Below are 276,070 nucleotides of genomic sequence, written 5' to 3' on the forward strand. Positions count from 1 at the left end.
TTCAAGTGGTTTGACAATCCATATTTCATTTTTTTTGTGTTTTTGTTAATTTTTGGTTAACAGTCTGAGTTGTTTCTCTTTTTTTAGTAATTATGTTGACCTATTTTACAGGTGTATGGTTGAAGTTCAGTTGTGATTCTTTTTTTATTTTTTAGGGTCAAATAAAACCATCTTCTAGTAAAACTTCATGTGTCCTGCTGAAGTTCAAATCTTCTATGAAATTCTCCTGGTAATTTAGAACATTTGCTTGTTTTGTGATATATTTTAGGGTGAAAAGTAAAAAATCCCCCCAAAAAAACAAAACAAAAAAAAAGATACAATTTTCTTTGGGAAATATTTATTCTCCATCAGCCGCAGGCGGTTGCCATGTTAAATGTCGCACTTTCTTGTGAGTTCATTCTGTAGCTTCCTAATGAAGACAAAAACAAACACAATCTACTTGTCACGAATCTTTTAATATGAACTTCATCTGTACATGACTCAATTCTAAAAAGCATTAGACGATTTGATTTCTATTTACACAAGAAAAACATGAGAATCCAAGTTCAACGTTCCATGTTTTTTAATAGAAAAAAGTCGTTACATAAGTGTTATTATAAAAGCATTGAGCACAACATTAATAAACACGAAGAATGTAATAAAAACAACACTTCTGTCTCGCACAAATGAGGAAAATCTTAAAAGTCCGGGAAACATGTCCAGTAAGAACATTCAACGAAAAAAATCCACAACAGGGACTGCACAGCATGAGTGTGGCTGTAAATGCTGTCAGTCCCCACCAGGTCTTTATCTTGTTAGATTTGTCGCCATAATCACAATAAACTCTGAAATGTGGCAAAATATATATATATATTTATATGTATTATTTATGTTTACACTGTTTTGTCAAAAAAAATGGGCAAACAAAATGTAGAAATTGAAATGTCTAGCACCTTAAACATAGCTTTATATTAAGGACATGAAGGTGTCCCAATGCTGCCTGAATATAAATCAGATTATGGTTGTCATATTGACGACACGTTTAAAAAAAAAAAAAAGAAAAGAAAGTTGGAGCGCTTAAAAATGTCCACAGCTAGTGTCTTTACAGCAGGTAACACAAACAAGACAGCAGCTTCCTGACTGTTGCAGCAGTTCACCCATTTGATGATCTTCTGATGACTAATATAGCCACAACTATATATGAATCCAAGTCAATTGATAGCAATTATTTTACAACACACAGTTCGGAGGACAGGGAAGTTCAATACTTGAGATGAAACTAAAAGAAATGTGTATGTTGTTGTGTAGTAACCATCAAGGATTTCCCTTTACCTAATATCTTTACAAGTGAAGGTTATAGTATTCTGTTTTTGTTCAACTCTGTTGCCTGCTCTGTCAGTATTCTCATGTTTTTTAATCATCTATAGGGAAAAAAAAGTTTTGACATTCAGATCAATATCCAGAAACTTCCAATAGCCTGTGGTTCCAAAATGATCAGACAAGAGGAAAAAATGTGAAGTTTTGATCCATAACAGACAAAATTAACAGAAAACCAAAAAGAAATGTAACAAAAACAAACACAGGAAGATTCATCTACAAAAGTACACTTTTGAGTGTCAATTAAAATTATTTCCATATCAGAATAAGGCTCTGTGTGTTTGATGTTTTTCCCGAATCCAACACATTTTGCAGCACTTAAAATCTGCTTTGGGCCGGTCTAAGATCCTCTATGGGGGTCTATGAACATCAGCAACAGACCAAAATGATGACAAACTGTCCCAACACACAGACCCATGATTATGAACACAGGTAAACAGTGTTTTCTTTCCACTTTGCCCGCGATTGAGTTACTTAAATAATACTTAAACACAGCTGTCCTGCCTAATATTTCCTGTGAAATGGGACGTAGAAATAAGTCATAACATCAACCATTAAACACTCATTGAAACTGTGGTTTTTTCAGTCTGCTGCATGGAAAGGTAAACCTTTAGAGAATTTTCAGTTTAGAAACATTTGTTTTAAATAAAAAACATGCATCGGTACATCAGACAAGTTGACAAATTTTTCAAACACTATTATACATCTGTGTGTTCAGTCCAAGGCCTGGAATCAAAGCCTGCATTGCACTTGAATATTACATATGGTACAACATCGGTTGTGGTTTTTATGATCTCTATAGGAAAATAACAGCCTTCATATTGAGTAGATAACACCACCATCGTTAAAACCGACTTTTTTTTCTTCTGGTAATTGCAGATTTACATCCACACGTGGACAATACATTCACTGAAAACCGCCGACGGTGCATCCCATCACCTCGTATTTTTCTCCCATCACTTTGCTCAGTCTCATCTTCAAGATTTGGCACTTTGGGACGGCCTCAGAGGTGTCTGCGACAGAGTCCACCTTCATTCCCTTTGCAGAGGAGCGGGGTTTCGGATGGTTCAGGACCACCACCGGCTGGTTGGGACCCGGTCTTTTCACCGGCTGGTCCTTCTTCAGTGGCATTGGATAAATAACGGTACAGTCAGTGAGGCTACCTCCAGGTACCCGAGGCTTACATCCGGATATTCCAAGTTTGGGTCCTTTTTTGTTTTTTTTCCACACGCCCACCTGAACTCGCTTTAAAGAGATAGTCAAAAACTTGGAGGAGATAACATCCTGACTTGTGCCCGTTTGTGGCGGTCTGTTTTCTGCGGCCACCGGTGCCTCCGTGTTAGAGGAACATCTAGATTCTTTGCACTCTGGTGATTCTGAAGCCAAAGCATGGTTGTTTTTAGCCTTTCCTGCTGCTTCAATCACACTTCCTTCCTCTTTAATGGGAGTGTCTTTATGGACCACAACAGGTGGATGCTGAAAGCTCTTATCCTGCTCTTCCTCTTTAACAGACTCACTCTTTTTCTCCATCGGTAACACTTTGCAGGTGGAGGGTGTAAGTTTAATAACGTTGTTAACGCGCTGCTCTGATGAGGCAGCCATACACGTTTGCTCTGTGTCATTTATTGTTGCGCCGTGGTCTTGAGTTGGACTGCAGGAAACATGGTTTTTATCCATCACTATTCCTCGCAGAGCCATGACCAGTGGCTGCATTAAACCTTGGCCTTCCTGCGGCTGCTCGCTTAACGAAAACACAGAAGAAATTACTGGAAAATTCTGTGTTTGTGACATGTATCCTCCTGCCATCTCTTTGGATTTAGCCTCCTGGATCCAAGATGACATATTTCTATTTGTTTGATTAGTAGAACTTGATGTTTGTATTGACGGTCTGATGCTTAGATTCCTTGAAGTCGGAAAGGTTTTTTTGGCAACGCTTTCTTTGCCGACTAAAACTGAAGGAGGTCTTGTTTGTGGAGCTGTAACGAGAGGAAGACTGGAGGGTTTAGAAACTGGCCTGTTTTGCTGGTTCAAGCTTCCCACCTCTTTACCCGGCTTGCTCTTCAGGTGAATCTGCCCTGGTTCCACCTTCACAGCAGCGGATGGGTCCCGGATATTGTCAGATGGCCTCCTGGTTGCGATACTCTTGGGATGCTCTAAAAGGGAAGTCTTTCTGTCCTCCACCACCCTCGGAAGTACACCATTTCCCAAGCTGCCTGCGTGTGTTGTTGTGGTACTCGGCCTGCTGACCACCTTGCTGCAGATGACAGCAGGAGGGCCGGTGTTATGGTTCACAGGAGCTGATTTGATTGGTCTGTACCCACTGTTTCCTTCCCTGACAGGATTGAGGAGGCTTTTGGAGACCTTGTTTGGGATGACAGCCTCCAGATTTATTATTTCTGGCGATGTTCTTTTCAATCCACTTGTCTCTTTGCTGACTGGAATCGAAGGTTTTTTGGGAGCGCTGGCTGGGATGACGGCGGGACGCTCCACGTTGATTTCACACGGTTTCCTGTTGACTGTGCACATGCCCATGCTCACGGACCGCGATGTATTTGGACAGTGCAGCGTAGACGATGGTGGTTTCTCTGGTAAAATATTATGTGAAGCTGCAGTTCTTGTTTCTTTTATCACAGACTCATTCTCTTGTTTAGAGATGAGCCTCAGCTTTAGCTCCTTCGTCCCGTTGACCGTCTTCACCTCCATGAGTTCAACCAGGCAGCCTGCAGGTATCGACACTTCCTCGGGCAGAGAGACCGTTAGAGCCCTATTGTGCTGAATGAGACCCTGCAAGGCCGACATGTGTTCGATGTTGCCGTTATTTGACACATTAGAGTTAAGTGTTTTCCCTCTTTGTTCATCCTTTCCCAGTCTGACAGCGGGCGCGATTGGGGTGGGTACTGTCACATGGACAACGGGGGGAAGCAGTGACCGATCAGCAGTTGATGCACTTGTTAAGGCACTGGGGACAGAAACCAGGGGACTTTTTGTCACACCGGGCTTAGCAGGTCCTTGGTTAATGTTTTTAGTGTGTAAACGTTCAATGTGCTTCACGAGGCATCGCTTTCTCATGTATCCCTGTCCGCAGTGCGGACATTTCAGCGGGAACTTTGAAGTATGCTGCTGCAGGTGTTCGCTGAGCTCTGCCTCGCTGCCGTACACGTGGTTGCAAATGAAACAGTAAAACCTCGTCTCTGCGTGCTCCATCATGTGCTTCTTATACACTGCGGCGTCCGTCGAGGCAAAGCCACACTTCTCACAGTATTTCACGCTTGAAGTGCTCAGTAGCCGGTCCAACGTAAAGTTAGGATGCCCGCCATTCAAAGATGACTGCATGCTTTGATAGCTGACAGGCTTCATGGTGACTGCGAGATCACCTGGTTATCCTACAAAATAAACATCCATCTTCAGTTAATTCCCAGGGTCGGTTCCTTAGGAGAGCTGTCTGACACGCAGTGGATGATCTGCGCGGCAGGTGTCCACCTGGGAAAGGCAGAGAGGACAGGAGTCAGCAAGGGTGAGTGAATCCTGCAGACCACAGAGCATCGAGAGGAGGCCCATTAAGCCCCTCCCCCTCGCTCAGATCATCAAGCTTTTTTCTCCCCCTTCCTACAGTGTATTTATTTTTTGTTTTTAAAAACGTAAATAATGGCCTATTTTTTTTTAAATAAATGCATTATTTAACAACTCCGTTACCTAAGTCGGCATCCTGAAGCTTCCTTCCCGAGCTGTCTCCCTCTGAACGGTTGGAAAAGGCCTTGAAATACCAAAGCAGGAGGATCTCGGAGACGACGCTCCGTTTTTCCAATGTTTGGGTTAACAAACGACTCCAATTTCCTACTTCCTACTAATTAAATGCGACGAAACGGAAGCTTTAGTTTGTTGAATATTCTCTGAACAGATAAATGCCCTTAATTCACCACATTTTCACGTGATAACGGCGCTTGTGAACGCAGCAAACCAAACCGCTCTAGGTTAGCTTGTCATTAGCCGACTGCTAGCGTCCGTGCAACGTTCCGGAAAACAAGCTGATATTTTTCGAAATAAAAGCATGGTCAAATAGATGGGCGTATAAACTGACAGGTGTTTTAAACAGTACTATATATCACTGCCCTTACAGTTAGAACAACTTTAAATCCACAAAAGTACTGCCTTGTACTTTCAGCAATGTAAATCCACTGTGAATGCTTTTATTGTTATTTTTCATTTAACTTTATTTATTAATTTATTTATTTTTACAAAATCCTTCTGTGTTCAGTATAATTTCACATTTAAAGGAAATCAATTAACGCTTTGCTTAAAAAAACGTGTGCGTGTATTTTTTCTGACGAATCCAAATCGCTTTGGAACCGGTCTTAATGTGAAGGGTTGAACCGGAAGCGGTAGTCTAGACATTTTTGTTTTGACGAATAAACATGGCGAACCGTTCGTTTGATTCTTAAAGAAACGCCACGCAAAGCTCGTATTCACCCAGCGTTGATGTACGTGAGTAGTCCTTCTTGCTACGAAAATAGCGAAATGCCCCGGACCAAAAATAAATAATTAAATAAATCATAATAATAAAAAATAATATAACGGACAACTTTCAGTGTTACACTGGTTTTCAAACAGACTCCCCCATTACAGTTTGTTTCGCTTCTAAGAGGCTCATTTGTACGTAGAGGCCATTGTAAACTGTGCGTTACAAAGCTAAAGCCACAGGAAGTGATTTCATGCTTTTATGTGGAGGGGGGTATAATTAAGCCTCGTCCCTCACGGACAGCGAGTGTTGTGTGACAGAGATCAACAAGGCTGACATTTTTAGGTGATATGTCATAGAACGTCATGCTTCTGAAAAAAATCTGCAGGTTGCTTCCTTCTGTTTCGCTGTCTTTCCCAAGGTGAGTCTAACGGGATGGGTTGAAGTTGATCTTCACGGATCATCCCGTGATACTTGACTGAGAAATGCAACTTTGTCGGTTTGTTTTGAAACCGCGTGCGTTAGTTGTGTTGTTGACATAGTTGAGAATGTCCTTCATGATGTTTGTCCAGGAGGGCTGGATCCGCTAAATTCAATATTAGCTTAATATTATAGAGCCACGGATACAAATTGATTCTGTTATTGTTGTAGTCCCCATACCGCGGCTCCTGTGAGCACCGCCGTGACCATTCTAAAAGTCTGTTTCTGGGATGTGCACGCTATTGTTGCCTGTCACAATGACTCAGCACGGGCGTTCACGTGACCCCTCACTTTGGGGTCGGCCCGCGCGCCTCCGTCCCTCCGCCGTTTCCTGGATACATCAGTCCTGCTAACCTGCGCGCGCGCCTGCAGTTTCAGTTTGTGTTCGCTAAGGAGAAAGTAGTTTATTTTCGTTCTCTCGTCTTTACTCAGACTCAGAGTCCTCCGCCGCAGCAGCATGGCCTCGGAATCTGACGCTACCCGCTTCGACTTCCTGGTGATCGGCGGCGGGTCTGGAGGTCTGGCCGGTGCTCGGCGCGCGGCCGAGCTCGGAGCCAACGCCGCCGTGATCGAGAGTCACAAACTCGGAGGTACCTGCGTGAGTAAAGCATATGCATAACTGCAATCACACGAAGTGTTCACGCATGTTTAAAAGTTAGAGTGAAAAGGACCAGCTGTACCCTTCCTAAAAAAAAAAAAAAAAAAAAAGTTCAAAGGGAATGCATCCCATTCATTCAAATAACAAAGTATGGACAGGATCCGATCAGGTGTGGTCAAACTCACTGAATGTGTTTCCAGCTGGTTTGTTATAAGATCAGGATGAACTGAAAAGGCTGTTAACAAGTTAGGAGGCAGATCCATGTCTTCTCATGAGTAGACTTCCTCACAAGGTCATTTAAAGGGCCAATCGTGAATAATCTGGGGGGAAATCGGGAACTCAAAAGCAACATCTCTGTTGCTTTTGAGTTCATCATGAAGGAGAACGCTCCCAATCTAGACTGACGGGTTACAGGTGCAGAAAATAACCCCAGGAACATTTTACAGAGCGGAATTATTCTCCTCATGGCTGATATTTTGGTGACTTTAAACATTTTCAACGTCATTTCCCTCTAATGCGACTAAGAAAAAATTATTGCTGCACTTTTAGTCCAAACAGAGCAAAGCAGTTTAGTGTATTTTAGAACGAGTTATGAGAAAACAAAAACTCAAACACTCTGATTTTGAACGTGCAAGTCATGAAACGGGTGTGCAGACCAAACACAAGAGCTATACACTGATTTTAGTGTGACAGTGTTAAAATAATGTTCATACTGTTACACCATAACTGTGTTGATGTTTCTTCAATGACACTTATCTAATGTGCTGTGTCACAATTTCTCAGGTTAACGTTGGCTGTGTTCCTAAGAAGGTACATTTTTATTTTGCTCTTGTTGCTTCATATGTACACATATATATATGAATGGAATGAAGTAAAAAAATAGTTTAGGAAAGCACAATAGGAGTAATTACAATGGCATCAAATACATGTGTATGTGGATGTAGATTTATGGATTTATCTCTTTAGCTTTAATTTTTCTTCTTTAGTATCTATGTGTTTTGATTGCTTGAAATAAATCAAATTTCCACCCAATCCAAACTCAAATATTCAGAGATGTATAGGTTTAGTTTAATGTATTTTTTCTCCTAGGTTATGTGGAATGCAGCTGTTCATGCAGAGTATCTACACGACCACTGTGACTACGGCTTTGAGACTGGAAGCGTTCGCTTCAGCTGGGAGTAAGTGTCGACACAGGACGACCACGAGCTCTTTCAAAAGCTGTTGCGGCACTTCCTGGATCGCAGCGGTGTTCAAATCAAAGCACAACTGTAGCCGTGTTTCTCCACTTTTACCCACTTCTCTATCTTTGCACACATCATTGCTGAGTCATTGTTAAGAAAGCACTTTTAAAGGAGCGGTTCCTGAATTTCTAGACGGCCTGAGACTCCTTCAGGCGTGTCCATGTAGACCAGGATTTTGCTTGAACAAAAGAGGCAGTCAGTCACATTTGTAACTGAACACTTAAAGGGCAGCCTTTAAAAACCTGGGAATTAACTGACAAGTGCATCTATTTTGATGGCCTCAAAAGCTTGTTTTATGTTTAATTTGACTGTTAAATGACGGAGGAGGTTAACCATTTAACAGCGGAGCCGTCGCTGGCCGCAGCAAGTAACAGACGCTCTTTAAACTACTGTCATTTTTTTACTGTCTGCGCAATTACTAACATTCCAACGGATTACGAAGTTAAGAATTTCGATGCTAAACTGCAACACTTTACAGTAGTATAGTGTTCCATATCTGCTCAAAGCTGCTTTTCTCCACTTCATAATCCATTGAAATTTTTTCCACAAACGGTTGAAGAGTTACTGTAATTTGAAGGCACTAAAGCTCCGAATTAGAGGAATATAATCTATCATTTAAGAAGTTTAGTATTGCTTGGAAACCTCTTCAATACATCAAAATTACCCAAAAAATAAAACTAAACGGTAGGGTTGTGCCGATGGCTGACTGACATCACGATGGTGTCTCACCATCGTGATGCCACGCCCCCGCCACGCTGTGAGTCTACACCATAAGCCGCGGTTACATGTAAAAATATCTTGATGGGATCAATGGTCGGATTAGAATTCAACCGTGTACATGGGCCCAGAAAAACTTTTTCTGATTATAACAAACGTTCACATGGGTAAATCATTCGCACATGCGCAGTAGTGTTTGAAATACTGGAAGAGGAAATGAGTTCCGCTGAGAGGCTACATACATAGATATCTGGCAGCTCCGTAATATGCGAGATGATCTTCTAAACGTGCTTTTATTAATGTTACGGTTATTATGAAGCGTCTGTTCGCTCATCATTTTCATTTTAATCCGTGTGGTCAGTGCTTTTTCTGTTGAAGAACGGAGCTGGAATAAGCCAGGCTAAGAGAGGCTAACACCCGCGCTAACAACATTTAGCCTTTGATGAACATAAAATCCATGCGGGAAATTCTGCAATCTGCAGCTTGGCTGAACGTAATATGTGGGAATAACATCAGCCTTTATTTTGTCGGAACACGACTGGAAACACAAATCCACGTGATTGTTTGAACGTTTTCTAAGGACTGAGCGAAATTTCTGCTTTAAGCTCACACACCCTGCCCCAATTAACAGAGCCGCTGTGTGAGCTGACGGTCTGAGCTCTGGCCGGACACACTCTTTTACCGGACGACCCGGTTCTCCTGAGTTCGGTAGCTCATTCACCTTGAGCTGCGGGACGGATCGCAGTCCGAAGTCTCCCACACATAGCGCACACGTAACAAAGCATCCTCCCTTCCCATCAAACACCAAGTCCGTCTGTTCTGCTCAGAGACACGGTCGCTCAGTCCACCGGTCCACTTGACTAATCAGGTGCAGAAGCGGACCACTTCTTTTCTATTTTGCTTGTTATTTTTATTTTTTTGTTAAAGTCACTCCCCTCAGTTTAAACTGGATCACCGCAGATGAGTCATTAGTTGGGAAATAAAATAAATGAAGTAGTAAGGTAAAATAATGAAGAAGAATAATTATATAATAACAAAAAATCAATCCCTCCCCCCCGACGATATCATCGTCCATCCCGATGGTCGTCAACTGCCAATTTAAGTGACATCGCCCAACCCTTCTAAACAGATGTTCGTCGACTGGTTTAAATTGGAGTGGAGCATCTTCTGCTCTCTTGGTAAAAAAATCCCAACTCACGGATCATGAATGACGAGTATTTTCAGTCTTGCTGATATGATTTTTGTGTTTTATTTTATTTTGCAGAGCTCTTAAAGCCAAAAGGGATGCATATATAGCACATCTAAATCGCATTTATCGCAACAATCTAGACAAGGTTTGTTCACCATTCTTTGTTTTTAAGTTATTGAAAGGTTTCACCTTCTTTGTTTCTTTTGAGATGATGGACTTTATCGTTCTTTTTAACCTTCTCCTCTCCAGGCTAAAGTCACTTTCATCCAAGGCTACGCCAGGTTCACAGATGATGCTGAGCCCACCGTGGAGGTCAACGGGAAAAAATACACAGCGCCTCACATCCTCATCTCCACTGGAGGGCAGCCTTCTGTTCTGAGTGATGAGGAAGTTCCAGGTACACCAAGATTTAAAAACCCACACGATCATCTTTTGATCTTTTGTAAAAAGCGTTTCCAGTGGTCTTTTAATTACGATTTTGCTTTTTTTTTGCCAAAAAAAAAAACTGTTGTTGACTAGGACTAGAACATAATTTCTGCAGAGTGGAAGTAGTTCACTAGAAAATCATCCCTGAGTTGTGGGCGGGGCCGTTTGTGCTGAGTACGCCTGTTCCCTCTTCCCCTCCCCCCTTGCTGAGAGCGTTCTGTTTACACGCTCTTCTGTTTATATGTGTTTCATTAACAGAAAAATGCTCCAAGAATATGCTAAAAACACAATTTTCCTTGGTGTGGGATTGACATTTCTTTTAATAATTTATACTAAGGGGTATCAAACGGTTTTGTCATTTCAGGGGCAAGCCTGGGCATCAACAGTGATGGCTTCTTTGAACTGGAGACCCTCCCAAAGTGAGATTTTGACTCCTCTTGAGTTGTGTATTGTTTGACATCAGAGTCTGAATTGACCTGGTCTCCCCGATAGGCGCAGTGTGATTGTGGGTGCTGGTTATATTGCTGTGGAAATGGCTGGCATTCTGTCCACCCTGGGCTCCAAAACCTCCCTTATTATCCGACAGACAGGAGTAAGAAGCAAAGAGCGGCTGAGCATGGTTCTGGACCGCCGACCGGTGCGTTAACATGTCTCTGTGAACTCGCCCTTCTCTCTGTAGGTTTTGAGAAACTTCGATGCCTTGATCAGCGCCAACTGCACCAAAGAAATCCAGAACAACGGCATTGATCTGTGGAAGAACTCCCAGGTGAAGTCTGTGTGTAAAACGGAGAAAGGCCTGGAGGTGACCATCGTCACCAAAGACCCGGACAAGACCAACGATGAGAAGATCAGCGTCATTGAGGAGGTGGACTGCCTTCTGTGGGCCATCGGGAGGCAGCCCAACACGGCCGGTCTCAACATCGGTGCCATGGTAACAGTCTGCTCGCATTTCTCTAGATTAAAACCTACTAGACTTCAAAAATGCACACTTAGATGAACAAGATCATTTTTAAAAGTTTGTAATATTTATTCTACAAAACTGAGCCAAATGTAGTGCACCTATATGTAGCCTGGCGAAATCAAGCCTGCACAGGACACAAAACTGTCTTTGGGTTCTTTATTCCAAAACAAAAATGTAACTCAGGATTTCAGATAAAAAAAATGGTAATCAGGAAGATAAAAAAACAAAAACAAAAAAACTGTGAATCTATTATGCCATCTGGATTCTTCTTTTAGCCAGTCACTTTCCGATCTTCCAAAATCACGAAAGAAAACAAGTGTAAACAAAACAAAAAGAGAGAAAAAGATCAAATTTAAGGAAAAGAGTACACAAAAATAACTACAGCAGGTGGTCTGTGGCCCGAACTGTAACAAGGATGACAGCGAAGTTGAACACCGGCCACATTAACTCCGTCGAGCACTGCTTTTTATGTTTGTTAACCCTCTTGACGTCTGTCAACGGCTCTTCACGTCAGGTTTCAACCGTCTTGAATCCGCAGATCAAAATAACTGTCAAATAACGGTCCGACCGTTGTTCCCTCTTCAGAGTTCATCCTTTCCTTGCTGAACTAGTCATTTAAAATTCAGGAAACGCCACCTAGTGGCATAACCATGTACCTACATTTCCTCCACTTGGCTACATATATCATATTATTAGAATATTTTATAGTAATAATCTCTATTATTACTATTATTTTTGGTTTTACCCGCTTTAACCCTCCTATTCCTTTCTACACCATCTTCATTTAACTTTTGGTTCAAATGCATCTACAATTTAGAGCTGTTTGCTACGACAGTATTAGGGCCAGCATAAAATAAACATAAGAAATTAATACACAAGAATAAAGTTGTAAAAGTATAAGAAAAAGGGTGAAAATGTACAAGGACAAAGTCCTAAAATTATGAGGAAAAAGTCGTAATTTTATCAGGAAAAAGCTATGCTTTTTCAAAAATAAAGGTGACGGTGTGAGCCTCCGTCCAGATGACGTGGCAAATAAAATGCATTTATGGTGATTCCATACGGCTTTAGCTTATCACAGGAAGCCATGAGCCGTAATGCGTTTGGACCTCTGCGCTGCCGACGGCGTAAACGGCTGGAAATCCTCTCCTTGTGGGTCAAGAATCTTCTGAAGAGGCCCAGTTATTCATAATTCTTTGAGTTCATTTAAAAAGCATTTTGACCGTGTCTCGTATTTTTAGGACTTTATTCTCATGAATGTTTGACTTTTCTACCACTTCATTTTACAAATGTCTTTATATGGTGGCCGTCATACTCCATCATAGTTTCCATTTCACGTGATTCCGTGTCGGCTTCGACTTCATGACGCGCTGCTGGCAGCATGTGAGCTTCAGAAAAAGTGGTGCAGAGATTGCTGCTGTCTGATCTGAGTGAAGTTCAGCCGCACTTTGAGAGGATTATTCTGGCAGATTGCAGGGATCTAAAAGGCTAGAAAGCACAACGAACATCAAGATTAAATCATTTAGATAAAAAATATTTGGCTTTTGTGTTCTTTCCTAAAGACTGTTTCCTCTGGTTTTGTTTACTTAGATAAACACCTATTGTTGCTAAAGTTGCCCGTGAAGGCAGTTTGATCTTGTCCTATTTGATGCCCACCCTGCAGGGCGTGGACACCGACGACAGAGGACACATCATCGTGGACGATTTCCAGAACACCACTCGATCTGGCATCTATGCTGTGGGAGATGTTTGTGGCAAAGCTCTACTCACGCCTGGTAGGACAAACTGACTGACAGAAACCCTGAGAGACGTGTCTTCATGCTGACTTCTGTCCTGAACTATGCCACAAATCCCCAGAGCAACAACAACGTTTTGCATGGATGTGGATCCGTTGAATAATCGACATCATTTCTTTTTCTCTAACAGTGAAGACACATTAGACATATGGACTTCTGATTTAAAAAGAAATCACAACATTTAGCTTGAAGCTCAGCCCTGGTATAAAAAAAGAAAATAGATGACTCCTCCAATGTCCCCACAGAGAAATTGCTTAACCTTTCAACAGTGAGCTTTAGCTCCAGTGTTGACATTCTTTCAATTGCCGTAACTCTTCAACGGTTTACGCGATTATAGCAATTCCAGTGGATTCTGCAGCAGAATCTCTGCAGAATCCACTGGAATTACATCAAGTGCTTAAACTATAGTTCAGAGAGCATGTTTTGCTGCATGTTGCCAGCACAGCTCCAGTATTAAAGGACTAGTTGTGGTCGATCCGGGATTGGATTGTAAGAATCCCTTAACACTTTTTCATTAGTTGCTCGCACCATTAAAATTAAAAACGTTAACAAAATTCCGTTTTTAATGAAATATTTCCCCAAAGTAGTCATTTTCTGTTTCCAAAAGAAACGCATGGTTTTATATCGGTGAAACCCTGTCACAAGTAGGGCTGTAACGATAACCGCATCACCGCGGTGATGAGGTCATCACCGCATCACCGCACGTTTTTTGTTTTTCTTGTTAAGTTTTGCATATGGCGCGTGAATGGAGCTTTAATAAACACATTAAACACATTCATCTTTCCTGATAATTGACTTTTTCTGCTAGTCCTGTGTTCAGACTTTCCTTCTTTCTTTCAAACTGTTTTCTCCTTCTCTCCCACCGCTCTCTCTCATAGGCGCGCGCTCTCGGTGCCTCCGCGCTGCACGTGCCACGCGGCTCCCTTTACGCACAGGAGCGCGCTTTCAGAAGCACACAAACTCATTCTACAACAGAAGTTTTCGTCTCGCGAGGAAATATGACAAATTTACCGCGTTCTAATTGTTAATTTACATTGTATTCATTTCGGTTTCAAGCTGCGTGCGTTCTTAAGGGCGCGCGACACGGCCGCCCGCCGGAGGATTTTGTGTGCGTAGGGAGGGGGGGGTTATTAGGGTTCACCTTCACTCCAAACATGAACGCGCGCTGTTAGATTTCCATGAATATCACTACATGGTTTGTTTGGGAACTATTTTTTGCAGCGTAACGTTATGTGTCTGTATAAACAAAGGCGGACCCTCCTGCCCCGTGTTCTTCATGGCTAACGGAAAAGTGACAAAGTGTCTGCAGTCTGTTTATTACTGGGCAATATTTAATATTCTGAGAAAATGTGTGTACCAAAGAGCACAGGTGAAGGCTCGCGTGCAGCTAGAGAACGGTCCGCTGCAGAGGGATCAACACGCACCCCCAACACACATGTGCGCACCTTCCTCCTACATGCAGCGCTCCCCACAGTCACAGTCAATCCACAACACCTATATGGGCTTTATATATAGTTAGTTCACTAGTTAGGTAGTAGTTAGTTGTTACTGTTATTTTATAATAAAGAATACTACGTTGCAATTGTATTTATTTCTGATGCGGCCGCCGGGGGATTTGGGGGGGGGGGCTGCGGTTAACCGCGACACCGCGCCCCCTGGTGGTTCATCACCGCGGTGATGAAAAATCCAACACCGTCACAGATCTAGTCACAAGCACAATGCCACAATGTGAAATGGGACGTTGGTCGCTCAGGTGATCCTCTCGCTTTAGTTTTGTGGCACTATAAAAACCTCAAACATGAAAATAGGACTGTAGTGTCTCAGGGCCTACAGTCTACCCTGAAGCACTGCTTCATTAGTCATCACAGACTGAAATCCATTCATGCGCCCAGACGTTTTGAATCATTCTATTGTTGTTGTTTTTTGTATAACGGTGTTCCCTTGTTTATCATAGGGCTCACGTTCAAAACTAGAGATCCATGTGAGGTGCATTCCAGAACGTGCTGAATGGCGTTCTTGAACCTTTTACTGCATGGTGTTCATACTGGACCAGCAGGGAGGGGTTCTTTTTATTTTTATTTTTCTACTGTTTACCAGCGCATGTCTGCCACCTACGGTTGGAAGAGGCTTGGTGCATATCTTGTGAATCTCGCTCCAGATTTTTTCTTCCACAAAGCTATTCCAAAATATGAAAGACTTGGTTTGATATAATCCCGGCCGGACACAAACTGCAATTGTTCGTTTCTCCTCCACGATCAATTTAGCACTTCAGTGGACTTAAGGAGCGACATCCATTTGTCACTGCCAAATCCGAGTCCCTGATTGGTCAAAGTTCAACCTGTTGTCGCTTTCAATGCGCGTTCATTGACCATACATTTTGTCCGTAGAACATGAAAACTGACGTAAAAACGTGGGTTGCGACGCGTTTGAACACTAAAACCTGAAACGCGCATACACGTGCGTTTACATAGACTTTTCGTAGAGAGTGGTTGCTTGATCGCGCGTTGCTGAGGGCGGTGTGAACAGAGCTTTATATCTTGGAAACAGCCTCATATTCTGATGAGATTTTTAAAAGTCCTTTGTCCGGATCCCACTGGGGCATTTCTTGATCTTACATGGGCGGTTTTTGTTTTTTTTCTTCCAAGGTTTTGTCAAACTTTTCAACGATGGGGAATGCTTTTGCTGCAAAGATAATGTGGTTTAAGGATGCTTTGTTTCTTGTTGGGACAGTTGCCATTGCTGCAGGCAGAAAGCTGGCACACAGACTGTTCGAGGGCAAGAAGGACTCCAAGTTGGACTACTCCTGCATTCCCACAGTGGTTTTCAGTCACCCGCCCATCGGTACTGTGGGCCTCACAGAGGGTGAGTCCAAGGCCTTTATCCACAAAGACACAGCTGTGAAGATGTTTGTTGCTCACCAGCACTTTATCATGCTTTTCTCACAGAGGAGGCCGTCAAAACCAAAGGGAAGGAGAATGTAAAGATCTACAAGACCTCTTTTACTCCGATGTATCATGCCATCACACGCAGGAAGAGTCAATGTATCATGAAGCTGGTGTGTGTGGGCAAGGAGGAGAAGGTAGGAGCTATCTCTGTCCTACAAAAAAAACTACTGTCTTCCCGTTTCTACAGAAATTCTGCATAATTTTGTGCGTCTGACGTCTTCAGGTGGTGGGCCTGCACATGCAGGGCCTGGGCTGTGATGAGATGCTGCAAGGGTTTGCCGTTGCCATCAAAATGGGCGCCACTAAGGAAGACTTTGACAAGACGGTCGCCATCCACCCCACCTCATCCGAGGAGTTTGTGACGATGCGTTAAAGCGAATACAATCTCCGCGCCTCCCCTGTTTCCTTCAGTCAGCAGCCAAGACAAACACAGCAGGAAAGAGTCACCTCACATAAGCTTGACCACTTGCTTTATGAAACTCATTGCACACTTCCATTTCCTCTCATTTAAGTGACCTTTTTTGTATCAATTGTTTTTTCTACTTTATCTCTACGGACCAAGAGCAAAGTATGGTCCCCTTAGACTTTACTGTGGGTCTTGAGTCATGATTGTACACTCTGGATTCCATTTGAATGAGTGAAACGGAAGTGATGATTCACCAGCACTTGTTGGATTGCTTTGGGGGGGTCAGGTAACCTCTCTCCTTGTGTTTGTGTTTGACTTGTCAGTCATTTGTTAAATGATCTTATAAAACGGATGCTTTGAGGCACCAATTTATTACCAAAAAAATAACATACATCGTTTTAAACTCTAATAAAGCTGCAACTTTTTTCCAAAGTGTTGGATTTTTTGTTCTTAATTTTGATATTCTGGGCTTAAATCTGTTTAGAAGTTCATAAATTGCGTTCTACGTGTTTTATATGGTTCAGAATCAAATAAGATGCCAACAAAAATTTCTAAATAGAAAAAATACATTTTATTAATTATTTTTACTTTCATATATACTATTGTGATTTCTAATGGAGTGTTTTAACCCTTGTGCTATCCTAGGCACTTTAACATTGGGAGTTGGGTCATCTAGACCCACTAGACAGTGCTCTGAACCTTTTTTCTTCAATGATTTGTGATCTTCACTGGTGTCTATGGATTACATGAAATCTTTCCACCTTTATCCACCTTTGTCATGGTAGGGAGAACACGTCAATGGAAGGGGGGGGGTCATCTAAGATAGCACAAGGGTTAAAATGAGTTACTTCTGTCATCTTTAAGGTAATTTTGGAAACTCATCAGCTTTTAGAGAGCTTATCTTTTGTTTCCCACTGAAGTTCTACAGTAAATGTGTTTGCAGGAGATCATTCATATTTAGTTCTAAGGATGAAATGGATGAAATGGAAAGTGGAACCAGGACAACAGATGGTTGGTCTTTCACCATCACCTCAAAGATGATCACAAAGTGCTTATTCTTGGACAAATGGGTAGGTAAGACTGACTGGGGATTGGAGGTGCATCTTGGAGGAGATTAAAAGAAGTATAGGCGGAAACCAATGTGTTATATCGCTAGAGGAGACACGCCCGCTTGAGAAGCCTGGCCGACGGTGGGGGAGCGCGACGCCATCTTGGTGAGGTCGTCGGCGCCAACATGACAATGCTTTCTATTGCCTTAAGTGGCATCTAAGTAGCTTTTATATAATATATGAATATATATTTATACATGTATAGATATATAATTTGTTGTTGTCAAATAATAGAAACAGCCTTAAATGCTCAAACCTTAATGAAAAATGCACACTTTCAGGACTTCTTTCAAATAAAGAAATTTTTACAAAGAATTTTTAAAAATAATTTCTAAACACTTGGTTTTAGACCTCTTTGACATGTAATTTAAATTATTTAGAAAAGCCCAACAATAAGTCAATAATAATAGATAATAAATCAGTAGTAAGTCAATAAAAATAACAATAAATAACAAGTCTTAAATAATAATAATAAATAAATAAATGATGAGTCAACAAAAAGTCCAAAAGTTAACAATAGATTTACCCTAAAAAAACAAACAAAAAAAAACAATAGATTAACCCTACTGATTCATGTGGGTGATCAGTTTGGTGTAACACAGATGGTATGGTGTCAGGTTTCAAGCGAACAGTTTGGCCAGTCTTATCAAAATCTGTTTCTACAAAATGTTCTGAACATAGCCAGACTGGATTACTAGTTGGTAACCAAGGTGATGCATGCACTGTGGCAGTGACTTGACCTCACCAAGATGGCGGTGCTCTCCTCTCTTGAGGCATCACGTGATGTCTCCTCTAGCGATATAACTCATAGGAGAAAACGGTGTCCTCGGGAGGAGCTGGTGAATATTTTAACAGAGTTAAGATTTGGGTGTTTAAAACCAGTACAAAAGCTTATTTTAGAATAATTTTCAGCTCCTTTTTTTGCTGAAATCTAATTATCAGGGTTACAGCATAGCCTCTGATTTTTTTAAATAATCGTACATTTAAAAATTTTGCTTATATATTTTTTGTTTCTCAAAAAAAAAGTGCATTATAGGAACATTTCACCAATTTAAATATGAGATATTTTCTCAAGTTTCTTTGCAATATTTACGGATATAGGACAAAAATGCAATATATATATATATATATACGTGGGAGTAAAAGGAAAAAAATAGAAAAATATGCGAATTTTAAAGTCGTATTCATATGATTAAAAAAAAACATTTTTTTATTTAATATATTACGTGACGAACTCGGGATGTTTCCTGTGTCACGAAGATGACCTTGTTGGTACAGTCCAAACTAAATATCGCGTTATTAATTGATTTACCGTTAAAGCCGCACAAAACTTTTTAATTCACGCGAGAATACGTTTTCTATCCTGAATATGTCAGAGGTCACGTGGTATTGTGTTTGTACCGGACATTTATGGTGTCGTTCCCATCAATTTGGTCGCAAAATGAATACAGATTATGCTGAACAAATTTCATCGTAGAAAGGTATTTCAAGGAAAGACCCATCCAAGCGCATTTACTGGAAAATTGCGGTCATTTTGATGAGATGTCACGGGGCACTTGCTTGTTATTCATCGACGCTAACTATGTTGGCTAATATATAGCTAACTAGCTGTCCAGTGAAGTGGAGCTACAACTCTGTTTCTGTGAAGCTGCTGAGAAGTCGCCAGTTTTTTTTTGTTTTTGCCAGAAACAGTAGCTTGATTATTATGATAGTTTAGTTTATTATTAAGTAAAAGTTTCTTGAAATGAGAACGTCTGTGTGTTGTCGTGCTAACTTTTCTTTGACGCTGCGTGCCTGAGCTTGAGAGGATATTCGTCGGCGTTAATCTGGTGGCAGAGGGATAAATTGACAGCCGGACTGTTGTGACATTTTTTGTTTTGACAGTCTGTGCAGCGCGTTCCTGAGCTTCACCACCCGGTCCCGCTGCAGCGAGGATCATGTACAGCCTGGCCCACAGACCATGGCACGTCTTCTGCAGAATCTCCCTGCAGCACCGATCCTCCCTGTCCCACCGGTCACCGAGGTTCCCGCAGCTGTGTTACGGTGAGCCAGCTCCTGTGTTGATCCTGTCCGGTAGCCCTGCCGCGTTAACATTTGCCGTGGCTCCCCGTGTTGGTTTGGCAGGTTGGCAGAGTGCTACTACTAGCATACACAGCTGGAGGCTTACCCCTCCAGACTGCCGCGTGTCGTCGGCGGGACTGGGCAGGATCCAGCACTACTCTACCTCTGGTGACGGTAAAGATCCTCCAAAAGCACAATCAGCTGAAGCTCCTTCGGCAGACAAACCTCCATCTGGGGATTTGAAGGCTACACCAAGCTCATCATCAGGTACGTGACACGTTCCTGAGCTCTGTGACAGACATGGTCCTCAAAATACTTCTTAACTGTGCATAGAGAAAATTAAAATAAAATAGTATTTATGAGTATTTCTTTATTCAAATCATTGTGAATCAGGAGCGGACGAAAAAATGCAGTTTGAAAGATCTTGTAAGTGTGACATAGGTCCTACAACAGTAGGCCAAAGGTTTCCTGCTTTATTCCATTCTGGAAATTAAATTAAAAATCTGAAAGTAACAGACAACAGGCAAAAAAAGTGTGTTTGGTTCCTTTTTGATTTGTTAATCGGTCGTTTTCTGACTGCTTTAATACTTACGTTTTGAGCATTAAGTTTGTTATAAAACAGCAAACAACATATGTAATGAGTGGAATATGACTTGGAATGAATTAGTAATCCCTTAGTTACAGCAGAAAGTAACAAACTGCTGCAATAAAAAATAGTTTCTACTATCAGTGTCTTCAATTTTTAGCTTTTATTGGCAAATTTCAAACTGGCACACGAGGGGAGCATCAACAAGAGACTGTCATGACAAATTCTTTGTTTTCTTTTATGGTTATGCACACAAACTAGGTTCTAAGTAGCATCACTGACCATTTTTCACAACAGATGCAGCGGCTGAAGGCCTGACTAAAACCGAGTCCATTCAAGTGAAAGGTAGACTCTGAATTTCTGCTCCTCTTACATTAAATATCAGTTTGATTGTCTTTGGTAAACGTTTATGACAAATGTTTTTTTTCAGTTCGAGCTGTCTTGAAGAAACGGGAATATGGACCCAAATACACCCAGAACAACTTCATCACAGCTGTCAGAGCCATGAACGAGTTCTGCCTCAAACCCAGGTGAACTTCAATGCTTTAGGCTGAAACCACAGCTCACATTCCTCTGCTTGATTGTTAGCATGCTGTTGTCATTAGCTAACACGGGGCAGCCTGCTTCTCTAAACACCCCCCTCTTCATCTTCTCAGCGACTTGGTGCAGCTCCGGAAGATCCGGAGGCGCAGCCCCCATGACGACACGGAGGCTTTCACCGTGTTCCTGCGCTCAGATGTGGAGGCCAAGTCCGTGTCAAACATTCTGTTTTAAACCCCAAGACATCTCTGTCTCCTTCAAACTACGTTGTATTTTCTGAAACCTAGTTGATGGAGTTGTTTTGTTTCTGTAACTCTCAGAGCACTAGACGTTTGGGGAAGCCACGAAGCTCTGGCTCGAGAGAGGAACCTCAGGAAGGAGGTGGAGCGAGAGTACCAAGAAAGTAGGTTTCTGGATCTGCTGTCGTTTCACACGTAGAACCAGAACGCCAGTTCACTTGAATGTGGAGAATGAACTGAAGGTTTGGATCACCCAGAACCAGGGAGCTATTGCACAAAACGTAGAGGAAGATTAAGAAATTAAGTCAGGATTTTTGAGATCCTGGCTTTTCCAAAAAAGTTGATTCATCGTGATTATTCTAGGTATCGTGGAAATGTATTCTGTGTTGCCTATGTTATGATTAGAGGATATCTCCACTTAAGTAAACCCAAAAGCAGAGTAAATTGCGATAAATTAGGTTACAATGGAGATTTATTCCATAAAAATAGTTCAGAGCAGGCTATGGTTCAGGACTGATCGATCTTAGGAACTTATTTTTTACTTAATCTTTTCTGCAATGTTATTTTGTATTAAATTACCAAAAATTCAATGTTTAGTTTTGTTTTTTTGTACACATCTCAAAAGCCTTTCTATTGGGAAAAAAACACCCATTCAAATTAAACAACAGTTTTGCAGCTTAAATGCCTTTTGAAAAATCAAAAAATGTTTTTGGTTGGTACAAAAAAGAAAAAAGAAAAAAAAAAGGGCTGCATGGTGGCACAGTGGTTAGCACTCTTGCCTCACAGCAAGAAGGCCTCCAGTTCAAGTCCCGGCTGGGGGACATGAAAAACACAACATCAATGGGGGACCTTTCTGTGTGGAGTTTGCATGTTCTCCCCGTGCATGCGTGGGTTCTCTCCGGGATCTCCGGCTTCCTCCCACCATCCAAAAACATGCTTCATAGGTTGATTGGCAATTCTAAATTGTCCATAGGTGTGAGTGTGAGAGTGAATGGATGTGTGATTGAGGATATTCTGCCCTGCGACAGACTGGAGACCTGTCCAGGGCATCCCTTGCCTACGCCCAAGTGGCCGGGATAGGCTCTGGCAACCCCGTGACCCCGAAAGGGAATAAACGGAAAAGAAGATGAATGAATGGTACCAAAAAGTCATTTTTTAAACAGAACCTCTGTGTTTGTGGTGCTGTTGTTTCTCCCTTTAATTCTTCTTAAAGCTAGAGGCTGCTCAGTGCAAACCAAATGTTTTTGGAGCAAAGGAAAATTATTTTTCCTGACACGACAACCGAGACATAGATGATGACTGTTACAAAAATACTCACTTTTTAGATCCATGAAATAAAAGTGTTGGAGTTTATGAAGCCTAACAGAAATGTGTCTTTAGCCATCTAAGTTAAAAAAAATCAAAAACAGAAATGTCATTTCTTTTGTTAATCTTCAAACATCTGCCCATCTTTATGTCTTACCGTGTCACATATTGAACTGTACGTCTGTAGGAACATGACTAAAAATTCTTTTGTAACGTCTTACACCACATTGTTGGTTCTGTGTTGCTCCTAACATCGATCCTGGCTGTGCAGTAGCGGTGGACACCATGTTTTCAATTGAAAAGAAAACTGGGTCTGGATTTTATTTTTAAACTAGCCCATGTTCAGGCCTACAGGGGACTTGTTGTAAAGAGGATCCTCTCTACACAAATAACAAACCAAGATGTCGTGTAACTAATGAACTTCAGGGAAGGCTTTTATTTTGTTGACTTTTTGCACTTGTACTGTGTGAATCACAGCCTTGACAAACAAACTCTGCCACAGTGGACTAAAGAGAGGGGACAAAACAAAAGAAAAAGGTTATTTTACTTTGTAATTGTATGTTAATTTGTCATTGTGGACGTTTCTAATCCAGGATCCATCCAGTGATTTGAGGTGGAAGCAGCTTTTATTGTGAAGGCTTCAGTTTAGGTCCAGCTATCAAGCTGTTTTTGCTCTAATTAAGTGTTAAAAACTGAGACAAAACAGTAAAAGTTCTTCTTTCAGTTGTCATTTAAAAACTGTTGAGTTAGAAAAACCATAAAAAGCCGTTATCTACTTTAGTTTGTTCAGCCTCTAATCTTACTTTTTCATTTTTTTTGGTCTACAGATATTTTTCGAAACCAGCAGCTACTAAAGGAATACAAAGACTTTTGGGGAAACACTAAGGTGATTTTTTATTTTTTTTTTTTAAATATTATGAGTGTTTACTGTACGTGACATTTGACCCCATTACAGAGGTCGTGACCTCTGAGGGACAACAGCAGTGATGCAGCCCCTTGTTTTGCTGTATAATGATGCTAGCTCTATCCCTGACAGGATACTCGACTCTCTGCTGCCTCGTATTACTAGAGTTTTCATTCTGTCTTTGTGGGGGGAAAAAGAAACCATCTGCAGTTTTTATGTCCTGTGACCGTCCCCAACGACTGTAAATCCATCAGAATGTGAACAATCTGTGTGGAAACATACCTTTCTGCTCAACGTCCTCATGTCTCCATCTTTGGGTTTCAAAGCCACGATCAGGAAAGAGGACGACTTTTCTGCAAGGGCCAGGCAAGGTGGTGATGGTCGCCATCTGCATGTAAGTTTTCCCCATATCCTGATCCTCTGAACTGTTTTTGACTTTTTCTGAGCTTTTGTTTTTGCTGTCCTGTCACTCGGAGGAGAGGAACTCCAGTTCTGCTCACAGCATCGAAGCATCAGTCCGTAGTGTGGTTTGGTAATGCAACAATCACAAAACAGGAGGAAGCCTTTGATTTTGGGAGAACTTTCAGAGCTTGTCTGGGGATCCGTGTTGTTTCTTCTGGTAGAAATCATTTTAAAGGCTTCAAACAGACAGAATATGCTCTAGAAGATTGTGGTTCATGGTGAAATAAAAAAAAAAATAGTTTAAGTTTGTACTAGAGCCTCATGTTAGTGACGGCATGTACTCGTCTGTGCGATTTGCTGATCTCAGACCAGGCCAGATCAAAGAAACCAACTGACTTTAACCTTTAAAGCCGTCCATCAATAAATGTATTCACATGAAAAAAAAAGGCAGATTATTATTATTATTGTTATCAGGCCACTGACCGGTTTAATGCCTGTCCAAACAGGACAAAAGTTTGTCTTAAATAGTTTTTAGCCTCTGGTTTCTGAAAAGAAAAAAAGTTTTTTCAAATTAAAAAACGACTACAAGAAATTTATCTTAAAGAAAAATGAAAACATTGGTAGATTTTATTACAGACGAGGAAGTTTCAATGAAAGAAAGTTGTTAGTTTGTAGAAATTGTTTCTGATTTGTAAATAATTGACTAAAAGCAACATTACAGTTATTTTTTCATAGAACACCAGCAGCTTTATTTTTCTCTAAAGTTGAAAGCTCTTCTTCAGTTTCCCAGCTGACGTTTTCTCCCCAAAGAAACTTTCCAAATGTAGTTTTTGTGTTTGGTTTTTATTCGCTTTTAAGCATCGAGTTACTAACTTAGCGGTCCGACCAGCTGCTTAAAGTCACGTGACGCGTCAAGGGAGACTGATGTGGTGACCAGAATCTGGGAGTTTTCTAAAAAAAAAACCTCCTTCAGTATCAGAAAATAAACAAAACGGAAGTAATCAGAATTGGCGTGTGTATTTTTCTTTTCTGTCTGCGGCCCGGCACCAAGTGGTTGGGGAGCACTGCTCTACATCACACACACACAAGCCTTTTTTTTGTCCGCTTCTGATTCACAATTTAATTAAAGAACTACTCAGTAATGCAATTTTCAGCTCAACATTTTTTTGTGTATGTCAGAAAGATTCCATAAGAACATGTTAAAAACACTAAAAACACCATTTTCATTGGAATGGGTCCTAGAGGAAGGAGAGGAAGTGGGTCAATAAAAGCTTTTTTAACTTCTGGAGCTGTAAACTATTTTCTTGTTTTTTATATTGCAAGGATCCATAAAAATAAATAAAAAACATTCCTAAAAGCAGCTCGAGTTGTTTGGAGACTCAGGAGGAGTTCAAACTCACAGGAGCTTCTCTGTAGGTGTGTGTGGTTTCACTCGGCAGAAGACGTTTTCCCCCTGATGCTGTGAGTCAGAGTGGGACCAACTCTGCAAGAGACTCCCACAAGATCAGAGGGGGACTGCCGTTTTTTTAATGAAGAGCCAAATGCTTCAGGCCCAGTTCCTCATGAGGTTTATTAGATTAGAGGACATTTGTGGTCACATGACCCACAAACTCAGACAAAAAGTTCAGATGTTAGAATTTACGCTGGAAGCATCAAGAGAAAAACCAGAATCATTGTAAACTGAGATTTAGGACCGCGTTTACTCTTTCTGCAATAATCTTACCTACACTTTCATTTACTAATCTTGTTTTCAAGAAGGTCATCGGTTGAACCTTGTTGTGGAATAATAACTACTCTGTCTGTTGTTTGTGTTTGTTTTCAGCAACGGGCTGAACTTCTTCTTCAAGCTGCTGGCTTGGGTCTACACCGGCTCTGCAAGCATGTTTTCTGAGGCCATCCACTCTCTAGCCGACACCTGCAACCAGGCGCTGCTCGCCGTGGGAATAAGTCAGTCTGTGCGCAACCCGGACGCCGTGCACCCGTAAGCGTCTGTTGATAAAAGAAACCAAGTCGTTGTGTGTTAATAAACTCAGTGAAGACGGGGAAATCCCAGTCCCTTTTTCTGCTTCAGGAAATTGGCTTTCTTGCAAAAATGAGACCTAAATAAGGGTACAAACCAGATTAGCTGCAGGACTTATTCTAAATTCAAAAGTTAAGCCATTTTTTTCTCATGTAAAGCCAAAAACATATTTGATGTATGAAATAACATCCGTAAATGTTTTAGCAGCACAACAGGCTATAGTAACGATCTGGTTTAGTTGTGTGACTTACAGAATAGTTTGTGTTCTGCCTTCCCAGGTATGGCTTTTCCAACATGCGCTACATCGCCTCCCTCATCAGCGGGGTGGGCATTTTTATGATGGGGGCAGGCCTCTCCTGGTACCACGGCATCATGGGATTACTGCACCCAGAGCCCATGGAGTCCCTGTTGTGGGTGAGAGCGGCTCTTGATGGTTCTAGATGAGGTTTAAATGTAAAGGAATAAAGGGCCAACATTTGTTTTTTTTCCCCGTTGCAGGCTTATTGTATTTTGGCGGGCTCGCTGGTGTCTGAAGGAGGTGAGGGGGAGGGAGAGGAGCGCTTTGATGGAAGTCTGCTGGTCAAACTGACTCCTGTTTTTCCTCCTCAGCCACATTGCTAGTAGCTAGTAATGAGATCAAGAAGAGCGCCCGCCAGCAGGGGCTATCTTTCTATGAATACGGTATGTAGGCAGAAATCTATTCCAGTGCTCCCCAACCCCCAGGCCACCGACCGGTACCACTTTACGGGACAGTTGGTACCAGGCCACAAAGGAAAAGACAGATATTCTGACTCTGAAGGTAGTTTTATTTCGGAAAACTACTGGATTCTCTCCACTGCATCCAACTCGTTCTTGACGCATATCAAAAATCCACGCACTGCTGTCTTAAAGCGGCTGCACCGACTGCTAAATTGTTACCCCCAAGCTAGCAACTTTTTATTCATTTTTCATTTGCAGAAAAGATCCAGTGATTCAACAGAAGAAGAGCTTTCGACTCAAAATAAAATAAAAAAAGAAAGAAAGCTGAATTTAACAGCCAAAAACCAGAAATTTACTCCAAATATGGATTTATGGTGACAGTTGTTCCCACAGACCATAATAACAATGCAGAACATTCAGGAACCGTCAAATGTTACAAGGATACTGCTATTGTTTAGAAAATACCAGTTTTAAAAACCATTTCTGTTTGTTGAATTTAACCATCACATCATAAAAGTCAGATGAGGTGAAAGTTTGTGTCTGATTTTTATTTTTTTGTATTTTTTTAAGCTTCCACTTAGACAGTTATGGGTTAAAATTTAAATCACATTTTAATGGTTGCTACAGTACGGAGCCCCTAAAGGGCCATGAAAAAAAATAAATTGAAGTACAAAAACAAAAATTTAAAGTAAAAATAAATAAATAAATAAACTAACTGATTCGCACCCTGTCCCCCTGACAGCTGAGGTGTCTGTGTTGTCCATCTGTACATTTTATTTTTTATTTTTTTGTTATTAATAGGTGCGCACCCGTTTTGTTTCAATTATTTTTTTCTTCAATGACCCTTTAGGGGCTCCGTACTACAGAGTACTAATAGTTTAACACTGCTGCAGATATTTTACAATAATGAATATAAACTTTATCCTCATAAGTTTAGAGAAACTGGAAGGTAAAAAATCCCAACTTCCTCCTCGTCTAGGCCGGTCCGTTCATGACATTTAACCGGTCTGTGGCCTTAAAAAAGGTTTGGGGACCACGGCTGCTCTGCGTGTGTCGCATTATTCAGAATAAGTCCTCATTGTGGTTTGAAACAGTCTTTTTTGATTTATTTTGATTTATTTCAAGCATGGTAGTCAAAGCAATAAAGAAATTACACATATTGATCAAACTCATTACAGAAAGGTTGAAATGCACAGAATAAAAAGACAGAAAATAAGACAATACAAAAAAGTCACTTAAATCACATTTGCTTAATTAAATATAGAGATTATTAACTAAAGTTAAGTAAAGTTTGATTTAATGCTTGAAAAGGAGTGGGAAGAAGCGATCTTAAATAATCCCACCCCTACTGAGTTCATTCATTTGATAGTTTTACAGTTTTTTTCTTTTCTTCATTCAGTGATGCAGAGTCGAGACCCCAGTACAAACGTGGTGCTGCTGGAGGACGCCGCTGCTGTGTTGGGGGTCATCATGGCTGCAGGCTGCATGGGACTCACCTCCCTCACAGGTGAGCCACGACACCATCTGCCATCCTGACTGATGCCGGTGTTTGAGAAAGATAAATGACTTTAAATTAATCTTGTGATCCTCAGGCCTTTTCCAAAAAAATCTACTCAAATGATTTTGTAGAGATGAGCAGAATGCTGTGATAGATCACAGGTTACCACATTTTTAGTCAATCTAAACTAAACTAAAGTTTTAGTTTTCTAATAAATAACCTTCATGCTCCCTTCATCTTAAAAATCCAGATTTTTTTCCCCAAAAAATTTAAATACAAGTGGAAGTATTTGTCATCAAGTTACAATTACAGGTTTGTTTGTTTTTGGTGTTTTACCATGTTCTCGTGGAGGACATATATAAAGAAAAGAAGACTCAAACTGAGTGTTTTTTATTCAAATTGTTACAAATCAAGAGAAAAACAAAGAACTTCGTTTGAAAAAGCTTGAAAAAAATGCCGGGCCAAAAGTGTTCCCAGTGGTCTTTTAGTTATGGTTACAGCGTTTTTTTAACCCAAACCAAAAAACCTCTTTTCTAGGACATAGTTTCTGCAGGGCAGCAGGAGTTAAATTAGAAATTCACCTCTTAGTTGTTGGATGCACTGTTGGCACGAGCAACCCCTCCCCCACTTCCCGTCACCCTTGACTGAGCCATCCGTTTACACATTCTGCACAAGATTCACAAAAATTTGGATAAAGGAAAACTTATTTTAACCTTAATATTATTTACATATGTCCTCCATCATCAGAAAAATGCCACAAGAAGATGTTAAAAACCCAGTTTTCACCATAGTGGGTCTTTAAGACGGGACCCTCAGGGGGATGCGGGGCACCGTCTGCATTGACCTGTAACACTCTCACAAGTAGGATCAAAGATGGGTCCAAGCAGAGATCGGGGAATATTTTATTGGGCAGTTTGGCGAATCAATTGTGTTTCTTGTAAATCAAACGATCTGGTTGGTTTTAGTTCTTCTGTACTGGTTGTGACTGAATGACAACCAAAAAACTGGGTTCCAGAGTGGGAGCAGCTGAGAACCCCTGACCTACTGTGCATTGAGGGCTACTGTCGGCTCGTCACCAGAGTTTGCTCCACTTTCAGGAAACCCCTTATACGACAGTCTGGGCTCTCTGGGCGTGGGCACTCTGCTGGGCGCCGTCTCCGCCTTCCTCATCTACACCAACACGGAGGCCCTGCTGGCACCCTCCATCCAGGCGGAGCATGTGCAGAAGCTCACAGAGTTTCTGGAGAACGACCCTGCTGTCAGGTTAGAGCAGTGTTTTTTCAACTAGTGTGCCGTGGGAAATTACCCTCATTAACTGATCTAAAAACATTTTCCATCTCCAGGATATCAGCTCTTTGTTCATCCAAACAGGCCCTGATAAAACACTGAGTAGTTAGGAATATGAAAGATCGTAAAATACTTTTTTCTTTGTGTTTATTTGATTCTATTAAAGACATTTTGATAAGAATGACGGTACCGTGATTTAGCCACAGCTTCAGCTGTTTTCTAAAAAGTCCCGCCCCTTTAACCGTCTCCACCAATCATTCTTGGAGGCTTAATCACACGTGCGATTGCAGAGGGACTGTACATCAATACAGACTATAGAGTTTCTCCTTTTTGAATTTTTTGGATGTTGGTGTGCTGCGGGATTTTTGTCAAGGGTGAAATGCGCCTTGGCTCAAAAAAGGTTAAAAAACACAAAAAAGTGAGTCTGTACAGACAATGACAACAAGAAGGGGTTCATCTATTTAAAAAGGGGGCCAAAAAGGAGAAATTGATTTCATTTCACACTTCTACCTAGGTCACTAAATTAATAAAGATGCTTACAGTTGTTTTATAAACAAAAATTGGAAAACATGTAAATAAATACACATTGAAACAGAAACATAACTCCTGTAGTCGTGGATTTAAATAAAACATGCTGTGAGTATAAATACTTCAACGGGATTATGTATAGAAATCATGGAGAACCCGTTTTAATGAGATATTGTTCTGTTTCTTCATCAAAGGTTTGTTGATTAAAAGCTGTCAACCTTATTTCTATCTGACTTAGTTTTTCTTCAAAGATCTGTGTCTGCTTCATTTTCAAGATCTGTTTTAGAAACGTGACCTTTAAACTTTGGGGGAAAAGGTGTCCGAAGTGCAGACAAGCTGCTCTTCTTTTGCTCCTAAGCGTGCTTTATTTGGCTGCAGGGCCATCCATGATGTGAAGGCCACAGACATGGGGCTGAGTAAGGTGCGCTTCAAGGCGGAAGTGGACTTTGATGGCCGGGTGGTGACTCGCTCTTACCTGGAAAAACAAGACATTGACCAAATTCTTAACGTAGGTTTTTTTTTCTTTGTTTCCATGAATCTTCTCCTGTTTAACCTCCTTGCACATGAAGGAAGTAGCATTAGACGGGGAAAAAACTTCAGCTTTAATACAACTTGTATATTTCTTTGACTAAAACATCTTGTGGTGGTGTTGTTTTTGTTTTTCTACAACATAAAAGGTTTGAATCCAGAGCCCTGAAGGCAGCTTTTGAAAGCTCTCCAGAAGGTTTTAGGGATAGTTGAGCTATTTAAGTATGGAACCCCAGAAGGGACATTGAAGGAAAAACAACCTAAATGGAAAAAAAAGAATAACTGCTGTGCAACAGTTTTTATATCTACTTTGTTTGTTTTTTTAACGAAGATTTTTTTTCAATAAAATTTCTTACGATGTTTTTCTCGTTGATTTTTTTTTTTACGTAGATTTTGTTTTTTACGTAGATTTTGTTTTTGTTTTTACTTAGATTTTTTCTTTTCTTTAATGTCCCTTTAGGGGCTCCATATTTAAGAGTAAAGTTTTGCAGAAACTTCCCCACAGGAGAAGTATTGTAGTTTGTATGTTTCTCTCATGTCCCAATCCAATCGCGTGATCGGAAATCTGTCCCGATCACGCAGTTTCATATTCAATCAGAATTAGATGATGTCTCCCGATCAGGGTTCAGATGTTAATTATTATTTTGATCAACACTGTGGATTCCAAGTTAATCATTTCAAATAAATTCGCTAGTAGAAGTCTGCATATCATGAACAGATCACGACATTCGGCTCAAAAACTCTTTTGATAAACGTTTCAAACTGACAGCAAGTGTCTCTCTATTGGTTAGTCTCAATGAAGACAACAATCTTTAAAGACGTTTTTTTTTTTTTTAAATCAATAATGCCTCAAAAACAACCAAAACTAACAAAGAATTGCATTGATATGAGCTAGTTATGAAAACTCATCGTCATATTTATGCTACAACGATTTTAAAAGAAAATCATTCGTTTTTAAGAATTTTTAATGGAGATATGAATCACATTTGATCAAAAATGTTCAATAGTTCTGAAGATCCTAAAGCTCCACTCACCAAACGTTCTTACATGACTAATTATCACCTATATTTTTAACTTTTACTTGATCATTTAGTCTACTTCCCAGTAGTCCTTGTTTATTAAATGTGTTGATTTTTTTAAATGTGTGATAAAAGTATCGGATGGGGACCCGGTATCGGCAGATACTCCGAATCGGATCTGGATCGTCCTGATGCAGGTTTTTTATGTTTCTAAAAGACTTTCAACTATTTTTTCTGTCTCTGCAGGACATTCAGCAGGTCAAAACACCTGAGGAGCTGGAGAACTTCATGCTGAAACACGGGGAGAACATCATCGACACGCTGGGCGCCGAGGTGGATCGCTTGGAGAAAGAGCTGAAGGTACTGAAGCATCAGAACTCTCCTCTTTGGAACAGAATGTCCACAGATTAGTGTGTGACTGTGTTCTCTGCCCTCGCAGCAACGGAACCCAGAGGTCCGTCACGTGGACTTGGAGATACTATAACCCCTTTGAACCGGGGGAAACGTCTCGCCGCACTAAGAGGAACATTCAAAGTTGAAGGCATCGCTCCTGAGTCCTCCTCTCCACCCACAAACCCCATCCAGTCTTTGTGTGTAGTAATCCAGAGGTGGGCTGTATTTGAACTGATGTAGACGTCGTGAGCTCGCGCTGCCAGAGGTCTCCTTTCACCTCCCACTCGCAGGACGGCGGCGCCCTTCGCCCGAGCTCGCATTCCCTGTGATCCTGTGGTTGGGATGATTGGGATGAGGTCACATCTGAAAATCCTGACCCAGAACAGGACCAGCATCAGTTACAGGACTTGAATGTCGTGTTTCCTTGTTTAGTGCAGAGGGAACCCTATTTAAACCAAACCTATTTAATAACTAGAAGATATGAAAGATAGTCTTTTCCTTGAATATAAAACACTTCCTGATGTGATGGCAGGAACATTCATGTTCTCAGAGAAAGACTGAGTAGTTTTGGGTTGTTTTTGCTTTTACAGAAAAAAGAGTTGAGTTTTCATTATTTTTGTTTGAAGGGCTGAAGAGGAAACTGAAGCACTTATGAGGCACTGGTTTAGGTGAAAAAGGTCAACACCTTTTTGAAAGGAACCTCAGACTCTTTTCATTTATAATGTATTAGATATTACAATATTTTTCATTAGTTACGCTACGAAACAACAGTTTGCATCCCTTCCATCCTTTCAGGAAATCCTCTGGGTTTTTTCCTGTGAATTGTGGTCTTAAGATAAACAAAAACCATCATTTCAACTGTTGTACTGAGTCTGGATGTTAGTGTGCATTGTTCGTGTGGTGATTTCTCCCCATCTGTACTGAATATTCTGTATGAAACAAACAACGACTGAGTTTTTTTTATTTTTAATGTTTGCTGCCACAACACAACACTGGAAGATGCTTTGGGGAGGGGGAGTGGGGGTGCTCTGCTGGCACATGTACGCTTGAAGGTGTTAAAGGTGTGAAGGACATTTGAAGTAAATGGTTTCCTTATGATGTTTGGATTTTTTTTTTTTTTTGCTCTTTAGACACTACTTTAAGTTAGGGATATTGTGGAAAAACTCAGTGGATGTCATAAAAAGTTTGTTTCACTTCACAGATTTTCAGGATTGGGGGGGGGGGGCAAATGTATTGGGGTGATGGATGAACCTCATTTAGTTTTTTCTCACTCTCTTCAGTGTGTCTTACTTATCGGGAGCCAAAAAAATCCAAGATTTCAAAAATTCTGTGGATATAAAAAGCTGATTTTACCAGTAAGTCATTCCAAGTTCATCATTCAAACAGCCATGAACACGGATCATCTGGCCATAGTGGGCCTTCAGGTTGGTAGTATACAGTCACATGATGAAGGTGATGTAGTCTCAAAGTGTCATCAGCCCACTTGCATCAAGACAGAACGACTGGCAGAGTTTGTAACAGACCCAAGAATGGAGCCCCACTATTGACGGACTGCAACCACGTCCAGGACCTAAGGTCCTTCACTGAGAAGCCCCTTAACCAGACGCAGGGGGGTTTCTAGGGTCAAACCATTCACAACCGACTCCACCGCTTTGACCTAAATGACAGAATTTAGGTGACTCCACTGTGAATGTTTGCAGTCGGTACACGGCCATGTCAGCTGGACTATGTAGCAACGGTCTACCGTCCAGTCCACGAGGCACGGCTTCACGGGTCACCTTGCACAGAAACAATAGTCATCAGCGTTGCTGGAGAAGAGGAGGTGAGCCGTAGACTGAGGTCAACAGTGTTGGCTTTGGTGGAGGAGGTGCAACAGTCTCTGCAGGCAGTGCAAAACCGACGTAGATGGTCCAGTCACTGCACGTTCTTACCTCAGAGACATCATAGAACCGTCACCATCCCCCAATTCCACCAGACCACCCCCCCAACATTGTATTCACGGATGATAATGCTCCACCACATTGGTACAGAATAATTACGTTTGGAAGTGGGAGTGCCTCTTATGGTATAACCCCTGACCTGAACCCCATAGACCATGTCTAGGACCAGCAGAGACTGGATGATCGTACTCACCCACACACCCAACTAGTACTGCCTGTAGCACATGTGGGATAGGGGAACGCCTCAAAACAGCATCATGAGGCTGGCGATGAAAATGAGACGTCGCTGTCGAGCTGTCATTGTGGCAAATGGTGAAAATACTCGCTATTGACACGGTCAATGTTTGTTTATTTGGGGCTATCTTTAATGTTGTCTGAACTTTGGGGGTGACAAAATAACAAGAATATGAATTTCATAAAAATTCAGACCAAATATAGGAAAAGCACTCATACAAATAATATCCCTTACTTATTGTGAGTAGTGTGTTTGATTTAGATTTTTTAATTTGAAAAAAATGTCTTGGAAAAATTCTGATTTTTTTTAAAAGATTTTTTCATAATCTTTCCCCGTTTTTGATAATAATAGCAGGAAATGAGGCTCTAATGAAAGCTCAGAAGCTTCTCTGGAATGTACACCCAAGTCCAATAGATGGTGCAGTTTTGGGGATGAGAGAGGAGGGCACTGTTCTGTTCTGGAGGCTGACGTCAATAAAAACAGTCATTTCCAGCCAGTCTGCGTATTGACCGACCGTTCAAAACATTACGCACAGCTCCGCGGCCGGACCACGCGACACTGCCCGACTGAAATGGGGTTTTGTCCGCAGAGATGGTGAGCAGATGCAGCGCGGAGGGGCTCCGTTGCAGGTGTTTTTTTTTTTTTTTCCAGCTCACCCTTTGAGTATTGTGTTAACATCATGTTGGGTGTTACGCGCATATCAATGTCATCTGTCATGTCTCTCCATACCTTTCCACAAGTCCGCTGTCCATCCCGCTTCATTTTTTGCCTGTCACCACAAAGACATGGTCGTTGTAATTAAAAATGGCGATGATATTTCTGATTTTTTCTCCAAAGACAAATTCGTCAAGGTACAGATCGTCCTGCGCGCCTCCAGTCTGTGCGCTGCGCGCGAAACGTTTGTCCATTCCAGTTTCTGTGGATATGTCCTACTAAATATAATGATAGATATGAATAGCTTGATATTTATAGTTTTTTTTAATCCATCAATATGAGTTTTGGTTTTTCTTTCTCCCTTTCATCCCTGTGAAGCGCGTCCAGTTTCCCACAGATGGGGGCGCGCTGAACCTGCAGAGTGGGGGTCTCTGGATTTGCATTAAGCCTCTCCATCATCACCCCAAACCTGTGCTTGAATCCCCTCAAAAAATAAAAAGCCCCCATCAGAGTGCAGCGAGCAACCACTTCTCCCTGCAGACACCCTTTGATGCGCGCGTGCCCTCCTCCACCCGCTCCTCATTTTGCTGCTTTTCCACAGTCACAGGTTTTGGGAGCGTCTGTCTGGGAACGAGCCGTCCCCTCATGGCGGAGGAGCAGCAGCAGGAGCAGCATCTCCACCATCTCCACCCTGCTCTGCGCTTTTAGCCTCTTTACAGTGCTGCCTTGTCTTCTCGCGTTCAAGCAGCATTGTACAGGGCTATGACGGCGCAGAGAGCATGACATCATCCACGGACACCACTCGTCTGCGTGGACGCTGTGCCCGAAAGGAGAGCTCTCCCCATCCGAGGATCCTGCATGAATTATTCATCTTAAGCGCGTCATTTTACTTTTCAAGAAAATTAAAGTTATTTGAATACATGGGCGGAGCTAGTGGGGGCATGGGGGGAAGCTGCCCCCCAACAAAAAGCTTTGTCCTCCTCCAAGGAAATTTTTGAGTCAATATTAGTATCACTATTGACAAGGGCTAAGAAATAATCAATACACGCTTCTTTAAGCTTTATTAATAGCCCCTTAGCTAAATGAACTGTTGTTTTTAATATGAATACCAATAATAAAATGTTTGTATTTTTATCGTTTTACCTTCTCCTGTGCTGTTCTCATTTGCCACCCTTCCAATGTCTTCTGCCCCCCATATAAAATGTTTGCGCTCCGCCAGTCTCTTTTTTAACTGTCGCTAAATGCTTAGTTTTCTTTACTCTGTGTTTACAAAAAGTCAGAAATGCAATCAAAACCTTCCAAATGTGTCCCTTTTTACTCTGAAGAAGAAGAAAATGGCTGAAAAACTCTGCACAGCAGGATCCCTCTGCTCGCTGTGACTCTGATCTGCTCCTCTCAGAAAGGGGATTGCCTGGTGCTCAGCTCTGAATCCAGTAATTGTGCACGACATGGACATTTAGGCTGCTTGAGGCACTGATCTTAAAAAATTGAGCACTCAGTAAGTGTGCAGCAGCATTCTCTCCAATCATTTCCTGATCAGCTTTTTTTAAACACTTTACTATATCTTAAGCTGCAAACGCAGGTTTGGGGTTCATCAAATGCTTCCCTGTCAAAATCCTTTTGCTTCTCTTTACAAAAAAAACAAGATTTTTTGGAAAACTCAAATTTCACTAAAAGTTTTGGTTCACGTTTAACAATTTTATTTTTCAATAAATGTTGTCAAGTCAGACTGCCATTCTTTGTTGTTATTTTGGAAACAAAAAAATTAGATTCATGTTCTAAGACTAAGATGTTATAAGGGTATATTAAGATGGGCAAACTTGAACTACACCATGCACATTTTGTTCTAAAATGAGTCTTTTCCTCTTATTATAATATTTTTTTGTCACTGTATTTAAAATAAACTACAATTAGGTACATAAAAACTCAAACCATTGCTTAGAACTAGCAAAGAAATCCTTTTTATTGAGCTGTAAATCTTTAAATTTGAAGTAATTGTGATAGTTGCTTTTAGCTTGGTTTTCCCAATTTGAGTGCTTGAGTTGCATTGTGGGTAATTATCTTTGATCTGTCCAGATTTTCTTATGGTTTTGAATGGCATTTGGAGCTTCATTGTGAGCATGGTTCCGGTGTCTTGCCTTCTGCTGCCTGAAAGCTGAGCCCTTGACTTTCGCTGTTTGCCGTGAGTGTCTGTTCTCTCTGACTGTACCTGAGACGCAATTAATTATGAGAGGCTTGTCAAGACAGCAACCTCTTCTCAAACAAGCTAAGGCTCACCAGAGGGAAAACTGGTTCCCCCAAACTCTGACAGATCCGAGGAAAAGATGACAACCGGGAATTCTGCTGTCCAGTGACAAAGACTGCACAGGTTTTTATTAGAAATGCCCGTTTTGTGTTCTATAATGGCCTTGGAGGAAGAGTCCTGCGTTTCTCTGCCTGTGGTTGAGTCCAGCTCACGCTCCTGAAGAAGGAGGAGTGGATGTGGGTCCAGGCACTTAACCTCCTCACTGGCTGCAGCTCACGCAGGGCTGCAAGCCGTTCTCGTTGCAGGAAGTACACTTGAGGGCTTTGAAGGAATCCGTGAAGCAGTTGCGAAACACGGACATCTTGCTGCCATGGCACATTGGACACGGGATGAAAGCAAAGCCCCCGCAGGTCTGGCACGTCTGGGGCTGCTGTACCCTCTGGAAGATCAACAGAAATATTTCATAGATAATCCCAAAACTCTAACATGCTCTTTGTTTGACAAGGTTAGAAGGCAGGTTATGAACTACTATTTTAGAAGAGGATGCGCACAGAATTCCCAAACCAGAACGCTTCTAGCTCTGTGGTGTAGGTTTTCACTGCTACACCTCTTTGCAAATAAAAGTTCTTTGGGCTCCCATGTTGCAAAGAACAACAAAAAAGTGTATATTTTTATTAATTGAAAGAGGTTGATCAGAGACACAGAACCCTGCTGTGCTCTTTGTTTCCTTTACAGGTCAGCGTGGCCTTGACCTTGCTCAGGTCAAGGTCACGCTCACCTTGCTCAGCTTGACCTTCCTCAGGTCTCCAGCCTTTTGACAAGACCAACACAGAGATAGGGCTCAAAAGCAGAAAAACAAACAGCCTCAGAGAGGACCAGCAAAACTTTACTCCAACCTTCTGGGTGTGAAAGCCCACCACCATCTTTGTTTCAGAATCAGAAGGACTGTTGGAAACGTCATTTCTGAGTGTTATTTGGAAAGATAGGATGTCCTTCCTTCTGTTCAAGTTATGACCACCCCCACAATAGAAATAAAAAGGCATTTCATCAGAGCAGAAGCAGTTTGTTCTAGTGGCATTCCCTCATGCATGATCTTTTTCTGTTTCAATCATGTCAACGTTGAATGAGTTAAAAACATTCCAGACTTTAAAGACTCACTCCAAGTAAAGTGATGTTTGGGGTGTTTTTTACACGTTCTTAGGGCATTTTTCTGATGATGGAAGACATGTTTAAAGAAAAGCTTAAAATAGCATTTCTGAGTATTCCTTTCTTGAAATGGTTGTGAATCAGGAGCAGATGAAAACATTTAATTAGATACTGCTTGTAGATGTGACATAGAAAATACGCCAGCCCTGCTCAGCTGCGTTCTGATGCTTCCACTTAAAGACGAACATGAGCGTCTTTGTTTTCCTCGTCTGAGCTGGTATCTGGCTCAGAACTGACAGGCTGGATAGCTCTGATATTGTAAGTAAGCTAGAGGGAGAGCATGTAAACAGAGAGCTCTCAGTTTTGGGTGACGAAAAGTGACACTCACAACTCAGGAGCAAAATTTAAATGAACTCCTGCTGCTTTACAGAAACTATGTCCTGAAAAATGACACAAGTTTTTTTTTATTTTGATTAATAATGGCATAATTATAATATAAAAAGACACTGGGAATAATTTTACAATAGATCAGAAGATGATCGGAGTGGGACTTTAAGAAGTCTGCAGCAGTTTTATTCTATTTTTGGAAACTTCATTACCTAACGTGATATTTTCTTAATGATGTCAAGTGGAAATATGTGTCCACTTTTCAGAAATGCTATTTTAAACAATTTGAAGCCCATGAATTTCACAGGAGGTGGCCTTGTTCTGGACCTTTTTCATGCATGACCTTTCAAAGCTGCAGCTTTTTCAATCGCCTCCGGTGGTTTCAGTGTATAATTTAAATGTCAACTTTTGTCCAGCTTAATGTTTTTGCATGTTTAGGTTTCTATGTATGCAAAGCCTGAGGAGATGGCCTCTCCAGGGTTTAGTGACCGCGCTGCAGGTCCGTTTTGACCCACTGTTTCTGCTTAATCTGGCTTTATCTGAATAATTCTGGACAAAAATAACATTTGATTCATAGGGGTTTTCAAAATCACCTGCTTTATGTACTGTAAAAATGTGAATAAATCCAAAATAGAAAAAATTTGCCAGCATTAATCAAACATGGGATCACCTGGTGATGTTTCAGACAGTAAAAACAAACCTCGATTTTAGTCAGAAGATCTCGCAGCTCTCCTGATTCGTTCATGGCGAGTATTTTCTCAGCACCCTGCAGATCAGATATCATGAGGACGATCACTGTCTGGATGTTCCATTCTTGCAGAAGCAGTCGTAAAGACTCACCCCGAGGTAGTGTCCGTCAATGAACACCACAGGTAACGAAGGAGGTTCCCCCACGCGTCGGCACCGCTGCTCCAGCTCCTTACCGAACTCACTGTCCAGGGCGATGTTCTTCTCCACAAACTTCATCCGGTGGTTCTGGAAGATCTTCCTGACCAGCTCGCAGCGCTCGAAGGTCGTCCTCACCACTCTGAAACTGGTGGTGTAGATCACTATCCGGCCAAACTCCACAGACAGTTCCATCTGAGAGTAGAGGAGAAGATCGGTGTGTGAAGAACAGTGGATCATCAGCATTGTCAGAAGCTTCATATTTTCTGTTACTGGAGCTCCAGTTTAGTTTCTTTTCTTCCCTCTGGTTACTTCCTTGCTTCAGTTTTTCGTTTACTCGTGTGTTTTCTTTTACCCCACCTCTCTGTCTGAACTCCATTTGGTTTTTCCACCAAAATGTTTGTTTGCCCTGAAAGAACATTTCCATTCTTAGAGACTTTTTGTTTGTTTTGTACAATCTCTTGATTTGTGCGTCTGAGTGTGTTTCTGGTTTGGTTTTACCTTTCAGAAGAATGTCACTCAGTGAGACTTTGTTTATTAATTTCAGCAAAAGAAACACTCAACGACTTCACTTCAAATTCAGTGATTTGAGGCATAATTACAAAAGAAGAAGCAACATAATGAGTTTTACTTTTTTAACTTTCAAGTGTATTATAATGTTCGTTCCTCACAATAAACAACCTCAAACAGGTATTTTGGTCCATTCACCGATTTTGAGTATTCCTCTTCCTGCACTCTGACCAGCAGCCCCTCCCGATTCACAAAAACGAGTGGGTCCTCACACTGTGACGTCACAAAGTGAGATCAGCCCCTTCCAAGAAGAGTCTGCGCTGCCAGCACCGCCCCCAGGCCAACACACACACCCACTTTCTCCACGGAGCCAGCTGTGTTTGGCAAAAATGCTTTCCTTTTCTGTGCACAATATGCAGATCCCATTTAGCTAAAGTTTGGATGTCTTTTGTTTTTTTTCTTCTGCTGCTGTGACTATATATATATATATATATATATATATATATATATATATATATGTACAGTATATATATAGTCACAGCAGCAGAAGTCAAGGATCTGCCACTGGGTAGAAAAGCGAAGCCGGTCACAGCAGCAGAGGTGGAGGAGTCACTGATGGGTGGGCATTGGTGAGCGTGTACTGTATCAAACCTATTATAAAAATGATATATATATATATATATATATATATATATATATATATATATATATATATATATATATATATATATATATATATATATATATATATATATATATACATATATATATATATATATATACATATATACATATACATATATATATATATATATATATATATATATATATATATATATATATATATATATATATATATATATATATATATATATATATATATATATATATATATATATATATATATATATATATAGGGGATGGACTTCAGAGGGGATGGACTGTGCCTGGTGATGTGGCCAAGACGGATGAGTTCAACCATTTTTATTAGAGGTTTGATTCAGTACACGGACCAAGGAGATGATCATTTACTTTAGTAGTAGGCCCTCCCACCAACCAGTGATCATCGATGGGGGGGGATCAAGGTGGTTGACTCCTGGGTGTGCACCTTGACTGGTCAGAGCAGGCTCAGGCTCTGTATAAGAAAGGGCAGAGTAGGCTGTTCTTCCTGAGAAAGCTAAGGTCCTTTGATGTATGTAGAGACATGTTGCTCCTCTTTTATCAGTCGGTCGTGGCGAGTGTTGTTTTCTATGGGGTTGTATGCTGGGGTGGCAGTATGACCTCAAGGGATTGCATTCGATTGGACAACTGAGCACTGATAAAGAGGTGTGCATCTGTGATCGGGAGGAAGGTGGACTCTGTGGGAACTGTGCTGCAGAAGAGAATGAGTGCCTTGATTCAGAGTAGCCTGGACAATCCCAGACATCCTTTGAACAACACTGCGATTCACTGCGATGCAGGACAGAGCACTTTAGGAACTCATTTGTCCCTTCAGCTATAAGTCAGGCTTTAATACCTAAAGCCTGACGTGTCTAATTTTTTCTGTAAATCTTTTAATGAAATCTCTTGTCAGTCTAACAAAGATTTAATAGCTTGATGGAAAATCTGTCAAGTTTTTCTCAGGCAATAAATCACATTAAACTCAGTTATTGGACCCGTTCAACTTACATTTGAAAACAAACATTTATATTTATATATATATATGCAATTATTTATTAATTATATATATTTATTTATAAAGTTTGGTAGATTATTGATGATCGCATGAATAAGTGTGTCTTAAACTGGGATGGACCTAAACACCTCAAAGTTTTGTGCTCAGTTAATTCACCTGAACTAACTGAAACTGAAAGAGAAACAATGAATATGATCACTGAAACAACATGTAATTGAAGAGAGTCACGTGTTAACCTGAAAAATAATCAGGCATGACCGATGACTCTAGCTGGACTGATTGACCCTTTGCCCCCTGGTAATCCAAACAGGAAGTTCCCGCTGGTTCACAAGAGGCCAACACATAGACCTCTATTAAGAACTAAACAGCTATTACTTTCTTATGAAATAAGTTCTTTTCTATGGAGGTCGTCACACTCATCTGTCCAGCTCCCAGCTCTCATTTATGGTCAATGCAAATGAAATGCACTTTATTCTGCTCAGGTTTGAGGAGATGGCTGCAGCCTATCCCAGCAGGCAGATGATCAGTCCTCATGACCTCGCAGCACAAATGTCACATCCACCCAAAATTCAGATTAACTCCCAATGCAGGATTTAAAATTGCAGGAGGAGACCTGGATAAAGTCCTGACATGTGGAGGGAAAACATGCAAAGTAATTTCATCTGTGCTGTATGTCATGTGTATGCAGCATACTTGACAATAAAGCTGACTTTTACTTTGACTTTGAACTCCTCACAGTATAGATCTGGATTCCAACCAGGAACACCTCACCGTGAGGAAGGCCGTTACACAAGTTACTACACGGTTTGGACTTTTGAAGCACTAAAGTTGATCTGTCAAAGCAGAAGAAACTTTGTGCTGCTCTTCATCCTGAGCGTTTGTTTTCCAAGGATGTATGCTCATGTTCTCTCAATAATATTAACTTTGTTAAGCAGCTGTTGCTCAACTGTGGACATTTTGCACCAAACACATCATTCAAATCCATAACACTAGACATCAGTCCCGCAGATAAAGCTTTACTTTATGAACTTGAATTTATCCAAACAGTTATCCTGCATTTCAAATCCTTCAGAGATTTATAAAAGCTGAGACTTTCTCTGTGGGATCGTGCTGCTTCACCTTGATAAGTATTTAATCTCCACTCTGAAAGAAAGAAAGAAAGAAAAGCCCCCTTAATTGCGCGGAGAGGCTTTATTCGGTCAGTGACACGGTGCGATCACATAATACCAGTTAACAGGAAAACAGTGATGACCTTTTATGTCACCTGCAAGCTCTCTGACCCGTAGGAACAATCGCTGCAGTGCTGACAGAAAGCAGTGCTGCAAATTCATTAACCTGATTAGTTTCTCCTGGAACACTTAACCAAATGCATCATTAATCATTAATTGCTGTGTGGCCTTGTCTGGTCTTTGGAGTCTTCCCGCAGAACAACAACTCTCACTAGAAAGTTGATGGGAAATGGCTTTGAAACACCTCAAGGACATTTGGGACATTAGAGTGTTTGCTATGAAGAAGCCATAAGTTTGATGGACAGTACTTACACAGTTGGAATTAGGAAGGTTTTCAAACAGCGTCTGCCCGGCACTGACTTTATGCTTGACCCCTCTCACCGTCCCATTCTTACTGAGGATGTTGACCCTTTTGGTGGTGAACAGCCAGTCCTTGGTGGCGCCCGCGTGCAGGAGCAGCGCGTCAGGCTCTCCCTCACACTCATCCAGCTCAGAACCCAGAGGTCCGAACAGGTGGGCTTCTCCGGTCGTGGAGGGGGTGCTGGCCCGCTCGGCGTCGGAGCTGCTGGTGCAGTCTGAATCCAGAGAGTCCGAAGGGCCCTCATCCTTGAACATCTCCTTCAGCACCCGCCCGCTGCTCCCTGAGGCCACGCGGAACCTCACCCGCTTCTGCGGCTTCTCCTGCCCTGCCATCAACTCTGTCCCCTCCATTGCGAACCCTCCTCCACATTACATGGCCCCCAGCTCTGCAGTTAGGATCCTTCTTCCTCATTTAGAGGTAAACACGCAGCTCAGACACACTTTTTTTTGTTTCCCATGGATTACTCCCAGGTTTAATCCTCACAGTGTGAACAGATCTAAAAATGACTGGGAGCCTGTAAGCTCCCCTCGCAGTCAAATAGCCACTAAATAATACATGTGTTTCTACCATGGCAACCGAGCAAGCTAATCCCACGTAAAATGATCCTGTCCTTTCAATTATTCATGATTTTCTGCAGAGTTTATAGCAAAGCTTTGATGGAAGACTTTTAACTGTCTGACTTCATACGCTGTTATCAAACAAACATTTCATCTTCTTCTGCAGATAAAAGACAACAGCTGACCTTGGGAGGGCGACAACCCTTCATCAGCTGCTGCAAAATTCTGTTTTTTTAATTTTTGGATGAAACTTGTTGACTGATGAAAAAATCGTATAGTTCATGTTTGGAATTCGTATTCTCCTCATATTGTAGACAGCCCTTCTCACGTGTTCAGCTTTTTTTTCCAACGTCAACAACTTTCTCATTGGCTATTGTCAATGATGTTGGTGATTCCCCTGCAAATTGGCACAGTTTTTAAATAAGATGGCATTTAAAAAGTTTAAGACTTTTTGGAGGACAATCAAATGCACCCTCTGAGCATGTTGTACTCTTGACTGAATCCACATGAGGACTTCCACTTTTATATCCCATCTTTGTGCATTACAAATTTTAAAACGGTTCTTTTTATTTTAACGTGTATGAATTGAATTCAAAAAGCCTTTTCATTAATGTACATAAGTAAAAACAACCATTTTTTTCTTCTTTTTCTCCAAACTTTTTAATGAGTCACAAAAAAGGGCTTGCTCAATTGTTACTGCTGTTAGAAAAAAGGTGGTACTTTGGGTCTGTACCCAACGCTTACAGATCCACTCCAATGAAAATGGTGTTTTTGGTGCTTTTAAAGGGCCAATACCCGGCTATTCTTAAGCCTTTTATAGTAAACAATATTGTGGCGACCGACATTAAGCTGTGTTAATCTGTCTTGTGTTGCTATCCTCAGTTTGTGTTGAGTGATTCTGTTGTGTTCTGTGTTTACATTGGTGGTCTAATTGGTTAGATTAATGGGATTGGAAGAGTGTGGGTGGGGGAGGAGGAGCAAGTGAATAAAAAAGGAATGTCTGAAAGCCTGTATGCTCTGAAAACGAATGGCGTCAGGGCCAGTCTTCCATTTTGTGCTGTTTGGTACGGTTGCTGCCAATGGCAACCATTTGAGCTACATTAAAGGCTTCACATCAGCCGGATGTTACAATATCCATGTATATAATAAAATGTTACCGTTGGCAAGAAAGACTTTTTATTTAAAAAGGTAAGACGACTCGATCCCTGAAGCACTGGCTTTGTGTGGGTGTCGCCCATGTCATGACATCATCCTATAGCCTGCCTCGGCAATGTGTCTGTGTGTCGCCCACGAAAACAAACGATATCCAAACTTTTGCGAAGATGGATGTGCATATTGTGCAAAGAAAATGAGAGCATTTAGCCGATGACTGTTAGGAGAAAGTGTGTGTGAGTTAGCCTGTGCTGGCAGTGCAGACTCTTCTTGGAAGGGGCAGTTCCTCACTTATCTTCGTCACAATGTGAGAACCCGCACATTTCCATAGAATTCTTAATGGGGCTGGTGCTCAGAGAGTAGATTTTTGGAGGAATACTCGGAGATGTGTGAACGAATCAAAATACCACTTTGGGGTTTCTTTTCGTGAGGAAGGAACATTATAAAACACTTTAAAAAATTGATTTGGCATGATAGAGGCCCTTTAACATGTTCTTAAGGCATTTCTCTCATGGAGGACATAGTTAAGGAAAATTAAAATTACATTTTTACAGCTGGATGGCTCCATTTTTGTTGCACAGCTAACATTAGCTTGGGGTTGTGAGGGGCTGTACGCCAGCGGGAGAGCATGTAAACAGATGGGTGATGGAAACTGGGGGCGGGCTTACTCCACACCAGCAGTCCCGTCCAGTCCCATTTGATTAGTTTGTCTTTAAAATTAGAAGTCTGGTTTTGTTTTATTAAATTGGTGTCAAACTTGCATTGTTTTTGAAATGGTTCCTGCAACTCTTTCATTGATTGGACTAATTATTAATATGAGATTAATCATCATGCAGAGGCTGTCTGTTGTTATGTGTGGGCTGGTAATACAGCTTTTTTTTTGTGGTCTGTACAAATATTTACAGTGTTTGATAAAGCAAGAATTGCAAAGATAAGATATATCAAATGACAGGATATGAAAATGTAAAACTTTCTTTTTTTGTGCTGACCATAGTCTGCATTCATTTATTATTGACCCATTAGTGCACATAAAACTATGCCTCTTTTATTTTTGTATTTAACTGCAAAATACTGATTGGTCAAATTCATGTGATGATTTATAAAAAACACGTAGATTGGACATTTTAAAAGCAGAATCTTAATGATACTTTAAAAGACAATTGCCACTGTAATACAGCTGAATGATTTTTTTTTCATGATTTTAGACTTTCTTGAGGCATTGGTCATGTTTTTTTCTGTTTCCTGTAACCCCTTATCTTTCCTTTTCTCAAAAACTTTTGCCTTTTGTCTGGCCACATTTGAAAATAAAAAAATATTTTTCTTAATCCTTCTTGCCCGGATAAATAAAGATTAAATATTGTTTTTTAAGTATTAAAATGACAGGCAACTGGCATTTATGATGTTCTAGCACTCTTGACCGGTCAGTGTCCCCTCAGGCTGTGAGTTCCTTCAAACGGAGTTAAGGTTTGTTTTAGAAATATCTCAGACATCTTCTGTTAGTCTGAAAAGAGTGGCTTAGTGAGATCATCCCTGTACTCCAGTTCATGATTCACTGTAAGGTGATATTATTCCTCAACAGTCCGAGGAGGGAGTGCAGGTGCTGACGAAGTCCTCAGAGAGAAGAAAGGAACATCTAATGTGTCACGGTGACATAATGCTGTCTCAGACAGTTTTTGGTGTCTGCGTGTGTTTGTGTGTGACAGGTTTCCTGGTAAGCAAGAAGCGCTTTTCCTGGAAATGTGTTCTTTCTTTTCAAAATGTTCCCACTGCACATGTTTGCACTTGTTTTATTTGTTAAAATAAAACTTTATAAGGTCCTGAGCTAATTACAATCATGCAATTGACTTCCAGGCCTTTATGATCCAAAGTGACCTCAATTTACAATACAGCTTTGAAAATAAGTTTTGAACTGAACATGAGGATTACACCGGTAGTCATGCAACTGGTAAAATGGAAACGATATAAACAAATATTTACAGTCATTTGTAGATATTTTTTTAAACTTTGGTTTTAGGAGAAGTGTGTAAAGAGCCAATAAGGAAACACTAGTTTGCCAGCTTCTTGAATAAGTAGTGAGTCTCAAACAAAACTGGGTAATTTCAGCTAATTATTTTGATGAAATCCTGTTTTCAAACATTTATGAGGTGTGACCATTGATTGTATATGAGAACCGGACCGAGAGTGTGACAACACCCATGACTTATTTCCATTTCTAACCAAATGAAGTCAATGAAGTTGCCATTTTTTTGGCAGCCAGAAATTGTCAGAAAGTAGTGATTGGTCCAAATCGGTCTGAGTCATCATTTATTACTATGGCAACCACTCTAGCCAATCAGAAGTGAGCTACCATTTGAAAGCGGGCTCAGGAGAATCTGTCGGTCAGAGGCTTTGAATCATAAGACCACATAAACTTTTAATAAGGCATCTGATTGGTCAGTTTATAATTTGAATAACTTTCACTACAGAAAAAAAACACATCCTGAAAATAATTCAACATGTTAATAAATGTATCAGAGCAAGAATGGTTATTCTGACCATGACTGATTAACAGCTGTTTGTTTTCCTTATAAAATTCAATGGGATTTTGGCTTCTTGGAAACAGTACTTCCTATTTGAGGGGGGAGGGGTGACTCGGTCCAGTTCTCATATACAGTTAATGGGTCACCATGCAGAGTATTTCAGACATTTAGATTGGAGTGTAACATGCAGCCAATAACACAGCCTGCACAGTCTTCACATTTTTGTGCATTGTTTATGTTTACTTGTTTTGTGTTTCGCTCTGGTTTGGGGTTTCCCTACTGACAAAGTTTCATTTCATCATCCTTATTAAAACGGGGGTCTTCTTGCTGTGAGGCAAGAGCACTAACCATTGGTATTACTACTGACAAAGCTTATTAAATCATCAATAAGCACTGAAAAGACTATAAAAAACATAAAACAAATAAAATTGTAATGGCCTTCCACTCTGCTGTTCTCATTTACCACCCTTACAAAGTTTTCTGCCCCCCTCCATATAAAATGTTCTAGCTCCGCCACTACTCAGCCTTAGCTTAGCCCCTCCCTCTTCTCAGGTAGAACGCACCTAACAACTCACTGTGGATCAAATCAAACTATGAAAACGGGCAGCTAGATGGTATTTTGTCTTTACATGAGAGTGTGCTCTACCTCCAGAACTGGTTCCCTAATGTTGTGCTGTTCTAACCGCGAAAACATACTTGTAGCTCATAATAGGAGAAAATCGAAACACAAGAAGTGAGGAACTTTCTTTCATTCTAGTACAGACTTCCAAGTCCTTGGAAACCGAATGTATCTGTTTCTGTGGCCATTTTTCCATTCATTTATACAATGTAGCTTTAAAACATTTACAATATCTGAAGCATAAAGTTTCATAATTTTTCTATATATAACAATTACAACTTGTGTTACTTTAACAGCAGCACTAACAGGTTCCTTTCAAAATAAAATACCCCAAAACAGTGTGTCAAATATAACTTGAAATTAAACAGGTTGAAAAGTCAAGTCAAACGTGTTTCTATCATTGTGACTTTGGTGTCCCATTATGCTTTTTTTCCTTTTACTGCAAAATATAAACATGTCAACATTGGTGTAAAGTCCTTTTCCCCCTAATCTATACATGTAAATGCAAGTCTATACTTTAGGAACTTCAAATGGAGGGGCAAAAGACCCCTGCCTTAGGAGAACCTTGTGTGACAGAAGAGAGGGACTTAAAAGGAAATAATACTGCAATCCTTTTTTTTCTACTTTTGACAACTTTTACTGAAAAGATCAATTAAAACTGTGCAGAAAGAAAAAAAAAACAAATGTGAAGATTGCAGGTTGCTTCCATGTTTCCTTAATTCCTGACTGACCTGTTGCAGAATCTTTAAATGCAACAAATACAACCGTTCCATGAGAGATGGAGAGATTTGACTGTTAAAAGAATTGCAGATGAAGAACCACATAGTTCGGAGGCATCGTTGTGAGTTTGATCAAGTGAGTGCAGTGACTCAGAACTTGCGGGTGGCTGACCACTGAACCGCCTCACCCTTTCCTGACCACAGATGATCATCCACAAGGGGGCAGGATGCGATTCAATTACAGCTAAATGTGCTCTGACCAACCACTCCCTAGAAAGCTGTAGGAAAGAAATGAAAAGATTGACAGTGTCATCCAAGCCCACCATGAGAGTGAGATGAAGAAACCAAGCAGAGACTGCAGCTACTGATGCAGTTGGGGTTGATCAGGGTGACTTACAGAAGGGGTTTGACAGTAGAAGTGTTCAGGGGATGAAGACACCAGGCACAACCAGATCTTCATCTCCTGGAACTGAAACTCCAAGTAAAGGATGCAGCAGCAAACACTGTGCTTTTGCTTCCTATTTTCTCCCTCAGCTGCATCTCCTGCAGCAGCAAACCCACCAAGGCAGAAATTCACACAGCACATGATTTATAAGATGGATTTTAACCTGATTTTTTGTGGCTACCTCTTTATCATGGTTTGACATAAACAGGTTAGTGATGTTTTGGGAGAATTGGGGTAGAGTAAAAGAAAGAGTTAGAACAACAAGTACAGTGGAAGGAATACGTATTTAATCCCCTGCTGATTTTGTTTTATTGGTTTGCCCACCTAAAAAGATATTGACTGTCATCCTAACAGTAGGTTTATTTGAATAGTGAGAGATAGAAAATCACAAAGAAATTTTTAAAAATCCACTTTATAGAATTTCTATAAATTTATTTGCATTTCAGTAACAGAAATCAGCATTTGAACTGTCTTTCGGGAATGATTTTGTACTTTGTGGTCAAACCCTTATTGGCAAAAGCAGAGGTCAGATGTTTCTTCTAGTTGATAATTGAGTTTCTGAACATATCAGGAGGAATGTTAGTTGACTCTTCTTTGCAAAAGACTTCTAAGTCGTTTGGATTTGGCAGCTGCTGCTTTGCAACTCTGAGCTTCAGCTCTCTCTATAGGTTTTCTGTAGGAATGAGGGCCAGAGACTGGCTGGCCCACTCTATGACCTTGACATGCTTCTTCAGCCGTTCCTTGGTTGCCTTAGCTGGATGTTTTGGCTCATTATCCTCTTGGAAGATCCATCCACCACCCATTTTAAGCCTCCTGGCTTAAAGAGAGAAGGGGGTTCTCAGAATTTGACGCTACATGGATCCTTCCATTCACACAGCGAAATCATAACGTTTCTACCTCCATGCATGACAGTGGGGATGGTGTTCTTGGGGTCATAGGCAGCATTTCTCTTCCTCCAAACCCAACGGGTTGAGTTGATGCCAATTCAGAGCTCAATTTTGGTCTCATCTGACCACAGCACCTTTTCCCAATCCCTCTCTACATCATGAAGATGTTCACTGGCAGACTCCAGGCAGGTCTGCACATGTGCCCCCTTAAGCAGGGCTACTTTGGAAGCTCTGTAAGATGTTAAACCACTGCAGAGTAAAGTTTTCCCAATGGTTTTCTTGGGGACTGTGCTTCCAGCTGCTTTGAGATCATTACCTATCTCCTGCTGTGTAGTTTCAGGCCCATTTCTCCCTGTTCTCATGATCATGGAAACCTTACCAGGTCAGATCTGGTTTGGAACCCCACACACATATAGATGGACTGATGTTCTTGTATTTTGGTACAATTGCACCAACTGTTGTCACCTTTACCTCCACCTTCTTGCTGATGGTTTTGTAGTCCATTCTGTTCTTGTGCAGGTCTATAATCTTCTCCTTTAAATCCACTGAAAGCACTTTAGTCTTTTCCATGTAGGAGAGTTTGGAGTCTGACGTCCTGTGGACAGGTGTCATATCTACAGGTGATTCATTCATACAGGTGTCTTCAATTCAGGTGACAGGTTGAATAGGAGAGTCCAACTGCTCTGTGTGAACCAGAACTCCTAATGGTTATTATTTCAAATACAAATTCATTAAATAAAATGCAAATAGATTAATATGCATTCTTTAAAGTCAGTTTCTTAATTTTCTTGGTGATTTTTTATCCCTTACTGTTCAAATGAACTTACCATTAGATGACAGACTGGCAATTTATTTTAAGTGGGCAAACCTACAAAATCAGAAATGGATGTAAAAAAACTTGTTTCCACCACTGTAGATCTTTTAACTAATGAGACATTTTAATACCTGAAACACATTTTAAGTGACAAATATTTTTGTGCTTCCAAGGTGAGACCTCCACTCTGATAACTTTAGGGAATCATTTATGGGACAGTGTGAATTTAATGCTGCATGCTTCCCCTCGGATAAAAATGCTGACCTTTATGAATGTCACCCTCAAGGACACCAGGTAGTTTTTGGAATGTGCTAATCACACTATTAAACATACAGTTTGATGACAACAGGGGAGAGCACTTATGTATTTGCCAAATAGAAAACAAACCAAACATTTCAAAATGAACAAACGTCTGGGGAAACAGCAGGCAAAACTTGAATTTCCTAGTATCAGATTTTATGTAGGTAATCACATTCTTTTTAACAAGTTATATGAAACAAAAAGAATAATTTTAGTTGATCATTGCTAAGACAAATGAAAAAAAAACGATTTATGGAGATTTTCTTTTTTGTGTTCATGTTTTAGTTTTAATAGTTCATAGACAAATACATTTACTATTTGGAATCATCATGTAAAACTGATGTGTGTTTGTGAAAACAGAAGTCCACCCTAACAAAATACGCAGATGAATGGATTCTGAGTTTGACTGGAGAGTTTTACTGCATTTTGAATTCTGCTCCCCTGTTTGCAGTTGACACAGATTTTGAAAATGTCTAAGCCCGGCGAAGTGTCTCATTGTTTGGGCTGGATGTGCTGTGAGAAAGAAAAAAAAACTGCAACTCACATAATTGAAGAGGCAGGCTTCTTATCACTGTTGCTTAGCAACCGTGGGAGCCACAGAACCAAATCCCCATGGTGGCAAGCTGATGTTGAATTAGGTGTAGTGGGGGGAAAAGAGAGAAAATCTTCTGGAGAGATGTGTCTCTGTCAGGAGGAAGCAGAAAAAAAACACGCTTGGGTGTTCATCTTTCATTTTTGGATGTGTTGAATCTTGGTCTCCTGCTTTGTGAAACAACCACTCTGGGTGATAGTGTTAGTTTACATTTTTTATTTATTTACTGCAGAATTCTGGACTTAAAAACCATTTTCTGCTGCATTGCCAGCACATTCTACTGAACTCTGTATTATAATCCTCCTGCAGCCGTGAAATAATTGTAATTTAACATGACTTGTTTATTCATTAAAACAAGTGAAAAGCCTCCTGCATTGATCCCACTCATAAGAGTCTGTTCCAGCAAAAATGCATGAAATTGACCACATTAAACAGCTGGTCTCTATGGACACAAAAGCAGGGTGTTCTGCATTGTTAAGACGCTGACTCCATCCAGCTGTAGTGTATCTGCAGTTCTCTCAGGCAACTGCAGTGGTGCTGCTGCATTACAAATGCCACCCGTCCTCCTATTTGCATTTCAGCTGCAGTAGGAGCAAAAAAAGGCATTGCGCAGCAGAGTTGCTGTTTCTTTTCTCCTAATGGTTGCAAGCAGAGTGTTTTAATTTGTTCAGTCTCACTTCACTCAGTCCATGTTCGTACAGATTCAAGCATGAAAGTGCCACACTGGTGAGGAAGATGAAGGAAATGTGAATCTTGACTAAGTCACCTGTGGATTAAATCTTCTGCTGAGCTGGTCTCTAGACAATAATCAGATAATAACACAGGCACTGATACCAGTGTCTGCCTACAACCGGCTTATTCCATTGTTGCTGTGAACATCCACGCCACTGCAAGGCGAGCTGTGTTTACATGCGTGATTAGTCAATGTTCCCTGCAAAATATGAGACTCACATAACAGACTCATTATGCGTCAAAGTCTCTTTGTAGATGGAAACTGCAAACTTGTTGCTCTGCAAACACAAAAATGGGAGATAACAACAGAGTGGCTGTAACTGGCAGATAATAACATTACCGTAACCCCAATCCATTTAAATGGAATATTCATGTTAATGATACTTGAACGCTTAGAATTACTTTTTCGTTTGGCTTTATATTGTGTCTTATTTCACAGTGACCACTTCTTAAACCTTATGAGACCATTTGTTCTTCATCTCAATATAATTTTGATGTAGCCTCATGATGCTTTTTGGCTGCCAGGTTAGGTGGATGATGGTTAATGGAATCACCAATGCTCAATATATAGCATAGCATAGCATAACATAGCATAACATAGTATAATATAGTATAGTATAGTATAGTATAGTATAGTATAGTATAGTTTAGCATAGCATAGGATAGTATAGCATAGTACAGTACAGTATAGTAAGGCATAATATTGTGTAGTGTTGTACAATGTAGTCTATAATATAGTCTAGTTAAATATAGTACAATGTTGTATAGTGTATCATAGAATAGTATATCATAGTATAGCAAAGTTAAGTATAATATAGTATAGTATAGAGTAGTAAGGCATATTACAGTGTAGAGTTCTATATTAAAGTCTAGTGTAGTATAGTAAATTATAGCACAGTGCAAAATAATAAAATATAGTACAATGTTGTGTAGGGTTAGTACAGTGTATCATAGTATAGTATAGCATAGCATAGTATAACACAGCATAATATAGTGTGGTACGGTATAATATAATACATTATAGTACAGTATATAGTGGGTTGTGTTTGTGGTGTTGTAGATAACGTATAGCATAGCACTGTAGTCTACCATTGTTTTGGAAAGAATATGCCAAAAAGTAAATGACAACTACTATAATATAGTATAGTATAGTATAGTATAGTATAGTATAGTATAGTATAGTATAGTATAGTATAGTATAGTATAGTATAGTATAGTATAGAAGTTATAAATCACCGGAGGTAGGAGTATATAACTTGTACTTGAGTAAAAGTCTGTGGCTCAAAAAATGACTTGATTAGATTACTCATTCAAAAAATACTCAATTTAGAGTAAAACAATTTTGAAGTCTAAAATATTGAGTACATTTTTGTAATGTCGTTAGAGTCTAAGCTTTATTTGTAAATGCTGAAATAAAATGTGGAATTAACTTGATAGATGTAAACTTCCTCTTGTTTACACTCTTTTCTTTTGTGCCATTATTTGATATTCTGATAACAGCCTAGAATTATAACTGAAAAATGCAATGGTTATTGTACTTTTATTGCAGAGATTATGACCTATTCTCAAGCTAACAATGACATTTTAGTGACAAATACATATGGATGACACCACCACACATCAATTCGCGTTTACACACATTGCAATCATTCAGAACAACTGAATGACACCTTTGTGGATGCTTCCAAGTTACAAAACAATATTTTCTGTAATTTCTGGTCACATTTATTTCAATATTTGTGTGTAAAAGTTGTAGCTGAATTGCAAAGAAAAATATAAAATTGTAGCTGTGATATTGCAAAGCAACATGTTTCAAATGTATTTTTAGTAGTAGGAGTTTTTTTAAGTACAACATTTTAGTGGGGTTATTTCACTAAAACGTAATTCACTAGCGACAACATGAGATACCGCAGAGGGCGGAGGTGTTTAGAGCTACCAACATTTATTGTTGGAAACATTTAAAAAATAATCAGCTTTGCTGCACACCAGAGCTCACTCGGGTTAAAAGTGTTCACATTGGTGGCAAACGTACTTTTTGATGAGCCCTTTTCACACTATTATTTTCCCGGTGGACAGTTTTTTCATTTGCTCGTCCCCTCCCACTGCAGCTATTTGGTACAGTCCACATTGTGTAGCGGTGCCATCCCCCTCACTTCAGTTCATGGTAAATCCGCGTCCGCTCCGGCTCCATGGAGGTCTACTTTCGGCGTTGTTCCGCCGCCGCGTGACTCTGCTTCGCGGAGGGAGGACACACGCAGGACCCCTTGCCATGTATTTGTCACCTCAAGAAAATTGAAGTTGGCTGTGTCTCGGTATCTCGTCTGTGTCTCCCATGATAAGCACTTATCAAGTCGCAGTTCACCCTGCGTGAAGGAGAGGCTCCTCCGCTGAATTTTCACCGTTGTTTTGTAATTCTTTGACGGCTGGGAACACAAGGAGGAGGATAACTGCCGCGGCCGATTGGCAGGTGCCATCGCCCGGCTCTGCGTGAGGAGATGCCGCCCGTCCAGAGAACCATGTCGGACCTTCGTTCTCGAGTGGAAGGTATGAGGCAACTAGTTTAAGAAAGACATTCACAGGCTTCTGTTGTTGGTTTTTTTTACTTTGTTCGTGGGTAACGGCCAGCCGGGGAGCATTTTTGTGCAAAAACCTGCTAGCTCCACAGGGCTGTATTCACTAAACCAAAAGCCAAGATTCAGAAGTTTTGTCAAGAAGAAGTCGCGAAGAACACATCAAAACCAGATTTGAATGCAAAACAAGCTGGTAAAACGATTAAAAAGTTGTCTTAAAGTGAAAGTAGGAGTCTGCTGTCAAAAGCAGGCGTCTGTAAATAAACAGGACCAACAACTGCTGTGCGAGTCTGGAGAAGAAACTAGTTCGTTGTTTCGCTATCGTGAACAGGACAGCTTTGGCCTTCCCTCTTCTGTCGTTGGAATGAAGAAGTTGCGTTTTTTCTAAATTAATTAATTCATTCATTTATTTTTAGTGGTAGTAGTACAAGTGCATCTCCAGCCCTGTGGCTCTGATGGTGCAGAACTTTCACTGCACCAGCAGCAGTGTCACTTATCCTTTTTGACCAGGATGAACTAGGATGGTTGGAGGACTAATACTCAGCATGGTGCTCACTGACTTTAGGACTTGGAAGCTGCTTGGTGCATTTGGAGAGAGAAGAGAACCAATCAGTGTCTTTGTAGATTTTGGATTTCGGGCTGCAATGACAGGTTGCCTTCATGAAGTTTGCACATTGACTGTTTTCCAGACGACTCTTTTGTCTGAGAGGATGCAGTGTTCATCTGTTATGGGTGTAACGATTCATTTTTAGCAACTATTCGATCCATATCATATATTGTGGTTGCTGATATGATTCTTAGTCTATATTGGTACATTTTGAATGATCCAATTTGATTTGATTCACTTACCTACAATGGATCCAGGACATCTTTAGCCAAAACTTCAACCAGCGTGACTCTGAGAGAAATACCTGCTACTGAACAGTGTAGGTGAAGTTTTCCACGTTCCTTGTATTTCTTGCAAGATAATCAAGTGTAAATTAAACAAACAAGTAAAATTTTATTTTCACAAAGTTCAGTCCACATCCAACCAGCTCAGTGGCCTTGTGGCGGACATTCTGTGATAGTGTCCGCTGTGACTGGAAGGTCGTGAGTTCAAATCCAGGGCGAGTCATACCAAAGACAATGCCTCCCTGCTTGACACTCAGCATTAAGGGGTTGGATTGGGGGGGTTAATCCTGGAGGATCCCCCAGGGGATGGGTCAAATGCGGAGAACAAATTTCACATACCTAGGTAGGGATGGGTATCGTTAAGGTTTTAACGGTACTACTACTCTTATTGATACTGCTTATCAATCCGGTATTTTAACGATACTCTTATCGATACTTTTTGAGGATGAAAAATAAATAAATAAATAAATAACAAACTAAGAGCATAAAGTGTTTTATTTCCTCATTATGCAACAACATTTTTTATTTTAACAAAATATTTTACTTTACATTTTTCCAAATTGAATAGTAAAATACATGAAAAACGACGTTATTTAAAGAAAAATAAACAGCAATGTTTTGAAATATTGCTGTCATGATGTAAATATAAAACGAATTAAATAAACTCTTCACTCTAAAATAAAATACAGTTGGATAGGGCAACATGGTGGAGTACGCAGTATGCAGGTAGATTGCAGAAAGCCGCACGTTTGCACGCTGCATATGGTGGGTGATTTGAACTATAATAAACACAATCAACTTTGCTAATAATTTACTTTTTCTGCGAGTCCTGTGTTCAAACTTCAAGCGCTTCTGGGAACATGAACGCGCACCCCCAACACTCTTGCGCGGCAAGCGCCACTTCCTCTTACACACGCAGCGCTGACACACATACACTCTCATTCTACAACACCTATATAGTTAGTTCATTAGTTAGATAGGTAGTAGTTAGTTGTTACTGTTATTTATTAATAAAGAATACTGCGTTGTAATTATGAGTTGTATTCATTTCCGACATGGCCGCCAGGGGATATTGTGTTCCGCGGCGGCGGGTGGGGCTGCGGTTAACCGTGACTCCTGCTGCTTCATCAGCGCAGTGATCAAAAATCCTACACTGTCACAGCTCTAGTTTATGTCTTGTGGGCCACAAATACCGATACTGCGGTCTTGAAGAATGTTGCCCCGGGGCTCGTTCAATACCGGGGCTCGGTACCTAGGTGTGTGACAGCTTATTGTACTTTAACTTTAACAAGAATATAGACCAAAGGGAACATTATTAGAACATTCTACCCCTCTGTATGGTCACATGTCTTTGCTAAATTCAATTTTCTCTACACATTGGACTGGAATGATGGACTGACCAGTTTTTGCTGAATCACGTTGTCTGCTGTGATGGCACTTGGTCGTTTTTACATTATAGGAAACTGAACCTACCGTGGCTCAATCCAAATTGCATTTTCCAGGTTTGATTCTAATTGATTTATTTAATTTTCAAACAATTTTATAATGGTATGGGTCGATTGAACTTGCCTCAAACAAATCGGTCTGGTTGGGCTGCAGGTATACAAATCAATCATCAATTAAGTCGATAAATTGTTATACCACTGTTATCTACGAGGACTTTCCTTTAGATGTTTATAACGTGTCTGCTTCGCTTCACTGTTGGGGAGTGTCTCAGCTTCTCCAACGTTGAGCCAGAAAGAAAAAGATTAGAGGCAATCATCTGGAAGCAATAAAAGGTAAACAACAAAGCGTCTTACAGCAACTCCAGTTTCTCTCACTAAACATTAATAGGATGACCTCCAGACATGCGCCTCTTAGTTTCAAGCATTGACTATATATGAGAACTAGACTGAGTCACCCCTCCTCCATCGCATTCTAAACAGGAAGTACACGCTGGCTTCAAGAAGCCAAAATCCCATAGACCTTTATAGAGAAATAAACAGCTATTACTGTCATTCTATGGGTCAGAATAACTATTTTTGCTCTGCTACCTTTTTAACATGTTGTTGCTAATTGCTTTTTATGTTATTTTTTTCTTAAATACAAGTTATTTGTTAAAAAATGACCAATCAGATGCCTTAATTAGAGTATGTGGTACCCACACACAAAATTTTTGATGTGTTTGACTCTCTCATGTCTACTTTCAAGTGGTAAGGGTGTGGCCTTCCAACAAGCTCATTCCTGATTGGTAAGGGTGGTTGGCATAGAAATGAGGACGTAGACCGATTTGGACCAATTGCATCTTATTGACGTTGTCTGGCTCCAACATGGCGGTGTCTGTATTGTGAAAACTTGACGACTGAATTGACTTCATTTGGTTGGAGCTGGAAGTAAACCATTTTCTCTGGATAACGTCACACTCACTTGGTTCAGTTCTCATATACAGTCAACGGTGGCAACTAAAAACACTTTAAATTATGGTTGGGAGAAATACTAAAATCCTATTGTCATAAAGTATCTCAAGAATTGTACATGTTTGCTGTGTAGTTAGTTTGCATCGCCGAGGTTTGACTCCATTTTAGGGTTATCTATCCCCTCAGTCTATCCTCTGACTGTTAAACAAACCTTTTACTGTAAAAGCGAATTCTGAACATTCTCTCTTGTAGGTTGTTACACAACGCGGGGCAGGGATCAAGCTACTTTAGTTTCTAGAAGTTGACATGCTGCCAAAATACTAAATTGGTTCAATTTCAATTCACAAGTTCATTATTTGCTTCAAATTATGGTTTGACTCAACTTGATTGAAATATTGACTTGTAAATTGTTATTTGAAAACATATTGGTTTGATTTTAAAGAAGTGTTTTTTTACATACCATAACTTACATTAAACTGAAGACATGGAACGTTTTGTAAATATTATTTCTTACAGAAGAAATTTGCAAAAAGAAACATTCTTTAATAAAAAAAAGAATAAAAGAATTTAATTTTTCTGAATGTTGTTTTGTAATACAGAAATCACATATCTAACGGAAACACAACCATGACCCAAAAATCAATGTTTGAACCGAATAATGGGGGAAGTGAATCTGATGCCTTCTTTTTTCATGCATATTTTTCCCTTTTGACCTTTTTATTATGTTGTATTTGACTGTGCCGTCTTTAAACTGCTTTAGGATTGAAACTGAAAGGAACTGAAAGGAAAAAATCTGACAGTCTCAAAGTCGCAAATTCCTTTTTTTAGGGTTGACACCTGCATGATTTGTGGTTGACGGGACGACGGCGCTAAGCACAGTTGTATTGTAGTCAATGTACCTGTTTTCCCTTGCTAAAACACACGTCGCATACCCAATGTGAACCCAGCATAAGGGACCTTTTGATCCTTCAACTAAAATATTTTCCATATTTTTCAAGCTGACACTTTTTTTCTCTAATAGATCAGTAAAGTAAAATTAGATTACCCTAGCTAAAAATTAGACTAAACGCATTAAGAAACGACTCAGTCCATATCAGGTTTATCTGTTTACCTCAAGAAAAGCTGGTATTATTGCATTTACGGTCATCTCGAGTGTAATGAAAGCTATTAGGCCAAAAAATGTGAACACAGATATGGATTTTACCCTGCTATTGTTGACCACTGCAGCTGCTGCAGTCATGAGAGGGAACTCATCAATTATGCAGTAGCTATCGCTGTCACACTTTCCCCCTTTGTTTTTCCTGAAGTTACACTAAACAGTCGGCCTTTCACTTGTGCGGCGGCTCTCTTATCCTGGCCTCAGTAAAAACTAGAGCCTTGTCTTTTATTTTTGGGGCTTCTTTCTTAAGTTTGACACTGCGTGCTTCAGCAGCAGCTGTTTCCTAGCCTCACGTGTGCCCCTTTTGCTTTCTTCCTGCTGGATTTCTCATAGTGCTTTTGCAGGATGCTGAGCACACTCCCTTCCCTTGAGTTTTGCATTTTAATCACCAATGTGCATCCGGCAGGCTTCTGTCTAGAAATGCTAGTACTCTGCCAGGCTTACCACCTAATCCATCAGCCGCCTGCCTCTGTCCATGCCCCCCACCCCCCAGTCTTATGCACCACGTGCTGCTCCACTCTGTGTCTCTCTCTTTTGTTGTCCTGTAAAAAAAAAAAAAACCAAACATCCAATATCACAACGTCAATCTGGCTTAACGTGTTGCCAAAATTACCCTACCTGCCATCAGCATGTCTGCAGTTTTCTCCAGCAGGGCCTGCTTTAGATGTCTGCTGTACAGACTTCAGTGATCTGTGATCTCTTAGAGAGGCTTCGTCACATGTTCCAGTGATGCGTCTCTACAGTCAGACAACTCTGGTCTTATCCAAAGGTGTAGACAGGAAGATGAACCAAGGACAAATCTATCAAAGAACCAAATACCTGTCTCGTTTCTTCATCTGATGTAAAAGTCACATGTTTGCAGTTCTGCTGGCAGGTCACAAAGTAGTCTGTCATTTCTTCAAGCACCATGCTTCTACTTTCTTGTCACTCTCGCAGGTCTTTCAAGCGTAAGCGATGCTGGATGTGGCCCCTGTAGCATTTCAATAAGACCAGCTTAGCCTCAGTCTGTCTGTATAGTGGGAACAGCATGGGGAGGGAGGCTGAGGCGGGGGGATAGACAGCTCCCCTCTGAAGGCATCCAGAGCTGCCTGTGCCTGGCGGATCACTGGATGATAATAATGGGACACAAAAGCCCAACTCGCCACTCAATTCCCTGTCTGGGACCATTGGTGTGTAATATCAAGCTCCCTTGGGCTCATATGTGCTGGCACGGGACATCTCCTCTTCTGTATTCTCCACTCCATGTCTTGTCTTCATCACTAACCTGCAGTCTAATGTGAGTATCATGAGCTAGTGGATTTCTCTCACCTCAGTGGTTCCTCTCTGTCTGCAAGGCAAACTTTGAGAGGCAGACTCCTGTTTTTCACGCGTCCACGAGGAGACAGATGCTCCTCTGTAGCTTAGACACAGACACTGCTCTGGTAATTAGTTGCTAATAATAACTGTAGGTTTTGGTGTTAAACTGCCCTGAGAAAGAGGGATTTGAGAGTTGATGAGGATGCTGTCTACAGCAATTTATCATCATAGTATATAGTTTTAATCTTTTAAAGTCCCACTTTGATCATCTTTTGATCTTTTGTAAAAGTGTATCCACTTGTCTTTTAATTATGATTATGCCATTTTTACGCAAAAAAAAAAACCTCTGCAAAGACACAGTTAATTATAAATTTACCTCTTGTGGGTGGAACTGTTGGCATAAGTCTGCCCCCACATCCCATCATCCCTCACACACCCAACTTAACAATACTGGTGCAACAAAATATGGGCAGCAATATTGGAGCTATATAGCTATATATGAAAACCTGAACTGCAGCTTTAATCTTAATTTTCTTTATAAATGTCCTCCATTCTCAGAAAAATGACACAAGGACATGTGAAAACCACCAAAATGTGATTTTTACTGAAGTGGTTCTTTCAATAAAATATGTCATTAAAGCTATATTTCTATGACTAAACTCTCTCATTATCAAATTATTTAACATTATAGACAAGAAGCTTGTTAATATACCAACCCTTATCCCACAATTAGATACTGCCTTTTCTTGTATCCTAAACGGTGAATGAGTCATTGACCTATTGATCCTGCAGAGGAAGACGGATTCATTCATTTGCTGGTTAGCAGGAGCTTCGCTGCTGTCCATCAACCTCAAGGAGGTTCCCTTATGCAGAAAGAAATTGCTGCTTGGAAGCAATTGGAGGAAAATGTGAGACGTGATTAGCTCAGATGTCATGGTTTGAACTAATCAGAGCAGTGCAGATCGATTGTTAAATTACATTCATGCAGTTGTCATTTATGTGGCACATTAAGATAGGATTTTGTTCATCTACCACACCTGGTGCATTGGACAGCTGTTTGTTTATGATGTCAGGTTAGAAATAACTTTCAGAGGCCCCTAAATGTTATGTGGAGGGAGGAAACAATGCATTCTTTTTATGAGTATTTCCTAAGTTTAAAGAGAATTAAATGGTCTTGCAAGCGAAAGCAATTTTTAGCTTTATTTATCCACCATTGAAACAAACAAGTCATTTTGGGTAGACACATCCTTGAGAGGCATTGAAATGTTATCACCTGTAGATCTCTGCTAAAGCAGTTCACATCCTTATGTCTTAAAATCTAAAATCTTATAATATAAAGTCATGGTTCTTTTGAAGATGTCCTTTTTCTATGTATCAATGGCATTTGATAGTAAAACACAGGGAACAACAGCAAGCCGGCGCTTTCCATTAAACAGTCAGTGCGATCATGTCATGTTGGGATGACGAGGTCAGGCAGGGGGCGTTGGCAGGCACCCCACTGGACAACAACACTGTCAATGTAGTGGAGGATAAAGCCCAATATTTATTTTTATGACTGTCAGTTGGATTTATGTTCAATAAGCACATTGCTTGTGTAGATGAATTTGTTTTGTATACAAATATATTGTGTTGCAGCTGATGTGTTGTAATGCAGTGGCCTCTGTCCAGATGATTCCGTATAGGTTGTTGGATAGTTAAATGCTCCAAGTGTCATTAGCGGGATAAAACTGGAGGCACTTCAGATAAATACATTCATAGTTAAGAGGTGGGTGTTGAACATTTTCTATTTATAATCCAATCATCCATGACATAAGAGAGCAAAATGCTGCTGCTGGAGATATAGCAACGCATGAAGTAATCATTTTCAGAAGGGTTTGTGCTCCTGCAGTGAAAGCAGTGCTATAGCTGATATTAATGATGACCTCCTCTTCAAGCAGAGACCCAGATCAATAACACACTGATGGTATTCACCTAATTGTTTTCTCTATGGGCTTAAGACAGGTGCATTTGTAGCTTTGCCTTACTAGAGGGCCTGCTTGGGCACATTAGATGCAGTACTCAAGGTTTAACGGCATGGTGGATTAATTCATTATCATCATCAAGCATTTGGAGATCGCTGGGATTCATAGAACACATGTCTGAGTGATGACTGTTTGTCCTCAGTGTTCATCTCAGTCCTGAAGTTTCGGATCAGTTATTCTATGTGTTATCAGCCCAAAAAGGTCTTGTGCATCCTCTCGTGGTTTTTAATATTTATCTAATATGGTGTGCGCATTAGAGGTGAGCCTCACCACCTTTAACCATCTACAAAATATTGTAAATTAGATCTAGTAGCCTGATATTGAATATAGAGCACACATGTTTTAAGGTTTTGAAGTAATCTCAACACAAGAGCAGTATTGACAGATAATTTCTCAAAAAGCGAACTATCATTGTCAGCTGATTTAAACATGTTTGCAGAAAGGTTTCGCTGATTTGGTTGGGATTGTGCCACCATGAAGGCCATGAGCACACAGACGACAAACCTATATCGTGTTTTTGTGGACATTATTTGAAATCTTGGAGTTGGATAACAAACTTGTCTTTTACATAGAGAGAAGCAGTCGTATCTTATAGGGAGCACAGGTGTGTCTTGCAGTTCCCTGGAGGACCACCGTAAGGGACTTCATGTAAATGGAACGCACGATTTAAAATGTGGCATCGTTTTTAAGTGTATCTTAAAGTATTTGTAAGGATAATTTCAGTTACACGCACTTATGACGTACGGGTGATGCTGTCGCACAGTCTCCTAACGCCACACTCTAGTCATTAGTAAGGTGTGAGGACTGGCTCCTTACTGACTCCGCGCCAAGGCTGCACGCACAGGGTGTGGTGGTGATATGTAAATGCTTGTAGGACTTTCGTAGGACGGCCTCATAATTGACACTGTCTAATTTTCTACATTGTAAAAGTCAGGCAGCATGCAAGCACCAATGGGACCTTTTTGTAGTGTGCAAGATTTTGGGGGTTTAAAAGAAAGAAAAATCTGTATGACGTGTCCGCGTCTCATCTACCTTACCCTTACTTACATTTACATGTTTTTTAAGTGTTTGCTATGACTAGTCACCTGCAGCGGGCCTGTAGAAACAATTGTGCATGAAAATGTTTAGCACTATGGGCTCGCCGAGTGGTCTACAGCTTTGATATATGCCCCTTTTTTTTGCCTGCAGATGACCCATATGCACTCTCCTAAAGGGAAGCTATGACTTAGGCTCTATGTAAAATAAGATGAAACCACATTTATTTAACTAGAAGTTAATTGTTCACCCTAAAATCTGAGATACTTGTTTTTTATTTTACCTCAAAGAAGGATTGCAAATAGTGTATACTGGTTATTACCGTTTGTCAAAGCACGTTTTTAAAAAAAAATATGGCCTATTAGATATTAGTCCGCAGTGATGATCAGTAGAAAAAGTCAGATGCAGCATCACACATACTGGGGGGGTTGCTTTTACCTAAGTGTCTTCATCATCCAGCGATTGTTTCATATCAGATGGGTATTGTCAAAACACAGAGCCAAGCCACTACAAATGCCCATCTTCTGTTTTTTGCAAAACTGCACCACTAATTCTATAGAAGGCACACTCTTGGGAAATTTTGATGAAACACACTGATGCAATAAACTTTCTGCTGTGCAGTCAATTTGTTGAAACAGATGCTTTGTATTGTAGTCCTGTGTTGACCAAAGCATGCCATAGAGGTCATAAAAGTCTCCTTAAATGTATCGTTTCTGAAAGAACATCTTTTTAGAAGAACAGTTTTCATTGTCAGATTATGTATTTCTGGATAAACTGTTACTGATTTTGATCAAATTTTCAGTGAAGGAGAGGATCATGCTGAAGGGGACTAACAGAGTTTCTTTATTGTTTAATGGATGTTAAATTTTAAATCTTTATTACCTAATCAAGAGCTCTACTTATAGTATAGGAGATGCCTGTTTGTCTGGTCATTCACAAAGCCCCAGTCCTGGGTTTCTGTCCCTCGCCAAGCTCAGCCAGGCCTGCCTCGTGACGCCACTCCAAGCCCCAGCTGCATGTTGTCTCCTGGTCCGTCACTCCCACTGTCATCCGTCTGAGCCTATGAGGAGCCAGCGGCCGCTGAACAGAGAGCAGGATTATTTCTGCAGCTGCCCTGTTGTGGTAGTGAGGGCTGGTTACAGCTCTGCGATCTGATAAGCGACTTATGGCTGTTGGTTAGATTTCTGCAGGATCTGCTGTCCCCTCCAGCTGTTCTTTCCATTCACAAATGGTGGGAGATTCAGATGGAGCTGTCATCTCTGGGACTTTGATTTCCATGAATAGATTGTGGCTGCTCTGCAGCTCTGCCCACTGAAATATTTACACAGCATGAATGAAACATGTGGAGATCTTCTTTTGGTGGCATAAGGAGGGCGTTCTTCCGATTAAGAGATCACAGTCTACAGTCATATCAAACTAACTTGAGTTTATTTATAGATAGCCTTGGATTAAAGTGGCAAACATTTCCAACAAATTAAGTAAAGTCATGTGTCATAGCTCCTTTCCTTGTTATTTTTCTGTGCTTGTCAGCCTTTGCTGCTGTTTTCTCATCTTGATTGTGGTTTGGCTGCTGTTCATTTTCTTATCAAAGCCTCAGTGACTGGAAGCTCGCATGCCTCAGAAAACCTTCGGTTGGAGGCAGTTTGGCCAGGGCACACACCTACCTGTAGTTATTGAGCACTTATTAGTTTCTTTGGCTGATGTTTCTGTCCTCTGTATCTCACCTAATCAGCATCCACTACATCATTTACGCTTATTTTTTTTTATTTAAAGTGTTCGTTTGAGGTCAAACTACCGGTAGTTATATTTAGCATATATAAATGTGTGAACTGTTTGGTATTTAACCCTGAATGCTTCATGTTGGTCTGTGTGCGAGGTCTAAACTTGACTCTGCAGTCATTATTCTTCCTGCCTTTAGATGCTGTTAATCTCGCTTGTGTTAACAGTCGTGACAGCAATATTTTTTCCACTCCGAAGGCCAACATGTTAGATCAACTGGTTTCATAAATCTGCAGAGGTTGCATTTTTATTTACCTTTTTTTTTTTCCAAACTGGTAGACATTACAATGTTAGTCTTGAGAGTTGGCTTAAAGTCTCACTCTAATTTTTCTTCTATCTATTTTCAAAGTGCTCCCAGTGGTCTTTTAATTATGATAATGCCGTTTTTAGCCAAAATAAAAAAATAAAAAAACTGTTGTTTTCATGGTCAAAGTTTCTGCAGAGGTGCAGGAGTTTATTAGAAATTCACATCTGAGTTGTGGGTGGTACTGTTGGTAAATCTGTCTACGCACCACCCTGCTAGCTGACAGCCCCTCACAACTCCAACGTGCCATTACTGGTGCAACAGTACTGGAGCTATGCAGCCGTACAGTTTTGAGTCAGATTCGAGCTTGGATGAGGAAAACAAAGACGTACATGGATCTAGTCATCTACAAGTGGATGAATCCGAATGGAGCGTAGCAGGTTGCTTGGGGCTCGCTCAGCCTATTTTCCATGTCACAAATAAGCTCGTTTTGAAACCCTTATTAACAGCAATTTAAATAAATACTAAGATGCGCAATTTGAAATAATCTTCTTTAAATAAGTCCTCCATCATGAGAAAAATGACACAAGAACATATTAAAAAAACGAAAACTGATTTTCATTGGAGTGGGTCCTAAAGTGCGATCTTGTGCAGATCTTTTGCAGTAGAGTGTGTAGAAAAACCTCAGAAAGTCCAGCGGTCATCTACTAATTAGATGGTTGGGGGTTTGACCCTGCTTTAATTTCTCTGTCTCTTTGTCCTTGGGCAATACCCCAAAAATGTTATTCGGCAGGTGCAACAAATGCATAGGTTGCATAAATTGAAGGTTGAGGGTGTTGCCGGAATGTTGTATATAAGTGTTCATTAACTTTCCTGAAATAAAATATGCTACTACAGCATTTTTTTTTTTTACGGTTAAATGATACAACCAAAACAGTTTAGAAAAGGTTTATTTTGTGATCTTGATAAGATTTTGCTGTACGTCTCCCAGTAACTTGTAGCACGGCGTTAGGAATAAGGAAAGACCCGCATGTCTGGGCCAAGCTTTTCTGTGCCAGATTTTTCCCACTGGGCACGGAGCTCTGAATGCGTGCCCCTTGTGGCTATTGTTCCACCAGTCTGTCTGTTGGCTGACACAAACGATAATCCTGACGTCTGGCCTCCATCCAAACTCATTACGAGACTTGGTGGCATTGATCCTTCCTCTGGAGGCTTCAGAGCTGTGAGCCACGGTTATCCTCCAGTGAGCTTTATTTGGATCTTTATCACCCCTTTCTCTATTCTCTTCCCATAAAAGTTACTATTGGGCTGGGAATCATAGGCTATTTTAAAATATAACAGTTGATACATGGCCCTCTTCTTGATAACATCACAGAACAAGGATTCTATTGATGAACCATTAGACATAAGCTGTGAACAAGCTAAAATGGTTCCAAGCGTCATTCTGTGAAGTCATTAAGTAGGCATAACTGGAGCAGAGAATTTGTTTACTGCAACTTTCTGGATTTCTTAATATATGAGTATTTGGAGACCAGTATGTGTGCTTAACATGTATCAAGTTACTCACATTGCCCTATCAATGCCTTCCCAGCCCTTAACCCTTATTTTGTGATGGGGTCAAAACTGACCCATTTTCAAGTTTATGCCTCAGTCACAAATGCCCCTATGGGTGGATACTGGCTGTCTGTGGGCAAAAACTGGGCAAACTTATACGGGGCATGCAGGTGGTACACACAGACATGAAGTCATAGACCGCTTGATGAGCCCGTAGAACTACGGCCATAATGTGAGTGGTAAGTTGTAGCAAACACTAAAAAAAAACACAAGGGTAGCTGAAGTCGGTGATACGCAAGCACGTCAAACAGAATTTTCATTTTTTTAACCTCCGCCAAACCCTGCACACTGTGCAATGATCCTGTTAGTGGTGTTCAAGTAATAAGTGTGTGCCCGATGTGCGCTCCTTGCTTTCTGCCTGTCTGTTGTAAATCAGGAAATTAGACAATCGGGGCGTAATGTGTGTGGGGACATCCTACAGGCATCCTATATATGCTTGCGCATCACCTGCAGACCTTGTGCGTGTTCTAGGGCTGCACGATATGAGGGAAAACTCGCGATATGCAATGTTGGTGATTTCTATTGCGATGACGATATAACTTGCAAAACAAATAGCAAAACAACAAAAATCATATTTCCCATTTCACTGCAGTTTAATTTAAACAAGAGTCAACATACCTTAAATCAGGGGTCGGGAACCTATGGCTCGCGAGCCATATATGGCTCTTTTGATGGTCACATGTGGCTCGCAGACACATTTTTATTTTTTTATTTTTCATTAGACCAGTCCTTCTCGGGCGCGATGCGATGCCAGAGGCGCACAGTAGTAGCGGTGCTTGGAGAGAAGGATCTGCGCCAGCATTATCACTTTACTATTATCTATTATTTCACAGAGTTTATACCACCCGGAAACCTGTGAATTGCCGTGCCTAAAACTGCGCGCCCCCGTCTCTGAGAAAGAGCGCGCAGTAGCGGGGACGGGATGTGAGAGGGAGAAAGCAGAGGGTGAGGGTGGAGTTGTGGGCTCGGTCAGTAAGGTGAATCGCGCAGGGATTGTAAAAACGTAAAACCTGCTGCCCGTCACTCACTACAGCGAGTGAGTGTGTGTTTGGCTCCCCGTCTGCATGTGATCAGTCTGTCTCACATTTACAGAACATTCAGACCTATGATCACGTTTAAAGTATCAACGCCTGCATGAAGCAGAAACTCACCACGTATCAACCAGACTAAACCATCAGCAAAACTACCACGAGAAATACTCATCATTTATTAACAACAGCATAACAATGTTATTAAAAATAATCCACAGACTTATTGTCCTTTAAAAGTGTTGAAATTATATCAAATGCACACATTCACTTGAATATTTAGTTTTAAACATATTGTCGCGGACTGAGTTTAACTTGGCTGTTGGGCCGCGTTAAAAGTTCTGGAGTTCCTTGAACGCATCAAGCAGAGATCTGATTGGCTCTTAGTTCTGTCGCTCAGCCTGTTGTTAGTTAATTTGGACCAATGGGGTTCAGCTATGGGCCGAATAAGGGAAATGGGAGGGCTGCAGCGGGAGCAGGGGAATATAAAGTTGGGAGAAGCTCTCTCGTCTCGGCGGGAGAGATTCAGGAGCTGCTGAATTAATTTACGGCATTTGTTACAGCCTGCATTAACCAGAATAAAGAACCTTAAAAGAGGTTAAGTCTCAGTGTGGGAAAAGGACACTACATTATTGTATGGCTCTTTCGAAATGACATTTAAAAATATGTGGCGTTTATGGCTCTCTTGGCCAAAAAGGTTCCCGACCCCTGCCTTAAATTATACTCCAAATAGAACTAGTCTACCTGGAGGTGAGCATCTTAATTCATCCAGGGCTTCATCCGATTGGTCAAATGCATAAATGGATTTATTTGATTTGCTAAATACTTCAAGCTGCCATAAGATTGTTTTAGCACATTTAAAGTAACCAGTTATTGCGATTTTCACCGTCCTTTTCGATATGCATATTTCACAGTTCAATATTGCGGTAACGATAAATTTCCGATTTATTTAGCGTGCTCCATTTGTGCACAGTCAGTAAGGAATAATTACGCCCACTTTTCAAATGACTAGAGTGATTTGAGAAAATGCGCATTTTCCACCAAGGAATAATAGGAGCCGTTCCTCTGAGACGTGTGCTGGTAGCTGAGCACTTTATTTTCACACCGTTTCAGAGTCTGAGGCCAACAGACAGATGTAGGGAAAGAGCATGTCAGAAAGTCCTTGCTGATAGCCACCTATAGTTATTCTATTTTACTAGAACTGTTGGTCAGTTGGTTCTGAATTGCACACTTGTAGCTGTGTGACATTACCATGTCGATGCTAAAGAAAAAAACAGGGTTTAGGGAAAAGTTTTGTTTTTGAATCTATTCAGTTTTAATGGACTAGTTTTAATGCAGAAATTGCTGACAGAAAAGGGTTGACATGTAGATTGTTAAATGCACTGCTTCAATGTGCTCCACTGTATGCCCCATTTTAATCCTAATCTATTATTAACAGAGTTGAAACACGCTAATATTAGCTATGTAAAATGAGGTGCTATTTCTTTGTCAGCTAAGACTTGTGCATCCCCTTTGTGTCAAAGCCAAAAAAGCAAAGCCCCAACTGCAACTGGTGCATTGCAGCACCTGGTTGCTCCCGCTCTGAGGCTCCTGCTGCTAAGACTCATTAAGAACAAAGAGACACAATATCTGTCATATCCATGCAACCGGTCCAGCTTCACACCAAGCGGTGCTGCAGGGACCACCTACGATGGCTCACCAAATGTTTTACTTGCAAATATAAACTAAATCTATCCACTTATGCAGGATTTTGCTCCATGATTACCTCAGCTGGATCTGAGCAACTTTGAGCTTTGACACAGTGCAGCATTGAAAAAACAAAGGCATTTACATCTTATTATTTTGTCTTAATTTTTAAATGAAAAACATCGTTGCCTCTAAAGAAAAACCAAGCACTTAATAGTTTGACAGTATCCTGCCCATGTCCTTATTTTCCATCCTAAATCAGCATGGCAGCATTCGCTTATAGGCGTCCTTTTTAATTTTTTTTGTCACCTTTGCTCACCGGGCTGTTACCACCTGTCATCGCAGTGTCACCAGGTGAACTGCTGGCAGCAACTGTTTTCAAAACCAAAGCGAGGATAGCTCTTTCCACGTAGATTTACTCAAGTTAGGGCACATCCACTCCAAAAACTCCTTGCATGAGGTTAATGGATGTTCTTCAAAGGCATTGGACAGCGCTATGGTTGTAAATTCAGCTATGAAATAAACATTTTTCTTCACCGGAAAGATTTTAAGGATATTTTAAAATCAATTCTGGGAAATCAGATTAATTAAGAAATGTTGATGCCTTGTTTACAAAAAAACATGTACTTACAACCAAGCTAACCCTAACACACAAACTAAAGGACGTGACCACTGAATCAATACTGTTACTTCACTTGCCCAGTTCAGCCCCTCTGGTGATCTGACATGTTGCATAATAGGGTTGGGATAACCAACCACTGTTTACCCTGGTGACCAAACAACCTCATGTATTTATAGTTCCAGAGCACATGTTAAGTAGAAAACCTTTTCCTGTCGTACCTTTAAATTACTCTGCAAAGTGGACCAGAAGCAGCAGAAGAGCTGCTTTGAAGACGCTCCAGCTCAGACTGTAACTTAAGTCGGATTGGGATGAGTGTAAGGTGAGAAAAAAGATGGAAGACAAAGATCAGGGAAAGTTGCAGGTTTCACTTTGGAAGTAACTCCTTTTCTGCTCGAGTTCCTTGACGTGAAGGAAATGCTGCAGAGGAGAGGAGTGGGGTTACAGCGGTATATCCTGTGGCCTCTCTGGTTTCACCACCTCATGACTCTCAGCCCTCTTTCCCCCTCTCTCCCGCAGCGCGTGGCCTTTTGCCCGCTTTAAACTTCAAGGATTACTATATTCGTAGTTGCGGAAACTATGCAGGGCTTACCTTACGTACCTAAACACTGCTACCCTAATAAATCAGTGAAGGCCATTCAGGAAATTCTAGATCGCATTCTTGCAGTTTCACAATCAAGAAACACAGAATACTCAATCAGACTTGTTTTCTCATTTCAGTTGCCAAGTGTCTGTCTTTATTTACAGTTAAACAGGTGCTCAAAATACCTGTCTTGGATAGAACCAGATGTTGCAAGAAAGGAGCCATGCAAAGATGTCGCCTTTGTGCGACAGAAAACAACTTTTTCTTACACATCAAACAGTTTTTAGATGAAAGTAGTAGAAATTCTGACTTCAGCTACAACAGGTGAAAACAAAGATTGAACCTATTTACTCTGAATATTTCAAAAGCCTTATTTGGGTTACTGATACGAATGCTCCAAACACTTCCAACTTCTTAAGATGCTGAATTTGAACAAACCTTTAAAAAGTTATTTTCTTTTCTGGGAGAGCGAAGCATCTCTACCGCCTACATTCAGCCTCCGTCATGTGTCAGGAGAGCTGTTTCCAACTTTGAGTGGGAGCAGAGAACACTTGGATTCCCAGCGTGTTCTACAAGGGTTTCGAAGACACTTTATGAGTAGACTATTTAATGCAGTGTTTCGTTTGTATTGAAGTAAAAGGACATTTTTTTGTGTGCCTTTTAACACAAAACCTAAACTTTCGAGTCAAAACTTTTATTTGTCCCAAAAATGCAGAAAATACCTTTTTTAAAGTCATTTCCAAATCTAAATTGCAGCCGCTTATCTATTCCAGTAGCCTGTGAATCTGCAGGAATTCACTTTGTGTAGGAAATTCCACCTAAATAATTTCCTGGAAAATATTAACCTAGAATAGGAACAGGGCAAGCTACTCAGTGTTTTAAATTTGTGTTTAAGTAATCCGATTTGGGATTTAAATTGTATTTCTTTATTCATTTTATTCTTATCTTCATCATGCCTACTGAACCAAAACTAATAAAATGCATTGAAAAGGTATATCTCTGACATCAACAAAAATATTAAGATCAGACTGTTACTAATTCACTGTTAAGTTTTTGCTTGGTTTCACTACACCTTTTCTTATGAATGCTCTGGACTACTGTGGCCCTTGCGTTCAGAAATGTGTTGTCTAGTTCTGTTGTATTTCTATGCCATTTGCTGCACTTCAGTTAAACCTTCCTAAACACCCTCTGCTTTCATGAAGATCATAATTCCAACTTCATTTTGTCATCAGTGTTGGCTCAAAGCTGAGGTACGCACACTAAATCAGCATGACTGTCTATCATGGATACCAATCAGAAAAGCAAAACAGACTCTTAAGCTAAAAGCTTGTTTCAGTGCCATTGTACTAAAAAAAACAAAAAAATACATCAAATGGATCAGAGCGAGTCCATCACAATTTCAAAAACGGACAAGTATGCTAAAGTTGTTTAAAAATTTTCTATATTTTATTTTATAACTAGCCCCTCCAAAGCTCCAAGTAATCGCAGCGTTTCAGAGGTATTGACCTGTTCTTTTCCTGCCTTTGAAAGAATCCTTTGATGGATTTTAGACAACAAATCAAAGGCATTCCCGATACGTTTTATGTCTCACTTTTAGAATTCCCCACTGGAGAGTTTGTAAAACCGGAAAATATCTTTTCTTGCAGGATATGAAAAGACAGAGGACACTTCAGAGAAGACATCTTTGGCTGACCAAGAAGATGCCCGACTGATGTACCTCAACCAGCCACAGTTCACCAAGTTTTGCAGCAATCGAGTCAGGTAAGGAGAAAATTAGAAGAGACATTGCTGTACAGAAAGCATGATGGAGTGGTCCAATGTGGTCCAATCATAAAACAGCTTAGGCCAATAGGTGTTGGAAGGGATTTTGTTGTGTCGGTTACTGCAGTGAAGCCTTAATCCCGTGCACAGTACGAGGGTTGACTCGTACAGGTGCTGGGGGGTTTTGGGATGTCTGGGCCGTGGAGCGTTGTTGAGAGGAGCGGCTGCATCTTAAAGGGAGCCCAGGTGTGTCTTGTAGTTCCCTTGAAGCTTGTGCAGTCACCTTAAGGGACATCATGAAAAGTGAATGTACAATTGTTGTGCATTAAGTGTATTGTGAAGTATTTGTAAGGATAATGTAATTTACACGGACTTCTGAGGTATGAGGGATGTTGTTGTTTGGTGTTCTTACGCCACGCTCTAGTTGTGCACGTGCTGGCTCCTTACTGACTGCGTGCAAATGCTGCACATGGGATGTCCAGGATGCCCACACTCATGCTGCACTTTTCACTTCCACAGCACTGACGGGCTCCTTGCACAGTGCGCATGTGTTTAAAAAAAAAAAAAGAAGAAACATTTGTACAATGTGCCTGTGTCTCACCTACTACACCCTTATTTACCCCTGCATGTTGTATAAGTGTTCACAATGACCTGTTTCTCACCGCATGCTCAAAGAAAAAGATGTGCATTAACATTTTTAAGCTATGGGCTCACTGATTGGTCTAGTATGATCGTAATATTTCCTGTGGGCCACCTGCCTGCCCCATACACATTTGCCCATTTTGTCCACAGACAGCCCATATCTACCAGTAAGGGCAATTGTGACCAACGCACACAGCTAAAGTTTGCAGTTTGTTTGGCGTGCTGGCTTCTGAGACACAGCACCCGGTTCTCTCTGCCCACACAGTCTGACATCTTAGTTCCAGAGGTGTTGGAATCCAGACTATGTGGCTGCATCTGAATGTGTGTCCCTGTTCACTTTATTACCCTGCAAAGTCACATCCCCACGTCTTTGTTTCTTTTTCACCCCCACCCTGTTGATGCGTGACATTTCCTCTCCAGTTCATCTGGATCTGATGTCATGTTGCAGCCATTTATTAGGCTGCGGGAGCTTAATCAGCTGCTCCCCACATGTAAACATCTCCTGTTGTCAGGGGTATGAACCATAACAATGGTTAGAAAGTGCTCGAACAAGGAGCCGAAGCCTCCAATAGAAAGGCGTCCATCCATCATTTAAAAACGATAAGAAAAAAAGGAAGAGAATGGGCACTGCAATTATGATTGAAGGTGATGACAGAGAGGCTTTTATCAAGCCCTGATGAGTACAAGGGACTCTCCACAGCACAGACCTCATCTGTTACTGCAATAATGGAGGCATCCACACTGGTAACAAAACCTCCGACTTAGTACTGATTTTCGCATGACTTTTTAAAACGTATAAAACTAATGAGCTTATGTGTTTTCGTCGATGACCGGTGACTATTGATGACGTCATCGAGTTGTAGTCACGTTCAGATTTGAAGACACTGCGTTTACGTAACTCTTCACTTGCAGAGCTAAATGTAGGAATAGGGAGAAGCCATGGGGTAGGGAATTCATTCAGATTCGGCCATAAATGCATTTTTCGACTATAGTGCTGTTTGAGAATATAAAATGGAAGCTAAAAGCATCAGACTTGACAAAATGCTTCAGCAACAGGCTTTATTCAGCTGCCCCATGATAGCTGTTATCTCTCCTGACAGTCATCAGAAGACATGAACACGTACTCTATCATAACCACTCATCCTTGACAGTGATTGAATAATGCTTTTGGTCTTAGATCATGTTACACAAATATTTAATAAATGACAGCCATTAGTGTAGTTTAGTCATTCCAAAAGAAAAAGAAGTAGAAATGTTCAAATTGATTTTAAATATTTATGTATTTGGATTTTTTAATTTTATTTTAGCCTGAATAAATTGTTACGTTTTAGTTAAATCTATTGTACACTTATCACTGAGCGAATGAAACTTGTTTAAAACATGTACATGGCTGCTAGTCAGCAACTCTTTTTAAAAAACATTTTTGTAGGAACATTCAGAGAATTCTTATCCAGATAAAATTCATGTCTATCTGCTGGATTCACATCACTGCGGATGCAGTGGTACAGATGTTTCAGACTGACCTTTTTTCTCCTGTTGCTTCTCCTGGAGGAGCGCAGCGTTTGGCATCAAAGGTCAAGATTGCTCAGGCAGGCCGTCAAGGAATGTTACCGTTAGCTTTTCTGCTGCATGAACAGTTCAAACTTTAGGTCTGCACTGACTCAGCTTTCAACCAAAGACCATTAAGTGGAAAAATAAATCCCTGACAGGATATGTACGATCACAGGTAGGGTCAGTGTCAACCGTCACATGTTTGAAATCCGGTTTCCTGAGTGATGAGCTTCACTCACAGCTGTTCTTGGGATTTATTCTGTGGGTTGACTAACCTTTGATTTGTAGTCTCACATGAAGACATCAGGTCCATTTTAAGAGTCTTTCCGGTCAAACTCACAACCTACCAGGCAAGTGCAGTACTTCAACTACATGTGTTCAATAATATTTACTAGAACTAGTTAAATGGGTGAACAGCTATGTCCGTGAAAGTTCTGTGTTGGTATAAGTTTGCAGAACATCATTTTAACCCATTTCCCCCCCAAAAAATCTGACAAACCAGATGCATTTAAAGGCTATAGCTAAAATAAAATTGGTAAAAAATATACATGTTTAATTTGTTATTTTGAGTATTTCTATTATAAAAATCCAAGAAAAAAATCTGTGTGTCATGGAAAATGTTGGAACGTCTTTCAACATGTTAAATGTAGACAGCTACAATAATCTTAGACGGATCTTTTTTGGATTTGACACCAAACACACTCAAGTGCATCAACCCAACAATTTCTGAACAATGTGTATCTACCAACAAGTACACAACTTCTGCTTGTACCTGTCTTTTGCTCGGATGCTTTGATCTTTACATTTCTAGCTCACATCTCGGAGGCAAAGGCTGCAGTTTTCTCTAAAACCAATTTGTTCAGCAAGATTGGCTGTTGTCTCAAAGTGACCTGTAGCGGCTCAGACAGCAGCAGGGTTTGTGATAAATGATGAAACCAACCTTACAAGCCGAAAACACTCACACTTTTGTTTGTCTTGCTTGATCTCATCCCCCCCCACTCCAGCATCTCCTAAATGAAAGCGTTTCAGAGTGTTGTGAGCTGTTTATTCAGCTGCATGTGGGATCTGGTTCCAGTGTAATTCACAATCCAACCCGTGAGTACAGGTGTGGCTCTGCAAACCATCAAACTGTTGATCTTCCATTAGATGCTGCTCGTATAGAAAATGTGTGGGCCCAAGCACAACCTGCTTAACCCGGTCCAGGTTGGTGTGTAGTATTTAGGCCGACTTGTTGACTGGGTGGATTAGTTTTCATTTTCTGATGTGTTTGAGCTTCTCATTGCAGCGTGACAGTGTACCAAAGGTAAATATCAAGCTGTGCCTGTGAGTTACCCATTTCTCAGAATGTTGTCGCTCGTATAAGAAAAGTGGGGTAAAATATTTACATACGCCGATCTGATTACAGTATTCTTTATTTTTTTCTACTTTTCTTCTTTTTTGTACTCTCAAAGTGTTTGGTTGCTACTAAATGAAAACTCAAAGAAAAAAAATAACAGTATTTGTTCTTTAGGTTTTTCTTTGTTGCCACAAAGCCACAGTAACATTCTCCATGACCGTTTATAAGACACCTGAGAAGTTTTCAATGCAGTTTGGGCCCACTGATGTATTCCCGTCTGCTATCTTTTTTTACTGTAGTCAAATGATGACAACATCAAACCTAGATTGATGATCTAAAAATATTTATGATATCTGAAAAGCTTCTAGAGTGAAACCTCGGATTGTTTAGGCTCGTCAGCTGAATATGTCATGGGCTTAATCTAATTATTGCTTGCTTTATATTCTGATTTACAGCATGCTGGCAGCATTTGCTGGCTTGCAGCTGGAAATAATCTCAAAAGCAGAACAGCTTCTGGACAGAAGAGATTGTTTTTTTTCTTCTTCTCAGGCTGACGTTAATGAGCTACCTGCTTTTTGCGAGGCTGGCCATCAAGAAAACCAATAAAGTTTTTACTGCTTGGTTCTAGACCAAAGGGAGAAAGGCTTAAAATAAATAAATAAATAAAAACCAAGAGGCAGTGATGACGATGGCGGCTGTTGACCTGAATGTACCAGACCTCCATGACACCTCCTGCAAATCCATAAAGCAATTATGCACGCAAGGCAGCACATGGACGTATTCCATGATCAATGATGCAAGAACAATTATAAGTCAAACGTGCTGTAGAGGGTTTGTGGGAGCTTAATTTGAATTCATAGGCATTCCTGGTATTCAAGAATGCATAGAGCATGGCTTTATTACTTTATTTGATCATTTTGCATAAACACAAAATAAAATGTAAGACCCTTAAACAGTCATTGAGAGGGATGTTTTTGGCACGATTAATTCAATGTACCGTTAGAGAATTGCAGTAAAAGGTTTTCACAGTTTACTGTCATGAATTAGGGCGAATGCGGATTTTAAAAAAAACAGATCTAAAAGTTGGAGATGTGTGTAAGAAGAGAAAAATAAACGCATTAGAAGAGAACAGCCATAAAGTGATGGCTTTAAGGAGACAGATTTTGTGACTGGGAGTGGGAGGCCTGCTGCAAAGGTAGAGCAGTTGACATCTGATTTCAGGTTTGGTTCCGGCCTTTCCCATTTATGTGTTGAACTGTTATTGGGCAAGATGCTCGACCCCACATTGTTCCTGGTGGGTAGAAGTTTGTGCCAATGCAAGTCAACAGACACACCATCAGTGTGTGTGTGTGCATGGAAAAAAGGGACTGTGGCTGTAAAGCACTTATGCCCATAAAGCAAAGTAGAACCATCATCTACCCTCATCTATTGCTATATGTAAGAATAAATGACTGAATAAAATTTCATGTTTTTTTTCTAATTGAAGGAAAATGTAAATAATTAGTCATACAAATGCACCCTACAGAGACACACAATCACATGAGAAAAACGAATGTATTTCTGCTTCACTGCATTTGCGTCTAACTCATTCATCTCTAAAGGTTTTCTCTTTATGAAAACAATTAAGAAGCAGAACCATCTTTTTATAAATCAAAATGTATTTTTGTTGACTATGTAGTCAACAATGTAAAGAGTTTTGGTGTTACATCTTATGTTACCTTTTTAAATATGCTTTTGTTTCATTCGTGTTTTTGTCTTTGGTTGTACTTTTGGATTGTGTCTACATTGAGCTTTGAGGACTCTTAATAGCACAATCACAGACTTATGAAATTTGAACTCTGTATGCAGTATGTTTTTATTAAAAATTTTTTTTATAATATTTTATCCTCCAAATATCAGATTCAACTGATTTGCCCAGTTTCTTGTCATATTCACTTCTGAGTTAATACATTTTTCAAACAAAAATTAGCATAAAAATAGTACCTGTATTTTGGACTATAATTTGCTTTGGAGTATGCAGCCAAAATAAAGCATAAAAAAGGAGAGAAAAAAAAATCACATTCAAGTTGCACTGCGGAAAAGTGCAACGCTTCTGATCAACTCTTGGCGCTATGCTCCGTTCATGCTATATGCAATTCGCGCATCAAATTAGTTGCTTTCCATACATGTATTATTAAAGTTGACTCTTCAGATGTTTTTGGGGGGAACTACGGTCTAAAGGTTTTAGCCTCATCGCTACATGGAAGCATTGTTTGTACATCTCACATACAGTCAATCCATGCAAGACATGGATGCTTAAAGATGAGGTTTTTATTTTATTTTGTAGAGCTCTACCAAAACAAGGTCTCCATGTCTGGGTTCATGAGATCGTTCAGAGACTTTCCCAGCACGTTGAGGTTCACTCCTACTGTTGGAGCTTGGTCGGAACGACTGCTGCTTTCAGCGGTACTTCCGTCCCTCTTTCACCCAGTTTGATGTCTTGCTATCCCGCATTAATCCTAGGAGAGAAAAAGTAAAGATAAGAATAAAGGTGGGGTTTCATTACTGTCTCAATGCAAATAAGCAAAATATCATAGTTAAAGAGAGCTAACCGATTCTCCTTCATATTGGTTTTGATCTCCACCCGCACATCTGGCTTAGCGACGTGTTATCTTTCAGCGGCCTCTAGAGGTTGTTAGTGAGAAAATAACAAACATATGCGCCTATTTGTTTAAAAAAATCACATATAACTCATATCTGTGAGTTTTTTTATTTTTTATTTTTTATTTTGTTTTATTTTTCTGTGATTTATGTGAATTCCCCCCCGACCAAACTACCGGTAGGCAAAAAACCACTACTACATTATTTTCTTTTGTGCTCGAGAACATGCAGGAAGTAGAATAATAAAATCCTCCGTTAAGTTTGATTTTTCACCATTAGCACCATTTTGTTTCATAACTTGGTTGCCTTTAGGTGAATGTGTGACCACGTTGATACTTTGCTGGAAGTTGTTTGACAGCTTTTGTGCAAACACGAGCATGCACAGCACTGCCAGTGGCTTGGCTTCCAGCATGGCGTATATCTTCTCCTAAAGGGGCTGTTCTTACTGGCCTCTTTAGGGCAGCTTTAAATCAGCCTGCTGGCAGTCTGACTGCAAGGAGCTGCTGAAAGGTCCTTTAGTCTCAATATCCCACCATTCATCTGCAGATCTCTGACCCGCTGCCAGGAATTGATGCCCCCCTCTTCCTTTAATCAAATTATCTTTATTATAATGGCCTTCAGTGGTATCCAATGCACAAACAAAGCTAAAACTATAACTAGAACACAAGTGTTGAGAACTGTATCTGATGACCCATTGGCAGATTTGGCAACTTACACTTTTTCTTTCTGTCTTGTTTTTGTCTGTTGTTTTTTTCGTGCCTTGGGACCGGCTTGCTGTGCGATCGGTTTTCAGCACGGCCAAATATAACGTCCTCACCTTCCTTCCTCGGTTCCTGTACTCACAGTTCCGCAGAGCAGCCAACGCCTTCTTTCTCTTTATTGCACTCTTGCAGGTAAGATACGTTTTTATTGATAACTTCTTTTTTATTTGAAGTGCTGCATTTGATTTTTTTTTTTTTTTAAATCTGAGACTCAACACACACACACAAGAGATTATAAGACACTCTGGAGCTTAATGATCAGTAGAGGTAAAAGGCCTCTCCTCAGTTTTTGTCTTAAAGCAGGCCTGCATTAACAGGAGCTTTGATGATGTGGTAGGACTTGGTTCAGTTTCCTTTGAGAACCACACAAGGTGAGTCTTCTTTACTGGACTTGTGGATGTGGTGACCTTGAATAAATCATTCATGCAAATGAGAGAGGCACACAATGAAAAATACAGTCAGTGCACTAAAATACCAGCTGGATCCCGAGCTCCTTTAAAAGGCTTTCTGTTCTGTGTCATTTGACCCATGTTGGCTTTTTATTGTATAAATACCATGCATTGTTTTCGGGCTTAACTTTTATTTTGTATTTAACATTTATTTTACCAGAAAGTCCCAATGAAATGAATCTCTTTTTTTAAGGGAGACCTAGGCCGAAAAGGCACCATCACAATGTGTGTTGAGTCTCAATAAGCCTCCTAAAATCATAACCCTATTTTTATTCATCTTTATGAGAGAGGTTGGGGTCTGATTGTGTTTATTCACCAAAATTCCAGAAACGAGTGTCATGTTTTTAGGGAAATTGATACAAAAAGTCAGATTTAGCTTTTAACCCCATGTTTCTTGGTCTAAATTTATTAGATACAGGATTGTGGTATATAGTCTTGTACTTTCAACAGCCTGTATCTAATATATGTATTTTTTTTTCTTTAGCAAATCCCAGATGTGTCTCCCACTGGACGCTGGACCACACTGGTGCCTCTGATTTTCATCTTAGTTGTTGCTGCTGTCAAGGAGATAATTGAAGATCTGGTAAGGCACCATTTTCTTCATTTAGTTATTTATTATTTTTTGTCTCAGGTTTTAAAATTGTTGGGTAATAAAAAAACAACGAAACAAAACCCAAAACAATCACTTTTCTTAACATAATTTGTTAAAAATAATCTTAAGATTGTCTTTTCCACTTTAATGGATGCGACACTATTTAACCTTTTTAAAAACTGCATTCACACCAAAAGCAATTCACGTATCAGATTTGTATCCTCCGCCTTCCGCTTCATGCGTGCCCTAGAAATTTCCCAGAAGTCTCTGTGAAAACCATCGAGGGTCACTCGATTGTCGAATATAGACCACAATGGGTTGTGTCTGAACTTTTTTTGCGAACAAAAATGTATCTAAATGTATTTCTTGAATAAACAATCAATGTTTTAATCTATGGAACACAGTGGAGTCATAGAAAAATCCTCCTCTTGATTAGTTTTCCGTTTGTAAAATCTGTGACATTATATTTGCCGTTTAAAAAAAATAAAGTAGTGAGCATGGTGTCTGAATTGCTTTAGAAATCCAGGGCACTACATAGTCCCACACAACATAGTTTTTTTGTTAGTTGGGGAATAGGGAAGGAATTCAAACATAACCTTAGAGCAGGGATGGCCAACCCTGGTCCTAAAGAGCCGCAACCCTGCCTGTGTTACAGTCCTCGCTGACAAGCCTGGTTAAACCATCAAAAGGTTTGTCACACGACACAATCATAGTTTTAAGTGAAAGCTGTTTTGTGTTCCATAGAAGACAGGGTGAAAATCAAGAACAGATAAATAAACGCTTATTTTGTTGATTTTAATGCCGTTATTTGCATTAGTCATGAAGTCACATGTAGAATTTTGTCAAAGTAAATGAATGTATTATTTTAACACACTGATCAGATGGTCATCTCTGATTTGTAAAAGCTTTGTGACATCAAAAAGATATTGCATATATTTAAACTTGACAGTAGTACATTTCTGTATTTGTTTTGGAACATTTCCGTTTAACCTTGAGATCAATTGCGGGTTAAGCTACTCATTGGTTCAAGTATTTTTTTGTTGCTAAGTGTTATTTTTTCGAGTTAGTGAGCATAATTGTCGCTCACTCAACAAGAAAAATCTTCCTCTTTTAGGGATTTTACCCATCAACGCTTATAACAGGAAGTTGTCTCTCTATCCGCAGTACATAAACCCAACCTTCTGAATGGTATTTCTTGCTCTAAAGTGGGTTAATGGGCCTCTAGTCTGTGCTGAGTGCTGTGCTGTTTACAGTGGAGCAGAGAAGAGGGAGTGAAGTGTATTTGACTCCAGAAGGATTTTCCCCATCAGACACACCGGTGCCAACGCTCACATTCATTTTGAGAGTCGCAGCTGTGCCCACTGCAAGCGAATAATCACCCGATGAATTAACCCACATACTGAACACTCGCACAAAGTTCCATCCAAACAAGCAACCGTCAGGAAAGTCTGAGTTGTTGAGCAGAGAAAGATCAAACTGTTTGACACCCTGATCATCTTTTAAACTATTGTTAAAGCCTTCCCAGTGGTTTTTTAACCACGAGTATGCCAGCTTTAGCCAAAAACCTGTTGTTTTCTAGGACATACAGTCAGGACCATAAATATTTGGACGGAGACACATTCTTTCCAATTTAGTTTCTGTACATCACCACTGTGAATTTTAAATGAAACAACTCAGATGCCATTGAAGTGCAGACTTTCAGCTTTTATTCCATGGATTGAACAAAAAGATTGCATAAAAATGTGAAAAACTAAAGCATTTTTAAAAGAAGACACATTTTTAGAATGTGTCTCTGTCCAAATATTTATGGTCCTGACTGTATTTTCTGCAGAGCAGCAGTAGTTCATTAGAAATTCCCCTCTGAGTTGTGTTTGGAATGGTTGCCGTCCCCACTTCCTGTCATCCATCTGTTTACACGCTGCGCTGCTAGCTTAAAGTCCATCACACCCCCAACCTAACTTTATTGGTGCAACAAAAATGGCGAGCAATATTGGAGCTATTCATCCGTATAGTTTTGATCCAATTTCCAGCTCAGATGAGGAAAACAAAGACGTCCATGGATCTATTTGTCTGCAAGTGGATGCAAGAGAATGGAGCAGAGCAGGGAGCTTGTGACCCGTCCATCATATTTTCTATGTTACAGCAACAACCTTTTTCATAATGCATTTTTTCGTCTGCTCCTGATTTACAGCAACTTAACTAAAGAGAATACTCAGAAATGCAATTTTCTTGATTTGTGTCCTCCATCATCAGAAAAATGCCCCAAGAACGTGTTTAAAGCACAATTTTCATTGGATTGGGTCTTTGAGGATGTTTACTGCAGGATTTCCATTGAAATCTATTGAACATGTATGAATTTTGTGCTACATCTTTTGAGGTCTTCTTGAGCACAGTGAGAAAATGCCCCATTCTCCTGTGTGCTGCGACCCTGCAATGCGATCCTCCGCTCAGGTCCCGGTGGGCAGATACTCTATACTACAACCGCCACTGCAGACTGAAGCTACGAGCACAGCACTTTTTCTTCTGGCCCGCTGAGAAAAAACAAAAACATGGGAGAACGGAGTGGTGATGACTCCATCTTTGTAGCTGAAGGTCACCTGCACACACGTCTGTTCCCTGTGCTGCGCTGTCCCTCATTCAGTTGACCTGCCAGGGCAGCATCGACCCCGGACTTCATGAATCATGCAGGACGGACACACGCTGCACAGCACGTGCCTCCTCTCATTTGTTGCCAGCTGTTTCTGCGGAAGCCGTTCCTTGTTTATTTGGTGGCATTCCCCCCGAATCTGACGCTATAAAGCCGTAAAGGGAGTGTTGTGAAATTGAGGTGACGTGTGCGTCCCCACCAGTGTGTCTTGGTCTCACATTCAGTGTGTGTTTTTTCAATTGCCGCTTTTCTCAGGTCAAGTGTGAGGTTGTACAGACAAAGAGTCCAGCTTTGCAGATCCGTCTTTCAGCAGATTTCTACTACCTCCTCTATCCCGGAACACTACAGAGGATTGATGCCAAAGTGCTTATGGTTAACCTTTTGATGCCATGTGTTCTCTGCGTCATCTTCATGCTCTTCGCTGTGATGGGAGAAGGTTTAGAGGCTGGGATGCTGACTTTGTTTGCTGTGAAGCAGCTTAAGCTGTGAAGTTATTCTTGAGTCTAAGAGGATCCGTGCTGATCTGCTTGTGTGGATAAACGAAGCTAGATGATATCTCTTGCGTAAGGCTTGATGAATTAGCCTTTGTAAGCAAGCTTTTTCTGTCATTTGGAAAGGCTGAAAAAAGCCTCATGACCCAGCAGAGCCGGCTGCTTTAAAACCACAGCCCAGTGCAAAGAAATCCAACTTATACACAGCTTCACTGAACAAGAGAGGATGTGGACGAGGCATTTCCCGAAAACACAAAACAATAATACAAAAGTACCTGAAATGATGTATAATATAATAATGTATAACAAAAGCTGAGATAAAGTGTATTTAAATAAAGATGAGACAAATGAATGTTTCAAACTTGCAGTTGGTCAGAAGAAGTGCTGTTTGGGCTAACTGGGTCAGTTATAGCAGAACAAAGCGTATTTGTGATGACATTAGGGCTTCACGACATGATGAAAACTGCCGATATGCGATAGTAGTGATCAATATTGCGATGACGATATAATTTGCGATACATTAAAAAATAGCAAAACAACCAAAAACATTATTTCAATTTCACGGCAACAGTATTGCAAATGTTTCACTTTTGAAAGTAGCACATACATGTTCCTTTTAAAATCAAAATACATCCTATCCTTTATTCCATTTCTGTCACATATAAACTTGCAATTGGTGTAGAATTTTTTTTACAAAAATATCTATACATGTAAAAGATGAGGGATTATGGTATTCGAGTAATAAACCACTCTGACGAAAAATGAAACATTTACCATAATTTTACGCAGTTATCCCACAGGTTAAAAATCTAAACTATAATAACAACCCAAAACTACAAACCCATTATTTCTTTAATTGGTTTGCATTTTTCTTTGAACCCAAAGAGCCCCAATGAAGGGATAAAAGTCACAAGAGGCCCCAGAGCCTCAGGTTGCAGACCTCTGGTCTAGGATTGTCTGCCGAGGATCCGAGTGAACATTCCAGCTTTAGCTGCTGTTTTCTCTCCTCTACATGGAAATACTTTTTCTTTGATTTCAGGATGCAATGTGGGCAATTTACACCAATGAGTTTGAAATGAGATGAAATTCAGTTAAAGTGAGCAGAAACACGAGGGGAGAAGTTCTCTCTTCTTTTTTTTTCTAATCACACACTTTGTTCTCTGGAGCTCAGTTTTAAAACCCAGTGATCATTTTAATGAGATGGAAGCGGACACGCATTACTCAGTGTGATGTCCACTGACAAGCTGTCCTGTAGAATCAGCTGCAGGAACCTTGGTTGGTTCTGTGATTGTACAGCCAGCAGCAGGACATGAGCGAGAGTAATGCTGCTAATTTGCATTGAGGACATGCATACTTTTGTATTCTTTTCAGGGAAGTAAATTATCCATACTTCCTGTTTTTGAAATAATACTAAGCTGACTTGTTAAAAAAATAGCCTTGCCACTTCCTGTCTACTTTTTTTCCATGCTATTTGACAACACATGAAATATACTGTATTGTGTAGACTGCTCTGCTGCTCAAAAGTAACATTCCTGCAGCTTGTATTGTAAATGCAGGCTTAATTAACATTTTTTAAGTCTGAATTATGATGAATTCTCTCCATGTTTTTAACATTTTCTCCTTTTGTTAGTCTTTTTTCTTTCTTTTTTTTCTAAAAAATGTGTTTAGAATGATTTTTATGGTTTTCCCTTGTAGAAACGTCACAAAGCCGATAGTGTTGTCAACAAAAAAGAATGTCAAGGTAAGAATATTTGATTTTTTTCCAAATGTAGAAGAAAAAAACTGTTTTAAATTTTGCCCATGTTATTCTCACATTATAGTTCTCCATGACTCAGACTAGGATTGGTAAACTATAGGGAACTAGAGTGATGTTTGGTAACAGAACACACCAAGTCATATATACCAATTATAATGCGTAATGAATCAGTAAATTGGTAGTTGTAATTGGTAGTTTTTCATCTTTCTTGATCTAGGATTATTAAGGTATTACTTTCTTTTTTCTTATGCCCTTCATCTCTGTCTTGACCTGCCACAGTGCTGAGGAATGGAGCCTGGGAGATCGTGCATTGGGAGAAGGTACGCAGCAAACACATATTCCAGGTTCTCTTTGCATGCACACACACACACACACACACACACACACACAACAATTACGATTAGGGGATCTTGTTTGTGGATTTAATGTTTGTGAACATAAATATACCCAGTATGATTAGTATGAGAACATTGTATGTGCTGTTTCACTCACACTAACTAACTCTGAATCTGTTATTTTGTGAAATGGACCTTAATTGTGTCTAAGATTACAAAGAACAATTTTACTTTTTGAGTTCATATTAAAAAAGTAACATCAGTGATTAAAAAAGATATTGCAAGTATTTTTTTTTAAACAAAATGACATTGTTTATAAGAAGCATCTACTGTGTTTTCTGCACTATAAGGTCTTAATGTTTCATGGCTTTGTGTTTAACAACATTTTTCATGCTTTAAAAAAAGGCTAAATTACAAATCTTTTTGTTTAGCATTATATTTTCATATTTTTGCATTTTATTTAGTCATTTTAGGATTTATTTACATTTTCTTTGTTACATTTAAGGCTATTACCCCTTAGCTCCTGGCTCTTTTATTGACTGCTAAAGTCAAGTAGTATTAATCAATTAAAATCAATAAATGTGTATCAAGTATTAGTGTTACTTGACATATTTATGTCCCTGTTTATTGTTTTTCTTTTCCACCCATAGATATGTATTTTCATGTTATGTGGTGGTTCATGTGGATAATCTAAAGCAGTAACCAGTTTATTTCCACAGGTTGAAGTGGGCGATATTATTAAAGTAAATGGCAGTGATTTCGTTCCTGCGGATGCTGTCATTTTGTCATCCAGGTACAGGAGAACCCACCGCTGCGGTTCTATGTGGATCGTCTCCCCTATTCTATTTCTACTCCTCCTCTCTAAGCTTTCCCTAAAGAAGAGATGTCTGAGCAACACATCAAGGAAACATTAGTAAAGCAGATTTAGATTGGTTGGTTTTAAAAAAGATGTCATTAAAAAAAAAAGAGAAAACCCTTCTGGTTATGATAATAAACTGATGTGACAGCCATCTTTTTTTTAGGTGGCTTAATGAAAATGTGGTTTTTGAATTAGATTGGCTTTATCATAAGCCTTAATAATCTCCTTCACCTTTTCAAAAAACCACCTGGAGCTGACGGTGAACACAGGGTTTTGTGAAAAGGAGAACAACTCCAAACATCTGGCAGCACAGGACTGATCATTTTGCGATTCACATTTCCCTAAAACTGAACCAGTTGTCTTTTTTTCCCCCTTTTGTGAGTGCTTTTTTTCAAAATATTGATTTTCCATTAATCCTTGCCCCCCCCTTTTCATCCTCTCCCTTCTTACCTCATGTGCAACAACTGCCACACCTCCTCTGTCTCGCCCCCTGCTGGTGTGTTGCTGGCCAAATCAGGTGGCTGTTGGGGAAGTAGTGAGAGCTGCAAACGGGGATCATCTCCCGGCTGACCTCGTCATTCTGTCGTCCAGGTCAGGAAACCAGCAACGCTACCAACAAAACAGCGGTGGGAGAGATGGGAGGGCGACTTGTCCGTAGCTCTCCTGGTGCAGAGGAAAGATTTAGTTTAAGAAAGGAGGGGACCTGGGATTTGTTTTAGTCGTACTTGAAGTTCTCTTCTCTTTTTATTCGCCTTTTTTCCTTTAAATGGGATTTGGCAGCTTTTTATTGGCTGACTTTACTGGTTTCTGTATCACATACTACAACCTAAATGAAGATGCCTGTAAATGTTTAGCTGTAACTACTAACCGTTGACTGTATATGAGAACTGGACCGAGTGAATGTGACATCACAATAGAAAATGACTTACTTCAAGCTCCAACCAAATGAAGTCAATGCAGTTTTTGTCAAGATTTTAATGTCACCATGTTGGAGCCAGAATACGTGAGTAGGCAGTTATTGGTCTACGTCGATCTGACACTACGTATGCACCGGGCAAGGGTTGCGCATTCAAGAACACCCAATAATGCTCTTTTATGAATGTGCTTTTAGCATATGATGTTCACAGCATGCAAGCAGGGTGCCCACTGGTGCTATGCGACATCAGTAAGCAGTGATTGATCCAATCGGATCTGAGTCAACGTTTTTATGAGAACCATTCAGGCCAATCAGGAGTGAGCTTGTTGGAAGTCCACACCTATACCACTTGAAAGCGGGCTCTGGAGAATCTGCCAATCAAATGTTTTGAACGTTCAACGTGAGACCATCTAATTTTATTGAGACATCTGATTGGTCAGTTTATAATTTAAATAACTTGCAATTAAAAAAAAGTAAAATTAGGATTAGCAAAAACATTTGAGAGCAAGAATGGTTTTTCTGACCAATAGAATGACGGAGTAACAGCTGTTTATTCCTCTATAGCATTCTATGGGATTTTGGCTTCTTGAAACCAGTGGGTACTTCCTGTTTGGGAATGCCGGGGGGGGGGGGGGGGAGTTCACTGAGTCCAGTTCTCTTATATAGTCAATGCGACTAACATTAAAGAAAAAATCTGCTGTTCTACCACAAGAGCACCATTTTTTGTGATGTTTAAATATTTTCCTACATTTTTCTATTGCATGCCATAAATATGCACCATGAATGCAACCGGGTTAAGTGATCTTACATTTTGCATGCTGCCACTTTTTGGAGAAGTGTTTTTATTTATAGCAACACCTCACTGTTATTTGGCAGTCAGCTTTGTGATTCTGAGCACATCTTTCATTCACTTGAGCCTTCATGTCGTTGCAACTCATTCCACGGCACTTCTAAGATCCTTCCTGCTTGTGACAAACTTTTTAGTGCAGACAAAAGGCTCTCATTAAAGGAGGAGCTAACCGGAAACCCAGCTAATCTTTGATCCGGTTGTCCGCTCCAAAAGTTCCGTGCTCGGAGTCCTCCTGCTTGGTGGCGCTGCATGTGCTTGCTCTCTCCTGTCACCCCGTTCTAGACGTTTCCTCCCTCTGCGCCCTTTATCCTTTTATTTTATCTGAGCTTTGACTAAAAGACTGTCCAACTTAGGTGGGGGGGAAGCAGCAGCACAAACAAAGATGCTACATCTGTCAAAAGCACGTTTCTGCAAAAAAAAAAAAAACAGACGTCAGCAAAGATTTTGATGGATTTCACTTTTTTTTTTTTTGCTGGCTTGCAGCATCTTTCGTTTTTGCTGTGCTCTGGTCTTTTCCCTGTTCTTCTGATGTAGCCCCACTTTCTGTCACATCCAATTTACAATCAAATCGATTTGCTTATAACAATGACAACTTATAATGGGAAATTTAAAACCCAAATAAAAAAGAAATGCTGCAGAGTTGATATAAAACATGAAGAATGTTGAAGATCTTACTCCATTTGTTTGCATGGTCTTCCTCCCTCCACAACAGTGAACCGCAGGGCATGTGCTACATCGAGACATCCAATTTGGACGGAGAAACAAACCTTAAAATCCGACAGGTGAAGATCTTTCTTTTAATTTTGTCTGTGCCAGTTCAAGAGTAATCACTGTTAGGGATATTGCTTTAAATGTTTCGTAACCAAGGGTCTCCAAGCGACCGCTGAGTTAAAGGACATCGACAGCCTGATGCGCCTCTCTGGGCGGATGGAGTGTGAAAGCCCGAACCTCCATCTGTACGAGTTTGTTGGAAACATCCGCCTGCATGGGCACAGGTGAGCTCGGCAGCAGAACCGTCGATCTGATTCGCTGCCTTTATTCCATCAGGCTTTTAGCGAGACGCAGCTCTGTTTTATGCACTCTGTTATATGTTTTATTCATCTCTGATATGAATAAAGGAAAGAGTCTGGTGGAGTTACAGTTTACTATATTAAATTTAAAGCTTTGATTTGTTAGCAGTGCAGCAGCTGCTAGGATGCTGTGTTTTTATAGTTTTGATTGCTGACAAAAGGCGTCTTTGTTAGACTATTTGTTACATGAAAGGTCTCCATTAAGGAAGTTGACAGTATTCCTATTTGTCATCATCTAGTTTAAAACAAAATTTGATTTTTGTAGTTTTTCTTTATCTGCCAGTCAAGTGAGGAGAATCCAGAGAAGCAAACTACAGAAAAGACAAAAAAACCTGCATATTTTCATGTTAACTGACGTAACAAAGGTGCCAAAAACAGAACAAATCTGCAGTCAACCACCTCTGCCCTCAAGCTGCTAATATCTGAACTAATGTTACCCTTCCAGGGTTACTTATTTTTAGGCACCAGCTTTATTAAAAAATGTATATTAATTTTCCATTTTATTATAGCTTTTTTCCAATTTATTAAGGCGTTTTGTCGTTGTGAATTACATACATTTGTCACCAGTTTCTCTTGGTTAACGAATGAAAATTTAGAAAATAGGAGATTCTTGATGGGCTACTGGTCTAAGTTTTTATTTTAATTTTAAATAAAGATTTGTTAATGAACCAATAAATCCATGACTTCCCCTAATTTAGAATCAAGTTAATTAAAAAAAAAGCATTAAATAATAATATTTGTTTATATAACTGGAAATAAAGCCAGGCATGAAAGGGTTAAAATATAGTTTTTATCATTATATTATAACATACAATATCATACATTTTTGCCGTTCCTTGCAGATTATGTGGTGTGTCTAAAGACACATTTCACCTATAAAGGGCCAATTCCTTTTTAGATGCTGCTGAATTGATCTGTATCTTTCACCACAGCGCAGTTCCTCTGGGTCCAGACCAGATCTTACTGAGAGGAGCTCAGCTCAGGAACACACAGTGGATTCATGGTGTGGTGGTCTACACAGGACATGACACAAAGCTTATGCAGGTAATCCATACAGAAATGTTTGCCCTGTCAACTGTATGAGGGTCTCGAAAGCTCAAACATGAGAAGAGTATAGATTAACACATATGTAGGTTAGAGTTTAGTTCTACTGTATATTTTAGAGTTTGCTTAACCCTAGAACACTTGCGCTATCAAAAGTTACACCATCACTGTTACCAGATATAATTTACCCAACAAAAATCACCATCATAAAAAATAGATCAAAACATGACAACACGGGATAAATTAGAGTGGTTTTCCTTTTTATTTTTTCCAACTGTGGGATGAGTAACAAAATGAAAAAAGAAAACATTGTAAGTTCCTAAATAAACATGCTCAAAAATTACTGTTTGAGGAGAAAAAAAATTCCCAAAAATATTAAAATGATACTAGAAACTTGGTCTTTGGTCCACCCAGTCCTGGGACATGTGAGACTTCCCTGGTGTAGGTACAGACTCCTTGACACGCAACATATTGAAATTCATGTAAATAGTTTTGCTCAGGTGAAAATCACCTGGTGATAGTGCTCTAGGGTTAAAGGGCCAAAGGTTGAATAGCATTAGATAAACTAAACATAAACTTTCTGATAGTCACTAATTTCTTTCAAGAGGTGTTACGTTTATCTTTATTCATATAGTGAAGGTGTAATTTTAGTTTACCTGAGCAAACTAAAAAATTCACATTGATACGTTTTTGAGGTTCTAATTCACCTCGATTCCTTAGTTATCTAATACTTTTTTTGAAATTATATTGCAGGGTTTTTATTTGCATTATCTATTTGAGTTGGGAAGTGGGAATCCTCAAAAAGGTTGGGTTGTTTAAAGAAATGTGATAATAAGAACAACAGATGGTAATACACATATAATCGCACTTGTGATGTGCGATATTAGGGATCAATAGTGCAATGACAGGATGACTTGGGATACATAAACAAGCAGCTTAACAAAATAAAACTAATACATTATTTCCATTTTAATGCAGCAGTTTTATTTCAACAGTGAACAGAACTTGAATTATACTCCAAATGACCCTTGTTTATATAATTTAAATCTAATATAAAAGGGGTCCATCCGATTGGTCAAATGCATAAAGGCATTTATTTGATTTGTTAAATACTTTAGACTGCCATGAGATTGTTTTAGCATTTGTGTAAACATTTATTGCAGTTTACGCTGTCTGTTGCGATACATGTATTGCCCGGGCTTATTTTGCGATGATAATACATTTAATGTGCAGGCCTATTTTTTTTTTTCATTAAAACATTTTTACTATGTCTGCATTAATAATTTCTAATGAAGTAGTCACATTTCCTATCCGTGAATAATAAAGATATGCTTAATAATAAAAGTTGACTGGAATGTCAGGCTACTCTCTGAGCAGCTAGACCGGAGTGTCTGTGAGGTGTGGCATCCATCCATCTTCCACCTTAAACCTCAGTGAAAATGCAAATGATTTGCAGATCTCTGAAAGTGTCAGCTTTAACATAATAATAATAATGTCTTTGATTTATCTGCGCTTTTCCAGACGCTCAAAGTTCTTTCATTGCGTCCATTATTCATTCATACTTGGTGATGGTAAGCTACTGTCGTAGCCAGAGCTGCCCTGGGGCAGACTGACAGAGGCGTGGCTGCCAGTTTGCCCCTCTGACCATCAGCAGGACATTCACACACATTCACACACATTCACACACCAGTGGAGCCACAATGGAAACAGGAAGGGTGAAGTGTCTTGCCCAAGGACACATCAACAGTTAACTGGGGGGAGCGGGGATCGAACCGCCAACCCTTTGATAATTGAATGACCTGCTCAACCGCATGCGCCACTGCCGCCAATATCTGGGCGCTATTGGTTAAAATGAACTACCGGTATACACCTCCTTTCTATGTTGAGACAAGTAACAGCCCAACACCTTTCTCATTATTTGTGTTCCAGAATTCCACACGGCCGCCTTTGAAGCTGTCCAACGTGGAACGAATCACCAACTTTCAAATCCTGGTGCTTTTCGGCTGCCTGCTGGCCATCTCTCTGGTCTGCTCCTTTGGTCAGACCATTTGGAAGTACCAGTACGGCAATGATGCCTGGTACATGGACCTCAACTGTAAGAGTCCTGAGAGCCCTGGCTGCTCGTCTTATTCCACATATTTTGTTACACTTGTTCATATCGGCTTTTTCCGTCTTCATTTTAAGTTCTCAAGTGCTGCTATGTGTTCTGTTGTTTTATGTTGCTTCTTTTTTTAGTTACATTTTGTATAACAAGTGAAATATGTGGCAATGAGGGAATGAAGGCTTATTCCCTGTTAAGTGAGAAAAGTCAGTTGTGACCTGCTTAGATCTGAATGAGTCTAATTGAAAAGAAATGGTTGAATATCACTGCGCTGCTGTAAGTTTTGTTTTTTTTCTAATGTTCTGTTTGATTTTGTCGTTTTCTTTGTTGTCATTTTTTTAACAGCTCCAGGTAACAACCATTTAAAAGCCTTGGCCGTGAATGACCCACTCTTACTAACCCCATTACTGAAGCTCTGCCTTTGCTAAGCAAATGAGGCCCCTCCCCCCTTACCCTCGTCCCCCTAAACGGCTGCCCAACTTTGTGTGGGCTCAGGCCACGGACAAGCCCCTACCAGGAACCCAACGATAGGTTGTTCCCTTCCAGCTCTCCTGTTCTTCTTTGTAATTCTTTTCAATGCCTGATGCAAACTTTCACTTTTCCTTCATGTTTTTGTGCCATGCTAAACGCTTTGCACTTCCAAGCTGCAGACCATTCTTTTCCTCAGCAGCAGAAGACACACTTCCACTGCGGGGAGGAACACGTCAGGTTCAAGAAACTGATTCACGTTTAACCCTTTAATGCCCGACTTAACCTTCATAGTGATATGAATCGATCGAGTCTCAGTGATTGGAAGGCCATCCAAAGGGAGTCCCCCTAATTGCTTCAAAATGTGACACAAACTGATGACATAATCTGCAATTGTACTTCATAAAATTCCAATCGTGTGCATGTCGTGCCAATGAACGTTTTTCTTTGACACTATACATACTGTGGGGCAAAAGAGTATTTAGTCAACCACATACTGTGCAATTTATCACACCTACAAACATGTTTCATCATAGGTATACCTCAGCTATGAGAGACAAAATGAGAAAAAACAAATCCAGAAAATAACATGGTAAAGAATTTATTTGTAAATTATGGTGGAAAACAAGTATTTGGTCAACAATAAACAAGCAAGATTTCGGGCACTTTATACTGTCCACAACTTCTAACAGTCTCACTCCAAACTCCACTATGGCCAAGACCAAAGAGCTGTCTAAGGACACCAGAAACCAGATTGTTGACCTGCACCAGACTGGGAAGACAGAACCTGCAATAGGTGAGCAGCTTGGTGTGAAGAAATCAACTGTGGGAGAAATTATTAGGAAATGGAAGACATACAAGACCACTGAGAATCTCCCTCCATTTGGGGCTCTCCGCAAGATCTCACCCAGTGGGGTCAAAATGATCACAAGAACGGTTAGCAAAAATTCCAGAACCACACGGAGGAACTAATAAATGACCTGCAGAGAGCTGGGACCAAAGTATCAAAGGCAACCATCAGTAACACACTACACTACCAGGGACTCAAATGCTGCAGTGCCAGACGTGTCCCCCTGCTATAGACAGTACATGTGCAGGCCTGTCTAAAGTTTACTAGAGAGCATTTGGATCCAGAAGAGGAATGGGAAAATATCTTATGGTCAGATGAAACCAAAATAGAAGTTATTAGTAAGAAACTCTACTGGTCATGTTTGGAGGAGAAAGAATGCTGAGTTGCATCCAAAGAACACCAAACCTACTGTAAAGCATGGAGGTGGAGACATCATGCTTTGGGTCTGTTTTTCAGCAAAGGGACCAGGACGATTGGTCCGTTTAAAAGAAAGAATAAATGGGGCCATGTATCGTAAGATTTTGAGTGTAAACCTCCTTCCATCAGCAAAGGCTTTGAAGATGAAACACGGATGGGTCTTTCAGCGTGACAGATATCCCAAACACACTGACAGGGGAATGAAGGTGTGGCTTCATGAGAAGCATTTCAAGGTGCTGGAGGGGCCAACCAGTGACCAGATCTCAACCCTATAGAAAATCTTTGGAGAGGGTTGAAAGTCCGTGTTGCCCAGCAACAGCCCCAAAGCATCTCTGCTCTAGAGGAGATCTACATGGAGGAATGGGCCAAAATACCAACAACAATTTGTGAAAACCTTGTGAAGACTCACAGTATTTGACTGCTGTCATTGCTGACAAAGGGTATATAACAAAGTTTTTATTGAGTTGAACTTTTGTTATTGACCAAATACTTATTTTCCACAATTTACAAATAAATTGTTCAAAAATCCAAAAATCTATTCTGGGTTTATTTTTCTCATTTTGTCTCTAATAGTTTAGGTATGCCTATGATGAAAACTACAGGCCTCTCTCATCTTGGAGAACTTGCACTATTAGTGACTAACTAAATACTTTTTTGCTCCACTGTTGATAGATATAGAGATAAAGATGGCGAGATACAGTGGACAAACAAACCACTTCCTCCTCTGCCTCATTGAGTACCTGCACATTCAGCAATGCAGTAAGTGTATAAGCAAGATGTCATCCATGTTGAAAATACCAAATCAACAATCGCATCAGGCTTGAAAAGTAAAAACAGCACTCAGTCTCAGGTTTTCAAGGGAAACCAGCCGGCCTTAGTGCAAACTAGACTGCACGATTGTGGTTTGGACGTTATAGGATCAGCAAAGGCTAATTTTTATGAAGTATAAACCGGGCATAACACTGAATATGTTGCAATCGACATAAAGTAAATCTTTGAACATTTACACGATCAGCGAAAATCAGCTTTTTCTGTGACACAATCAGCTTATTTACGTGGATTGGATCGACACTTCACTACTGTTAAGTGTTGTAAATCAATGAAGGCTGCTTTTCTCCGCTTCACAATCCACGGAAACTTTCAATTGCGTCAATGGTGAAAATACTTACTGTTGCGAAAGAATGTAAACACTGGAGATAAAGCTCCGGTGTTAAAGGGTTAAAAGTGCTGATGGCCTGAACCCCAGACATGTTACAGTCTCTTCATGACTCCCTTCCTGTGTGCGTTTTTCATGGAAAGGGTGGTGGTCAAGACCAAAAACGATTGATTTATTATTGTAAAATCAAAATACAAAAACAAAGCGGTGCTTTGCTCTTTGATATGAATTGACACAAACTGCTCATGCATTGAGACATTCTGTGGGGATGCCATCTGAACTTGGTGTGCAAAGTGATTATCGTGACACAGGCCTTTGTTCTTAACCCTGACAGGCTGTGTCCCAGTCAGTACAAGCTTGGTTTACAGCTGACATGCTCTGCACTGTTCCAGCTTTTGTAAAACTTTCATTGTCATCCTCATTGATACCCAAAGTGTCACCTAAAAGATCTAAACATTAAAGAGACCACAGACGTGTCAGTTGTAAAGCAAGTGTCCATCTTAACTTTCCTAAGGAGTTGTTGAGGCTTTGTACTATGCACATTATCCAACCTGGGACAGAAGAGAGAGGTGGAATCCTATCATCAATATTAAGATTGATTCATAAAAATAAAAATAAATCTTCTTTTGAGAAAATGGTCTAAAGTAGCCAGAACTGCTGTGCAAAATGAACATTTCTGCACATGTATACCTGCCCAAAAAGCTTTTACAGAAATGTCTGAATGTGTGCAACAGCTTTATAACCTTTCAAGCCTTTCTAGTGGTTAGAGACCTATAAATAACTCAGAGTTTATGTGCACTGGTCTCAAAGAAGCTCTGGTGTCTGATAGAAAAATGGTTGCAGGGTGAGTTCAAACTAAAAATGTATTTGTCCTAGTTCTGCCTCCAGCATGCTTTTGAGGAGCAAAACCTGATGTATTTTTTCTATTATTTTAAATACAGTACTAATCGGGGACAAAATTAAACAAAAATGGCATTTCAGGCATTATCGCTTTAATATTTTAATGTGCTGCTATAAAAAATATTGTTTATTTACCCGAAAATGTAATCAGTTGATCTAATTAAAAAAAAAGAAAAATTAAAGATTAAAGTTTTTGTTTTTTCTAAGGATACTTTATTAAATAAACTATAAACCGTACTGACACGATCCACCTGCCCCTTTTTCCACTTTTTCTGGTTATAAATGTGCAGAGGACAGAGTCTCCCTCCTTTGTCTTGAGCACATCTGACATGTTTGTCCCCCTCCCTCAAATGTTTTGGCCCAGAAACACCCTTCCATCCTCTGTGTTGTGGTAGCAGTAGCTTTCATTCTGCCACTTCCTGGTTCAGTCTTTTGTTCCACAATCAGTCTGTAAGGGGGAAGGGCTGGCCCTCTCAACCGCAAAGCTAAACTGCAAGCTTGGGTTGAGGAAGGTAACGTTTGCATCTCCTGCAAGCTGAGGAAAGGTAAATCACATCCCTCCTGTTTTCACGTTTGGTGTCAGTGGGGTTATATTTTAACCATTACCAGCTGTTTGGGGCTTTTGTGGGACCAGCGTTATTTTGCATAGTGCTTTGTGTGTCTCTTATTGCCTGGATCATGCTGGATGCCAAGGCTGCTGCTGTGACACTAATAAGATACTTAAGTCCCTGTTTGCTATTTTCAGTCTTTGGGACTTTAATTGGATTGCTAATCGGTCGAGTTAGAAAAGGATGAGGTTGGGTGGAAGAAAAGTTTGAATTCCAGCTAATGCATTAGACTAACCCAACTCGTTCTCAGAACTGGGATAATGTTGATCATTAGCTGGAAATATCTTTGGGCATTCCTTCACTGATGTTTGCAAAAGGCCACATATGAACATCCTGTGTGTAACCCCCCCTACCTGTCAAAAACTTTTTCTCTGATAGATGGCGGGGCGGCCAACTTCGGCCTCAACTTCCTCACCTTCATCATCCTGTTCAATAACCTGATACCCATCAGTCTGCTGGTGACGTTGGAAGTGATCAAATTCATCCAAGCATTTTTCATCAACTGGGTGAGTTGAAGACAGTGTAGAAAAGCTGAAAATCTGAAATGTACAGCAATTTCTTTTGTTTGGTTCAGTTTTGTGCATGGATGTTAAATGTAATTATTTGTAAATGTCAAATAGACCAGTTCACACAAATGACTGCACATGCGCAGGGTCAAAGGTTGAGGCCTCATAGAAAACATGGGGACCGCTGAGCCAAAACGCAAATACGATACATTTTCAAAAACAGAAATTAGCGGATCATCAGTGGAAATGCAGTTTGCTCGTTGGTGGGCCCGTTAATAAACTGGGGGTGCTTGCCTATGCTATAAATATGATTCAGATGCATCCCAACCAAGAAAGACAAAGAGAAATTAAGGTATGCATGGAATTTTTGCCATAGACTAAATTTGATCAACTTAATCGATCCAAGTCGATCAGTCTTAGACCTTGACAGGTCTATGACTTAACTGGAGAATTTATACTTATAAATCGTGATTTTAACTAGATTAGTTGTCTTTTTCAAAATCAATCCTACACTTTACAACCCTTGAGATCTATAGAACCAGTAGAAGACAAAAATATATCCTATGAACTATCTTTGATTTGATTTATTTTAATTATTACAGGCATACACGATTCTTCTAATTCTTTGACAGATCAAAATGCTACAGGAAACTTCTCAGCATTGACACAAAACAATTACTCGATCCTTTCGCAGAATAATTTAAAAGATGGTTGGGTTAGTAGGACAGATGGTGTAAAGCTTTGGCCGTCCACCATGATTCATGAAGTATACTATCATTTATACTGCCAGAGTTTACCTAGACTGCTATGAATATATAAAAAAATACTTTAAGGTCATTGAAACTTGACTGTAATCACTGAAATTAATATTTTGGGGCTATTCCATTGTAAATAATGGCATTGAAGTTCATCTCAATGGCAACTGAAATCCTTCCCCATCCATTCTTGAAGAAATCTGCATCCGTTTTACCATTGAAAACCCAGCAATGGCCTCAAACTGGCCCATGGCGTCTGCCATCGTTGCCTTCCACACTTTTATGAGGTCCTCACCTATGACCTTTCCTAGTATTCAACGCGCACTGCCGTATCGGGGAACTAGTCTATTCTTGCATGTACTGTACAGAGCTGTGAAAGGAGCTGCACACACAGAACAGAGGAAAAACCCACACAGAGAGATAAACCCGAGCACCACACAAGTTATTTACAACTTTGCTTTGAAGTCTTCATGAATCTAAAACTCTTTTATGTCTTCACTGTGTTTTCCTTTTGTTTTGATCAATGCATTCCTACAAATCATACTTTCATGGTGGTTGTCCCACTGCAAGAAACAGAAACAGTTTAATGAATGCAGCAAGCTTGTGCAGATAGATAGAGGTGACGTTTATAAAATTGGACATAAATCCAACCTAGAAAAAATATTGTTGTGGCTATTTTCCGACTGTTCTTTTTAATTCAGGAAAAGTTCTCTTTTCAGTTTCGTATGAATGTATTTATCAACTGAATATTTTTACCATACTGAATGCTTATAAAATAATTGAGGCAAAACTACAATAACAAGGAGTCTGCTGTAAATTCAACTTTTCACACTTCACCGGAAAATCTTTCAGATGTTGAGAGAAAAATGAATTTTGAGCTTTGTGACTCCTGCAAGCCTTAGAACATCTATCACATGTAATAAAGAAAAGACAGCATATTAACATTGCTCAAAAATAGAACTGTAGCATTATTAAAGTTTGATAAAAAAGGGAAATAAAGTTCCCAGCTGAGCAATCTTTTGTGAATAAGCAGTCCGGTTTTGTACAGATAATATCCTTTACACTCTTGACTCTTTGCTATCTGAGTTTGATTTTTAACGTGTTTGAAATAGACCAAAACATTGCATTACCATACAGTTTTATGTGAATCCTGGTTGTGGCACAGTCTGAAATATGACTCCAAAGGTTTATTAAGGTTGTCTTCATTTGTGAGAAACAAGACTGCTTATAACGGTATTAGAGCCTATTGCTCTAAAATGGCAACTATTCATTAATCTCAAAAATAAGAAGTAAGAAGCATGTGATGGAAGACTTGAAATGTCCCAGCATTACCTAACCTTAGTAAGTAGGTAAACTCCAACTCTCTTTTTTTTCGTTTCGTTAAGTTATTTTAGGTTCTTTTTTCTTTAAACTTTTTAAAAAGTCCTTGTAAGAACTGTCTGTGCAACATTTTTTTGATTTGATTTGAAATGGTTTATTTCAAGCAATTAAGTAGAAATAATACACAACAGCAATATAATCATCGGTTATACATTCATACAGTAACTAATCAAACTTAGGATAATTAGACATATTAATAAATATTGCTTGAAAGGGAGTGGAAGGAAGCGAACTTATATAATCCCACCCCGTTATATTATAACCATTTTATTACATGATTTATCAATATCCGGTTCCCAGTTTTTATCAGACAGAATTAAAAATCATAAGATATCGATAAAGCACATGACAAAGATGAATTACTTAAGTATTACGTCAGTAATAACTATTTTAGAAATCAACATGGCAAATGCAGATCAGTCATCTGAACTATATGCAGATTATGTTACTTATAAAAGCCATTCATATGAATAAAACATAATACTATATCAGTAAAGTAGACACAACACTGTTTCAGGAATTTTCATAGCAAAATTTCATCAAGTATCAAAACTTAAAAACATGTGCAAAATTATGCTACATTAGGAAAGATTTTTGAATCAATTTATCAATTCAAGGCTGTTGGTTCTCTTCCAGCTGTTTGTTCCTTTAGATGAACCATCAGTGTTGAAGTGATGACGTTTTCTGTGGTTTTCTTTTCATCGTGTCTCTGTTTTAAAAATGGTGCCTATAGGTGAAGCGTGATGTGATGTTCTTCTGTTTTCTTCCAGGACACAGATATGCTGTATGAACCCACAAACACGCCTGCTATGGCCCGCACCTCCAACCTGAATGAAGAATTAGGCCAAGTAAAGCACACACTCCGAATCTAGCTTCAGAATGAAAGTTTAGTCTCAGGGTTTCTATAAGTTTAAACCATTGTCTGTAAAAGATAACTAGACTGAGTCAATGGGATGTCACCCACAGAATTTCCAGTTCCAACCAAATTAATTAATTTCAGATGCCATTTTTTTCATGTTATGGACTCCGTCACATTGGTGCTACACGACGTCAGTAAGTAGTGATTTATCCAAGTCGATCTGAGTCGACGGCCCATTCTGGCCAATCAGGAGTGAGCTTGTTGGAAGTCCACACCCATACCACTTGAAAGCGGGATCGGGGGCAATATGCCAATCAAATGTTTTGAACGTTCAACGTGAGACCATCTACGTTTATTGAGGCATCTGATTGGCCAGTTTATAAGTTGAATAACTTGCAATAAAGACAAATTGTAAATTAGGATTTGCAAAATTATTCTTGCTAATTATTACTTGCTAAATTGTTCTTGCTCTGCCACTTTATTTAAAAAAAATAAAGTATCAGAGCAAGAATGGTTATTCTGACAAATAAATGGACTTAGTAATAGCTGTTTATTTCTCTAAAGATGTCTAAGGGATTTTGGCTTTTTGGAAGCAGCGGGCACTTCCTGTTTAGAATGCCGGGAGGAGGAGTCACTCAGTCCAGTTCTCATTTACACTCAATTATTTGAACACATTTCGAATCCCCTCCATCCTCGAACTGTTTTCCTGCCCCTACAGGTTAAGTACATTTTCTCTGACAAGACGGGAACACTGACCTGCAACGTGATGCAGTTTAAGAAATGCACCGTCGCTGGTGTGGCCTATGGGTATGTGCTGGTTTTCTCCTCTTTATTTCTTCCCTCCCCCAACATCGTCCTCTCCCTCAAGAGTGTGCCACACATCTGGCATTCCTCCCTCTGTCTCATTAGCAGCTGGATTGGTACTAAATAAGCTATTGAAAAATATAAACACGCAGTATCCAATTATCAACACTGTTATGTCAAAAATTCAAAGGGCTCGCAAGTGAACGTTTTCCTCGGCTTTAGACACGAAATCTCGCTAGGTTACTTTTTACATTGAAATAAATTGAGCCCCAGTGATTTCTCATCCGGTTTCAATTCTGTGCCGGGATAATTTGCCTCAGTGGATGCAAAACAAGTGGGAGAACAGACTCTCTTCAGAGACCTAAGTGCAGGCGTGACACTACATGATTAATCCTATTAGTATTCAATTAAAAGTGAGATGGAAGGAGTGCAGATTGGAGGAAAGAGTGCTTTATCTGGAGCTTTTTTTTTCCCTCTTGAAGCATCTGTAAGCTTTCTCAGGTAGCTGACAACATCATCCTGATCCTGATGTGATAATTCCTAAAATCTCTGCTGCTTTCATTTCATCTTTATGTATTATTTATCACATTTCATTTTGTCAAACCTTTCAGTCATCAGACTCAAAGAATGTGAAGAATTGAAGCTACATCCATTTTTCCTCAAACGATAATGTCTAAACATGTTTTTATTTTTCAGCAAAAGGCTCTCTCATTTCACTAAACCCTAAGATGAAATGCATCTTTGAGAAAAATCAAATCTTCAAGCATGAAGACTGTCCTGGCTGAGGAGTGTGACTTGTATTTCAGTGCCAGCACACACAGCAAGCCCCCTGACTCTCCACAAATGAAGCGCTGCTGTAATTAATAAAGACACCCCCCCCAGGGTTTTAGACACCAATTAATTTAGCTGGAGGGGAGTCCAAATCTGAAAAAGAGTTGCTGGAAGGTTAGAGTTGCTCTTAGGAACTTTGTGGTTGGGTTAGGTCTAGATAGTAAGCATATTTTTGTGGAGTCAGCTGGAGAAGGTGAGGAAGCAAAATAGGTCGAGTTACGTTTTACTGCTGATTATGATTGTTTAATGCTTTTAGGCAGTAATGACATTTATTCCATAAATGACTTTGTATTAATGCAAACAACCATATATTGTTCTTACTGAAGGTCCAAGATTTACAGGAAAAAATGCTTGGATCATAGATAACTTCTTCACAAACCCCTGCATGTCTTGTTTTCAGATCATGATACATTATTTGCCTGAAACACTTTTTTTTTAGATTCATTGTTGATAATTTAGTTGTGACTTCAGACAATAATAATTCACAAAATAATGTACCGCACTTTCAGTGTCTCAGTCAGACTTCGCTTAAACAGATTATATATGTGTAATTTAAAATCGCAACAAACTTTTTATCCATTTTCTGTTTATTTGTTTTTTTACACTAATTTAAAATTTGAAATCATTTTGGCTTGCATTTGGATTGTATTGGGGCAAAACTGGATCTGTATTTTTTCAGCACGATTTATTCTCACCTTAAACAACAGAATATAAAGTGGAGTTGCTCCTTATGCGCTCATCCTTGCTGTTAGAATTGGGGACTTTAGACAGAGTGTACTTTGTATGGGCATCCTACGGGTGTCTCAAAGGCACTTATGTATCACCATGTATCCCATGCTTGCAGCATTTGCGCACCGTCAATAAGGAGCCAGTACCACACCTTACCAACAACTAGTGTGGTTTCAGGGCACCATAAGACAGCGTCACCCATAGGTTATAATAACTTACCTCAGCCTTAAGAATACCTTACATCACATTTACTGCAAACGCCACTCGTGCAACCTTAAAGTGGTCGCACGAGCCTCAAGGGAATTGCAAGACACACCTGTGTTCCACTTAAGATGACCGCTCCTCTCTATGACCCAAAGACACGCAGCACCCATACAGGTCAACCCCCCATGAAGGTGCATTTAGGCTCTACTGGACAGCACTGGTGATCAGGCAATTTGCTTAAACTAGCTTGTATCTGATCCATCATCCTCATTGCCAATTCCATGTAAACCCACAGACTATTTATGTGAAACACTCACAATGATGCTGTCTGCTTTCACCTTCGCTCTGACAGCCACGCCCCTGAGGGTGAGGAGGGTAGTTTTGCAGAGGATGATTGGTAAGATGATTGGTTTGAAGCCATGCTCACTTCCCCTGCTTTTGTGATGTAGTAGTGCTGCTTGACCTTGTTGAGATCTAAACCCAATACCTCGGTGTGTGTTCTTTGTTTGTGCAGCTCTCAGGATGTGTTGTGTGTGACTGAAATCAATGTGTGCGCCTTTTGATGTGACAGACTAGTCTGTAGCAAATGATCAAGCGTTATCCACAGCCGTGTCCGCAGGTCTGTTGAGTGCATCTTTGAGCATTTACCGTGTGCTTCTCCGGAGAAAACCATTTTGCAGATAAAGCTTACAGCCTCACACAGAACTCACTCACTCATGCAGTGCCACTTCTGAGATCCATCTGCTTCAGTGTTCAGAGAGATCTGCAGCATGGGAGTGTCTTATCTATTTTGCATGAGGGTTTTTGGCTTGTTTTGAAAGTGTGTTGTACTGAAGTCTTCAGTTTGTGCTTTTAAGCATCTTTCCATCGTTCTTTTTAAGGATTTATTTTCTTCTTTTTAGCTTGTAGCAAACACGTGTCCTCGAACATGAAAATAATGCTGCTGCTTATGCATCCATATTGATGCCTAGAGAAAACTAATGTTTAGTTATACCTAAGTATGCAGAGAGAGTGCAATAATTGTGGTATCTACTGTTCTTCTAAGCCCTCACTATGACCTATCAGTCATTTTTGCAAGCTTATCTAACTCAGGAGAAAGTGAAACAACTAAAATTGACTGTAAAACCAGATCCTGAATTTAACTGATCATGTAACCGTGCAAGTATGTTAATAGTTTTCATCTCAAATTTGATACAATTACATTTCAAGAGCTTAGTTGAGTTTCATCACTGAAACAGCAGTTACGGTATAGACCAGGCTGCCGATGGAGACCACCGGCACTGAGATCAGTTCAACGTTCGTTTCATCCTCCTGAAAGAGGACAACGTATTGGGTCATTGGTTCAATCTGGATCTGATCCCTGGTTATTGACTGTAAACAGCTAGAAGCCCTCGTTCCCATAGCGACTGTAGCCCTGTATGCCTGTAGATAATCAATAGCTTGTAGGCCTTCTCATCCAGTCTGTGCTTAACTGCTTTCATCAGGAAAAAGGAGTGCTTCTGTTGCTACAATGGTAGAACTGTGCATCTTTGGGTGGAAAACCTTATGACATAACATAGCCTTAAGTATATATTTACAGTTGATAAACACATATTGTTGCTCCATTGACCTTAGACATGATTTCAACCTTAGAGGTCGAGGATTCATAGACAAATGTTTTTAGCAGCTTTATATAAAGAGGATTTTCCATACCTCCAATGTGATGGAAGCCTAAGTTGGCTCTTTTATCAAACAGCAAAGCTGTCGTCCACAACTTCTAAAGCAGTGGTTCCCACGCTTTTCAGTCCACAGACCAGTTTAATGTCCCATAAAACTTTCACAGTTTTTCTTTTCTTTTTTAGATTTGATCTTTCTTAACTCTTCTTCTGTTTACTGTTTCCAAAATAAAACTTCCGTCAGAATCAGATTATGAAGAAAACAGAAAAAATGTAGCTTGCGTTGTTATGTTCTTCCACTGAAGGATAAGCTGAAGGAGCGAGAATGGCTACAAAACATAAACAGGTTCAGGTTACAAAGTCCTCTGAAATCACTCTTTTTTTTTTTTTCTTTTTCCAATTTTCATGATTATGTTGTTGATTAAAACATCAGGATTTTAAAGTGTTCACTACTTTAGCATAATCTAATTTAGTTAATGTCAATATTGTTTTAGCACAGAAGGTCCGTTCATGTTGATTAATGTTTAATATTTGGCTGTAGTGATATTATAAATCAAACTAGAGACATTTTTATAAACCTATTATTGACTTGGTTGGTGAATGAATCTTTAATGCCTTTTCACATTGGCTTTCACATCCTCTAAAACTAAATTATTTACATTTCTTCTTACATTTTCCTCTGCTTTTTTGTTCACAAAATCACCAAATGAGTAGAATTTTGTCTTTCAAGACACAAAAATTTACCTTTTGTCTTTCTAAGAATTTAATTTTTCTATTTTGAGCTAAGTTCTTATGTTATAGTAATTAATTTTGTTTCATGTTAGAGTTAAAGTAAAACTCCTAGATGCAAAAGCTTCCTTTAAGATTCCAAAAAGTGTATCATCAGAGTTTTATCAGGAACCATTGAGTATTTCTTGTAAAAATGAATGGAAATGGAAGATTTTTTGCCATCTTTAAGGAGGCTTTATGCTACACGAGTACCTGTATCTCCCTGTTCCTAAGAAACACTTTTTCTGTTTTAACTGGTCGTCAATTGATTCTCTGTTGTCAGAATCTTTTTAAAATACTGTTCATTAATTTATTTCCCATGTTGTCCCTTTCAGCTGTTTGTGTTCTGTGGTCTATTTTATTATTTTACATAAGCTTCTCTTCCTTCCAGCCATAGCTCGCAGTCGTCAGAAGAGGCTGGATTTAATGACCCAAGCTTACTGGAAAACCTCCAAAGTAATCATGTAAGTAACCTTAGGGATCCCACCACTCTGAGAGAAACCAGGAAGAAATGTAAAGCTTTTGGTGTTGAGTCTATATGTTTTTCCTTCTTCTTTTGAAGTTTGGTGAATGATCCTCAACTATGTCTTGTCTCATGGCCTTTTGTTTTGTTGCAGACATGTTTGCTCAGCGGTGTATTTAGAAATTAGAATAAAGTCAGTTTGATGTGTGGATTATTGTTTTCTCACATCAGCCCTGCCATCAGGATCAGGACTAACCTCATCATGCACTGCTTTGCTCCAGAAAGTAAAAGACCTAAAATGTCTTAAAATTCAAGCACCTGTCACCTCTCATAGAGCTTCAGAGGAACACCTAGCAACATCTGCTCTCGCGAGTTGGTTGAGGAATGATTGATTGGCTTGAGAGTCTGAGTTTGTATGACTCAACCCAAGAGCAGAGTGGAGGAGGCACAATGTCACTTCTAATTAAACACAGCGTTACCGCCTGGGGACAGTAATAATCTCAAGGTGGTGTTTGCTTTGTTCTGATGGCTCCACATACTCAAGTTGCTTTATATTAATACCTTCTGCTAATTGGCAACCACAGCCTTTGCGGTTTTGAAAGCCAGGGTTGTAATCCTCTGGTCTGTGGTTGTAAAGCTTCATGAAACTCATTTCAGTTAACGTTTTCATATTTCTTTATGACCTCTTCCAATAGCAAAGAGTTATTTTTTTTTCTACAAAATGCTCACATTTTCTTTTAATAATATCCAGTTGTAACATTCCTGATCACTTCAAACACCTCAAGTCCATTTTAAACTCAGCTGCAGAATAAAGTGGGAAGTCTTGGTAAACAGCAGTTTAGAACCTGATGTTCTTGCAGTGGAACCACTTCATACCCATCAGGAGGCTTCTTATTCAAATGTTGCTAATCCCCACCACTGCCTGTCTGCTTATGGAAGTGATGCTAATTCTGTGTTCAGGCAGTGACAGAACAGAAGTGAAGATTTACCCAGCCTGACATTCATAAATGCCCCCTCTGGTTCTTTCCCCATGATAACGGGGTGGGCTGTTTACTCACTGGCATGTCAGGCTCCGCCTCCTTTACTTGTGGCCCTTCAGATTTTTCCACACTGACCACGTCTGAAGTGATGACGGCTTTGCCACTGCTGACATGACATGGGGTCACCCCTCACTCAGGGGGGATGATGCTAGCATCATGTGCGTCATGGTATTAGCTGTTAATTGTGGCATCGGAGCAAAGCTGTGTTCACGCTTCTTTTTCTTTTGAACTTAGAGCTAAATGCAGAATACTCTATTACTAATAAACATTGATTCCAATTGTGAGAGCTACTGTGGATTTCCTGCATTATAGCAGTTCCTAAAATTCCTCTGGGCTCGTAAATGTGTCCTCCAGGCTAATGTAGGTGCTGTTCTTGTGTTATTCCCTCCCTTTGAAACATGGATGGATGGATGTTCCCACTTTGGATGTGTCTGTTTTTGTGTGTTAAATCAAAGCTGCACATTTTGTACTTTTAAAACAGTGGGGGGAAAATATAAAAAGTTCATTATTTAAAATAAAGTTAGGGCTAGGTAAATAGTGTTAGAAGTATAACAGTAAAGAAACTTGTCCGAGCTTTCTCAGGATTTCCGCTCAGAGTAGACCTACCAGGGCGATGCTGTCAGATAATCCGGCTTTTCAATCTTTAGTTGACATTGACATGTATACTGCCTTCTCATGCAGAATGTGTCGGTGTTGCAGAACCCTCATGAAGTAAAAAAACAACTGATTGACATTTACTGTATGGTGTGTTTACATAAAGCAAATCTGCTGACGAGGAGATGTATTTACATAATGAATATTCTTCTAAAGCAATGTGCTGTTAAGAATATCAAATACTTGTTATTTTTTGTTGCTAGGTTAAAGTCCCACTCTAATCATCTTTTGATCTATTGTAAAAGCATTCTCAGTGGTCTTTTCATAATGATTATGCTGTTTTTAGACACAATTAAAAAACAAAACTGTGTTGATTTCTAGGACATAATTTCTGCAGAGCGACAGGAGTTCGTTAAAACTTTGACTCTAGCTTTCCAGTCGTACAGTTTTGATTCAGATTCCAGTTCAGATGAGGAAAACAAAGACGTACATGGATCTATTTGTCTGCAAGCGGATCAAACAGAATGGAGCAAAGCAGGGAGCTCAGGCCCGCTCAGCGTATTTTCGACGTCACAACTACATTCTGTTTCAAACTGCCTTTTTTTCATCCGCTCCTGTTTCACAACAGTTTGAATAAAGAAAAAATCAGAAATTCAATTTTAACCTTAGTTTTCCAATATGTGTCCACTATAGTCAAAAAAATGTCACAAGAACATGTTAAAAATCCTGCCAAAAGTTCTATTTTAATTGTAGAAAATCTGTTCATGTATTTGGTCTGTTCTGGTAAATGTGGCTGCTGACATCTGCTGAGGAAGGTCACCCTCTGCCCTTTGTCTCTCCCTTCATTATAGACGTTTTTGTTCTTTTTCTTAAAGACAGCTAAAAGTGAAAGTGTCCTTTCTTCCCTGTGTAGCCTACAGCTGCTGTTATCCTGGACTTCATGAGCATGATGGCCATCTGCCACACCGCAGTACCTGAGCGCATCGATGGAAAAATCCTTTACCAAGCAGCATCTCCAGGTACCTCCACCCACCCAAATCTAGCTGCTGCACCAAAGGAGGCTGTTGACTCTCTGTTTCTGCTCAGGCTTTAGTTTCTTTTCTCTGCAGTTAAGTTTTTCCTTTTTTATGTGTCAAGCCTGCAAATAAATCTTACTTAGATGCATTGATATTGTTTAAGTTGCACTGTGTAACTTGTGGTCTTTGAAGTGTATTATAAAAACACAAAACATACACTAGGTTGAAGCGTGCTGCACAGCATCCACCATTTCCACAACTAGTTCTTTGTTTAATTTATAAATGAGCAGCAAGTCAGGGCCCCTAGCTGACGCTAATTGTAGGATGCAGTGCTACAGTATGAGCTCAGTGCTCTTAACACACACTCTCACTCTCACACACATGCACTTGAGCTGTGGTTAAAAATAGAAAAGAATTAGCCCTGGTGGTACTTTCTGCTCCTTAAGTGAGACAAGGATTACAGAAACTGCTACTCCCTTTTTTCAATAGATTGTGCTCCTATATGTATCTTCATTTGAATATTACATGTTATATATTTTCTTTCTTTCTAACCAATTGACATTGGTGTAAATTGGTTCAAAACCAATTTATTATTCTGATTTATTATTCTTAGTGAAATAAAACCTTCCAATAGACATGTTTTCTATTCCATTTCCATTAAAAGACTTTAGACGGCCTATATCATGCTATTACTAAGCCTTTCACAGTAAAGTATATTCATATATATGATCATATATTACCTTTAGCATGCTAAGGAACACATTTTTTATTCAAATATGAGTTATTTTTGCAGCTAATGTTCCTACCCGGGAGTAAGACGACTCGATCTCAGAGGCACCGGCTTTTGCTCGTTGTGAGTGCCGCCCATTTCATGGCGTCAGGCTAGAGCCGGCCTCGGCAGCCGGTCTGGGTTTTGCCCCACGAAAACAAACAACATCCGAACTTTAGCAAAGATGGATGTGCGTATGAAAGGGAAGCGATTTAGCCAATCACTGCTAGCTCTGCAGAGAAAGAGTGTGTTTTTGTTAACCTTGAGGTGGTGCTGGCAGTGCAGACTCTTCCTGGAAGGGGCGGTTCTCACTGATCTATGTCACAATGTGAGGACCGCTCGTTTTTGTGGATTGGGAGGGGCTGGTGCTCAGAGAGCAGATTTTTGCATGAACAGATCAAAATATCGCTTTGGGGTTGTTTTTTTGTGAGGAATTAACATTTATAATAAACTTAAAAGCTCAAAACCTTGTTTTTGTATGATATAGACCCTTTAATGCACCGTAAATGAAATGTACATAGCTTTCACAGCCAAACATTTCATGCTCATTTAGTCATAAGCACGAGAGCCAAGAAAATCAAAAGAGCAGATCTTCTTTTGATTGCTGTATGTCACTTTAATTCCATCAACTTAGCTGGAATCTCGATGTGGCTTTTGCACTTCAGTACAACTGATAAGACAGCCTATAGTCCAGTGGCAGAGCTAGAACATTCTACATCGTGGGGTGGTAGGGGGGTGGACGACTTTGAAGGGGTGGCAAATGAGAACAGCAGAGTTTTCCAAATCCTTTTTCAAATGAAAAGGGTCAAAAATACATATTTAAAACCATCATTATTGCTTATGAATATTAAAACAGCCTTTTTATTATTTTATTTTTTTAGCTGCGAGGCTGTTACTAATGTAATGCAGTAGCAATCATGGAATCAGTCATAAAGAGCTGACCTATAACGGTGACTTTTTTTTTTCAAAATCACCACTTTAGCAAACATTACAAAAATGAAAAATTACTATTTTTTCAAGCTTCTAAAAGGGTCATTATGTTCACAGTCACAAAACTATCATTTAAAAAAAAGTTGTTATTCTGGCAGTATAAAAAGGAATTCAACGGTGCTACGTCTCCTCAGTGCTGTGAACACAATGATTCAACTTTTGTCAAATGTTTAATTTTCGTGTGTTTGAAGTGTGTTTGTGTGTTTTTTCTTTTAAGATGAAGGAGCTCTGGTGAGAGCGGCACAAAACCTGGGTTTTGTGTTTTCTGGAAGAACACCAGACAGCGTCATCGTGGAGATGGTAAGATGAGTCTCCCTGAATGCCCCAAAATCTGCAGTTCTTCATCACCTTCACCTGAACTCCACCAGGATGGATATGGTTGTCATTCTGTCCCTGCATCTGCTAAAATCTACAGTTACTTCTTTTGTTAAATGGAAATTTATGACATCAGTTATTGTTCCAGAAAAAAGCCTACCTCCTGTTTCTACTGATGAAAAAAAAAATTGCCGTCATTTGAGTATTTTTCTTTTAGAAGACTGATGGTATGAGGTGTGAACAGGTCAATAGTAACAGTACTGAACTTTACAGGGCTTTTGTCCACCATTCCAGACACATAGCTCTTCAGTCTCAGTAACTGTAATCAGTCTATTAGTCAATAATCCAGGTAGTAATGGAGAGATCCATCTGTGTTTTCTGGAGTTTAACCGACACCACGGTAAGCTGGATGAAGGGAAACAATCTACTTTGTGTTCTTTGTCCAGATCATCTGGACAAAAGCATTTTTTGTTGGTTCAAATCACGGCTGTGTCCTTTCTGTGTGGAGTTTGCATGTTCTCCCTGTGCATGTGTTGGTTTTCTCAGGGCTCTGCGGTTTCCTCCCACAGTCCAAAAACATGCTTCATATGTTAATTGGTTACCCTAAAGTGTCCCTACATGTGAATGTGGGAGTGACTGTGTGGCCTCGAAGAAGGTAGAAAAGCGGTTTATAAGTATATGCCATTTACCATTTACCACCCAACAGTAGCTGCGACCGGCTCCGACAAAGTGGTGATGCAGAAAGGGATGTAGCAGGTTAAGATAAAGGAAGACTGGATGTTTTCAGACACTATGAACAAGAGGTGCAACCATTGAACTCGGATTTGGTACTGGTGTATGGTTGACGTCCTTTTTAATTTACTGAAGTGCCAACTGTTTGAAAAATTGATAACGGAGGAAAAATGATTAAATTCCGGGTTGTACCCGGTGGGAATTCTATGACGCATAGATCTATGCACATCTATGCACATCCATCTTTGCAAAAGTTCGGATGTTGTCTGTTTTCGTGGGCAAGAGCGCAGACACACTGCTAAGGCAAGCTCTAAGTTGACGTCATGAAATGGGCGACACCCACTCGGAGCGAAAGCCGGTGCCTCAAAGATTGAGTTGTCTTACTACCGGGATTGAAATAACTCGTATTAAATAACTAATATTTAATAAAAAAAAAGTTATTTTGTGTGCCTAAGATGATATATGTAAGGGTTAATGGCCAACGAAGTATGCATTATCACTTTTTAACGCACGCTGTGGAAGCCTGAACCAGTGCGTTAAAAAGTGATAATGCACACTTGGAAGGCCATTAACCTGCTTATACTATGGTCACTTACATAAGAGATAAATAGTAACCAGTTTTTAGTCCTTAATTCTTGTTTTTTCCCCAATATGGATCACTTTCTCACAAAAACCGGCGCGCACCACCGCTGCAGTCAAGATTCGGCGATATAAAGCGATATACATATATATGCTGATCTTTCCAATGGGTTGAATAAAGCATTAGTTCAGAGAGAAAGTTCTCCTCTTACCACTTGTTTTTGTCCAGATGATGAAGCTAAAGGTTGTTTTAAAGAAGCCGGCGCAGTGATACGAAACATTTAAGCTAGGTGACCGGAACTTCTTTTTTCACCCTGCGGTTATCCTGTGGATTATCACTTTTTTATGTACACCCAGCAGCCAATCAGAATCGAGTATTCACCCGGACCATGGTATAATATCATGTACATGGATATAATTTACTATAAAAGGCTTAACAATAGCATGGTATAGGCCCGTTAAATGAAACGAGGAACATCACAGACAGTTGACTTTACTTAATGGAGGTGTGTTGTTTAAAGCGAAACACAACAGCTCCATTTGAGAAGGAAAGGTGGACATTTTCCTACCAGCTGCCCCAACTGCTTCAGACGTTCTGACTTAACCACCTGAAATGATGATAAATAAATGAGAAAAAGGGATCTTGGATCCAAACACCTGCTTCTAAAATGATTATCCTCTTTATCAATCTGTATTAGACCTTGTAAGGCTTTAAGCATATCCTCCATCACTCTTTCCTGTGTTCACAATTAAGGAAGTTAATTGAATTTCAACTTGTTATCCTCCTTCCATCAGCTCAGTGGAGGCAGATTGACCGAGGAACACATTTAAGTTGCAATAAAGGCTGTTGAGAGGAGAATTGCAGATTGACTTTTACTCCTAAGAAAGGTTTTCTTAGAAATCTGATGTGAAAAGGTCTCATTTTTAAATTATTTTTTTAAACATTTTTTTCTTCTTTTCTAAGCTCGGATCAGAAGAAAAGTACGAACTGCTTCATGTACTGGAGTTTACAAGGTACTTCTTTCACAATCCCTGCTGTCAGTTTAAAAAAAAAACAGTGGAATAAACGTTTTATTTTGTGTTTGTCAGTTAATCTGTTGTTTGACTTAAGTGTGGCCCTCTTAAATTTATGTTTTAAACATTTGGACAGTGTAAAATGTTTTCATAGTTAATATAATTTTCCTTATTTGCTCTTGACTGTTTTTTTTTGTCTCTCAGTTCAAGGAAAAGGATGTCGGTCATCATCCGCACACCATCTGGGAAGATCCGCCTCTACTGCAAAGGAGCTGTAAGTGTCTGTCTATCTCCATGGCAACGTGTGTCACCCGTCGCCATCACCGCCACACCCACGGTGCTCTGCTCCCTTCACTGCCTCGTTTGAGGAAGCCGTTTCCATAAGCCCCAAGATAAAGACCACTGGATCTCACACATAAGAAACCGTGCACAGATTTTCTTCACACAGTCACAATAATCCTCCCGAGTCACCACACTCTTTAATCTCCAGAAGCAAAAGATATGGAATAGTAGCAGGGAAAGTCAGTGTGACACCTTATGAAGAGCAGAACTGGGATGATTTCATTACATGTTCTTGGTTGTTCTGCTTTGATGTAGAAGAACCATACTGATTGAAAAGCTTTGAATGTTCTCCAGAAAGCTTGTTAATGTTCTCATGGAGCTCCTAATAAACCTTTTTGTGTTTTCCCTCTGCAAATTGGTTTAAATGCGATTTATTGCCAGTCTGTATTTATGTGCTTAATGCAGAGCAAGTCGGAAAAACATCTCTATGCAAATAGAATCAATTTATACATTTTTTAAAGGCTTAATCAATCTTTGGATGTTAATTTCTTAAGTAGCAGAAGGTATTCCGTGCTTCTTTTCTGGTTTTGGCTAACCTTTGTGTTTTTCTTCCCTCCAGGACTCTGTGATCTATGACCGTCTGGCCGACAGCTCAAGGTACAAAGAGATCACATTAAAGCACCTGGAGCAGTTTGCCACTGAAGGTGAGTGGACTAACATTGCCCCCTTTCTTCAAATGGCTTTATTGCAGGCTAGAAATTTGCTGCACAGGCCTTTTTTCTTTAGCTATGACAGCAGCACAAGCTATCCTTTCCCCTCTATGTTTTCTTCAAAATTCATCGTTTAGTGATCACCTCCATCATCTGTGGCAACTGAACAGCCACAGAGGGAAATGTGGGGCAGAGTCTTTGTGGAAAAATGCTGCAGAGATGGGGTTTTTGGGCTTATACTGCCACCTTGTGAAACTCCAGAAAAACGCAGTCATGAAAGATATTGGATGTATGCTAAATATAACATTTAGGACATATTGTGAAGACCTGTAGTGACAAGCACTAAGGAAGAGCTGAAAATGGCAGAAGAGGGAAAGTGGCTGACAGTGGTTGAGTCAGGTTTTTGGTAACTTTGGATCAGAACTTTAAAAAAATAGATGTCAAGACATTGAAGAAGAAAAATGATAAAAGGCAGATTAATTTGACACAACATGCCTAACAATTCAATGTATGAGGCTGTGGATTCATATTGTTTAGAGCAGCGGTTCTCAACCGTTATGAAGCAAATGATCAGTTTAATGTCGGACAATATTTTCACAGAAGAGGCTAAAGTGTGTGTCTGTTTTTTTTAATCTTCCTCTTTCCCTTAACCTTTGAGAGTCAAGTTTATATTCAATCTCTGTAAAATAACTACATCTGCTTTAAACTTAATTTATAAACTGGATTTCTTATAGGAAGGTACTTTCTAAATGTAATCAGAAATGTGAATATTCCATTTGAGCAACTTTATTAGCCACATTAGACAATAGATGTAACATTAGACAGTAGATTGCTGTCAATATTCTGCATTATTATTATGGTGTGTGGGAACAACTGTCACAATAAATCCATATGTGGAGTAAAGACCCCATTTTTTCTCAAGTTGAAGGCTCTTCTTCTGTTTCCTCAATGGATCCTTTCTGCAAAAAGAAACTTTCCAAAACTAGCTCAGCGATTTCAAGTTGGCGGTTGGAGCAGCCGCTTTAAGAAAGTAGCGGGTGAATTTTCAACAAGCAACCTGATGTGCATCAAGAATGAGTTGGACGTGGTGAAGAAAATTTAGTAGATTTCCAAAATAAAACTTCTTTTAGAATCAGATTAGAAATTAACCAAGTAAAAAAAAAACATAGGTCATGTCTGTGTGTTTTGTTTTCTTTCTGCGGCCCAGTCAGTCAGTGAAATCTGATTCCAAATGAATTTTAGCCGAAACAGTTTAAAATAGACCTGTTTGACTGACATCCTGACAGCACAGATGGATCAATGGTGTTGTCGTTTCTGCTGATAACAGTCAGGATTTGTGATTTCAGGGCTGCGTACGCTGTGCTTCGCCGTGGCAGACATCAGCGAGTCGTCCTATCAGCACTGGCAGGAGCTCCACCTCAGAGCCTGCACTTCCCTGCAGAACAGAGCCCTCAAACTGGAGGAGAGCTATGAGCTGATCGAAAAGGTTTGTTAGAAAATGAAATCCAATACCCTTAATGCCCCCCACCTGAATATATCAGCCTCTCTCTCTGTTTGTCAGTCATTTACTGGGCTGTAACATTATGGCATTAACGTGAAAGGCAGCTTTTTCTTTGGATTATTTCAATTCAAATCAGATTTTTGCAGTTTTTACAGCATTTTTTTTGGTTTCATTTTGTAATTTGAAAATGTAATACTCAGTATGACGTTTTAAAAATGCTGGTCAGTGAGCAAAAAGTATAGTGTTGTCTTGTTTATCACAGAAGTTCTGTTCTAAAGATAACCTGCTGTAGATAAAATCTTTATTTTGTAAAAAAACTGAAGTCTTTAAGGCTGTAAAACCCCTCACTACACACTTCATGCACTTTTCTCAGACAGACGCAACCATTTTACCCACTCTAAACTCTCAAAGTTTAAATCTTTGCTGAAAAATAAGCCCAGTATTATAGATTTAAAACAAGGATGTGCTTGTGATCAAAGATTTATGTTTATAGGTTTGGTAAACTGAATGCATTCTATACAGGAGACAAGTCACTGAGGAAATTAATTGACACTGGTCAACAGCCAATCAGGAGGCAGGGCAAAATGCTCTGTGAAAAACTGCATAGAAAACAGTAAGACCATGAAAGGTGAACTGCGATATAGCGAAGGACTGGCATATTTGTGATTTCACAAAAAAAATGTTTTCTTAAACACGGACTTTACTTGATTTATGGTTATCTTAAAAAAAGAATATTTTTTCCTCACAATTTTAAAATGAAATGTTTATAGTGAATGCTTGTTGGCCTGGTTGTTAACGGATTGGTCTGTAATGCAGCCCTTTTTTTTTTTTTTTTCCAGCTTTGAGTACAAGCTTGGCACAAACGGAAGGGTAACTAATAGCAGAAAAGTATAATTACCCCTGGAAACTTTCATAAGTTCAAAACAGTGCATGTTTTTGTGGGAGACTCCTGAGCTCCTCCCTGTTACCGAGGCGGTTTTCTGTGATGTTGGACTGCGTGGAAGTGGAACTCAAACACAGGAAACCAGAGTTGCTGCTTCTGGCCGCCCAAAACAAATGGAGGGAATCAATCATGAAGTGAGCACGAAGGCTCTGAGAGGAAAATGAAAAGCGTGTTGCTTAATGAGCAGAGTGTGACACTGCTGCTGCCACAGTTCACGGCCACCCACACCTAAAATGTTTTCGGGAGCTCCACACGAGGGCGCAATATAGTCACATAATTCCTCATTTGAAGGTTCACATAATCTCCTTTTTGAAAAGCTCACACTTATTCCTATATCAAATTAAGTATAAGGTGAATTACATCTTTGTATCTAAAGTGACTTTCTCTTTCTTTTTCTTCTTTTTCCTCGAAAAGCTTGAATTTATACATCGTCATCATCTTTTATTCATTTATAAAGCAGCTTCAACCAGCAGCCAAGGAGACCCAAAGTGCTGTACAAACGGAGAACAAACATAAACACATTAAAAACATAAAACCAAATTAAATATTTTTAACAAAAAGCATTTTCTACACTAGTTGATGGATTCTTTACTAGCTACTAAAAGCCCAAGAGGTCAGAAAAGTTAGATATTTACATGATTTGGGTTATTAAATACTTCTGCCTTTGAGAGAGAAGTTTGTCTAACCACAACTAATGAGAAACTATTCCTTTCAAGATGGGAGCTTTTTAGCTTTAAATGGCACTTTTAGAAAACTTCTAGCACAGGGGTGGGCAAACGTTTTGACTCGTTTTGAAATTGAATAGAAGGGCCGGACCAGGAGCAGATTTGTGGAGTGAGAAAGAAATGACATGGAATCTGGATGAAAACATCTGGATTGAAATTTATATTTGAAAACAGAGCATTTTAGAGTTTTTAGGTTAAAACTTTTGTTCTCAATTTAGAGCCAATTGCACCAGCGGCTTGATGTACCTCCTGTAAAACTTAGAGAAATGCTGCGTTCATGTGGTGTTTGAATGATCGGAAGAATGAAAAACGACGAAATCTTCCAACACCACATGGATGCTAGAGCGGGGGCCCAAACGTTTTCTTGTTAGGATCACAATAACTCTTTTTCTTTAAAACTTTAAACCTCTTTTGTCTTTCTTTTATTTTGAAGCCCTTTGGTATCCTTGGGGAGTTTGAAAGTGCTGTATGAATAAAATTTCATTCCTTAATTCGTTCATGATCCTTTTAATAAAATAAACAACACTATTTATGAAATTTTAAAAAATGACCAAATAACTCTCGCTGTTATTTTCAAAGACAAAAAGTCAGGAAAAAAATACTGATACATAAAAAAAAGTAAATTTCTTTGTCCTCTGCTGCAGCTAAGCGTATATCTGCGTTACCTTTTCACCAGAACAGAGTTCCCTCGTTTATTTCAGGAGTTACGTTCTAAAAATAACCCGTGATCGCTGAAATCCACAAAATAAAACTCCTCACTACACACTACAAACACCTTTCTCAAACCTTCATGGTAATTAAGTCCATGATCTTAGAATGAAAACAAAGATCTGATCGCAATATAAGATTTTTGTTGATCTGAAGAGCTGAAGAGAAATGGCACAGAGGAGACTGATTGACAAGGTTTTCAGCCAATCAGGACACAGAACATGGTGCGCTGTTTGGAAAAAACAAAACAAAAAAGCAGCATAATCGCTCTACAAGAAAGAGGGAAAGATGAACTGCGACTGTTCTGTTTGACAGGGATTTTTAGAGGGATTCAGACCGGGGCACAGACTGCAGAACGGTGGAATAAAATGTCACGTTCTATGCGGGTCTCGATCGTGTGGCCAGATTAAAAAATACAAAAACCTGGGTCTCTGTTATTGTTCAGTTGGCCAGACCAAACATGGGGGCGGGCCATAGTTTGCCCACCCCTGTTCTAGCAGATTGACCACAAGTCAGTGGAGAGAGCATCATCTAGGAAGGCTGGTGTTGCGTGACTGGTGACAGAATACCGATAATCTTATAGTTGAAGTTTTAAAGAAACCCTAAAACTTCTTAGATTTTGATTAACCTTCACCCAACACACAACACTTAGCTGCTTATTGGTGTAATGGTTGATTCGTGGCTTTGAGGTCAAAAACCAGACTTAAGTATTTATGGTGTACTTATTATAATCCACATGAATCTCTTTTTTTTAAGTATAGTGCAGTACTTGGCATGACAAACCAGGACTTGGATATTATGTTCCTAACCATGCTCTGCTTTACCTACTGCAGGGTTCATAGTGATTACACAAAGCTACAGAACAGGCAGCAAGGCTCAGATGGCAACTTAAGGAACTTCCCCTGCGTTTCCTCTGCCGCTGCCTCCTGTCTCCCCCCTGCAACTGGATCTTGTCAAACCTTTGGCTCTGTGATGAGCCCGTACCAGCCCACAAGCACAGACAGTCCTGCCTTTCTGCAGATTTCTGTTTACTGCATTTGTAGATGAACTTGTATTTTTGGGGTCTGTCTGTATGGGAAAATAAAGCACGTCTAAAGACGTGCACACAAACACACACAGGGACGCAGTCAGTGATCCAAAACTGCTCCAGCGTGTGGTGGATTTTTCCTGGTGGTCTGCAAAAAGCAAGTGATGAAGGGAAAAAACACAAGCAATTGAGTGACACAACGCCGACTCAGATTTTTGTCTGACACGTGATGTTTTAAAGGCCTTCGTCTGTTTTGTCTTTCTTTTTTAACTCCTGATTTTGTCTTTGGCAGAACCTGCAGCTTCTGGGGGCCACAGCGATCGAGGACAAGCTTCAAGATAAGGTTCCTGAGACCATTGAGACTCTCATGAAAGCAGACATTAAAATCTGGATTCTCACCGGTGATAAACAAGAAACAGCCATCAATATTGGTGAGTAATAATTGTTACATTTTTATGTTACCAGGATGCTGCTTGGAAAACTAGAACCACCCCCACCAAACCCTTTTGATGATCCGGTCTGTCATTTCCATGCCTTTTACTGCTCTAACCTGTTTCAGAAGAGGCTGGATGTTTCTCTAAAACGTTCTCTTGAGAGGATCCAGGTCAAATACTTCAAAACATCAATGGCCGTTTGTGCTGTCGTAGTATCACAGCACACTTAAGTCTTGTTTGTGCATGTCCACCGTACAATTCGCTCAGTCAGTGCTGTGCTCGTTCTTCACCCAGCATGAGAAGCTACCGACAAGCTGAGAGTTGCTCTGTCACGCATTCAGTGAAAGCATCTGTTGCAGAATGATGAATGACAAGTCTGCACAGACATGAAATAAATAACATGCATGTGTACACAAGCAGGCACCTCTGGCAAATGTAAGATCTTCCTCAGAGATTTAGCCATGAGATCTCCTAAAAGACGATAAATGATGCAGGTCACTTCTTTGACTTTGGTTTCCATGTCCTGAAATGACTCGGTATCATTTTGTTTTGTTTCAAAACCGTAAGAACAGATTTGATCCAACGGGAAACGCATAAGTGAAAAAAAAAATAGATATGCAAGTACGTCCGTTTGTGGCTGTACCTACCACTGAGGTCAGACTGAATCAGCCCTTTGTGCCCGGCGTGCCCAGATGTGAGTTCTCAGCAGACAGCGCTGCTCACTCCAACTTTTTCCTCACCTCTGAAACTGAACTCAACCCTTTCATATTGACTTTGTTTTTTACTATTTTCCTCATTGAAAATTGATCCTCTCTGCCAAGGTTAATGGTGCATGAAGCACCATGCCAGACGAGACTACCGAACGCAGCCACACACACGATAGATCTGTTTTTTTTAGATTTTACTGTGGGTTCAATTCATTAAGGGTGTACATTGTGGGTACAATCTAATTCATCTAATTCATTGTGGGTGTACAACCCAATGAATTAGGCCCAAAATGCATTTAACTCCAAGTATTTTATACCATAATGTCTGGAATCTCCTCTGAAAATGAGAGCTTTGGAGCATTAAGCTGCATTTAATGCTTGAGGATTGTACTTGTAAGATGTGAGCAGAAAGCAACCAACTCTCCTCACTACACAAATACTTGCATACAAGTTCTTCATCAAAGAGTGCATCCCTATGTCAACCAGTATCCAAACACTTGGATTTTCGCGATCTGTTCCAGAAAAAAACGAGTATGAATATTTGCAATGTCCGAGAGCACTGATTTGAAATCTTTATAAATGGAGTATATATACACCTTACAATGTAATAATCGTTTAAAAGTTGCAGAATCATGTTGTGTTTTTTTGGTAAATAAACTAAACAAACCAAATGCACTGTCATTGGAAGTAAAGAAATAATCAAAGTAAAGTGTTCGTGGAAGTTCTCATTTTCAAAGTAAAAGTATTTTTCATAGATGGAAAAAAAATGAGACTGTACTTCAATTTACTGAAATAGGTTTTGAAAAATGCTTTTGTTTTAAATATAGTTGACTATTTTAATACTATTATAGGAATCTGAAATTACGAATATTAAGAAAATCATGACTGCTAGCTAGCATGGTGAGAAGCCGTACAGGAACGCACCTATGAAACATTTCATTTAGAAACACTGTTGTCAGTTTAGAGCTGAGTGTTTTCTAGTTGGTATACTTTCTTTAAGGTCTTGCTGTGTCTTCATTTGCGATCTTTTTGCTATCTATCTACTGGAGCTGTAGTCTGCAAAACTTTGGGGATGGAAAAACTGTGGAGAACATTTTCAGGTTTTGTTGTTAAATGATCTAAAACAGTGATGTTTAGTTTTGTTTACTGGTAAAAATTAACCAGGAAGGGTAAAGTAAAAGTAAAAAGACACACGTTTAGACCCATTAAGATTAAATAGTAAGAACCTTGATTTGATCTGGTATTTGTCGATCTAGATCAATGAATCAAATTGGATGGCCACCTACATAACGATCCAAAGGGGAGTAGGAGGAATCCCCAACACTCACGCCTTCTCAGTGTATTAGTAATGAAAATAAACTTTCCATTTGATTTGGACTACAAACACAAATTATATATAATTTATATATATATATATATATATATATATATATATATATATATATATATAATTTGTGAGCATCCCTCTTAAAATTGCAGTCCCTTGAGGCAGATGAAAACATAGTCTTTTTCTTAAAATGACCTGGATAACCTTCAAGGTTGCTGGGTTCTAGGATGTCTTGGATGTTTTTGTTCTGTGTTGGAATCCCTCAATAAAAATAATAATGCAGTTCGTGGTATAAGCTCCAAATTTGGCATAATTGTAGGTGATGGACTCCTGTTTCAGAAAAGCATATTTGCCATGAGAAAATCCCACATTTTAATACATTTATAATGAACCATATATAAGGCACATTGTTGTCAAAACAACAGTGCGTCTTATAATCCGGAGTGTTTTATATATGAATTAAATCTGGTTGTGTTTACTGATGTCAAAGCGGTTTAGAGAGGTACACTGCGCTCACTATGTTGGTCTGTTTTTTTTCCACTGGACGGCAGTAGCTCAGGCAGTTGAGCTGGTTAGCCAATGATCGAGGGGTCTGCGGTTTGATCAGTCAACTGTCATTGTGTCTTTGGGCAAGACACTTCACCCTCCCTGCCTCAGTGGGGCTCCACTGGTGTGTGAATGTGTATGAAGGTGACGGTCAGAGGGGCCGTAGGCTCATACACAGCCCTGTCAGTCTGCCCCAGGGCAGCTGTGGCACCTTCAGTAGCTTACCATCACCAAGTATGTGAATGAATAATGGACACGATGTAAGCGGATTGAGCATCTGGAAAAGTGCAGATAAATCCAATCCATTATAAGGTTGGGTGTTATTGTAAATATGCTAATGTAGTGGTGTCAAACTGTGTTCTTTTTATGTGTTACTAACAAGGTTAGGAGTTAGTGTTGTCACAGTAAAGTTTTTTTTAGGAGTGTCAACTCTGCTTTTTTAACATGTTGCAAACAAGGTTGGGAGTTGCAGGTACTGTAAATGCGCTAGCATGGATAATGTGTAGTGTGTTTCTGTGAACGCAATTAGCAATGTCTGTCTGACCGACATATCTCGTTGTCTTTTGTGTCGTTTAACGCGCCTTACAGTTCCATTCTGTGACGCTGCGCCTTAAAATCTGGTTGGCCCTGTAGTGTGGAAAATACGGTTAAAATAATTGTATTCTGTAGGTACCACCTAAGTGAAAAGAGCATTTTGTGCATTAACAGTCCATCTTGTAGAGACTGTGGCAAATATAGACTGACTACGTTTGTAACAATTAATTATATGGCTGCCATCTTTAAAATTTCAGTGTTTCTCATAACAAACGTGCTTGTCTGAAAGTGGGGATCCTAAGATACCATCATGGCAAATTTGGTGCTTGTACCACAAAATGCATAATTTGTCTGGTGTTTAAACCTAACCAGCTCCACTTCCGTCTGAGGTGGTGAAAGGTATGTTTGGTGGATGAATCTGATTAACAGAGGGAAGTAAAAGTTTGGAGCTTTTGTACTGTAAAAATAAAACCATTTCCCAGACTTGTGGCCTCTCTGGACTTTGCTGATTTCCTCCGCAAAGCTGTTGCATTAAACCCTGGGGTTTTACACGTTTGGTCCATAATCGTATCACTTTTTCTTAAGCAAAATGCCACCCGTGTATTCATAAAACACAGGAACCCCCTTGATGAAGCTAAAATTTCTGTCCAGACAGAAGCAAAGTGTTGAAGCCCACAAGTATGTATGCGGTCAGATGGCAGCCGTTTCAAACAGCCGCAGCTCTCAACTGAAGGCCTCAGTTTTGGCTAATGAAACATTTCTGTTTTCCCCAATGAGAGGCTCCCTCTACCCACTTGCTGGTGACCCTGAGTGTCGGTCCCAGCCAAGAGCTGAGGAGAGCTCTCCCTGGAGAGCCGTGTCGGGCAACCCGGAGCTGTAACTGCCTGTTATAACAGGAAACTAACAAACTCTTGCAAACCAAACTCATTCGTCATGCCCTGACACCCGCGCTCAGCTGAAACCTTTTCATTTCCATTCTGGAAACATGTCACACTGCTTATTTGATTTCATATTTTCCTCGTTTTTGCGTGCAGTCAAAAATGTGAAACAATCTAACCTATACTTGTATTGTTTAAATGACAATCAAGCTATTCATTTATTCACTCACTCAATCTTTTGCTCTAAATTTAAAGAAATTTCTTAAGAAAGTGAGGTTTTCCTTTCCTCTTCCAGGTCACTCCTGCAAACTCCTGACAAAGAACATGGGCATGCTTGTGATTAATGAAGACAGTCTGGATGTAAGTACTCTGATTTTTTTTTTTTTTTTTGGTGATCTGTAAATTATTTGCATTAATGTAGCCATAAATCACAATGGCCTTCTAGGCTTTGTTCAAGCCCCAAAGTATTCAAAAGAGGGAAAAGTTGTCTTTAAACGGAAATGGTGAGACTACAGGGAATAAAGCCACTCCACATCCCAAAGTCCACGTTTAACCTCCATTAAGAACCCCAGCAGGGAAGTCTGTGAGCTCTTTAGCAGGAGGCTCTGCTCTGTTGTTCCTTTGTTGGAAAAGAGCGAGCCCCTGCATTTCCAGTGGGGAAAACCGAGCGCAGGATTGCAGACCCCGAGACTCCTCTGGGTTTGGTGCGCTGGAAGAAAAGGGGAAAACGGTGACGAAAAGTGGATTAAGGGGCTGGAGGATGGGGCGCTGTGTTTTTTTGGGTGATGACGGATGGCCTTCATTCTGTCAGCCAGTCGTTAGGCGTGATAAATGGAGCTGAGGAAAAAATTTGGGGTCCGCACATTCGTAATACACATAGGCCAGCGCTTTGAAATGTCAGCTCCCATTCTGCTGTGGTTGAACAGATGCTTACATAAGGCGGTTTGTTAATACGCAAAGAGGAGAAAGCCCTCCACAGACTGAGGACACGCGGTGAGCTCCAGCAGCTCTGAGGGCTTTAGTTTCAGAAAAGACACTTAGTGGAAAGGGTCTTCATTATTTCTGGATAGAAGTTATCATAGTCGCTTATTTTATTCATCTGTGCATAGTATGTTTTATTGATCATATGTTTTATTATGTACGTGTTGACGTTGACCATAAATGGTCATGTCCCGTGGTTAATATCCTGAATAAATTCAATTCAATTCAATTTTATTTGTATAGCCCAAATTCACAACAACAGTTGGGCTTCGTATCGGTAATTAAAAAAGTGAAACATAAACTCAAAAGGATCATAAATACATAGAATTCAATAGGAAAATACTAAATTGAACTAACTATACAGACTAAGCTAAACTGGACATCCCTGTTCGTAGACACCCTTCGCGGTAAGGAAAAGCTCCTAATTAAAAAAACTGATCCCGGAAAATACTAAGAAACCTCAGGGTTGTCCACATGAAGGAGGGATCCTCCCCCAGGACGGACAGGCGATTTACCAGAACTCTTAGAGAAGAATTAACTTATCAAACTCTACAACTACTTATTAAGTCCAGCAGACGAGCTTCATCCAGATGGAGTTGGGGGGACAGTCGGGGGCACGAGTCGAGCTGGGAGAGGATCCACAGCCAGGTGTAGGAGCAGGAGCAGAGACAAGGTACACGGCCAGGTACAGAGCAGAGACGAGCCAGAGACAGGATCCACAGCCAAGTGTAGAAGCAGTAGTAGAGGCGAGCCAGAGACGAGGTACTTGGTCAGGCACAGGAGCACAGATAAGCCAACTGGAATCTGGAAGCACTCTGACCAGATGGACAATGCTTTCCCACTGTCCCTCTTTCCCACTAAAGAGGGACAGTACATGAATCGCACTGCACCAAACAGAGGCATGGAGAACTAAATGATGAATAATGATCAAGAATAGAGAAGAGAGGAAGGGTAGAAGTAGATGAGAAAAGAGGACAGAACCCCGGTGCACCATAGTTACCCCACCTTCGAACTTACTAGCAGCCTACTAACAACTAATTGTTATTGTTATTAAGTTTAAATGAAATTAATCTTTCTACACCTCTAAATGCTAAACTCCTTTTTCCCCAGTAAGTTCCAAGTAAGATGTTCTCAGTTTAAAAACAAAATGTTGCTTTCCAGAACTAACTAAAAGACACTCACTGCATGTGTTTCATGACAGTTTGATCCCCCAACATACCAATCACTGTTTTTTTTAAAACATAATTTCCAGTCTCATGCTATAAATTACTGTAAATTTTGGCTGTCCAGGTTGTGGGAGGGTCTACCTGACAGCATAATTAAAGTTCATCCAGCTACAAATTACTGAAGTTAGAGCCCTAGCCATGAGTTTTGATATGCCACACCCATATGAGTCCCAATGACGTGAACTTTAACGAACATGTTCAGCGTCTCAGCCAAAGCAATACACAACTGTAAGTGCCAGCAAGCTGTATTTGCTCTCACTTTGTCAATTTTGTTTAACAACTTATTTTCTAAAACTAAAATGCCTACTTATTTATTTTTTAAATGTGGTTTTATTTTTAATTTAAATATTTATTTAAGCCAGAAAATTGGGCATTAAGAAAAAAAAGTTACAAATATAATAAAATAAAAATTCATGATTGATTTGAGTGTTTAAAAATAGTACAATATTGCAGACAGTGTTAGCAAACCATGTTTTTTTGTATTTTGCTTCAAACTTGATCACACTGACCAACTATTGAAGGTTTAATGGGTTTAGAGGAACCTTGCCAGAACTCATTGCATTTAAATACTATTTATTATACTTGCAGTTGAAACCACTGAGATGCTGAACAGTTGGAAAACATCACAGAACGTGACCAAACTTGATGTATTCCACCTGATCTGGGTTCAGTCGGGCACCATAGTATGACAGAAATCACGTGTTTGAACTTTTTCACAATCATCTGCTTTGAGGGGACTAGACTACATTTCTCCAAATGCATTCTTGTCTTAATTTGATCTAAAACCAAACTTCTACTCCCCTAATAAGGTCAGTGTTGATGAACATATTTGGGGTCTACAAGCCACTCAAAGCCTCTTTAGGTTGAGCCATTTATAAATGATCCTAGAGTAACCAAAGTGTTTACTTATAACTCTAAATGATTAATGTCGGTGACTTTGTTTGGTCTATCAAGACCAACTTAAAGAGATGACCTTCATTAATCCAATAAATTTAGTGATGATTTATTGTGTGATGCTTTTAATTAACCTCTAAAGGGAATTTACTTTTTTCTGTGTGGTTTTGCAGTCTTATGTTGCATTGATGGGCTGCCCTCATTTGGCTTTTTAGGCCTTAAACTTGCATGTTTTTTGCTCTTATGTTGAAATTTGTCAAACTTCTTTACTAGGTCGTTTCAATCCCCTGAGTTTAGAACCACAAATTGCTTGTTTTTTTCTAATAAAAAGCTGGTTTGGGAACACATTCAATTTAAAACGTTATACCCGTAACCATTCATTTGTGGTCAAAAGTATGTCTTTTACATTAAACAAAATTGTCTCCTGTTTGGTGCCTCATAGTCAGATGATAACACTGCACTGATACAAATCTCCAGATTCCACGTCACGAGCATCACATTGTGTTGGCTCTGTCAGTGCCAACATCAACAATAGACTTCACCCTGTATGGAAAGCTCTTGTACATTTCTGAATGGACACTTCGTTCCCATTACAAAACCAAACACCAGCTCACCACATAAGCTGAACTGGTCATTATAGTCATAACAAAGAGGCTTTAAGAGGAGACTCTGCATTAGGGCTGAAATTCCTTGCTGGAAATTAGGGGGGAAATGACCGTTTCTACCCTGAGAGATTGTAAACTTTGCTTATCACAGAGTGATGAATTGGTGGTGTCCCAAACAAAGGTAAATCTCTCTCAGGGATGCACTACACAAGAGTTTACACATGCAGCAGGAAAGCCCTGAGATGTAATCTCTCCAATCTGCTAGAGAGCAGTTGGATTAGAAAGTAAATATTACAACCTGTGATTACTCTGACCCAAATACACACTTGCCTACCCGTGTTCAGCATCTCATGCTGTTTTACTGACCCCATCAGGAATGGTTAAGTCCTCGCAGCTGCTCTCCGCTTGGATCCTTCTCACTGTGTTTCTCTCTCGTGTTAATCCATCATCTCTCTGTGCACATTTCTCACTCTCCTTCTCCTACTTTGTGAAACATAAAGCCCCTCTCTCCAAATATTTCCTTTAAGCTGGGGTTTCAGAGTTTTGTTATGCCAAGCCTTCATTGAATGGTCCCTGTGGTACACTCACAGGGCCTTGACATATCTGACCTCCACACTAAGCCAAACTCCTCCCGGCTTTTTTATATGAAAGTTTTTTTATGGTTTCTGCTGCTTGAAGATGTCACTGTGTTCTACGTTCATCCTCTTTTATTTTCTTTTTTATCAATTAAGCCTGAATGCACAGGGCTGTTTAGAACTTTGTAAAAGGTTTCTTAATACTTTTCATTTTGTTAAAGTAAGTCGTTCAACTGCATTCTTGACCAGCATCCTATTATAACAAAAATGAAGTGTGACGTATATAATGTTAGGACCTGCAGTTTGGGACCTTATGCAAAAGTTTACAGTTTTTTGTATTTCTATGAAACCTTTTAAAAGATAAAGTATTTAGATCCAGGTAGGCCTGCAATAGGCTGGTGACCTTTCCAGGCTGTACCCTGCCTTCGCCCAGCAGTAGCGGGGACAGGCTTTGGCACCGCCATGACCCCAAAAGACATTAAGAAAATGGATGGAAGGATGGATTTTTATCCAGTTTAGTTTAGGATTAAAATTATGTTTAGGTATTTTTTATGTTATAAAACATAAAACAAAGATATCTAGTACCATAAAAGCAGATTTTTGTTTTTTTAGGTGCAACACTTAAGGAAACTTTAAGAATTGCTTTGGTACGGCTGTTCTATAAACTTTGCCCTTCTTTTTAAAACAGAACTAAATTCAAAATGTTTTAACATATTATTTTGACAGATATGAAAAGTTGTTTGTGTTTTTTACCAGATGAAGCCGTTTCCACTAGACATTACTCAGGTTTTCTGTGCAGAATTTATGTGACCAAGCAAAGCAACTTCACCACAAACATGCAGACTTTGGCTAAGAAAATTAGGAAAAATTATGAGACTGCGTTTATCGATCCCTCAGTGGGGAAATTCAATTGTTAGAACTTTGTGGACAAACAGGAAGTCGCAAAAAACAGAAATTTAAAAATGTGCAAAATTTTAGAGGCCAAAAGTTAAACAAAATCTATAATTACTAATAATGTACATACATTGAAAAAATACCAGCACCAGAAAACAGTTGTGGAGTGAATATATTATCAACACTAAACTATTATTTTGCATTTGTAGTGAGACTGTTTCATTGTACAGTCTAACAGCTGGAATAATAGACCTGTAGTGTCGCTCCTTCTTACACAGTTTGCTTTATGCTGCTCAGCATCTCCACCGTCTGATGACATGGATTAGAGGTTTTGTCCAAGATGGATGTCATCCCGCCCTCCTCCTCAATGGTCTAATGGAAATCCCAGAATAGAGCTGGTCCTCTTTACTAGCTTGTTCAGTCTCTTTCGGTCTCTGTCTGTGCTGCCTACTCCCCTGCAGAGCTAAGCGGAGTGTATAGCCGAGGTTACCACAGAGTTGTAGAAAGTCTATAAGAGGGACTTGCACACTCCAAAGGACCTCAGTCTCCTCAGAAGGTGGTGGGAACCTTTGTTCTTCTTGTACAGGACATGGCGACCTATGAAGGGATATGTCGAAAGGTGAACAACAACTGTAGTGCTAAAATGAGCACCCAGGTGCTTAAAGCTGTCCGCCGCCTCAAGGCCTGCAGCCTGAAGGCTTACTGGTGTATGATGTGGTGGTCAAAAAGGGAAAAGGGGTTGTGCTCAAGTCCATGACTTAGACCTGTAGTCTAGTTTGTCCCCCCATATTCATAGAATATGCAGACAAGTCAGGTTTAAGTCAGACTATGCAGAAAAAAAATATTCCTGATCTGCAGAGAAGTTATTGTGAAAGCTTTAACCTTTAACAAAATCTTACATCAAAAAGTATTTCTTCTACAAGTTGGACACTTTTTGTGGATTTTGGTTTGCTGAGTTTGGAATGATGGGTTTTATACATCTGTCAGTATTGAGAAATCTCCAAGACGTCTGCAGACACCAAGAGGACACAAAACAAATAATTGTTGGTGTTTTTGTTTAGTTTGATTTTTTTCTTTTTTGCTGCTCATTTACACCTTTTAAGTTTTGTCATTACACTTTCTGTGTGTTTATCATCGGAAACAAGCTTCTGTAAGCCAGTTTGCCTGGACAAGCACATATTTCTTTATCAATCAAATTTTCTTAATCTTAAGACTCGGGAAACGTTTACTGCAGATCTAAGCAAAATGTGTGTGTGTTTTTTTTTTAAACAGGTAACAAGGGAAACGCTGAGCTACCACTGTGGAATGCTGGGAGATGCTCTCTACAAGGACAATGATTTTGCTCTCATAATTGATGGGAAAACTCTTAAATATGCTCTTACCTTCGGAGTGCGCCAGTACTTCCTGGATCTGGCCTTGTCCTGTAAAGCTGTGATATGCTGCAGGTAGGATTTATTCTCAAAGCAATCAACTAAACGTGAGACACAACAGACAAGAACAAGGAGGGCATTCAAGGACACGTGTGGCTACTGATAGATTTTTAAAATGTAATAACAAATTGTCGTAAAAAACCCCGTTTGACAAAAGTCCAAAAGTCAAGCAGTCGATCTTGAGCCTGTGCTGTCTCACCAAAAGCTTTGAATTTATTGTAAAATTACCTGAATGTCAGAAATTTCTGCCAAAATAACAGGGTGAAGAAGAAATGAAAACTCTGCTACACTCCCAGCTTTCAAGTATCAACCTAAAAAATTAAAATGGAAAGTTTAAACATTATGAAAGTATTCTGGTGACCTGCCCAAACTACATAAACTTTAGAAAGTGCCTCTAAGTTTAGCAACCCTGACAGAGCTTTAGGCAGCACATTTTCACAACAAATGCAGGGCTTGATGTGCCATGACAGTACTCCATACTAAGATCTGCATTAGTTTTTTTTCTTTTTTTTTCATCTGTGGACTCTAAACTACACCAAAACATTACAGAGGAATCCTAAACTTCAAACGTTGAAAGCCTAACAACTAAGGACAGATATGCAGCTTTTAACACAACTGCCATGAAAAACAAGGACTGGTGTTGTCAGCTTTGCTTTCAGACAGAAAGTCTACAATATAAATTAGAAAATGTATTTTTTAATTAAGATTTCTCAAAGTGAGACTTCAAAATAAGAGTGGTAGCTTGCAGACATACTTGGAAGTCTTGTCAATGTTGTTGTGTCAACCAGCTTCATTTATTTCTGTTTTACAATCATCAACTACATCAAGGCTGAGCACCACCTTACCATTGCTGGAGAATTAAAATCCAAGCCTCAAATGCCTAATGAGTTACATAGAATAAAAACTAAATCAACGTTTAAATACGGCGAGAAAACATTTTTATTCCATCAGGACTTGGATAATAGATGTTTGAAATGAACATTTTTGCACCTCCATCCACCAAATGAACTCATTTCAATTGTGATGTCTGCTTCAGGTCACAGGAGCTGGATAGGGCAACAAGCTGCATAAAAAGCTTAATAGTCCAAGAATATTAGACAGCAAGAGATGTTGAACTATCATTTGACTACATTTAAAAATGATGTTTTGAAGGCATCTTCTGAGAAGTAAAGGGGTTACAAAAAAAAAGTGGGTAGAAAAATAGTCAAATAATGTAAAACATGAATATATTTATTCAACTATAAAGCCTTTTTTAAATCTCAGCAGCTACAGTTCAGAATATCCTCTATAGATTCAGTAAAACTGAAGTAATCTATGCACAGGTGAACATACCTAAAGATTGGTGTTGGGTCCAAGTCCAGGCTTAGGGAACTTGTGTCTCACATGTTTTCCAATTAGCTTACCATTTTAGCTTCTTATCGGCCAAACACACCTGAACAAGATAGCAGGAAGGGCTGGGTTTCTAAAACAAAATAAAACAAAAACAAGCAGGATCCTCGTCCTGGAGTTCAGCAGCCCTGCCCTAAAGCGATGCTGCACTGTCCATTACAATGACTGTGTCAGTGATAATACTAAAAAGTTCTGGAAAATGTCCACAGCTAGCAATGATATAGTCCTGTGTAAAAATGATCCAAAAAGACAGTGTTCCATGGGTAGACAGAGTAACTTTGTGGGTAGTCGCTCAGACATCTGAAAGACTGATCTGAAAAAAGAGATTCAACATCATGAAATCATTCTTTAAAATATATTTGTATTTAATTTGAAAGTCTTTAAGTTTTACTCAATTCAGGCAAAAAAAAAAAAAAAGACTACGCTTCTCTGGGATTCGGTTTGTAATATCAAGAAGTAAAAATCTCGTGACTTGCAATGCCCAATCTTTTTTTGTATTAAACTGCTATAATCTGAATATTTTTAAAAAGTCATTGGATGTCAATTAACTTTAAAGATTTCAAATGAAAGCTGAAAGAGCTTTAACACTAGGCTCTTTTGATGGATTTAGTTTTGGATAAGCTGTGCGTTCGTTTTGACAGTTTCTAATCTTTTTCAGAGTCTCTCCTCTCCAGAAATCAGAGGTGGTTGAGATGGTAAAGAAGCAGGTGAAGGTGATCACGCTCGCCATCGGTGATGGTGCCAACGATGTGGGAATGATCCAAACGGCTCATGTCGGTGTGGGAATCTCTGGGAACGAAGGTCTGCAGGCCGCAAACTCCTCTGACTACTCCATTGCACAGGTGAGCGTGAGGGCCCAGTCGCACTCATTTGTGGCTAAGTACAGACTTTTCCAGAGGCAATTTGAAATAAGTAACTTTTTCAATTGGATGTGGGGCCAACATATATTTTTCAACACTTCAGTTAGACTTGATTTAAAGTGACATTTTCACAAACTTCACTGTGCACTGTACTCGGTGCAGCACAGCAGCGTCCCTCCTGTCACTGTCCTTTTAGAGGAATGATGTGCAGTTGATAGCTTGGCACATTGTTCTGAGGTAACAATGGTTCATTTGTCAGGGAGAGCCTGGGCTTACACAGTGAAGTGGTGTTACACCTGTAAAACAAGCACCTGGTGACACCTGACTCCCAACATCACTGTTCACAAACGGACTGGGGCAAACTGTTACTAAAACATGGATTTAGATCCTAGTAACCAGTTAGTCTGAAACTCTGCGTCGATATGCGATATGTTTCTTCCAACAAAAGCATGCAGTTCCCGTTCATTGCTGCGTTAAACAACACAAAGCTCTCTGCGTCCTGTCTCTGTTACAGCCGAAAGGCTTCAGAGTATGGGAAAGCTGCGGCACGCTTTCTTCTTAGCTTTTCCAATTCTGTGAAGAGCCACGACATTCTTTCAAAAATTGTATTTGAGGCTACTGCAAAAAGTTGTTTCAATCACGTCCCTTTCTTTCTTACCCTGTGCTTGTAGTGTGGTGATGTGATGATGGGTGTCAGATGAATTCCTTGTTGCAGGTCTCTTAAGTTGCCAGTTTGTGTGATTTCATCCATAAGAACTGTTATCTGCTGCAGTAAGTGTGGAGTTAAGAGGCTTCAGGACAAGCCGCGTCTGCAGTCTGTCCATCACCAGCTTTGCTCTGTTTTAACATATGTTTGATCTACCCAATCCAGGATAACACAACATGGGCCCAGTCCTCTGAGCTGAGGCTAAATATGAGCAAGCTTTCCAATCAAATATATACTGTTTTTCTCACAAAACATAGTAGAACTCCTCAAAACCTGCAAATCTATTTATACAGGGAAAACTTTCATGTTCGTCAGTTTTTATTTTAATTTTTCTTCTTTTGTCCAGATTTGTTTAATCCATTTTGTGCTCTTGCTTTGTATTGAGTGAGAAGAGAAAGAAGCTATTGATGAGTGCCCAGAAGCCATCACTCTACACTGTTGTTCTCTCTATTATATCTCAATAAAGTATTGCAAAAGATACAAAAAGAGGTGCCTCACCAAAAACCTTGCAGCTTGCATCTCCAGATCCTGTTCTAGACCTGTTGTCCTGATCATTTCCACGAGGCATTTCAAAATAAGATATCAATATGGAACTTTTAAGTGCATCTAAAAAATTGCATTTTTGGTGCTTTTACCGTGTTTTTGAGGCATTTTTCTGAGGGTGGAGAAAATTAAGCTCAAAGTTACATTTCTGAGTATTTATTTTTTCAAATTGTTGGCAATCCGGAGCAGACGAAAAAATGCAGTTTAAAAAAGACTGTATTTGTTATGTAAAGAATAAAAAATGGCGGTACCTGCTTCAGTCCAGGGGAGTGAAGCAGGGAGCACCAATTGTCTCTCCCACAACTCAGAGGGGAATTTTTAATTAACAGCTGCCACTCTGAAGTAGTTATGTTCTGGAAAACGACACAGGTCTTTTGATTTTTACTGAAAAAACAGCATAATCATAATTAAAAGACCACTTGGAACGCTTTTAAAATAGATCAGAAGATGATTGGAGTGGGACCTTAAAACAAAACCGTTATAGCCAAAAATAAATGCTAAAAGAATTTTGAAGCAGGGACTAACTTTTTAGGGTGACGTAAAGTTTGGCTGCAAACAAATCCCTGCCTTTACCCACAAAAGAACAGCTAAATAAATCAAACAAATTTTATTTGTGCATTTTAGTCGAGAGGCTTTTTTTCAGCGTAGCCTCAATATCTAATAAACAGTTTAAAATGTTGGACCCAGTTCTACACAAATATAACTTACATAATGTCTAAAAAAAAAAAAAGTGGAACAGTGTTGATTCTTATCTCAGATTCTCGAAGAACATTTCTGACGTTTCTATAAAAGGATTTGTCTTTAGATTTTATTACAGAGATCAGACAGAAAAATGAATTTTAGAAGCTACCCTAAATAAAATCATAATTTTGAAGCCCCTGTACAGTCTATTATGTAGGAGATAATGGCCGACAAAGTGCGAAATTTCAGAAATTTTCCGTCATGAAGCGGAGGATGGTTGCTTCCATGAAGTGCGTAACATGACAACCCACCACTGAGCCAGCACCGACCTCAATTGCAGCGTCAAAGTAAAGTTATATATATGCTGATCATCTCGATGGGTTAAATAAACATCAACTCAGAGAGGTAGTTCACCTCTTACCGCTTGTTTTTGTCCGGAGGATGAAGCTAAAGTTAGTTTTTAAGAAGCCAGCAAAGTGATACAGAACATTTGAGATTCGTGACCAGAACTTCATTTTTAGGTGTGCATTATCTCTGTGGATTATCCCTTTTTAATCCACGCCCAGCAGCCAATCAGAATTGACCATGGTATAATACAGTACAAACCCTCTTTAATTGCAGTAGCTGAGATGTTGGCTCCACAGTCTGTGCAGGGACATTTCTGGAATGTGTTGGGGGAGCGATATGACCAAAGTACCTCATTATTCCTTAGCTGCTCTGCAGGAATTTAAAGAAATAAATGTTCTTTAACCTTAAGTTCCTTTTACTGCTTTAATGTTTCAACGCTGATCTCCGATTATCAGTAATAATTTCCCAGCCCTCTGTACTCGTGCATGCGCTCTTCATTCATCATGTCGTTTCCCTCCATGTTCTCTCTCCCACACAGTTCAAATACTTGAAGAATCTGCTGCTTGTCCATGGAGCCTGGAATTACAACCGCGTGGCCAAGTGCATCCTGTACTGCTTCTACAAGAACATTGTTCTCTACATTATTGAGGTGAGTATCATGGAAAAGAGGTGTTCTACTATAAACCAGATGTGAAAGACAAATAGGTTTTCCCCTCCACATTACCTGTTAATTGAGATCATTTTCAATTTTTTTTTAAATTGCGTTTTTGTTGTCTTTAACATGTTATTGTGGCATTTTTCTGATCCTGGAGGACATACTGTAGATTAGGAAAATAAAGCTAAAAATGGAATTGCAGGGTATTTTATTTAAATCATTGTGAATCAGGAGTAGATGAAAAAATGCCATTTTGAAAAAGATTGCACTTGTGGTGCAGAAATGACACTGGCTGGGCCACAAGCTCCCTGCTCTGCTCCATTTTGATGCATCTACTTGTAGACGACTAGATCCATGAACGCCTTTGTTTTCCTCGTCTGAGCTGGAATCTGGGTCAAAACTAGACGGCTTAATAGCTCCAATATTGCTCACCATTTCTGTTGCACCGAAAATGTTAGGTTGGAGATGTAAGGGGCTCTAAGCTAATAGAAGTGCGTGTAAACAGAGAGTTCTCAGTTACGGGTGATGGAAAAGCAGGCAGCGTGGCTTTTCCCCAACAGCCCTGCCGACAATTCTGAGGCAAATTTCTGATGAACTCCTGCTGCTCTGCAGAAATGATGTCCTAGAAAACGATACAGGTTTATTGATTTTGGTCAAAAACAGGATAATCATAATTAAAAGACCACTGGGAACACTTTTATAAGGCATAATTTGAATAGGTCTTTAAGGACAGAAATTTTTTTTTGTTAAGTTTCCGTGTTCACAGCCTTTTAATGCATCTCCTGGATGAGCTGGTAGAATTTTGACGTGTGTGATGAATGGAAGTTCATGTAGAATTCACTGGAAAACAGGATTTGGACTTCCTATCTGCTCAATTTACAGTTATTTTCTCACAAGAAGATGGCTTTTGTTATTTCTGTGGTAAAGTCTTCCAATCCATACTTGATTTCCAGTTGATTCTTTTTGCATTTGCTTTCTCCGAAACAGAAGTTAAAGCAGTTTTTCCCCCAATGTTGATGTGGTTTTCCTGAAGCCGGCATGTACGCCAGGCCCTGAGAGCTGTGCAGTTCTACTCTCTCCAGCATGGGTTTGATGGTGTGCACACGCTTCGATGGTATTTGACTGATAGCAGAGCTGGTGCAGATAGCTGCCTCGGAGCTGTAACCAAGAGTCTAAGTGCTTCCTTTCAGCACTGCTGGAGTTCAGATGTTTTGATCTATAGACGATCAACTTAAGCTCTGTCCCAGTCATGTGAAGGATTTTAACTCGTGCGTTTAATCATTCTGTGTCTCAAAGAGTTTATTTTTTCATTTAAGTGTAAATTAAAGGCTGGTATGATAATCTTTAATTTTTAATATCTTACTTCATATTAGCAGTTTATAGCTGAAACCTTAGACTTAGGAAGTTTAAACGTCTCTTGGCCTTGGTTTAGCGTGTCTGTGTCTCAATTAAAGTACTTGTCATCATAATAAATACTTCAGTAACGCAGACGCCTTTAAAGTCTGCATGCTGCAGCATTGTAAGCCTGCTTTATTTCTCCCTCATAAATTTAATTTAAAATTATTGCTTCTCTAATGTTCATGTGTCATCAGGTAGAATTCTACCAGTTGGGTTGGATCAATCCTTTTCTTTTCTTTTGAAAAGGACAACTCCATAGGACTTCCAGAGTTGGCCCTTTTTTGAGAACATGATCAAATGCAGATGACCAAGTTCTCATTCCTTTAGGGTCAGTCAAGTTAGAAAACATTGTTGTGAACCAGTGCAGCATCAGTACATGCCTTCCACTTATCCTGATAATATGTGGTGGGATTGTCATATCAACATAATGTACTTACATTTGTCTTGTGTTTAAACTGTACAAAGACGTTTTATTTTTTTGCTGTAGACATATAAAAAAGACGAGTGGGATTGTAATAAGAAAAGAAAAACTGATTTATTTTTTTGCCGGTGTGTCTTCTTTCGTGAGTAGAGAACATTCCATACATAATCTGTATCTGAAATATGATCGTTTAGAAAAAAATACTGCTTTGCTAATCCCACCCGATGACATCTGACCGCTCATGTCTTTTTTCATCCTCAATCCATTTTATGATCCATGAAAAATCAGTTGGCTACCTTCAACATTCCAGCTTGTCTGCTTGTGACTGAAGTAAAAGAAAAAGCTTTTTATCATTTTCTCTTTTAATTCAGTTCATCTCTGTTATTCCGCCCTTCGCCAGATAAGGTTAAGTAGCAGCCAGGTACAAGAAATAGTAGACCAAATGATATTTTCAGCTCATTTAATTTCAACCCTCGCACCATTAAATAAATGTTTCTGGTTTTATGTGCAAACTTCATTCATCTCATATTTAGGAAATGACAACACTTGATTTATACACAGATATATGTTTGATCTTTACTTAGATAAAAACATAAATCAGTGTGTTGAGGGGGCCTGGAATCAAATCAGTCAGGTACACTGTTGAACCAGACGCAGCTGCTCTTTGACGATGCACTCAGATGAAAGTGGTGATTTTGGTGTTTTTAACATGTTCCTGTTGCCTTTTTCTCATGATGGAGGAAATGTATAAAGAAAATCAACCAAAAAATTGCATTTCTGCACATTTCCTTATTTAATAAATTGTGAACCAGGAACAGTTGCAAAAGTTGTGTAGCAAAAAGCTTGCAAGTGTGACGTACAAGTTACTACTGCGGGCCACAAGCTCCCTGCTCTGCTCCATTCTGATGAATCCACTTGCAGACAAATAGATTCATGTACGTCTTTGTTTTCCTCATCTGAGCTGGCATCTGGATCAAAACTGCACAACTGGATAGCTCAAATATTGCTCACCGGTAATGTTTGGTTGGGTGGGTGAGGCTAGAAGGAGAGCACATAAACTGATGGATGATGGGAAGGGGAGACAGGCTTACTCCACACCAACTGACCCGTCCACGACTCAGAGATGAATTTCTAATGAACGGCTGCTGCTCTGTAGAAACTGTCTTAGAAAACGACTTATTTTTATTTACATTTTTTAAAACGCTACTGGGAACTCTTTTAAAATAGATCAAAGGATGATGGGAGTAGGACTTAAGCGTTGAACTGAAACCTCGTCTGGAGCTGGACAGCATCTGTGGCACTGATTGTGGTGAAGGTCCTTCTTGTTCACCCTTTGTTCCTCTCTAAAAACCAAACCCCCCCATCACGCTCCTTCATTGAGCTGAATCTGAATAAAGGAACATTTCTATGCTGCTTGGCCTCTTGACTATTCCAGATTTCCCCAGTGTGACAGACCCTGACATGTAACACGCTGCTACCCAGACATCTGAGCAAAAGCAGCATGTGTTCCACTAATAGGTTTACTTTTGAACACTCGTGTTTTTCTCTTTAACTTTTAGTCTAACCTTGTATGAAGAGAATCAAGGATATTGATGGGAATTTTAGCTGCCATTGTCCCCCTCAGCATGTTTAACGCCAGAGCTGGGAGACTGCGTTAAAGCGTCTTTTCTTCTCCTTCCATTCAACCTTCTGGTTTTTTAGTTGCAAAAGGTAAAAACCCTGGGACTATTGTCGGAGATTTGAACGTAGGCTTGGTTTGGAAGTCTTGGTGGAACAGAGGATTTTATTTGATTCAATGAGGGTTTATTATAAAAAAGGAAAGTCAAGGTTCTGTCTTCAGCGGAGGATTGACAGGCCGCACTTTTTTAAGGGTCTTTGGTTGTGGATAGCTTTTCTTTACATACATTTTCTGAACATTTTAGGTATAGTTGCTAAAGAAATGTGACAGATTTAAAAAGATTGTTCTTGAGGTAAAAGAATTTTGAAGCATGTACCTAACATTAAAACAGACTTTAGTGGGTTTTTTTATAACTTTGACTTTTTAAAAACTTCTTAAGAGACTTATGCAAAGCCATGAAAAGGATTGTACCAGTGGAATTTAGCCTCCGAAGGCTTTGTAAGAGGAACCATAGCAACACGATTCAAATGCAGCCGGCCACTTATGCTTGATTGGCATGTTGTTGGTGCTACAGGGTGAAGGGGCTGGAGGGTGATGGACAAGTAGCATTTATGAGGCAATTACATGAAAGCCCATTCGCCGGAGTTCAATGTTGTCTGAGACGGCTTGGAAAAGCCGAGGAATTTTGCCAGCCGGTTGCACCGATTTAATCGGCGGAGTTAAGGTCTTCTGTTCATAGCTCAACATATTTCCAGCATATTTATCAGCCCCCGTTTTAATCGTACACTTTCTTCTATTCTTGCTTTGTATATCATTTTCTGGGGCTGTCTTGCTTAGGCTAAATAGACGAGTACCAGGACTCGCATTGTTGTAGACAATTGTTGTTCACCCCCATCACCCTGCCACATCCACACAACACTGCCAACCTTAAAGCAGCCTTAGAATCAGTGATTTCTCTTTTGCTGATGAATATTCAAGCCTTTTTTACTGGCTTGCCCCGGCCCATTCCTTCTGTTTTCAGCTGCCGCTTCCCTCCATCACTGTTTTCACAAAGTGCAGTCGGGGAGAGAGGCCAGCCACGCCCCTCCACTGAGTGGCACTCAAAGAGGAGAAGAAAGAGGAAAGAAAAAGCCTGCCTGGTTCTTCCTCTAATGAGCAAATCAATGCATCTGTCTTTCAAGAGATGGAGAAAGAGAGGAACCATTGGGTCCCCAAGGACTAGGTCCAAACACTCACAGGGAAGCAGCTACGGCCCACTGTGAATAGGAGCCTTTTTTTAACTGAGCACAACACTATATGAGTCCAAAGACTCTCAGTGAGCAGATCTGTAATTAATTCAGCAGTTTGACCCACTCACTAGCTTCTCGTCACCACTGCTTAAGCTATGCTAATGGTTTCAACCTGCCTCATGACTTGGGCTTCATCAACAGAAAACCCCTCGGTAACCACGTCTGAATGAGTTTCTAAACAAATTCACGTTCACAGCTTTAGTTCTGTTGCTTTTCTGTGAAGATGGAGATTGTGTATTCATTAGAACACACAATCTCCATGATTTAGAAATGTTGGAAAAAAATCCTAGTCAAGTACACCTGATGGGGTGGAGGATCTGACCTGATGATGAGGTTGCTGTGAAGATCTGAAGAACAGGGTCTGGGCATTCAGACATTAACCTGCCCCCTGCCATTAGTTTTCACACAAACAGTCAGGATTTACAAGCAGAGAGCAGTAGGTGGACTGGTGTTGGTGCGTAGATGGTGGCAGCAGCGGGTGGGGCCATCCAGCAGGCTTTGTCCTTCTCTGAGAACTTGTAGCAGTTCATGCCTTCATAATGATGTTAAATGAAGCGAGGAAATTTTTGGTAAAGCATTGCCAAAACACAGCACCCCTTATACTCGATTGACAATTTAGTGAAAGTTAAAGCCTGTCCTCTCTCTCAACACCGGCAACTTTCAGGTGTTGATTCACAACATATTAGCAACTTCAATTTTTGTGTTTTCAGGGCAAACTTGGAGAAATACATTTAATCCAATATACATTTCATTTGGGTTTGATGGTTTCTTTCTAAATGTTAGAGGTATTATTGGTTTTTAGATCAAATCTAGCTTACTTTATCTGACAGGTTTTATCCAAATGTCTATTTTGCCACGTCACTTTAGTCTTAATCTCAGTCATACAGCATACATATGGATCGATAGATGGCTAGATAATCAATTAGTATAACTGTATGGGTACATACTTTTTTTAATAAACAAATGGTAGACTTTTTTTTTTAACTCCAACTCATCATTTCTCATTCTGATTCATTATAGTTCCTTCCATTTCTAAACGTTAAACAGCAAGGCTATTATCTTTCTTGCATTACATCACTCAAACGGCCTCAGAAGCAGGACACATCGCAGTTACATATTGTGGGTTCTAATAGTATCTGCTGTGCCGGCTCCCCCTGTGGTCTGTATATGTTGTGTGAGTGGGTCCTTCTCTCCTAGCTGCTGTGGCCCCAGCGAGACAGAGAAGGGGATTTTTTTTTAGCTTGTACACATTGTGAGGCCCAAATATGATAATGGTTACCACTCATTCTCCCTGTTGCTAATGGAAAGCAGATATTGAAAGAACAATTACATCTAAACTTGAGAATATATGGGGCACTTTTTTCTTGTGTTTTGAGAAAATCCTTCATCGTCAAAACCATGCTGAAATACTTTATAAATGTCAGCAACCTTAGGAAAGAGAGTTCAGAGTATTTGGAGCAATACCATGTCCTTGTCATTGTGGTCTTCAACTAAAATGATGAATTATAGCTCTTCAAATTACATTGTGTTATCTAACTTAACTGCATTGATCCAATTCTTTTGTGTCTCCTCAGATCTGGTTTGCGTTTGTCAACGGTTTCTCTGGTCAGATTCTGTTTGAACGCTGGTGCATTGGCTTGTACAATGTGGTGAGTCTGAGAAACCTTGTTCTCTAATGAACTAACTTTGCTTCACATTCTTTGTTTGACACAGAGACTCCTGCAATCCCTCAAAACGGCTCTTTGTTTTTATTTATTTATCGTGTGTGTAGGGTAGTAACATCCTGTAAAGGTTCCTATGTATTTATGACTCGCATTCACATCCATACTCCCCCTGTGTCCTAAACTATGTGTTGAATGTGGAAAAACAACAGCTTTTTTTGTGAGTGGGGTGAGTAAAGCAACATAGGAATCAAAAAAGCAATAGGCAGGCTGGGGCAAGTGCTTTCTGCTGTTGGGAGTCCCATTGGGTGTTACAGAGGGACAAATACTATGTAGCTTTTTCTTTCTTTCATATTTGTCACAAAAAATGAAACTAACACAGAGAAAATCACCACAAGGCTGCTCAGAATTTCTAAAAACAAAGTAATTTTAATAAAGATTGATTATGGACATAAAATAAAAGTTGAAGGAATGTGAAACGTTTCCGAATAATCATTTTTAACTCTTAGTAGTCTGGGGCCTTTTTAAGCTTTTCTCTTTCTAGTTTCTAATTTTCTCTAGTAAGTTTGTAATTAATGCACAACATCCATCTTTTTAGTACAATCCCAGCTTTTTATTTTTAAAGATATTATTTTATTGTCCAATAATTTCACAGTGAACCTAAAACAATCTAAAATACTATGCCACACTATGCCCATTTGAGTGTCCTCCCTTAGGTATGACATGGGTTTGATTCCCAGCTGCATAATACTACAATCTGCAATAGGGCTTAATGCTCCTATGTTTTATACTTTATATTTGCCATCAAGGGTTGGATTTAAGGATGCACAGTGGTGGAATTATGCATATATTATGTTCTAACAGGTTGACAGTACCAATGACCATTATCACAAATTGTTTTTCCTTTATTAAAGATATGACACCAAGTTTTTCCAATTGTAGTTACTAATTCATTGTAGTGAAAGGTAAATATTTTTGAAGCTGCTTTATAACATTACAAATAGTAAGTCTGTTGTTTATCTTTCAGAATTCCAATAACTCTGACTGTTTGCAGACCCATAGATGTGCTGAGTTTCCATAATTGTAGAGTTAAAGCAGAACTACAATCGTTGAGACTTTTGAGCTAAAAGCTTCAAAAGCTGACAGTTCCCTTTATAATGCAATTTTCTGCCAATTCCAATGTTGTGCGTCCATTGTCGGATTCAGAGGTTAAAATCACCAAAAGGTTCCAGAGCACAGTAACACCTGTTTTTCATCATTCCAGCAAGGGTTAGGTCAAATGCAGAGAACGACTTTCACTCACTCAGGTGTGTGACAAGTACTGACACTTTAACAGTGTGTAGACTTTTTCAAAAACTAGGCACATTTCTGTGGCTGAGTGATAGCATATTAGAGTCAATAGAGTAAATCCATCTCTCAATAGAGATCTTGCTGGGGCCGGTTGTAAATAAGAAAGGAACCCAGTGGAGCGTGTCCTGTAGCCCCCAGGCCCTGCAGACTTGAGACCTGCACCGTCCCCCTCCAGATGGACTGTGGGGATCCCACCTCAATTGACCCATAGAGGCCCCAAGTCGCACAATGGCATCACTCTTCTCACCAGCTGCAAACCAGAACAATATAGTGCCACTTAGACTTTAGCCCGACTTAAATACTATTCTGCTTTTCTCTTAGTCCAGACCATTGTAGATGTTCATTGACAAACAGGTTATTGAATAAGAAAAAAAAATAAAGCATGACAAATCAGGAGGAGAAAGCTGCAACATCTGTGTATTTCGGCAACCAAAACCCCAAAAATGAGCAAAAAGACACAAAAGAAGCAATATGGTTGCAGTATTGACAGAAAAAGTAGTAAAAATGAACAAGAGAGTCAGCAAGACTGTTTTTTTAATCCTTGTAAATTGAGTTAAATGGTTTAAAATGAAAGGGCTCGTATTAAAACTTTGTACAAACACTAATGTTTATTTCTGTGTATCTGTCTTGTCCTGTAGATCTTCACTGCTCTGCCTCCTCTAACTTTGGGAATATTTGAGCGCTCATGCCGAAAAGAGAACATGCTAAAGTACCCGGAACTCTACAAAACCTCCCAGAATGCAATGGGTTTTAACACCAAGGTAATCTATTTTCTTCAGTAGAAGTTTTGGTGTTTCTGCTTTCAATTGGTACAGTTTTGTTTTTATTTGTTTGTTGTTGATGACACCTGTGTTTTTTTTCTACATAATCATTCTTAGTAAATTTTACACAAATGCACCTGATATGAAGCAAAACAAGAGCGTTTTGCAGTGGCAGTTGAAGCCGATAAGACATTTTCATCAAATTATTGAAAAGGCCAAAAGTTTCATGTCTTGACAACAATCAACTTCATGCCAATAAAAGAAGATGTTCCAGTTGTGTTGCTGAGACTGGATGAGTTATCGGCTTGTCTCGGTGACGTGACGGCTGGAGTTACAGGCTCTCTAATCACATCCTGGTTTGACCTGTTGTGTCTGGTGGTGGGGACTCTGTTCGCTTTCCCTCACTGATAATAAAGTTGTCTTCTCCTTTCTCCATGGTGAGCTGGAAACTCCCGGACCCTCTTCAAAGGCGTGGTGACCTGGTTAGCTCCACATGGTGGTGGATTAAAGACAGATTGGCCATGGTGGTCAGGGGCAGGGAAGGTCAGATGGTTTTGGGGATGCAGCGGAAAGAATGGCTCCAAGGAAGTAATAGAGAGCATGCTGTCATTCTGTGTCCACATTTGTCGCGGAAAATCACGCAATTTGTTTAAGTAAGAGAGACATTTGTTCTCAAAGCAAGGCTATCAGATCCTATTTAACCCGGACTGCATGGATCAACCAATGCTGGTTTCACATCCATGTTTTACCAACAAGTAAATGTTTAAAATATGAAGCAAGGACAAAATCACATATTTTAATTTGTTTAATGTAGTTACTGTATATTTTCTTTCTAATTCAAAATAAAAAATGATTTTTTTTTTAACATTCTTCAGCTCAGTAGGTAAGTGAAGACAGCTAATAAACAAAAAATTACAATCACAGAGCAAAGCCTTGGCAACCACATTCAACATTAGTACAGAGAAATACATTTTACAAGGTTTTATTTCATGCTCTTGAACACCTATGAAATAGCAGATGAGAGACGCTGAAGCACACAGGTGAAACCCTTTACGAGTTCTGCTTTTCATTCATTTCCTTTGAAGACCTCCAGATTTTCCTGCCAGGCAGGGATCACTTTAATTTTAATTTAAAAGTTCGATGTAAACGAAGCAGAATTTTGTTTGGGCCACATTTTCCAAGAGCCATAAATGATGACTACAGCAGTTCAGCAAGTTGTTTTTGCTGGCTTGTCCACTCTTTTCCCAAGATATTTTCCTTGCAGCTGCCCTGAAGCGAGGCGAGAAAATCCAGCAGGAATTTGGCCCCTCGGAGCCCGTCTTTCCAAACGCCTTGCTCTTTTGTACACAGCAGATACTGTCTTTGTCAATTAAAGCTGTTTGTGTTGAGAGGGGAGCGGGGGCTCCGGGTGTTGGACTACAGGCAGAGGGCTTGAGCTTTGTGGCTCCTACACTTTCAGCTGCAAGTCCCCCACATAAACGCCATGGTAAAATGACATCAGCTGGACACAGAAAAAAAAAGTCACTTCCTGTACGTCACCTTTATTTCTCTGGAGGTCTTTTCCCCCCTTCTTACCTCACCCCTTTATAAAGAAAGGGGAAGGCGTGGGCAGCTCTGGAAAATATTTGTCTGTATATTAATTACTGACTTTCATATGACTTGCTTTCTTTGGCAATTAGAACTTTCACAAAGGGCCAAAGCTTCAGTTCAGAGGACAAACCACACATTCATTCAGAGGGAATCCGGGCTCAGACAACAAGGGAGACAGATTCACACGTGACCACAGAGGAAGGATAAATGAACGTTTATGGACTTGTTCATCTTTGATAGCAGAGATGAGGAAGCCACAGCTTTTCTCTGTGGGGTTTGAGGGAAAACACCAGCTCTGTGGAAGATAATTTATAGGATAATTTAGCATCGATTTGACCGTGAAAACCGAGGCGGGGCGGGAGGGCATTGCTTGTGGCCACCCCTCGCTCTCTGTGCATTGGGTTTTGTGTACACATTGTGTGTGTGTGTGGGTGGGGGGTGTAATGCGGGGTGGGGGTGGCTGGTATGGAGATGTGTTTGGTGTGTAGAAAAGGTGACAAGGTTGTGGCACTGAGGTCAGGGTTTGTTAAAGCTCTAAAACGTAGTAATTGGAGCAGTGTACCATGTAGGTGCAAATCTCTCCGCCTTGCTTACTTTTATTTTAATTTGTTCACAGAATATATAGGAAAAAAGTGAAGCTAGGTTAGTTCCTAATAGCTGATCCTTGTATTTACAATGCTAAAACAGGCCCCGTAGAAATAAGTAAAAAACATTTACTCCATTGGCAGATTATATTTAAGTATTCAAACAAAATATCTGCCAATGGGTAATTGTTGTACCAAGAATTACTAAAAAGGAAAAAGTTCTTGTCACTAAGACTTTTTTCTTGCAAGACATAAAATGAGACAACTTTTCTGAAACAAGTCTTTTTGTTATATTACAATGTAATTATTGCAGTGTAGATGTCAGTTTGTCCCTTAAGAGTCATGATTCAACTGCATTCAGCTCAGAAGGCAAAGTTCTACAGTTTAGTTGGTTGACCTCAACATTTTAAAGACTTAAAATCCAGTTTTGGCATCACATTTTTTTTTAAATCAGTGACTTTGTTCCTTCTTTGTGCTAAAATCTGGTCCCTGTCTGTATACTGCAAAACAGGCCCCAGAAATAGGTCAGACATTCTTTAAATAAGCAAAAAAAAAAAACTGCCAGTGGAGTGAGAAAAATTGTCTTACCTAGAATTCTTATCCGTAGAAAAAATATTTTAGCGACCAAAACACGTTTTCTCAAACTGAGATTGTTTTACTAATGAAAATCTTTCTTGGAAGACGGATAATAATGGAATTTTTCTTGAAACCGGCGTCTTTTGACTTCCAAAAGTTTGGTTTTTACAGTGCGGGGCCAGAAAATCCAACTTTTCCAGAGGATTTGATTAGCCTTTATTAGTAAGTCTGCTAAGGTTGTTGAAAAAGATGTTTCTTTCATGAAAACAGACTGAAAGGTTTGCATGTTACTACTCTAACATGACTCAGTGGGTTTGATCCACATTCATCCACCCTCTGGATCAGCTCTGCAAACGAAAACCGGGCAGTAAAGCCAAGCTGCTTTTTTCTCTCTCCTTTTTTACTCTCAGCTGTTAGGTGCAGCTCTGCCCGTTGGTGTTTTATTTGGCTCCAACATGCTGAAATGTACATTTTGAGCAAGGTGGTTTTGAAGTGCTAGCAGTGATTTAAAGCACTTGGATGACATCTGCTTGCTTGCATGAAGAGAAGCACACACCATGACTTTACAAACAGTTTGATCTCTGTCAGGCTCGTCGGGACGTCCTCATGCGTGTTCCTTAGGCATATTTTGGTGCCACACAGGCTACGTTGTTTTTTAAAGAATTTGACAAAATTGACTGAAATGTAACGAGAGGAGACCGTCAACACGTGTCCTTTTGTACGGGTGGAAGATTTGCAATTTAGGGTTTTTATTTCTGCTGAATTACATTTTCAGAAGGGCAGCAAGTGAAATTGTGAATGCAAAGCTGCTCATAGAAATGCTCAGCAGCATTTCTCTGCTCCAAAACCCTCGCTGAGGACATACAACGTGTCTGTCAGCGGGGTGGCCATTCAGCCTGGAGGCCCTGACAAAACCGCCACTTAGCCCAGTGCTGGGCTTCCACAAAGGGCCCAGGTCAGGGGTCACCTGGAAAGCTGGAGCTCCCCACACTCTTTTTTTCCATGCCTTTCTTTTTGTCACTATGTCTTTTCTACTCTCTCCCCCCTCCCTCCCCCCTCCTCCTTCCCCTGCATCCCCTCCTGCTTTTCTATTTTGCAGGTCTTCTGGGCCCATTGTCTGAACGGCCTCTTCCACTCCGTCATCCTCTTCTGGTTCCCCCTTCAAGCCTTCCGGCATGGTTAGTGGCTCCCAGAGACTCCTCCACAGCTCTCAGAGGAGTGGATGAAAAGGAGAGACTGTCAAACTCGCATACTTCGTCTTAATTAGTTCTCCCTTCAGCCCTCTCCTCATGAATTAAAAGCACGTGTGTGTCTGCTGATGGAGGTACATGCATTAACAGTTAGGGGTTCATACTCGCTGCAGTTCGTGCAGAACGCTTTGACGACGTTTTTGTGGCCACATGAAAAAATGTGGGTGCCACACCTTCACAGGAAAGGCAGTGATGCTCGTTTTATACCCTCTAACATCCACAGTGTGTGTGTGTCTGTGGGAATAAGGAGAATAGAAATCCAGGCTGGAAGGTTTTGGCTGACCAAAGATGAGGACCACACAGGCTCGGGCCTGCTCTGCAAACAAAAGCACCAGGCCCCTTCACTTTGACTGACAGGCTGTCAGCAGACCCCCCCCCCACACACACACACAGGGTACATGTGACCAGCCGGAAGTGAAGCCAAACTGAGTCCCCTTCTTTGTCTAGCTGCGAACCCCGTTGACATTTGGGTCATTGTTTCAGCCCAAGCTTTGTTTGGGGTTCTTCTGTAGCATCTGCTTTTGTTTGACAAAGTTTACTTTTTACATCGCTATTACCCAAATGTTTGATTAGTCCTCCTTCAGCAGTCAACATTCATCAATGTTATCATAAAAAAGTCTGAACCAAAGAGATTTAGTTTTGACCCTCATGAATCTGTTTTTCTGGTCTTACTTTGTGTTTTTAAACACATTTCTCATGTATTTGTGGGAAAGAGAACTGATTTTCCAGTCTCACTCAAAGGACAGTAAGGTGTTTGCTTTTTTACAAGGAAGTTCACATTGGGCAGCAAGTGAATTTCAGGATGTTTTCTGAGCTAAAGAAAGGCGTTGACGCTTCTGTAACGGATTGTTCTTGATTCCCTTCACAGATACAGTGTTTGGCAACGGAAGAACCCCAGATTATCTGCTCTTAGGCAACATGGTTTACACTGTAAGTGAATTAGTCTTTGATCGATTCTGTGCAGTTGTGTTGTCTTGCCAAGTGTCGACAGGTATAAAAACAAGCTAGGTTTTCTGTACAATGAGAAAAAATAATAATTTGGTCCCTTGCTTATGTTGTGCTCTCACAGTTTTGTGGGAATTTTAAGCGTTTTTTGAATTTTTTGATACAGCCGTGTTTAACACCCTAATTGGCTGTTGACCTTGTCAATCAATCTCCTCCGTGCCGTGATTGCGAGCAAATCTTTATTTTAATTCGACATTGTTGGACTAATTTCTTTTATGACGTTTTGAACTTTAAGGGAGAGAAAAGTGTAAAAATGTTCTTGTTTGTCTGATAACCCTTGTAATCCCGCCATAAATGAGGGAGCTCTGTCTATATATATATATATATATATATATATATATATATATATATATATATATATATATATATACACACATATATATTCAAAAAGCATTTTAATGATAATCTGACTGTATTCACAGTTTGTTGTCATCACAGTCTGTCTCAAAGCCGGCCTTGAAACCTCATCCTGGACTATGGTAAGATAAAGATTCCTTCCTGCTGAAGTGTCCCATTTTTGAATTCCTCCGTCTTTTGTGCTCACTTGTTTTATGTGTTTGTTTTTTTTTTATCTCCAGCTTTCCTTTTATGTTTGCTCCTTGGGGGGTTGTTTGTGTGAAGGCAACATAGAAACTGATCAATTAATAAAAATACAGTCAGTGTAACCATTTGAGCCCAAATTATTATTAAATCAAGCAATTTTGAAATTCTTTGGTTAAAAACACGTTGGACTAAATGCAAACTTTTTATGTTTTGATATTCAAAACAAATTTTTATTTCCAGTATTCCAGTCATTCAAAGTGTTCAGCGGCTAGTCAGGGAATGCATTGATTAGACTTTCGGTTTTAAAATTTTAGGTGTGAAATGACTATTGACTGCTAGCAGTGTTGTGCTTTTAAACCCCTTTACACCTGCATTTATTTCCAGCTATGATTTTTTTTTTTCTCATATATTCTTGCTTTTAAGTAGACACTAAATTAAGGTAATTTGGAGCTGTAGTGGTATGGCGCATATTTGCCATCAAAAGGTTTCATGGGGTGGAAACTTTTTTCTATATGGGATCTAAGATCGTCAGCATATTTTTAGCTGTAAAGATCATTCAAAGTTGATATATTTTTAACAGGATTTCAATGATTTAGAATAAAAATTTCAGTTGGACAGTGTTACTATGATAGATTTTTTTTAGCCCTAGTTTGAGCTCCTTTGGATGTTTTGGCTTCTACCAAACAGTTTTACCAGTAATTGCGTCATTTGTTTCATGGTTTACCATCATTCATTTCTTTACTCTCTGTCTTACCAAAAGTAGTACACTTGAAGTTTATTGTGTTATGTATACTTTAGAAAAAGTATAGCAAGTACACTATTGACCATGTACTGTGGGAAGTATACTAACTGAATATTTCTCCAGACTAAATTGGAACATTTAAACTTTACAATATTGACTGTATATAAAAAGTGTAGTCACTTTTAGTATAGAATAAGTATGCTTGTAGTATACTTAAGTAGACTACTTTTTGCTAAGGGTTGGGAGCTTTAGCAGTTCACATCAAGTTTTTAAATAATTATCTTTTCACAATATTTTAAAATGGTTCTCAAATTCTTTAGCTAATTTAGTGTTAGGAAGTATCTATAACTTTTTCGTGAAAATTTTTAGCCTTTTAAGTTTTCTTTAGTGCATCAAAATAGTGAAATATCTTTGGTTACCTGCTTCAGCTGTCAGGAGTCATGCATTCTACAAATATTGTTTTGTTTAACTTGAACAGCAGGGATCTTGCTGGCAACACCTTGACATACCATTACTCTTCGACCATTTATGCAATCGGCAGATTGCATAAATGGATTGTGACGCAGAGAAGACCGGGTTTTTGTATCAACTTGGTACCAATTTGCAACTCAAACTGTTGCCTAACAGTGCCAAACCGCTTCTCTCCACAACAGAATGAGCTGATTTAGGTCAATTACGTAAGCACTTTACTACTGTAAAGTGTTGTATATCAGTGCTTTTTTTTTTCCAGCTTCCATTCCCCTGGAATTACTTTAAACGTTTGAAGAGTCACGGTAGTCTAAAGAATGTGAACATTGGATCTGAAGCTCTGGTGTTAAAGGGTTAAATTGGTTTTTAGTGAAATGCTACATTCTATTTCAGTGTACGGTCTCTTTTTGTCCAACAGTTCAGTCACATCGCCATCTGGGGAAGCATCGGCCTGTGGGTGGTGTTCTTCATAGTCTACTCCGCCCTATGGCCTCTCATCCCTCTGGCACCTGACATGTCAGGAGAGGTAAAGAAACACACTCTACAACTGTCTTCTCCTGACAGACCCCTCAGAGTCTTCATTCGGTTCTGCACTGGTGGGAAAATTCACTCCAACATTTGCACAGGTAGAGCCAGAGCCGTGTAAAAGGTCGGACCTCTGGCTTGTGTTGCGTAATGACTTAATTAGGCCAATTTAGCCAATGTTTGTGTAACATTTTTCTGCTTTAGCTCTGAGTATCTGCAGCTGACACAGAAACACTAAAGCAGTATAAAGTGTGAATGATGTCCTGAAATTTGACCAGCTTTTCCCTGTCTCTGAAACTCTGTCTCCCTTTTTGAGTACATTAGAGTGCATTAACTTTGGAAAAATATTTAGCTTCATTTTATGGAGTTATTACCGTGTGAATGCATGCAAGCATCCCTGATAAATTACAGGTAGTCAGGAGGGAAAACAGATTTTTGGACTGACTTCTAAGGATCCTGATGCAACTTTTCTTAATTGAAAAATGAGCAAAGTGGGGGGCTGTTTTAGGAACAAATTCTTGCAAGATACGCCATACAACAGAAATAAAAACTATAACGTTTTATCTTAAAAAATATCTCCACAAACTGTGAGAAGGGTATTAAAAACATTGTGAAATCTTACTGGGTATATTTGTCATAATTCTTCACCAAGTAAGTAACATCTTACTAAGATTGAATTTATTCTTTTAAGATTGAAAATGTGATGTGTCACATACTTATACATACTTAGTACATTATGTAGTGAAGGGTATTGAACAACTTTCCAACTGAGTGCAAGGCCTAAGAGCAGTTAGTATAAAAAAAGTATGAAAATGTGAGTGACTTGGTAAAATAAATTTCTACATAATATGACCTTACCTTATTTTCTGCCCAATAAAGCACACTTAAAAGCTGTAATTTATAAAAAAAAAAAACTATAAAAGTGCACTTTACAATCCAGAGCACCTTATAAATGGATTAATTCAGGTTGTGCTTACAGATGTGGAAGCAATTTTGAGAAATACACCGCGCTCTCACCAAATGTCAGTCTGCTTTTTTTTTTTTAGTTGCAAACAAGATTGGGTGTTGTAATACGCTAACGTGGCTACCAGACTGGGTTTTTTTTAACGTGTTATTACCAAGGTTGGAATATGCTAACTCGGCCAACGCTTCTAACGAAAATAACGGGCGGCGTGTTACAAACAGGTTCTAGATCTACTATGAACACAGTTATTGTGTCTGATGGACTTATCTCGGACTCTTGTCTTGCTTAATGCATCTTAAGGTTCGGTGCGTCTTATATTTGTCACAATTTTGAAAATGGATCATTCATTGATGGTGCACCCTGTAGTGCGGAAAATGCTAAATAGGACAGTGGTCCCCAACATCCGGGCGACGGACTGATACCGGTTCATGGGCCACTTGGTACTGGGCCGCAGACAGAAAAGTAAAATATGCTGAACATTGGTTCTTTCCGTTTTGTTTAATTTCTGATACTGAAGGACGTTTTCTTTTCTAGAAAACTACCAGATTCTGGTCACCACATCAGTCTGTCTTGACGCGTCATGTGAGTTTAAGGAGCTGGTCGGACCACTAAGTTAGTAACTCGATGCTTAAAAGCAAATAAAAACCAAACACAAAACTACATTTGGAAAGTTTCTTCGGGGAGGAAAAAGTCCTTTGGTAAACCGAAGAAGAGCCTTCAACTTTAGAGAAAAATAAAGCTGCTGTTTACAGGCAAAACCAGGAGTCTTCCTGCAAATATGGATTTATTGAGATAGCTGTTCTCACATAGCAAAAGCCACTGTTTCTAATATGTGGCGAATATGTGACTTTTTTAAATGTTTCACATACGCAGAAAATAAAGGTGCAGATATGGTGGATTTCTGTTTGTTATTATATTTAGAAAATACCAGTTTTCTTATTGTTGTGTCTTTTCATTTTGATTTTTTTTTATCCATCATTAAAAGTTGGACGCGGCTAAAGTTAGCATCCAGTTGCTGGGCATCCACTTTGACCTTTAAGGGAAAATCTTCATCCCAAAGTTTAGGTTTGAACCAGCCACAAACATTTTACAGGAAATGAAAATTTACTCAAATAAAGTTTCTTCTGATTTTTGTAAACTTGTGAAAGAGACGTTTGTGAATTTTCCTACAGCAAAGGTGAATTAGGCAGGCATCTCTTAAGAAACTTTGGCACAGAAAATGTTCCTCTGTGTTGATAAAATATACACAGTTAATCAGGATTTATGTCAAATTAGAAAACCTGTTTTGCCCTGAAAGATGATCTGAGCCTTGCTTGAGTTCTCAGTGTTTTAATGGTGTTCTATGAAAAAAAACTGTAATTTTGCTCTTATTGAATTATTTACAAATCAGAAACAATTTCTACAAACTAACAACTTTGTTTCATTGAATCTTCCTCTGTAAGAAAGACAGAAACGGAAAAAAAATCTGCTAATGTTTTCAGCTTTTTTTAGACTAAATTTGTTGAAGTAGCATTTTATTTTGATTTTTTTTTTTTCTTAGAAACCGGAGGCTTAAAAATATTAAACGTAAACTTCAGCCCCATTGGGACTGGTCTGTGAAAATATTGTATGACATTAATCCGGTTTGTGGCCCAAAAACTGTTGGTGACCCTGCTATAGGACAATAAACAGGGATAGTGTTATGGTCACAAAGTGTAAAGTTATATGCTACAAAGTGTTTGATAAAACATTTTAAATATACTAAGCTTCTAATGTAAAATATTTTCAATTTTCAATTAAAATATTCATCATTACTGGAGAAAATATACGTATGCTAATGCCCAAACTGTTGCTCAGCACAGAGACGGAACATATTTAATTGATACTTTCTTATGAGCAAGAAAACTGAACTTGCTTCTTATTTTTTGCATAAAGTGTAAATTAAAAACTAAAAATGTTTAGCTAGCTTTTTGAACTCCACTTGGCGAGAAATGTTTACCTGGCTTTGCCCAAAAGTTACAGGAACCTGTTGGATTCAGGTTTTAATGTCAAACAAACAGCTGCATTAACTACAGATGCCTGAAAATGGTTTCAATCTCTCTATTTAAAGTATCCACTGCCAGAATGTAAAATAGGTTTTCCAAAATGTCGAACCTTTTATAAAGTGGCTTCAATTTTCTTCAAAGGCTCTTCTCTTCTCTGCACTTGTGCTTGATGGATGGTTTTCTGCTGGCCAGATTTCTCTTGCATATTTTATTTGTTAGGTTTTGGATTCGTATTTGAATTCTTTATGTTACATGTAGTTTATGTAATCCTTTCTGCAAATACTGCAGAAGTCTTAAAGTGCATATGGACTGGTCACATGCACAAGTGGAAAGAATAGCAAATTTCAGAGGTGTTTCGCATGCATAGAGAAATTGGTGCCTTAGCTACATGCTGTACGTTGCTGCTTTCATCCACCCCCTGCAGCACAACCCAGGAAAGTGATGGTCTCTGGGTAGATGGTAACTCAATGCTTACCTTCAGCTTGGGGATACCAGCATCTGGTCCTTCTGAAACCTGAGAGCGCTTCAGAGACACCATCTTAGACATTTTAAAGGGCAGAATTATCATTAACCCTAAGACAGTCACTCATATGTCACCACGCCCCCGTTCCATCTTTCCTCTCTTAACCCCCTGTTATCTCTACCAGTTGAAAAACTGCCACAAAGAGCAGAAAAGACACCAGAACTATTACTTCTCCTGTTTTAACTTTTTAAGCAGCAGTCCATTCTATACAACTGCCTCCATCAGTTCTAGACAAACTTCTCCATCCACAACTTTGAAAAAGCACAAAACATGTTGGGAATAGGTAAATCAGTTATGGTTCAACCCATTGACTGTACAAGAGAACTTGACAGAGCGAAACTACATTCACACCGCCTTCGCCAACCTGCAATCACGCCCATCTTTTGGGCTTCCGCATTCAAAACTCTCATGTTTATATGTCGCTACACACGTTTCTATGACTGTTTTCGGGCTTTACATACAAAATGCATGGCTATTGAAAATGCATTAAAAGTTTAACTTTGACCAATCAGGGACTTGGTGGTGTCCCTTTTAATTCACGGAAGTGCCAATTGTTTGAAAAGTGATCACGAAGGAGAAAGTAATAATTGTAGTTTTTGCCTTGTTGGATTTATATGACATCAAGTCTTTCTTTTATTGTAATATAGCTGTGAAAGAAAAAGCCTGGAGCAAGATTTACTAGATGTGCACTGAGTCGACATTTTGCACCAAGCCTCTTCCAATTGTAGGTGATGGACATGTGCTAGTACTGAGTAGCGACATTCCAGTGTGAAGACCATGGACTAAAAGTTTCTCAACAACACATCATATGCCCAGTGGGAACGTAGCTTGAGTGTGATGTCACCCCTAAAATAGGGCTTAGTTCCGCCTCCAAACAAATTAAGTCTATTCAGACTCAATGTTGGAGCCAGATGACATCAGTTAACAGTAAGCACCGTCCACCACCACTCACTTACCCTCTCTCGCCAATCAGGAGTGAGCTGCTTGGAAGTTCACACCCTTATGACTTGAAAGAGCGCTTGGGAGAATCTGTCAAACATTTTAAACATTGGACGTGAGACCACATACTTTTATTGAGTCATCTGATTGGTCAGCTTATACACTGATTAATTTGCAATAAAGAAAATCATGATTAGTAAGAACATGTTTTTTTTTTTAAAGGTATCAGAGCAAAAATGGTTATTCTGACAAGTAGAATGGCTGAGTAATAGGTGTTTATTTCTGAATGGACGTTTATGGGATTTTGGCTTCTTGGAACCAGCGGGTACTTCCTGTTAGAAAAGTACCTATTTGGAAGGGGTCACTCAGTCTAGTTCTCATATACAGTCAATGGTTGTATCTCAAAAGCTCATCTTATTCTGTATCAACTCAACAGAAGACTGATGCAAAAATGAAGAATCTGAGAGATTATTGGGTTCATGCAGTGTACTCAGCTTTGTTTCACCTCAGGAGATGTTGCATGTGTGCTCAGTCTGCTCCATCGCACTGACCGCTGCCTCCTGACTCGCCTTCACGCCACTGTTTTGCAACACCGGCTTTCCCCTCACACACACCTGCTGCTTTTCAAACTTGTTTCCCCTGCTCGTAGTCAAGCTCCCATCATCGGATTTCACACTTGACCGGCATCAGAGTCTTCGACTGTGATGAGAGAGCACTTCTCTGAAGAGAATCACTTTAACAGGAAATGTGCACCATGATGTGAGACAGTAGCTAAAGTATATTCAGAATATAATTTTTAAGAATGGCATCAGTTTTTACAGGAAAAGATGAGATTTTTTTTTGCTCATCTTTACTCGCATATTTTCATCTTGGACTGCTTTTTATTGTTGAGCACACATGTGTGATCCAGGTTTTTTCCTATTTTTAAACAATCCTCACACATTTGCCCCTACACAGCTGCCTTATTTTACTTAGTTGTTGATTTTTCATTCTGAAGCACACCAGCATGTTTAGATGGTTTTATCAATTTTCACCCTGCAGGCGGTCACATGAATGGACTTATTAGAGCACAGCTGAAAAACCACCTCAAAGAAAGTTGAAACTTCTGTTAGACAGGTTATCCATCACATGAGTTATGTGGTTTTCAGTTACCGCTGTTTGTTGTTGTTTTCAACATACCTGAAGGGATATGTGGAGGGCAACTGCCAAAATCCCCTAGAACAGAGAGACCTTGCTAAAGACAAATGTATTTTTCTGTCGTGTTGAGGCGTTGTGAATCGCACCCCAACCCACGCCCGGTGGCCCTGTGGCCCGGTGGCCCGGTGGCCCGGTCCCTTTTTTATTTGGGATTGGAGCAGAAATTCAAAGAAACAGGACGATTAGAAATACATGCGTTTGTGTTTGATACATAAAATATGAGTTAATATTGTGTCTCTTTAAAAAAGAAAAACTGAAAACTTTTTAAATGAATCTTAAAGAATGCACATTTTTTAAATTCATATTGTGATCCTCAAAAAAGTAAGTGTTTAATTGATTTCAAGTAGTTCTTTATATTAACATAAAACCCACAAAAACAGAATTTCAGAAAATTAGAACACTGTGGAGAAATCACCCTTTACTTCTCAGTTTTTGCAAGAAGCTAAAGACAAATATTATGATCACATCATATCAATCAAAATAGAGTTTTCAGAATGATATGTCCATCTTCAATGGTTCAGTTTGTATGAGCAGGAGCCAGTTCCTGCCAGAAGATGAAATCTTCTTCTCCATCCAAATCCTCAGCATGAAGGAATCATGAAGTCCTCAGGAACATTCTGGTAGACTGTTGCAGTGATTTTTGGATTCACCAGTGTAGTGATGCATCTAATCTTTTTGTGTGGCCGCGAGGGGCTCATGGCTTGTCAAAACACTGCGCCTGTGCCAGCGGACACTACTGTCTGTGCAGCTAGACAAGTTTATTAGTATGTCTTAAAAACACAGCCCCCCTCCCCCTGTCCCAGCTCCCAGAGGCCCCCTGGTATTAGACCAACGCTGCTGGCCCCGCTCAACATCTCCATGTGAAGAGATAAACATTTGTTGATTGGAACAACTAAGATTTTTATTCAAGAATTTTTGTTTAAAGAAACTGTCACTTTAGTATTTTGGTTACCTACGTTACCTTTTTGTGTTTGTTGTTACTTACATTTCTTCTTTGTTCGACATTCAGCTGCAACTTACTTTCCATCTTTGGTACCGTTTGAGGTCCATGTTGTCCTCCGCATCCTTTAAAGCTCAGAAGTAGACAAATATTTTCAAAGATTAACTTGTAAATGATGGATGCAATTAAGTCTTCATGGTGTTTGCCTTAGATTTGCCAAGTATACAGTTTTAGTTTATTTTCTGAAGGATCTCAGGGCTGTTGAAATACCTCCATTACAATGAATGAAAAAAATAATAATTAAACTGACAAAACTCTTAAAATTTCTAAACATTCCCACCAAAGCTGCCTAATTTTTTCTAATTGATGTGGAAATATCCCACATTTTGATGCAGTTGTCCTTCATCTTGCGTATTTTGCGCCTGCGGGCAGCAAAGAGAAGCCTTATTCATTCACAAGTTAAACTGCAGGGGGAAAAAAAACAATTTTCCCTTCCCGTCATTTGAGGTTTCCTCTTCCTCTGCTTTTTGGATTTTTATTTTCTATACATCAAAGTCGATTTGAAGGTAATGGTGAACAGATTAGGCAATTTGGCCAAAACTAAGCGCTTTAATAGTTTTGACACTGACGAGTGTGTGCGTGCATCCTGAGGGCCGAGCTGTGTCACGTTTCAGGAACGACACTGTCAGGGGGCCTCGACACTTCAAACAAGCGACGCATTACAATGCAAAGAGCGCGACCTGCTCACGGCGGCCTGCAGTGACAGACCGTTTCAGCACCGAAGGCTAAAGCAAACATCCTCGCACAGAAAGCCGGCGCTTTGTGCTCCCACAGTGGCAGCTCGCCTGTCAACAAAAACACAGCCGCTTGTTACCTTCCCTTGACAAACCACACATTACTTTACTGTGGAAATCTAAAATAATAAAAGTTTTTTTTTTATTTTTTTACTCTGACTTTAAAGGGAAACGGATACAAATTTGAATTCAGGATTGTATTACTTTGTTAGATTTGCTGGTTGTTTCGCAAGTGTGTTCCTTTTTATTAAAAAAATGATCACATTAACATATTGCATACACAACATAAGTCCACACATCTTCATAACAGAAAACACAGTGAGAAGAATAAATTGTCCTTTTTTATTCATGCCTCTTTATCAAATCTTGAAGGAAAAAAAGAAACCGCCTGCCACCACCTACACTTGCACACAGTATGTAAAATAAAGGAAAACTCTGAACAGTATAACATTTTGACCATGTCGCAGGATAAATAATACTTATCATTACTCAAAAATAATACTTTAGTTTGAGCCATTTTACCCTTAATATGATATATGAGGCTTCCAAGACAAATTTTCACCAAAAATTGCCCCAAGTAACCTAAACTCAGACACCTTTTCTATGTTTACTCCATCAAATTGACTTTCTTCTGTTTTTATGAGCAAAATCCATAAACTTAGTTGTTTCCAAATGCGGCAAAAGCTTATTTTTATCAAACCAATATTTAAGTTGAACCATTTCAATTTTGATAGCTTTCTATATTAAATGTTTTAAATATTTCCTGAACAAAAATGTGTTGTCGTCTGCAAACAGTTTTGAAACATTTTAGGCTTCGCAAATGTCATTTATATCCACACAAAAAAGCATAGGACCCAAGATTGATCCTAGTGGGGGTCCACATTCAATATATATATACATATTTTGGAGTTTTTTTCGGCAAACTACAAATATTGTTTATACAGTCCAAAAATTCAATTTTCTGATAAACTTGATTTATTCCAACATCTATTTTCCTAAATCATCTTTTTTTTTTTACTTCTATCATTTTTTTCCCCTCTAAAGTTCTTAATTTGGGAATCCATTCTGTCGTCATACTTTATAAGCCAAACTAATGAAATGACTTTTCTTCCCCATGTTTAGTTAAGACCCCAGTCCTGTGTCTCTTGTGTTGCAGCGAAGGAAACTGTCAGCACAACACATGGCTGAGTTGTTTTGGTTTGAATGAGACACCGCAGTGTAAATACATCACACATCCCTTCTGCTCCACGAAGGGTGCAGAGGTGGAGCCCTCTCAAAAAAATAAAAATAAAAATAAAAAAAAAGACAGCCACACAGCACCCCCTCTTAAGCAGGTTTTTTTTGGGACTGATCAGTATTTTCTCCACTGAAGCACCTCATTCTGTGCCGCTTTGGTGGTGCATGTTGCACTAACAGTTATCAGGTGCTTCTCCTCCTCAGAAGCTCTTCTTGTATCTGAACAGCAGCTGAACTCTGCATTGTCTGCACTGACCTGAGATAATGTGAGCGCATGTGTGCTTGTGACAGGCCGTGATGATGTTCAGCTCGGGGGTCTTCTGGATGGGCCTGGTTTTCATCCCCATCACCTCGCTCGTCTTTGACGTGGCCTACAAAGCGTGAGTTTCCTCTTGGATCTCCTCCCTCCTCGTTACACCAACACACATCCAGTCCGTGGCGTTCCTGCAGAATATCTCCCATTCTCAGAAGAAATTCCTGCCTGAGTTTTAAAACAAACTGTGGTATTTCCATGGTTGAGGTTTCTGTTGTTTCCTGATTGACACTAGGTTTAGCAGATTTCATGTGTCTGGTTCTTTATAAACTCCAAATTGTATTTGCTTTCTATTGCTTAATGTAGAGCTGTGGCTTTTCTTGTGTGGAGTGCCTCATGTCTGACCCTCCTCTGCATATTTATATGACTTATTGTGTTGTTTACAGTGTAAAGAAGGCCTTTTTTAAGACCCTGGTGGATGAGGTGCAGGAGCTTGAGGCTTTATCTAAAGATCCCGGAGAAGTGGTGCATGGAAAAAGGTAATCTCACACTTACATCATTACTAAACTTACTGAACACAAAGATCCTGAATCTTTGTGTTTGCGAATGTTTAAAAAGCCTTCAGTCATTTTATCGATTTTCTTAAAGTCCCACTCCGATCACCTGTTGATCCATTGGAAAACCGTTCCCAGTGGTCTTTTAGTCATGATTATGCCATTATTAAAAAAACGTCTGCCCTTTTCTAGGACATAGTTTCCTCAGAGTGGCAGTAGTTCATTAGAAATTTGTTGCTAAGTTGTGACCTGGACTGGCATGAAGTAAGCCCGCCTCCTCTTCCCGTCAATTTGCTTACGCGCTCTCCACTAACTTACAGCCTCCCACACCCCCAACCAGACATAAGTGCAACAATAATGGCGAGCAATATTGGAGCTATCCATTCGTACAGTTTTGATCCAGATTCCAGCTCAAATGAGGAAAATTAAGACGTTCATGGATCTATTTGTTTACAAGTGGATGCATCAGAATGGAGCTTGTGCCCCCCCCCCATCTTTAATCTACGTCACTAATAGGCCCTTTTTTATATTGTATGGTTTTTGTCTGATCCTTATTCACAAAACTTTGAATAAAAAAAACTCAGAAATTCCCTTTAAGCGTAATTTTCTTAATATATGTCCATCATGAGAAAAAAAAACACCATTTGTGCTGGAGTGGGTCCTTAAGAAAAATACATTAAATAGAAATAGAAAATGCACTATTTAAGTAAAAGTTTTCGTTGTTCACTTAGATTGTACAACTTTTAATTTTATTTCATATGTGAGAGTTTTGGAATATAAAGATAGTTTTAAAATAATTTAATGTATTTTGTAAAAACAAATTCTGGTTTGCTGTTAAATCAAATGGACAGAATTCTAAACTATTTAACTAGATGGACATTGTGCTTTTGGATCATTGAATATGGAAAAATAATGTAATTTCTCCATTGTTGATCTGCAGCATTATTTTTATGGCTTAAATGAGCTTTATGGCAACGTGACAGATCTCTGAGATCTCATGGGTTCATTTATCTCTCAGCTCTATCAGAACCACATTGTTAATGCGTTTGGTATTACTCTATTATTTTTCTTTATTTGCAAAATATGAAACATTTTTCCTAACTATTCCAAATCAGTCCAGAGGAAGTATCATCTTGTCGTCCCCTGTCTCCTGAAATGTCACAAAAGCCCACTGCCCTCCTGCCAATACCCTTCCTGTGTGAATGGGAGAAATCTTCAAATTGCTGCTAGATTGCAGGAGTTTTCACTAATATCTGCAATCATGTCAAAAGAGTGGTTTCCTCCCCTCATTTTCCTCAAAGATGGAATGAACTGAAGTTTATCAAGAGCTTTGCTGAAAGGCGTCGAAGCGTGTTAGCAGGAGCTGAGATCTGCTGCAGGCATCCACTCTGAGCTGATCGGTGGGAGATCTCCTGCTGGCCCAAAGTGGCTGAAAGTGATCCTCCTGCCTGGCCGTCATCCCAGACCCAGCAGCTTGCTTAGACACACTTTTCTCAGGATTATGGAAACAAACATTCACACTTATGGAAACACATGGTGTGTTTTCTTTAATGCAAGCTATTCAGAGAAATGTATTGTTCGGCCCACTTTAAAGCCAACCTGCTGTTGTCACTTCTGTGACTCAGTTTGATCCTGCATCTGGTTTTGCAGCAGTTTTCAGACCTCTGTACTCTGACAGAGCGTGGTCACAGTGATGAATGGGCTATCAAATCTACCTGTGGTGCTCTGCAAGACACTAACTCTTTTAATGATACTGTGTGCAGCTTGACGGAGAGGGCCCAGCTCCTGAAGAACGTCTTCAAGAAGAGCACAGTCAGCCTGTACCGCTCTGACTCCATGCAGCACAACCTCCTACGTAAGTCTAAAACTTTCTTTGTCTCTTTTATTTTCTTGTACTTCTCTCAATAACTTCAAAAACCCCTACGTCTTTCACCTTTTTTTAAAATAGAACTCTGTAAAGTGGAAGAGGTTTGTCTTCAGAATCTCACTCCAGCAAGAATCACTTGATTTAAACGTTATTCCAAAGAAAAACACCTACAATTTTTTACAACTGCAGAAGATCTTCAGACTTTTGTTCTCCTTTTTTTAGACTTTATGTGTTGTATGCTTAAGATGAAACAACTGAGTCAAATACTTTTCATTAATTAATTTGTTTTTGTGCCTCCAAAAATGACTGACATTCATTTTGATTTCATTCAAAAAGACAGTTAATCTTTAAAATTCAACTTTGTAGATCACTTTTCATTCACTATGTTGTCTCCCAACATGTTTCACTACATACAAAAGAACACACACACACAATTTAAAAGCAGTAAAGAACCAATTAAGGAAAGGACAGGAAGAACCATGAAAGTGCTGTCTGTTGGCAGGAGACACTAGACTTACTTGTCAAATTTGGGTCTGCCACCTCATTTTTGACACGTGTCAAATTCAACGCTTGTCCAAAAATGTGTTCTTAAACTTGAGGATGCCATTGCATGTGGGAGGAGCAACTTTTTAAAGGTTTTTAACCTCTCTACATGGAAGCCTTGACTGTACAGTGTGGCAGAAAGGTATTTAGTAGACACCAATCGTGCAAGTTCTCCCACTTAAAAAGTTGGGACAGTTCCGTAATCTTCATTATAGATAAACCTGAACTATGAGAGACAAATTTAGAAAAAGAATATCGAGAAAATCACATAGTTTGACTTTTTTTTTGTGTAAGAATTTATTTGTAAATTATGGTGGAAAATAAGTATTTGGTCAACAATAAAGTTCAACTTAATACTTTGTTATATACTCTTTGTTGGCAATGACAGCAGTCAACCGTTTTCTGTGAGTCTTCACAAGGTTTTCACAAACTGTTGTTGGTATTTTGGTCCATTCCTCCATGTAGATCTCCTCTAGAGCCGTGATGTTTTGGGACTGTTGCTGAGCAACACAAACTTTCAAGTCATTTTAACTGAGATCTGGACACTGGTTGGCCACTCCAGGACCTTGAAATGCTTCTCATGAAGCCACTCCTTCATTCCCCTGTCAGTGTGTTTGGGATAGCTGTCACGCTGAAAGACCCATCCGTGTTTCATCTTCAAAGCCTTTGCTGATGGAAGGAGGTTTACACTCAAAATCTTACGATACATGGCCCCATTCATTCTTTTTTTTAAACTGATCAGTCGTCCTGGTCCCTTTGCTGAAAAACAGACCCAAAGCATGATGTCTCCACCTCCATGCTTTACAGTAGGTTTGGTGTTCTTTGGATGCAACTCAGCATTCTTTCTCCTCCAAACATGACCAGTAGAGTTCTTACTAATAAGTTCTATTTTGGTTTCATCTGACCATAAGATATTCTCCCATTCCTTTTCTGGATCCAAATGCTCTCTAGTAAACTTTAGACAGGCCTGCACATGTACTGGCTTTAGCAGGGGGACACGTCTGGCACTGCAGCATTTGAGTCCCTGGTAGTGTAGTGTGTTACTGATGGTTGCCTTTGATACTTTGGTCCCAGCTCTCTGCAGGTCATTTATTAGTTCCTCCGTGTGGTTCTGGAATTTTTGCTAACCGTTCTTGTGATCATTTTGACCCCACTGGGTGAGATCTTGCGGAGAGCCCCAAATGGAGGGAGATTCTCAGTGGTCTTGTATGTCTTCCATTTCCTAATAATTTCTCCCACAGTTGATTTCTTCACACCAAGCTGCTCACCTATTGCAGGTTCTGTCTTCCCAGTCTGGTGCAGGTCAACAATTTGGTTTCTGGTGTCCTTAGACAGCTCTTTGGTCTTGGCCATAGTGGAGTGGAGTGAGACTGTTTGAAGTTGTGGACAGTATAAAGTGGTGCCATTAATACAGGTAATGAGTGGAGGACAGAGGATCCAGAGGAAGAAGTTACAGGTCTGTGAGAGTCAGAAATCTTGCTTGCTTGTAGGAGACCAAATACTTATTTTCCACCATAATTTACAAATAAATTCTTTACTATGTGATTTTCTGGATTTTTTTTTTTTTTCATTTTGTCTCTCATAGTTGGGGTATACCTATTATGAAAATTACAGGCCTCTGTTGTTAGTGGGGGAATAATGAACATGTGAGCTTATAAGCATAAACAAAAAGATGTATATATACGGTAAATGGTAAATGGCGTTTACTTGTATAGCGCTTTTCTACCTACAAGGACCAAGCGCTTTTACAGTCACAGACCCATTCACACATTCACACACACATTCACACACTGGTGGCCGCTCCGCCACCAGAGGCTAGGTGGGGTTCAGTGTCTTGCCCAAAGACACTTCGACTCATGGGCATACAAGGCGGGAATCGAACCTGCAACCTTACGATCATGGGTCGACCGCCTTACCGCTACACCACGGCCCCCCGTGGTGCATAGTCTTTTATTACTTTCATGAGAAAATTCTAGCTAATACATTAAAGCTATTAAATTAGTAAATGGCAACAACCAAATAAAAGTATCAAATCTGAGTTAATACAAAATAAAATAACTTGTTTCTGAATCAAAGGCAATGACAACATCTACATAACAAAAAATCAGGGATTCAAATGTCTGCATTACACTGTTACCAAACATTAAATAACACAGCTCTATTTATTTTCTCGTAAATCCAAACACAAATACGTTTTGGGATTATCAAATTTGTAATCTGTATTATTAGAATTGAAACTAGTATAAAATATTAAAAATGACATTCATAGTATCTCCTATATTATTTAAAGGCTTGATTTACTATGCTCTTACATTTGTGTACGGAAACCTTAATAACAGGGATTTTAGTATTGATTAAAAAAAAACCTCTACGAATAACAAATACTTGACCTGACTTTATATTTAAACATATGCAAATGTATGTCTATGTGTACATATAGGTGTATAGGCCCTATATCTACATATTTAGTTTGATGACAGCAATCTTTGAGACCTTTTGGCCAGATATTGGGTTTCCTAACATTCATATGTGCTTCATTTAAATGTTGGCACAAATCAAAGAAGCACAGCTTGAAAGCATTTAAATGCCTGGAGGCCTGCTGCCAATGAGAAACCTAATTGGATCATATTTGCTGCAATTTTCAACGTTATATGACAAACATTCCTATTAACCATTACCAAGTTGTTTTATTTCTTTACCCAGAAAGCCAGTTAAAAAAAATCACAGATATTCTATTTAACTGCTGACTTCTCTGACTTTTATAACAGGCATGAAAATGTAAATTAACATTTCAAAATAATAACTTTTATTTTTTAGATTGTGAGAAAAGAATGACTCCTTTGTGAGTACAGGAAAACGTCTAATGTGTGTTTGAACGCATCTCCTCTGCCTCTCTGACACATGGAGCCCCGTGAGGGAAGGACTTCACTGATGAAAACCAAAACAATATTTTCATCTGTCCACTTCCAACTTTCCAGAGTAACAGCTGACAGATCAGCTTTGCTGGAAGAAAACCTCTCACAGAAATCTCTTTTTAGTTTTTGCTCAGTTTCCAAAATGAATGTTAAAGCAAAGTGAAACTACTGGACAAGTCCGAGTTGATACATCTCTCCCTCAGAAAGCGTTAAATGCTCTCTGCTCTGTGACTAAATTCATTATCATCCTAAAGAATGACCTCATCCTCTCTGGTTCCATTCAAGATTGAGTATTATTCTTAAAAGACATCCATGATCATTTTCCTTCTCATGTCAGGTGCAACCCAGGTTTAGAAAGAAAACGCGATCATGTTTATCTCTTTTTGTTTTATTCATTCTCTGGCTTTTTGTTTTTTTCTCTGTTCTGTCTAAACCCATATTTCACATTCCTTATCATGTGAACCTTATACTTTTATTTCTTTTTTACTTATTTTATTTGTGAAAGGAAAGAAGTTTAGCTGTAAAAGGAAGTGTTAATGTTTCAGCAGTTCTGGACGGAGATACCGATGAGCCTTCTGTCAGTTAAATGTGAGTCTGTGTCCTGTGTTCTCACAACACTTGGCTAATGCAGAGTTAGATGTTTGAAGTGTGTGTGAGATTCTCAGAACTGGACTTCTGTCAGAGTCTGTTAGTTTGAAGGCTGCAAAGTTCTGTGTCCTACTTTAGCAGATCTGGGGCCTCACTTATAAAAGCTGCTGCACTCAAAACAGCATATCCACATCATGGTTTAAAAGAAGATAAAAACCAATAAATATAGAATTGTTTTTCATGATTACTGGAACTTGTTCTTGTGATGTAACGGAAGAGAACACTGTTGTGGAATGAACCCTCGCCTTTGTGAGGTTAGGATATACAATAGGTGAGAGGTGAGCACAGAAGCAGCTGCACAGCCCCTCTGCAGATAATGCATCTGGGCAGCCCCTCTGCAGAAGATCCATCTGCGCAGCCCCTCTGTAGATAATGCATCTGCGCAGCCGCTCTGAAAAAGATGCAGCTGTTCATCCCCTAAACTTAGGATAAAGCTGTGCAGCCCTCCTATTCCCTCAAAACCTCTTACAGACAATGATGGAAATTATACTAATCATTTTTTGTCCATTTGTCTTGTTTATTTTCCACTATTTGAATATGGTAATAAATTACTAATTTAAATAATGCTGCATTTTTATTTAGCATTAACACAAAACACCCCAAATCAAACCCCTTTCCTACAGTTGCACTTCAGTGCTTTTCGCTTCCTGTCAGATCCATTAATTTTTATTCTTCACATGCATAAATTCACATTTTTTTCTCCTAATGTTTTTATAACATTTATATATGAAATATTTTGCTATTAAACCCTTTGATATACTTTAGCTGAACAAGCTCCCCCATTGTGCACAAGATTTCGATATTTGTGCTTTCTTCTGCATCCTGATTGGACAGAAATGGCTTTTTTATGTGTGCATAAAACTGCAATTTTTTTAAACGTTTTTTTTGTTTGAGCACATCTTAAGCTTTGGTTGTATGCTGTTCACATGCAGTTTCATAAATGAAGCCCCAGGTGAGGTCAGGTGACACTGAACCAGACAGATCAGTCCTGTGCTGCACAGCCTGGGTTCATCCAGGGTCATTTAGTTTCTCCACAAAAACACAGTGGTTGGAGGAATCCTAGGAAAAGCATGAGGTTTGTTTGGTTTTTCTGTTCTTTTGTGTCTGCTGTCTGATCTGTTTGTTCTTTTGTTTGTCTCATAGGTGGGGATGAGACCGTTGTTGTGTGATACCTTTTAAAATCATTATCAAACCTCACCCTCATTTAAGTCTCAGCTCCTCCCTAGCTCCTCCTTAGGCCCCTCCCCCTCCCGTTTGTGGTTGAGTTTCCTGCCGTTTCCCCCTCGTGTGCCTCTGTGTGTCCTGACTCTGCTCAGTAGAGCGAGCTAACAATGAAATGATGAAATGTTGCGCTGTTATTCCCCCACAATGCACTCGTCTCAGCGGGCTGCTTTGAACTCGCTCGCTGTCCTGCAGGCACTGAGCGAGTCATTTGACACCTGAAGGTGAGTCGGGGGCCGAAGGTCAGGTGAGAGCCTGTAAGGAGTTGTAGATGCTAGAGCAGCTTTTGTCCTTCAGATCAACGTGTAGAAGAGCAGGAATTCCAGTGAACAGAAAAATCTGGAGAAGTTTATCTTTTCTCATTAAAACTCTAACGGCTGTTGTGTTGAATGTTATCAGTGTGTCAAGATTCTCTCAATGCTGAGTCAGCATTATCAACGAGGATCTGACAAATGTTTTGCCATCCCATTATTATTACTCTTGATTTTGTTGACCATATATTTTGCACTATAACTCACTCTGGAGTAGGAGTCACAGGTGCCAAAAACGGGAAAAATGAAAAATAAAAAACAAATGGAGTATACGACGGAGTATTAGGACCACCATAAAACTATCAAATACATTTATGAGAATAAAGCTGTGAAATTATGAGTAAAAAGTTGTTATTTTTCATAGAAAAAGCCATGTTTTTTGGAAAATAAAAGTGGTGGTGAAAGCATCCACCCCCACTATGTGTAGGCCAAATCCATTTATGGTGAGGCCATAAACCTTTAGTTTATCATAAGAATCCATGTTCCATAATGCATCTGGACCTCTGCACTGCCGACGGCGTAAATGGCTCGTCTGCCGGAAATCCACTTAAGAATCTTCTTCTGAAGATGCCCAGTTTCCTGCTAACTCTTTTGAACGGACTCATATGTATTGTAAAACTGAGCGGTGCTTCTTCTTCTGCTTTGCTGTTAGTAGCAAATATTGATCCACACACCTGCAGGGCCCTCTAGTGGATGTTAGTGGAAATACAATGAACACATGAGCCAATTTATTATTGAAAGAATAAATCATGTATAAGTCGCACCTGAGTATAAGTCGCACCCCTGGCCAAACTATCCAAAAAAAACACACGACTTATACTCTAAAAAATACAATCCATGTACAAACCGTTCTTTTTTTCTGCTTTACGTCATCTTTGATAACATTCCTCTTCATCTTTTAGACGGCTACGCCTTCTCTCAGGATGAAAACGGGGTGGTCTCTCAGTCCGAAGTCATCAGAGCGTACGACACCACAAAGCAGAGGACCAACACCTGGTGAGCTGCCGGCTTCCCGGCCGCTCCCTTCGGAGCCACAGCTGCCATTTCCATGGGGGCGACGCCATTGGAGGCGCTGGTGAGCGGACGCACCTCCAGCACTGAGGGACACAGGATGGAGCGAGAAAAGTGACATTGAGAAGAAAAAAAAACAAACATGGAGGAAAACTGAGCATGTTCACTCTCAGCCGTCGTCGTGTGTCCAGCAGATTTGATGAGCACTGTGCAGTCTTAACAGTCTAAGTCTAAAGTTTTTTCGCTCGCTGTCCTCGCTCAGTTCCACACTGCGAATGTCTCCTTCCCATTGATTCAAGGAACACCAACCTTCAGCACTGAGCCGCAAAGCCTGAAAGCACTCCTTTCACCTGAACACTCCCAAATTTAAACACCTGAGAACAGGCAGAGAGATTGCCAAAGAGCAGTTGTACTAACAATCAGTGAAGTACTAGTGAATTTGGAAAACATCCAACCAAATGCAGTAGTTTATTGCAGACGTGAAAAACACTGAAGAGCAAATGTTTGTAATATTTCCATGTTTGCACTTGAAGAAGCAGCATCTCTTTCGTGAAGCCTTAGATTTGCTCAAGCCTTCGTCCTTTAAAACAAAAGATTTCTTTGACTTTTTCATTCCTTCTTCAGTTGTATATATCTTTCCTGTTTTTATCTGTTTTTAAGACCCCCCCCCCCCATCCACACACACTGCCTGGTAGCCCTGCTTGCTCTGTTTTGCCCCTCTTAAGTACAGCTCTCCACTTAGAATTGCATTCCACACATCGCTTCTGTTTCAACGATCACAGCGGTGCCTATGTGAAACTGAAGAAACAGGAAGTAGTTTAGTGCTTTACGCAGACACACTCCCGCACACGCCTAAAGATGAAGTCACTGTCCGTCCGTCCCCAACCCACACTGGAACAGTGTTCAAAACCCAGAGTTGAGGCTCCTTCCCTTCGTATGGAGACTTTGTCACTCTAACATAAGTGCCATTAGCTTAACGGAGGGAGAGAAGTCTTAGCTAGGAAGCTCCAGAACAGTTTGACAAACTACTTTGTGTCTAAAGTTATTTTGTGGATTTGTATTTTTATATCGGAGACGTCTGACTTTTGCATCGACCGGCTTTGTAACGAACCGTCTGTCCATTTTAGTTTCCTTCCTCGGATCCAGGTGCAGGAGGGAGCTGACCTGGCGAAGAAGCAGCGTTCTTAAACGTCTAGTTATTCTTAATATTCCTAATGTTACGGCTTGTTTTATTTCTAAACGACTGTCCGTGTGATCGCTTTCTTCTCCCTATGGGAGATCAGGAGTCTGTCAGTTTGTAGTCTGCATGTGCAGGTGTGTGTGTCTGTGTGTGTGACTGTGAGGGTAACTTCTTCGTATGCATGCTTGTGTCTTCTATGCGATACTGGGAGGTTGTTGTTTTAATTGTGTGTCTGTGTAAGGGATGGTGTGTGTGTGTGTGTCGTCTCCACTGTATTCCAGTTGTTTGTCTGCATGGCTCCACGTATTCCTGTGTTGTTCTGCTGTGGGCTGATGCATGGCGGCATGGGCGTGCAGTCCGACTGCAGGACCTCTGACGCTTTGACACCGGATGTTGCACAATGCACTCGATGTACCTTTCCAGTCCTGTACACCTGTTATGGTCTCTAATTTCTGAAGAGGTGGAATCGTGTTTGTTTCTTTTCTTCATGTCGTGTTTCTCTGCATATCTTTTCCTTCTCTCTGCTCGTCTTTAGCGTAAAAACTTCATTTATAGTCAGTTTTTGTCCAAATTCTCCAGCCAGCAGAATGTTGATCGCCGCCGTGGCAGACGGCTGGGACTGTTGTTGACTGTGAAGGTGGCCTGCATGAATGGAAACCTAAAACTGTTTCAGAACGCGTGAACTTTCATTTCCCTCAAGTGTTGGTTGCTTCACTAAGGAGGAAAGAAAAATGCAACTTTTTACTTTTTAACCTGTGGCTTCTTCTGCCATCATTCTGTTCTGTGATTTTTCTGCATGTTGGGACTGCAAACTTATAGGTGTTGTCTATTACCGCCATGAGGGACTACTGAAATAAACTCTTCAATCAACGAGAAACGGCGTGAATGTCTTTGCTGATTCTCTCTGCAGATCTGGATCGGCGACGACTCCTAAACAGGAAAAACACTTTCCTGACAAAGCCCAGCTCCTAAGCCTGATGTCATTTGTTTGTCAATCTGTGTGTAAAGCTCTCTCATGTGATCCCACACAGACTGTAACGGATGAGCCTCCACACTAATTAACCTCTTTCCCCCTGGAGGCCCGCCTCCGGCTCGGGCTCGGGCTCGGGCTGTATTTGCTGTAAAAACACCAGCAATGGCATCTTTTAAAGGCGGGGTGACGAGGAACAGCCCCTCACGTGAGTGGGGGGCCGGCGGCATAAAAGCCGGGACGCTGATGTTTACAAACGTGAGGTCTGTGGACCAATGATCTGATGTAGGAAATCCTACATATAATGTAATCGTTAGTGTATTCAGCCCCAAGTCCCACTCCAATCATCTTTTGATCCATTTTCAAAGCCTTCCCAGTTGTCTTATAGTTATGCTGATGTCGTTTTAGCCAAAATCAAAAACCTGTGTCGTTTTCTAGGACATAGTTTCTGCAGAACGTCAGGAATTCTTCAGAAATTCACCAACGCTGCTTCCCCTCCCCTATTGCTGAGAGTTTGTAGCAGGAAGCTTGTGATACTCCCATTGAATTTTTTATGTCACAAGTACAATCTTTTTCGGATGACATCTATTTTATTTACCCATGGTTGACAAGGATTTGAATAAATAAATACCCCGGAAGGGATTTTAGGCTGAATTATCTGCACTATAAGGCACACCATCAATGAATGGTCTATTTTCAGGTATAGAAGGCGCACTGGACCAAAAGTCGCATCAAGCGAGACAAACGAGTAAGAGATAACTCTGTCAGTCTGTCAGGCTTTATTAACTCTAGTAACTCTAGAATTAGTCTGGAACATGATACGTTAGCTACATTAGCATATTTACAAACCCACCAATGCTGTGTACCTCTCAAAATCCATTTCACTCTATAATATAATTAGATTATATTAAAGGTTAAGGCTTTTAAGTGTTCTTTATAGAGCAGAAAATAGTGTTTGTCCTCCATCATCCAAGAGCATGTTAAAAACAAGAGTTTCATTGGAGTGGGTCTTCAAGAAAATGTTACAAACAAAAAATAAAAATCAGAAGGGAAGTAGAAATTCAAAAATCCTTGTTCTCCCAGCTGTATTTGGCAGCAACTGTGACAGATTGTGATTTATTACTTCAACAAACACCTTATGAGTGACTTCCATTCAAGACCACGACAAAGAGGACTTGGTGTATCTGATTACAGTTGAGCCAAACAAACCCGAGTAGAGGTCATTTGAAAATGATTGCTGTTTACTGCGTTCGGTCATTCTTGATGTCCCGTGACTCCCTCGGATATTTAAAGCTGAACCACAACAGAAAGATGTCAGGAGTCTCTGCTTTTTTTCTGCCGCAGACACGGTTTGGATGAATGATCGCCGTAGTTCCTAACCGTGGTGGCAGAGACATTGTTTCCCAGGACTGGAGACCACATTAGTGGGGCACAAATGACCACAATTGCAAACAACAGGATGCCATTACATGGAAATCTGAAGAATTCTAATTATAATGTGTTCTCGATCCCATTTACTGAGAAAACAAAAGGTCTGAGGCTCTCGAGAACAGAAAAAAAAAGTCAAACCCGACTCTACCCAGACCACTGATTTCAGATAAAACACTGATTTGGGGGGGATGATGAGGGGCCTGGATTACAGGATGACTCCAAAGAAACAATTTAAAGCTGTTAAATGAGATGTTTAGGGAAAGTAAAAAGTTCTCCTAAAATTGAAAATGACAAGCGTAAACATAAACAAGTTCCAGAATGTGAAGGCAGGAGTCTTGTGCGATAAGCGCTCTGAACTCACGGCAGCAGACGTCCTCGGAGCAGGAGCCCGCCATCGCCATCTCCATTTCACAGTCAGCTAACCGGGGAACAGAGCGCCCTTTGTGGAGACGTTACCCTACCTGCTTGCTGCAACCTAAACCTCTGTTCCAGGGGCCAGTTGGTTTTAACACTGTGACCATGCCATGCTCATTGAGCACCGACAATGACCGATCTCAGCGCTGCATTCCTGCCGTGAAGCCCGACGCTGGGAGGAGCAACAGGTAGCCGCCGCTCTGGTTTCCTCCTGCTGCTGGTGATGCCTGTGGAGCCTACATTAGCTCCAATGCATAACATGAACGTGTGAGACAGCAGAAGTCCCCAGAAACAGCTTTTATTTGCTGTAAGTCAGGACATGTTTGCTGTACATTTCACAGAAGTCTTCACAGAGAAGGAGTCCACTTTCATAGTACGTTCACACTGGGCTCGGTAAAGCGCGTTCAAACGACCACTTCCCAAAAAAACAGTCTATGTAAAGAGAGATTTGGGGCTTCCGTGTTCAAAACTCGCCCATTTACACGTCACTAGTTTTAAGCCTGTGGGCTCTGCATACAAAACACGCGGCCGTTGAAAGTTAAACCAGTTGACCCAATCAGGGCCTCAGATTTAGTAGCGACGTGAGGATGGCGTCCTTTTTGAGTCACCGAAAAGCCAACTGTTTGAAAATGGATCAAAGAGGAGAAATTAATAATTACGGTTTGTGCCCGGCCGGAATTCTATGACACCAAGTCTTTTGTATATCGGAATAGAGCTGTAAAAGAAAAGCCTAGAGCTACATTAACCAGATTTGAACCGCTTTGACATTTTACACCAAACCTGTACCAACTGTCGGCACACGTGCTGGTATCGGATGGAGACAGTCCAGTGTGAACACTATAGACTGAAAGCGCATACAATAACCTACGTTCAGTATCTTCTTGAACGCGCCACACGTGCCTGGTGTGAACGCAGCTTCAGTCTGATTGTCAAGAAAACACAACTTCCTGGTTTCCCTTGTCTTATTTAGAAAACACGAAACATCTGCACTGGTGTTAAAAAACTTCAGAACTTCAATCTTTAATTAAAAAAAAGAAAAGAAAAAAACATTTCCAAAATGAAAGTGCATAAAAATCTTGACCCATGAAGCTTCGTTGAGCTCTCCGCTTTGCTGTGCCGTCACTTCGACCCCAGCGCGGGCTCAGCGGGGCCGAGTCTGATTCCAGCTCTCTGAAGTCCACGCCTCACTTTGTTGAAGCAATGTCAGCTCTGTCCAAAGTCTGCAAAGCCCTTGGAGGCGGTGAAAGCGTCCGGCTGCAGGGGGAAGAAGTACTGCTGAGGCAGGAGGAAGCCGGCGCTCTGACTGCTGTGAGGGGGGGACAGTGGGTGCTGGACGCCTGCGCTCAGGGGCGCAGGCGGGGATGTGTAGGGGGGAGGAGGCAGAGTTTGTGGGTTTGGAGTGGGAGTGGAGGCTGGGGAGGAGACGGCGGCCGTCACCAGGCAGCCGTGCTGCTGCGGGCCCTGGCCCCCAAGGGAAAACCTCCTCATGGAGCTGCTCCCCCCTGCTGAGCTGGAGCTGGTGGTGGCCGTGCTGGACTGCCGCGAGGGGGCTCGGAGGCTCTGCGGCGCGGCGGTGAGGATCATGGGGATGGTCTCGCCCTGGCAGCTGCGCAGGGAGAAGCGGATGGGCTGCGGGGTGGGCTGTTTGGGCCGCAGGCAGGTGCAGCAGTAAACGGCCACCAGCGAGCCCACCACCACAAAGGCCACGAAGATGCTGCCCACCATCAGGAAGGGCACATAGACGGGTTCTGAGGGGGACGAAACAGCCAAGTCAGTTTCCACCCAAACACATCTGCTGTTAGTGGAGAAGACGTCCCGTCAACACCTGCAGTATTCATGTCATGCGATGCCGCTGCAGGTTTTTCTCTGTTAACAGCCGGCTCTGTTCACTCATTTCCCATAACACTTAACAGTTACAGTCTTTACTGCAAAACACACAAAACTGTGGCTTAAAGCCCAGAGCGACACATGGATGACTTCATCTGCTCTGATGGAACCGCACTGATAAACCTGATGACAAAGTCAGTCATTCACTATTAGCAGATGGATTCAATCTCCTAGACGCGTTTTTATTAATTCCTTTTTTTCTCCTACAGTCTAAAAACAGAAAAAGGTTTTGGGGAACAAGAGGACTTCTCTGTAAAAAGTTCAAATGATAACTGTTTGTAAATGAAGGGAAAGAAGTGATATTTGTACACTACTTTAACAGAACTGGGCTTTGTCAAATACGATGTAAGATGGTTACAATTTTAGTAAAACGATCCAAAATGGATGTTCTGCTGTTGAGAAGAAGAAACTACAAAAACTGGACCTGCTTTAATTCCCAGGGGAAAAAAATCTCATGTTTTGCTTTCATGTAGATCTTAAATTATGATCATTTGATAATTTAGTGGTTTGATGCATGTTTGCATCAATAGGCATCCAGAGATTTAAAAAAATTGATTAAAAAAATAATAATAACGTGGATACCCACAATTCTCCTTGATTTCATGTGAGACAGTCTAACTGGCTGTTGCAGGTGAGATGCTAACTAACCAGCTCTATAAGTTCAAGTCTCTAGTCTGTGATAAAAAAAATAATGAAATTACATTTTTATTAATGCAAAAACTGTTATTAAATGTATTTAAAAACACTACTATTACTACTACTACCCTAAAAAAAAGAAAACGCCTTTAAAAAGATAAACTTGTACTACTACTACTTTTATTACTACTATTACTACAAAGCTATTTTTTAACTGCTTAAAAAAACTCACTAAACTTTAGGGAACACAAATACAGACGGTTTGTTTCTTTATTCCCAGTGCAGAAGTTTTGAAAAGAAAACTTTGATTTTTGGACCTGACCGCCATGTTATGAGGTAAAAAAAAAAAGAATAAGCAATTAAATATTGTTTAAGTTTGTTTAAGTCCCAAATCTCAAGTTTTACGTCCGGTCTCACTAAAATGTGACTGAAGTCGGAATCCCCCGCCTCTGTAACAGACCACCTCCTTATCCCTGAAACTAGAATATTAGATTTCCTGCAAACAATTCTTAACGTTTATGATGTTCAACCATAATGCTCAAGTTTATAAGGTATTTAAAGTAATTACGTCTAAAGTAAGTAAACTGATGTAAAAACTCACCATCATGGGCAAAAGCTACAAAGAAATTTTAACTTGGCTGACTAAAATCCAAAGATTTTGGTAAACAGAACCAAAACAAAAGCTAAAATGACCACAAATGATAAAGCTTGAAATTATTCCATGTTTACAAACCTAATATTAGCCTATAAATCAGTTCTTTATGAGAGTTAAACTGCAATATTGCAACAACAGCACTGCTAACAGTTCAAATGCTCTTTGGAGCTAAAATTTCAGAGTTTTTGAAAATATTATTTTAGATTGAATTTTCTCTCATTTGGTTTCAATAAGGAAGATTCAAATATAGGAGCAAAACAGACTAAAAGTACAAGAACCTCCTGAAAAACAAAATGTTTGGCTACAATTTCCCCACCATTGGCGTCAAACCTTCATTTTTGGGTTTTGTTTCGGTTTGATAAATGATTTGTGATGTATGGAGGACGATGTTTTTAATGTGCTGTTTGTTTTTCTACCTACAGCACTTTGAGGTGGATTCTTACATGAAATACATTACATTTAGCACAACACGCATGTGTGACACTTTGAACATAAACACATGCAAACGTATGCAGTACTACTGCAGCGACTCGCTTCAAGGCTGTAACATATGGTTCGGCTTTAAACTGAGTATTGTGGTCAAAAACATGCTGAAGGTGTTTCTACCAAAACATGTTGGAAAAAACCGAATCTGAAACCATAAATTGAGCAAATGTGATTAAAAAAGATCCGTTTCAGGAAAGGAAAAAAGCTACTTTTTCCCCTTTTGTAAAATAAAATAAAAACATCTTTAGAATGGACTGATGTTGTATGTATTACTTCTTAGAATCATTCATACTGAGGGAAAAATTTGTGTTTATTCAAGAAATAAAACCTCCCAGAAAACACAAACAGTGGCTAAAAAATCTAAAATTATGATTTTTTTTCCTGGAATGACAGACTAAAATGATTCCGTTTGCACTAATTTCCACTGTTCCGTTTAATCAGAACTCTAATTAATTTAGCATCACCTTAAATGGAAAAAACATTGAAGAAATTTTTTTTTTATATATATTTTGGAATAAATTCAGGCATGAAGGGGTCAAAACCCCTCCCATCCAGCAGCAGCTTCACCCCAACAGGTTTAGAAAGGTGTCAGGGCTGAACTGCTCCATCCAAATGTTCTGATTAGGTTTGATGATGAGCGAGCCCTCAGCGTGAATTTGGTTTATGTGTGGCGGCGCAGAAAGGCCCGCTGGGAGTTTATTTGGAGAACATTAGGATAAATGGACACGCCGCATCATCAGGATCTGATCCTGTTTCACTGATAACAATCTGGAGTGTGGCGAGGTAAAATGAGGCTTCTGGGGCCCAAATTCAAGTGGGTGTAAGATGAACTCTATGCTTGGATTTTGCTGGAAAAACAACTTTGAAACACAAGGAACTCTTTGGGTTGCTGGGGCTGTAAAATGACAAATTTAGAATTGAAAAACATCTGAGAAGGTGAAAATAAATGGGTTGAATTTAGAATTATTCCAAAAACCTTCAGTTTCATTATTTAAAAGAATAAGAAGGAATACAATAGGCACTTGGAAGTAACCAGTCCTGTTCAGATGACCTCTGACCTCTCCACGGCTGCCAACATCTATGCTCAGCATGAATTTCCACCTGTTAAACATTCAGCTCCAACCCATTTAAAGAGGAAAAAAGTTATTTTTCCACCCTGTTTTACGCAGACTAACTTCTCTGTGAGGTACAAGTTCTAAACTGCTCTCCAGAACTTGTTCTCACTCGGAACTTACGCGCTGCGAACTCGGTGTCGTCCACCTCCCTGTCGTTGGTGCAGCTGCCCTGATCCAGCCGCGCCTCCGCGGCAGCGCAGCAGTAGCGCAGCGCGCAGGTGCCGCAGCACACGGTGGCGTCCGCCGTGTCAAAGTCCTCGGGACACTGAAAGCCCTCGTGATAATTCCCACTGGTGTCCAGCCAGCCGTGACAGTACTCCCCCTGGGCGTCAGAGATCCGCAGGTTCCAGGTCAGATACCCCAGCAGCAGGCAGTTCAGCAGGCGCTCCATCCCGGCGGTCGGTCGGTGGCTCTGCGCTCCGAGCCCGTCCGAGTTCAGGTCCGCGTGCTGAGTGTGAGGCAGGAGCTGCGCGCGGAGACTTTTGGGACCTTCATCTTTTAGAGCATCCAGACGTGCAGGATCCTGAGATGCAGATCCAGACGTGTGAGATGCTGCGGAACCACAAATAAATCCTGTAGATCCAGACGGAAATGTCCAAAACTGATTCAAGCAGCGGAGTCAAGTGAAGTCCCTCCAGCGCGCCAGAGAGCCTGTGTTCCAACTGAGATCCCCTCACCACTGATCTGCTGCTAAACTCTGGGTACGCGCGCACGCACAGCCCCCACCACACAACGTGCGCGTCCTCGCGCTTTGGCCGCTGTAAGCAGATGTGACGGTGGAGGCAAAACTCCAACTGCAACACGTTTGTCCAAGCAGGAGACATATTTACATTTTTCCCTAATCCCTACCATTTATGCTTCTTTTAATGTTTTGATTGAATGTGATTGATTTTTACTGTTTTTTTCCCCTTTGCAAAAGAAAATGATGAACTCCTGGTTGCATCTTTCTGTTCATTTTTTTTATTTCTTGTGGTCAATTTATGTGTCTTGTGTTCCTGCAAACAATCATGATTTCAAAATGGGGGTCCCATCTGACCTTTTGGTCCCTGTGGCCCCCAATTCTAAACCCCCAAAAATAAACTATATTTAATAGCTTGGTGATTTTCTGAAATCAATGTGTTCCCTAACTTTGCAAATTAAAGTAAACCACAAGATACATTTTAGAGCAAGAAATATAAACATCACGCAAGTATTTCAAAAAAAATTATCTTTAGAAATATTTTATGGGTTGCTGATGTGTAGTGTTCATCCTAATGTGCAAGTCCCTATACTAAAACTACTAATAACAACCAAAATCGTATTTTTTTGTCTTTTTTTTGGGGGGGTTAATCATTTATTTTCTACTTGAATCTAAATAAAAGTGATATGAGACAAATACATAAATTATTCATAAAATTGCAGCTTTTTACCACGAGCCTCAGCTTTGTTCAACGCTGTAACAGCTTATTAACCCCCCTCCCCTTTTGTATCAATAATGATTTATTCCAACTTCCACGGAACTGACATCCTTAAACATTTTTTTAAGTGTTTGCATTATTTCTGCATTTGACTGTTTCTGTTGTTAGACTGACACTGCCGAGCTCAACGTTTGAACCTACAAAAGTGATATTTACTGTTGTTTGGGGAAAATTAACAATTGTCCTGGAAAAAGATACTGATTTCTTGTTTTCCTCCTGACGTATGATGCTTCATATTGTAGTTGATGTAGCCATGATGTAGCTACTTTTACCTAAAGTCTTTAACCGCATTACAATAAACACTGTTACTGGGTTGAATCCTTGTTATAGGACTTACAATCAAAATAATTTGGGATCAAGTTAAAATACTTTACAATGAGTTGTATTACTACACAAGGGACAGGTGATTACCACAGAACTGGAAGATATTTTTTAAAATAGATTTCAGAATTATAATCACACAATTAATATATATTGATCCATAATGGGGGTGAATTTAAAACAAACGGTCACAAAACAACTTCAAATAATTTGGGTGATTTCATGGTGGGAAAACATATTTTCTGAGAGATTCCTTGTCAGATGCAATGTTTAGAAATAAAGTTTTTTGTGGTATATTTTTCAAGAATCAGATTAATCAGTGCACTGAATTTAGATAATGACTCAATGGAAACATAACTATAATTATATATTTACATATTATATATAAATATTTATGACCACTTTATTCTAATTACATGTATTTAAGTCATGTGTTTTAGCATCAGTCACCAGCAGAAACATCTGAATTTAGCAGCAGGGTTGTTGTTTTTTTTTCATCTGCTGCTTCAAAAGCTATAGAGTTAGCGCCCCCTTGTGGTACTGCAAACTTTTGTTCCTGAGAGGCACTGTACACTCTTGAAGTGAAATGTTTCTTATTTATCTATTTCTTTCTTGATTTTTAATTAAAAAAAATTCTAATTATATTTAAAGGTTACTGTCATCAAAAAGATGCTTTATTGTCAAGAAATAAATGTAATGGATTTATTACATTATTGATTTATAACTTTGAATTAACCCACGCAAAGTTGCATCTACTGCCAAAAAGCTTTTTTTTTATTTAACTTTTTGAGCTTGAAATAAAAGCTTTAGATAAAAAATGGCCTCTGCACTAATGTTTTTTCCATTCATCCTGGTTGTATTGTGAGGCTGCATCCCCGTTGTTCTCCGTGAGGATGTCGGCTGGGAAGGAGGCGGCGGCGGCGCTCAAGTCCCGCCTGTATTTCCCTCTGGATGAGTCTCTCTGTCTGCGCCCCCGACTGAGGATTGGAGCGGCGCCTTGTCAGTAAAGCGGTCCGCCCTTTACGCGCACCGGGAAACCGAGCCAGACGGTGACGACCGGATCTGTCGCTCTTATCAGCTGTCAACCCGCTTCACCACAGCCACCTGAGCGGGAATGGATGGAGATCTGCAGGCCGCTGATGAGGGGCCGTGCGCCCCGAAGCTGTGCCGGCAGCAGCGGGGTCCGTTCAGCTGCCTCAAACCCTTCCAGAGCAAGCGCTCAGCGGGCAAGCCGCGCTTTGAGCGCTCCGCCGTGGTGGCTGTGTTTGGCGACGGGCATCCCTTCACTTTTCACCCGGAGCAGCCTCATCCCCAACAGCAGCAGCAGCGTCTGCCGCAGCTCCACCAACCCAGCGCTGCCATCAGCAGCAGCAGCAGCAGCCAGCAGCATCGTCTCGGGAGTGAGGCCAGGCCCAGCAGCAGGGTCCCCACATCCACAGCATCCTTTGGTCCCCAGCAGCAGCAGCAGCAGCAGCAGCAGCGGCGGCGGCTTTCGGGAGGAGCGGCAGAGCCTCGTTTCTCTCCAGACTGCACATATGGCATCAGCACAGGTGGGCTCCAGACTCTGAGTGGCCCCTACAGGTCTGAGGCAGCTCCACTCAAGAGCTTTTGTTTTCCTCACATTTGAAGTTTTTCCCCCCACGTTTCCATGTCAACAGCAGTGACGGATTCGCTCCTAACGCATGTGGTGAGAACGACACTCGTGTTTGTGCGCGTGTGGCCAGCAGGGACCCTCACCAGCCTCCTGCTGAAACGTATTGTTCCCTACTGGTGTTTTTCTTTTCTCCTCAGCTGCTGTTCATTAGAGGCCTGAACAGGATGAAATGTGTCCCCCATGTGGAGGGCGGGCCCACAGGAACCAGCTTTTTACAACAAAACTCTGGCAGCTCCTAAATTCAATGCAGAAGATCCCTCTGTTATCAATCACAGCTGCTCAGAGACTTATTTTATGATAACATCTTAACAATTAATGACTTTTCTTAAGTATGTTTATTGCAAACGATGCAGAATTTAGTTCCACTTAGTTCTGGAGCTTCTTCGTGCAAGAAATGACACGTTTGGGTTTTATTTTTTAATCTGCAAAACCTTTTAGAGCAGGTCTGTATCTCCTCTTCACAGAAGCAGCACACAAACAGTGGAATCAGCCTTCCACAGAGTTGTGATTAAAACAAATGGGCCTCATAAATTTGCCTCTGCCGGCCGTGTTGTTTTTAATGAAATTTTATGAGGCTCTCAGCTCTCAGTGCCACAGAACCAGGGGGAGAAGGGAGGGCGCCGCGGGGTGATATCAGATAGAAGTGAAATGGTGAATGCACACATAATAAATCCAGCACATCTGCAGCGGCTGATAGACGCGTTTGAGGGAATGGCAACGCAGGGACTGTCACGCTGCTCATTTTCCCCCCGCCTGTTTGCATGTGTGTTCATGTGCAGCTGGAGGATTGATGATCATTACATGGAGGAGCGTGAGATCATTTCATTCAGACGTGCCGTGGAAATGCCTGCCGAGGTCTGTCCCTGCACAATAACAGTGCAGACGGTCTTTGTCACAGCTGAGACTGTGACCTTACAGTTTATTGACGTCTGAATAAATCAACATAATCCTACCGACATTTCAAGAACACGGTCAGGATCCGAGGGCCGTTCCATTTCTCTGCTGCAGAAGTTGTTGTTGGCCACACATGTACATGTACTTTTCTTTTGCATAATAACTGTGACCCCTATGATCCACTTTACATTGAACTAATAATTACATCAAAATTGTTAAAAGTAATGACTCCAGCTTGGACTTTCTGAAAAGTTTTAATGTTAAAAGCTAACACTGAGATTTGAATGCAAGCCTGAATCATTACACAGCTGACGTAGTGCATTAAAACCATTGACTGTACATGAGATCTGGACCGATTGACTCCTCCCCCCTTGCGTTCCAAACAGGAAGTGATCCAAGAAGCCAAAATCCCATAGACGTTAATAGAGAAATATAGATCTATTACTCAGTCATTCTATTGGTCAGAATAACCATTCTGTATCCTTTTCCATGTCGAGCCTGAAAACGGTTGTGTAGCTTCAGCTACATGTGAAAGCGGGAATTTTGAACACGGGAGCCCAAAATGCTCATATACGAGCGTTTACATAGACTTTTCATAGGAAGTAGCCCCATGAACGCGTGTTGAGGAGGCTGATGTGAACGTAGCTAAGGAGTCATTATTTTGTTGCAGGATAAAGGACTTTATTGCACACTCATTGAGTCAGATTTCTGATGATTGTTAGTATCTGGTTGCTAATAAAGGTTCTGTTATATAATAAGATGGTGTTTATTAAAGGTGGAATTTGCGTGGATCATATTGCAATCCATGAGACTCGCCTTTTGAGGCTTTTACAGCAGTTTTATGACAGAATAAACATTGACAAGCAGCCTTTGTTTGCAATAGATTTAGTGCATTTCTTTTTATTGTTTTACCATTCAATATTTGTAATAAGAGCAGCAATATTTGTATTGCAAGCTCAGAAAAAACAACAGACCAAGTCCTCTAGACTGCAGTCGTCCTCTGATCTCTGGTTCTCCTTTCTCCATCACAGAGAACCGGCTCATCCTGGACGCCTTTGCTCAGCAGTGTAGCCGAGTCCTCGGCCTCCTCAACAACGGCCGCCTCCTGGAGCCCTCCTCTTCCTCCTGTCTGAACGCCAGCATCAAGCTTGAAGGCGGGCGAGGAGACCCTCGAGGGCTTCACTGCTCTTCACAGGGGCGGCTCAAATTTGAGGAGAGCTCTTCTACGACAGACCCAGAGGAGGAGGCCCAACAAAGCCATCTAAACCAGCAGCAGACCTCTGCCGTGCTTCGCATCTTCACAGACTCTCTACACAACTACCTGCTGTCCGGCCCTCAGCAGCAGCTCCATCTGGCAGCAGGTCTGGAAGATGAGCTGTGTCCGTCAGCAGAGCCAGGGTTATGGGTGTCTCCTTCTAGACACAATCTGGGAGGATGGCGCTCCCCGACTCCCTCTGAGTCGTACGGACATCCATCATCCACCCTGCCTGAGGAGGAGGAGGAGGAGGAGGAGGAGGAAGAGAGCTGCTGTCCGCGATGTCTGGAGCTGGAGCAGGAGGTGTTGTCTCTACAGCAGGAAAACGAGGAACTCCGCAATAAACTGGAGAACATTCCAGGTACGGCTCTGATGATTTAAAGGCACAAGATTGACTGTTTTTAACAAGTTGCGTCAGCTTCACTTTTCTTCACTTTCCTTTTTGCATCAAATTTCCTGTTTGCAAAACTTAAAATTCTAATCTAAAACCTCAGAAATCCAAACTAGCTTTTATTGGGAATAAAGTAACGCAACAAAACATTTTTCCTTAATTCCGGACACAGTCGGGATTTTGGAACCTCTGAAGTGAAGTCACAAGATTTATACAACACCATACGTTATGCAATAATACCCCAAAAGCAGAAGGTTTATTATCATTGTTGAAAACTCCTAGCCAGTCATGAAGGTTTTAGAGTCCAAGTGATTTGGACCTTAAATCTTTTATTTTGAAATATTAGAAATAAATAGAGCCTCTAGCTTCTGGCAGAAGAAAATGAGCAGTGGTAGTGAAATATGAATGTCTTCACACAGGTGTTGCACATGGACAGATGCATGTGTACACATCACCACAGAAATAATAAAATACGGTTTATATGCTTAAGATGTTCACAGATTTCAATTCTACAGCTTAATAGTAAAACCAAATATTGTTAAAACACAAACTAGCTAGAATGTAAAGGACATTGTTGACATCACTGATTATTTTTTCATTCTAAAGCTTCTAATGTGGCTCCTTCAACCGCTGAGCTGCAAATTTTGACAAGAGTCTGTGCAAAGATGGAGTGCTGAAGCTGTCACAGAATAACTGAGAGTTCAGCCTGGATGCACCTGCACCGGCAGCCCCCTGCAGCTACATACTCTCTTTCTGCAGAAAGATGCATTCTGCTCTAAAAGAATGAACGACAAGCTTATCGCTGTGTTCATCAATTATTTTGAGCAAATTGTGGAAACAAGAAAGCCAGACAGTTGATTATGGAATCCAAGACATCAATGAAAATAAATGACTACAAGAAGAAACAATATTGTATGAGGGGCCGTATAAGACATTATTTATTCTGAACCATTCACATTCATACATTCTTGCTCTCACAGTCATATATACTCTCTTTCGCATACATATATTCTCTTACGCATACATATATTCTCTCTTGCATATTGCCTGATTAAAGCTTATCTGGTTCTGGTGGTCTTTTTTTTAATTCTTTAAAAGCCTTATTCACTTCATTCTGCAGCTCTTAGATGAATACATTTTTGGGTAATGCCTTAATGTCTTCTTTTTTCTACCAAAAAAAGTACTGAATTCAGTCCAGTAAGTGCAAAATCTTGAAAATGACTGTGTAAAGAGACGCACATTGGGAGATATTTGCTGAAAAATTGTTGTTTAGTGATTTTTGGGGAATTTCAACCTCATTTCTTAATGTTTTCTTTCACAGTTCCCTGTCAAAATGTTCTTGAATACTTCAAGACAGTTCTTGAGTTCCATAACCAGCTGACCCAACCACTGCCGGAGGAGCAGCTCACTGAGGTGAGAACCAAACTCCCACCACTGAATATCCACAGCTTTTTGAAGCTTTTAATAGCAGGAACTACTGTTGAAAGATAAGATCCATGTTTTATTATTTGACAACACAGAATTAAACGTTCTGTCTCTACAGGAGGAGGAGCGGCAAACGGCCTTTGAGGTTCGTCGAACTTTTAAAGTTTTGCATGTAAACGTGATTGATGTGTTGTACTGAAACGGACAGCTGCAGTTTGGTTTATGGCCTGTTTCCTCGTCCTTGCAGGGCAGCAAGCAGCTTCTGGAGAATTATCCTCTCTACATCACCAACAAGCAGTGGGACGAAGCTGTGAACTCTTCCAAGAAAGATGGCCGCCGGCTGCTTCGCTACCTGATCCGCTACGTCTTCACCACAGACGAGCTGAAGTTCTCCTGTGGCTTGGGCAAAAGGAAGCGTTCGGCGCACTCAGGAGAGCCGGGTCTGGAACGGCGACCGCTCAACCCTGTCAAAGTCAGCTGCCTCAGAGGTACGGCTTCCTGAAAATCATTGGTTGAGCTCAATGGCTTTCAATTTCATGCAAATTTGTTACAAATTAGATTTTTGCTTTATATTCACGTATTAAATATTCCAAAACATCAAAAAAGTAACATTTTGATCGTGCATTTTCTGAAAACCCCACCAGACCATTAAATTTGTAAAAAAAAAAAAAGCATGCATGTCTGGCTAGGATGAAGCAAGAAAATGAAGAATGAATATATGCAGTGACAATTTTTTACATCTAGTCTGCAGATGTCAGCAGAGAAGCACATTTTTTCTAGCTGAACTTAATAGCTTGGTTGACCGTCACATATGGGGTCTCTAAAATTGTGTTCAGGTATGAGCGTGCAGATGCTGAGTGTGAGAGACATACCACAAAAACAATGTTTTTAAAGGGTGCAACAAAAATGGAGAGCAATATCAGAGCTATCCAGCTGCACATGTGAGCCAGATGCCAGCTCAGACGAGGAAAACAAAAACGTTCATGGATATATTTGTCTGCAAGTGGATGATCAAAATGGAGCAGAGCAGGGAGCTTCTGGCCCACACAGCGTATTTTCTACATAACAAATCCAATCTTTTTCAAACAATTTTTTTTCATCTAGTCCTGATTCGCAATGATTTAGATACAGAACTATTCAGCGCAGTGGTTAGCGCTCTTGCCTCACAGCAAGAAGGCCCCCGGTTCAAGTCCCTGCTGGGGACATGAAAAACACAACATCAATGGGGGACCTTTCTGTGTGGAGTTGCATGTTCTCCCCGTGCATGCGTGGGTTTTCTCCGGGATCTCCGGCTTCCTCCCACCGTCCAAAAACATGCTACATAGGTTGATTGGCAACTCTAAATTGTCCATAGGTGTGAGTGTGAGAGTGAATGGATGTGTGATTGAGGATATTCTACCCTGCGACAGACTGGCGACCAGTCCAGGGTATCCCTTGCCCACGCCCAAGTAGCCGGGATAGGCTCCAGCAACCCCGCTACCCCGAAAGGGAATAAACGGTTAAGAAGATGAATGAATGAAAATGAATGAACTATTCAGAACTGCTATTTTAGGCTTAATTTTCTTAATATATGTCCTCGGTCATCAGAAAAGTGTTACAAAAAACATGTTAAATACACCAAATATGCAATTTTCATTGGAATGGGTCTTCCAGCCTCTGTTCCAATGCTGTATTGGTCTTTGTCCTCCTGCTCAGTTTCAAAGTGTTAGGAATCGTCTTCTAGCCTCGGTTGTCTTGTGTTTGACTTAATGCCTGCAACATGAGAGACTGTCATGCTATGTTCACGGCGTGCATGTGTGCCGCATTCAAGAACGAGCTGACCACAGGTTGCTGAACACGCTTTTAACCTATGATGTTCCTAATGGACTGTTGCTACCAACTCCATATACCAACTCCATATACCAGAGACTTGCACATGTATTCACCGTGGGAAAAGTTTTGGTGTGAAATGCAATAGTGGTGCAAATCTGGTGAATCTTTGCTCCAGGTTTTTTTTTTTTTTTTGACAGCTCTATTGCAATACATTAAACACGTGGTGTCATAGAATTCCCTCTGCGAACAAACTTATTGATTTCTCCTTCATGATCAATTTTCAAATGGTTGGTACTTCCGTGAATTAAAAAGGATGCTAGCCATAAATCGCTACCAAATCTGAGTCCCTGATTGGTCATAGTTCATCCTATAGGTCTAACCTATAACGCGGCTTCAATGGCGGCATGTTTTGTACGTTGAGCCCAAAAACGGTCTATTTAATGGCATTTACATAGAGTTTTCATTGGAAGTGGCTGCCAGAACGCGCGATGCCGAGGCCAGTGTGAAAGTAGCTTTAAAAGGATGAAGCCAAATTTGCCACTCATTCACATCATAAACACAGTAGAGGCTCACCTGACACCAAGGAGGGAAAATGGCCAATTAACAGGAATTTGGATATTGTTAGTGAGGGAAACCGTACTACAAACTTTACTGGAAGTTTGGTTATCAAAGTACTACAGCACCTTACATGTGATGCATGCTGTTCCTTAAGTGTCAACTTTTTCAGCTGAATGATGAAGATAACATATGAGTCTAAAATCTTGGCAGAGTTTATCCGGATGCACTGTGGCTCAAACCCTGACTGGTGGATGCCCTCCGAGGAGCAGATCAACAAGGTGTTCAGTGATGCCGTGGGCCACGCCCGTCAGGGCCGAGCCATCGGGACCTTCCTGGGCAGCAGCGGCAGCAGCACCAGCAGCATCTACATGGACGGCTTTGAGGGACACGTGTCGCAGGACGAGCTGTTCATGAAAGGCTGCCAGAACGGCCAGTTGGACTGAAGGTAGTGAAGACAAACGCTCTAAATGTAGCTGTGCAACAACGCATCTCGCACCAACTACTCCATCCGAAAACATTCCAGAAAACATTCCAGAAAAGTTTATCTAAAATCGAAATAAAACACCTCTTTTGTTTCCTCTTTTATACCTTCTTTTTTAATAAAGTTTGGGTCTTAAACTACACAGTTATTGGCGATCGGGGGTTTGAGTCTTCCACATGCTACGTTTTCTATGCTAGGTGATCTGACCACTTTGTTCATTGTGAGCTGGTTATTTTAGGGCAGAGTTAAATCAAAGTTGTCCTTTATTTTGTCTTAAATTACAATAACTGCATAAACTGTTGCATTTCTTGTCCACACGTCAAGCTGCATCTCAGTCCTCTCCATCATGCAAAAGGCAGCGTTTGAGTTCCTGGTCACTGGCCTAAGCGCCTTTCCCAGCTGGCCTTTTACAGGAGTGCCTCGGAGAAACTCATGTCTGGTTATTTGCACTTTGATCCACAGCTGGGGAGCCTAATTTGAATTTCTAAAAATCTAGTGTTTACAAAATATGCTGAAATCCTGTAACTGCCGCTTTGGTCCCTATTTTGTTCTGAAGCTACGTTTGCGCCCTAAACACAGTTTCTTGAATGTGTGTTTGGCTCATGGTGTTCCCACTGGACACGCAGGGGGGGGCTTCTTCTTTGTTTTCTACTGTTTACTAGCGCGTGTCTGCCGCCTACAGTTGGAAGAGGTTTGGTGTAAAATGTAAAAAGAGTAAAAAGAGGTGCAAATCTGGCAAATCTTGCTCCAGGCTTTTTTAAAGCTCCTTTCCGTTATATGAAAGACTTGGCGTCATAGAATTCTGGCCAGGCACAAATCGCATTTAGTAATTCTTCCTTAATGATCAATTGTCAAACGGTTTGCACTTCTGTGACTTAAAGGGGACGCCATCCATATTTCACTATCAAAGCTGAGTCGAGCCGATTAGTTGAAGTTCAACCGGATTTAACTTTCAATGAGCGTCACTGGCCGCGTGTTTTGTAAGTAGAGCTCAAAATGGACTTAAAACTTGCGTAGAACAATAGAGTTTTGAACGCAAAAGTCTGAAACGCACGATTACACTCATTTACATAGACTTTTCATTGGATGTGGCCATTTAATGCGTGTTGTTGAGGGCAATGTGAACATAGCGTTAAAGGAAAACGTTTTGTGAAGCATACTGTAGAGTTAAAGACCATAGAATTGCACAGCAACCTTATCATCTGTTTTACCTGAAAATCTTACTTTTTTCCCTGTCATTTGTTTACTTTCGTTCAGTCCAGGACCATAATAAAATCTTCAGAAATTATTTTCGATTAAGAACTTCTCCACCAGATTTGAAGGAAATGAAATGTTTATTTAAGCATTTTAGCACTTAAATTATAACTTTTTTTTATTAGATCAAGAACATAGAAATTACATTTCAAAATAAAATTCCACAGGCACAAAACCTTCCAGGAAAGAAGAACATTGAAATATAGCAAATTAAAAGAAAAACAATTATAGGTAATGGGATAACTAAAAGAAATAAACACTGAATAAGACTTATTTTCAATTTAACTCATCATTGAAAATCAGGAAGTTAAAAGTTTTTTTTAATAAAAGCATAAACTTTTACTTTGAATGTTTTAAATGGCACCATGTCCTCTATTTCACCCTTATGCTTTCTGAAAAACGTCGGTGTTCTTTAGGATTTACTGTTTTTTTTTCTTTTGCATCTAAGCTTCACCAAAAAAAATTCTCTCCTCTTTTCATCTTCATTAGTTCAGTCCAGTAGTTTTATTTTGAAATGCTGGTGTCCTCAGTGGTCTCCGGCAAGATCCTGCAAATGCTTGTGTTGCTGCATCTACAAAGCTTCTGACTGTTCTGTATCACGAATGCTTGTTAGCTGAACTTCCAAATGCTTGTTAGGTTTTGTGTGTGTGTGTGTGTGTGTGAAATGTTTTCTCTATATATTTTTGATTTATTGCACTTTAATGTGAAACATAACCATGTCATAATTGAAAGAATCAAACAAAAGGTCCACACATGTCATAACTGCTCATGATGAAGCCTCTTTTCAGGCTGGGATGGCTCCAGTCTTTTGGTTTGAGGCAGCAGCAGTGTTATAAAGCCTTAAAACTCTTTGCAGATCCAGGCAGTATAGCGTTGTGCAGACAGAAGTCACGTGTGTCATTTCCCGACAAATTCTTCTAACAAATGTTGCTTATTCCAAATAGAGAAATTTGAGCACTTCTTTCTTATTTGCACTTTTCATTGTTCCTTGAAATCCATGCAGTCGTCCTGTGCGCGTTTTTTGTTTGGATACCAACATGAGAAAGGCGACTGCTCTCCACATGTGAATGTATTAGGTCGTCTCACCAAGTCCTCAGTGCTGTGTACAAGTGTAATATAAAGTACAGTTATTGTGTGAGGCTATCTTAAAGACTGTGTGTGTGTGTGTGTGTGTGTTCCTCTTTATAAAGCCAAGTAGAAAAGTGCCCGGGAGACCTTACAAAACACTTGGACTGTGTTGTGTTGCTGTTCTGAATGTTGGTTTGTATTTACTCCTGTTACCCTCAAAGTGGCTGTAATCAACACTGTGAAACATGAGACTGATTTTTACAAATCCTATAGTTTCTGTTCTTTTCTTATTTCTAATAAATAAAAGAAGACACAAAAAGCAAAAGTGTGCATCTGTCTTTGAACATTTCCCAACAACAACAACAACAGTGGTTCCTAGCTAATTCCGTTTGAATCCTGGGCAGATTCAAATAAGAAATTGCTGGACATGCAGTTTATTGATGTAATTTATAATTATTTATTGGGCAGAAAACCTCTGAAGAGGCTGATAAATGAAACATCTCGGTTGTATTTGTCTATATGAATCTCTATTGCAGGGGTCTGCAACCCTTAACAGTAGAGTCATTTGGGACTGTTTCTTTCTGATCAAAACCTAATCAGAGCCGCAAAGTCTTTTTTTTCTTTCAACATTTAAGAAAATTAGATACTGCTTTGCATTCTTAAAAAATGGTATTATATTTCTTTTTTGGCTTGAATATAAACATAAACATAAAGGGAAACTAGCATTTTTTTCAAAATGTGAAGTTGCTTTTTTACTTTTGACAGAAGCTCCTATGACTTTGTTTTAGAATAAAAGACTTCCTGTGCCAAACAGGATCATCCCAGTGCAGCTAATGTGCTTTTACAAAAGGTTTTCAACAACTTGTAATGCACCTTTCAGTATATCCCCACAGCGATTCAGCTTTCACCGATTTGACAGTTTGGCAGAGATTTTTTTCGCCGGATGCCCTTACTTTGATACAACCCTGTGTTTTATCCGAGTTGAGGACTGACCCAGGGGGAACCAGGTTTGGGCTACATTGTTAGCGTGAAGGCAAAACAAAAATAGCATTTTCTCTTGTTATGCCCCACTTCGCTGAGCCATATCTTTTTTCCAACTTACTACTGCTGTTAACCTGAACTCAAACATGAATTCATTCTTTACATGAAGTACATAAAAAACATACAAATATATATAGTTTAGCAACTCCCCTTTGGATAGCTACTAAAAATTGTTGTCCAGCACAAAAAAATCAGAAAAGATCAAACCTTTAACTGAAGCTTTGCATAGTATTTGAAATCTATGCATTCTGGAGGAAGCGTAGCCCAAACAAGGCCTCTTGATGTAAAAACCTTTTGTTTATCTTTCTTCGATGTGCACCTTAGCCATAAATGTATAAATCTAAATAATCTAAACCAAAGCAGTGCTAATTTAGGAACCCTTACTTCAAAATATGAGCTTTTTTTTCCCAGCCAGAGTCACTATGGAGGGGTAAATTAGCCACATGCATCTCCAGAGCCTCAGGCTGCAGAACCCTGATCTACGCCATTTCTCTATCTACCTTTTTTTGTCTTTATTTCTCTTTGTTGTGATAATTATTTTTGCTCTGGGATATTCATAATGCCCACCAGGTGGCGCACCAGCATCAAGAATGCATGTCTGAATGTGATTTTCAGCATGTTCAATGTTTATGGCAATGTCAGGTCTGCGCGCGAGGGACTTTAGGAATCATTCATAATTGTGCCATTAAACTGAGTTACCACAAAAGTAACAGAAAAGCTACCACATACATCAGGTTAAATGTCTGTGTATTAGAAATAAAATTTGTTTTCTTAAAATATGGTTTATTACTGCAAACATACCAGGACATTTAGTGGACTTCAAACTTCATTTATGTATGTTCATGTATGTATGTATGTATGTATGTATGTATGTATGTATGTATGTATGTATGTATGTATGTATGTATGTATGTATGTATGTATGTATGTATGTTTTTATATGATTCTGTTGTATCTTTTTGTGACAGCAGTCCTTAAAACTTAATCTAGTTTTATTTTTATAATTCTGTTTTCTGTTTTTGTGGCTGAAGTCCTTCGCCGCTGTGTGTGCGCTCGCCTCGCCCGCAGATGACGGCGCAGCTCTGCGCGCCTCTGCAGGAGCGAACAAAGCTGCGGCATCTCCTCCCGCTGTCTGCGGGCCTCTGTCTGCGTGGAGGAAGAGGAGGAGGAGGAGGAGGGCGGGAAGGGGGTAGCGGATTTTGGACGGTGCCGCTCTTCCTCCCTCCTCGGCTCCTTTCTGCTCGCCTAACGTTGTTTGCACTAATTGGATCCGGACCGGACAGCGGGCAGAGGCCGAGCCCGTGAGGGGGAAAGTGACCTTCAGTAAACCTGGTGACGCTTGTTGTTGTCCGGATTTTGGGCAGTTTCTGCGCGTGCTGTTGCGCAGCGCGGACACTGACGCAGCAAGAAGAAGGGGATGGTCAACTGATCGGGCGCATCCATAGGTGAACGTGCGCACAAAGGCGCATCCGTGTGCGCAGCGCAAGATGATGTCGCTGATAGATCTTGACGATGACCAGAGATGGGTGCCCACGCACGTGAATGTCACCGTTCTCCGCGCGCGGGGACTGCGCACCAAGGGCAAGCACGGCAGCCGCTACCTCTACACCATCATCCAGCTGGGGAAGGAGAAGTACACCACCGGGCTGGTGGAGAAGGCGGAGGTGCCCGTGTGGAATGAGGAGTGCTGCTTCGAGCTGCTCCCCGGAGTGCTGGAGGACGGGGGCTGCAGCGCGTATCCTCCGGGGAGCGGGAACCTGGTCGTCACGGTCATGCACCGGGTGCTCATCGGCCTGGACGTCTTCCTGGGTCAAACCATCATCCCTCTCGACAGGACCTTTCAGGACGGAGTCTGTCCCAGAGAAGAGTAGGTCTGCTTAATGTCTCCCGGAAAGTGGTGCGTCATGCTGCTGCGTGTTTTGGGAGCTTTGTGCTCCACAGCTTTGATGGAGCGTCTACATTCAAGCCACACAATGTCACAGATTATCAAGGCCCACAGTTACATCTGACCCCCCCAGCTTGATGACAGACTACACACTTCCAATAAGGGTTCCTATGATGCACCAAATCCTAATTTGAACCAGAAAGTCATCTTTCTTTCATGACCTTTGGCTTAAATGTTTTGCATCCTCCCAGCTGTAGCACAAAGCTGTCAAACAGGCGCATTTTTACTGTAATTCTTAATTTCACAGCTGATAATTTACAAGCAGGTCCCTCTTAAATACTACATGTATAAACGTGTTAGTTTTTTTACAGCTTGCATATTTTTGGAGGTTTGTTGCCACAAAAAAAAGATGAATTATTCAGTCAATTCATTTTTCTCATAAATGTCTTCATCCTTCTTTCAATTCAAGCATCAGAGTTTGTCAAACATTAACTTATATTTCTAATTCCTTTGACTTTTTTTTGTATAAGTGCATTTTTTTTAGGATTGTGGTTCTTTCCGTTTCACATTTGGCTGCCCAACTTGAAACATGGTCCACAAATCTAAACATAAACGGTTCAACAAACTTTGTAACAATATGAGACGGTCCAATTCTTTTACCTAAATAGATACACTCTACATATTTATTATTCGTTTGTCATTTAAAACTATAAATTGACTTTTAACAGAGAATTTCTTAATTCTTACAGGCACTTTTTTATTTTAATCAACAAAACATTCAAACCGGACATTTTGTGTCTTCCAGACTGTTTTGTTATTCGTGGTTGAAAAAAAGTTGTATTAATTTGAAGTACTCATATGTTTAGAGCAACAACACACATCTTTCACTGTGGTTCACCTGCGGCCAATTGGAATTGACCCCACTTGCTAGAAGCTATCTTGTGATTGGACATCTATTAGTTACATCACATGTACATAAAAATGCAAAGACAGCATTTTTTTAATGGATTTTATACCTTTAATACCAACATGATCTTGTTTATGTGGTTTTCAACCGATAGTGCCATAACTCGTACTACTAGATCAATTTTTCGATACGTATCGGCATCCTTTATATAAACATGTTTTAGTACTTCATATTTTTATTTTTCAGGTTTCTTATTTTGCATTTAGTAGCTCTAAATCAGGTATGTCCAAAGTCTGGCCTATGTGCCAAATGTGGCCGTTATTCAAATTTCTACCAGCCCGGCAAGATGCTGTCATAAAATCAGTAGTGTGGCCCCCAGCACTTTCTAAAAACTCTGTGTTTCTTGATTGGCTACATTTGGTCATAACCCACTTTCTAGCCCATTTCTAAAATGTTGACTGTAAACAAAATGAACACATTTGTTTCTCTGATCAAAACCAGTGTTTTGTACTTCTGAATAAGATAAATATTTGTGTGTCCCCCCCCCCCTGTTTACATGATTTATATTTTGAAGTTTACAGTGAACATTTAATAAGAATATGATGTAATATTTCACGTGAACCCAAAGTTAATCTTGATAAAAAGCTTTTTTGAGACAAACTTTCTTCATTTTATTTCTTGTCTTCAAATACAAAATTCACAGTTTTATTTGGATTTAATGGTATTTTGCCATCACCAAATCTGGTTCTCTTTGTAAAAATGTGGACACCCCCCAGAAACATCCTTATTTTTTTTCCTCTAAAGATGCTTTGTCACATAAGTCACATATTGTTTTATTTTGGAGTTGAACAATAAAATGAAACAGATTCCTTTAACTTTTTTTCTTTTTTAGGAATTATTAAAAAAAAAAAAAATAACAATGTTCACACCTTGTTGTTTGCCAGTGGCTCCATAAAAGAGACATGTAGGGTCCAGAAACGTTTTGTTTGTGAGAGACAGGAGCACATATTCTACCATTTAAAGGTTTAGACACACGTTTGTGTCCAAACTATAAAGGCGCCTTTTTTGCAGACTTCATGAATGCTTCATGAAGTCAAGGCTTCATTTGCTATTATAAACAGAATAAAACCCTCACAAAGAGGTCATGTTGTGTCTGATTGGTAGAATCCTCTCTGCATTGATGGGTGACATAACTGGACTCACCATGTGGAAAAGTGAAAGGGGAGTGAAACAATTCCACACATCTGGCTCTGATTACGGATCCTCCGCCCTCTTTGCTCAGTGAACTTCTGCTGTTAGTTTCTGCGGTGGACTTTCAGGACCTTTCAGGTCACAGGGCGGATTTCATTGGCTCGCCCCTCATATATGTCTCCATGTCTTTGTTTGAACATGTACACAGGTGTGTGGGAGTGGAGGAATCCAGGCTGAGATTTCCTGCTGTGGGATTTCAGAAATTTTGTTTCCAGATTATGTAATGTGACGAAAGTCCAGCCAAAAGGAGTGTTTTCTTGTTGTTTTGGAGCTGCAATCAAACGCACCTAACATGTGCACGTCATATGTATTTTATCATGCACATGCTCATGGATTTACTTTTTTTCTCTGCAGATGGTTTAAGCTGAATTCCAAGGCAGGGAGGAAGGATAAGGAGCGTGGCGAGCTTCAGCTCACCGTCCAGTTCACTCGCAACAACATGACAGCCAGCATGTTTGATCTCACCATAAAGGACAAACCCCGGTCTGCATTCGGCAAGCTCAAGGACCGTGTCACTGGCAAGAAGAGAGGGGACATGGAGTCTTCCTCAGCCATCGTGCCGGGCCGCTACGCAGCCTTGTCGGGGTCGCTTGGGCCGCCCTTTGGAGAGGAGGGTGGGGGACCGACAGAGTCACAGGATTCAGACATAACCGAGGAGAAGAGGAACAAGATGAAGGATTTTTTCAAAGGGAGGCTAAGAAAGTCGTCAGACACCAGGTCATGCTCGTCCTTGGCCTCAGAGACCAGTATGTCTTCCATGACCAGTGATAACCTCGGCCCCCCACCCAGTCTGGGTCTGCTGTCCGACCCCCCCAGCTCTCCCATCTACACGAGCAAAGTGAGAGTCAACCCCCAGTATGGAGACGCAGATTTAGCCAAGAAAGGTGAGAGATTGCGTGGACACACCGGCATGATTGAGATGTTGACCAACCATCACCTGCATGAAGAGAAGGAGGCTGTTTGGCTTGTCATCATAAAACAATTCCATATGAAATAAGTTCAAATTGCTCTTTCAACACTAAACATTATTTAAAAGAAATAATTCTGTAACAATTTGATAAAAAAAAGGAAAGATAACGTCTCATTATCACATTGAAACAACATTTTTGGACAAAGTTAAAATATGCTTCATGCAGGGAAGAAGCTTGTCATTACTTCTGAGATTTTTAATGCCATTCATCCTGCTGAATCCCTTTTGGGGTTGTGGGGTTGCTGGAGCCTATCCCACATACTGTTAGCAGTAAATCTAAGTCACAGACTGAAGCCTTCATCTCTGCTGGTCTGTTAATATAATCTCTGGATTTTAAACCGCTATCATTTTCAAAAGTCGACACTGCTGGGCAGACATTCTTAATATTTTTCTTTTGTTCAAAGGATCAGGGCAGCCAATCAAGACGTATTTCAGTTTCTTGTTAGTTAAAGAGCACATAGACACCCTGTTTCTATCTTCCCTGGTAATTTCAGCCAGAGGTGGAAACTGATGAAGGGGAAACGTAAACAATCAGCAGTAGTACACAACATTTACCACACTCCAAACAAGTCAACACGCAGCTGTACTCACTGTCACTATTTTTGCCATTTTAAGAAGAGACAATAACCCCGGCCCCCAACACAAATGCACATTGTGATAGTAATCCCCATACCATGACAGCGCCACCAACAACCAGAGCAAAAGGAAACAGAAAAAAAATCAATGTTTTTGTGTTTTTTACATCCTATTGTGACCCAAATACTTGGAGTATGCACCAATAATCAAGACCCATCAGATTAACTGATAGCAGCTGTGGAACAGAGGTAGAGCGGTTAACCTCTGATAGGAAAATCAAGGTTTGGTTCCCACCTTGCCCATCAAAGTGTCCTTGGGCAATACCATTGGCTATATGGACCATGTCACACAGACACTATGTACATTGACACTATGTACATTTGGCGCATATTGTACAGATAGAAAGTGGTCATACGTAAACATGTGTGAAGGTTGTAGTTTTCACATGAAATTTTCACAGATTTATGTGGAATGAACCATGTTAAAACCACAGAAGTACGAATAAACCACACAAAGAACACATAAACCAACGCAAAAGTCAAATCTGGCCAATAATTTGTGCATCACAAGAGTAATTTTAACATGATACGTATGCCGTATACGCGATATGTAAAAGTTAAACATCGGTTGCAGATGTGTGAAACGTCCATTAGACATACGTGGAACAGTTGTGGAATGCCACGAATTTGTATACGCATCTCGCAAAAATCATGCACAATCGTGTAAGATACGTAATAATTCAGTATAAACTACGTAAAATACGCACAAAATGCGGGATTCTCAATCGATCATAGACTTTGAACAGCTCAAAACCGAATTCATGTCAAGCCCCATCAGCCAAAAATCTCCACGGACATCTACGCTTATTGATGAATGACGAACGCAAGAAACATTTATGAATCACGTATATCACAAATGTACCATGAAAGACAGAAATTTGGTATGTGATGATAATTTTATACATGACACATAATTTCATACGAAAATGTGCAAAATGTACAGAACGTAGTGGCTGTGTGACATGGCCTTGTACCAGAACTGGATGGGGAAATTCCTCCCCCCTGGTGTTCCTCATAAGAAGTACGTACTGGCTCCAAGATGGCACAATTCCTTAGACGTCTGATAGCACTGGGATCAGACTGTGAATGGGACTGTGAATGAATCTTCAAAGTTCAAAAAGGAAACTTAGTTTGTAATCTACTGACTGTGTGAAACTGAAAGTTTTGTTGTTCTTGTTCTTCCAACAGTCCTTACAAGTCAGCACACCACCAAGGTTCTGACACACAAACGAGCCTTCAGCGATGAAGTGGGAATGATCACAACAGCCTCTCTTCCACCAAATGCTGCAGTGGAGACTCTCAAAGGTCAAACCATGACTCAGTCCAAGTCTTCGCTGTGTATAAATGGAAGCCACGTCTACGACTCAGAGCCATCCACTCCAAAAAGCTCTGGTCCGCTCCCGACCAAGCTGGTTCTTCTGGAAAAATACTCACCGCTCTCCCGCTCCCTGCAGAATCTCACTAAGAGAGGGGAGGACAAAGGCTCCTTTGGAGAAAGCAGACGATGGTCCTTCGACAAGTTTAAGAAGGAGGAGAAAGAAGAAGAGAAGACCGCTCAGCCTTCCTCCATCCTTCAGGAGGCGTCGGCAGGTGGGCGCCCCATGCAAGCGGCCACGCCAATTGTCTCTGCTTCCATTTTATCTGACAAAGGGAGGAAACTCCGATTTTTCTCGTCAGGTAGAAGTGACTCTCTCCCAGCTAAGACAGACACGAATCAGACCGGTTCTGCAGCTGAGGGGAGGCTCAGAGGCTGGTTCGGCGCTGGTGACTCCCAGAACAAACCAAGGTGAGTCCAGATGACTTTGCAGGTTATGAGGACTGGTGTGCAGCTGGATGTCCAGGGCTTTTTCATTTTTCTCCATTTTACAACCATACTGTCATCTTTTCAAGAAATTTTCTCCACAAGTATTCTTGTGGACCCATTTCTGCCAAAGGTTTGCTAAGACATGAACTCAGCAGGATAGCTGACAGTGCAGATGAGGCTTTAGCAAATACAATGCATCAGTTTTTGGTTTTCTCTGCTTTGCTTGATTATTTTGCAAATGAGCTTTCTTTTTTGGTTTCATTTGTGTTTCCATTACGTTTTCCTTTTTCTACTGATGCTTTGAAGTCATTTTAGAAATGTTCTGTTCTGTTTATCTACAATAAAGTTCCTCGTTTAGTTAAATGGCACACTCAGAACTAAGAGGACTGTTGTGCCCTATTTTCCTTCACAGGCTGGAAGTTTCTCCTAATGTAGAAAGCAGCTCAGATGCACCCATTCCTGCCCCTCCTTGCTCCCCTGCACCTCCTCAGTGCTCCTCACCCCCTGCATCCTCCTCCCGCCATGCCTCACCCGACAAATGCGGTGACATTAACCTCTTCACCCCCTCTCCTTCGCCTTGCTCCCCCCCCCTCTCACCTTCGAACCCTTTCTTCCAACATATGCAGCGCAACCCCTTCTTTGAGGCTCTTATAGCCGAAGAGTTGCAGACGTCACCTACTTTTGGGTCGCGCACCTATTCCGGCTTATCCCGCTTCCTTGACGCCGCTGGCCCGGCCCAGTGCGGAGCAGCCGGCGGCGCTTCGGAAGTTAGCTCTTCAAAAGTGGCTTCCATAAAACGGGAGCGCCCAAGGTCGGTCTCTAGGCAGGGATCACTGCCTGCTTTACACAAGGCAGTCCTCCCCGAGTCCCCCAACCACTCTGCCTCCCGCTCCACACTAGACAGTGCAGTAGAGTGGGAGGAGTCTTTTGATGCCTTTGCTTCCAGCAGGCTTAACATTCCTACAGACAGTGTTCCTTCAAAACAACAAAAAAACATCCCGCCCTCATGCAAAACAAGTTCAGTTAATAACAACATTGATGCACAAGAACTGAGAGCAGTAAACGAGGAGCCGCCTCCTTTACCCCCAAGGCGACTTTTAAGGACTCCAGTGAATGAGATTTTCTCTGACGGCTGGCTGCATAGAGGCCAGGAACTGGCTGTCCATAAGGAAGCCTACCTCCTCTCTCAGACTGGAGCAGCCTCCCTGCAACACGGCAAAGACGGCGAATGCAAGCAAAGCAGGACATCTCCAGACGCTCATACAAGCAGCGAGGTGTCCGACTCCCTCAGCGCCCCCTCTCACACAAACGCCAGCTCGCCTGGATTCACCCCTGAAGAGCAGTTCAGGAAGTTCAAGTACAAACCTCTGGAAGATGACAGTCATTGCTGGGCAGGGACGCTGTATGAGCAAGACTTGTTTGGACACGTGTTCAGAGGAAAATATAGTCAGGCCATGATTGAGCAGGACCTTTTCTCAATGAACGCAGAAGGAATTGCTGGAAATAAGATCAAATCTAACCCTCTGGACTGTGAGGTACCCGTTTGTGAGTTGACCAGCAAGTCATGTATCACTACTTCCAAAGCGCCAGATAGTTCTAGCACTAATGAACAGGAGATAGTAGATTTGGATCTACGTAAAGCCACATGCCTTAACACCAATATGTATTATTCATTAACTACGGGAGATCTGAACATGAATGTGAACAATTCAGACTTTGATTTTATTGACTCTGACAGATCTTCTCAATCAGGTGTAGCTGAAATAGAAAAAAATAAAATTTCAGGTGAGACTGTTACATTGACAGATTCACAGGTGTCCGTTTACAAGAACAGAACTGAGAACATTTACACTCTGAAGGAAACCTACATACCCACCACAAACTCTTCTTTTGAAATAACTGCATCTTCAAATGAACTGCAATCACCAACAATTTGCCGAGACAACCATCAACACCATGAGACCAACACTGCACCATGTGGTCACTGCAGGGTAAACGGTAAAGGGGTCGACTCATTAAAGTCCACAACTCCATTTGATGTTAAGATGGACTGCAAAGAACACGAAAAACTTAATGAATTTAACAGAACCCATAAAGACTGTGACGACAACGGGAACCTGCAACACGAGTCAGCCAAACCGAACCAGAGCCAATCATTTTCAGGTGTTGCTAGCGCAAGAATCAGACCAAAAGGAACGTCCCGACAAAACAGTAACGACAGCCCAAGAAGCCAAAGCAAAAACGGGGACAGACACCTTGAGCAGTTCTTGTCTCTCGTTCAAAACACTTCAGAAATTGGCGAAGACCACCATAGATCGGAAAAACCATCTGAGATAAGCTTTGAAGACCTTCACGCACACGTGGCACCCAACTGCAGAACCCCCGTCAAGTCAAAGATTGAAAAATCTTTGACGCAGCATGAACATTGTTCTTCCAACACCCCTTCTGCACTCTGTTTGTTAGCTGATACCTCAATCTGCTCCCCAAAACCTCCTTCGAGTGCGGGGTCCATTTCTGGGGGTCCCCACACCTCCTCTAACTCCCCCGCCACCGACCAGCCCCCGATCCATGCACGCCACTCACCTCCACCTGAGGAGACACAGCCTGCTTGTAATCTTCCCCTCCAACAGAGCAGGTGAGAGTCCTCACACTCCGACATGACTGCGCAGGTTGTGATCTATCAAACACTAGTTTATATCATTTCTGTGTTTTGCTTTTTTGTTGCGGTGTTGATTTATTTTCTGCTGCGCTGGCTCCCTTATCTGATAGATTGAATTGTCTGCTTCACATCCAACGTGGTTGGATGAATGCTAGCTTCTCTTCACCTTTTATGTTGTTCATCCCATGTTGCTTGTTGGCTTTGGAGATTTAGTTGTTTTTCTTTAGTTTGCCACTCTCAAACCTTCCCAATGAAAGTCTTTTTAATGGAGGAAGTTGTCACTAGATTCAAACCTTTTCAAAATAAAAGTAACGGATATGGTTACATTCATGGGGAAAGAAAGGGAGGAGTAACATTTACTTATTAAAGAGGCCTAAAAAAGCTTTGAAAGCCAGATTTCTAGCAGGAGTTCTAGGATTCATTACTGTTTATCATAAAAATGTGACTTCACTCTAATGTGAAGCTGTAGACCAGTGCTGTCCAAACCTGGTCCTCAAAATCTACCACCAAGCTAGTTTTCCCTCCATTAACTTCTTGCTGCTGATTACCTGGATCAGATGTGTTCAGTTAATCAAAATGTGGAAATCCCTTCTTCAGCTAATCAGCAACAAAAAGGTATAGGGAGAGCTGGTAAACATGTGGGGTGGTAGATCTGCAGGACCAAGGTTGGCCAGCCCTGCTGTAGACTGTATTTGCTATTTTCTTGATGACTGTTATTGCTTTTTAGAGTCAGAAGTTGTTGATGTTATTTATTAAGGCATGTGTTCTAGTACTGATTGAAATATATGTTATTGTCTGAAGGAAATTGCTCCTAGTGTTTACAATAAAAGTCAAACAGAAATAATTCTTGTGCTGACCTTTCCATTTTGCAGGCCCCACCCCGTGAAACCTTTAACATCCACCCAATCGGAAAAGAAAGAGAATCGCTCAGTTCTTGAGAAGCTCAGGTCTACCATCGCTCCAGGACGGTCCACCCAGCAAACCTCAGCAGAACCCGAGAACAGTCAGGTATCGTTCGACAAACACAGCTTTCCACCAAAGAAATTTCTAATTTTATTTTTGTCAAATTAATTGTGAGTGTTAAAGAATGACTAATTCCATGAAAGGACTAGAGTCCCCCTGTATGAATCACATGAGAAGGCAGCTGCTCCATGAAGACTCATTGTTGAAATAAGGTCACTTCCTTCACTGGGGAGTAATGATTGCATAAAATAATCCTGTCCTGGTACCGTCATGATCTAAAAAAATATATGTTTAGCTTGAAATGCACATATCCGCAAGTTTACCGTACACAGACTTTTCATTCAAAGGGGTTGCTTGAATGCATGTTGCCAAGGGCGATAGGAACGTAGCTTGATGGCTACCTGATCTGTCCCCACATGCGTGGAAATCCTCATAATACCGTGCAGTGTTGAGATTATTATAGTCATGTGTCGTTGACATGAAAATGTTTAAATGACCCAGACAGTTGTAAAGGACACAAAGCTGTTGAGAAATGCTCCCCGGAGCTAATTTTTTTTTATTTTAATGAATGAGTTTTACAATTATACCAAACTAAGAAGAAATGCATGAATTACAGGAGCTAATCCAATTCAAATGGCTTAACTGTTGCAATGTTGGCGACAAGAGGACGTGACGTAGGATTCGTGCTGGTGCGGGACCAATCAGGTAGCGACACTGCTGTTAGCATGCCACAAAGTTTCCTTAGTTGCGGCTTTCCCACCATTAAGCTAAAACAGATGCTGCACACTGACTAAACAAGTACGAGAAACATTTTGTCTGAGCAAGAGGTTTCCTTCACCAACTGACTTGTTCTACTAAAGCATCAAATCTCTCTTTTTAATTACTGAAATGCAACTCAGTTTTTTGAGGATTTTACCTTTTAACTGGTATTTTTTGGTTGAATTTTTTCTCTATTTTTTTTTTATAAAATCCTATGAAAAATACTAATTCCATGTCATTTAATTAAATAATCTCTTTTCTAAAAAAAATACTTTTGCGTTGTTTGTTAACGTTTTTGAAGAATTTCAAAGAGATTTCATCGGAAAGGAATACCCTTAGCAAAAATTTTTAGTTATGAAGTATATTTGAGGATAGCAAGTATACAAGGTTGGATGTACTTGTAGAGAAGTAGGTTTACAACTGAACACTTTTTCTGATTAAATTGGAACATTTTAAGTTTACAAAATAAAGAAAGTTTATAAAAAGAAAACTTGAGGTATATTGCCTCACTTATAGTATAGACTAAGTAAACTTGTAGTACTCTTAAATGGACTTTTTGCTAAGGGTGCGTTTACTCCCTGTTTCATGGGTTATGGTTTCTCACATATCTGTCATTTCAATGTCTTAAAAATATTGTTAGTTTAGAAAATATTTTTCTTTGTTTCATAAAGTTTCATAAAAAGTCTGATGGTTTAAAATTAGATGCAGGGTAAATAGATAATTCGATTTTTGTTTAAAAGCAGAAATGTGACAGAACAGGTCTTTGAAAATATTTTCATCATAGATGTGTCTGGTCTGTTTGTGGTCCCACGGGGAAAAATAAAACATCCGTTCTCAGCAGTAAGGAACTTTCAAATCCTTTCAACTCATCTGCTGCTTCCTCTTCTGTCACAGGCGGAGATGCTGGAAAGAGTGACCCACTACCAACACCTGACCAACATGGAGCTGATCTCCCTGCTGCTGCAGCAGGAGATGGACATGCAGAAGCAGCAGGTGGCTTCAGACCAGCAGGGGGCGCAACTGGAGAAGTGTGAGGCTGAGCTGAAAAAGGTCAAAGCGCAGGTTCGAGACCTGGAGGACTACATTGACAATCTGCTTCTGAGAATCATAGAGCAAACGCCCACTCTGCTTCAAGTGCGCGCACGACACAAGTGAGAGCAGTGCTGGCGTGCACGGAAACTGTTTATGAGCGACGCTCGTTGTTCCTGAGGCAGAGGAGATGTTCCACAGGTCCTGAGAGGTTCTCACAATCATCCAGGTTTTCTCACCACTAATACTGCCCTGTTGATGTAGACGAGCCATTCCTCACCATGCATGCAGGTTGGGCAAACATGAAAAAAAAAAGCATAGCAGCCTGATTTTGATAGAACGCTTCCAGAAAAGCAGACTGGAAACGTTGGACATCTTGATTGTAGAATAAATTTAAATAGTCTGCTTTAAGCTATACCTGCTTTCACACGCTTAGGTTAAAAAATGAAACATTTTGGGACTAAAAAAAGCAAGATTTGACCAGCTCCAGCTTTAAAAACAGTAATCTTTGAAAAATAAGCTTTTATTGATCCTCTGAGTTTTCAGTATTTAGAAAAACAGCAATTTATGAGAAACTGCCCTGTAATGTCACAGATAACTATGACTTTGATGAATGACTGGGAAATATCTGTTTTATGAGTCATTAGTTCTAGGTGATGTTTTTTTTCTCTCTCACTCTTTTTTAGATTTTATGGTACCCCTCCTTTAAAATTCAGGATTTACCTCTAGAAAAAAATGATGCAGTAAGAAGTTAAATTATGATCACACTTCTGATCCAGTCATTTTGTCATAATGTAATCTAGCACCACTGTAGTACTACCGTAGCATCCTGCAATGCTTTACATGACCGCAGTACTGTAATAAAAAGAAGCGCACACAAACCTCACAGATTATTCATCCTTTTTTTCATTTGTGATGGATGTTTAACGTCTCCTGCTTCATTTGATGATGCTGATCAATTCTCAGACAAACTGCAGAGCGCGGCTGTCATTCTCATGCACTTAGTGTTTTCGACCATAGGAAGTCCTGCGGCGGCAATAACCATGTCTCTCCACCAGAGTGCAGCCCTGACTGAGCAGTTTTGTCTCTGCTGCTTCAGCATCACTCCTTTGTGCTGACTTTCACTCTGCAGCTAATAGAAAAGTCTTCCTGAACCATTTGCTTTGAACAGTGATTTGTTCACATTGTGCAAAGCAGTTGTCCACACATTATGTATCCGAGGTAAAATATTGTAAAGTCGTACACAATCCTCCTTTTTCACTTTTTGGGAATACATGAAGCCCTTTCTAAAAGAAAAATAAAAGTAAAAGAAAAAGAATGAAGCCCTTTTGCCAAGAGTTTGTCCTCCCCTTTCATCCATTATGCAATAAAAATGGCTTTCAATTAAAAAGAGTTTAAAAGATCATTAACACAATGTGGTTTAAGCATCGTAGTGATGTAGTTTATGCAACTTTTGGAAGGATTTGCTTATTTTTGGTTGAGTTTTATTGGTCAGGTTCAGTCACTTTCTGTTTACACTTTTCACGCACAAATCTGCTCCTGTTTGTGCTGATTACCTCCAGTAAATGTAAATGTCTGGCTTCCAGGTAATTTCTTGTTTCCCTTACATGTCCTCAATCTTACGTTTATCATGTTTAATTTACTGCTTTTATTTCTTTCTAGGTTCTCCTTGCAACCCTGTTCTCATGCATTTTGGGTTCACTAACATCAATTTGTGAAAATTTTAGAATTGTATTTCTACAGCTTAAAATTCTTTGTTTTGTTTTCTCAAGTCTAAATGATTCTAAAAGAACAATGCATTTTGATTTTTAAATCAGTTTTACATGTTTTTAGACTTGATCTTACTTAAGTCTCATAAATATCAAGCCTTCATTTCTGAAAAACAAGTATTAAACTTTAAATAGTCTACACTCAGTATACTCATCAGTGCGAACACTAAAAAACTTTTTAAATCTGGGACTTTACCTGTCGTAGCAACAAGAAAAGTGCTTCTTCCTTCCTGCGTTTTGAGCAAAATTTAACTTTTTTCAGTTTGTCTGGCTGCATTGATAACCAATGTTTATCTCCATCGGTTAAAGGAGTAGCAGGGGTGAGGGCGGGGCTATTTGTGTGTGTTGGGGGGGGGGGCTGTATTATCTATATTAATTTACTTGTTTTATCCTATTTATTCTGGTGTACAGCACTTTGTGTTACCTGGTATGAAAAGTGCAACATGAATAAAGATTTATTTATTTTGATTTAATTAAACTTTGCACCCATGTATTTAATTTATGGCAATTTAACTTATGGATTATTACAGTTAATTTTAGACCTGGGATTTGAAAGTGCGCATTTTAAAACAGTTCAAAAAACAGGATTTAAATAGTTTGAATAAGCTTCAGTGCAGCTCAGAGGTTTTAACGTGATGTCAACAGAAAACATTAGAAAAATAGAACATAGGTTCATCTCCATAGAAGAAAGACTTTAAGCCTGAATTTTGCTCTTATTACAGACAAAACAAATTTCCATGGTCAAGCTAGTGAATCAAACATACAAAGGCTGTGTAGAGCCAAAAATGAGCCCATATCATGACTCCATCACCATTGTGCTTTACAATGTGTAACTTGTTAAGGACACTAGTCCTTAACAAGTGTATGATTCCTTTTTAACAAAGTTCTGCTGTGATGTTTAATAAATGCACTTTCATCTCAGACATTCAAAATATAAAACCAAACAGTGTAAATGCGTCTTGTTGCACAATTTGCTAACACTGTAGGTATGACTCAAGAAACGCACATTTGGTAGAATTGGTAATGATGTTCAGCACAAATAAAACGAGCGTCAGAGTGAGGTGTTGGATGAAAGCCAACAACCCCATATGCACTAATTTACAGTTCATTTACATGCCTGATTATAAATGCGAGGTCCCCATCTGCAAAAGATGACATCATGATCTTTATAAGGAGAGGGAAGAAGTCAAAGGATGAAAGCTGTTGAAGAAAAATCACAGACTGGTGTTTGCAGTGACAATTTGGTTAAAAACTGTCATTCTGTGTGTTGAAATTACTGTGGAATCAGAGAAAATAATAGATTAAAAACGAAATATTCAACTAACAAAATGTATCTTTGAACTGTATTCAAGCAAATACTAATTGCTTCTGTCATAAATGGAAATTTAAATGCATAAATAATGAAGGATAAAACCAAAATGAATATTTTATAATCCGTCATTGGGAATGATCTATTAAACATTTGCCTGCAGAAAACTATCTCCTGCAATCACAGGTACAGTATAATACATTATCTGTTATTTCTACAAGTGATCAGAGCTGTTTTTCTGTAATTCAGCATCTGTTAGTCTGCATGCTGCCTGAAATGTTTGTAATACTTTGCCCTGGAACTATTGAACGAGTACCCCAATCGGTTACCAGGGGCAAGTGTAACATTCCAAAATGTAAAACTCAATTGGGTAGGTCTTCCCTCTAATGTGTGGCCATGAATCAGTGGAACGCCCCCTTCACATTTAATTCATCTTGTGTACAAATTCCCATACATTCTCATGCTAATGAAAGCGCTGGTTAATGAATAAGCAAGCTTGCACACATTACTAAATTAAGAGATTAGGTGTGGTAGTAATACTTATTTGTTGGAATGGTTGTGATTGACAGTTAAATAAAAATAAGATTCAAAGATTCAAAGGTTTTATTGTCATATGCACGGTAAGAAATGAGTTTCCCGGCACAATGAAATTCTTACTTTGTTGTCTGCTCCGAATGCCAAATAAAGTTTACAGGAAATTGAAAATTCACACAAAACATACACAAACAAAAAAAAACACAAGATGTCGTGCAAATTCTAAATGTGCAAAAACAGTAATAATGAACAGTAGCAAACAATAAGGATGTGCAATGAAAAAGTGCTGTTGTGCTCAGCCTTACCGTACATGTTCTTGTTTTGATGCTCTCGTCTCTGTTTCTGTTAATCTGCTCAGTGTTTTTTTTATTTATTTTTTCATTCACCAAACATTGTTAATTTCAGCAATTTTAATTATTTTGCCTTTAATTGTTCATACTTTCCTGTTCTTTTCGTGGGGACTACTGGTAGAAAGTACCAGTTTTACTAGAACCTGGCACAACTTACTTCTCACATTTCACGTGATCAATGTTCTTTTGTGCAGTGTCCCATGTTTTTAAATGAATAAACTCTTAAACTTTTACCCTGCCATTTGCTTTATGGTTTGAAAAAGGAACAAGAAGAATAAAAAAAATGTAGGCCTGAGTTGTTGTGTTTCTTCCAAAATTTCAAATGTACTTTGTTAATATTTTTACAACAGGACACAAATACAAATGTTTGAATTCAGTTTTTTAGTTTTGATTTCTCTCTTTTTAAAATGGTCATCTCTGACTTTTCAGGTTTTTGTAAATGGTTAGTATTATATAAAATACTAAATGGTTATTGCATAACTTCAAACCAGTTTTTACTATATACGTCAAACATCAACTCACATTAAAACTCTACTTGTATTTTAGAATGTTGTAATTCTTGCCTTTATTACCCATGACATTAAAGAAAATGAGTTTATTTGGTGATAAAATCTGGTTCTGAGCAAAAATGACCATATTCATACTCAAATTTTTATTTAGAAGAGGCTTTTTCGCAGTATAAAAGATGGAATCTTTTGAATCTTTCAAATTCACTATTGTAAAATTGGTGGAGATGCCCCCCAAAGGTGGTGGTTTATGAATATTCAGCCTTATTAAGTAATTATCTGATCAGTCTGACATCTGTCGGCGTTATCTCTGCCAAGATCAATGCGAACGGTTATGCAATGCCTTTCACCGTTATCGATTATTTGGGATGTGTAGTCATGCGCATCGGCTTTGCCAGTGTGAAGTTAAAGAACGGACTGCATTTCCCGGCAGGCTTCGCGGCTCACCGCCTCGGCAGTTCCCACAGTGGATGTAGTTCGCTCGACTTGCTTTATGCTTTAGGATTCAGTTCATTAATAAGTGAAGAGTTGGATGTCATGGCGGAGTCTGCAGCGTGTCCAGCTTTCCGGCTCGGGAGTCCGCAGTATGAGCAGGTAGATGCAGTTTCTCCTCCGTAAGCAGACGCTGCTGACAGTTTGTTTGTCAAGCTTTCAGGCGAAAAAAACAAACAAAAAAAAAAAACAGGAAAGAGCTCCGCTCTGTTCTCCACCCCGCTCCTCCGGGTGAAAGTTACCTTTGACACAGATTATTCTTTGTTGCCACAGAGCCTCCAGTGTATCATCTGATCATGAAGTTGTCACCATGACTAAGACTGCTTTGGATGAGAGGCTGTTTCTATATCGTTTGCGTCCGCATCCATATCAGTCTAATTGTGTTTTGACACATTTCTTCATGATGCTGCTCCATATTAATCTCAGATTGGATTTGTTTTAAATCGTGCTCTTTTTGTCACAGATTTGAACACAAACTCTGGATTGCTCAAAAGTTTTACACATTTTTGCACATGGAGATTTTTTACTACAGTTTCTGCAGATTGTTCCTATTGCCCCATTATGGTGAACACATTTGGATTCTTTTTAGCACACCCAAAAATCCTTTAAACTCAAATACGATTGCAGGATAAAAAGTGGCAAACCCGAAAATGTAAAAAAATAAATACAATAAAAAAGATCATTTTAAGGCTATTTTGCACAAAGGTTGCATGGACCAACAAAATTGTAAATTTCAAAGAGGCAAATAGTCTGTATCATTAGACTGATAAAAATCTGACTTTACACTCAATTATTTATACACATTTATAAAATTCTTACAGAATATGTACATAAGTGTTATTATTATAAACTGCAAAAACTTTCAAAAGGGGAAACGAATGAGGGTTATTGTGAGAAGACTCTTCTGTAACAGAACATGATCATGGGTCATTTTGTCATATTAAATAACCATCATTACATGGAGGGTGGGATTAGACTGCATAAAGAAAGGGCTGCAAACAATATGGACAAATGGAAAATTCCTGGCAGAGCCAAGGGGTTCTAAGAAAGATACAAATCCTTAATATTGGGATATCTCCACAGCGTCCACACTGGGAGTCCCACAAGGGTCAGTCTTAGGGCCACTGCTCTTCTCTTTATACATAAATCATTTACTCTGTCTGTAAGGATGAAAACATTATAATGTAAGCTGATTGGGGAAAACTTGCGATTTGCGATATTGCAATATTACGATGACGACACAACTCGCGATATATAAACAAAGGCCAAAACAACAAAAATTTCTATTTCACTGCAACATTTCAATTTAAATAAGAGTTAACATAACTTAAATTACACTCCAAATGACCCTTCTCTACACAGGAGGCGAACATCTAGCATTGGCCAACAACATGAAGGGGCCTGCCTGATTGGTCAAATGCATAAAGGGATTTATTTGATTCGCTAAATACTTCAAGCTGCCGTATTGCCGTATTGCACAGCTTGATATCGCGATAACAATGAATTTTCGAATAATTGTGCAGGCCTAACGCTGATGATACTGTTCTATACTGCAATACTGCAAGCTGCAAATAAAGCAAACAATATGCACAAAAGTCAAATTCATGGTGGAGCAAAGGGTTTCAAAGGGAATCATTAATAGTGCTATAATTCTTTTTAAAACAGGAAAACTGTCTAAAAAGATTTAAAAAATGACAAACTAAAATGGGTAAACTATTTTAGTGTCTGATACTTTATATTAATTTACAACTTCCCACAGTTCTTACATTTTAGGCTTCCTGTTTTGGTAAATAATTATTTGATCATTGCAATCACAAAATCAGGCTTAATGTTATATCAGGATTCCTGGGTGGAAACAGCTTCCTGTGCTCTGGATCGGCTGCCCCTGTTGAAGTAGTTTCCTCTTTCATAAGAGATCTGAGTTTATGATGGCTTGGATTTTGCTCCACCAAAGCAGTGAAAATGAGGCCAGCCTCTTGAATCAGCATGAATCTGGCTTTGTTTGTCTACGCTTTCTTCCCTCTTCCATCTCCTCTTGCCTGGTTCTGCACTCTCCCGGGAGCTGGGGCTCATGCATAATTAAAGCCGGCTCCTCACACGGATCCTCTCACTCCTGTAAAAAACTGCACTGCAGCACATATGGCCTGTCAGACACAGAGACATGCTATAAGAGGGAAAATCCATAGCAGGGGGTGAGGAGTTATCCACAGATCTGGTGAGGACGGAGGGCTGTTTCCAGCTTTTTCCCTCCTGGGTCTGGTGTCGGACAGATCCTGTAAACTCGGATTGTGCTTCAATACCAGCGACTGCTCTGAACTGAATGTCGTATTTTGTTTTTTGGTCAAAGCAGCTTGCTACAAAAGCTTTTGGCATAGACTTCCATCTGGTCTTTCAGACGGTTGGCACATGTTTTCACTGGCATGGAGACATGACGGAAACAGAGAAAAGACGAGCATGTTCCAAAATACGATACTTTCTGGAAATGATGCCCAAATGTTTGTCTAAAATAGCTAGAAATCTTTTTTTGTCACCATTGTTTTTAATTTACAGTACAGACCAAAAAGTTTGGACACACCTTGTGTTTTTGGCAAACTTGATGTTGAAGGCAACTGTTGTTTTTACAGTTTAAAAAGTATCTGTTCATTAACTTTGGACCTTATAAAAGAAGTAAAGTGTAGACTGATAAACCTTCTTTGAGCAAATGATCAGAGATATTACTGGTGTAAACATGTATTTCTTAAGGGTTGATTTCTGGCTGCTTTTCCTGAAAATTAGCCTTGTCTTGCTGTCTTCACAGAATACGTTTCTTGGCCGTCTGAGACATTTTATCGACATCATTGACCCCAGCACCCTGTTTGTGTCTGAGGTGAAATCTCAGTTTTTCATGTTTGTTTCTTTCTGACAAATTCTAGACTGAAATCAAATCCTCCTTCAGCCATTTTCAACTTAAGTTTTATCTTAATCTTAGAAAAACTGAAAGAAAAGTTGTACATTTTCAAATAAACAATTATTTATACCCTATATGTTGTAGGACAATGACAATAAGCCCTTATAGTTGGACATGAATCTTTTTACTGATTTTTTAAAACATATTTAGCATTTTCTTGTATAATAGACCAAGCAGGTCATTCTGACAGTTAAAATAATTATAAAGTCCAATTACAGAACAAGCACTGACTTTCTGCTAAATCTGAGTTATATTGTATTTAGAATTTTGAAGGTAAAGACAGAAAAATCTATTATGCTTATGCATTTTTACTTATTGTCAAATATATATACTTGACTGTTGTTTGCAGAGGCGATTAAAAGAATGCATCAAACTTCTTGATGACTATAAACACGGCACGCTTCCACCTGGAGTTTCTGATCTTCAGGTGAGTTTATATGATGACATTCAAACTACAGATCAGTGTGTTTAACATTTGTCAACCGTATCGCCTTAACCTACTATAATTCAGTTTATGGAGAACCAGGATGGATATTTTTTAAAAGCCTGTTTCCTCTTGTATGCTGTTTTCATTTGACTTGCAGGGCTTGATTAATGTTTTTGTTGGCCTTGGCAAAAAACATTTCGTCATTGGTCTGTCATCCTGAACTTTGGAACTTTGGAACTTGATGTCATTTTTGATTCAGAGACACCAGTGTGGAGGGACGGTAGTGTGGAGCCAAAACAGAGTAGCTTCGGGCAAAACATTCTATCCTCTGATCAATAAAGTGCTTTAAAGTGAAGTGGAATAGATCAGGCAGCAACACCACACTTAGTCCTTAAAATCCATGTGTAATAAGCTGTGTAATTAGGATTTAAGTGAGTTGACAACAGTCGAGTTGAGATGGAGTCTAGAGCCTCCTCAAGACTGTAGTTTGGAGATCTTGCGCTGGAACTAAATTACAAAAAGAATAAGACAACATATGAAATTGGCATAAACATTCTCAACACAACTGATGAAAGGAAATATCAGACAAAACTGTTTTCTGGCTGTTAAATGTTAATTCTTTTTTCATTAAAAGGAAATGGAGCAGCACAAAATGACTCAATGTTTGCAAATGAAGACACAAGGTTCCTGCTTAGCCATCCACTAATACAAAACAACTAATGCTCTAAAACAGGGTTCCCCTGAACGCAGACCAATACCGGTCTGTGTGATAGTTGGTACCGGGCCACTGAGAGAGAAAAAACATCAACCTAGATGTTTTTCCTTTTTATTTATAATCTGATTCTGAAGGAAGTTTTATTTTGGAAAACTACTGGATTTTCTCTATCACATCCAACCAATTCTTGTTGGATGTCAAGTCGCTTGGTCATGTATTGAAAATCCATTCACTACTTTCTTAAAGCGGGTGCGACGACCACTAGATTGAAACCCCCAAGCTAGCAAAGTTGACAAAAAACAAAAATGTTTGGGAAGTTTCTTTTCGCAGAAATGAGTCAGTGAGGGAACAGAAGAAGAGTCTCTGACTTCAAAATCAAAGAAATCTGCATTTAACAGCCAAAAACCACTAGTCGTGACTCCAAATATGAATTTATTGTGACAGTTGCTCCCACAGACCATAATAATAATGCAGAACATTCAGGAACCGGCTGTCAAATGTTACAAGGATGCTGCTAATAAAGTTGTTCAAATGGTGGATTCATGTTTATTATTATATTTAGAAAATCTCTTTAAAGGTTAAAGTAAACTGAAGGCTAAAAAAAAACGTCCGTGAGTTGAAAAAGATCGGGGTCCACTGATCTGAAGATGGATGCATGTTATCCCAAAACATGTTGATGAAGCAGAGATGTTGACCATATGATTTTATTTGAATCAGTTTGCTTGTCAGCTTGTCAGCTGCATAAATGTCGTAGTTCACAGATGCAAGTTTGTGTGTGTTTTTCGTTGACTATTGCTTATTCTTCTAACATATGTTTACATTTTTGTCTGTTATTCTGTAATGCTCTCTTCTCCTGATCAGTTGTGGGAGGCTCAGAAGATCAAACAGGTAAGTCGATCATCAGGTCTGCTGTAAGCTGGCTCTGGTTAGCCACACTCCGGCATTAGGAAGCTCTCATGCTCTCTGCACGCAGGCCATCATTCACCCTGACACAGGTGAGAAGATCTTCATGCCATTTCGAATGTCAGGTACGACCTCAGATGAAGATCTTTGTGCAGTTTGTTCCAGCTGTTTTCTTCAGCCTCCATGTTTCTCACTGACACTCATGTTTTCACTGGGCAGGTTATGTACCATTTGGAACACCAATCGTAAGTCCCATGTGCAAACTCTCATAGTAATCATGCATTTCAGTAAAGCTTTTCATGAACATAGACACGTTTGGGAACCGATGAAATGAGACGTTGAACTTATTTTGTCCAAAAATAAGCTCTTCTTCCCTGGTTTCATCTAGGTCATTGGCCTCCTTCTCCCAAACCAGACTGTGGTGTCTACCATTATTTGGCAGGTATTGGAAAATACATATTCTGTCCTGTGGTAGCTGTAGGCTCATAAACATGTCAGTATTTTTGGTTCTGCATTTGAGATTTTTTGAAATGTTAAAAATGAAATTGAAAGCAATTAAAAAAACAAAAATGAAGGACACATTTAAACCCATTATCCTGAATTTATGTCACCATCAGCTACAAAAATGGTATCCATGCTAAAACTCTAGTATTCAAAAACAAAGTTGTTTCCGCACCATTTTGGTATTTTAACCCTCAATTTTGAAGTTAATGTTAAAGAAGGAGGCACAGGGTCCCATCTTTGGTATGACCCAACAGTTGGTTCCAACCCACAATCTCCCATTTCCCTTCCATTATTTCTATGAGACGGATTTGCCAATGTGCCATGTTTTTGCACTGCATTGCATTTCTACAACTGAATATTGCAATCAATCAATCAATCAATCAATCAATCAATCAATCAATCAATCAATCAATCAATCAATCAATCAATCAATCAATCAATCAATCAATCAATCAATCAATCAATCAATCAATCAGTCAATCAGTCAATCAATCAGTCAATCAGTAGCGTACTAACGCTGCCCTCTAATGAAATAAAAGCAGTTCCTGCACTGTGACTTGGAGTACAGATCATCTGTTACTGAAATGATTTATTTAGTGTCACAACAGATAATTGAAAAAAAGGTTTTCCTAGCAGGGTTAGGGTTAGAGTCACGTCTGTGCATCTGTTTTGAGCATTTAACAAATTTAAACTACTGGAACCAGAAACAAAACATGAATTGTAACTCTTTAAGAATTGACTAATGAAAGCTGTTCAGTTTTTTGTCATTCATTTAAAAAAAATTAAAAATGGGCTGCTGTGGTGCAAAGGTGAAGTGGTCGACCCTTGATCGTAAACGCAGGTTCGGTGCCCGCCTTGCCCAACTGTGTATGCAAGTGTCTTGGGGAAAGACACTGAATCCCGCATTGCTCCTGGTGCTCATAGGTTGGTGCCGGTGTTTGGCAGCAGAGCCGCCATTCGCAGTGTGTGAATGTGTGTGTGGGTGTGTGTGTGAATGTGTGTGTGAATGTAAAGCGCTTTGGGCCTTCAAGGAAGGTAGAAAAGTGCTATACAAGTATACTTACTGAGAGTGATAAAAAACGGAAAGACTAACGTTAAAATAATCTAAAAAATGTTTCTAGATATATTTAGTTGGGTTTATTTTTTGTGTTTTTTATTTCTTTCTTTAGTGGCTGAACCAGAGTCACAATGCCTGTGTGAACTATGCCAACCGCAATGCAACCAAGGTAGAAACTACTCTGTTGGTACTGATTATAATGCCACTGTCATTTAGCTCTTTTATCCACATAATCAGAGTGCTAAGGTTTTAAGAGTTTTCTGTGTGATTGCTGTTCTTCTGTCTTCAGCCGGCTTCAACTTCCAAGTTTCTCCTTGGTTACGCAGGAGCCGTTACCAGCGCCGTTTCTATTGCAGTGAGTGTGTTTGTCTTCATGGACATTTTCTATTTTAAACACATAAAAAGGAGTATCTGTACAGTCTGTTACAGTCTGCTGGCATCTTTTCATTGTAATGCTAAGTGTTGGAAGTTTGTGTTACATTTTGTGTGAATGCACTGAGGTCCGGTGAGATGTGATGCCTTGTTCCTCGGTTTGTTTTCACTTGTAGTGAAACAACAATAAACCTCGACCCTTTGGTAATGCTTATCTGGTCTTTTTATTTGTTAAAGTCCCTCTCCAAACATCCTATGATCCGTTGTAAAATAGAATGAATGGTATGGCGGACAAAATGATGGCCAGAAGAACAGCAGCAGTGAATCCAGACGAATTCAAGACAAAAACCAAATGCAACCAGTGATCTGGACTCACTGCCTCTGAGTAAAACTGCTGGAATCATTACTGACCTCAAAGAAGACATCCGTTGTTCAAAAGCTGAACTGGAAATGAAGACATTTAGTTTTGATTTACTACAGACCTGTGAACAACTTGCCATTTTCAAGCAAGGTTAAAAAAAACGTGTTTTTAATCAACCTAATGAGTTTCTCATGGTGACCATGGACCCACACTTTTCTGGGGTCTATGAAATCAATTGTGGTGTACCTCAAGGTTCCATCCTCGGCCCCTTGCTTTTTAACATTTACATGCTTCCTCTGGCGAATGTCATCAGAAGCCACATCATCAGCTGTTTTAGCTATGCTGACGATACCCAGCTGTACATAGTTATGTCTCCTGATGACACAAGGCCAATAGAAGCACTTTTTAGCTTTATTTTAGATGTGAAATCATGGATGGCATATAATTTTCTGCAGCTCAACCAGGAAGAAACTGAAATTTTAGTCATTGGTCCTGAAGCCAAGAGAGAGAAACAGTTTCTGAAGCTAAAAGAAATTTCATTAAGCCATTCAGAAACAGTCAGTTATTTTCTACTCTAAGCTGGCTTTATCCCTCATATAAAACAGGTGGTTAAAACGTTTTTTTTTTATCAGCTTAGAAGATTGGATAGGCTCCGCCCACTACTATCTCTTGCGAATATGGAGATGCTAATGCATGCTGTCAACATCAGTAAAAGTGATTATTGTAACGCCCTGCTTGCTGGTCTTCCAAAAACCAACATTAAGATTCTTCAGCTTCTCCAGACCTCTGCTGCACGAGTTCTGACATAGACCAGGATGTGAGCTGATATCACTCCAATTTTAAAACCCCTGCATTGGCTCCCCAGATGCTTCAGGATAGTTTTAACAGTTGTGTCTTAACGGTCTTGAGCCTTCTTATCTATCCGATCTTTTAGTAAAATATAAAACCTCGCGGACCCTGAGATCCTCTAGCACTGGTCTACTAACCATTCCAGCTGTGAAAACCAAAACTTATGGAGAGGCATCTTTTCAGCACTATGGCCCGCGTTTATAGAACGGTCTGCCAGAGGACCTGAGAGCTGCAGAGAACATGGACGTTTTTAAGAAAAGGCTCAAGACCCATGTTTTTGACCGTGCTTTTAGCTAATTTGACTACTTTTATTATTTTATTTTATTTTACTCCCATTCTAGGTCATACTGAGAAACTTCTGAGCCTGTTTTATGCTCTACTTCTCCATTTTGTTTCATTTTTTTATTCTTCTACTTGTTGAGATTTCTTTTTACTTCTTCACATGACGATGAGCTCACCTCCCCAAAATGCAGACTGGTTGTCTGGTATAAAGAGGAGGAAACCTGAAAGACTTTTAAAGAGTTCTAGTTGCAAAGTTGAACTCAGCACCTTTATAGTTTTATATTTTGATGTGTGAAACCTTGAGGATGATGGACAGAGCCCTTTCATTTGTTGCATTTGTGTTAGGAGCATGCATTTTAGATGGATCTGTTATGTTGCAGGTGGGACTGAATGTGCTGATTCAGCGCGCCAACAGGCTAAGTCCTGCAACCAGAATGATTGTGCAGAGATTTGTCCCCTTCACAGCCGTAGGTGGGTTTCAAAGACACTCTGTGCTTGGATTTTTCCCTCAGAATTTCCCACAAACACACCAGACCCTTTACAATATTTCATTGATCATGGATACAAGTTTTTATCAGTTCTGGTTCTACGTAACAAGATGAAGAGATTTTCCTCTCCACAGCGAGTGCAAACATTTGTAATGTGGGTCTGATGAGGCACAATGAGTTGTCTGAAGGTGTGGATGTGCTGGATGACAAAGGCAACGTGGTGGGATCCTCGAAAATCGCTGCGAGAAACGTGAGCAGCTTCTTAGCTTCCTATAAAACATTTGTCTTTGAAAGTACTGTTAACTGGGGAGAGCCAATAAGACCTCATGATGTACATAACACGACATTCTCATCCCGTCCTCAGGCAATCATGGAGACAGCCTTCACACGTGTGGTCCTTCCAATGCCAATCTTTGTCCTGCCCCCCATCATCATGTCCTACCTTGAGAGGTATGCAGCTGTGATTGAAACAATAATGCAAAATATTCAAATCCCCTCACGACTCCAAAACCCCTAAATGAATGAATGAATGAATGGAAGGATGGATGAATGAATGGATAAACAGACGGGCAGAGGTATCCTAAGCATTAAAGTACAATAAACCCACAATTTATCACCCCCAGAAATAATTCAGGTCTGATCAAAATGTGGGTTTATCAATTGGTTCAGACAATGTTGTCTAAGAAACACAGAAGACATTTAGAAAAGATGCTCCCCAACTCTGCTTTAAAAACAAAACACTTCCATCTTCTACAGCAGGAATAGTAACTTCACACCTCAAATTCAGTTTCAAACCTCCAAATGTCACTGCTGGGATCCATCCAGACTTCCTTTGGTAGTTTAACAGAAATCTACCTGATGCAATCATATGAATGATAGTAGGTGTCCTGCAGTTTGTGGGGCCATGACCCCGCCTTTATCTTTGTCTGAAGTTCAGCCGTCCAGTGACTGAACCTTGATGATTATGGCCTGTGGCAGTCCTGGACTGCAAGGACCAGATTGTTTTCATAATTCTTCTTTCTTACTGCGCCCTTGAGGAAAAATGTCTGTTTTAAATTTATTATGGGATGGCCACAGGCCTTTTTTGGCCACATTGTACCAAAGTGGGAAATTTTGGGATTTTCACATTTTCTCACAACATGGGAAGAGAGAACTTTTGTGATCTTCACAAAACGTCACACACATACCACCAGGTTAAGTCTGCAACCAACAAAGTTTTGTAGCTTTTTAAAAAAAAGTGTTCCTCTTTTTAGTGGTAAAACAATAATAAGAAGATTTTTGAGCAGAAGAAACGTAACCATCTCCTTTGTGCTGGTAAATCAAAAGCCAATCCTTTCTGTAAGGATTTCAGTCATACTTATGAAGCTGAACTTAAAGCAAAATCTGGATTTTTAAAACATTTAAGACAATTTAAACCTGTCAGCTGTCAGAGAACTGGTAGGAGTCTCATTGTCTTTTTCCCAAAATACTTCACCATCATCATTGTTCTTCTTATTATTAATGGATTTTTTGCTTGACAGGCTTCTTCAAATCTGGTTGAATATTTTTTGGGTGTAAAAATGTTCTTCATCTACATTGTGCAGCATCATGTTGTTCCAGCTCAAGCTCCCCTTTCTGAGCTCAAACCACTTTAAACCTGCTTCATGTTCACACATCGACAACCTCTTTTCTTCTTTTAATTTATAAAAATATCATTTAGTTTGTTTTTAAAGCTTTTTAGGAAAAAAGCTCATAAAAATATGTATAATTTTTATAGCCGACCTATAGCTGACTTTTTTTTTTTTTTATATTTCAGCGTCACATTTGCACCAGTCTGATCAAAAAAAAGCATGAAATTAAATCCAGTATGTGTTGGTTTTTTGTGAATTTTCTTTGCAAAAATGAGTTTTATAAATAAAGTTTAACATAACACTTAAAAAGAAAGGTTTGTTTCCTCAAATCTGCACATGGGGTTGTTTTTCTGCACATGCATTGAAAGCCATCAGTTGTTTTGATGCAGTCTGCAGGACTCACATTCCCTCTGTGTTTCTGTCCTGACTTGTGAAGGCTGCGCTTCCTGCAGAGCAACCGCAGATTGTTGCTTCCCATCCACAGTGCCGTGTGCCTGCTGACATTCGCCGTCTCCCTGCCCGTGGCCATCAGCTTGTTCCCCCAGATGTCTCAGGTACAGTGCGCTACGTGGGAGCCAGAAGGCTCAGGGAGCAGCTGCTGAGATGCTTACATTACATGTACTCCAGTTAGCGCGCACAGCCCGCCTCTTCAGCCTGACTTTCAAGGCCAAAATGGAGAGTAAAAAAAAAAACCTCAATTCCTGCTTTTTTTCCCTTGTATTTTGGCAGATTGAGGTGTCTCGCCTTGAGCCTGAGATCGCCATGGCGACCAAATGCAAGGTGGTGACCTACAACAAGGGCTTATGAAGGATGGCACAGCATGAACAAGAAGAGGACGGCGAACAGGGATGAAAAAAATTCTGTCCTGAGAATAACTGTCACCAAGAAGCCATGGTGGGATTAATGGGAACTATGTGCTGCTGTGTTTTCACAGTACAGAATGGAATCCCTGTTCTTACTCACTAAATCTGTTCAGTTAGTTTTCACAAGATCCCAGCAATTATCCAGCCTCAGTCTGGTTAGTGCTTGAAAAGACCAGACCTTGCATTCAGCAAAAAATGCAAATGTTTCTATGTGATTTAATTCATGAACTAAACAGAATACAGTGTTGAAAATCAAACCTGCCAAGTATAATCAGGATTAACTGTAACCTAATGTGTAACCGCATAGAATTCTGCAGATGTGGAGCCAAAGCTGGTCTGAGACGTGTCTTTGAATGGTTTCTACAGTAACACACACTCACTAATAGCTTGTTAGTGGTCGCACACACAGTTAGAATACCTCAGCTGTCTCTGAAAAACAGCAAAGAAGTGCAGAGCTCTTTAGACAGCTATAGAAGCTGCAGCTCCAGGTGCTAATTCTCTCCTCACATGCATGAAGGGGTTCTACTGTGTGGTTCTTCACAGCGGAGCGTGCAGGTTTCTTCTGCCCTTTGCTTCCTCTGTTCTGCGTCAGCCCGGCTTCTCCTTCGTCCTGCCACAGAGAAATCGAGGCAGGAAGGATTTATAGAAGACCTGTGAGAAAATCCTTTGTGACACTCATCTGAGAGGCGTGACACATTTGATGTCACACTTGGGGAATGGAGTTAGAGCGAAAGCAGGAGATGTCAAAGTCGCTTCAGATCACCAGACAGGGATCGCAAAAAGAAGAAGAAAAAGACAGAACGGTCAGCTTTAAAGGATTTGACAGATGTTGGACTTCAACTTTTATCAAAGTGCTTTTGGTTTGTTGAGTGCCTGCTGCCTCCGTTTCACTTTTATGGCTCATGTGAAGAGAAAGACAACAGAATGACAGAATGATTTGATTTGTAAGAAAAGAAACAAGAAATCTACATGGATGTGAGATCACATTTAGGGCCATCTTGTTTGCATATCATAAAAATCTTTCTTTGGTAGAACCAAATGGAAATATGCCCCTAAGTGGAAAAAAAATTAAATTAATGCTGAAATGATTGTTGCTCCAGAAACTAAGACATTTACATTACAGACTTATTCTATGTCCAGAGGCTAAAACTGTTTCCTAAAGATGGTTTGTAGTGTGATTTGGTAAAAGCTCCCAGTTCATCCACATGTCATGTCCCTAGCAGCTGGTTGACAGGGGTAGATAAGGGTGTTTGATGAAACCAGCTTTTTTCTTATCTATTTTTAAATCTATTTTTTATTAGAAACCACCTCTATTGTGCCAGGAAGTGTTGAATTTGTTTTGTAAAGATTTGAATTTTGGCACCCTCTGGTGGACTTTCTTTTTTTAATTATCTGACTTGAACGTTGACGGATCTCATACAGCCTCCTGGGTCGTGTTTATGTGCAGCAGCTGGTTTAGGTTTCTAAGCATTCCTGCAGTTTTAGAGACTTCCTGTGAAGAATGAATGGGATCAGCTGAGGGACAGCTGTGCAGATTTGAAGCATTTCTCTGTTTTATGCGTTATAACATACAGATTCCTTTTTTTTAAATGTGTAAAGGCCTAACGTGTATTAGGGATAGTTTTCTGCACAACTTACTTGGTGGAATTATAAACTGAATATTTTCTTTTGTACATCGTGTTAGACAAGGTCATGACCCACTGTATAAAGAACTAAAGTACTTATTTTTAATCCTTTATAAAATGATATTATTGCTAATAAAGTAGTGTACATTTTGCCTTGTCAAAGTTTACAAGGCTGATTTATATACATTGTTCTTCAATAAATTCTAATCATGTTACCACTTTTTGTCTATTTCCACCTTTAACTTTAAGAAAAAGTTGCAAACTTGAGCAAAGTATGACAATTGCATGCTCATCTGACATTATCCTGGTACTTGCAAATTATTTGCATAGTTGCATTTCCATTTCCATTTGCAATTTACAAAATTACAAATAGAAAAATTTACACTTTTTACCCCAAAATAATAATAATAAACAGCCACTCCTCCCACTCAGCTGTCTTTTATTTTGTCAATTATTATATTCTGTCATCAGAATTGCCCTATTGTATTCAGAAAAACTGTAAAATAAAGTACATATTTTTCTTAATATAGATTTTTATAATTAATTTAGAAAATTAGTAAACTATATTTTCGTTTTTGTCTAATTCTTTTATTTTAAAGGCATAAATCACTTTTAAATGGTTTTCTGGTGCTTGAGTAATTTTCAAGCTAAGCCATGTTTTAGATTAAAATACAAGTCATTATTTGACTCAATTTCCGTTCCTCAAGCTGTATTTGATTTTGTTTGGTTCATTAACATGCGAGAAAACAAACTAACCAAATCAACCCATCTGTTTGGCAGAACAGTCGTAGTTAGTCGGTTGTCCAGCAGAGGGCGCTGCTTCCTCCTTGAAATCACGTATCGGGGTGGAAAGGTCAGAGTTCATCAAAAACATGGCGGCCCCCGTGGATGACATGTTTTCTCTGTGCGTAGACGCCGGTAAAGCCGCTAGCAGCGTAGAAGTCAGATTTATAGACAATTTAAAGGTAAGAGTTGTTTGATTAGACTGAAAACACATTGATGTTTGAGTTACGGTCAAAATTTGTTTTCGGAGCGGCGCTGTTGTTTAAGTAAATCCTGCAGCGAGTGACGTTCGTTTCTAACTAAAAAAAAACAATAATTTTCTCCACTTATCAGACTGATCTATGAAAACAAACTATTATGGACTAAACTGCTTTTAAAGTTTATAGTAAGCGTTCGTCATTTGAGCGCTTTTGTTGGTCAGATCTGCAGAAAATGTTACGTTTGTGCTTAAAACGTAAATTAAAAAATGATAAAAAAAACAAAAGATAAATGCACCTTCATTAAAAATATAATTTTAAAAATGTATTATTTATTGAATTCAGGAATAGAAAAAGATTAATTATAATCGCAGAACAGCATTTTTATAAAAATCAGTGTTTTCATTTTTATTTTGAAATAGTAGATTACTTCCCGTTGTTTGGCTAAGCACAGTGTAAATTTAAAATTTTTACATACATGTTGTAAATTATTTTAATTAGTTGTGCAATATTTTTTTTTAAATTTAGTACATGCACTGTTTCTTAATGTTTATTTTTATATTTTTCTGTGTTGTTTCTACATCAATTTGATTTATTGATGGAGTATTCACTCAAATCTACATCAGTGTGTTCTATAGTATAGAATCTATGCCACTGATTTTTTATGACTATGCAGTATGTTAACAAATATGAGTCAAAAGCATCTTGCTGCACTGGAAACTGCAGTTTTGCCAAAATACAATATTCAGACAGGAAGCTGGATTTCAAGTTAAAGGACATACTACATAAATAAATCAATAAAAATCTAAAACGGATACAACACATTGTGATTAAGGTGGATGAATAATAAAAATGTATTAAACTGCTGATATCATATACTTCTTAAAGGTTAAATATTTAATGTATTAGTTATCGTTCAGCTTAGAGGTTGAGTTCCTGCTTTCTTGTGGATTTCTTTCAGGGTAAAGGTCTCTTTGCCAAACGCAGCATCAAGAAAGGAGACACCATTTTCACTGAGCGCCCCCTGGTGTCTGCACAGTTCCTGTGGAATTCCTTATACAAGTACAGAGGTGAGATTTTCAGTGGGGAACACTGCACAGAAAACCTGCACGACTGTCTTTTGACGCTGTACAAAAACCTGAAACTACAGACCAACAGTATCAAGACTAGGGGTGTAACGATACGCTAAAATCTCAATTCGGTTCCATCCAGAATTTCCTAGGGCTCGGTTCTGTACTGCTGTATAACAAATCTGCCTGATAAGAACTGCTATTTTATGAACTATCATTTTGTTATGTATTGTGTGTGTTTGTGTGTGTTTTGCTGCCGGACACCTGAATTTCTCCCTTGGAAGATTGATAACGTTTTTATCTATCTGTCTATTTTCGGTCCAAAAAAACTAAAGCAGGAAATAATTACTTACAAAATGCATTTATTGGTTTTACATAACAATAAATAAAATTGACCCCTTGTAGATGATCTACTTAATAAAATAAGAAAAAACTATTAGCTGCCAGGAACCAAAAACTTTGGATAATTAACAGTTGCCTAAAAAAACATTTTATTTTGCACATTTTATTTCTTGTCGACCCGATTGTTACAGTCGGTGATGCCGTTTAAAGTTCGTTAACAGATTAGATATGTTACTGTGGCATACTCTAGCTTTGTGTAACAATGTCAACACACAGCATTCGACTTATCCAACTGCCTTCATGGATGCTGACATCAAAGCCAAAGTGTTCCCACACAGGAGAGCGTAAGGAGATGGGGGGGTGGGGGGGTTGTCCTCATCTCTGGCCTGGCGTCTGCATTAACCACATGGTGACATGCCAACTGTCCGTCACCTAATAGCGTCTTGGAGGAAACTCACGGCTAACATTACTTTCGTCTCGGTGCAAAGTTAATACAGTGGCGACCTGGGGGTTAGCCCCGCCCATAGCCACTAAGACTCATGGGAAGAGGGAAATCTTGTGTGTTGAATTTTTCACCATCACTGAGAGAGCTGTGAAGAGAAGTGAGCTTCATGGTGTTATGCTGTTTGTGTGAGTTCATAATAAATGCATATTAATGCTGTAAAGGAGATGGAGTGATCTATTTCTCTGTCTACTCTCTCTCTGTGAGACTGTTTGAGGGTGAGTGAAGTATGGGGCAAGGACAGTCTTACCTGCTAGTTCATTAAATTAGCAGCTCGGCTCTTGTTTCCCCGCTATGAGTGACAAAGCAGCTGGGTCGTTCCAGTGCACATGCGGGAAAAAAGAAAGAACATACCGAAACGGTACAGAAGTGAACCGAACTGAAACTGTTGGGTTCAACTACGTGTATCGTTACACCTTTAATCAAGACAAGACATGAATAAATCTGATTTTACTGCAACAGTTTTGCTCAAATGTTTTCAGCGTTTTAGTCATCATTTCTGTCATATTTTTGTTTTAATGAAGCAGATTTGAGTTTCAATTATTGGTGGCTATGATGCTTTATTGGTTAAACTACATAACAGTGGGAGAGCTTTTATTTTGTAATCTTTTAGGCAAAAAATTGTTTGAAATACAAGACATTAAAGGCAAAATAATCTGTGGACGAAAGCTAACCAGAAACATATATTTTCTCTAAACTTCTTTGCAGAGCTTGTATACTTTAGTTTTACTCAATGTTTACTAAAAAATCGTGCGAGCATATCCCAGAGTCCCTCCTGTTTTTTGTTGTCAGCCTGCGATTACTGCTTACGCGCTTTGGAGACGGCGGAGGAGAACGCCAGGAGACTCAGCGGTAACCCCGCTCTCATCCTTCCCCACCCTGAGCTGTGCGGCGTTCGCCCCGAGCTGCACCAAGCCTGCCCTCAGTGCCAGGTACGACCCCGCCCGCCCACTAACCCACCCCACTGCGGGGGCGGCACCGCAACCCCATCGATCTGTACTGGCTCCTCGCGGGCGGATCAGTAAAGCATCTCTTTTATATTAAACAAACCGACACCCCCGCTCGCCTTTGAAGGTCTCCCCCACACACACGTTGTGTATTATTTATTATCCAGACAGCATGGCCTGCAGCTGAAACAGGCTGAACTGGAGCTTCACTAACAGATCATTTCATGGTTTGTCTGATTTGGTGTTCTGAAGCTGCAGCCTGTGTTGAAGCTCATTTATCTACAGGACGCTTTGAAAAGATGGATGTGGGTTTAGACCTTTGAAGCCTCTACTTTATTAATTTATAAATGCTGGGGTAAAAGAGGTCCTAGAAAACAACACAAGTTTTTTTTAGATTTTGGCTAAAAATGTCCTAAGGATCATCGAAAGACCACTGGGAATACTTTTAAAAATAAATCGGAAGGTGACCGGAGTGGCACTGTAACTGACCTCTCCTTGCAGGTGATGTACTGCAGCAGCGAGTGCCGACAAGCCGCAGCAGATCAGTACCATCGCGTTCTGTGTCTGGGTCCGTCTCAGGAGGATCCAGATCACCCCATCAACAAGCTGAAAGATGCATGGAGGTGGGTGACAGCGCCGGAACCAATCGACGCGTTTTGGGTTTTCCTGCCAATAAGAGGCTCTGTGTCCTTTCAGGAGTGTGCATTATCCTCCAGAGACCTCCAGCATCATGCTTATGGCCAGAATGGTAGCTGTAGTCAAGCAGGTGAGTGCTGCAGGCCCTGTCTTTGATCCTAAAACTTTCTGCTGCAAGTCTTCTTCAAATTGTGGTTATAAAGTAAAGAGCAGAAAGCTCATCCAGTAAAAATGTGTTTTAACATGTTCTTGTGGCATTTTTTTGATGATGGAGGACATATATAAAAAACTTATACCTAAAATCACACTTCTGAGTATTTATTCAAATCGTTGTGAATCAGGAGCAGACAAAAAAATGCCCTTGGAAATAGATCTTATTTGTTACGCTGAAGATACGGTGCTGTTTTTATGCATGTCCAATGCAGGAGCTTTTGAACACCTTTCTCATATCACGACTCTGGAGACCGTCGAACGTTCTCAGCAGGTTTAATGATATTTAAAAGGGTAAAAGTGAAAGCAAATGATCAATACAATTAATGGATATATGCATAGCATTGCATCATAACAGTACAAAACTTAAAAGTCCCAAGATTACATTTTCAACGCGTACCGGTGATGCAACCTCTGACTTGAGACGTATGCAGCAAATTCTTTTCACTGACACAACGAAGTGCGTGCTAGCGAGTTCTTTCTGTTTCTACATGTGCATTTTTCAATAAAGATTATTCAAATAAATTTGTTGAACAGCAATACTTCTGAAAACACGTTCAAAATAATCAGCCCATTAACAGAAGGTTTAAAACACATTCATAAAACACTAGAACTTTCACTCATAACAGAACAAATACACTGGACGGGCCACACCCTCACTACTCAGCTTGAACAGAGAACTCTCAGCAACAGGGAGGGGGGGGGGTGGGGTTGCTCCACACTAACGGCCCCACCCACAACTGGGAAACACTTCTGATGAACTCCTGCTGCTCTGCAGAAACTGAGTCAGCAGACATAACTAGAAGAGCACTGGAAACATCTTTACAATAAGTGATCGGACTGCGACTTTAAGTCAAACCTGATTTGTATTTTGTTCTTCTTTATTGATAAAAGTCACCATTTTATACACGGAGCAGCCGCTTGTGCAGCTGTCATTTGTCATTTACAGGCAGCTGAGCAGCTACTGACAGTGTTGGTCATTTTGAGCAGGCTAAAGACAAAGCCCGCTGGCAGAAGCTGTTTTCCCGCTTCTGCAGCCGGACCGCCAACGAGGAGGAGGAGATCGCCCATAAGCTGCTGGGAGAGCAGTTCAGGGTGAGTTCTCCTCAGGTTTTCGGCTGCAGCACACATCCAAAGCTGCTGGGGTGTGAGACTCTTACGTGGCACTGTGGCTGATGAAGCTCATGATGCATGTTTTCTAACATTTGTTTTTGTTGCATTGCTTGCAGGGGCAGTTGACCTTGTTACACAGTCTTTTTAGCACAGCGCTTTATGACGACCATCTCAACCGGGTAAGTTGACGGTGCTTTCAGTCCTCTAGTGAAACAAAAGTGTTGCTCAGAGGAGCTCCAACGAATAAAGTCAATTAATTCAGTCGCCATTTTTTCATAATACGGAGGCAGCCATGTTGGACCAGATGACGTCAGTAACCAGTGACAGATGGTTACAGATGTTTCGATTAGCCAATCGTTTAGACTTCCTTCACTAATCACTACTTAGTGCACTGTATCGCTCGTTTTCCGTTTTGTCCAAATTCACTATTCCAAAATCTAGTGCCCTAGACATTTCCCAGAAGTCTCTGCAAAATAACCTGTGTGCATCGATGTTCACTAGATTGGTGACTATCGACCACAATGCATTGCGTCGGAACAATTTTTCATGTGGCAGAAAATGTATTTTAATTTCTTTTTTATTAAACTATCCATGTTTTCATCATCAGAGCATGGTGGATTCATAAATAGTTTGGGTAAAATGGTGGTAGTTATTACTTCAGGAAATCAGTGACACCATATGACGGCTTTTTAACAAAATATGTCATTTTATTAATGAATGAACAAAAGCTGTACTTAAATGTCAGTGTTTTTGAAAATGTAAAATCTATTTTTCTGCCAGTTGTTAGGAGGCACAGTCTGTTATCAGTTTATGTGGCTTTACAGTTTCTTAATTAACTGCATTTTATATTTACTTAGGATATTTCTGTGCATTGATAAAATTGTTCAATCTAAAGTGTTACATGTAAAAATATGCATAAGAATTTTGCCCAAAGGAATACATTACATACATTTTTCATTATCTGCTGTGCCAATATTTTTTAAGGATAATTTGTCACTTTAAAGCTCAAAATGTATATTTTAGGAAGGGCCGGGCGACGTGGTCTAAAAATAAAATAAAATTCCAATTTTAATCAAACTTTCCTTAACTTTCCTGAACAAAAACTTACAAATGTTGGATTTTTTTTGCGGAATTATTGTCTGTTTGTGGCATGATTTTTTATGTGTTGGGGAAGAAAAACTTGTACATTTCATTCATTGAGGTGTGAGCTGGTTTTAAAGTGATCATTTAAATTAAGGACAAATTTGGTCATTTAGGTCCTAATTAATTTTCATAAATCCGAACATACTATTTACTTTTAATCAATAGAGCATTACTTTTTAATAAGATCTTTGGCATTTTGAGGGATTTGTGTTTTATTGTAAAAAAAAACAAAACACATTCATTGTCAAACCGGTCTGGGTTGCTGATCAGATTCAGCATTAATTTGACTTCATTAAGTGGATTGAAATGTTTCCCATCTAACTGATTGAGTCTCCTTTTGTTTAGTTCAAAGTGGCTGCATGAGCCAATCCCAGCTGTGAAATTAGAAGGTGGTTTCAGCACAAACCGCTGATGATGCCTTTGTGTTGCAGTGGTTTCTCCCTGAGGGTTTCCGCTCTCTTTTTGCGCTGGTGGGAACAAACGGGCAAGGCATCGGCACCAGGTGAGCACCTGCCTGTCTCCCGGTGAGCCCGTCTCCCTGTCTCAGCTCGGGTCTCATTCTCCTGTCTTTGTGCTTGTCATAGTTCCTTGAGTCAGTGGGTCCACGCCTGCGATGCACTGGAGCTTCCCGCCCAGCAGAGGGAGCACTTGGACTCTTTTATTGATCAGCTGTACAAGGACATTGAGAAAGGTCACAGTTTTATCTCACTTCTGCAGTATTTTTTTTAGAACAAATCTTTTTTCTTTTTATGTCTTAGCTGAGAAGATTTTCAATGGTCACATTGTTGGCGAGTTTATTGTCGTGGTCGTCATGTGACCTGATGTGCAGACCCAGAAGAAAGCTCAAAAAGCAGGATTTCTGTGTTTTTCTCTGCAGAAACGGGAGATTTTCTGAACTGTGAGGGCTCTGGACTTTATCTGCTCCAAAGCTCGTGTGAGTGTGACAGACGTCTCCCTCTTATTGTGTGCATTTGTTAGAAGCACGTCTGACGGCTTGTTTGTCCCATGCAGGTAACCACAGCTGCACGCCAAACGCAGAGGCGTCTTTCCCCGAAAACAATTTCCTGCTTCACCTCTGCGCCCTCAGCGACATCAACCCAGGAGAGGTCAGCTGACACGTCGGAGTCTCCGCTCTGAAATGTTGGCCTTTGGTGGACGGGGCAGAGCGGCCCTCAGTAGCTTCTGCGTTCTGTCTTGTCACACAAAATTAGACGGCTGAGTCTTTTAGGACCAAGTGGGTGTGTCAAGCTGTCAGAAAGATTGAGAAGCATCGCATCTTAGTGGCACAGTGATGCGACAGCAGCAGCGCTGCTTTCCCTGCATAGAATTGAGGAAGGAAGGACAGAGCATCTCCTGTGTATCAGTGCATTAACGTTCTGACCGCATTCTTCTGTTCTGCAGAAAATCCTCAAACTAGAAGCTGATCTTAAGAGTAAAAGACCCCAAAAAGGCTGTTTTTATCATGTTCTTGTGGAATTTCTTCGATGATGGAGGACATTTATCAAGAAAATTTAGTTGAAATTGCTTTTCTGAGTATTTCTTTATTCATATTGTGAATCAGGAGCAGACAAAGAAAAATGCAGTGTGAAAATAAGCTTATTTGTTGCGTAGAAAATACACTGAACAACACTACAAATAGATCCATGAACGTCTCTGAGTTCCTCGCCTGAGCTGGAATCTGGATCAAAACTGTACGACCGGATAGCTCCGACATCACTTGCCATTTTTGTTGCACTGGGGTTGTGAGGGGCTGTAAGCTAGCATGTAAATAGATGGGTGATTGGAAGGGGGTCGGGGTTGCTCCTCGCCAACAGTCCTGCCGACAACCCAGAAGTGAATTTGCAATGAACTCGTGCCACTCTGCAGAAACTATGTTCTAGAAAACAACATTGTTTTTTGGGTTTTGGCTAGAACCAACATAATCATAATTAAATATAATGATTTTACAATAGATCAAAAGATGATCAGAGTGCGTCTTGAAATGCTATCCTAACAAAAAGTTCCCGTTTTCTTCTAGGAGATCTGCATCAGCTACTTGGACTGCTGCCAGCGGGATCGAAGCCGCCACAGCAGGCACAAAATTTTGAGGTAAAACATCTGCCGCCCTCGGCATCTGCGGCCCGAACCATCTGCATCAATAGAGGCCGCCCCGCAGTGATTGGCAGGCTTAGTACAGGAGCGCTTTTGCATCACCCCTCTTATTGATTAGGATGATGAAAAAGACTAATCTTATCTTATCTTTGGATTGCATCACAAGTCTGCACAGTTAGAAGACACGTAGAAAGGAGAGTTTTGCAGCAGCTGGTTGGAAGCTCTCCTTCCTGTGTTAAACTTTCCCGTTTCTCGTTCTCAGCAGCTGCTGAAGAGCAGACGGGTTCAGCAGCTGGCTTTCATGTGTACAATCACACCTTCTGTCTTTCCAGGGAGAACTACCTGTTTGCCTGTGCGTGCGTGAAGTGTGAGTCTCAGAGAGACGAGCTGGATGTGACATCTGAGGACGAGGAGGAAGAAGAAGGCGGCGAGGCAGAGGGCGAAACAGAGGGGGACGAGATGGAAGAAGAAATGACAGATGTTTAATGAGAGCCCTGGCCTGCGCTTCCCAAGCCCCTGATGTCCTCGCAGATATGAAGCCAATAAGAAGAAAAGAGCTCTTCCAAAGATTCAAAGGGGGCCTGAGCCGTCCCAGCGACGGAGCCAGGTCCTGCTAGCAACACGCCTCGCTCCTTCTTTGTTTTAGAGATCAGAATCTGACATGAAACATAAGCGCTGGACTCCTGCTGGGTTTGCCTCTTGGGCTGGATGTTCCACTTCAGATCAAGTTTAGGTTTGGAGGCTTTAACTTTTGGTTCATGGGAATCAGAAAAGCTAACAAATAAATAAATGCTGTACCAAACAGTTTTTTAGGACGTCTTGTTTTGTAAGTCTGAACTGAATTGCCATTAGCTGCCTAATGATGCATCATTAAGTGCAAAATAAACAATAATAAACATGCATGTTGTGTTTATGTCCATCTGCAAGTTTGTCTCCTTTTTCTGCCGCCTCCTTTGTGATCCATTCACCTCCTCATAGGAGCAAAATGGGTCCAGCAGGATAATTAGACGAGGGACTTTTGCTACCTTCTATGCAATTTAGTAACTTTAGTACTGTCCATACTTTCCTAAACATTTAGTTTTTAATGTGAACTGCTCTCCGCTGATGGAAATTAGTCGAACGTTTACAGGAAAAAAACTTTTAAGTGTTAAAATTCAAACAATGCTGGCATCTTGTGTTTTTTTTTTTTTACCCGTCTTTAGAACGACATCGGTGTCAAATGACAGAACATCTTCATTAAAAAGGCCTTCTGGTGTGCTTTAAAGGCTTCAAGTTGCAGAAAGCACAATCAGTTTGGGTTTGCTACTTTTTACATGAGGGGCAAAAATAAAAAAAACACCCAAATTTATCAAATAAGATGAAAAAACTAAGCAAAAAAAAAAAAAAAATCAGCCTTGCCAAATGTTTTAGCTTCACAGTACAAAAATGACTAAACTTACTACTCTGAATTGAGTTTTTTGGACTGTTTACATGTTTCTTTTATTTATTGTGTAAAAATATACATATATCGGTCAAAAAAAGGAGCTGGGATGATGCTGAAAAGATGAATATCAAACATTACCACAAAAACAGTTTTAAAGAAAAATTAGAAGAAATTGTAAAAGAGAAAACTAAATGCTCAAAAAGGCACCGGACTACTAAGCATAAGGAACTCATCATTTTTCTGATCAGTCTTGGACAAAGTGATCAAGTTTTTATGTTGGGAAATAATTTTGATCCAGAGAGCAAGAATTGTTAAAACATTAGTAATGGTTTGCAATAAATATAGTTTGCCCATGTTATCGCGAAGTCTTAGTTTTACTACTATTGACCCTTGTCCTATCTTAGATGACCCCACCCTTACTTTGACGTGTTATTTCATGTAATCCATGGACACCAGTGAGGTTCACAAATCATTGAAGAAAAAAGGTTCAACACTATGTCGAGTGGGTCTAGATGACCCAAATCCCAATCTTAAAGTGCCTAGGATAGCACAAGGGTTACAAAACAAAAATCCTGGAATTCTGTGTATTAATACGTTTTAAGTCTTAGAATCAACATTTTGTCAAAACTGATGGAACTGCTTCAGAATTCACATAGAGAAGGATTATTCTTGCTAAAATGAAGCCAATAGGCAGAGATCTGTTGGTTTGCTGCTGCTTTGGCTCATTTCGGGTTGAATCTTTTCATTTCATTTTAATTGCAGCCTTGTAGTTCCAGGAATTTCCAGTCGCAAAAAATACAGCCTGGTTTTTCTTCCTGTGATCTATGAGTTCAAGTTAACCTTCATGTAATGCATTATGGAGACCTTGACTGGAAAATGACTCTGTCAGTTACTGCTTGCCATTTAGGGAGAACTGTATTTTATGTTATGGTTCCACTAGAGTGTGATGGCTGCCGCTGTCTCGCATCTCACATCCTAACGTTTGCACTCTCATGAGATTGAAAAAAAAGAGAAATGAATCCTTTCTTTTTGCACAGTGCCAGTGGAAAACATGATGGTTGGTTGCGTGTAAAATTGAATGTAGGGACAGCAAACCAGCAGTCATTTTTACCACTCTTTCATAAATAATTGAAATTGGATGTCTGTTGAGTCGTTTATCTGGTTTACACAGCCCCTGCCTTTGCTTTGCATAACTGTACAAGTGAAATATGCCTTCAGTCCGTGCATACTAAGAACAAAACCCTGAATGAAATGGGCTTTCTCGCAGGGAGTTTGTGCTTCAAAACCAGTCTGTTTGAAGACAGATGGATGGGAAAAAATATATTAAAAACAAAAAAAAATGAAGAAGAAACAAATTACATGAATAGAAATCATACTTATAATTTTGAAAATAATTAAAAAAAATGTTTTTGTAAGAAACCTTTGAGTTTTTTACTAGAAATATGTCATGCAATTATTGACACGCAACCTTATTTTGTAATTTGTTATTATTTTTTGCATTAAAAAGCTAAACATTGTTAGTGTTGAGTTTGAAATAATTCTGATAAGATTTACTTCAAAGATTTTTTAAAGTTTTCTGAAGAAGATAGTTTGTCAATCTTGTCCTTTTTTTGAAGAAACCTGGATTAGGATCCAAAAAACTCTGCATCCTAAAACCGGAAATACAGGATTAATAAGGGGAAAAAATAATTACTACATTTAATAATAAAAACAATGAATGCAGACAGTGAGTTTAGTTTAAAAACATTTAATAAATGAATGTTTACTCATTGATGTAAAAAATAATTTGCTACATTCATTATAAATAAATGAATAACTTTCCTTCAAAGAATTAAATGTCTTTATTGTTGTTTTTGCCAAGGAAAATCAGCTTTCTAAGCCAATAACTTTGACCATTCATTTTGTTTTTTATTTTTGGATTTTTAACCCTGTTGGAAAGTCAGTTTGAAATGTTGAAAGACTTCTCTTAATCAGCAGCAAACATTTCTTTCATACTTTTTGTCCTATTTCTGATCTCATTTGACACCACTCTTTATGTATTTTGATGAGGTTTTCATTTGCTGAATGCAAACATCCCTTTGGTCCTTCTTGGACCGCTAAAAAGATGGAGCCCATGAGGCCGAGCAGCAACTGCTGCGGGAGGGCTGGACTCTGGGATGGTGGATGTAAATGACTGAACACTATAACCATCGTGCTATCCTATGACCCCACCCTTACATTGACGTGTTATTCCTACCATGACAAAGGTGGATAAAGGTGAAGAGGACTTCATGTAATTCATGGACACCAGTGAAGATCACAAATAATTCAAGAATAAAGATTCAGTGCACTGTCAAGTGGGGTCTAGATGACCCAACTCCCATTGGTAACCCATGTGCTATCCTAGGTATTTTAACATTGGGAGTTGGGTCATCTAGACCCACTAGACAGTGCTCTGAACCTTTTTTCTTCAATGATTTGTGATCTTCACTGGTGTCCATGGACTACATGAAATCTTTCCACCTTTGTGCATGGTAGGGAAAACACGTCAATGTAAGGGTGGGGTCTTCTAAGATAGCACAAGGGTTAAGAGTTGAAGGTTGCAGGTTGAAGTTTAACCCTTGTGCTGCGATGCATCACATGTGGGCTGGCAGCCGTCGCTCAGCCTGCCTGTTTTTTTTATGCAGCTAAAGCAGAGAGGTTAAAGGGACCAAATCAGAGAGAAGTGTGCAATCTGAGGTTAGTTTGAGGAGTAAAGGATTGAGATGTGACACAAGGGTTTGAGCCAATAGAGAGCTTTATAAAGGACCCTTGACAAACTCTTGTTCAGAAAATTAAAGGAGAAAACGCAGCAGTGCACTAAAAGTGGCAAGCTATTATAATTGTTATATTGTGCAATTGGAGGACACGCAATACTTTAAAAAAAAAGCATTTATTACAGTTCATATGAAGAGGCGGATTGAACGGCTTTCAGTAAAACTCTTTGTAACTTTATTGCAGTTTTGTAATTTGGCTGAAATGTCTTTAAACATTTACAGAGATTAAAAAATGATTGAGAACTAGAGTTCTTTGAATCTGTGATGTGGAACAGGTATGTTGGGTGGAGTTTGCTCTGCCCACTTCAAAAATGTCAGGCTTACCAACCTCCCATTAACAAAATAAATAGAAAATATAACCAATAAGCACCTTAAAGGTTTTTGACTCAAAGGTGTAGATGTAAAATCTGGCTTTGTAACATGGGAGTCAATGGGAAAAGACTTGCTTTTGTCACCAGCCTCCAGTGGTCATTTGACAAACTGCAACGTTTGGAACTTCTGGGTTGGGTCAAATGCATAAAGGACCATCAAATGTTATTCATTCATTCATCTTCTTCTTCTTAACTGTTTATTCCCTTTCGGGGTCACGGGGTTGCCGGAGCCTATCCCGGCCACTTGGGCGTAGGCAAGGGATACCCTGGACTGGTCGCCAGTCTGTCGCAGGGTAGAATATCCTCAATCACACATCCATTCACTCTCACACTCACACCTATGGACAATTTAGAGTTGCCAATCAACCTATGAAGCATGTTTTTGGACGGTGGGAGGAAGCCGGAGATCCCGGAGAGAACCCACGCATGCACGGGGAGAACATGCAAACTCCACACAGAAAGGTCCCCCATTGATGTTGTGTTTTTCATGTCCCCCAGCTGGGACTTGAACCGGGGGCCTTCTTGCTGTGAGGCAAGAGCGCTAACCACTGCGCCACCGTGCAGCCTCAAATGTTATGACTCAAGAAATATTTAACGATTGACACGGTAACTGAAATTTTTATGGCTTTTTACCAGGTTGTGAACATTTAAGCCAGGTGTGCCCAATACCTCGATCGTGATTGACCGGCTGACCGCAAATGATGTGTGGGCAGGTTAAAAATACATCGACAAAAAAAATCCCCTGAGACATGCTGCACAAAAAGGATCAGTCTCATTAATTAAATCCACAGAAGTTGTTTTCACAAAGCCTGAAAATGTGAAAAATCTTCTACTGATGATTGCCAATAACAGCTAAATTACTGTAAAGGTAAAAGATTATTTGCTCTGCATCTCAATGAAGAACGGAGGACTTTAAAGTATGTTTTCTGAAACGGATGTCAGAATTATTTCAATTCATCCACACATTTTAAGAAATGAATCCATAATATTGTCAAGCTCTTCAATATAGAAAACAAAAGTTTTTTGGCAGCACAGTTACAACTTACCTGCTTTGCATCAAACCTCTTGGTGAAAAAGGATAATAGTATTGCACAATTGGGAAAGAGAAAATCAAATTCCTCAAACATTAGAAGAATGTTCTGGCCTTCACAGGCTCCTTGTTCTTCTTTTATTAACTGTGCTGTTTGGGAAAGCTGATGAAGAGCAGCATCAATGTAACAAAAATGAATAAAAAGATGGCAGGCTTGAGATTTTACCCTTTCGTCTGAGAAACAGAGGATTCTCACACAAAGCCGTTGTGGTTCTTATCTGAGCCCAGATCCGAAAAACTTTATATGGTTTTCAGCGTCTGCAAATACAGCTTTGAATTTTAACATGTAGCATAAATCTATACTCGGACAACAAAAGCGAGCGACCCAAGTATTTTTTTATTCATTGCATAAAAGTGTACATTTGGAAAGATAAACACATATATTTTCTATATACCTGCAACAAACACCAAAATGTGTAAAACTTCACACTGTGTAACCTTTGTGCTATCCTAGGCACTTTAGACCCACTAGACCCACTAGACAGTGCTCTGAACCTTTTTTCTTCAATGATTTGTGATCTTCACTGGTGTCCATGGATTACATGAAATCTTTCCACCTTTATCCACCTTTGTCATGATAGGGAGAACACGTCAATGGTCATCTTGACCCCATAGGAGGGATAACAGCAGAAGTTAGTTTTTCTGCTGAGTAATCTTTTCAGATGTTTATCAGATGGCTTTTCATTTCTCAGATTAATTGATTTAAAAGTAAATAGCTCTCTTCTGTCTATTTAAGCTAGGCACAAAGCATTGTGATGGCTGTGGCAGGTGCTGACCATGCTGCTGACCATGGTGCTGACGTGGTGTGATTTCTGCTCTGAATGTCACAGTGAAGAAGTTCAATGAAGCACAGGTTTGGGTGTTCTTTGCGTGGTTTTTTTGTACTTCTTCTGTTGTTTTATCGTGGTTCATTCGTGATAAAGCTGTGAAAATTTCACTTAAAGAATCACAACTTTTCTCGCTTCCACATATATTCAAGTATGACCAATTTTCATTTGTGCATTGTGTGCAAAATGTACGTAGTGGCTTTGTGATACTGCCTTAACCCTTGTGCTATCTTAGGCACTTTGACATTGGGAGTTGGGTCATCTAGACCCACTAGACAGTGCTCTGAAGGGGGGGGGGGTCATCTAAGATAGCACAAGGGGTAGTGTGAATATGCTAACATGGCTAATGTTAATGTGGCTAATGTGTGTGTCACATACGAGTTCCAGAGTTACTGTGAACGCAGCTAATAAAGTCTGACTGACAGACGGACATGCTCTGTAACCCCATTGTCTCACTAAATGCACCTTATAGTTCAATGCGCCTTATATGTTACATCATTTTAAATATAGACCATTTATTGTTGATGGTGTCCTTATAATTCTGTGCACCCTATAGGGCAGAAAATGTGATCAATTATTTTTATTGCAAAAGTATCCATGACTTCTTGATACACTTAAGAAAGAAGTTTATGTAATTTAAGCAGTTTTTTACCAAAAAAGGTGAAACTCTGTCTCTTGAATGACTCATCATAGTAAAGACTCAATAAACAAACAAAGAGTTTTGTGTTTTCTTTACTCAGAAACGGTTTAAGCAGTTGAGTACTTTTAGCTGAGAAGATTCTGTGGTGATTTGTGAATCCCACTCCTGGTATTCTTTTTAGACAAGTACCAAATAACCTGATTTTATATTGAACTCCCAAAAGGACAATTTTAGTAAAACACGAGTCAAAAACATAATTAGATTAAAATAAGAGCATCAGATTAATAAAGAGATAAGAAATTGTTTAATTTGACAAACATTTCCTCAACATTTGTCACGTCTTCTAGCTTCTTTCCAATTTTAGGGCAATTATTAATTAATTAATTATTAATAATTTATGTCTAACATGTGGCAAAACCAATTACTTTCATATTACACCTTGTCTGGCTGAACATTGTGAGACTGTCCAGCCACCTGACGGTTTATCTGCCAAGGTGAGAGGCAAACTGCTTTGTTTATGAGTGCTGCTACGAAAGTTGTCCAACTGTTCCTTTTGGGCAAACTATGAAATGAAGGCTGCTCTTTAGACCCAAACAAAGTAGCTCTGCTTGAAAACGGGCCCCATATGGAAACAATCTGAAGCCTTCATTAGCTCTGTCCACATCACTTACCACAACAGACACCGCTGCCGCCTTGCAGGGACACCCCACAACTAAACTGATGAATGACCGCCTCATGTGAAATTAGTTGACCCAAAGTGAAGTAGTTGCACTTTAGCTCACCCTGCATTCAAATAAACATGGGAGAAGCAGTTTGGAGAACAGGAGCGTGGCTGCTGGGTGACCCGCTGGTTTCCATCAGGGATTGAAATTTCTGTGGTTCGGGTTCTGCTGAGATAATTTACTTGGTTAAAAACGCAACTCTGCAAGTTGTCAGCAGCTCGTCTGCCGCTCTCATATGCCATGTTTATGAAGCAATGCGGGCAGCCTGCTAATCTCGCTCTCATCTGGCTGCACAGCTTGCTTTACGTGATGCCAATGAGGCTTTGAACTGTTCCATGGGATGGAACATGAAGAATTAAGATGTTATCCTTCCAAATGGAGATTTAGGCATCAAAACTGTTATTGTATAACAAATGGGGAAATGTCAGGGTTTTTGCTTTTAGTGGATTGATTGTAGTCGGAGGCACTTCTTTTCAACAAATAAATAAAATGTCAATTTCCTTTACCAGACATATACACAAATACACCTTTTGGACCTCTATAGCACCGTTAAAGTAGCCTCCCTCATGTCAGGAGACAATTGGACTTCACTATTATGGCCAACTGTGCCTATATCCTCTTTAGGGTGCTGGAGGGTTCGCTCATCCAGTCCATATGTGTTTTGTGGATTTGGAGAAGGCGTTTGACTGCATTCCCCGTGGTATCCTGTGGAGGGTGCTCTGGGAGTCTGGGGTTCGGGGAGCTTTACTGAGGGCTGTCCGGTCTCTGTATGACCGGAGCAGGAGCTTGGTTTGCATAACCAGCTGTGAATCAGACCTGTTCTTGGTGCATGTTGGACCCAAGCAGTGCTGCCCTTTATCCCCGGTTCTAATCTTTATTGGCAGTATTTCTAGGTGCAGCCAGGGGCTAGGGGGAGTCTAGTTTGGGGACCACAGAATTTCCTCTCTGCTCTTTGCAGATTATGTTGTCCCGTTGGCCTAATTGAGCCAGGACCTCCAGCATGTATTGCGGCGGTTTGCGGCCAAGTGTGAAGCAGCTGTCCTTTTGACTGAAGATAAGTAGTTTTTCCTCTTTGAGTACTCCTGCCCCAGGTGGAGGAGTTTAAGTATCTTTGGGTCTTGTTTACGAGTGAGGGAATATCAGTGTGTGTGAGATTGACAGATGGAGGCGTTCCTGGGGAGGTGTTCCAAGCATGTCCCATTGAGCAGAGGCCTCGGGGAAGACTCAGGACACGCTGGAGAGACTACGTTTTTTAACTGGCCTGGGAATGCCTTGGGTTCCCCCCAGAGGAGCTGGAGGAATTGGGGGAGGGAAGTCTCGGCATCTTTGCTTAGACTGCTGCCCATGTGATGTTGTCCCAGATGAGTGGGAAAAGATGGATGGATGGCATTAATGCCTTACTGTATACCAATCTTTTCCAGTTAATCATTGGACTATTTTTACTTGTTTGTGTTTTCCTTTAAGTCAAATCAAAGCATCTTATTCAAACAACACGTAAAACCTAAACGTCTAGGAGCTATGGTGACATCATCACTGAGGTCACCAGGACATCCCTCAGGAATGTCACACAGGAAGTGGTGGCTGCTTTTCCTTTTGCTTCTATAAGTTAAATATCTGTCTGCATAATTAGGAAAAACCAGTTAACAAAATTGAAATTTAACAGCTTTGTGTTTCTGTGTAAGATTGTAAGCTTAGTGAGAAGATTAATGCAATAAATATCATGCAAATGTGCAAATATATCAAATGTTGGCAAATATATTATTGCTGGAAAATGTTTAAACATGCATGAATTATAAATATATGTGGAAGAGTAATTCAGGGAGATGGAGCTTTAACTGTACTCGGTTTGTCACATGTAGCTTATTATTTAAATCACCAAAGTATTGGTGAGAGTTAAATGATTAGTGGAAAAAAGCTCCTTGGTGTACTGGACAAGTGGAGAAATTCTTGAAAAACTCCCAGGATTTGACTTTGACAGCACTGGCTGTTGTATGAGCTTCATATTTAAAGTTACATTTTAAGTATCGAGGTGTGATATTGTGCTGCTGGGTTCCACATATAGACAAAACAATGATTTTCTACCTTGGCCTCATTTTCATAAAGCTGTATAGATTAAAACAAGTAGAAAATACAAAAAAGGTCAAACACTTCCTGCGGGAAATATGTGGGGTGGGGGCTGTTAAGGATTCTATGGGGGTTTCTTTTTCTTTGTGCTTTTATTGATTTTTTGGTGCATTATCCAAATGACCTAATGCTGAGGAGAATTCACAAATGCGATAAATAACAACAGAGAGTTCTTTATTGATGTTTATGAGGTCAGCTTTAGTTTCAGTCTGTCAGAGGTTAATCACATTTGACTGACATTTGAAAAATGTGACAGTAGAAAGCATTTGATTTTCCTGGACTCTTTTTTTTGGTTTATACTAACGTTAAAAAAAAATCTGATGGTAGCTAAATGAAAGACAAGAGTAAATATGCATGGTATTTTAATTTTTGATGGTAAATATCACATCTCTGTGTTGTTATCTTCATCAAATGTTTTTTGTACTCAACCAATAAACTTATAGATCTTTCCTTCCTGCAAAACCAAGATTTTTATGTCTAAAAGAAGCACACATTGGATGAGAATGCGTGTTTCCGTCTTCGTTTGGATGCAAGCCATGTTTTTCTAACCTTGTGCCTTAGTCACATGCAGCTGTACGGAAATGACGTGTACGAGTGCAGCAGGTTCCTTGGGTTGTCTGGGCCCATAGAGGATCGTAGAGAGGTGCAGCTGTGTCTTAAAGGAAATGGAGATGTGTCTTGTAGTTCCCTTGAGGCTCATGTTTCCACCCTAAAGGACGTCAGTAACATCATCGTCGTGTGTGTGGTAAATGTATTGCGAAGTATTTATAAGGCAAATTTCAGTTGCACGTTCTTATGACGTAGGGGTGATGGTGTCGTACGATGCCCTAACGTCACACTTCAGTCGTTAGTAAGGTGGCTCCTTACTGACCATGTGCAAATGTTGCATGGACGTGGTGTGCAGGTGATGCATAAGAGCTGTAGGGCACTTGTGGGTTGCCCAAAAAAACTGCACTCTGATTGTCTACTTTCCTAAATTCTAAGAGTTTGCAACCATGGAGTGCACAATGGACATGCAAGGGGGGGCACATATCACCTGAAACAACACAAACCGGCTCCCTGTGCAGATTCAGAAACATTTTTAAAAAAGTACAACCTATATGCATCTCACCCACTTCTACTTATGTGTTGTTTAGGTGTTCACTACAACCTGTCGCCTGCGGCTGTCTGTGGAAAAAATGTGCCTGAACATTTTGGCTCTACGGGTTCACTGAACGAGCTACAACCTTGCTAATTCCTGCGGACCCCCTGCCCATGCCGTTTTCCCCCCACAGACAGCCTGTATCCTCCCTTAACGGTCGTTGCGTCTAAGGTAAAAACAAAGTTATTTTCAAGATAAAACTTAGCCAATCAGGTTTTTGTAAAGCAAGACCTTGAAAACTAATGTATGGCTTGATTAGAAACACATTTGAGAAACTGTTATCAGTTTCTGCTAAATCAGGCATTTTTCCAACCTCAAAAGGAGACCTTCTGTCCTGGAGCACATTTTTCACACAGAGGCAGGGCTAAGGACAGAAGATGCTCAGTGAGGCCTATGGAGTGAATGTGTGTTACTACTATATATGATATTTCTGCTTTTATTACCACTTAATTACAACTTTATACAAGAAATCAAAACTTTCTGGACTCCTTCACCTGGGTGCCAACCTCTTGTATTGATTATACATAATAATACATACTTAATAGAGAAAACAAAAGACCATCTGAAAACCTGCAATGTATGTGAAAAAGCACAAATTCTGAACACAGCACATCAAGGAAATTTAATGTCAAAGAATTCCACCTTAAATAGTGAATAAAGAACTTCTAATGTAGTGCTTTTCTATCTTTACTTAAATCAGGAATTGTTTCAAACTCTGTTTTTTCATGAAGGTTCTCTGAAATGCCATTTCTGTGCTCACCTGCAGGAAAATCTAAATATTTCATTATCTACAATTAACCCTTGTGCTATCTTAGATGACCCCACCCTTACATTGACATGTTCTCCCTACCATGACAAAGGTGGATAAAGGTGGAAAGATTTCATGTCATCCATAGACACCAGTGAAGATGACAAATCATTGAAGAAAAAGGTTCAGAGCACTGTCTAGTGGGTCTAGATGACCCAACTCCCAATGGTAAAGTGCCTAGGATAGCACAAGGGCTACATGCATTTCATTTTCCACAAAAGCAGTGCAATGCTCTGGAAAATTGTGAAAGAATGTTTACCTGTTTTGCAGCAACTGGGATTTTCCTGTTCACATATTCTTAATGAAACCCCATCAGTCGCTGATGACATTCGGATGACGTCTGGCAGCAGCTCTGATCCAGAAGAAGAAATTAGGCTTCGTGTTTTTTCTGCACAAGACTCTGACCAAACTATTAGTGGTTAAAAAAGACAAATAAGTTTCATTATTCTGCAAGCATGAACTCTGTTTGCTCATCATTTCTGTTACCGAGCAGATTTTAGAGAAAAGTTCTGTGGGATTTGAGTTTATTCTGAGCAAAACTGGCCGACCTGGATTTTTGGGTCACAGTCTTGTTTTGTTCTGATATAAGATTTGTGTTTCACAAAACAACAATAAACTAAAAACCCTGATTTTTTTTTTCTTTTCTAAAAAGCGAGCAACAAGGAAATAAAACACATTGCAATTGTATCTTACGAAGCCTAGAATATTACTATAAAAGCAATGAATTCTTCTCAAACTTTGCACAATGCACTTTTGAAAGGGTATGTATCATGCTTTTCTTAAGCCTGTCAGAGTAAATTATGTCCATCTATATGATAATACATTACCTTTGGCACACTGAAGATCAGATTTTTAATGAAATATGGGTTATTGTTGCTGTTCACACCATCTCCGAGGCTCCGCCTTTTGCTCCTTTAGGGTGCCGCCCATTTCATGACACCAACCTAGAGTCGGCCTCAGCAGCGTGTCACGAAAACGAACATTTGAACTTTTCAAAGGTGGATGTGCATTTTGTGTTTATAAAAGGAAAGCGTTATTGCCGATCACCACCAGCTTAGCGTGGGTTGTTTTTTGTTAGCCTGGGGGTGGTGCTGGTAGTACAGAGCCTTTCTGGAAGGGGCAGTTGACCACTTTGTGACATCACAATGTAAGAACACAATCGTTTTCAGAGCTTGGGAGGGGCTGGTCCTCAGACCCCTAGTTTTTAGAATAATGCTCAGAAATGCGTGAATTGATAAAAATACATATTTGAGGTTGTTTTTGTGAGGAATGAACATTAAACTACACTTAAAAGCTCAAAAAATTAATTAAAAAAAAGGCCCTTTAACACTTTCAGTGTAAACTTATGAGTATGCAGTTGCAATGCAACAATTCACTTACCCCCCTATTTGGTTTAGTGGTGTACTACATGGTTCAGTGTTAAACTGGTGGCATCCCTGGTGTGTGCCATGCATAGAGTCACTAAATTGATTCGAGATAGATAGATAGATAGATAGATAGATAGATAGATAGATAGATAGATAGATAGATAGATAGATAGATAGATAGATAGATAGATAGATAGATAGATAGATAGATAGATAGATAGATAGATAGATAGATAGATAGATAGATACGATAGATAGATAGATGGAAGGATTGATGGATAGATAGAAACTTTATTAATCTCCCAAGGGAGAAATTCAGGTGTCCGGCAGCAAAACACACACAATAAATAACAAAAAATAAAATGACAGTTAATGAAATAAAATAGCAGTTCATATCAGGCAGGTTCATTAAACAGCCTGATAGCTGTAGGGACAAATGAGTTCCTAAAGTGCTCTGTCCTGCAGCGCAGTGAAAGGACCCTATTACTCCATGTGCTCCTCTGTGCAGACATCGTGTTGTGCAAACGATGTCTGGGATTGTCCAGGCTGCTCTGAATCAAGGCACTCATCCTCTTCTGCAGCACAGTTCCCACAGAGTCCACCTTCCTCCCGATCACATATGCACACCTCTTTATCAGTTTGTCCAATCAATTGCAATCCCTTGAGGTCATACTGCCACCCCATCATACAACCCCATAGAAGACAACACTCACCACAACTGATAAAAGAGGAGCAACATGTCAGTACACACATCAAAGGACCTTAGCTTTCTCAGGAAGAACAGCCTACTCTGCCCTTTCTTATACAGAGCCTGAGCCTGCTCTGTCCAGTCCAGTTTGTGGTCAAGGTGCACACCCAAGTATAGGAGTACTTATAGGAGTCAACCACCTCGATTCTTCCTCCATCGATGATCACTGGTTGGTGGGAGGGCTTCCTACCAAAGTCAATGATCATCTCCTTGGTCTTTGAGGTGTTCAGCACAAGACCATTGTCCCTGCTCCATGAGGTGAATCTGGTGGTGAGCTCCCTGTACTCACTCTCATCCCCTCCCTTTACACACGCCACAATAATGTTGTCGTCCAAATACTTCTGGAAAGCTTGAAAGTGTTTAAAAATAGATTTTTGCAAAACAAACTTTTTAGAATTACTTATTATTTTTTCCACAAAACCTACAGACTAATTCAGTTTTCATTTTACCTAAATGTCTTGAGTCTGGTTTTATTTTAGGCACACCCCATTTGTTCGGGTCTTATGCTTATTCAGGATGTGCAGCTTTCATGTTGGACTCAAAAACTCTAAAGATTTAAATAAGAGTACTGTGCTCTGAGTGACAGAGGTCATCTGTGATCAACTGTGAATGCCCGAATGAATTCTTCCTCTAAGGTCATGCCAGACATTTCTACTGAGCCACACACTCTGACTCATGTGGTGCAAATGAGGCATTTGAAACACTCCGGCTATTCAGCTTTATCTCCCGCTATCTCCTCTCCTTGTCTTGCTCCGCACATCTCTGCTGGGCGAAGTTCACGGTTTCTTTCTGCCACAGCATTTCAGAGTCTGGGATACGGAGGGAGCAACAGTATCCAATTATGTGCTGCTTATTCTCTCCCATCAGAATCATAAGCATGCGAGTGAGATCCTTCAGCCTGATAAGACACTTTTCGATAGCAAGGACTTCCCTCACATACTGTGGGGGGTCAGTTTCTGGGCTGTAATCACACTAAAGGTCACATTTGTGCACCGATTACGAGAACAATCTTTTCACACAAAGCAGGACGTGATAGAGATTTTTCTTTTGTGCAGCCGGCTTTTTCATTTAAAGCTGCTTTAGTTGGAACTGCAGCATTTAGAAGAAGAGGATGCAAAAACAGTTACAGGGGTGGAGCAGCATCATATATTTCCTGAATAACACACATGAATAAGATATATGTTTAGATTTTTAAATGGAGGTGATTTTGCATTAGTAAAGTAATTAGTACATTTTTTGGTAACACTGCAAACATTACACTAAAATCAAGAGGTCTTGCGTGCTTTTTCCACTCCTCATAAACTTAAACATGTCAGATAACTGAGCAAAATGATGGCAAAAAGTTTAATCTACTGTCAGAGCTTTCATATAAGGAAAAAAATAAAGCAAATACTATCTTTGCTATACAATAGTGTACAGGCAAAGTTCTTAAGATCCGTGATGAAAACTGTGTTTTTAACATGTTCTTGTAGCATTTATGTCATGATGGAGGACATTTATAAAGAAAGTTTAGCTTAAATTACATTTCTGAGTATGTTTCTTCATTCAAATCGTTGGGAATTAGGAGCGGATGAAAAAAAACCCGCCATTGGATAAAGCAAATGTAGGATCTACAACAGCAAGGCACAAGCTCCCTGCTCCGCTCGATTCTGATGCATCCACTTGTAGACAAATAGATCCATGTACGTCTTTGTTTTCCACGCCTGATCTGACATCTGGATTCAAACTGAATGGCAAGAGAGCTCCAATATTGCTCACCATTTTTGTTCCACTAGTAATGTTAGGTTGAGGGTGTGAGGGGCCATAAGATAGCAGGAGAGTGTAAATAAAGGGATGCTGGAAAATGGGAGTGGGCTTACTGTGCGCCAACAGTCCAGCCCAACTCAGAGGCAAATTTTTAACAAACTCCTGTATGTATGGACTGTATGTCCTTGGAAACAACATAAGTTTTTTGGTTTTGGGTAAAAACAGTATAGTTGTAATTAAAAGATCACTGGGAACGCTTTCACGATGGATCAAAGATGATTGAAGTGTGACTTTAAGAGATATAAATGCATTAACATGTATGGATTATATTTTTAATTGGATTCTACACTAATGTTGTAACATTTATATATATTAGACAAAGAGAAAAACAATGAATTTGCATTTAAGTCATAATAATAAAAAATGTCACGCTTGACTTGTTTTTTCCACATTTTTAATTTAAGAAAATTTGCTGCAGCGTGAGGATCTGATTTGACTCTGAGTGTGTTTTCTTTTGAAATGAACGCAAGTGTAACACTATCTATGGTAAAACAAATGAATTTGCTTTATACAGAAAAATATTTCAAATATCATGTAATTGATTATTGTAAATATTGAAATGCTTTTGAAAGGAATCCAGTAATGGGCTTGAAAGTATAAATAAAGTGTGTTTTCCTAAACACTTCAGTGGGACTTGGCGGCCCTCGCTGAAGTTTACTCAGTAAGAAACTGGAACAAATGGCCCTTTTAGCGTTAAAATGTTGTCGACCCCTGGTTTGGTATGATGATGCCATTTTTGGCCAAAATCAAAAAAATTTGTGTTGTTTTTGTAGGACGCAGTTTTCTTCTGAAATTCACCTCTGAGTTGTGGGAAAGACTGTTAGTGTGGAGTAAGCACCTTTATACTTCTCATCATCCATTTGTTTACATGCTCTCCTGGTAGCTTACAGCCCCACACACCCAATTTTCTCACGTTTTCTGCTCCTGATTCACAAGAATTTGAATAAAGAAACACTCAGAAATTACAACTTTGAGCTTGATTTTCTTTCTATATGTCCTCCATCGTGATAAAAATAATAAAATGATGAAAATGATAAAAATCATGCTAAAAAATGCCAAAAACTCAAAGAACACTATTTTCATTAGAGCGGGTCATTAAGCAAGTATTACCACAAACCACAAATTTTTTTAAGTAAATGTTTAAAAAAAAATAAAACATGAGGAGGAGAGGCTATTACATCAGGTCCTGTGAGTTTTTTGAGGCCGCTTATTGAGGAAGCTGTAAAAATAAACCACACAAAATATGTAATAAACACAAACAAATCCAAACTCTGGAATGATGTAGTACGCAGCCGTCACCTCGTTGGCCTGCAGGCCCTCATTAGTCTCTAATAAAAATGACTGCAGGAGCTGCGGCCACCGCTCTTTGAAGATGTAAGGAAACGGCCCCTCATCCGTCCACTTCTGTGTTTTGTCCCTGGTGAGTCGGCCTGCGTGTGGAAGTTACACCCCCCCCCCCCCCCCCCCGTCATCACCACAAAGCCCCGGGACAAGCTCTGACCAGCAGAAGGGGTTATTTGAGGACCTCCATTTCCATTGATTACACACAAAAGAGGCCACAAAGGAGATTCGGTTTCACAACCCCAAACACCCCCGACCCTCTGTCAGGGTTTTACCGTTTGTTAATCAATCTGCCAAGAAACCTGTAAATATCTACATTTGGTTTGTCAAGGGAAAACATTGAAATGCAAAGCCTGACCTTTAATTTTATTATACCAAAATGAATGAAACTGGTCATTTTGAGGGTAAAAATGTGTCCTCTATAGAAGATTCTGTGTTGGTGACTTTTGTAAACAAGCTAAAGTTGCTGAATTTAAACAATTGATTGCTTTGGAAGTTTGGATCAGTAATAAAAGAGGATAAAGCTCCAAAGATAAGCATAAACTAGCACTCAGGTTTCTTTTTATGGCCATTTTATTACAGAAGTAATAAGATTTCCCTCTCTGTCCTCCATGACTTTTCTCTTGACTTCTGAGCAGGGGTTGTGTGTGAAATTACTGGGACAAATCTTCAACATGTGTGCGCACACGTGCATGTGAAAATCCCTCTGAAGCAGAGCCGAGGAGGATGCGTGGCCTTCAGCTATCCTTCCTTGGAGTCATTTTGGCTGGAGTGACCCTGAGCTGTCAGTTTGGTCACGCTGCAAAAGGCCCGGGGTGCTCGGGGACTTCCTGTGATGCTAAGGCCACCTCTCTTCACTTGCGTCTCTTAGCTCTTCAGAAACATTCGGAGCCCACAAAAATCCAAAACAGAAGCTCTGCCATGTATTAGTTGGTAAAAAACAAACAAACTCTAAAATGACTTTTACGCCACTTTTTTTGCTCTTAGGGCAGAAATTAAAATGATGTTTCTAATGTTTTTTCCCTTTTTTATTTAAGTTTTAAATAAAGTGGTCAAAATATTAGCTCTACATCAATAGAAACCTGAATATGCTAGAGGGAGCTTTTCCAATTGTACTCTTTTGCCAGACTATGAATTTTTGCAGAAAATTGAATTAAAGATATTTTTTTCAACTGACATTGCTTGAATAACCAGGATTTAATTACATGCATGGAAATGTTTTATTCTTTATTTAAAAAAATTGACTGCACATGTGAAATTCACCAAGTGTGATGTCAACATTAGATGATGACTTACTTTTGGATCTCACAAAATGAAATCAATTCAGTCGCCATTTTATTGCTATACAGACGCTGCCGTGGAAATCCGAGTCAGACTGGTTCATTGATTCTATGGCAGCTGCTCTAGGAAGTCAAGAGTGAGCTTGTGAGATGTCCATACCCTACTTCTAACAAATAGAATGACTTAGTAATAGCTGTTTATTTCTCTATAAAGGTCTACAGGATTTTGGATTCTTGGAGCCTGCGGATACTTCCTTTTTGGGACGGCAGGGGGAGGAGTCCTTTAACCCCATTCTCATATACCAGGGACTGCAACCTTCAAGTCTTAAAGAACCGTTTAGGTCGATTCTCACAGACTAAAACCCAGCAGGAGTTACTAAGGCCTAATCCAAATTCTTCTCCTACCCCTACAGCTTCTCCTTACCCCTCCAACTGTAGGGGCAATTGGAGGGGTAGGGTTGTCCAAAATAGTTTTTGTAAGGGCTAACCCTTTTAAGGGTGTTCCGCGTCGAGGAGAAGCACTTTTCTTTACGTGGGTGTGCTCTGATGCACAGAAGTTTACATTTAAATGTAAGTAATGACTTTTTATATTAGCAGGACTTTTTAAATTTATAAAACCAAAGTTTTTATGTATTTCTGAGTGCTAGCAGCTCTTCACTAATGTAGCTGACCAGCAACTATTGATGACGTCATTGAGTGCGAGTAACGTCGTAATTTGAAAACACTATTTTCCATAAGTCTCCATTTGGAGAGCTAAATGGGGCTAAAAGGGGTAGGTAGAAGCCGTAGGGGTAGGGGAAGAATTCCGATTCGGCTAAACCACTAAGTCTTACTTCATCCGAAGGAAAATGACTTAAATCTGCATTTATGTTATTGTTACTATTATGATAAATATAAATGAACTTTTGTCTTTTTTTGCTAAAATAAAACAGAAACATACAGAGAAAATAGCCTTTATTCAAAATACAAAATAGTTAACAACTTTTGACAAAAGTTCATGTGACGGTAGTGTGTAGGTAGTGCTATGTCATAATTTGGATTTATTTAAAAATTGTTAATTTTACAGTTTTTGGAGCATCATTGCCAAAATTTGTCATTATAACTGCAGCGCGTAACAAAGTTATGTAAACAATATTTTCTATAATTTTTCTAAATACTCAATGCAAATGACGATCAGCATCGTTTTCCAATCACTAACCATTAGGGTTTATATTAAATATTATTGAACAAACTTCCTGTAAAGACTACAGTATTTTTTCTCAAAGGGTCAAGGGTTAAAAACATTGTAACCCTTGTGCTATCTTAGATGACCCCACCCTTACATTGACGTGTTCTCCTTACCATGACAAAGGTGGATAAAGGTGGAAAGATTTCATGTAATCCATGTACACCAGTGAAGACCACAAATCATTGAAAAAAAAAGGTTTACCGCACTGTCTAGTGGGTTTATATGACCCAACTTCCAACGTTAAAGTGCCTGGGACAGCACAAGGGTTAACAAGTCAAGTTACATTTGAACATAGCTTCATAATTCTTGCATCCATTGAACTTGTGATTTTTTGGAATTTCTACTTGTATTTCTTTGCTGGATGTCAAAATAGCCTCCAATGAGCTGCTGTTTGGATGTGAACTGCCTCCCACCATCAGAGATATTTTGCTGGAGGATGGGGGCCACATGACTTTATTTCCTTTTGAGCCCATAGAGGTATTTTTTGCAGCACGAGATGGTGCATTGTCATGTATGAAGATGATTTTGTTACAGAAAGCACAAGAAAGTGGTCAGGAACTCCATATACTTTTAGAGGTCATTCAGGGGCCATAAAGGGGCCGACCTGCTCTCTCCCCATGACTCCGGCCTAAAACATGACTCATGTGACTCCTGTGAGTCATGTTTTGGGCTATTTCTTAAAAAACATCATGTTTCATGCATCGGAAATAATTACACCAAACCAACAAATTCTCTTTCCAAATGCTGAGTGTTTCAAACTGTTCAGCAAAGGCTCAAATGAGCCGTCTTGTCTAACGCCACCTTCTCATCAAACACTTGTAAATCAAAGGATGAAATGGGACCATTCTAAAAGCACACAGCTTGAGCCCGCTAGGCAAAAGTGGAACACTGTTCTTCACGAGCCTAAAGATTTCCATCCATGCATCATCCGTGCAACACACCAGCCTGCATCAGCCATACCTCTGTTTGTCACTCCACAGAGCCAGTATCTAATTCTGCAGATGGACATGCTTATGAAGGCCTATGGTTGTCTAAGCTCCGCCAAATATCCTTCTGCGCTCAGCTTCTGGATGAAGAAATCCACCGGAACAGGAAGTTATAGATTCAACCTGGAAATTTGATTAAGGTTGTGAATCCACATAACAAATCCCTCACAGGTCACCATAATTCTGCTCTCATGAGACTCTTGGTATTGTGTGAGCTTAAACCTGTTTAGCGTGACAAAGGCTGAGGATCCCTGAAGTGACAGATGCTCCTCTTAAATATGACATTTATACATTTTATTCCGGATGGGTGTGTTGGATATTTTGTGGCTGAGTGAGAACTCTGCTCGCTCCCGGCTCTCTGATATCTCGGGCTGATCCGGTCTTTTCCATTTCCCGGGTGAAAGGTTTGTGTGCTGGCATAAAAACAAAACAAACAGAAAAAATGCCTGCTCTGTCGTAGGGAGTAAATCAACCACACAGTGTTTTCCTTCCTCATCCCTTTAAGCAAGGCACAGTCCATCAGCTACAAAAACAATCTGAGGTTATTTCACACAAATGTTAGGGTCATTGTTGCTTCAACCAAGGGGCTTTCAAAATGAAATAGTTTGATGCTCCAACATAAAATAGAACAATATTTCTCTTTGGAATTAAAGAACACCATCATACCTACCGAAATGAGTTTTAGTTTTCAGCTGAAAGTTAATTGCTTTTGGGATTTGAGACGACACCTTTTAGCTATTAAATTACCTCAAATGGAAATAGCCTCTTTTCATGTTTCAGATGATGAACCATCTTCATCTGCTGCGTTGTGGAGCTGCATCAGAGATTCTGTAACACTCCAAGGCTTGTTCAATTGTGGGTTTGAGCTTTGTGGCAGAGGAGAGCAAAAACAAATGCCTCTCTCATGAAGCTGGCGGTTGGTTGGAGTGGTCTGAGACACTCGAGGGAAATGCACAAGACCTTCAAAGGGACAGCGCAACAGGAAGTGCTGGCAGAGGGCTAGCTTGGACAGCTTGCATACAATTCAACACAACTCCTGTTAACAGAGCTGTGCAAAAAAAGCCCCACCCGTCTAGATGCAAAAGCTGCTTGTGTATATCAGTGCTTGCAAGTTTCATACATTTTTACTTTAGTAAAGCTAAAGTGAATCGAGTAAATGAGGCAACTAGTATGATTTTTCTGAGGTTTAAAGACACAAAAAATGAAGTTCAAAGTCATTTAATGTTTTTCTGAGATATTTCTATAAGTAAGGCCTTAGTCACCGCTGCCCTTGGCCTGCCCTCAGGCGCAACATTTTTGAGCTCGTAGGGAGAAAAAAAATGTTCTTTATTGGGTGACGGATTGTAGCGAACACTCAAAGGTGAAGCAGGAGTATGGAGTTATTCGTGTGTATTTGTAAAACCGGTTGTGTGCATTTCTGATTATTTCAGACTGAAATAACTCCATACAGGAGAGACGAAGGCATGTCGTACAGATTGTTTCTTTTTTTTTTAACCCCCAAATCCTTCGCCATGCACAAGAGACCCGTCAGTGCTGTTCAAATGATAAGCGCGCTCCCTGCTTGCAGCCTGACTGTTAGAATTTAGGAAAGTTGACAATCAGAATGTCATTTGTGTGGGCATCCTATGGGGTCCTCCATATCACCTGGACACCCTGTGTATGCAGCATTTGTGCGCGGTCAGTAAGGAGTCAGTACTCTCACTAATGACTAGAGTGTAGAGGGCACCATGCGACTGCATCACCTGTACTTTACAAATACGTGTAACTTCAATTTTTCACAATACTCAATGCTACAGTCATTTGACAGTGGTACATTCCATTTCATGACATACATCATGGGGGCTGATGAGCCTCAAGGGAACTGCAGGACAGACCTGTGCTCACCCTATTATGCAGCAGCTCCTGTTTACTACCCTACAGGTTTGGACAACCCAAAAACCTGCAGTACTCATCCAGGTCAATTCATACGAGTGCATGTGACTTAAGGCCGGTTTATACTTTAAAGCGACCTGTCATCGCACCAGTGGTATCCACAATCACGCTGTCTAGTTCGCACTAATGTTGCTTGGATTTGCTTGAGACTCTCCGCGATAACTGCGATGAACTTTTGAGTCCAGGGTTTATTTTTGACACGTACGACAACCTGCTGATTGACTTGCTGCGTCTGCAAACACGCTGAGGAAGAGGAGGGTGGTGTGTTCGTCCACCAAGCAGAAACAGGCAATACAGAGGTGAAGAAAAATAAAGGTTTTGCATTATCTAGTCCAGTGCAAAATAGGAGAGATACAGCATATGAGATATAAGATATTTCTAGTCTGTCTTTGTTGTCTCTCTGTCTCTCTCTCTGTGTCTGAAGTTAGGTATTTCCTTTAACTTCTTCAGTCAAGTTTGAATCATTTTCAGTGTTAAATACACATTTTTATGGACAGTGTTGCTTCGTAATTGCATATTCTAGTTGGTCTTGAAATAAATTCAGGTTAAATGACATGATTTGCACACGATTGCACTATAGGTGCAAAATTCCAGTTGCGGGTGACGTCACTAGCAGGTGTCACATTCTGCAGCGACTGGGGCGATTCTGCTCCAATGGCCAGTTAAAAATCGCTTTGAAGTATAAACCAGCCCTGAGGCTAAAATGCTCAGATTGCAGAAAAGAGCAAATGCAATATTACACAAAAATACACAAAAAGGCACATGATGATCGAGTAAGACAACACAATAAGTAGTGTTAATCCTGCAACTTTGGAACACCTTTATTTTTTGAACAATTTATAACATTCATGTCACGAGAAAAAACAAGTTTTGTACCAGCTCAGTGACAGACTGCCGACCTGTCCATGATGTCCACTGCCTTCGCCCGCAAGTGTTCGGGATAGAGTCTGGCCGCCCCGTGACCCCGAAAGGGACAAACGGACTAAAAGATGAATGAATGAAACGTTTAGTACTAAAAAATGTTTTTTTTTTTCCATCCGGCCCAACAATAAAAGAGAATGCAGTTGTATTACCATAGAACAATAAATAAACAATATTAAGATTGATCAGTGTCGTATTCTTTTATATAATGGAGTTACCTCACATTTGGTTTGCTTCCAGAATAACTGTTGGAGTTTGAATTGTAATGATAGATGCTCAGTTGTGCACATAAAGAACAGGTACGTATGTGAGGCCCATGTAAATTAAGAAAGGCTTTTTCTGTGTAAGGACGCACAGCCGCTCTCACTCTCAGGAAGTTACTGAATTATAGATGCAGAAACAGGAAATCCCTTCCTTCACATTCTGTCGCTCAGACTCTGACCTTGCACTAAATCAATTAGTAAGGCTGTAGGCAATCAGCAGACCTCCCTGGAGACTCCGTGAACCGTAATGCAGGAGGGCCTTTCGCCCACCTGATGGGTGGCCACCGCTCCTGTTCATACAAACAGTTACAGTCATTTTCATGCAGCGTAAATCCTACCGCTGCAAAGCTGAGGTTTTACTTTTGCCCTGCTAATCAGGATACAGTTTGATCCCCACAGAGTCCTATTTTGTGCGATCAGGAGGGTTCAGTTGTACTGTGAGGCCGCTGCTGGGGGTACTCACTTTTCTAATCGTGATATAAAGCTTTATGAGTTACTTTTCTCTTTTTTATGACTACTTAAGGGCTCAAATAACTATGTTAAATGCTTTTAATAAACTAAAGATAAACACTTTCCACATGAGTTTACTTAGATTATTGGAATAATTTGAAAACCAGCTGTTACTTGATTATTAAAAAACTCATGAATGAGTGACAACATATCACACAAAACAAGCACTTACTGTTTTGAATGATCACTTCATATAAGGGTACATTCAAATTTCTGCGTAAATAATTTATAGAATCCATAGAATTTATTTGAAGTGATATAAATGTATTGGTTATCTGAATGTTTATTCATATATTAGGTTAATAAATTAGACACTCATTTAATTTTTCAGATGTTTCATGAAGCTAAATAAGCATCAGTGTGTTGTGGTGGTGAAGCGTAGCTATATTCAGTCAATTCTTGTCATTTATTCCATTATTATAATTTGCCTTTCAAGATGAAATATCCGTTCTTGTTCCTTTAAATTTTGACTAAAAGAGCGACTTATCCTCCCGAAAAATACAGTAGTGACCAGAGGAGAGGTTAGCTGTCCACACATGTAACCCTAAAAAGAGTAAGATTAGATCTAAATTATAAAGTAGAAATGAAAATCAATTATACCAATGACTACAAAGTTAAACAATATCTGATGATAAAACTATTACCAGCTTAAAAATGACTTTAGAATTGTTTAAAACTAATTTAATCAAACATAAAAACCTAAAAAATGGGAAATTCTTTTCATCAAACAAAAACATAAATAATGTTAACCAAAAATTAGCATTTTGTAAATGGTTTTTCTGTGTGGTATGAATGATAAACCAGTTGATCTTTCCTCTGTGTGCTCTCCTTTTCAGCCATTCATCAATATTGCAATAACACAAAATTTCACCCAGTATTTCTGTCTAGGATCTCCTACAAATATTTTGTTAGACTTGACATCAGACAAAACTGAATTACTTTTCAGTAAGAGCAGCAGCTTTTTTTTAACACAATGATAATTGTTCAATCATTTGATCTTGAAAACATCTTATTTTAAGTAATATCTCTATCAAAGGAAGTTCTTTTTATTTTATAATATATTTTTTAGACAGTTTTATAAGTGAACAGTTAGTGGTTTTGTTTCAAGACTTGCTTGAGTTACGAAAATTTACATATTTCTAAAAGACAAATGAATCTGATTATTTTCTAAAAATAATTATAGTTGTAGCACACAAAAAATACATATACCAATATATCTAAATATGGTTGTTTATGATTAATTTAATGTTTTCTTTAAGGGTGGGACATCTCAACTCATTTTAATGCTTCATTGACGCCGGGCATGTGATACCGTTCCAGAATGCACAAAGAGCACAGTTTAGAACAGCGTTTATGGTATTCCCATTGGACAAGCAGGGAAGGACTTCTTCTTTTTTACCTGTGAACTTTACTTTACTACTTTACCCCTTTGCTGTGGCTATCCGATACCAGCACATGTCTGCCACCTACAGCTGAAAGAGACTTGGCATGAAATGTTGAAGCAGTGTAAATCAGGTGAATCTTGCTCCAGGCTTTTTCTTTCACAGCTCTATTTCTATATATGAAAGACTTGGTGTCGTAGAATTCTGGCTGGACACAAACACGATTTCTACATTTGTCTTCCATGATCAAATTTTTAACGGTTGGCATGCTATCTATGTGTCACAACCAAATCCAAGTCCATCATTGGACTAAGTTTGACCTAGTTTAACTTTGAATGTGCTTTCAATGGCTGCACATTTTGCACGTAGAGCCCGAAAGCAGTTGTAGAAACTTGCATAGCCACACATGAACACAAACGTTTTTAATACGGAAGCCCAAAATGCACTTTTCACAGACTTTTAATTGAAAGCTGTTGCTTGAACGCAGGTTTCCGAGGGCTGTCTAATTGTAGCTTAAGACATCTTGCAAAGACAAATTCTACCAGTTCCACTGGCAGATTTTTTATTCCCATAACAATAAAGAAGTCTTATGTATTTTATATAAAAATTTGTTTTGAACAGTTTTACAGAGTATATGTTATTGTTGCAGTCACAAACGTGTCTGTCTTTGGTCTTTTAGCAGATGTTTCAGTGTTTTGGTTTCTGTTCTTGCCTGTCTTTTTTGTCTTCTCGTAGCCCAATTAGTTACAGCAGATGGTTGGACGGACTGCAACTCTATCACTTTTGAAACTCACACTTTCCTAAATTACATCTTGGTGAGCAATTTAAGGCAATTCTTAGCTAACAGCACATATCAGTTCTGCTGCTTTCCATGAGCTTCTCTGCAAATCCCTGATGCAGGAATCTAGACTTCATTTCTGTTCAGGGAACCCGACACTTTCTGGAGTTTCCAGTTGTTCCGTGTTTATCAGCAGGATCAATGCAGCATTTGTGTGTTTCTCCACACCAGCGTCTGTAATCTTTATCCAGCCGAGCGGATCCTGAATCTTTCCATTCTCTCTCGCTCCCCGGGAGACATGGGGGGCACATTTCCTGTCGATCTGAATCACTCCGCACACCACGGTATCTTCTCAATGTATAGCAGGATGTTGGTATTAGAAAGCTTTTACACATACGGCCATGAATAACAATGAGTGCAGGCATCTCTGAGAGTCTTTACGTGATCCAAAAAAACAAAAAAGCAACCACATTTTGGTGTCAACAAATGCAATCAACAAATAATAGCTAGGATCAGAAAAAAGTGTGGCAGTTTTATGGGATAAGTGAGACTGCACCAGTTTTCCTTGGGGACATTGATGCAGTTTTGCAAAGATTTTTCATCTCGAGTCCAGATCTGATTCAGAAAATCGCCTGCTATAATTCAAATTTTTTTAATTTATTTTTTTCTTATTCTACCACTGCAACAGATAAATAAAGTTTGACCTGAATATTTTTTCTCAAATAATGGAAACTGAACATGTCTCACCACATTTTTAAAACTGATTGCTCATTTTAAAAAAAAGAACATTGTCAGAGTTTGATTCTCTATTTAAAACACGTCCTCAATTTTCTCAAGTAACATTTGTTTTGGCCCTTCAGGCCTCAATCTCCTATCATTTCTCAACAAGATAATGAGCATAATTAGAACCTAAGATAATGGAATTATCCAATTAACCTAATCAGCTTTGATTGTAGCTCCACTTTATCAACACTTCTATCAAGCATCACTTTTTATCACTTCATAGAGGTAAAAGAAAAACCTACAGATGTGATGAATGTTCATGTACATCTACTAAAAGCTTGGACAGAGCAAATGGAGGCACATTATATTTGTTTTTACATTATTATTAATTAACAGTGTTTGCAGGTTTCTGAGGTAAAAAATAGAAAAGTGACATTTTCTTGCCTTTGGGTCCTAACTAACTACCACATTTTCCGCACTATAACATACTGTTAAAGGCTTTACTTAAAAAAAAAATTACCTTATATTTGGATTAATTCTCGTTTTGTTTTCTGATATCGTAGTGATTTCGAAAGGTACGCAGTACTTTGTCTAAATTTCTTTCTTTTTTTACAAGTTACAAATAAGGTTGGGTGTTAATGGGTGTTAATGTAACTACGCTAACGCAGCTAACATGTTTCTGTGTCAGACAACTCTTTTTTTTATTCTGACATGTTCCGAACAAGGTGGGGAGGTAGAGGTATTGTGAATAAGCTAACATTGTTACACAATGCGAATGTGTAGCGTGTTACAAACAACTCCTAGAGTTAATGGAGTCTGACTGACCTTCTTATTTCTGACTCATTTGTCTCGCTTAACCCTTGTGCTATCTTAGATGATCCCACCCTTACATTGACGTGTTCTCCCTACCATGACAAAGGTGGATAAAGGTGGAAAGATTTCATGTAATCCATGGACACCAGCGAAGATCACAAATCATTGAAGAAAAAAGGTTCAGAGCACTGTCTAGTGGGTCTAGATGACCCAACTCCCAATGATAAAGTGCCAAGGATAGCACAAGGGTTAAAGCGCCTTATTTGGTGTATCTGTGACATAAGTTTGAAAATAAATATGATTCATTGACGGTGCACTTTATATCCTATGTGCCCTATAGGAAAATGTGATACTTAAAATATTTAGTGATGCCTGAAAAAAAACTTTTCTTTGGATCACAGAAATATGTGGTCCATAGTATTAAGCCATGTTACTATCTGCCAGCCTTTATTCATTTGACATGCCCTTACTTTTATGCCTTTTTTGACAACGATAGATTTAATCTTGAGTAGAAACCTCAACAATCTGTTTGCTAGTTTAAACAAAGGTTTGGATTTTACTTCAAAACTGAATAAATCTTGGATAGATAACCTACTAAGATAAAAATGCATTTGTCAACTGAAACTTTTGAAATAGCTGCTAAATGAACACAGCAGTGGACCCCAACCTTTTTCCGTCCATGGACTGGTTTGATGCCAGACAATACTCTCAAGGACCAGCCTGTATGAAGCTGAAGTTTGAGTGTCACCAAAGTTTAGGAATGTTTCTAGAAAAATATGTTTTTAGTGGTGCCAAACTGCAAAAACATCCATCCATTTACTTAACTTGCTTTACTAACATTTAGGGATGCCAGTGATGTTTGAAGGGCAACGGTGGGGTACACCCTGGAGCATTTGCTGGTCTGTTGTAGGGCTGCACAGAGACATACAACTGCTCACATTCACACTTAGTGGGCAATTTTGGAGTCATCAATCAAGCCTGTTTTTGGATTTTAGGAGGTAGCTGGAATCTCCAGGGAAAACCCAAACAGATGAACAGGGAGAAGACGGAAACTCCACATAAACCCAGATGGGATTTGAACCAGGGCCTTCTTGCTGCAAGTGCTAACCACTGCACATACTATATTGCGGCCCCCTCCAGATTACAAATATCTAATATCAAACTGCATTTTTAAAGACCCAGAAGGGTTTTACTTAAGAATCTGTTTATATTTCCACAAAGAGAAACCTTTGAATACTGCAGTTCAATAAAGAACAAAACATTACTTCTTTGTTTTTATCAATAAATCATAAAACAGAATTTGGTTTGGGTATGCAGCTCATGTCTCTGCAAGACAAACTGTGCAAAGCTAACAAACCAAATAAATACTTATGGGACAAAGTAAGAGACAAATATTTTTATAAACCGGACAAAAAGCACAGCAAGTTACATCACAGAGTTTTCCACATTTTGACCAACATGAATTCACCTCTGTTTCACATCTGGGGACCTGGAGCTAGAGCCATTATTTATTAAAGGGGGGAGTGGATGACACCTACAGCAGATTGCCTTATTATTTATAATGTTCTCTGCAAGTTATGAGAGTGGTTCTACAATGGTAGCCTGAAAAGTCACTTCTGGGGGGTGGGGATGGGATTACTAAAAGCTTGATATGATTTGTAGTATTTAGCTTCTGACATATTATTTTTTAAAGTTACTCATTTACCTAAAGTCTTTCTTATCTAGTTTAGTGTCCCACAGTGCTACAGCTCTGGCTCAAACGTGGAGCTTCCTGTGACCAAAATCCAGCATGTTTAGTTGAATCTGCAAGATTAAATTGTATGTGGCCATGAAAAAAGATAACATAAAGCACACACAACTCAAACGCAAGTTGTTTTATGTAGCTTGACTATACACAGTGACGCCTGGAGTAACCCTCAGCTCACTCTGATCACATTTAGGGTCAAAATGATTGAGAAGAAACTTTCATTTTTTGTAGTTTTCACACTGTAAGTGTTCTCTGGAGTATAAGTCACGGCAGCAAAAAAAAAGGAAAAATAGTGGACATCTGAGCCTTTCTTATCCAATCATGTACAAGTTGCTCTTGAGTATAAGTCGCACCCCCTGCCAGACTAAGCAAAAAACATGACTTATACTCAGACAAATTTGGTACTTACTTACTAACTATTGTCACTGTCAGATGTGATATTAACCTTTGCGCTATCTTAGATGACCCCACCATTACAATGACTTGTTCTTCCTACCATGACGAAGGTGGATAAAGGTGGAAAGATTTCATTTAATCCATGGACACCAGTGAAGATCACAAATCATTGAAGAAAAAAGGTTCAGAGCACTGTCTAGTGGGTCTAGATGACCCAACTCCCAATGGTAAAGTGCCTAGGATAGCACAAGGCTTAAAAATATGTCTGGGATCAATTTAATATTTTACTGATTCAGCAGATCAACATTGTGATACTGAGGAAAAAATGTGATTTTCTCGGTACACTGAATATTTTGTCCTAAAGGACTGTAAGACACATCAGCCAATACAAAGTATTTGTTAATGAAGAGCCAAAAACACAAATCTTCCTGAAGCTCAAGCGCAGTCTCATCAAATGATTCCAAATTGTTTAAATAAAAACACTCCAGCAGAGAACAGTGCAATTCTCACATTTCAATTATGAAAAAGGTTTCTTTAATAACAAGTGAGGCGAGAGAAACTTAGACAAGAGAATTGCATGAATAGATGAATTCTTAGGCTTTAGATGAACCCATTCAGAGAAATAGTTTTTCCATTTCCTTTTTGAAGAAATAGACTTGAATTACTTTGCAAGATGAATTGAACTAAAATGAAAGTATTAAATTAAATTAAATTAAATTTAAGCGAGAGCTAATATAGTCCATCCAATTTACACCAATTGCCAAAGGTTTTGAATTTTCAAACTGTGAGTTTTGATGCAGCATTTAAGTTTCTTTTAGATTTAAAAACGTCCCTAACCCTTGTGCTATCCTATGGGGTCCAGATGACCCCATCCTTACATTGACGTGTTCTCCCTAGCATGACAAAGGTGGACAAAGGTGAGGAGGATTTCATGTAATCCATGGACACTAGTGAAGATCACAAATCATTGAAGAAAAAAGGTTCAGCGCACGGTCTAGTGGGTCTAGATGACCCCACTCCCAATGTTAAAGTGCCTAGCATAGTACAAGGGTTACAAGTAACAATTTTTTTACATTATGAAAAAAGGGGAATGGAAAATTGATTGTGAATCTCCTTTTATTCTCTTTTGAGACATGAAGATATCAGTAACCACACATAATTTTGTGTTAGATTTTCCATCACATCCTAATTTATGCTTGAGAGCTGTAGCATGTCATTATCTGCATCGGCTTCTGCACAAACACACATTTAAAAAAATTGGATGGTTAATTCATTTACTATTGTAAATTTTGTTTAGAGCTGCAGAATGGAAGCTGAAATTCAGTCAAATAATACTTTGTTTAACAAATAATTTTCTTTAACAAATGTTGTTTTTGTGACTGGAGAACCTTCTGCCTTTGCCCAACAGTGGCTGGGATAGGCTCCAGCAACCCATAAGGGCATTAAGGGAGTTTTTTAAAAATGGATGGATGGATGTTATTTTGTAGAATTGTCATAGTTTTGACTCTTCATAGCATTTTATGTCTTCTGTAAAGGCACCAGTGTAAAAGTAAATGTTGACTGCTAAACAACAAAGAAATGCGTAAATAAAATCTGTCTACCGGCCAGCCAGCTGCCCGAATGCTGGCATGACAAGCAAAAGAGCTATGTGGCGGAGCTAGGAGCTGTGTCCAGTGAATCGCTGCGGTATGCATGGCGAAGCAGCAAGCTTGGGCATCCTAAACATTTTGATATTTTTCTTATTTTCATCGAGACAATAATAAATAGATCATTCTTGTTTTCATTTTTCCCCTCTTGAACAAATGTGGGTCACAGAGACACGGACGTAGTGGCAGAAAGCGGCTTTTGCGGCAGGAGGGAGACCGTACCGGGATGTGAATGAACCCAGACATGAAAACGTGATTACCAATGCTTTTGTGCTTTTTAAAAATAAATAAATCTGATCTCTAAACATCATCCGTGTCTTCTTTGCAATGTAATAAGACACATTCAGACAGAAATGTGACGGTATCTGCTGTAAATCCAAATATTGCTCAAATCCGTGTTTATGATTGCCTTATGACATGAATAACAGGTTAATGATGGGCTAGGTAGCACGTAGCCTACTAGCCTTCGGATGTAAAGCGACTGCTAAAGAGTATGTTAATAAAAGACAAGTCCTGAATATAATTATTCCTATTCGACCCTAAACTATTATTTCAAGGGAACGGAATATTCATTGGTGGGAACGAGATATATTTAATTTTTTCCATGTCAGGAATTTATTCTGCTTCACAAAAAAATTCTGAAACTGACAACATGCAAAATGTGAAATGTTTTATTTGAGATTGGTGAGGACAGACAAAAGAAAAGTATTTTTATTCAAGACTTATACTTAAGCAACTGTTAACTTTGTCACAAAGTGTGACATATAAGGTTGATCAGACTTGTAAGAATTTAATTTAAGCCCTTTTTTTTGAGTCTGAAGTGATCTCAAAGGTCCTCACTTGAGACAAAAAAGGGGAAGAGGAAGAGAAAATCCAACAGAAACGTCTGCATCCAGTGCTGAACCAGAACCAGGACTGACAGCAGGGCATGAAGGCCAAAGCGTTTCAAAAACCACCAAATATTCTATGTGACACATCCATCTACATGTAAGGAGCAATCAGGTGATTTTAGTGAAAACATCTCTCCAGAGGTTGACTTATGTGGGCGAGCCCCTCCTCTATAGCCCCCACATCTATAATTCATTAGGTAATAGGATACACTCCTCACAACACAGAGTTTTCATACAACACAGTGTGGTGTCATATTCATGACAACCTTAGGCCGAGATAACCAGTGCAGGATACTTGAAGGAGACCTAAGGGGAGGACGTGGCGTGACTTTAAGGACAGTGTCTCCTCAATAAGGAGTTAAAATGTGAAATCAAGTCTTAAAATGCAGGAGCTATAGTCAACAGCATTTCTGTTGTGGAATATAAAAAACTACATTGCATAAAAAGAGAACTCAGTTTTCTGCAGTGATGATGTGAATTGAAACGAGATCTGACACATGACCTGGATCAGGTGCAGCCTGAAGATGTCTGTGTGGGTTTCACAGCGTGAACCTGTCTGCACAGGAAAGCACCCCATTTGTTAAAAAGGAACCTGAATGAAAGCTGTTCTTGTGCAAGAAACAATATTTTTCCCAACATTAGCCGATCACTCTGCAGCCCATTAGACCCAACACAAAGGAAATGACTTTTTAACTTGTTTGACGGGGACTACGACTATGACCACAAATGAAATGACCTATGAAAGCAACATATGTTTTGATTTTTTTTATCTGCTTCATGCAATTGACAAACCTGTAAATTTCTTCAAGAAACAAGACCCAAAGTGATGTCAAACATAGCTTCTGTTTATTTTATGAACAACATGCAGAACACAGTGGTTCACACCTTTGACCTTTTTGTTCACCAGATTTTTCCCTTCCAATTTTGCTAATTGCGTTCCCCCCCCCCTCTTTTTTCCCCAGGAGACCCTGACGGATGACCTGTGTGGCTCCCTGTGGTAAAGTAGTATTAAGATCAGGCTGGTGTTAAAGCACATCTCATGACCTACAATGAGTCCCATCTTTCATGGCACATGGACAATAACTTTTTAGGTCTGTTTGTTGACTGGGAGCTGTCAAAGGTTTAAAAACCCACTTCGATTAATATTTGTTTTTTAACATGTTCTTGTGGCCTTTTTATCACGATGAAGGACATATTTAAAGAAAATGAACCTTAAAATTTAATTTCTGAGTATTTCTGTCATCTGGCTCAAAATTGTATGGTTGAATAGCTCAGATATTGCTCGCCGTTTTTGTTAAACTGCTAATGTTAGGTTGGGGTTGTGACATGGATGACAGGAACTGGGGGCAAGCTTACTCCACTATACAGTCCCAACGATAAATCAGTGATGAATTTCTAAAAAAACCAACTTCTGCCACTCCTCAAAAACTGTGTTCTGGAAAACGACACAGTATTTTTTTTAAAACGGCATCATCATAATTATAAGACCCCTGGGGTCGCTTTTACAACAAAAGATGACCAGAGGGGGGACTGCCTGCCCATCTGAACGGTGACTCTGTGGGATTTTTCTCACAGTATCTCAGATAAATCTGGATATTCTGACACCAACTTTCCAGACACATGTAACTGACAGTAGTCCATCAAAGGGGCAAATGTCAGATAAAGGTTGTCAATTCTACTCTTTGGACCAATCAATAGAAGAAAAGGAGTTATAAATGTGTTTGTCCCATTCGTCATTCTTTAGGTACTCCTGCCCATGTTTTTCCTGTGTGTGTGTCAGAGAAGGGTAAAAGTTGAAACATGCAGGGCAGGGGTACTTGAGTTCCAGGAAGGGAAATGATTCACTTTGTGATTTAGTGCCAAGCTATTTTGAGGAAAACAAATGGTTTGTAAATGATGCCATGCGTGTTCCAGCATCTTTGGCCATGATACCAGATCTGTACAGCTCCAGAGTACAGCTCCAGAGTCCAATAAACCATTCCAAAGCTCACCTCTGGTAACCAGGTCTTCACATGCTTCACCTATTTAATCTAAAGCATTAAAAAGATTTCATCCATCATTTCCTAACCCACTCCATTCTCTTTTGGGATGCCAGAGCTTACTCAGTTACTGAAGGGCAAATGTGGGGTACACTCTGGACAGGTCACCAGTGGAACAAATATGCCACATTAGTTCATCGAGCTAGTGTGGAAGGGGTAAATGCACGCAGTTGTATATTTTGTAGCCATTACCTTTAAATGCAAGGCTTACATGTTTCTCATGTTAAGGCATTTATTGAGCAAGCTGCTTGCTTTTTGTAGATTGTTTTATCCCAGTCTTACTCAGGTCTACAATCTTGTTTGTGATGTCCTTTGACAGGTGGACAGGTGTCTTTTATAAAGATAACCAGTTCAAACTTGCTTGTTTGTTTCTGTATAATCTTAGGTGACTCCACCCTTACTTTGACGTGTCATTAACCCATGACAAAGGTGGATAAAGGTGGAAATATTTCATGTAATCCATGGACACCAGTGAAGATCACAAATCATTGAAGAAAAAAGGTTCAGCGCACTGTCTAGTGGGTCTAGATGACCCAACTCCCAATGGTAAAGTGCCTAGGATAGCACTAGGGTTAAACATGCGTTTAACATATGCAGTTTACACATATCTGTCAATACCGTTGACTTTATATAGAGATCCCTCCATCCTTGCATACCAAACAGAAAGTATCTGCCGGTTCCAAGAAGTGTTTTATCTGTTTTGTTTTTAAAGTTATTTTTAAAGAGAAATGTTGCTACAAAAAATGTAACTTTCTCTTTTGTGTTGACTCTTCAGAGGCAAACTGCTTTAAATGTCCAAAATAAAGATCAATTCCTGGAAATAGGGCTACTCTAATGCTTTCATTGCTTTAACTCCATCCATCAGTCCTTCATTTTAAGGCCAAGTCGGTAAGTGAGGGGGTACAGCTCAAGCGTGGAACTCAGATCATGGCCAAAAAACACAATTCAACCTGTAATTAATAATAATCAAACATCTGTGGACAAAAGGGGGATTTTGCAATACCATAGAGGCAGTTCATGCAGGCAAACGGATAACATGAAAACTTCAGAAAAGGTTGGATTTCTAAGTGGATGAATGATACTAACTACCTCACCAATGTGCTGATTTATTGTGTGACAAAGTCAGTGATTTCCACTTTTCATCAACTTCAACCAACTTTAACTCCAAGGAGTTATTCTAACGTGAACAATAATAAATCTCAAGTTGTGACATTTTCACCTTAAGCCAATGTAAGCAGTATGTTTAGGGAGAAGAATATCTGGCCAGTTGTTGGAGCAATCAGCTGTCTGTCCAATCAGCAATCATCCATTCTTCACACCCTCGTGAAGCAGGAGCATGGAGTTTAAAGGGACATTTGATATTTCTTTTTTCCTTTGAGAATTCAACTACAGGGACCAGCACTGGAAAACATGCAGCCTTTGAGTTAACCCTGACCTAACTTTCACTCAACTTTTACTGCCAAGTAACATATTGTCCAGGTTAGGGTTCACAGCCTCACTGCTGTGAAGGGCTGTGAAATTTGATCAAACTTGAAAAGCATCAAAAGTTACTCATTGTGATTGTGCTGGATTGCATTTTATTGTTTCAGGACCATTAACAACACATCTTCCTGTGATTTCAATAAGTACAGTGAACTGTCTCTGTTTCGAATCCGCTGAGCACAGAAAACCATGAATTTTCTGTGAAACTTTGTCAGCCTGTCTAAAATAGAATGGAATAGAATAGATTAGACTAGAATGAAGTTCATTGTTGTTGTATCAACAAAATGTTAAAAAGTTCCAACTAGTCAAGGTGCAGCAATCGTACATGTTAATTGGAACATTAAAACTTGTAGGTTGCCCTCTCTGCTGGGTGGAGTGCTCCTTCCCCATTTGGAGCCAGAAAGCAAAGCTCTCAATTTACCGGTCGATCTTCGTTCCAATATTCACCTATGGTCATGACCGAAAGAACGAGGTTCAGTATGAGCTTCCATCTTTAAAATGGCTGGGCGCTCCCTTAGAGATAGGGTGAGAAGCTGTGTCACCCAGAGAGAGCTCGGAGTAGAACAGCTGCTACTCCACATGGAAGGGAGCCAGTTGAGGTGGCTGGGGCATCTGGTCCGGATGCCTCCTGGACGCCTCCCTGGGGAGGTGTTCCTGGCTTGTCCAACTGGGCAGAGGCCCCGGGGAAGACCCAGGACACGCTGGAGAGACCACGTCTCTTGACTGACCTGGGAACGCTTTGGAGTCCCCCCATAGGAGCTGGAGGAAGTGGCCAGAAAGAGGGAAGTCTGGGCATCTTTGCTTAGACTGCTGGCCCTGTGACGCTGTAGATGAGTGAAGAAAATGGATGGATAGTACATAAAAACATAAAAAGAATAAATAAACACAATTTAGAAAATCAATCAAATGAGTGGTTACAAAACAGTTACTCACCAACTCTATATTTTTTTATTTGGTCAACCAGTGCCTGCTTGTCCTCTATCGCCACATTCTCAGACTGATCACATAGCATATCCCACTTTCTGTCACACACCTAGTCGTGCGAAATTTGTTATCCGCATTTGACCCATCCCCTGGGGGAGCGGTGAGCTGCAGATGAGCCACGCATGGGAGGCATGAGGATGTTAATATCTCGCCATTGATATGGTAATTGCCCCATTACCATTGCCCTCCGGGAATCGAACCCTTGATTCAGGCGTGGCAGCATTCCACCAACCGAGTAACATATGTATTATGTAATCATATGTAATCAAGATCACATGTAATGTGTCTGTGAAGACGCTTTGGGCTTTCTTAACATAGTGCGACGTGAATTTCAGTGTTGTGGGGAGCAGTCGGTGATCTTCTGTGCTCATGCCCCTCAATTTCCTCTGAGCCACTATGCAGCTGGAGAACAATATGCCATCGCAGTAGGTATAAGATGCTCTCTATGGTTAAAGGACTCCACCATCTTTTAAAGCTTTCAGAAGAGTTTGACTTTGTTTGCTATTTCCTCATAGTCACTTTTTTCTTCTTGATTGAATGCAATTTTGCATTTGTTATTTTGTATTATACAAAGTCTTTTTAGGAGCTGCATTTATTCAGAAAAAAAACCCTCAAATGTAATAAGCTGTTGGCCCACAGAGGCCTTGTCGGATGGGATTACCAACACATGACAGCTGAAATTTGGATCCAGGGGGGAAGAGTTGACAGTCCAGATTTAAGTTTAGTCCAGTCAAGTTTTGTTAGGTCCTGTTGTATCACAGCTCTTCACCATCTTTGTATTGTTTGTGAACTTCTCATTATTATTAAATACAGAACTGATGTGTGGAGTGCCAAAAAGAAAGACAGGTGTTAGTACAAAAGCCAGAGCTACACATTTGCTTACAGACTTTACTGATTTTCTTGGGTTTTCAGGAAAGATAATCATCAGATCTTAGATATTTTTTTAGGTTTGACAGATAACAAAAAACGTGTTGTTTTGTTCTTATTAAAATTGTTACCTTAATTAATTATTTTAATTAAATGTACTATAACTCTTTATCAGACTTATGTAGTCTTAAAAATAAAAATATTGGAGTTTGGCTCTCAAGAAATTTGCAATGGAAAACAGTTTTTAGCATCATGTGCAAAGATCTCAAATACAGAATTATAGTTAGCTTTTTAAACAATGTCAGTGTGCATCTTTTAACCATGCAATATTTGTTAATCCATGCCCATCAAAATTAAAAGGGAGAAAACATTGTAAACAAATTTAAGTAAAAAATGTCCACACGCCTATTTAATTCCTGATTTTATTATTCTAAATAATTTTTGCACAAATAAAATACAAATATTGAATGGATTTATTAGTTAGAGTAAATCTAAATTCCAAAATATCCATGTGGTAAAAAAGAGGGTCATGGGGGTCCGACAAAGTATGTTTAATAAGTTTTAAAAGGACACATTGAAAGGACGTCTTCTAGTAGTTGAAACAAATGTACAAACATTCTCATTTTCCCATGACTGATGGCGTCCATGACAACAAGCTCTAAACGTCCTTGCCCCATGCAGAATTACATTTACAATCACGTTTAGCAGATGCTTCCCCGAGGACACAATGAATCAAACATGGGATTTGAACCCAAACTAATTGCCAGACAGTTGCTTAACCCAGTGAGCTGCAGTCACCCCAAATAAGGGGAGACGTTTATGAAAAACTAAAACAAAGCTCCGTAAATCGGCTCCATCTCAGAAAGATTTAGGACATCTGGAGAGGATGCCACCTGCACGCCTCCCTGATGAAATGTTCCAGGTCAAACCAGGGGGCGGCTCAGTGGAAAGCTCAGACACATTGGAGAAATTACATGTCCAAGCCGGATTGGGGGCACCTGGGTGTCGTCCCGGAAGAGGTGGAGGGGGCGGAGAGAGTGAAGTCTGGAAGTCTTTGCTTAGATTGCTGCCCCCTGCACTCCGCGCCCTGATAAGCGGAAGTTAATGGATTGGTGATGAATGCTTGGCTGCACAGCTAATCAGCTAAGTTTGTAAATTTCACTCATTTTCTCCCAGAATCCTTCAGTTACAACCATCGAACGAACAATCCCAACTAGGCAATGTTATGTAAATTGAACATTAATAGGGGGATTTTTGGATTTCAGCTGGTGCAGATTGAGTTTCCTTCTGGTTTCTATTATCTACCCTGCTTCCAACAAACATCTGCTCACAGACACGTGCCCTGAACTCCATAAATCCTCCTCCCAATCCAGAGAAAACGATCAAACCTAGGTGTGCGCTCAAACTCACTAAAACCCTGGAGAGGAGTTAAAACACCAAGTTGTTGATCCAGGTGTCATCTGATTATTTTGGCCACTGGGAGTGTCAGAAGATCAGTGACAGATGATCCCGGATGACCTCCAGGAAGCCCACCACAGAGATAGATGGTCTCTACTCCAAACAGGAGGAATCTGTTGCAGACGAGGTAATCTGATCCTTCTGCTCTACGGAGAGACAGGTTAAAAAGTTGTTACATTTAGATCTAAAAGTATCCCCACTTCCTCTCTGCATGTGTGCTTTCATGTGCATTTGTGCCGGCCTGGTAGAAATTAGGTTTAAGGCTGGATAAGGCAGGAACATTACCTTTCCTAATCCTCACCATCTGTTGGACAGAGAATGCCCAGCACACACTTTCACCAATCATAGACTCCGGCGTCTGCCTGCTGTGGCGACAACCACCTGAACTCCCTCATAGCCATGACAGACGGGGGGGTCTTCTTTAATAAATCAATGAAGATGACAGCTCTGATTTACCCTGCCCTGAAGAGAGACTTTGCTGGTAACACTGTATGAATGGAGGTCCCACGGAACAACACGATGAGTCAAAGCTGGAATTTTGGACACAATTCTTGCAAGATGTTCTACGTCTGCCCCCCGTTAACCACCAAGCTATAAGAAAAGAGCAAAAAGAGGAAGTGTGACAGAGAACAAGCACCTCTCTGTTTGAGAGCTAGCCCAGACGCGATGTCACGACACCGAGAGCAGGGCGCATCATGCAGGGGCTGCTTTTTACACAATACTTGGAAATCTGTCTACATCGGATCTTTCTACCTGAGAAAAAAAAAAGTTATTTTTAATTCCTGTATTTATTATCTGGGATGAATGAAAAAGGTTCAATAGTGTCCTCTCCAAGGATAGTCACCGTCTGAAAATGACTCATTTGCTTGCATTGCTGAATTTGCAGTGTTGCATGTCCTCACAGAAAATGTCTCAATGTCGGTTTTGAGCACCGCATTAGAAAAGTAATTTGTGTTCATTCTGTCCGTTTGTCTGGCCTTTAGAGAATTTTAAACATCTACAAGTGCTGTTTCAAATAAATAAGTTTTCGCAGTTTCTCACAAAGAAATGTAAAAACCTGCCCAGTCCTGACATAGGAAGTAAAAATGTTAAAAACCCACTCTGATCCTTTTTGATCTATTGTCAAAGTGTTCCCAGTCTTCTCTTAATTATGATTGTGCCATTTTAAGCTATATTCAAAAGACCTGTGACATTTTCTAGGACATAGTTCCTGCAAACCAGCTGGAGTTCATTAGAAATTTGCCTCTAAGTCAGATTGTTAGCGTGGAGTAACCCTGTCCCCTTTCCCCTCGGCCTTGGTGAAAGCTCTGTGATTAAGTGGAGCATGTAGCTTATGGTCCACCCAGTGTATTTTCTATATAACAAATAAGCTGTTTTTTTTTACATTAATTTGTCTGCTCCCGATTCACAATGATTCGAATAAGGAAAAACATAAGGAAAACACATAAGGAAAAAGGCAATTTTATGCTTAATGTTTGTTACATATGTCCTCCATCATGAGAAAAATGCCACAAAAACATGTTGAAAACACCAAAAAAAACCATTTTCATTAATTGCTTTTCAGATTTCTGATGACAAAGAAGAGATTGCATGTTTTTTCTATGGTTTGCTTTTGTTTTAGGCTAGAAGGCATGCATTAATAAAAAAAACATGTCCTTGTTTGTTGAATTCTTCTGAGTTGATTCCATGCAGCCAGCTAAGTTTCTAAATCTCTGGTTTCTCTGCGGCTGTCCCATCCAGTCCTGGATAGCGTAAAAGTGCTCACTCCACTTTTTAATGCTTCCCAATTTGAATCCAGTGAATACCTCAGGTTATCTGATGTGTCAACCTCGCCTGGCTCTGCTCCTCTTCATATAGACCTAACGAGGCTCTGAGGGAGAGCACCTTCTTCACCAGGGTCACTGCTCTTCTCTGCAATTAAAAAGAAATAAAAGTCATACCAGACCATTTCAAAGTTTAACCACGCTCCACCTTACCACACACTTTTTCTCTCCCTGTTTTAAATTTTAGCTTCCTTGTTTTTGTCTGATCCTGCAGAAAAACGGATAAAGCTGTCACAAGTTCATTTTTTTGACTGTAGGAGAAGGAAAGCTGCCAAGTTCAAAGGCTTCACAGTGACATCATTTATTTGTATTTGTATGTAACATGTTCTTGTGGCATTTATCTGATGGTGGAGGACGTACACAAAGAAAACTCGGCTTGAAATTGTATTTTTCACTATTTCTTTATTTGTTGTGAATCAGGAGTAGACGAAAACATGCCGTTTGAGAAAGAGCTTATTTGTGACATAGAAAATACATCTGTGTCAATAAACCTTTAAAAATTTGTTTTTATTAAAATCCCTCAATTCATATTCTATACCTCCAACACAAAAATGAATCCAATCACGGGCCTTTTGTTATGTCTTTGTCTATAAGACTCAGTAAGTCAGGAAAGTCTTTCCCTGCCTGAAGCAAGAGCTGAGCTGTCCATCTTCTCTCATTTATAAACTGCAGCTTCACTTCATAATGCTTTAACTCTCACAGGAAGAAGAGATCATGTGGCTGCTGGCCTCTGTAGGATTAACTAGTAATGCTAACCCTTTGGGTTTAAGGGAACTAAAATACCAGAAAAACTAATTAGCACTAGAGACAGAGGAGATGGTTCAGATCACTTTGGGTTGGGAATTTCTCACTGGAGGATTTAAAAAGACTAACCACTTTGCAGAAGCAGCCCTGTCTGTTTCTCCTGATATCATTCTTTTAAAAAAACTTTGCACATTTAAATGTTGATTTGTAGTTTAACAAGAAATTCAAAGATCAGCATTTCCCCATCTTCATTCCCAGAGGAGGAGCTAATATAAAGCTGGAAAAGTTCTCACAGTGAGCTTGTTAGACAGAGAAAATGAGAGCTACTAAGACATTAAGAGGCTTTACAGTTGCAGTTTTTCAAATATGATTTTTCAGCAAAAAACAAAACAAATAGAAACTATTGTTTGAAGTATTCAATAGTAAGGCACTTTAGCAGCTCCGTAAAAGTTCAAATATTCGGCTGGAAGAGTTCTCATGTCTGTCTTTGCTGCACAGCTGGATCATTCCTCTGGCCCACGGTGTTGTTTCAAAGGCACAGACAGCATGTCACACACACTGAACACACCAATTCTTTTTCACGTGTTGCTCACCAGCTTTAACCCTTGTGCTATCTTAGATGACCCCACCCTTACTTTGACATGTTCTCACTACCATGACAAAGGTGGATAAAGGTGGAAAGATTTCATGTAATCCATGGACACCAGTGAACATCACAAATTATTGAAGAAAAAAGGTTCAGAGCACTGTCTATTGGGTCAAGATGACCCAACTCCCAATGTCAAAGTGTCTAGGATAGCACAAGGGTTAAAGAACTTCCATTGACTGTCAGCATTTAAAACAGAAAAGAAGTTCAGAAGTCTGGAAACTCCAAAAAATGTAAATCCACCCTGTCAATGTTCTGTCTGAACAGAAGGAGCACTGAACCTCAACATGAACAAATCATTACAAATTGGAATTTATGACACTTAAGAATCAATAACTGTCTGTCTCCAAATACTATACTGATCTGAGAACTGAGGTGTAACGCCGTGCTTGTTGAGAAAGATCAGCTACTGGACCCACCCTCAACCACAAAGTTCAGGAGGTTTTTAATGGAAAACGTTCAGAAAAATCTGCTCATTTAGTGAAGTAAACACTTAAACAGCACATAAGGCTGTGTAAGGGTGAAGTGGGCGAGACGCAAGCATGCCGTACAAAGTTTTCCTTTTTTTTAAATCCCCTGGAAACCCCGCACCCTGTGCAGGGAGCCCGTTAGTGCTGATCAAGTGATAGATGTGTGCTCGGTGCATGCAGCCTGGCTATTGGAAATGAGGAAATCAGACAATCTGAGTGTAGTTTGTGTAGACATCCTATGGGCACTTAGATATCACCTGGACATCCCATGTTCAATGTTTGAACAGACAGTAAGGAGCCGGAACTTGCAGCTTACTAACGATAAGGATGGCAGCATCGCTATACGTCACAGTTGCTTGTAACTTACATGATCCTAACAAATACTTTATGATACTCTTACCACACCCTTCATTTTCATAAAGTCCCTTAAGGTGGCGGCACAAGCCTCAAGGGAACTGCAAGACACAACTACGCTTCCTTTAAGATGAGGCCACTTCTCTTTGCTACAACCCTCATATGAGCCCGGACAACCCAAAAACCTGCACATGTGACTAAGGCATAAGTGGTTTGATTGGGGGCTTAAACCACCAGACGGTTCCCAAGTGCAGCTGTTACTGCCTCTCACCACTACCCCAGGCAACAGTTTAAATGTGGAAAACTAATTTTGTATGTAACAACTAATGAGGGAGTTTAGAGTTTTGTCATCAGGTGTTTTGCCCCCATTGAGGTTATGGTCAATCATTATTCAATTATTTTTAAATAATAAACTCCCTGCTGTTCAGTGATTAAATGTGTCAGCAGTGTTAGTACTTGGTGGCTTGAAATCAGCAACAAACGAATGTTCTGTGCTTTGGGGAAGGATTTTAACACCTGAGGAGCAAAGTTTGATTTCAGAAAAAGAGGTTCAAGATAAACAAAAAAAACTCATTTATTAAACGCAGATGGTTTGAGGATTGGTGCAGTTTGGTTTAAGGTTCCTTTTGGTCCCTTTGAGGTTTGTCAGACGTTTATTCTTTTTGTGTTCATGGTTAGATAGGATTTGTGGTCACTTGGTAATGTTGTTAGTTAATCCTCAGGCTATTTCAGAGATTTGTTTTCCAGTTTTCAGTGTTGGATTTTCTTGTCTTCGCCCATTTATTCTTACAAATTGCAACTTTTTTTCCTTTTTAAAATATTTTTATTCAAGTATTTGTATTCAATTATTGTAGCAACAATCACTGGTTCTTTGTTTCTCCTGGGTTCTTTTCACTGACTGACAGGCTCACAGCATGGTCCTTTTGTACTTTGCAACAAAATCCACATTATAAGGGGAGCAATGACAGCTCTCAGGCCATGAGGAGAAAATGCAAAGGGAGAGAATAAAAGACATGAA

The 276,070-nt window shown here is 39.9% G+C and overlaps 10 protein-coding genes and 1 non-coding gene across 24 annotated transcripts; 8 read left to right on the plus strand and 3 right to left on the minus strand.

The window, feature by feature from the left end:
* Positions 1-436: 436 nt before the first annotated feature.
* On the minus strand, positions 437-5,617 carry LOC105354844. The gene is made up of 2 exons (XM_011479870.3): positions 5,050-5,617; positions 437-4,836 (listed from the first exon to the last, which is right to left on the minus strand). The coding sequence occupies exon 2, from the start codon at positions 4,711-4,713 to the stop codon at positions 2,263-2,265; it is 2,451 nt and encodes an 816-aa protein (XP_011478172.2). The 5' UTR covers positions 4,714-4,836; positions 5,050-5,617; the 3' UTR covers positions 437-2,262.
* A 130-nt stretch (positions 5,618-5,747) lies between these two features.
* gsr (glutathione-disulfide reductase) lies at positions 5,748-17,000 on the plus strand. Of its 4 annotated transcripts, none has more exons than XM_023958979.1 (13): positions 5,748-5,834; positions 6,725-6,890; positions 7,674-7,700; positions 7,980-8,068; positions 10,113-10,182; positions 10,287-10,434; positions 10,828-10,882; positions 10,956-11,055; positions 11,143-11,394; positions 13,085-13,196; positions 15,948-16,079; positions 16,163-16,296; positions 16,386-16,952. In XM_023958979.1, exons 2-13 carry the CDS (start codon positions 6,750-6,752, stop codon positions 16,533-16,535), a joined length of 1,410 nt encoding a protein of 469 aa, XP_023814747.1. In that variant the 5' UTR covers positions 5,748-5,834; positions 6,725-6,749; the 3' UTR covers positions 16,536-16,952. The 4 variants fall into 4 exon arrangements, with proteins under 4 accessions (XP_023814747.1, XP_023814748.1, XP_023814746.1 ...); XM_023958980.1 differs by having other exon boundaries at positions 5,753-5,838; XM_023958978.1 differs by lacking the exon at positions 5,748-5,834 and adding an exon at positions 5,974-6,233 and having other exon boundaries at positions 16,386-17,000.
* A 2,036-nt stretch (positions 17,001-19,036) lies between these two features.
* On the plus strand, positions 19,037-32,784 carry slc30a9 (solute carrier family 30 member 9). Of its 2 annotated transcripts, none has more exons than XM_004073028.4 (18): positions 19,037-19,158; positions 19,562-19,720; positions 19,802-20,005; positions 20,622-20,669; positions 20,755-20,854; positions 20,981-21,073; positions 21,185-21,267; positions 23,236-23,294; positions 23,639-23,706; positions 25,537-25,695; positions 26,013-26,148; positions 26,233-26,272; positions 26,344-26,415; positions 27,833-27,940; positions 29,029-29,194; positions 30,125-30,254; positions 31,540-31,653; positions 31,733-32,784. In XM_004073028.4, exons 2-18 carry the CDS (start codon positions 19,615-19,617, stop codon positions 31,775-31,777), a joined length of 1,731 nt encoding a protein of 576 aa, XP_004073076.1. In that variant the 5' UTR covers positions 19,037-19,158; positions 19,562-19,614; the 3' UTR covers positions 31,778-32,784. The 2 variants fall into 2 exon arrangements, with proteins under 2 accessions (XP_004073076.1, XP_020562076.1); XM_020706417.2 differs by having other exon boundaries at positions 19,802-20,000; positions 20,620-20,669.
* Positions 32,785-35,198: 2,414 nt separating this feature from the next.
* On the plus strand, positions 35,199-35,300 carry mir103-1 (microRNA 103-1). Its single transcript, NR_107139.1, has one exon. It is a non-coding gene; the product is annotated as a microRNA 103-1 (primary transcript).
* A 1,553-nt stretch (positions 35,301-36,853) lies between these two features.
* Positions 36,854-43,593, minus strand: grxcr1 (glutaredoxin and cysteine rich domain containing 1). The gene is made up of 4 exons (XM_011479873.3): positions 42,905-43,593; positions 39,134-39,373; positions 38,994-39,059; positions 36,854-37,199 (listed from the first exon to the last, which is right to left on the minus strand). The coding sequence occupies exons 1-4, from the start codon at positions 43,301-43,303 to the stop codon at positions 37,020-37,022; spliced, it is 885 nt and encodes a 294-aa protein (XP_011478175.1). The 5' UTR covers positions 43,304-43,593; the 3' UTR covers positions 36,854-37,019.
* A 10,844-nt stretch (positions 43,594-54,437) lies between these two features.
* Positions 54,438-171,300, plus strand: atp8a1 (ATPase phospholipid transporting 8A1). Of its 7 annotated transcripts, XR_002873940.1 has the most exons (39): positions 54,438-54,833; positions 72,857-72,971; positions 79,934-80,033; positions 80,835-80,933; positions 85,776-85,821; positions 86,116-86,156; positions 87,548-87,621; positions 89,509-89,578; positions 89,664-89,791; positions 90,799-90,910; positions 92,840-93,005; positions 93,357-93,362; positions 97,789-97,916; positions 100,822-100,899; positions 101,629-101,717; positions 103,831-103,875; positions 106,293-106,365; positions 108,912-109,017; positions 110,991-111,073; positions 113,364-113,413; positions 113,618-113,687; positions 114,315-114,399; positions 115,752-115,891; positions 119,602-119,740; positions 124,031-124,095; positions 130,183-130,355; positions 132,388-132,571; positions 135,406-135,516; positions 141,823-141,897; positions 143,898-144,020; positions 147,870-147,948; positions 148,889-148,950; positions 149,448-149,504; positions 151,197-151,304; positions 160,212-160,300; positions 160,620-160,712; positions 162,491-162,582; positions 167,844-168,145; positions 169,135-169,241. XR_002873940.1 is itself a non-coding variant. In XM_023958983.1 (38 exons), the coding sequence occupies exons 1-38, from the start codon at positions 54,785-54,787 to the stop codon at positions 169,230-169,232; spliced, it is 3,501 nt and encodes a 1,166-aa protein (XP_023814751.1). In that variant the 5' UTR covers positions 54,438-54,784; the 3' UTR covers positions 169,233-171,300. The 7 variants fall into 7 exon arrangements, 6 of the variants coding, with proteins under 6 accessions (XP_023814751.1, XP_023814753.1, XP_023814750.1 ...); XM_023958983.1 differs by lacking the exons at positions 87,548-87,621; positions 167,844-168,145 and adding an exon at positions 86,891-86,964 and having other exon boundaries at positions 169,135-171,300; XM_023958982.1 differs by lacking the exon at positions 167,844-168,145 and having other exon boundaries at positions 54,439-54,833; positions 169,135-171,300.
* Positions 171,301-173,520: 2,220 nt separating this feature from the next.
* Positions 173,521-178,676, minus strand: shisa3 (shisa family member 3). Its single transcript, XM_004073029.4, has 2 exons — positions 178,138-178,676; positions 173,521-174,986 (listed from the first exon to the last, which is right to left on the minus strand). Exons 1-2 carry the CDS (start codon positions 178,406-178,408, stop codon positions 174,442-174,444), a joined length of 816 nt encoding a protein of 271 aa, XP_004073077.1. The 5' UTR covers positions 178,409-178,676; the 3' UTR covers positions 173,521-174,441.
* A 552-nt stretch (positions 178,677-179,228) lies between these two features.
* Positions 179,229-188,992, plus strand: bend4 (BEN domain containing 4). The gene is made up of 6 exons (XM_011479882.3): positions 179,229-181,345; positions 183,375-183,959; positions 185,311-185,402; positions 185,533-185,559; positions 185,662-185,902; positions 187,995-188,992. The coding sequence occupies exons 1-6, from the start codon at positions 180,910-180,912 to the stop codon at positions 188,225-188,227; spliced, it is 1,614 nt and encodes a 537-aa protein (XP_011478184.2). The 5' UTR covers positions 179,229-180,909; the 3' UTR covers positions 188,228-188,992.
* Positions 188,993-192,640: 3,648 nt separating this feature from the next.
* LOC101175574 (rab11 family-interacting protein 5) lies at positions 192,641-205,378 on the plus strand. Of its 4 annotated transcripts, XM_011479884.3 has the most exons (7): positions 192,641-193,495; positions 196,026-196,555; positions 198,465-198,866; positions 198,954-199,062; positions 199,493-201,715; positions 202,612-202,747; positions 204,356-205,378. In XM_011479884.3, the coding sequence occupies exons 1-7, from the start codon at positions 193,116-193,118 to the stop codon at positions 204,614-204,616; spliced, it is 4,041 nt and encodes a 1,346-aa protein (XP_011478186.1). In that variant the 5' UTR covers positions 192,641-193,115; the 3' UTR covers positions 204,617-205,378. The 4 variants fall into 4 exon arrangements, with proteins under 4 accessions (XP_011478186.1, XP_011478185.1, XP_011478188.1 ...); XM_011479883.3 differs by having other exon boundaries at positions 198,465-199,062; XM_011479885.3 differs by lacking the exon at positions 192,641-193,495 and adding an exon at positions 195,595-195,819 and having other exon boundaries at positions 198,465-199,062.
* A 3,816-nt stretch (positions 205,379-209,194) lies between these two features.
* On the plus strand, positions 209,195-222,668 carry sfxn5 (sideroflexin 5). The gene is made up of 14 exons (XM_004073030.4): positions 209,195-209,552; positions 212,248-212,316; positions 212,747-212,824; positions 214,401-214,427; positions 214,513-214,567; positions 214,662-214,687; positions 214,831-214,884; positions 216,116-216,172; positions 216,293-216,358; positions 218,248-218,338; positions 218,490-218,605; positions 218,720-218,805; positions 220,402-220,519; positions 220,695-222,668. The coding sequence occupies exons 1-14, from the start codon at positions 209,298-209,300 to the stop codon at positions 220,770-220,772; spliced, it is 1,176 nt and encodes a 391-aa protein (XP_004073078.2). The 5' UTR covers positions 209,195-209,297; the 3' UTR covers positions 220,773-222,668.
* Positions 222,669-223,299: 631 nt separating this feature from the next.
* On the plus strand, positions 223,300-232,413 carry smyd5 (SMYD family member 5). The gene is made up of 13 exons (XM_004073031.4): positions 223,300-223,418; positions 224,395-224,503; positions 226,140-226,279; positions 226,796-226,917; positions 226,991-227,060; positions 228,131-228,235; positions 228,370-228,432; positions 229,828-229,898; positions 229,981-230,087; positions 230,274-230,330; positions 230,408-230,502; positions 231,414-231,484; positions 231,820-232,413. The coding sequence occupies exons 1-13, from the start codon at positions 223,326-223,328 to the stop codon at positions 231,971-231,973; spliced, it is 1,257 nt and encodes a 418-aa protein (XP_004073079.1). The 5' UTR covers positions 223,300-223,325; the 3' UTR covers positions 231,974-232,413.
* The last annotated feature ends 43,657 nt before the right edge of the window (positions 232,414-276,070 follow it).

Source organism: Oryzias latipes, chromosome 10 (assembly GCF_002234675.1).
Source record: "Oryzias latipes chromosome 10, ASM223467v1".
NCBI lineage: Eukaryota > Metazoa > Chordata > Actinopteri > Beloniformes > Adrianichthyidae > Oryzias > Oryzias latipes.

Bases quoted from the DNA above. Each gene is read 5' to 3' on its own strand.
- grxcr1 (XM_011479873.3), bottom strand. From the start codon at position 43,303: ATGGAGGGGACAGAGTTGATGGCAGGGCAGGAGAAGCCGCAGAAGCGG. The intron at 39,060-39,133 runs GTGAGTCTTTAC...TCTGATCTGCAG, and splicing joins TTGACGGACACTACCTCGGG to GGTGCTGAGAAAATACTCGC. The intron at 37,200-38,993 runs GTTTGTTTTTAC...TTGATCTTCCAG, and splicing joins ATCTTCTGACTAAAATCGAG to AGGGTACAGCAGCCCCAGAC.
- slc30a9 (XM_004073028.4), top strand. From the start codon at position 19,615: ATGTACAGCCTGGCCCACAGACCATGGCACGTCTTCTGCAGAATCTCC. The intron at 21,074-21,184 runs GTCCGTGTCAAA...TGTAACTCTCAG, and splicing joins CGCTCAGATGTGGAGGCCAA to AGCACTAGACGTTTGGGGAA. The intron at 25,696-26,012 runs GTAAGCGTCTGT...CTGCCTTCCCAG, and splicing joins AACCCGGACGCCGTGCACCC to GTATGGCTTTTCCAACATGC.
- gsr (XM_023958978.1), top strand. From the start codon at position 6,178: ATGCTTCTGAAAAAAATCTGCAGGTTGCTTCCTTCTGTTTCGCTGTCT. The intron at 10,183-10,286 runs GTTTGTTCACCA...TCTCCTCTCCAG, and splicing joins ATCGCAACAATCTAGACAAG to GCTAAAGTCACTTTCATCCA. The intron at 16,080-16,162 runs GTGAGTCCAAGG...CTTTTCTCACAG, and splicing joins TACTGTGGGCCTCACAGAGG to AGGAGGCCGTCAAAACCAAA.
- bend4 (XM_011479882.3), top strand. From the start codon at position 180,910: ATGGATGGAGATCTGCAGGCCGCTGATGAGGGGCCGTGCGCCCCGAAG. The intron at 183,960-185,310 runs GTACGGCTCTGA...TTTCTTTCACAG, and splicing joins TAAACTGGAGAACATTCCAG to TTCCCTGTCAAAATGTTCTT. The intron at 185,560-185,661 runs GTTCGTCGAACT...TCGTCCTTGCAG, and splicing joins AGCGGCAAACGGCCTTTGAG to GGCAGCAAGCAGCTTCTGGA.
- LOC101175574 (XM_011479883.3), top strand. From the start codon at position 193,116: ATGATGTCGCTGATAGATCTTGACGATGACCAGAGATGGGTGCCCACG. The intron at 196,556-198,464 runs GTGAGAGATTGC...TTCTTCCAACAG, and splicing joins CGCAGATTTAGCCAAGAAAG to TCCTTACAAGTCAGCACACC. The intron at 201,716-202,611 runs GTGAGAGTCCTC...TCCATTTTGCAG, and splicing joins CTTCCCCTCCAACAGAGCAG to GCCCCACCCCGTGAAACCTT.
- sfxn5 (XM_004073030.4), top strand. From the start codon at position 209,298: ATGCCTTTCACCGTTATCGATTATTTGGGATGTGTAGTCATGCGCATC. The intron at 214,568-214,661 runs GTACGACCTCAG...TTCACTGGGCAG, and splicing joins CATGCCATTTCGAATGTCAG to GTTATGTACCATTTGGAACA. The intron at 216,173-216,292 runs GTAGAAACTACT...TTCTGTCTTCAG, and splicing joins CCAACCGCAATGCAACCAAG to CCGGCTTCAACTTCCAAGTT.
- smyd5 (XM_004073031.4), top strand. From the start codon at position 223,326: ATGGCGGCCCCCGTGGATGACATGTTTTCTCTGTGCGTAGACGCCGGT. The intron at 226,918-226,990 runs GTGGGTGACAGC...GTGTCCTTTCAG, and splicing joins AAGCTGAAAGATGCATGGAG to GAGTGTGCATTATCCTCCAG. The intron at 231,485-231,819 runs GTAAAACATCTG...CTGTCTTTCCAG, and splicing joins AGCAGGCACAAAATTTTGAG to GGAGAACTACCTGTTTGCCT.
- shisa3 (XM_004073029.4), bottom strand. From the start codon at position 178,408: ATGGAGCGCCTGCTGAACTGCCTGCTGCTGGGGTATCTGACCTGGAAC. The intron at 174,987-178,137 runs GTAAGTTCCGAG...CGTCCCCCTCAG, and splicing joins CGACACCGAGTTCGCAGCGC to AACCCGTCTATGTGCCCTTC.
- LOC105354844 (XM_011479870.3), bottom strand. From the start codon at position 4,713: ATGAAGCCTGTCAGCTATCAAAGCATGCAGTCATCTTTGAATGGCGGG.
- atp8a1 (XM_023958983.1), top strand. From the start codon at position 54,785: ATGCCGCCCGTCCAGAGAACCATGTCGGACCTTCGTTCTCGAGTGGAA. The intron at 89,792-90,798 runs GTGAGCTCGGCA...CTTTCACCACAG, and splicing joins ATCCGCCTGCATGGGCACAG to CGCAGTTCCTCTGGGTCCAG. The intron at 160,713-162,490 runs GTAATCTCACAC...TACTGTGTGCAG, and splicing joins GAAGTGGTGCATGGAAAAAG to CTTGACGGAGAGGGCCCAGC.